At 45.6% G+C, this 288358-nt stretch overlaps 3 protein-coding genes across 3 annotated transcripts; all 3 read left to right on the top strand.

Moving 5' to 3' along the window:
• The first annotated feature begins 4518 nt into the window (after positions 1 to 4518).
• LOC143768241 (uncharacterized) lies at positions 4519 to 192072 on the top strand. Its single transcript, XM_077256934.1, has 8 exons — positions 4519 to 4642; positions 8724 to 8793; positions 12474 to 12561; positions 15287 to 15466; positions 15549 to 15672; positions 158282 to 158379; positions 166395 to 166482; positions 180484 to 192072. Exons 1-8 carry the CDS (start codon positions 4519 to 4521, stop codon positions 182418 to 182420), a joined length of 2709 nt encoding a protein of 902 aa, XP_077113049.1. The 3' UTR covers positions 182421 to 192072.
• LOC143767083 (oocyte zinc finger protein XlCOF7.2-like) lies at positions 144162 to 158208 on the top strand. Its single transcript, XM_077255107.1, has 3 exons — positions 144162 to 144188; positions 157835 to 158014; positions 158098 to 158208. The coding sequence occupies exons 1-3, from the start codon at positions 144162 to 144164 to the stop codon at positions 158206 to 158208; spliced, it is 318 nt and encodes a 105-aa protein (XP_077111222.1).
• A 28755-nt stretch (positions 192073 to 220827) lies between the features above and the next one.
• On the top strand, positions 220828 to 241408 carry LOC143766629 (uncharacterized). The gene is made up of 7 exons (XM_077254434.1): positions 220828 to 221036; positions 221676 to 221824; positions 221954 to 222133; positions 222216 to 222339; positions 222419 to 222516; positions 230378 to 230468; positions 237393 to 241408. Exons 2-7 carry the CDS (start codon positions 221747 to 221749, stop codon positions 239078 to 239080), a joined length of 2259 nt encoding a protein of 752 aa, XP_077110549.1. The 5' UTR covers positions 220828 to 221036; positions 221676 to 221746; the 3' UTR covers positions 239081 to 241408.
• The last annotated feature ends 46950 nt before the right edge of the window (positions 241409 to 288358 follow it).

Here is a 288358-nt window from a genome sequence, read left to right on the forward strand (position 1 = left end):
GTCCGATCCAGGCGGAGGTCTGAGAAGTCAGTAAAGGTACGGAGGACCATCCATTGACAGTTGGATCAATCCACTAGAGGAAAAGACATTCCATAGGTAAGAAAATGGATTTTATTCATGATTATTCCAAGAAAAGTTATAGAGTTTAAGTTTGTTCATAGCCATACAGATTCACAATTATGGTCTAGTTTGTATAGCCAATGTGAAGCAGAGAATCTTAGGATTGATAAGAGGTTTTTCTCAGTAAAACAAGTTACAGAGAAGCTTCAAAATGTCATGTACATGGTCCGAGTGTACAATAATTTAGTCTTTGAGAAAACTGAAACACAAATACATAAAGCATGTACTATCACACAAGACATTGGTCATACTGACACCCAAGGTAACACACAAGAGTCTGACGGGGATTACTTTGATTGTCCAAATTGTTTGATATTGACAGAATATAATGAACAATTGGAAGATCAAATTGATGCTCGAACAGAATTATTGTCCAAATTGCACCAAGATATAAAAAAGCTTCTGTTCTTACACGATCAAACAAACAGGAAGACAATGCCGCCGCATCATTTGTACCAGACACACAAAATTCAGATGTTTCAGTAGAAGATTTATAAGCAGATGAACTACAACAGAAAAAATTCCATGACAGAGCAGCTCAAATTAATCTGAAAATACACGATCAGTTAATGAAAATAGTAAAAGACGTTCCAAACTTCAATGACAAGATGGATGCCTTTTATAGTGTGGACATTTTTGAATCAAACACAGATAAGTTCAATCTTAATGATGAACAAAAAAACAAGATATTCACAGTATGGTTACCCTCACATATGGGAAAAAGGTTACAGACCACACCCCGATTAAATGATAATGAATTGACACATAGCACAAAAGAAGACAGACTTAGACAATTAATACTGTTTACGACCGGTGAAGCCACTCTTACAATTTATGTTCTGGAAAATGTACGAACTAATATTAATGATGACCCATTTGCATTTTTGGTAAAATTTGAACAGGCCTTTAGGATGGTGATGGATCTTAGGCCTCATGCGGAGCCAACATCCATGATCAGATTTTTTGAAAAAAAAAGGTCAAATATTTAGATCCTGCCTCAGAGCAATTGGCTAGTGCTCAGCCATCATTGCAAGAAGCAACAGTTTTTATTTACTAAAATAGTTGTAGTTCAACATCTCCATGTTGTGACAATCACAGACTACTCCTACACCCCATCCATTGGAATTTGTGACTCGTTACATTGGATGACTGTGGAAGACCATTTATCAAATGAAATTTAGCAGGACAGAATGTTGTATTTCTTATTGATACAGGAGCTCAATTAAGTGTTACAAATCTTGATTTGAAGCTACAACCAGATTCAACAGTTTGTACTATTGTTGGTTTTAGTGGAAAGGTGGAACTAAAGCAACCTTGGTTATCAATGTGATGTTGGAAATACCTAGTTCTTTCAAAACAGGAATTGACATTTGGTATTGTCGTGATTCTGAAAATATACTTGGCACAGATTTTGTGCAGAAATTCGGATAGGTAGTCGATCTGGAAAGATTCTAATGGTTGTAAACCTGTAGTCATTGACCCTAGTGATTATAGCCATGTTGGAAGTATTTGCTTAAATGATGTTGTGTCAACAGATCATTTGTGGCCTGAAACTGGTGGTGATGAGGTACTGACAGAAATTGTACAGCTTTTTCCTTTTCTTTGGGCTCTGTTCAGGAATGAGGTTGGTACAATGAAGGATGTTGTTGTAAATGTGGAAGGGCGAGATCTTCCACCACAACGTCAGTATAAATTGCCTCCAGAATCAATTGATTCTATGTCAAAGATCATACAGGAATTGTTAGATCAAGGTGTAATCCGAAAGGCTAATTCTGTAAGTAACAATCCTTTGTGGTGTGTCTTAAAATCTGATGTTCTTATCGAATGATATTGGATTTGGGGATGTTTAACAAACATACTCCCAATGTAGCACCCATTGTTGCAGATACTCATGACATGATGGCAAGGTTCAATGCAGAGGCAAAATACTTCTCTGTACTGGACATCAGTAATGTTTTTTCAGTTTACCTCTTGAAAAGAGTTGTCAGTACAAGTTTGCATTTACTTTCTTGGATGAACAATAACTGTTTTGCCGGTTACTTCAAGGAGCACATTTGTCACCTAGTGTTTTCCATCAGGCGTTGGCAAAGATATTATCTAGATTTTCTAGGCCAGATTGTATTTTGTAATATGTTGATGATATTCTGTTGTCCACTGAGGATAAAGAGTCACATGTTTCTCTTCTGACAGAATTGTTTGAGCTGCTGCGTGATGCAGTGTTGAAATTGAACATCAAAATGGTCAAATTAATGCAAACTGAGGTCAGGTTTTTAGGACTGTTGTTGAGTCCAGGAAAAAGTCAGCTACTGCAGGAAACAATAGAGGCAATTGCTTCTCTACCAATTCCGACATCACACAAGGCATTGTGGCATTTCGTGGGTCTTATGAACTTTTCAAGGGACTTCATTGACAATTTTGCAGACAAGGCAGGCCTTTGTATGATATTTTAAAAGGTGAAAATAGTGATTACTTTGGTCCTTGGGGTGATGAACAACAAACAATTGAAAATGAATTTACAAAATGCACCTGCTTTGTCCACAGTAGATCCTTCGGCTCCATTTGCTTTGCAAGTACACACATCAGAGACATCTGTGTCTGCTGTGCTGCTACAGTTGTAGGGAGAAGAGTGGAGAATTTTGGGCTATTTTTCTAAGCTTCTCTCACCTGTTGAAAGAGGATTTGAGACCTGTGCAAGACACTTGGTAGGTGAATACTTTGCAGTTAAAGTAACTGAACACATTGTTGGGTTCAACAAAATCACTTTGCAAACTCCTCATTCTACACTAAAACTTCTCTTTGAGAATAATATCCCAGGTGTGTCACAGAGATTTGCTCATTGGTTAGTGTCATTGTCTCCCAAACAAATTGAGGTAGATTATAAGACCAAATACTGTATGTTCTTCCTCAGTTGATGCAATACGAAGGGCAAACTCATGATTGTTTACAGTCTTTTCAGGATCCTAGTCCATCGCTTTTCAGACAGAAGGCAGAGGCAACAGATGAACCAATTTTTGTAGATGGTTCCAGATTTTATTCAGATGGGCACTACTATTCAGGATATGCCATTATTTATCCCAAAAGAGGGCAGGTTGTAAAACACAAATTACTGTGTTATTTTTCAGCTCAAAGGGCAGAGCTAGAAGTGATAAAAATGGTACTACAGCTGAACGAAGCTGATGATCAGTGTCCCATTGTAATCTACAGTGAGAGCTCCTATGTTGTTAGATCACTGACAGATTATTTGCCGGTTTGGGGAAAAGAGGTTATGTAGATTCTTCTAATAAGACTCTTGTACATAGTGATACACTGAAAACAATTTTTGAAATAGCATCAAAAAACCCTAATGGTTTTGCTATTGTCAAAGTCCCTGCCCATAAAAAATCTGATGAATTATCTGTTGGAAATGCAACCACAGATATTTTAGCCAAAGAGGCAGCCCTGACAGGAGAAGAAGTGTTTCACCCTGAAACTTCTGAGATTTTAGCAGTTCAAAGAGCAACAAGAAAAAGACACCTCTTGTTGCTTCCCGGGTTGATCCAAAACCTCCCTTTGTTTGTGAAAACGGGTTTTGTGCCATGACTTAAATGGGGAGTTGCGTCCTGTTGTACCAAAACGTCTATAGGTTGAGTTCAAAAAATATAATCATGGGTCAACAGAATTTGTTAGGCATTCTCAGAGAGATATTTTACTGGGAAAAGATGGAAGAGACTGTATAAAGTATTGTTCAATTATGTCTCATTTGTGCCCAAATTTATCCAAGACCAAAAGGACAGAAACCGCCCGCCACTACTCCAAACCGTACCGGCAGATGGTCCATGGTCTACGTTACAAATCGACTACATTGGACCGTTACCATCAGGTAAAAATGGTCTCAGGTATGCATTGGTTGTAGTAAATGTTTTTTCTAAATGGGTTGAAATATTACCTGTCAGGAAAGATGATGCTTTGTCTACAGCTAGAGCATTAGTTAATCATGTCTTTTGTACTTGGGGATCCCAAGAATGATCTCATCTGATCGAGGAAGTCATTTTACAGGAAAAGTCATGCAAGCAGTTTGTACTATTCTAGGGGAACAACAACAATTCCATGTACCTTACCTTCCACAGTCTGCTGGTATTGTGGAAAGGATGAATAGAACAATAAAATCCAGAATTGCCAAAATGTTATTGGACAAAGGCAATACTTGGGTTGATGCCGTACCTTTGGTACTGTTGAGTGTGAGAGGAACAACTTCTTCCACAACTCAATTTACTCTTTTTGAACTAATGACGGGAAGAAAAATGCCATTGATTTTTCCAATTGAACCATTTTTGTTCACACCTCAAAAAGATGCTGCTGCAAGGTCCAAATGGTTACAATTGTTGCCGGAAAACTATTCTTCCACATGTTGCATCAAGAATGCAGAGAATGGAGACACCATATGAATCCAAATTCAAGATGATGATTAAAACTTTCAGGGAGAGTGGACCATGGGAAAGTAACTGGGAAGGTCCCTTTGAGATAATCGAAACCATTGGACAAGGTATGATTCTTGCACAACAAGCATCTAATGTGGTTAAAAATACCTGCAGAAACAAAGAGTCATGCAGACACAACAGACACAGCTGCCTCCAGTGCAGGCTTCAGCCTACACTCTGCTCCTCCTTGATTCACTGGGCTCTAACAACGCCAGTTGGTGCTCCAGAAGTGCTGGCTGCACAGAGAAAAACACTCGCCACTGTGACAGTGGGGTTCAGTAACGCCAGCTGTTCTCCTGCTGTGTAGCCGGCAACGTGTCCTGCAAACGCCACGCAGACACTACAACAAAAATTAAAGGGAACCTGCACTAATGCTGCATTTGGACAAGGTGGCTCTTTTTGTTATACTCATTGCACACGCAGAACTAAACACTTATAAAATGTGTCCCCTGATACCGATTAACCGTCCCGGAGGTGTGACTTTCCTTTGTAATGACACGCAGCAACCCCCTTGGTGCCGTGTGCCGCCTCCTCAGCATTGTTTGAATCTGTCCCGGAGCCTGCGCTGTTATGTTATCTCTTGGCCATGCGCAGTTAGCGATGCCCGTCTTCTGACATAATTTGTTGTCAGGCTGGCTGCGCCTGTGTGACCGCCCTGCCCGAGATCACGCCCCACAGTGTCTTATTTATTCTCACTGCGGGGCTGGTATTCATGGGCATGCGCAGTGCATATCTTTGCCTTTCACTCATCTCCTTCCGCCTTCTTCAGACTTGGCGGTTTCACGACCAAGGCATGCAATAAGGGATCAGCTGACGCCGCACAGTCTGAAGCAGGCGTAAGGACATGAGTGAGAGGCAAAGATATTTACTGCGCAAGGCCATGAATCCCAGCCCCGCAGTGTAAATAAATCAGAAGACACTGCGGGGCTGGGATTCATGGGCATGCGCAGTAACAGCGCATGGCCAAGGGATAACACAACAGCGCAGACTCCGGAACACAAAAAAGCAACGTTCAGGAGCCTGCGCCCAGCACCAAGGGGGAATTTTTGACAGCTGTCCTTCGTCTCATTAAGAAGGAAAGTCCCGCCTCCGAGACGGTTTCACGGTATGAGGAGCAAAATTTTAGAAGTGTTTCATTCAGCGTGTGCAAGGAACTTAATTAAAAGAGCCACCTTTTCCTTGTGCAGCATTACTGCTGCACAAGGTGGCTCTTCTAGTTACTAACGCCTGGGGGGGTTTAAAAGGTTCCCTTTCAATTTGCTCCAATTAGGCTTCAGCCTACACTCTGCTCCTCCTGCTGTCCCTGGGCTCTAACACCGCCAGTTGGTGCTCGGAAGTGCTGGCTGCACCAAGAAAAACACTCGCCACTGTGTCAGTGGGGTTCAGTAACGTCAGCTGTTCCCCTGCTGTGTAGCCGGCAACGTGTCCTGCAAACACCAACCAGACACAGCAGACACTTAGCTGCATCCAGTGCAGGCTTCGGCCTACACTCTGCTCCCCCTGCTGACCTTTGTCTCCAACACTGCTAGTTGGGGCTCTAGGAAGACAATCTTGAATAGGTCCCCCAGGTTCCAGTACCATCAGCTGGTTTCCGGCAGAGCCTTTGGCTTAGGTGCCTCCTTCTGGGTATCCGAGTTCCACCAACGTCAGGTGGTCCTTGGTAGTGCTTTCTGGCACGGGTACCTCCTGTTTAGTAACCGGGTTCCAGTAACGTCAGCTGGTCCTCGGTAGTTCCATTGGCTGTTGGACCTTCGGCTACCCATCCGGGTTCCATTACCGTCAGCTGGTTCTCGGCAGTGTCTTTTGCTCTTGTACCTTCTGCTCCCCATCCTGGTTCCAGTACCGTCAGCTGGTTCCGGGCAGAGCCTTTGGCTTAGGTGCCTCCTTCTGGGTATCCGAGTTCCACCAACGTCAGGTGGTCCTTGGTAGTGCTTTCTGGCACGGGTACCTCCTGCTTAGTAACCAGGTTCCAGTAACGTCAGCTGGTCCTCGGTAGTTCCATTGGCTCTTGGACCTTCGGATACCCATCCGGGTTCCATTACCGTCAGCTGGTTCTTGGCAGTGTCTTTTGCTCTTGTACCTTCTGCTCCCCATCTTGGTTCCAGTACCATCAGCTGGTTCCGGGCAGAGCCTTTGGCTTAGGTGCCTCCATCTGGGTAGCCGAGTTCCACCAACGTCAGGTGGTCCTTGGTAGTGCTTTCTGGCACGGGTACCTCCTACTTAGTAACCGGGTTCCAGTAACGTCAGCTGGTCCTCGGTAGTTCCATTGGCTCCTGGACCTTCGGGTAGCCATCCGAGTTCCAGTTCCATCAGCTGGTTCTCTGCATTTTCTCAGCCTTCTTGTACCTTCTGCTTCATTTCCAAGTTCAAGACCCTAAAGACGACGACCCGGAAGACCGAGAAGCAGAAGAACAAGAGGCTGCAGAAAAAAGAGCAGAAGAACATTAAGCATAAGACTAAACATCAGAGCAAAAGATATTATCTAAATTATAAGCAGAAGAAGACTAAGCAGTGTATGGCGGTGAGTCCGTTCCTCCTCGTGGTGCCCCTGGAAAAAGCCTGCTGCTGCAGGCCCAACTGAACGCGGACAAATCGTTTTGTAACTCTTTTGTGACAGGCAGAACGGAAGGTGTAATCTTCAAACTTTTATAGATAACAACTACAGGAATGCCTGTCACAAATAAGAATATGATGAAGTAGAATATGAAGAAGAATAATAGTTTAATAAAAAGAATATGAAGAATGTAACAAAAAAATAATAGGTAGAAGATGAAGAAGAAGATGAATAAGGTGAAGAAGAAGTTGATGTCAAAGATGCTGCTGCTGAGGATGATGAAGAAGAAAGTGTGGGAGAAGTAAAAAAGAAGGTGAAGGGCATGGAAGTAGTGAAACATCAATATCTGACAAAATAAAATAAATCTTAACATAGTCAATATCTTTGTAACTCCAAACGTCTTAAAAAAAATAAATAAAATTCCTGCTATTCTATTTGATTGGGCTAAACCTCTGTGCCTTTAATGTCTCCACCACCTCCCCCAATACATCCTACATTATTCTTAGTTGTTTTCCTTCATGTAGAATGAACCTACAAGGAAATAAAGGGTTTATTTTAATTCCGATATTTTTTAGTCCAATTGACTTGCATTGGTATCGGTATCGGCGATATCCGATATTTTTTGAATATCGTCCGATCCAATCTCATACCGATACTTTCCGATATCTGAAGGTATCGCTCAGCACTATTAATAATGTATTATCATTTATATTTATTTTATTTTTCCAAATATAAATTCCATATTAACATTCTGATAACAATTATATGGATATTATTGATTGCTATGGTACGCTGTGAATATTATAAGTTAGGTAAATTACCAGATTTGGTATAGAATAGGGAATGAATAATAATAATAATAATTTTATTTATATAGCGCCAACATATTCCGCAGCACTTTTCAAATTATAGAGGGGACTTGTACAGACAATAGACATTACAGCATAACAGAAATCACAGTTCAAAATACATACCAAGAGGAATGAGGGCCCTGCTCGCAAGCTTACAAACTAGGAGGAAAAGGGGAGACACGAGAGGTGGATGGTAACAATAGCTTTAGTTATTCGAGCCAGCCATAGTGTAAGGCTCGGGTGTTCATGTAAAGCTGCATGAACCAGTTCACTGCCTAATGAAGACTTCAATCAAGATACAGAAGTTACGCTAATAAAGACTTTTCATATTTCCAAATTCAATTGATTCTTAATGGTTGCAAGAAGAAAAAGCCCCTATCCAGAAATTCCACAAGGTAACAATGCTAAGAATTCTGAATAATAATAGACTGTCAATTGCATTTCATGTCACCACTGACAATCACAACTGCAGTATCCATCACCAACAACTATGAGTACAGTATCTAAACTGACGCTCACAATTGGAGAGGACGATGATCCTATGATGCTAAGATGAACTGTGTTATTACGTTTTATCATGTTCCAGTGGTTTCCTATCACCTATAAGACTTCCATGAAAGCTGGTAAACAATAAGGTAATTGTCACTACAATGTTGACATGTGTTTTGTGCACTAAGGATTGGTTATGGTGCTATGTTTAGCAAGGAAGAGTCAATTTAACTCTTGCTGTGCTGTCCAAAGATGTCACACCTGTTCCAAGACCAGTGCTGATGATGTGGAAGATTCCAGATGCCATCCAAGGCGAGCCAATGTAAGTCCAGGTCTCTAAAGGTGACACTGCACAGATATTAAAGCCACATTTCATTTATGAACATTGTTTTCTTATCAACATTTGAATTTATGGACTTTGATTGACACATGATACACGGTTTCTACAATATCTACATGCTATCATCTTTTTCAAAAGAATTATAATAAAGATTGTTTTAAAAGAACCAAGAAGAAGACATCAAAATCAAGAGCAGATGACATCAGATGATGATTGAACCTGAGATGCTTCAATTATGTATAGGGAAGTATAATTATAGATTTTATATGAATATTGGTCACAGTTTACCATAACATGAATTTACATATGTTTTGTTAAGGTTCAAAGAATTGTGATGAATAAATAAATGCTCACATGACAATTGAATAAACTAAAATGAATTTACTTAATAAAAGATAATAAATATAAACAGTCACTCAAAATAACACATAATCAATAAAGTCATAAGTGATACATTAGCATGGTAGGAGTTCATCACTGATCGTCCAGGAAGCAAGAGACCGGGCCCAAGCACATGTCCTCTGTTATATCTCTCCAGCTACCCGAGGTGTGTCCAGCCCCCACGTGTGGGGAATTATGTCACCAGTCTATTGTCCACTGGCAAACTTACCTCCCCTCAATCCCCAATGAAGCCTGACCCTGAACCTTTGCAACTGGACGAGGGGGCTTCATGTAGGACACACGGCAGAAATTCAGCAACTGGGGGATGGGCCACTGAACACATGTGGGGGAATTATATACACTCACCGGCCACTTTATTAGGTACACCTGTCCAACTTCTTGTTAACACTTAATTTCTAATCAGCCAATCACATGGCGGCAACTCAGTGCATTTAGGCATGTAGACATGGTCAAGACAATCTCCTGCAGTTCAAACTGAGCATCAGTATGGGGAAGAAAGGTGATTTGAGTGCCTTTGAACGTGGCATGGTTGTTGGTGCCAGAAGGGCTGGTCTGAGTATTTCAGAAACTGCTGATCTACTGGGATTTTCACGCACAACCATCTCTAGGGTTTACAGAGAATGGTCCGAAAAAGAAAAAAAATCCAGTGAGCGGCAGTTCTGTGGGCGGAAATGCCTTGTTGATGCCAGAGGTCAGAGAATGGGCAGACTGGTTCGAGCTGATAGAAAGGCAACAGTGACTCAAATCGCCACCCGTTACAACCAAGGTAGGCCTAAGAGCATCTCTGAACGCACAGTGCGTCGAACTTTGAGGCAGATGGGCTACAGCAGCAGAAGACCACACCGGGTACCACTCCTTTCAGCTAAGAACAGGAAACTGAGGCTACAATTTGTACAAGCTCATCGAAATTGGACAGTAGAAGATTGGAAAAACGTTGCTTGGTCTGATGAGTCTCGATTTCTGCTGCGACATTCGGATGGTAGGGTCAGAATTTGGCGTAAACAACATGAAAGCATGGATCCATCCTGCCTTGTATGGAGCATCTTTGGGATGTGCAGCCGACAAATCTGTGGCAACTGTGTGATGCCATCATGTCAATATGGACCAAAATCTCTGAGGAATGCTTCCAGCACCTTGTTGAATCTATGCCACGAAGAATTGAGGCAGTTCTGAAGGCAAAAGGGGGTCCAACCCGTTACTAGCATGGTGTACCTAATAAAGTGGCCGGTGAGTGTATATATCTGATTGAGACCATATCAATAGCTCTATAATTCCTATTAATTAATTGGAGTGTTGAAATCATTTAAAATATATAACATACTAAACAACATATTATGTTATTGAGTATGTACAACAATATTATTATTATATTATTATGAACATTAAATTATTTTGCCAAAGAAGAAAGAAGATCTTATTAATATGTTTACTTTGAGGGTTCCAATCAATGTCTGTCACCATCAAAAGGGGGAATTGTTAAATATTAATTATTCTCAATTCTGTACTGAACACATTGTCGTTCGCTGACATTACAAAAGCTATTTATGTACTGTATATATACTGTAGCTCAGAGTATAAGTTAACACCATATAGAGAGAACACGTGGTTTTGTGGGACATATATAATTACGTCTCTTAGGAGGGAAGGGGCTGTCACGTGGGGGCTGTCACCTCCTGCCTTCACCATCATTCTCCATGGAGGTCAGACAAGTCACAGAAGGAAGGAACAGCTGGAAGCCATGATGACTTCAGACTTCACACAGACGGCTTTTACCATTCAGAACTTTGGGAAAGATGTGGAACAAACGCTGATAGGAAAAAATGGACAATCTGTTCGTAACTATTTCATCTATTTTATGTTTTGCTGCAATCTGGTTTTTCTGTGGACAATTCAATAAACCACTACATTTTTTATGAAAATATCATGACATTTTTCTTTAAGAGTAACGCGCCTGGTAAATAGTCCTGGTTAAATAAATGTGCAAAATAAACATATTTAACACTATTCACCTACCCATATAACCTGTTACTATTCCACTCCACCACTCTTACTTGCTTCAGTATTTTCCTCTTGTTCATCTCCTCCTACATGTTTCATGCTACTTTTTGATTCATGATTTTTTACTATGTGTATTAAACCCTTGAATAAAATTATATATTTTTTAATATTCCTCCTTTCAGTGGTGTGCTTGGATAATTGGAATCCATTTTCTAGGCTATACAAAGGGAAAGAAGTAGCAAATGGCTTGAGAAAGTCCGGATGAATGGTCCAAACACGGGTTATGTTTACAAAAACAAGCATACGATATCTGTTCACTTAATCCTTTTAGGGTAAGTTAATCCATTCTGAAAATACACTCACTTTCTCTTCTCAGCATATTCCTATATGATCTCCCACCCGGGACTAGGTTTGACCACTTCTATCACAGAGAAGCAGATTGTATTCATCTCCTCATAGTGTGTCCCTCTCAATAGTCTCACTAGTGGGGTATCACGATAATTTATGTCTCCCAAAGGTTCACTCTCCCTCCTTCTAAACTCTCTCCATTTTCCCCAGATAATCCAAGGGACAGAGATATGTGGCTACGTAGACTACACCAGCAGTCTTACAATTTGACAAGTCCCTCTGTTCTCCCAGTGGATGACCTTGTGAAAGATTTGTTGGATCTCATCCATTTACAGAAATGAGTCTCCACACTTATAGAATACACACGTCTTTCTATCCAGCCATGTACCCCCATATGTAGGTTTTTTGTGGAGACTGTACAAAATGATCTCTCATAGATTGTCCTCTCCTATAGGTGATCATGCGGGTAGTCCCCACCATCTCTCTAGGGTCCAGATCCATTCTTAGGATGTCCTAACATCTCCTAAGTACATTTCTGATGTGGTCATGTTTTCTATCAAGCCTTGTAACGTCATTTTGGGAACTGCCTTCTTTTTCCTTTTGTTTATTCAGTAAAAGGGACGGTCTATTCTTATTTTCTCCAAAAGTGCGGACTGAATCTAGAATATATTGGGGATAACCTTTATCCCTTATCCGGCCATACATCTCACCTGCTTGGCTATGAAATTCCCAGATACTAGAGCAGCTCCTCCTGAATCCGAGGAATTGCCCTTTGGGTATACAGTACCTTTGTGAGGGGGCTGGGTGGTGGCTGTCCCACTTTAGGAAGCTGTTGGTACTATATGGCCCCACAGACTCTCCCATATATCTATTGTCAGTTCCTTTTGATTTGACATTGGCATTGATCACTACAGGTATATGCTGGGCATGCGTTCCAGCTTGGGACACATCAATCCAGTATGGGAGCAAGTGATCTTCTGGTCCATGCGTTCCAGCGCTGGAGTATGACACGAAACGGAGGATGTGCGTCACTTATGGCCCGGGCGCTCCAGCACTTTGCGTTATTTCCGGGCATGTTCTCTGGAACTTGGCGCGCCCTCCAGTATGCTTCTATCTATGAGTCCCAGTGTGGAACACATGTTGTGGTGCGGAGCATGTGCAGGACGATTGAATCTTTGTGTTCATTCAACAGATAATGAGGGACTGTTTGAGGAGTGGTCTGGCCAAGTGGGCTATTGAAAAGGACCCTCCAATAGAGGACACATGTACATAATATATCATGAGCTGACATCATTATATTGGGTCTCCTGATGATGCGGCAGGGCGAAACACGTTGAGGCACACTTTGATGGATGAGTGCTAATCTTGTTGTTACCCTGCTCAGATTGCTCCATATTTAATACGTTACCGGTGTTTCATAATTGGGTGGTGCTAGTTGTAGATACAAAGGATCCATTTAATAACTGAGCCTCCAAACAAATGGGGTTTATGATATTTTTAAACCTTTTGAGCCGGCAAAGTGTTGGGTTTTATTATGTTTATAGGATATTAGAGGGACAGCGGCCGAGCAGTGGGGGCGCCAATGTCGAATTAATAGGGTGTCGAGCTCCGCTGATGGGCATAATTCAGTGAGTAGGGCTGGATTCTGTTAATCTTATGTTATCAGTAGATGTGCGAGAGAGGAGAGGCCGACGGCCGCAGTGTTACCGTGTGTGTCCAGGGTCAGTTCTACAGGGGGATAGAGAGCTGGGGGGTCTGAGAGCTAAGCTGGGGGTATACGGGTGTATACAGCCTAAACGGGGGGGTCTGTAACCGAAGCAGGGAGTATATGGGTGTATACAGCTTACACAGAGGGGTCTGTGACCGAAGCTGGGGGTATACGGGTGTATACAGTGTACACAGGGGGGGTCTATGACCGAAGCTGGGGGTATACGGGTGTATACACCGTACACAGAGGGGTCTGCGACCGAAGCTGGGGGTATACGGGTGTATACAGTGTACACAGAGGGGTCTGTGACTGAAGCTGGGGGTATACGGGTGTATACAGTGTACACAGGGGGTCCATAAACTTTGTACACACACGGCTCCACTCCATACACCTCGTACACACACGGCTCCACTCCATACACCTCGTACACACACGGCTCCGCTCCGTACACCTCGTACACACACGGCTCCGCTCTGTACACCTCGTATACACACGGCTCCGCTCTGTACACCTCGTACACACGGCTCCGCTCCGTACACCTCGTACACACACAGCTCCGCTCCGTACACCTCGTACACACACGGCTCCGCTCCGTACACCTCGTACACACACGGGTCTGCTCCGTACACCTCGTACACACACGGCTCCGCTCCGTACACCCCGTACACACACGGCTCCGCTCCGTACACCCCGTACACACACGGCTCCGCTCCGTACACCTCGTACACACACGGCTCTGCTACATCCACACTGTAAACCCCTCCTGACCCCACACATAAACTTCCCCTCATCCAGCACCATGACACCCAGCACAGCAGAGTCCTGCATACACTGAGGCCCCTGATCATGTGACCCCTGACTCCTCCCCTCCTGTGACCTCATCACAGGTCCTGTGTGCACAGAGCAGCCGTAGAAATCTCAGGCCACGGTGGTCTCCCCCAACTTCTGCTCTTCCTCCTTCTTTTCTTGCAGGGGCCGCAGTGGATTTCATCCTGGATCCATAGAGCCGAGTAGAGGAGCGATGTTCCTTCAGTCTGAGGGGAATTGATGGTGATATTTGTCCAACGGCCACTGGACCGAGTAAATCCCACCCGGACTGTAGCAGGTAAAGACCCCAATATCCACCGGTGTCCCTTCTAATGGGGGAAAGTACCAAAGAAAACCATCATATCCGGAGAAATAAACCCCGTACATGGAGACATCGGCCTCAGATATCTCCTGTCTTGTTCTTACCGACAATCTCCTATAAAAGCCTCAAACTTCTGTGTGTGACTCAGAGCTGAGATCTAACGTGATAGAAGATTCCAGTGCGGGGAAGACGGGAAACCTCCATATAGAGGCCAGTGGGGATGGAGTCAGTGACCGACTCTGGACAGATCTGTTCCTAGAGCCGCAGTAGGAGATGGAGATGTCGTCCTCATCATGGAGTCGTTATTTCTCCTGTCACGTGTAATGAATATCTCCTGCAGTATTACTAATGCCGATTCCAGGGTCGGGAAATGAGACGAGAATTAGCGTTATGGAAGATGAGTCTATGAGGAACGTATTCAGCTGCCGACTCCGAGGGAGAAACTGCTTGTTGTCTGTGGCCGAAATATATAGGTTTTATTAGTAGATGGAAAGAAGGAAACTAAATACTGTAAAATAATAAATCTCCTCATATGTTTCCCTTATTATCTCCAGTAATTGTATTATTACACAGGATTTTTATGATGTTACATCGGCTCATCTTCTCATTCAGGTCTCTACAATATCGGATCCTCTCAGTGAAGATCTTCTATATAAGAGAATTTCCTGATTTACCCATAAAGGATGGATATGGACAGAGACAAGATGGCGGAGAGGATATTACACCTCACCCTAGAGCTCCTCTTCCGGCTTACTGGAGAGGTGAGAGATTCTGATGACGTCACATTACATCATTCTTATCTATGGGAATAACAGATGGACAGAACTGGGGAGGTGAGGACTCTGGAAATGTCTGTAGTGAGATTTATTAATGTGTCTCTCCATAACCAGGATTACACAGTAGTGAAGAAGACCTCTAGTGAGCGCTGTCAGGACCCTGTGTCTGAGGGATGGGGAAGACCCCTGAGCCCAATCACGGGGCCTCCACCTCACCCCCTGATACATGAGGACACCAATGACCAGAAGATCCTAGAACTCATCTACAAGATGATTGAGCTGCTGACTGGAGAGGTGACACTGCTGGGAATGCTGGGACATTATACAGTAACACTATGGAGGGATCGGGGGATGACGGTATCATTGTATGTGTCAGGTTCCTATAAGGTGTCAGGATGTCGCCGTCTATTTCTCCATGGAGGAGTGGGAGTATTTAGAAGGACACAGAGATCTGTACAAGGACGTCATGATGGAGGTTCCCCAGCCCCTCACATCACCAGGTAATGGACAGGACTAAATACACACGGCCTATAATTATCTGTAGGTAAAGAATGAATTCAGTCCCTGTATGTGTTTCCTCCAGTTCTATCCAGTAAGAGTACAACACCAGAGAGATGTCCCCGTCCTCTTCTTCCACAGGACTGTAAACAAGAAGATCCCATTGTTCCTCAGGATCATCAGGTAGATGGAGAGAAGGTGTCATGAGATCTCCCTTAGGCGACTTTCACACTTCCGTTTATTTCCGGTCCCGGAAAAAACAATACTGGAGATATCAGTGTCCGTGTGTGTAATACTTGCGGCACACATGTGGCAACCATGTACCGCCTCAGTACCACACAGACGGCCATAGGGGAAGAAGCGCTACTGTAAGCGCTGTTTCCTCGGTGGCGGGTGCTGAAGACGGCTCTCATCGTTCTCCCCCGCTCTGCCGGCGATCGTCAGGAGCAGAAGAGAATGATGAGTTATATTAAAGTCTGAACGATGACAGCAGGTGGGGGCTTTTGGGACTCTTACTCCCGTCATCCGACACTTTCTGCAGCTAATAACAGTGACAGCAGGAGCGGATGATCGGGGTATTCCTCAGCCGCCACTTGCGATATAATGAAATAAATTAATGAAAAACCCGGTGTGGGTTCTCCCCTATTTTCTTGAACCAACCAGGCAAATATCACAGCTGGGCGCTGCAACCCTCAGCTGTCAGCTTCAGCAAGGCTGGTTATCAAGAATAGAGGGTGTGAAGAGCTGAGGTTGTGGGTTATAAAAATCACCTAGGCAGGTTAACGATGCAACTAATTTTTTTATTCCATACATCCATGGTTGTACAACAAATCCAGGTGGATGGCCAACATACAATGTCCTCAGTCCACAAGTTCCCAATCTGAGATCAGTAGTTCCACTGGCTCCATACCAGGCGATGCCCACTGTCTCCCAACTTTTGGTTGGCCCACAGATTTTGTATCTCCAGCTGCTATAGTGTGCAGTCACAGCCTATGTTCCTCCAGACGATGGATATCCCGACCGTAGCTCATGGATACCCCTCCAGCCAACAATCTCCAAAGCTCCATAGATCATCCATCCATTCCAGCTTGGATCATCTTCCATCGAAATCCCTCCAACAACTGCCTGATTCAACCCTATGTCTTTTTCTCCCGCCCCCTTAAACATTTTTTTTAGCTCACAGAACAAGGCATATTCCATCAGCTGGGACTGTATATGAGACCTCCCGTGGTGATGGCTCCCCTGAGTCTACTATCCCCACCCACACAATGGGCCTAGGTTTGGGAGTACAATGGGAGTGAGACCTTGGTACAAATGAGATTGATAGAGTCTGGCCTTAAGGTACCGTTACACTAAGAGACGCTCCAGCGATATAGACAGCGATCCGACCTAAACTAGATCGCTGGAGCGTCGCTGTTGGGTCGCTGTAGAGACGTCAAACACAGCAGCTCCAGAACGATGCAGGAGCGATCCAGTGGTGTAACGGCGACTCACTTATCATTCACGCTCCATGTAAATAGATTGCTGGCATCGTTGCTTTTGCTGTCAAACACGACGATACACGCTGATCTGACGACCAAATAAAGTTCTGGACTTCTAGCTCCGACCAGCGGTATCACAGTGGGATCCAGATCGCTGCTGCGTGTCAAACACAACGAGATCGCTATCCAGGACGCTGCAACGTCATGGATCGTTGTCGTTCTCATTGTAAAGTTGCTGAGTGTGACGGTACCTTTAGGTTCACAGAAACTCTAGCCTGCTCGTCTTCCTCTGCTGACTGCCACTGAATAGAAACATTGATTCCTGAGCATGAACTGATGTGCAAGAAAATCAATAATAAAATAAAGCAAGAAAATCACTAAGAAAACACATCAAGCAAATTAACTTAATGTACAATGATATTGATGTAACCGGTGCTCTGTGCTGGAAAAAGTCTTTGTCTTAGTCTGCCGTCACACTATCAGTATTTGGTCAGTATTTTACATCAGTATTTAGAATTGAGAGTCCTCAGTGGTTGATAACTTTCAGTTAGCCATTAAAAGGTATCAGCCACTGAGGACTCTCAATTCTAAATATTTTTCTATCTACTGGCTAACACGGTACCAAGATATATTTCTTTCCTGTATCACATCAGTATTTGTAAGCCAAAACCAGGAGTGGAACAATTAGAGGAAAAGTAGAATAGAAACATATGCACCACTTCTGTATTTATCACCCACTCCTCATTTTGGCTACAAATACTGATGTAAAATACTGACCAAATACTGCTAGTGTGACGGCGGCCTTAGGCTACGTTCACATTTGCGTTGTGCGGCGCAGCGTCGTTGACGCAACGCACAACGCATGCAAAACGCTGCTTTTTGTGACGCATGTGTCCAATTTTGGCATGATTTTTGGCGCAAAAAAAATGCATCATGCAGCGTCCTGTGCGCCCTGACGCTTGCGCCAAAAATGACGCATGCGTCACAAAACGCAAGACAACGCATGTTCATGCGCCCCCATGTTAAATATAGGGGCGCATAACGCATGCGCCGCTATGCGTCGCCGAACCTGCGCCCGACGCAACGCAAATGTGAACGTAGCCTTAGAGCGGTGGACTCTGCTCTACTTTAATTTGTCCGATAGTCTTCAGTAAGCGGCCATATACTCACACTGGGGTCCCCATGCTATGTTTGTTTTTAAATATTTTAATAAGTAATTTAACAAAAACGGCATGGGGTCCCCTGCATTTTTGGCAACCTACCTCGCTAAAGCTCACAGCTGGGGGCTGGTATTTTCATGCTGGTAAGGGGCCATTGCTTTAGGCCCCCTCCAGCCTAAAAACAGCAGCCCACAGCTGCCCAGAAAAGGCGCATCTATTAGATGCGCCAATTATGGTGCTTTGCGTGGGTCTTCCCACTTGCCCTGTAGCGGTGGCAATTGGGGTTAATATTAGTGGGGTTAATGTCACCTTTGTATTGTCAGGTGACATGAAGCCCATGGCTTAGTAATGGAGAAGTGTCTATAAGACACCCAGGGCCGCTATCAGGGCATTACTGCCCTGACTGGCGTATGGGGCCCAGTGGGCAGAGAGGGCCCCGTCTCATCTGCCCATCGGGCCCGGGCCCCGAGACGCAGGTTCTATTGCTTTGTGGGCCGGTCTGGGCCCGCAAGGCAATAGTTAAAGCCGCCAGCCAATCGAAGGTTGGCAGCTGACGTCAGCGCGCACGTCGCCTGCGTATGACGTCATTGTCATTTGCCGGTGAGTCCGCGCTGAAATGTCTAGGATGGACGTCGGTGCTGGAGCCCGGCCAGGTAAGAAGAAAGCTGTTCTGTTTTTGTTTTTTTTTACTGAATGCGGCAAGCCCGGGGCAGATTGGAGACACAGGGGGCAGGAATAAAGAAAACACAGGGGGCAGAATGAAAACAACACAGGGGGCAGAATGAAGAAAACACGGGGCAGAATGTAGACAACACAGAGGGCAGAATGAAAACAACACAGGGCAGAATGAAAACACAGGGCAGAATGAAAACAACACGGGGCAGAATGAAAACACGGGGCAGGAATGGAAGCAACATGGGGCAGGAATGGAAACAACACGGGGCAGAATGAAAACACGGGGCAGGAATGGAAGCAACATGGGGCAGGAATGGAAACAACACGGGGCAGGAATGGAAGCAACATGGGGCAGGAATGGAAACAACACGGATGGGGCAGAATCATGGGGACAGATGGGGCAGGATCATGGGGACAGATGGGGCAGGATCATGGGGACAGATGGGGCAGGATCATGGGGACAGATGGAGCAGGATCATGGGGACAGATGGAGCAGGATCATGGGGACAGTTGGGGCAGGATCATGGGGACAGATGGGGCAGGATCATGGCGACAGATGGGGCAGGATCATGGGGACAGTTGGGTTAGAATCATGGGGACAGATGAAGCAGGATCATGGGGACAGATGGTGCAGGATCATGGGAACAGATGGGGCAGGATGGATACTCATGAGGGCAGAATGGGAAAACATATGGCTGGAGCCAGGAATGAGATACATGGGGCCAGGCTGGGGGATATTATTACCATAGGGGCTAATTAAGGGATATTATTACTGCAGTGATGTGTTTATTTTATTTTTTGAGTATACTGTTTTAAATGGGGGGGCGGTCCTGTTACTGTGCAGAGCGACACTATGATAAGTTAGATTAAGTAATGTGTTCTGCAAGCGGAGCTCTAGATAACTGTTATTTCCTGTAGAGATGACTCCTGGCTGGAAGAAGTGATGGTGGTCTGTGCTGGATTAAGAAGAAAAGGGAAGTTGAAGAAATACACCTAGAGACGTCACTGGTGAGTCAGTGTGTTACCTGTACACTGAGACTATACACTGTATACTATATACAGTGGTCCTGTGTACAATGTCACCAGTGCTCACTGTATTACTTTTACACTGACACTATATACAGAGCTCCTGTGTACAATGTCACCGGTGATCACTGTATTACCTGTACACAGACACTGCATACTTAGTACAGATCTCCTGTGTATAATGGCCCTTTTGGTGATAGTATTGCGTTTTTTTATTAATGATCAGTATTTTAATATTCAGTCACTATGTGGTGGTAATATGTTCTCCGGCCATGTTGTAACGATATTTGTTCCCTGTATGTAGTATTATTCATCACCATGTGGTGGTAATATGTGGTCTGGTCATGGTGTGGCAGTATATGTTCCTTGTATGTGGTATAGGTCACTGTGGTGGTAATATGTGGTCTGGTCATGGTGTGGTGGTATTAGTTCCTTGTATGTGGTATTATTCGGTCACTGTGGTGGTAATATGTGATCTGGACATGGTGCAGTGGTATTTGTCCCTTGTATCTGGTATTATTCGGTCACTGTGGTGGGAATATGTGATCTGGTCATGGTGCAGTGGTATTTGTCCCTTGTATATGATATTATTGGTCATATTAAAAATTGAAAAATAAATAAAAATATACCTAAATTGTATTGCATACTTTAACAAATTTTTTATAGATTAGCGTAGAGTAGAGCTCGGCCAAAAGAGTCTGCCTTGTTGTGGTGGCAGATTAGAAAAATATTTTGGCTAAAACAAAAGCTGCTGGCTATATGTGTGATCTGGTGATGGGAACTGTTAATGTGTGATTGGAGAGAAGTGGAGTTTTTTCAAGAGAGAGCGGTGGGACTTTGGACAGTTTGAAGGGTGGAGGCGGGGCTGGGGTGGAGCTTGGGCGGAGTCTCAAAGGGGCCCCGAAAATTTTGCCAGTATGGGGCCCCGAAATTCCTAGTGGCAGCCCTGAAGACACTTATCCATTACTAATTCTATAGCTATACAGTATGTAAATAAAGACACAGCCAGAATAAAATCCTTTAATTGAAAAAATAACAGACTCCTTTATTAATCTCAATTAAAGCATAGTTACTGCATCGTCTAATTCCACCGAAGTCCTCGATCTATAATAAAAGTAAAATAAAAAAACAATATACCATACCTGTCCGTTGTTCTGTCCCATGCTGTAATCCATGTCTGGGGGCTAAATAGTTTTCAAGCTGGACAGTGCCAAGATGCGACCGTCCAGGCTGAAAACCACTGGTGAATGAGCTGCTGCGAGCGCAGCCTCAGTGACAAGCGGTGACATCATCACTAGCATTTTCCCACGTCCTTAGGTCACCGCAGTTCAGCCCGGCCTCGATGATGTCACCGCTGGTAAATGATGCTGCGCTCTCCTCAGCTCATTCACCAGTGGTTCTCAGCCTGGACGGTCGCATCTTGGCACCATCCAGGTTGAAAACTAATTATCCCCCAGACATGGATTATGGCATGAGACAGAATGACAGACAGGTATGGTATATTATTGTTTTGTTATTTTATTTTTATTACAGGAGATCGAGGGCTTTGGTGGAATTAGTCAAGGTCATAAGTATGGTTTAATTGAGAATATTAAAGTAGTCATTTTTTCAATTAAAGGACTTTATTGTGGCTGTGTCTTTATTTACCATATAACTATAGAATTAGTAATGGAGAGATGTCTTAGACACTTCTCCATTACTAAACTGTGGGCTTGATGTCACCTGACAATGCAAAGATGAAATCAACCCCACAAATATTAACCCCTCTTGCCACCGCTACAGGGCAAGTGGGAAGAGTCGGACAAAGTGCCAAAATTGGCGCATCTAATAGATGCACCTTTTCTAGGCAGCTGCAGGCTGCTGTTTTTAGGCTGGGGGTCAATATCCATGACCCCATACCAGCCTGAGAATACTAGTCCCCAGCTGTGAGCTTTAGCAAAGCTGGTTGTCAAAAATGGGGGAGACCCCACGCCATTTTTTAAAATGATTTGTTTAAATAAATATAAAAATATCGTGGGTCCCCCTCTATTCTTGATAACCAACCTTGCTGAAGCTGACAGCTGAGGGTTGCAGCCCCCAGCTGTGAGTTTTGCGTGGTTGGGTCAAGAAAATAGGGGGAACCCACACCGGGTTTTTCATTCATTTATTTCGATATATTGCAGGTGGCGGGTGAGGAATACCCCTATCATCTGCTCCTGCTGACACTGATATTAGCGGCAGCAGGTGTCAGATGATGGGAGTAATAGTCCCCAAAGCCCCCACCTGCTGTCATCGTTCGGACTTAAATATAACTCTCATCATTCTCCTCTGCTCATGCCGACCTCCGGCAGAGCAGGGGAGAATGATGAGAGCCGTCTTCAGCACCTGCCGAGGGGAAACAGCGCTTACTGTAGCGCTTATTCCCCGGTGCTGATGCGTGTCACATGGAGGACATCAATGTGTGTTCTCCATTTGCACGTGTGCAGTACGTTTTGCCCTCCATGCTGACAGTGAAATAACGGACATGTCTACGTGTGGGTCACACAGACACACGGTCCATGGAAACACGGTGACGTGCGCACAGACCCATTCATTCCGGTATGTGTGAAAACTGTCACCTCACGTTCTGGAGACGTGTGAAAGAGGCTTTATGATGTTGTGGCAGTTCACTCACATGGCGGCACACAGAGGTAGGAAAAATGGGAACACCGTCTCTTTAATGTAAGGCAGCATAAACCAACTTGTGGGGAAAACAAACTCAGCCTTTTTGGCTAAAACAGGAACAAAACAACAAAAGAGAACAAAATGCTGCAGCACAGTCTGTATGTTGTGGGTGCCCCCCCGCTCTGGAGCAGCAACAAAACAATTGGAGTCCTCTCTCCAGGCTAGCTGAACCCAGACTGCCTGTAGAGCTCGGTTATTTCACCCCAAGCCTGTAACTTCCCCATCATGTGATTGGTCACATGATCATGACCTCATGCAGGTCCTGGCAGGTCTGCCAGGGGAGATAAAGTGGACCTTCTCCCACCCGCTCTGTGAAGGTCCACATAAAACCAGCCCTATTTATGCAACTTAACCCTCACAACACGTAGTGTGCTGGAGAACAATGCTCTGGTTTCACACCACTGACGCCGTTAAGCGCAGTGACACATATCTCCCCTCTATCACCTTACCAGTGACTGTCACAATGTGTAGACGGCTGTGAAGGTCTTGTGTTCAGTGTTGTTTTATCCACCAGTATTATATGTTTTATGCTTGTGTAATGAGAACGGTGGAGATGGCAGGATTAGAGCTGATCATAGATGTGACTTCTCCATCTGTCTGTGACTTTTACAATATTTGTTTCAGGGTGAAGATCTGACCCATAGTAATATTACAGAGACATATGTGAGGGGTGATGAGCGGTGTAAGGAGATTCCTACATATGACTACCCAGGTGAGTAGTGACCAATAAATGCAGAGAAGTCACAGATTCTTCTCAGTCACCAGCTGTGGCTGCTTTATCGGTGGTGTAGTCCGGCCGTATCATAATCATGTGATCACCATTTTGCCTCTAGACCACAACATTCTCCTCCACCCAAAACTGTCCAAGTGACTTTGGGCATTGAAATCCCTTTTCTATAGAACGTATAGCCTGGAGGATCCAACTACCCGCTGAGATTAGAAGACTCTGACCGTTACCTGCCCAGATCTGTAAACTACAAAGCCAAAGGTCAGCGTACGTAAATGTGCTGACAAGTTAGAAAAATATTATGATGAGCCTTTTAGAGGAAACGGAGGGTAATGATTAGAGATGAGCGGTGTTCGAGTCGTTCGACGAACCCGAACAATTTGCTTAAAATTCAGCTGTTCGAGTTTCTGTTCAATAACTGTTCACCAAAAGCCTAGCTTGATTTGCACATTAAAACTGTTTATCATTGTTAATGGTGTATAGTGGGCGGGGGGGTTAGATAGATCTGTGCTGGAATAACGCCGATCTCCTTTTTTTTTTTTTTCTTTCCCGCATTTACAGAGGGGCGGTGCAGTCTCTCAGTCTATCAGCAGTGCACACACACACAGCAATGTGCATGTGATGCACACAAGCAAGGGCATGTGTCATTGGCTGTGTATGTCACATGTCCTTGCCCTATAAGAACCAGCCATTTGCCCCGTCGCCACCATTTCCTCCTTGCTGCAGCTTAGTGTTAGACGGTACTGCTGCTGCTGTGGGCGCTATACAGACTAAGAGTGTTTTTTTGGAGCGAATTGTCAGAGAGATAGGTTTAGGGAGTTGGGAGGAATTGGGACTAGTTGTAATATCAGCCCTTTTCAGGGTAGGTTACAGCAGTTCATAGCACTGTTTACCAGGCAGGTCTGAGCCAGTGCTGCGCAAGTGTTTTTCACAGCATTTGGTGTAATCTAGCTCAGCCAATCCTTTTGGGCCAGTAGCATTGTCTGATAGTCATCTGAGTAGCCTGTGAAGCTAGCTATACCGCCTGTGTATCTCTATTTTCACTGCATCTAATCCAGTTAATAGTTTAGGGCCTAGGAGCAGTGTCTGCACGTCAGCAGAGTAGCCCGCCTGTGCAACTAACTATACTGCCTGTGTATCTATTTTTACTGCATCTAATCCAGTTAATAGTTTTGGGCCTAGGAGCAGTGTCTGCACTGTCCGACGAGCCCTGGTGCAATACGTTATGACTAGTGTTGAGCATTCCGATACCGCAAGTATCGGGTATCGGCCGATACTTGCGGTATCGGAATTCCGATACCGGGATTCCGATACTTGCCGCGTATCGGATACCGGAATCGGAAGTTCCAAGATTCAAAATGCAGAAATTCAGCCAATGAGAATGATTCCAAGTGTGGGCACATCCTGTTTAGCATGGAGGGCATGAAACTACTGGCATAGCTGTGATTGGCTGCTGAAATGATGTCATGATGCAGTTTAAAAGTCGCTGGCGCCATTTTGCGATCACTCTGCTGTGAATTCAGTTAGTGACAGGACGCTGTTTGCTGACTGAGGGACAGTTTAGAGATAGCGATTTGCTTCTTTGTGCTTTCCAAAGGCTAATTTAGCAACCGCTGTGTTCACCTACTATTCACCTTGCTTTTGCCTTGTAGCGCTGTTTTCACAGCGATCTGCAAGGTCTGTGTGTGTGTGTGTGTGAGTGCAGCCCACTCTCTAGTCTGAGTGCAGCCACATAGGCCATCCATAGCTGGTTGTATTCAGTTCAGGGAGGGTGGTTCATTGCCTCATACTGTTCTTTTTTTTTTTTTTTTTTCAAGTAGTGTAGTCTGCTGCTAATTTATTCAAAAAAATCCTATTAGTGTCTTTCCACCCGTCTCCAGCTAATTTGTGGAAAAACACTACATAGGATAACGTAGAGGAGGGTTTTTGGGCCTTGCAGCGCCGTTTACGTCTGTCTGCACGGTCTCCGTGTGACTGCAGCTCTATCCGTTGTCAGTTCAGCCCCCCAAAAATAAATAAATAATAAAGTTCACCAAACACACCAGTTACACCACTTTACATTTGTGTAGGCCACATTAGCTCATATTAAAGTCTAGTCCACACTTTAGAAAATTAGTGTTTCTTATACCTGTTAGGAGGAGTTGCTCAGGAATAAGCACACAAAGCCGTTAGTACTTTTCTGCTTATCTTTATCAGTCAACCAAGATGAAGAAGGCAGTGAGTAAGGCACGTGGGCGTGGGCGCGGAGCAGGGAGGGGACGTGGGGATTCTGTGCCTGCTGCGGGCACCGGTGACTCATCAGCACCCACATTCACCAGGCAACAGTCGTTCATGCGCAGCTTTGTGTCAGAGCGCCGTACACCGCTGCTGCGTGAAGAACAAATTGAAGCCGTTGTCGGATGGATGGCAGCTAATGCATCAACTTCAATTAGTGCCACATCCTCTCAGACACAGAGCACTGGAGAGCAGCCATCTGTCTCTTCACCACCTGCCAAATTGCCCAGGCAGACAGAGAGCCCAGGACAGGAGCCGTCTCTACTTCTGTTCTCTGAATCTCTTGGCTTGGAAACAGGGGGCCAGCCAAGCAGCATTGGAGAAATGGAAGAAGAGGCAGGGTGCAGTGATGCCCAACAGCTTTTTCTCTCTTCCTCTGAAGAGGCGGGTGGGCCAGTGGCTCCGGTCACCACATCGCAGGCCGCATCAGCTGATGATGACACTCAGGTGCCACTTACTGGTGCGTGCTCTGCTGCTGAGACTACCCAGGAGGAGCAGTTGGGGGCAGAGGGTAGTGTAGATGATGAGGTCCTTGACCCATCTTGGCGTGAGGGACAGGAAGGTGGTGGGAGCAGCTCTGAGGAAGAGATTCCCCGTACGGCCCAAAGAGAGAGAGGGAGGGGGAAGACTGCGGATCCTGCAGCCTCCGCTTTGGCACCCGTTAGGAGCACGTCTCTTCCAAAAGCCAAAAAGGGCGCTCCCAAGACTTGCAGTGCCTGGTCCTTTTTTGACACAGTTGCAGATGACATTTGCTATGTCAGATGCAAGGTGTGTCATCAAAAAGTCAAAAGAGGTCGAAATGTCAGCAACCTCAATACCTCCAACATGTGGAAACATGTGCGCAACAGGCACCCGGCGGAGTTAGAAAAACACACTGAAGAGCTAGGCCAACCAACAGCGGCAGCTACCACCTCTTCAGCTCGTGTTGCCTCTTCCTCTAGCTCACACGCAGCTGGTTCGGCTTCCTCCCAGGATCGCCGTGGAAGAACCTCTGGCCCTGTTGTCCAGAGACCCGCTGTAATTCCACCCGCAGCACCACTTTCCCAGTCATCCACACACTCCCAGCCCAGTCTACAGCCATCGGTAGTACAGGCATGGGAGAAAAGGCGGCCTTTCTCGTCAAACCACCCACGAGCACAGGCTCTGACTGCAGGCATTGCCAAACTTCTTTCACTGGAAATGCTGTCATTCAGGCTGGTGGAGACTGACAGCTTCCGTGACTTGATGTCATTGGCAGTCCCACAGTACAATGTGCCCAGCCGCTTTTACTTCAGCAGGCAAGCCGTCCCTGCCCTGCACAAGCATGTGGAGGGACACATAAAACACGCGCTACTGAACGCCGTCAGTAGCAAGGTCCACCTCACCACCGATGCGTGCACCAGTCAACATGGACAGGGGCGATACCTTTCCCTCACTGCCCATTGGGTTAATGTCGTTGAGCCGGGTACAGACCGTGCGAGTGGCGCAGGACGTGTCCTGCCCACTCCAAGGATTGCAGGAATCCATTCTGTACGCATTGACTCCTCCTCTTACACCAGTTCCTCAGAATCATCGCTGCAGGAGCCGTCACAGTCCACCTCCACATGGACCCGTGATGAACGTGTACCTGTTACGACCGACATGAGCACAGCCGTGGCCAAACGTCAACAGGCCGTCTTGAAATTAATTTTTTTGGGGAATCGTAGCCACACAGCGCAGGAGCTCTGGAATGCCATCAAGCAGGAGAGCGATGTGTGGTTTGTGCCAGCGAATCTCCAGCCAGGCATGGTAGTGTGTGATAATGGCCGAAATCTGGTGGCAGCTCTGGGCCTCGGCAACCTCACTCACATCCCATGCCTGGCACATGTGCTCAATTTGGTCGTGCAGAGCTTTTTGAGGGACTATCCGGATCTTGATGCACTGCTGCACAAGGTCCGCCTAGAGTGTGCTCACTTGCGGCGTTCCAGCACGGCAAAAGCGCGCATTGCGGCTCTGCAGCGCCGACACCGCCTGCCGGAACATCGCATCATATGTGACCTACCTACCAGGTGGAATTCCACGTTACATATGTTGGAGCGGTTGTGTGAGCAGCAGCAAGCTGTAATGGAGTACCAGCTGCTTCAGGCGCAAAGAAGTCGCAGTGAGCGCCGTACAGACTTCACAACCACAGAGTGGGCCACTATGAATGACGTCTGCCAGGTTTTGCGTCCCTTTGATTATTCCACGCGGATGGCGAGTGCAGATGATGCACTAGTCAGCATGACTGTCCCCCTTATCTGCCTGCTTGAAAAATCACTGCAAGCGCTAAGGGATGATGTTGTGGAAGAGGTGGAGGATGAGGATTCACCATTTCCATCATCTTCTGGACAGTCAGCGCCACGTGGTTCCTCACAAACGCGTAGGCAGGGGACAGTTTGTGAGGAGGATGAGGAGGAGTCAATGGAGGAGGAAGACATCCGTCCAGAGGAGGGAGTTACCGAATTGTCCAGTACTCAGTGTGTACAGCGAGGGTGGGGTGATGACGAGCGGGCAGAGACCACGCCTCCAGCAGGGGACAGCGTTTCTTGGGCAGTTGGCAGTCTGCAGCACATGGTGGATTACATGCTGCAGTGCCTGAGAAACGACCGCCGCATCGCCCACATTCTCAACATGTCTGATTATTGGGTGTTCACCCTCCTCGATCCTCGCTACCGGGACAACGTAGAAAGCCTCATCACACCGTTGAACCGGGAGCGAAAAATGCGGGAGTACCAAGACACACTGGTCAATTCCATCATCTTCTCCATTCCAACTGAGAGAAGTGCTGCTAGTGCATTCCAAAGCAGCTCAGTGCGTCCAGGCAGTGGTGGAGGCTCTGCACAAAGAGGGAGCAGAAGCAGTGCCTCTGCCCAAGGCAAGACCAGTATGGCCCAACTGTGGCACAGTTTTCTGTGCCCCCCACAAAAGTCTACACCATCACAGACGGCTCCAGTCAGCAGGAGGCAACGGTTCCGTCAGATGGTGACAGACTACATGTCTTGCCCTCTTGCTGTACTCCCAGACGGCTCTTCCCCTTTCAAGTTTTGGGTCTCAAAGCTGGATACATGGCCAGAGCTAAGCCAGTATGCATTGGAGGTGCTGTCTTGCCCTGCGGCCAGTGTATTATCGGAACGTGTCTTTAGTGCTGCAGGTGGTGTACTAACTGACCGTCGCATGCGACTATCCTCCGATAACGTTGACCGGCTTACTTTCCTGAAAATGAACAAGGCCTGGATCTCGCAGGAATTTGCCACTCCTCCTCCTGATTAAATAATTAGGTCACTGTATACGTTATCCAGGTCTCCTGTTGTGTTCATCTTTCTACCACCTGAACTTAAATTCCTGGGCTCCAACACCGCCAGTTGAGGCTCAGAAGTGCCGTCTGCACAGTCAAAACATACGACCCAGTGTTATTGGGTTTCAGTAACGTCAGCTGATCCCCAGCTGTGTAGCCCGCAATGTGTCATGCGACCGCCACGCTGACACAACAACTGAAATGTAAGGGAATCTGTCCCCCCCCCAAGGCGTTTGTTACTGAAAGAGCCACCTTGTGCAGCAGTAATGCTGCACAAGGAAAAGGTAGCTATTTTGGTTTAGCTCCTTGCACACGCAGAACTTAACACTTATAAAATGTGTCCACTGATACCGTAAAACCGTCCCGGAGGTGGGACTTTCCTTCGTAATATGACGCAGCACAGCCGTCATCCCTACCCCCCCGGCGCTGCGCCCCGGCTCCTCAGCGTTGTTTGATTCCGTCCCGGAGCCTGCACTGTTATGTTATCCCGTGGCCAGGCACACTTAGCGCTGCCCGTCTTCTGGCATCATATGGTGTCAGGATGGCTGCGCCTGTGCGGCCGCGCTGGCCGAGAGCCCGCCTCGCAGTGTCTTCTGATTTAATCCCACTGGGGGCCTGGGATCCATGGACATGCGCATTGCATATCTGAACCTCCACCTCTCACTCATCTCCCTATGGCTTCTTCAGACTGTGCGGTGTCAGCTGGTCCCTAATAGCATGCCACGGCCGTGACACTGCACAGTCTTAAGAAGCCGTAGGGAGGGGAGTGAGAGGCGAGGATATGCACTGCGCATGGCCATGGATCCCAGGCCCCCAGTGGGATAAAATCAGAAGACACTGCGAGTCGGGCTCTCGGCCAGCGCGGCCGCACAGGCGCAGCCAGCCTGACAGATGGGCAGCGCTAAGTGTGCCTGGCCAAGGGATAACATAACAGCGCAGGCTCCGGGACGGAATCAAACAACGCTGAGGAGCCGGGGCGCGGCGCCGGGGGGGTAGGAATGACGGCTGTGCTGCGTCATATTACGAAGGAAAGTCCCACCTCTGGGACGGTTTCACGGTTTCAGGGGACACATTTTATAAGTGTTTAGTTCTGTGTTTGCAAGGAGCGTGATGAAAAGAGCCACCTTTTCCTTTTGCATCTTTTGTGCTGCACAAGCTGGCTCTTTCAGCTACAAACGCCTTGGGGGGGGTTAAAGGTTCCCTTTCGACTTTCTCAGGCTTCGGCCTACATTGTGTTCCTCTGCTTTTCCACCTGTCCCTGGGCTCCAACACCGCCAGTTGCCGTCCAGAAGTGCTGTCCGCACAGTCAACAGTCCCTCCTCTGTTATTGGGGTTCAGTAACGTCAGCTGTTCCCCTGCTGTGTGTGTGGCAATCCCTCCTACCTCCTCCTCCTCCACCTGTCCCTGGGCTCCAACACCGCCAGTTGCCGTCCAGAAGTGCTGTACGCACAGTCAACAGTCCCTCCTCTGTTATTGGGGTTCAGTAACGTCAGCTGTTCCCCTGCTGTGTGTGTGGCAATCCCTCCTACCTCCTCCTCCTCCACCTGTCCCTGGGCTCCAACACCGCCAGTTGCCGTCCATAAGTGCTGTACGCACAGTCAACAGTCCCTCCTCTGTTATTGGGGTTCAGTAACGTCAGCTGTTCCCCTGCTGTGTGTGTGGCAATCCCTCCTACCTCCTCCTACCTCCTCCTCCTCCACCTGTCCCTGGGCTCCAACACCGCCAGTTGCCGTCCAGAAGTGCTGTACGCACAGTCAACAGTCGCTCCTCTGTTATTGGGGTTCAGTAACGTCAGCTGTTCCCCTGCTGTGTGTGTGGCAATCCCTCCTACCTCCTCCTACCTCCTCCTCCTCCACCTGTCCCTGGGCTCCAACACCGCCAGTTGCCGTCCAGAAGTGCTGTACGCACAGTCAACAGTCCCTCCTCTGTTATTGGGGTTCAGTAACGTCAGCTGTTCCCCTGCTGTGTGTGTGGCAATCCCTCCTATCTCCTCCACCTCCTCCTCCTCCACCTGTCCCTGGGCTCCAACACCGCCAGTTGCCGTCCAGAAGTGCTGTACGCACAGTCAACAGTCGCTCCTCTGTTATTGGGGTTCAGTAACGTCAGCTGTTCCCCTGCTGTGTGTGTGGCAATCCCTCCTACCTCCTCCTACCTCCTCCTCCTCCACCTGTCCCTGGGCTCCAACACCGCCAGTTGCCGTCCAGAAGTGCTGTACGCACAGTCAACAGTCCCTCCTCTGTTATTGGGGTTCAGTAACGTCAGCTGTTCCCCTGCTGTGTGTGTGGCAATCCCTCCTACCTCCTCCTACCTCCACCTCCTCCACCTGTCCCTGGGCTCCAACACCGCCAGTTGCCGTCCAGAAGTGCTGTACGCACAGTCAACAGTCCCTCCTCTGTTATTGGGGTTCAGTAACGTCAGCTGTTCCCCTGCTGTGTGTGTGGCAATCCCTCCTACCTCCTCCTACCTCCACCTCCTCCACCTGTCCCTGGGCTCCAACACCGCCAGTTGCCGTCCAGAAGAGCTGTACGCACAGTCAACAGTCCCTCCTCTGTTATTGGGGTTCAGTAACGTCAGCTGTTCCCCTGCTGTGTGTGTGGCAATCCCTCCTACCTCCTCCTACCTCCTCCTCCTCCACCTGTCCCTGGGCTCCAACACCGCCAGTTGCCGTCCAGAAGTGCTGTACGCACAGTCAACAGTCCCTCCTCTGTTATTGGGGTTCAGTAACGTCAGCTGTTCCCCTGCTGTGTGTGTGGCAATCCCTCCTACCTCCTCCTCCTCCTCCACCTGTCCCTGGGCTCCAACACCGCCAGTTGCCGTCCAGAAGTGCTGTCCGCACAGAGCAAAACACCTCGCCAATGTGTTAGTGGGGTTCAGCACCGCCAGCTGTTCCCCTGCTGTGCAGCCGGCAACGTGTACTGCGACCGCCACGCAGGCACAACAAGTTAAATTTAAGGGAACCTGTCCCCCCCCCCCCAGGCGTTTGTTACTGAAGGAGCCACCTTGTGCAGCAGTAATGATGCCAAGGGAAAAAGTGCCTCTTTTCGTGGTGCTCCTTGCACATGCTGATCCTAACACTTATGAAAAGTGTCCCCTCCTACCGTGATACCGTCCGGTTGGTGGAACTTTCCTTTGTGATGTGACGCAGCACAGCCGTCATTCTTACCCCCTTGGCGCCGTGCGCCGCCTCCTCAGCGTTGTTTGAATCAGTCCCGGAGCCTGCGCTGTTAGGTTAGCCCTTGGCCATGCACACATTTTGCGCTGCCCGTGTTCTGACATCATTTGGTGTCAGGCTGGCTGCGCCTGTGCGGCCGCGCTGGCAGAGAGCCCGCCTCGTACTGTCTTCTGATTTAATCCCACTGGGGGCCTGAGATCCATGGACATGCGCAGTGCATATCTGAACCTCCACCTCTCACTCATCTCCCTACGGCTTATTCAAACTGTGTGGTGTCAGCTGGTCCCTAATAGCATGCCACGGCCGTGACACCACACAGTCAGAAGAAGCCGTAGGGAGATGAGTGAGAGGTGGAGGTTCAGATATGCACTGCGCATGTCCATGGATCTCAGGCCCCCAGTGGGATTAAATCAGAAGACAGTACGAGGCGGGCTCTCTGCCAGCGCGGCCGCACAGGCGCAGCCAGCCTGACACCAAATGATGTCAGAAGACGGGCAGCGCAAAATGTGTGCATGGCCAAGGGCTAACCTAACAGCGCAGGCTCCGGGACTGATTCAAACAACGCTGAGGAGGCAGCGCACGGCGCCAAGGGGGTAAGAATGACGGCTGTGCTGCGTCACATCACAAAGGAAAGTTCCACCTACCGGACGGTATCACGGTAGGAGGGGACACTTTTTATAAGTGTTAGGTTCAGCATGTGCAAGGACCATAATTAAAAGAGCTAAGTTTACCTTATCCAGCATTAGTGCTGTACACGATGGCTCTTTCAGCTACAAACGCCTGGGGGGGGGGTTAAAGTTTCCCTTTCAACTTGCTCCAGTGCAGGCTTCGGCCTACACTCTGCTCCCTCTCCTCCTCCTGCTGACCCTGGGCTCTAACACCGCCAGTTGGGGCCCAGATGTGCTAGCTGCACAGAGCCAAACACCAGCCAATGTGTCAGTGGGGTTCAGCACCGCCAGCTGTTCCCCTGCTGTGCAGCCGGCAACGTGTCCTGCAACAGCCACGCAGGCACAACAGACCCAAAGCTGCCGCCAGTGCAGGCTTCGGCCTACACTCTGCTCCATCTCCTCCTCCTGCTGACCCCGGGCTCTAACACCGCCAGTTGGGGCCCGGTACTGCTAGCTGCACAGAGAAAAACACCAGCCAATGTGTCAGTGGGGTTCAGCACCGCCAGCTGTTCCCCTGCTGTGCAGCCGGCATCGTGTCCTGCAAAAGCCACGCAGACACAAGAACTGAAATTGAAGGGAACCTGTCCCCCCTCCCCCAGGCGTTTGTACGTTTTTAAGGCCACCTTGTACAGCGGTAATGCTGCATGTGTGCAAGGTGGCTCATAAACGTATTCTCCTCGCACATGTGGAACTGAAAACACGTCTGAAATGTGTCCTCTGTGTGACCATTTAACCGTCCCGGGGGTGTGACTTTCCTTTGTAATGACACGCTGCAACCCCCTTGGTAGCGCTGCCCGTCTTCTGGCATCATTGTTTGGCTGCCTGCGCCTCTGCGGCCGCCCTGACCCACACAACGCCCCTCGGTGTCTTATTTCTTGGGACTGCGAGGGTGTGATTGATGGGCATGAGCAGTGCATCAGTTCGCCTGTCCCTCATCTCCTTCCGCCTTCTTCAGACTGTGCGGCTTCATGGCCGTGGCATGCGATAAGGGATCAGCTGACGCCGCACAGTCTGCAGCGGGTGTAAGGACCCGAGTGCGAGAGGCGAACATATGTGCTGCGCCAGGCCATGAATCACAGCCCCGCAGTGTTTTAACAATGTTAAGACACCGCGGGGCTGGGATTCATGGTCATCGCGAACCGCAGCGGCCGACATTAAATGAGGTCAGAAGATGGGCAGCGCTAACAGCGCTAGGCCAGGGGATAACACGACAGCGCAGACTCCTGTACAGCAAATAACAACGCTCAGGAGGCTGCACCCAGCACCAAGGTGGGATTCTTGACATCTGTGCTGCGTCTCATTGCAAAGGGAACTCGCGCCTCCAACACAGTTTGACTGTATAAAGGGCTAAATGTTATACGTGTTTCATTCAGCGTGTGCAAGGAGCAAAATTAAAAGAGCAACCTTTGACTTGTGCAGCACTACTGCTGCATAAGCTGTGGCTCTTCTACTTTGTAACCCCTGAGGGGGGGTTAAAGGTTACCTTTGAAATTGGTTCAAGTAGGCTTCGGCCTACACTCTGCTCCCCCTGCAGAGCCCGGGCTCCAACACCGCCAGTTGGGGCCCGGTACTGCTAGCTGCACAGAGCCAAACACCAGCCAATGTGTCAGTGGGGTTCAGCACCGCCAGCTGTTCCCCTGCTGTGCAGCCGGCAACGTGTCCTGCAACAGCCACGCAGGCACAACAGACCCAAAGCTGCCGCCAGTGCAGGCTTCGGCCTACACTCTGCTCCATCTCCTCCTCCTGCTGACCCCGGGCTCTAACACCGCCAGTTGGGGCCCGGTACTGCTAGCTGCACAGAGAAAAACACCAGCCAATGTGTCAGTGGGGTTCAGCACCGCCAGCTGTTCCCCTGCTGTGCAGCCGGCATCGTGTCCTGCAAAAGCCACGCAGACACTTGCTCTTGTACCTTCTGCTCCCCATCCTGGTTCCAGTACCGTCAGCTGGTTCCGGGCAGAGCCTTTGGCTTAGGTGCCTCCCTCTGGGTATCCGAGTTCCACCAACGTCAGGTGGTCCTTGGTAGTGCTTTCAGGCACGGGTACCTCCTGCTTAGTAACCGGGTTCCAGTAACGTCAGCTGGTCCTCGGTAGTTCCATTGGCTCTTGGACCTTCGGGTAGCCATCCGAGTTCCAGTTCCATCAGCTGGTTCTCGGCATTTTCTCAGCCTTCTTGTACCTTCTGCTACATTTCCAAGTTCAAGAGACTAAACACGATGACCCGGAAGACCACCCCTAAGATGACGACGACACCAGAGACGACAACCACCGTGATGACGACGACCCTGGAGACGATGACCCCGAAGACCACCCCAATGACGACGACCCCGGAGACGACGACCCTGAAGACCACCCCGATGACGACGACCCCGGAGACGACGACCCTGGAGACGACGACGACCTGGAAGACCGAGAAGCAGAAGAACAAGAGGCTGCAGAACAAAGAGCAGAAGAACATTAAGCATAACACTAAATATCAGAGCAAAAGATATTATCTAAATTATAAGCAGAAGAAGACTAAGCAGTGTATGGGGGTGAGTCCGTTCCTCCTCGTGGTGCCCCTGGATAAAGCCTGATGCTGCAGGCCAAACTGAACGCGGACAAATGTAACTCTTTTGTGACAGGCAGAACGGAAGGTGTAATCTTCAAACTTTTATAGATAACAACTACGGGAATGCCTGTCACAAATAAGAATATGATGAAGAAGTAGAATATGATGAAGATAATAGTAAAATAAAAAGAATATGAACAATGTAAGAAAAAAAATAATAGGTAGAAGATGAAGAAGAAGATGAATAAGGTGAAGAAGTTGATGTCAAAGAAGCTGATGATTAGGATAATGAAGAAGAAAGTGTGGGAGAAGTAAAAAAGAAGGTGAAGGGCGTGGAAGTAGTGAAACATCAATATCTGACAAAATAAAAAAAAATTAACATAGTCAAAATCTTTCTACCGCCGAACGTCATAAAAAAAAACAAAAACCTGCTATTCTATTACATTGGGCTAAACCTCTGTGCCTTTAATGTCTCCGCCACGTCCCCCAATACATCCTACATTATTCTTAGTTGTTTTCCTTCATGTAGAATGAACCTACAAGTTTATAAAGGGTTTATTTTAATTCCGATATTTTCGTCCCATTGACTTGCATTGGGATCGGGTATCGGATTAGATCCGATATTTTGACGGTATCGGCCGATACTTTCCGATACTTTCCGATATCGGAAAGTATCGCTCAACACTAGTTATGACATATAGCCTGGGCCAATGCGCTCAAGAGGTGGGGCAAATCACGCTGCAGGAGTGGTCTCATATCAGGGACCTATGCACCCTTCTGCACAGTTTTGAAATAGCAACAAAGATGTTTAGTGCTGACGATGCCATTATCAGCATGACCATTCCGGTGATTTACATGCTGGAGCACACCTTACACAGTGTTCGGAGTCAGGTGGTGGAACAAGAGGAGGAGGAGCAACAGGAGGAGTCGTATGCGGAAGGGATAATATCTCCAAGGTCAAGAAGGTTGGCAGCACCAAGGCGGCTGGCATTGGAGGCTGGTGGAGAGGGATTACCGAGAGCGCATGGTAGCAGCCAAACTGTTGAGGAAGCTGCAGGAGGCGAGGAAGAAGTGGAGGACGAACTGGCGCTGGGCATGGAAGACTCATCAGATGAGGGAGACCTTGATCAAATTTCTGTTGTGCGTGGTTGGAAGCATGATTCTCACCTCGCCACCACCAAGACAACAAGGACTTTGTCCTCCTGGATGCACAAGACACATGAGTGCCTTCTTGCTGCACTACCTGCAACATGACCCTTGGATTGTCAGAATCCGAAGTAATGCCGACTACTGGGTTGCCAAACTCTTAGATCCCCGGTACAAAAGCTAATTTGGCAAAATAATTCCTGCCATAGAAAGGGATTCACGCATGCAGGAGTATCAGCAGAGACTGTTATAGAATCTAACATCTGCTTTTCCACAAAACACCAGTGGTGCACGTAGTCAATCTCTGAGTTCTAACTTGCCAACCGTGGGACTATCGAGTCATCACTCTAACCGTAACAGTAACATCGTATCTGGTGGTAACAGCAACTTTTTCCAATCGTTTCAAGATTTTTTTAGACCATCCTTTGCAAGGCCACAGGAGACAAGAAGTCTGACGCACAGCCAACACCTAGAGAGGATGGTACAAGAGTATCTCCAAGTTAACATCGATGCCATGACTGTGGAACTGGACCCTTGCTCATTTTGGGCTTCCAATCTTGAAAAATGGCCTGAGCTCGCCACTCACGCCTTGGAGATCTGTTGTGGATTCTGTTTGTGGGCTCCCTCTGGTGGTTACTGCTGGTACTGGGTGACTTTGGTGGGTTGCGGCCTTTGGTTTCCACCTGTCCATCAGAGGCTGGGTGTTTCCTATTTTACCTGGCCTTTCTGTCATTCCCTTGCCGGCTATCAATGTATTCAGATGTGCTCTGTTTGGTTCCTGCCTACCTGCTCCCAGATCTTTCAGGATAAGCTAAGTGCTGATTTTCAGTTGTTTGGTTTTTTGTCCAGCTTGCTTATTATGTCTCTATTCTAGCTGGTAGCTCTAGTGGACTGAGGTTCTCCCCATGTGCCATGAGTTGGCACATGGGTTCTTGTAATCTCAGGATGGTTTTTTGATTAGGGTTTTTTGCTGACCGCTCAGTCCCCTTTTGTATCGTTCTGCTTTCTAGTTTACAGCGGGCCTCAATTTGCTAAAGCTATATATATCATCTCTATGTGTGTGCCTTCCTCTCATTTCACCGTCAATACATGTGGGGGGCAACTATATCTTTTGGGGTTCGTTCCTCTGGAGGCAAGTGAGGTCTTATTTTCTCTGCAGTACTAGTTAGCTCTTAGGTTGGTGCGTGGCGTCTAGAACCAACGTAGGCACGCTCCCTGGCTATCTCTAGTTGCGTTTGTCAGGCGTAGGGCAGCGGTCAGCCCAGGTTCCATCACCCTAGAGCTCGTCCGTTATTTATTTGTACTTTGCTTGTCCTGTGCTATCCCTAGCCATTGGGGATTCATGACAGAGATCTTGTCGTGCCCCGCAGCCAGCGTTCTCTCTGAACGTGTGTTCAGCGCTGCTGGTGGTGTGCTGAGAGATAAGCGCACGCGGCTGTCCAGTGACAATGTAGACAGACTAACGTTCATAAAGATGAACAAATCCTGGATCCGCAAGGACTTTTCTACCCCTGTGTCATCTTGGGGAGACTAAAAAGCTTGATGATTTTTGAAAATCACATCACCAACCGTTTTAAAAAAAACTCTGGCGAAATTGATGCCACTTAAGTGGTGTCTGTGACCGAATTTTTTGAAAAAATGGAGGCTCTTTTATTTAGTCCCCTTCAGTGTCTGCTAGTCAGCAGAGTAACCCAGCCACCCACCGCCTGTTTACCTAAGTACTATTTTTTATCGGAATCTGGCCCAGGAATTCCTTTTGGGCCGAGTAGAATTTGGTGCTACTCAGCAGCGTACCCCACCCATGAAGCAAGCTACACCGCCTGTTTACCTAACTACTATTTTGTAACGGCATCTAGCCCGGGAAATCCTTTTGGGCCTAGTAGAATTTAGTGCTACTCAGCAGCGTACCCCACCCATGAAGCAAGCTACACCGCCTGTTTACCTAAGTACTATTTTGTAACGGCATCTAGCCCGGGAAATCCTTTTGGGCCTAGTAGAATTTAGTGCTACTCAGCAGCGTACCCCACCCATGAAGCAAGCTACACCGCCTTCTTTCTTTCTCAATCTAACCCCTCGGCTCTGGGGTGTCCACTCTCCCTCCAGCTCTCTCCTCCTCACAGGTGGACTACCGCGTGTTTTCACACTGTGGCGAATCTTTTGGGCCCAGGCATAAGAAGTCTGAGGTAATGGATAATATGTGCCGCCTTACAAACGTCCATGACGACACATTCGAGGAAGCAACTAAACGCCTCAAATAGTGAGCAGGATATGGAGCACCCCATGGGCAAACAGCGATCTATTTAGTATGCTCCTTCACAGAAGCAGCCCAATGGGAGGACACTATTTGGAGGCACAGGTAGTAACCGGAACGCCCCCTGAATGTCTGTTTTGGCCATTAGGGTGCCCATTACCAACTTCTAGACCCGCCTGATTGCCTCGTCAAAGGAGGTGCAGTACATAGTACTGTACTTGGTTGTGCGTCGATGTTGTCGTTTACTGACCTGCCCCTTGGATATGACAAAAGGTGGATTAAGTCTGAATGTATTGGGTTCATTTTTTGGCACAACTCCCAACGGGGGTACCACTACGTCTACTAAGGAAAGTGTCCTGAATGGACCCGCCGCCATTCTACCTAAAGATATTTATTTTTTTATTTTTTTTGTCAGGACGTCTGGGTGTTGGTAGAGTGAGTTTAAATTTTTACTCCAGCCTTTCTTGATTTTAGAAGGGTATGACATGCCTATATCTGTGTCTCCTCCTCCTTTTACTCCTCCACCTCTTTTCTTTTCGCATGACTATATATAGTTGTGACTTTTCCATGTGTTTGTTGTCTTCTGAGCAGTTTGTCAGCTTTTGGACACATTTTAAGGTGTTTTCTATGTGTTTTCCATGTGTTTGTATGTGTTTGTATTTGCCTGCCATTGGTTTCAATGGGGGTCGACGGTGTTTGTTGAACACGTCCCTGTTCGACAAACCGAACCGAACACTAGGGAGGTGGCTCATCTCTAGTAATGATGCTGTTGGCTTCCAAAATCCGTGATATGGGAGGAAGGAAAAAAATCAGGGCTTTGAAAAGCTTTGCCAAGTGCTGAGCCATAAAGTTGGGTATCAAAACAAATAAACGTTAAAAAAAAAGCAACAGACTTTTCATTTTAATATTCTACCCATTTCTGATGTGAACCAGCTCCTTCCTCAGGCATATACAAATAATACATTGTGGATGTTTTATATCCTCCAGAACGGCGTCACTGATCCAATTGCTTAATTTGTTAATTAAACCGCGCCTATGGTGCAGTTTTTTGTGTTAAAACCTTTCTTTGTATACAAAACAATACAAATAGATGTAAAATGCATATTGGATGCACAATAAAATCCATATAAAGAAAAATATATTTACATGGAAAATCCTCCGGTTTAAGTGTGGATAGTTTAAAAATCCAATAGGATTCCCTATTCACAAGTCTTTGGGACCTATTAGACACACGTTCTGATATTTGTTCTAATATAATGAGTCTTAATCTGGTGGGATCTCGTTCATATTCTAAAATGAAATGTCTAAACAGACTGTGACAGATTTCACCTTTCCTAATATTATGTCTATGGCTGGTCATCCTATTATGGATCACTTGGGTCATTTTTAGATCCCTGATATTGGATGAATCTACCTTCTCCCCTTCTGTGCTGCTGAATGTGCTCATATGGTCCCTACAAGACCAGGTCCAGTCTTTCTGAGCAAACTTCGCTTTTATGATTGACAACATTAAATGTGCAGTGAGGCCAAGTGTGAATTTCTGTACAATAACAGCCATTTGGTAAATTCAAAAAAGTTCATTTTTTTTTCTCATTAATGTACACTCTGCACCCCATATTGACTGAAAAAAACAGGAATGTAGTAATTTTTGCAAATCTGTTAAAAAAGAAAAACTGAAATATCACATGGTCATAAGTATTCAGACCCTTTGTTCAGTATTGAGTAGAAGCACCTTTAGAGCTACTACAGCCATGAGTCTTCTTGGGAATGATGCAACAAGTTATTCACACCTGGATTTGGGGATCCTCTGCCATTTTTCTTTGCAGATCCTCTCCAGTTCCGTCAGGTTGGATGGTTAATGTTGGTGGACAACCATTTTCAGGTCTCTCCAGAGATGCTCAATTGGGTTTAGGTCAGGGCTCTGGCTGGGCCAGTCAAGAATGGTCACAGAGTTGTTGTGAAGCCACTCCTTTGTGTGATTAGTGTCATTGTCTCGTTGGAAGGTGAACCTTCGGCCATGTCTGAGGTCCAGAGCACTCTGAAAGTGGTTTTCATCCAGGATATCTCTGTACTTGGCCGCATTCATGTTTCCTTCAATCACAACCAGTCATCCTGTCCATACAGCTGAAAAACACCCCCATAACATGATGCAGCCACCATCATGTTTCACTGTTGGGATTGTATTGGGCAGGTGATGAGCAGTGCCTGGTTTTCTCCACACATACCGCTTAGAATTTTCACTAAAAATGTCCATCTTTGTCTCATCAGACCAGAGAATCTTATTTCTCATAGTCTGAGAGTCCTTCATGTGTTTATTTTTTAGCAAACTCTATGCGGGCTTTCATATGTCTTGCACTGAAGAGAGGCTTCCGGGCCACTGTGCCATAAAGGCCCGACTGGTGGAGGTTGACTTTCTCCCATCCGCCTACTGCATCTGTGGAGCTCAGCCACACTGATCTTGGGGTTCTTCTTTACCTCTCTTACCAAGGCTCTTCTCCCACGATTGCACAATTTGGCAGACGGCCAGGTCTAGGAAGACTTGTGATGGTCCCAAACTTCTTCCATTTAAAGATTATGGAGGCCACTGTGCTCTTAGGAACCTTGAGTACTGCAGAGACGAGCTGGATTTCTTCCATAAATTATGGCAGCCGTGGTTGGATAGGATTAATTTATGGTATACTAGTATATAGTATTATAGAGTGCAACTTATGGTAAACTGGAACTCTGTTTGATATTGTCAACTATGGACGAATTATTGTTTGCTCCTGATATGGTCTCCATCGGGGGGTTAATTTACTGTAAGACATAAAATGAGTATGAACATGTGATCTTTTGTAAATCTTGTTATGGTTAATACAAATTTATCTGATTAAAAAGGTGTGGTGCTTTCCAATTGGCTAAAACAGGGAGCAGATTACTGCAGCTGACAGCCCACACACCCATACTGCCAGACTGGATGGTACTACATATGCCAGGCACCCTAATCTTAGTGGCTGGGAAGAGCCTGCACCGCCAAGAGCTTCTGGTTCCAACCCCACCTCTGTTACCAGCATCACCTGCAGAATTAGTAAGCCGCGTCTGGTGTCCGAAGCAGACATTGCAGGAGCAGATACCAGAGGAGATGGGATGCACTATTTGCAGAATCCCTAATATGACAAAATTGCAGAAAACCAGATCAGATGAAATCCCTATAAAGTGACTCCATTTTGTAAATTATAACCCTCAATAAATTAATCTATAGGAATAGTGACTATTTTGACTGCACTGCAGTTTCCAGATATTAGTACGCGCAGTGGATGTTGGAGAGTGAAAATTGCAAATATCCCAAGTTATTACCCAACACATAGTGCCCAGATTGTGCTCCAGGAGATACACATGCCGTAAAATAAGTGGTTTCTTCTCACTATAGTAATGCCAAAAGCATGGATGCTTAATGTGGTTTTGAGCACAGTCTAGTAAACTGTAAACTGTCATTGTCTTGGTGAATAATGTAATCATTTTGCATAACTTGCCATTTTTATAGACCGTTTAAGTAGAAATGTTAAAAAATATAGAATTCAAGGATATTTTATTCTAAAATAATTGGTTTTATTCTTGGCAGATGACCGTACCAGGAGATCAGCAGGACAGCTGACATCTTCAATGTTTAAATCAGATAATCTTGAGATCCCACAGGATACAACTGAAGGGAATGCCATTACTCCAAATATACCATCATCCCTTCACAGCAAAGATCTGTCATCTGATCATTTGGAACAGGTCCTGTCTTCTGATTCATTGCCTAGTACTAATGAAAATCAAAGTCACAAAAAAAGCATTAAAACTCGAACTGCTCCTAAAGCAATGAAGACATTTTCATTTTCAGAATATGGAAATAGTTTTCCCCTAGAAAAGTCATTTCTCAAACAACAAAAACTTCACAAAGCAGACAATAGATTTTCTTGTTCCAAGTGTGGGAGATGTTTTAACCAGAAATCAGATTTTGTCAGTCACCAGAGCATTCACACAGGGAAGAAGCCATTTTCATGTTCAGAATGTGGGAAATGTTTTAACCACAAAGCGAATCTTGTTAGGCACCAGAAAACCCACACAGGGGAGAAGCCTTTTTCCTGTTCAGAATGTGGGAAATGTTTTACCAGGAAAGCGAATCTTGATGGCCACCATAAAACCCACACAGGGGAGAAGCCTTTTTCCTGCTCAGAATGTGGGAAATGTTTTAACCACATAGCGAATCTTGTTAGCCACCAGAAAACCCACACAGGGGAGAAGCCTTTTTCATGTTCAGAATGTGGGAAATATTTTAACCAGAAATCGAATCTTGTTAGCCACCAGAAAACCCACACAGGGGAGAAGCCTTTTTCCTGTTCAGAATGTGGGAAATGTTTTACCAGGAAAGCGAATCTTGATAGCCACCAGAAAACCCACACAGGGGAGAAGCCTTTTTCCTGTTCAGAATGTGGGAAATGTTTTAACCACAAATTGAATCTTGTTAGCCACCAGAAAACCCACACAGGGGAGAAGCCTTTTTCCTGTTCAGAATGTGGGAAATATTTTAACCAGAAATCGAATCTTGTTAGCCACCAGAAAACCCACACAGGGGAGAAGCCTTTTTCCTGTTCAGAATGTGGGAAATGTTTTCTAGCTAAATCATTTCTTGTCAGACATCATAGATCTCACACAGGAGAGAAGCCTTTTTCCTGTTCAGAATGTGGGAAATGTTTTAACCACAAAGCGAATCTTGTTAGCCACCAGAAAACCCACACAGGGGAGAAGCCTTTTTCCTGTTCAGAATGTGGGAAATGTTTTAACCACAAAGCGAATCTTGTTAGCCACCAGAAAACCCACACAGGGGAGAAGCCTTTTTCCTGTTCAGAATGTGGGAAATATTTTAACCAGAAATCGAATCTTGTTAGCCACCAGAAAACCCACACAGGGGAGAAGCCTTTTTCCTGTTCAGAATGTGGGAAATGTTTTAACCAGAAATCGAGTCTTGTTAGCCACCAGAAAACCCACACAGGGGAGAAGCCTTTTTCCTGTTCAGAATGTGGGAAATGTTTTAACCAGAAATCGAGTCTTGTTAGACACCAGAAAACCCACAGAGGGGAGAAGCCTTTTTCATTTTCATAATGTGGGAAATGTTTTGTGAAGAAACCATCTCTTTCTAGCCACCAAAGAATTCACACAGGGGAGAAGCATTTTTTAAGTTCGTAACTGTTTTTACATAGTCACATACAAGTGCTTCTAACTAAATTAGAATATTATCAAAAAGTTATTTTATTTCAGTTCTTCAATGCAAAAAATGAAACTCTTTTATTAGTCATTACAGAATGATCTATGAAAAACGCAAGAAAGAGGCCACTATAGCATTTGCACACCACCAACAATAAAGTGTTATTGGTAACATGAATAAAAACAATTAAAAACATCCAAAAATGACTCCCTCCGTGTCCATACTCCTGAAACTACCACATGTAACAGCAGACTTATGTAATGGTGGAGTATACATCAAACGCAAGACAAAATAGCATTATAATATGTATACAATATTGGTAGTTGTAAGCAAATAAGCCACCTGGTGCTCAGAGAAGTGCCCACAAGTAGTAAGGCTATACCTGCATTGTATCAGCTGCCTCACTCAATAAACAACCTAATAAGGGCTCAGTAATACTGCGATCCTCACATGTTGTATGGCCCCCCAAAAACAATGTATGAAGGTGCCACAAGTGGGGCCAGACAATTGCCCCAGGAAAGGTACAAGAAAATGTAATCTCCAGATCACACACGGACATCACCTGGAATGCGGTGATGAGGACCATGCTGAGACAACCAGATGATGTTCAGGGCATAAGTGACTCAAATAATCCAGAAGGATGGAATAAAGCTGAGCGCCCAAGGAGTAGGCTGTAACGGAGGGAGGGCCCAACGCGTGTCGCTGTTCCTAAGACAGCTTCGTCAGGGGAAGTGGCTATAGACTGACCAATAAAGCTTATAAATACCTGGTGTGACGAGAATCAATCTGAACCGGTGTGTGGCTGATCAAGTTCAGGAATGGAAGCGCAGGAAGTGACGCATGAGAGAGGACAAGGAGGCGTGCCTGTAGTAATGAACTGCGCAGGCGCCGGTCAAAAGGCCGGCGGACTGCGAGAGAACCGAGGATCGAGGACCAAGAGAGGAAAGGCTGCTAGGGCGCATGCGCGGCTCCCAGGAGCAGGTGATATGGCAGCCTGTTGTGAATTAGACTTCTTGGCTCCCTCTGGTGGTTATTAGTGATATGACTCTGGGATTTTCTTTCCTCAGTTTGCACCCACCTGGGTCGTTAGTCCAGGGGTGTTGCTATATAAACCTCCTGGATCCTTAGTCCAGTGCCTGGCATCGTTGTAATCAGATCCTTTTTGTTTGCTCCTATCTGCTGGTCCTGGTTCGTGCAAAATTAAGCTAAGTCCTGCTTCTTTGTTTTTTGGGTTATTTGCTTGCTCTCATTTTTGTCCAGCTTGTACTAAATTTGATTCCTGACCTTGCTGGAAGCTCTAGGGGGCTGGTGTTCTCCCCCCGGGCCGTTAGACGGTTCGGGGGTTCTTGAATATCCAGCATGGATATTTTTGATAGGGTTTTTGCTGACCATATAAGTTATCTTACTATATTCTGCTATTAGCTAGTGGGCCTCTCTTTGCTAAATACCTAGCTCATCCTTACGTTTGTCTTTTCCTCTTAGCCCACCGTTATTATTTGTTGGGGGCTTGTATCCAACTTTTGGGGTCTTTTCTCTGGAGGCAAGAAAGGTCTTTCTTTTCCCTTCTAGGGTTAGTTAGTTCTCCGGCTGGCGCGAGACGTCTAGAATCAACGTAGGCACGTTCCCCGGCTACTGTTATTTGTGGTGCTAGGATTAGATATATGGTCAGATCAGTTACCACTGCCCTATGAGCTGGTTTTTGTGTTTGCAGACTTAGAAACTATTTCTGAGACCCTCTGCCATTGGGGTCATAACAGTATGCCAGGCCAACATTGAATGTTTATTGCATTGCAGAAGTGGGATAATAAGAAAGGAAATTCTGAGTTTTTGTTTTTTTTTCCTCTCTTCCTCCCTTTTACCTTTGAGTGGCTTGTGCTTGCTACAGACATGAATGTCCAGACCTTGATTACAAGTGTAGACCAGCTTGCTGCTCGTGTGCAGGGCATACAAGATTTTGTTACCAGTAGTCCAATGTCTGAACCTAAAATACCTATTCCTGAACTGTTTTCTGGAGACCGATTTAGGTTTAGGAATTTCAGGAACAATTGTAAATTGTTTCTTTCTCTGAGACCCCGTTCATCTGGAGATCCAGCTCAGCAAGTGAAAATTGTTATCTCTTTTTTACGGGGCGACCCTCAGGATTGGGCTTTTTCGCTAGCGCCAGGAGATCCGACATTGGCAAATATTGATGCGTTTTTTCTGGCGCTCGGATTGCTTTACGAGGAACCCAATCTTGAAGTTCAGGCAGAAAAAGCCTTGCTGGCTATTTCTCAGGGCCAGGATGAAGCTGAAGTGTATTGCCAAAAATTTCGGAAATGGTCCGTGCTTACTCAGTGGAATGAGTGTGCTCTGGCCGCAAATTTCAGAAATGGCCTTTCTGAAGCCATTAAGAATGTGATGGTGGGTTTCCCCATTCCTACAAGTCTGAATGATTCTATGGCGCTGGCTATTCAAATTGACCGGCGTTTGCGGGAGCGCAAAACCGCTAATCCTCTGGTGGTGTTGTCTGAACAAACATCTGATTTAATGCAATGTGATAGAATTCAGACTAGAAATGAGCGGAAAAATCATAGACGTCAGAATGGGTTATGTTTTTACTGTGGTGATTCTACACATGTTATATCAGCATGCTTTAAACGCCTAACAAGGGTTGTCAGTCCTGTCGCCATTGGTAATTTGCAACCTAAATTTATTTTGTCTGTGACTTTAATTTGCTCATTGTCTTCTTACCCTGTTATGGTGTTTGTGGATTCAGGTGCTACCCTGAGTCTTATGGATCTGTTATTTGCCAAGCGCTGTGGTTTTGTTCTTGAACCGTTGGTAAATCCTATTCCTCTTAGAGGTATTGATGCTACGCCATTGGCGGAAAATAAACCGCAGTTTTGGACGCAGGTAACCATGTGCATGACTCCTGAACATCGGGAGGTGATTCGTTTTCTTGTTCTGCATAAAATGCATGATTTGGTCGTTTTGGGTCTTCCATGGTTACAGACCCACAATCCAGTCTTGGATTGGAAGGCAATGTCTGTGTCAAGTTGGGGCTGTCAGGGAATTCATGCTGATTCCCCGCCGGTGTCTATTGCTTCCTCTACTCCTTCGGAAGTTCCTGAGTATTTGTCTGATTATCAGGATGTATTCAGCGAGTCCAGATCCAGTGCTCTGCCTCCTCATAGGGACTGTGACTGTGCCATAGATTTGATTCCAGGTAGTAAATTTCCTAAGGGAAGATTATTTAATCTGTCTGTACCTGAGCATGCCGCAATGCGTTCGTATATCAAGGAGTCTCTGGAGAAGGGGCATATCCGTCCATCCTCTTCCCCTCTTGGTGCGGGATTCTTTTTTGTGGCCAAGAAGGACGGATCTTTGAGACCTTATATTGACTATCGGCTTCTGAATAAAATCACTGTTAAATTTCAGTATCCTTTGCCTCTGTTGTCGGACTTGTTTGCCCGGATTAAAGGTGCCAAGTGGTTCACCAAGATAGATCTTCGTGGTGCGTACAACCTTGTGCGCATTAAGCAAGGAGATAAATGGAAGACTGCATTTAATACGCCCGAAGGTCATTTTGAGTACTTGGTGATGCCTTTTGGGCTCTCTAATGCGCCCTCAGTGTTTCAGTCCTTTATGCATGATATTTTCCGGAAGTATCTGGATAAATTTATGATTGTTTATCTGGATGATATTCTGGTTTTCTCTGAAGATTGGGACTCACATGTGGAGCAGGTCAGGATGGTGTTTCAGGTTTTGCGTGAGAATGCTTTGTTTGTTAAGGGCTCAAAGTGTCTCTTTGGAGTACAGAAGGTTCCCTTTTTGGGGTTTATTTTTTCCCCTTCTGCTGTGGAGATGGACCCAGTCAAGGTCCGAGCTATTCATGATTGGACTCAACCCACGTCAGTTAAGAGTCTTCAGAAGTTCTTGGGTTTTGCGAACTTCTACCGTCGTTTTATCGCTAATTTTTCTAGCGTTGTTAAACCTTTGACGGATATGACCAAGAAAGGTTCTGATGTTGCTAACTGGGCTCCTGCAGCCGTGGAGGCGTTCGAAGAGTTGAAGCGCCGGTTTACTTCGGCGCCTGTTTTGTGCCAGCCTGATGTCTCACTTCCCTTTCAGGTCGAAGTGGATGCTTCTGAGATTGGGGCAGGGGCCGTTTTGTCACAGAGAGGCCCTGGTTGCTCGGTAATGAGACCATGTGCTTTCTTCTCCAGGAAGTTTTTGCCTGCTGAGCGGAATTATGATGTCGGCAATCGGGAGTTGCTGGCCATGAAGTGGGCATTTGAGGAGTGGCGTCATTGGCTCGAGGGTGCTAAGCATCGTGTGGTGGTCTTGACTGATCACAAAAATCTGATGTATCTCGAGTTTGCTAAACGCCTGAATCCTAGACAGGCCTGCTGGTCATTGTTTTTCTCCCGTTTTGACTTTGTGGTCTCGTATTTACCAGGTTCAAAGAATGTGAAGGCTGATGCTCTTTCAAGGAGCTTTGTGCCTGACTCTCCTGGAGTCGCAGAACCAGTTGGTATTCTTAAAGAGGGAGTTATCTTGTCAGCCATTTCTCCTGATTTGAGACGCGTGTTGCAGAGATTTCAGGCTGGTAGACCTGACTCTTGTCCACCTGACAGACTGTTTGTTCCTGATAGGTGGACCAGCAGAGTCATTTCCGAGGTTCATTCCTCGGTGTTGGCAGGTCATCCGGGAATTTTTGGCACCAGAGATCTGGTGGCTAGGTCCTTTAGTTGGCCTTCCTTGTCACGGGATGTGCGGTCATTTGTGCAGTCCTGTGGGACTTGTGCTCGAGCTAAGCCTTGCTGTTCTCGTGCCAGCGGGTTGCTCTTGCCCTTGCCTGTCCCGAAGAGGCCTTGGACACACATTTCCATGGATTTCATTTCTGATCTCCCGGTGTCTCAGGGCATGTCTGTCATCTGGGTGGTATGTGATCGCTTTTCCAAAATGGTCCATTTGGTGCCTTTGCCTAAACTGCCCTCCTCTTCCGATCTGGTTCCTATGTTCTTTCAGAATGTGGTTCGTTTACACGGCATTCCTGAGAATATTGTGTCTGACAGAGGATCCCAGTTTGTTTCCAGGTTCTGGCGATCCTTTTGTGCTAGGATGGGCATTGAGTTGTCGTTTTCGTCTGCCTTTCATCCTCAGACTAATGGACAAACGGAGCGAACTAATCAGACTCTGGAGGCTTATTTGAGGTGTTTTGTTTCGGCAGATCAGGATGATTGGGTGACCTTCTTGCCGTTGGCTGAGTTTGCCCTTAATAACCGGGCTAGTTCTGCTACTTTGGTTTCGCCATTTTTCTGCAACTCTGGTTTCCATCCTCGTTTTTCCTCGGGACATGTGGAGCCTTCTGACTGTCCTGGGGTAGATTCTGTGGTGGATAGGTTGCAGCAGATCTGGAATCATGTGGTGGACAACTTAAAGTTGTCACAGGAGAAGGCTCAGCGTTTTGCCAACCGCCGCCGCGGTGTGGGTCCCCGACTTCGTGTTGGGGATTTGGTATGGCTGTCTTCTCGATTTGTTCCTATGAAGGTCTCCTCTCCTAAATTTAAGCCTCGCTTCATCGGTCCTTACAAGATATTGGAAATCCTTAATCCTGTGTCCTTTCGCTTGGATCTTCCGGTGTCGTTTGCCATTCACAACGTGTTCCATAGGTCCTTGTTGCGGCGGTACGTTGTACCTGTGGTTCCTTCTGTTGAGCCTCCTGCTCCGGTGTTGGTTGGGGGCGAGTTGGAGTACGTGGTGGAGAAGATCTTGGATTCTCGTCTCTCCAGACGGAGGCTTCAGTATCTGGTCAAGTGGAAGGGCTATGGTCAGGAGGATAATTCCTGGGTGGTTGCCTTTGATGTGCATGCGGCCGATTTAGTTCGTGCCTTTCACGCTGCTCATCCTGATCGCCCTGGTGGTCTTGGTGAGGGTTCGGTGACCCCTCCTTAAGGGGGGGGTACTGTTGTGAATTAGACTTCTTGGCTCCCTCTGGTGGTTATTAGTGATATGACTCTGAGATTTTCTTTCCTCAGTTTGCACCCACCTGGGTCGTTAGTCCAGGGGTGTTGCTATATAAACCTCCTGGATCCTTAGTCCAGTGCCTGGCATCGTTGTAATCAGATCCTTTTTGTTTGCTCCTATCTGCTGGTCCTGGTTCGTGCAAAATTAAGCTAAGTCCTGCTTCTTTGTTTTTTGGGTTATTTGCTTGCTCTCATTTTTGTCCAGCTTGTACTAAATTTGATTCCTGACCTTGCTGGAAGCTCTAGGGGGCTGGTGTTCTGCCCCCCGGGCCGTTAGACGGTTCGGGGGTTCTTGAATATCCAGCATGGATATTTTTGATAGGGTTTTTGCTGACCATATAAGTCATCTTACTATATTCTGCTATTAGCTAGTGGGCCTCTCTTTGCTAAATACCTAGCTCATCCTTACGTTTGTCTTTTCCTCTTACCTCACCGTTATTATTTGTTGGGGGCTTGTATCCAACTTTTGGGGTCTTTTCTCTGGAGGCAAGAAAGGTCTTTCTTTTCCCTTCTAGGGTTAGTTAGTTCTCCGGCTGGCGCGAGACGTCTAGAATCAACGTAGGCACGTTCCCCGGCTGCTGTTATTTGTGGTGCTAGGATTAGATATATGGTCAGATCAGTTACCACTGCCCTATGAGCTGGTTTTTGTGTTTGCAGACTTAGAAACTATTTCTGAGACCCTCTGCCATTGGGGTCATAACAGCAGCCATAAATGCATAACTGTCAAAACACCAGGAGAAAAAAGGCTATTGGGATAAGAGTGCCTATATCTAGATGGACCAGAGAAGGACATAGGAGAAATAACATGCGCTGAAACCGGGTTGTTAAGAAAAAAATGCCTAGATTGTGTAAAAAGCAGTCGGCTGGCTGTCTAGGATCTGAAAGGAAACTTGATAATTAATCACAATGTTCAATATACATAGATATAAGATAATTAATGTCAATATACAATCTGAAACCCACATCATATAGACATAAGATTTCGCACATACCCCAATTTGCACCCAGTCCCATACATAAAGTCCTCCAATATTAAAAGTAGTCCTTATCCAAGTTAGGTTGATGAGCCATGCGCATCCAGGTGAAACAGAAATAATCATATTTCTTCCACTGTTCATATCCAGGGCACTCATCATCACGAAGGCCGAAAGGGAGATAGGAAGATACATTTTCATACGCCAATATAAATGGACATAGAAGGATGTGGTCCTGCAAGTTGTAATCCAGCGAGGTATATGCACAATTATCACTAGACAAGGTCCGGCTGTCTGTCCGCAAAAAGGAAGTCTTCCCAAGAATCCTGTAAAGAGGAGATCCTCGTTAATTCCATGAGGTGCCATAGAGTGGAGCAGGTAAATCCAGTGGGATTCTACCTGTAACGGTTTCTTGTGCAATGATCCACCCCTACCAGAAGCCCTTAAATGTTCCAATCCAACCACCCTTGTATTAATGTAGCTCCCAAAATGATGAGTCAAATAATGGGATGCCACCGTGGTGAGAGTCTTACCTTTCTGCCTGTCAATTTCCGCAGTATTGATCGTGGAGAAATGCTTTTGGATCCTCCGGCGTAGCTCTTGTGAGGTCTGGCCTACATAAATACGGGGGCAAGGACAGATGATGGCGTATATAACATTAGAGGTTTTGCAATTAATATAAGATTTTAATCTGTGCGGCACCTGATCAGTAGGATTAATAAAGGAATCACGAGTGAGATGCATGTATTGACATACAGTGCAATTACCACATGGGAATGAACCTCTGGGGACAATTCCACGATTGACTCTACATATGGGTCTGGTGTAGTGGCTCCTCGTAAGTATGTCCCTAAAGTTGGGAGCCCTTCTGGCGGTCACCAAGGGTTGTGGGCTAACTACTTGTGCTGTTTGCAAGTCCGTAGTCAAAATTCTCCAATGGTTATTCAGGATATTCCTTACCTGAGTCCACTGAGTATGATATCCTGTAATAAAGCGCGCAAAGTTGTCCGCTTTTTTCTGTGTGGAGACCAATAAGGCATCTTGTGACTGTGACCTTGCTTTCTGGTATACCCGAGAAATGCATTTCTTGGGATAATTCCTCTTTCTGAGTCTTTCTGTGAGGTCGTGGGCTTCTCTCCGAAAGTCTTCATCATTAGTACAGTTCCGTCTCACCCTAAGGAATTGGCCCTTGGGAATTCCATCTTTTGTATGTCTAGGGTAAAAACTGCGATATTCCAACAAACAATTCACCGCTGTGGATTTACGATAAAGGGAAGCAGACAGTATGCCGTCCTGACATTTGACCTGTAGATCTAGAAAACAAACTGCAACAGAGGAAAATTGGTGAGTCAAAAAAATATTGAAAGGATTCTGGTAAGAAAGTCCAGCAATTCCAGACATTCCTCTGGGGAATCTGACCAAATAAAGAAAATATCGTCTATGAACCGCAAACAATATCGTACCTTGTTGGTGAACAGGCTGGAAACATAGACGACTGTGGACTCCCACCACCCTAAAAAAGGATTTGCAAAAGCTGGGGCGCAGCGCGCCCCCATGGCCTCGCCTGATGTCTGTAGAAAAAAGGACCTATCAAATATGAAGAAATTGTGTCTCAAAACAAAATTAAGTAAGTCAATAATGAAAGAGTCATGCACTCTGTCAGAATTTGACTGTTGGTCAAGAAAGAATGTGACCGCCCACAAACCGTCATCATGGTTAATGTTTGAATAAAGAGTTTCTACATCACAAGTGACCATTAGTTCACCTGGGGATAAGGCGATACCTTTGTATATGCTGATAAAGTGTGAAGAGTCCCTGATCTAAGAGGGCAGTTTGTGAACGAATGGCTGTAGAAAAAAGTCAATGTATATACACGCCTTTTCGCACAAACTCCCGATACTTGACACAATTGGTCAACCCGGAGGTTTATTCAGGTCCTTGTGGTCTTTGGGTAGCATATAGAACGTTGATACAATTGGTTCCTCTACCCAAATGAAATCTCGTTCACTGGCACTAATGACTCCCAATTCAAAGGCCCTATCCAAGAGGGCTCTCATTTTAGTGGAAAAAACACCCATGGAGTTAGAAGGGAGTCTCCGATAGAAACGATGGTTGTCAAGTTGTCTAAGGGCTTCTTCGAGGTACAAATCATGAGGCCACAAGACAACATTACCCCCTTTGTCTGCCTCCCTAATTGCAAATTTATTGTTGGAACGTAAACCAGAAAGGGCCTGTTGCTCCTGAACTGTTAAATTAGGCATAGAACCCATACTTGAGGGTAATGCTTCAATATCCTGTTTTACCATCTCAAAGAAAATCTTAACAGCTGGTATGATAGAGAAGGATGGACAGACAGTAGATTTATTCTCATGGGGAAATTTAGGCCTGTAATTTGATTACGGAGTGATCTATCTCAAGCATTTATTTCTGTTGATGACTATATCCTATAGCCAATGAAAACCCAAAAGTCATTATGTCAGTAAATTAGAATAAAAACACCTGCAGTGGCTTCCTAAACATTTAACCCCTTCCCGACCTGTGACACAGCGTATGCGTCATGAAAGTCAGTGCCAATCCGACCTGTGACGCATATGCTGTGTCACAGAATGATCGCGTCCCTGCAGGCCGGGTGAAAGGGTTAACTCCAATTTCACCCAACATGCAGGGACAGGGGGAGTGGTACTTCAGCCCAGGGGGGTGGCTTCGCCCCCCCCGTGGCTACGATCGCTCTGATTGGCTGTTGAAAGTGAAACAGCCAATCGGAGCAATCTGTAATATTTCACCTATGAAAATTGGTGAAATATTACAATCCAGCCATGGCCGATGCTGCAATAGCATCTGCCATGGCTGGAGACCCCGATCTGGCCCCCCCACCGACTGACGGCGGCGATCTGCAGCCGCCGTCAGTGTTCCCTACCCCTCCGTCCTGTCCTAAGCGCCTTCCTCTCCCATCCGACCCTCCCCCGTCCTCCCCTCTGCCCCCCCGTTGTCCGATCGCACCCCCCCCATACTTACCTAGTCCCGGTGTCCCTCCCGGTTGTCCTCGGTCTTCTCGCATGGGCGCCGCCATCTTGGAAAATGGCGGGTGCATGCGCAGTGCGCCGGCCGAATCTGCCGGCCGGCAGATTTGTTCCTTGCACATTTTGATCACTGCGATAGGTTCTATCACAGCGATCAAAATAAAAAAAATAGTAAATAACCCCCCCCCTTTATCACCCCCACAGGTAGAAACAATAATAAAATACTGAAAATATATTTATTTTTGTTTTTCTGTTAGGATTAGGGGTAGGGGTAGGGTTGCACTTACGGTTGCACTTAGGGATAGGGTTGCACTTAGGGATAGGGTTGCACTTACGGTTGCACTTAGGGATAGGGTTGCACTTAGGGTTGCACTTAGGGATAGGGTTGCACTTAGAGTTGCACTTAGGGATAGGGTTGCACTTAGGGATAGGGTTGCACTTAGGGTTGCACTTAGGCATAGGGCTGCACTTAGGGATAGGGCTGCACTTAGGGTTTCACTTAGGGATAGGGTTGCACTTAGAGTTGCACTTAGGGATAGGGTTGCACTTAGAGTTGCACTTAGGGATAGGGTTGCACTTACGGTTGCACTTAGGGATAGGGTTGCACTTAGGGATAGGGTTGCACTTAGGGATAGGGTTGCACTTACGGTTGCACTTAGGGATAGGGTTGCACTTAGGGTTGCACTTAGGGATAGGGTTGCACTTAGAGTTGCACTTAGGGATAGGGTTGCACTTAGGGATTAGGGTTGCACTTAGGCATAGGGCTGCACTTAGGGATAGGGCTGCACTTAGGGTTGCACTTAGGGATAGGGTTGCACTTAGAGTTGCACTTAGGGATAGGGTTGCACTTAGGGATAGGGTTGCACTTAGGGTTGCACTTAGGGTTGCACTTAGGCAAAGGGCTGCACTTAGGGTTGCACTTAGGGCTGCACTTAGGGTTAGGGTTGCACTTAGGGATAGGGTTTCACTTAGGGATAGGGTTAGAATTAGGGTTAGAATTAGGGTTAGGGTTACAATTAGGGTTAGAGTTAGGGTTAGAATAAGGGCTAGGGTTGGAATTAGGATTAGAATTAAGCTATGTGCACATGGTGCAGATTTGGCTGCGGATCCGCAGCGGATTGGTCGCTGCAGATTCGTAGCAGTTTTCCATCACGTTTACAGTACCACGTAAACCTATGGAAAACCAAATCCGCTGTGCCCATGGTGCGGAAAATACAGCGCGGAAACGCTGCGTTGTATTTTCCGCAGCATGTCAATTCTTTGTGTGGATTCTGCAGCGTTTTACACCTGCTCCATAATAGGAATCCGCAGGTGAAATCCACACAAAAAAGACTGGAAATCCGCGGTAAATCCGCAGGTAAAGCGCAGTGCGTTTTACCTGCAGATTTTTCAAAAACAGTGCGGAAAAATCCGCAAACAAATCCGCAACGTGGGCACATAGCCTTAGGGTTAGATTTGGAATTAGAGTTAGGGTGGGAATTAGGGTTAAGGCTAGGGTTAGGGGTGTGTTGGGGTTAGGGTTGGGATTAGGGTTAGGGGTATATTGGGGTTAGTGTTGGATTTAGAATTGAGGGGTTTCCACTGTTTAGGCACATCAGGGGGTCTCCAAACGCGACATGGCGCCACCATTGATTCCAGCCAATCTTGAAAAAGTCAAATGGTGCTCTCTCCCTTCCGAGCCCCGACGTGTGCCCAAACAGTGGTTTACCCCAACATATGGGGTACCAGCGTACTCAGGAGAAACTGGACAACACCTTTGGGGTCCAATTTCTCCTGTAAACCTTGGGAAAATAAATTGCAGGCTAAAAAATTATTTTTGAGGAAAGAAAAATGATTTTTTATTTTCATGGCTCTGCATTATAAACTTCTATGAAGCACTTGGGGGTTCAAAGTGCTCACCACACATCTAGATTAGTTCCTTTGGGGGTCTAGTTTCCAAAATGGGGTCATTTGTTGGGAGTTTCTACTGTTTAGGCACATCAGGGGCTCTGCAAACGCAACGTGACGCCCGCAGAGCATTCCATCAAAGTCTGCATTTCAAAATGTCACTACTTCCCTTCCGAACCCCGACGTGTGCCCGAACAGTGGTTTACCCCCCACATATGGGGTATCAGCGTACTCAGTAGAAACTGAACAACAACTTTTGGGGTCAAATTTCTCCTTTTACCCTTGGGAATATAAAAAATTGCGGGCTAAAAATCATTTTTTGAGAAAAGAAAAATTATTTTTTATTTTCATGGCTCTGTGTTATAAACTTCTATGAAGCACTTGGGGGTTCAAAGTGATCACCACACATCTAGATTAGTTCCTTGGGAGGTCTAGTTTCCAAAATGGGGTCACTTGTAGGCGAGCTCCAATGTTTAGGCACACAGGTGCTCTCCAAACGCGACATGGTGTCCGCTAATGATTGGAGCTAATTTTCCATTCAAAAAGCCAAATGGCGTGCCTTCCCTTCTGAGCCCTGCCGTGCGCCCAAACAGTGGTTTACCCCCACATATGGGGTATCAGCATACTCAGGAGAAACTGGACAATAACATTTGGGTTCCAATTTCTCCTGTTACCCTTGGGAAAATAAAAAATTCCGGGCTAAAAAAATAATTTTTGAGGAAAGAAAAATTATTTTTTATTTTTACGGCTCTGCGTTATAAACTTCTGTGAAGCAGCTGGGGGTTTAAAGTGCTCACTATGCATCTAGATAAGTTCCTTGGGGGGTCTAGTTTCCAAAATGGGGTCACTTGTGGGGGAGCTCCAATGTTTAGGCACACAGGGGCTCTCCAAACGCGACATGGTGTCCGCTAACGATGGAGATAATTTTTCATTCAAAAAGTCAAATGGCGCTCCTTCCCTTCCGAGCCTTGCCGTGCACCCAAACAGTGGTTTACCCCCACATATGAGGTATCGTTGTACTCAGGAGAAATTGCCCAACCAATTTTAGTATCCATTTTATCATGTTGCCCATGTGAAAATGAAAAAATTGAGGCTAAAAGAAATTTTTTGTGAAAAAAAAGTACTTTTTCCTTTTTTCGGATCAATTTGTGAAACACCTGGGGGTTTAAAGTGCTCACTATGCATCTAGATAAGTTCCTTGGGGCGTCTAGTTTCCAAAATGGGTTCACCTGTGGGGGAGCTCCAATGTTTAGGCACACAGGAGCTCTCCAAACGCGACATGGTGTCCGCTAAAGATTGGAGCCAATTTTTCATTCAAAAAGTCAAATGGCGCTCCTTCGCTTCCGAGCCCTGCCGGTCCCCCAAACAGTGGTTTACTCCCACATATGAGGTATCAGCGTACTCAGGACAAATTGGACAACAACTTTTGTGGTCCAGTTTCTCCTTTTACCCTTGGGAAAATAAAAAAATTGTTGCTAAAAGATCATTTTTGTGACTAAAAAGTTAAAAGTTCACTTTTTCCTTCCATGTTGCTTCTGCTGCTGTGAAACACCACCTGAAGGGTTAATAAACTTCTTGAATGTGGTTTTGAGCACCTTGCATAAACGCAGAAATTATCGACCTAAATTTACCACTAACATGTAGCCCAATATGTCACGAAAAAACAATCTCAGAACCGCTAGGATCCGTTGAAGCGTTCCGGAGTTATTACCTCATAAAGGGACACTGGTCAGAATTGCAAAAAACGGCCAGGTCATTAAGGTCAAAATAGGCTGGGTCATGAAGGGGTTAAAAAAGGTCCCTTAGTCTGTTTCAGTAGGCTCCACAATCATGAGGAAGACTGCTCACTGGACAGATGTCTAGAAGGCAGTCATTGACACACTCCAGAAGGCGGGTAAGCCACTGTAAAATATTAGTATTTCAATAATAAAAAAGTATAGATTACTTAATATGCAGGTTCTAACTAGCAAATAGATACTCTATATATTGAGAGAATGAGTTATTCTGAGGATTTTGGCCGATACATCTGTTCTCTGTTTGTCAGAACTATAGGGCTTTTGTCAGAACTGTCAATATGTGGCTATTTGGAATTAGTAAATGGTTCTTAAAGGTCACAAGCTATATGCTTAAGCATTTCAAAATGAGGTAATGTACAAAAAACTAATATTCATATTCCGCAAGTTACTAGTGTTCTAATATGGTAGAGGCTATGAACATAGCGGCAGAACATCTTATGTTGTTATGAGACAGGAAAAATAGAAACCAATGTAAGTCTATGGGTCAAAATAGTATATAAGCCGACCTAACTCTTGTTCAGGAGATCTCTCATATTAAGAATCTCCAACCCGGACCACATCAACTTCAAAACCATATGTAAGAACCACTGAATGCTTGTTTTCTCTTTTATAATCTAATACTTATTTTTGGGTGCTATGAACTTACTTTTCTTCATTTTTGTAATCACTTTTTGAATAAACATTAAACAAGATTTGTTTTATCCACATAATTCAATATTGCGTTCCTTTCTATCCTCACCGTGCTCTTACTTTAAAAAAAAAAAAAAAGTAAGAAAGTGTTATTTTTTTTCTAACAATTTGGGGAGCCCAGCCAAATCTGATTTTTGTGCTATTTTGGGTGGATTCCTTTTCCTTGCACACAGGGGGAGGAGAGCTCTGCTAAACACCTGTTGTTCAAGGTGCAGGATTTCCACTATTTCACGTCACAAGGATCAGACAGAGCCTACAGAGGAGTGAAGATTTGTGTCTCCAACCATAAAGAGCTGCATGTGTCCCATACAGGCGGAGGTCTGAGGAGTCAGTAAAGATACGGAGGACCATCCATTGACGGTTGGATCAATCCACTAGAGGAAAAGACATTCCATAGGTGAGAAAATGGATTTTATTCATAATTATTCTAAGAAAAGTAATATAGAGTTTAAGTTTGTTCATAGTGTAGCGCCCCCACCGCCGCAGGGCCGAGGGGTACCCGGTACCGGGCCTGCGAGTCTCTGCTCTGAGGTTGTCACGGTGGCTAGGCCCCGGTCCGTGGCCCTGCCGAGGGGCGCGCGGTGAATGGTATGATGTGGATGATGGTGGTGCTGCGGTGCAGTGTAGGTTGTAGTAAATAATGAGGACACCAGGTTGCAGTCTCTTTACCTCTTTACTGAAGATCTCTGGGTCCTCAGTCCGGAATCCAGATAACCAGGCTGCGCAAGTCCGGCCGGTTCAATGGCACCTCCAGAGTTCTCTTAACAGGTGGAAATCTGCGCCTTCCCCCTAGCGCTATGTGTTGTGGTCCTCCCCTGCTGTGCTTACGGAAAGTCCCCACAACTGTTGTGTCCGTTTCTTAAGTTCCCTCACAACTCGATTAGATGATGTTCTGCTAATCCTCCGTCCCTCCCTGATGTTACGGTTGGAACGGCACCAGTATGACGGGTAGGCTCGGAGCTCTTCCGGGACCCTAGAGTCGCCCCTCTCCACAAGTTGCCCCCCAAGACTGCATAGGTGATTTAGATGAGACAGCCCGCCTTTGACTGACTGTTCTGCCGTTGGTTTAGAGAATTGCTTGAAGCTGAATATTGTAATACTCCCTCGGCGTTCCGGCCGCCGGTTGTGCGCCTCAGTAGGATGTTGCCTCGGTCTTACAGCATGACCCCTACTGGTATTCTCCTTGTCGCCTTGATCTCGTTTCTCACTCAGCACAATCTATCTCGCTTCCAATCCCTCCTTGGGTACCGCCGCTATACTGAGCAGGCACGGTCCCGTTACGTTCGCTCAAGTTGCCAAGCCTCTGTCAGGATCCCACCCCTGACAGGGACCCTACCGAGTCTTCTCCTGCAACACCCTCTGCCACAAGGTGTTGCCTGGCTCCGACCCAGTCAGCTTTCTGTTCTAACTTCCTGCCTGACCCCCAGTTTACCCACAATGGTGGGGAGTGGCCTAGTGAATAGAACCCTTAGCTCCCCCCGGTGGCCCGGCTGTGAAATGTATTGGTGTCTGTGATACCTGGTCAGATGAACTCCTTCAGTGCCATCAGACGTACCATAGCTCCCCTTAGTGGCGGAGCCACAGTACTGCAACGACCAGGACTCTGGGGCGCTGCAATAGCCATACAGATTCACAATTATGGTCTAGTTTGTATAGCCAATGTGAAGCAGAGAATCTTAAAATTGATAAGAGGTTTTTCTCAGTAAAACAAGTTACAGAGAAAGCTTCAAAATGTCACATACATGGTCCGAGAGTACAATAATTTAGTCTTTGAGAAAACTGAAACACACATACATAAAGCATGTACTATCACACAAAACATTGGTCATACTGACACACAAGGTGACACACAAGAGTCTGACGGGGATTACTTCGATTGTCCAAATTGTTTGATATTGTCAGAACATAATGAACAATTGGAAGATCAAATTTATACTTGAACAGAATTATTGTCCAAATTGCACCAAGATATAAAAAAGGCTTCTGTTGTTATACGATCAAACAAATATGAAGACAATGCCGCCACATCGGTTTTACCAGACACACAAAATCCAGATGTTTCAGTAGAAGATTTACAGGCAGATGAACTACAACGGAAAAAATTCCATGACAGAGCAGCACAAATTAATCTGAAAATACACGTTAAAGAAAATTGTAAAAGACATTCCAAACTTCAATGACAAGTTGGATGCCTTATATAATGTGGACATTTTTGAATCAAACACAGATAAATTCAATCTTAATGATGAACAAAAATACTAGATATTGAAGATATTCAAAGTATGGTTACCCTCACATATGGGAAAAAGGTTACAGACCACACCCCAATTAAATGATAATGAATTGACACATAGCACAAAAGAAGACAAACTTAGACAATTAATATTGTTTACGACCAGTGAAGCCACTCTTACATTTGATGTTCTGGAAAATATACGAACTAATATTAATGATGACCCATTTGCATTTTTAGTAAAATTTGAACAGGCCTTTAGGATGGTGATGGATCTTAGGCCTCATCCAGAGCCAACATCCATGATCAGATTTTTTTGAAAAAAAAGTTCAAATATTTAGATCCTGCCTCAGAGCAATTGGCTAGTGCTCAGCCATCATTGCAAGAAGCAACAGTTTTTATTGACTGAAATAGCTGTAGTTCATGAGAAAGAAGTCAGCTGAAACCTAGACCCACAGGAACATCCAAGAACAGAGATTACATTGATCATAGAGGTAAAAATACTACACAAAGGAACAATATACATTGTTATTTTTGTGGTATACCTGGACACTTAAAATGGCAGTGCAGAAAATTCTTGAGAGCAGAATCAGACAGGTACACAAGGAACAGGAAAGCTTGGAAGGGAAAATGGACTCATGCCAAAATCATCCACTAAACCTTCTGCACCTCCATTACATTCTTCTGCACTCACTCAGACTGACATCAGACAAACGCTGTCACCGTTTGCACCATTAATCAGACAGATCAGAGAGATGACCGTGAAGGAGACTGAGTCCAGGGACAGAATTCCAAGTGCTTTTAAAAAGGACATTGGTCTTCTCCCATCTCCTCCATCTTCTGACAATCACAGACTACTCCTACACCCCATCCATTGGAATTTGTGACGTTACATTGGATGACTGTGGAAGACCATTTATCAAAGGAAATTTAGCAGGACAGAATGTTGTATTCCTTATTGATACAGGAGCTCAATTAAGTGTTACAAATCTTGATTTGAAGCTACAACCAGATTCACCAGTTTGTACAATTGTTGGTTTTAGTGGAAAGGTGGAACTACAGCAACCTTGGTTACCAATGTGACGTTGGAAATACCTAGTTCTTTCAAAACAGGAATTTGGTATTGTCGTGATACTGAAAATATACTTGGCACAGATTTTGTGCAGAAATTCGGATGGGTAGTCGATCTAAGAAATCAAGTGATCTGGAAAGATTCTAATGGTTGTAAGCCTGAAGTCATTGACCCTAGTGATTATAGCCATGTTGGAAGTATTTGCTTAAATGATGTTGTGTCACCAGATCATGTGTGGCCTGAAACTGGTGGTGATAAGGTATTGACAGAAATTGTACAGCTTTTTCCTTCTCTTTGGGCTCTGTTCAGGAATGAGGTTGGTACAATGAAGGACGTTTTGTAAATGTGGAAGGGCGAGATCCTCCGCCACAGCGTCAGAATAAATTGCCTCCAGAATCAATTGATTCTAGGTCAAAGATCATACAGGAATTGTTAGATCAAGGTGTCATCCGAAAGGCTAATTCTGTAAGTAACAATCCTTTGTGGTGTGTCTTAAAATCTGATGGTTCTTATCAAATGATATTGGATTTGCGGATGTTTAACAAACATACTCCCAATGTAGCACCCATTGTTGCAGATACTCATGGCATGATAGCAAGGTTCAATGCAGCGGCAAAATACTTCTCTGTACTGGACATCAGTAATGTTTTTTCAGTATACCTCTTGAAAAGAGTTGTCAGTACAAGTTTGCATTTACTTTCTTGGATGAGCAATATCTGTTTTGCAGACTACCTCAAGGAGCACATTTGTCACCTAATGATTTCCATCAGGCGTTGGAAAAGGTATTATCTAGATTTTCTAGGCCTGATTGTATTTTGCAATATGTTGATGATATTCTGTTGTCTACTGAGGATAAAGAATCACATGTTTCTCTTCTGACAGAATTGTTTGAGCTGCTGCATGATACAGGGTTGAAATTGAACACCAAAAAGGTCAAATTGATGCAATCCGAGGTCAGGTTTTTAGGAGTGTTGTTGAGTCCAGGAAAAAGAGAGCCACTACAGGAAAGAATAGAGGCAATTGCTTCTCTACCAATTCCAACATCACACAAGGCATTGTGACATTACGTGGGTCTTATGAACTTTTCAAGGGACTTCATTGAATATTTTGCAGACAAGGCCAGACCTTTGTATGATCTTTTAAAAGGTGAAAATAGTGATTACTTTGGTCCTTGGGGTGATGAACAACAAACTTCATTTGAACAATTGAAAATGAATTTACAAAATGCACTTGCTTTGTCCAAAGTAGATCCTTTGGCTCCATTTGCTTTGCAAATACACACATCAGAGACATCTGTGTCTGCTGTGCTGCTACAGTTGTACGGAGAAGAGTGGATAATTTTGGGCTATTTTTCTAAGCTTCTTTCACCTGTTTAAAGAGGATTTGAGACATGTGCAAGACACTTGGTAGGTGTATACTTTGCAGTTAAAGTAACTGAACACATTGTTGGGTTCAACAAAATCACTTTGCAAACTCCTCATTCTACACTAAAACTTCTCTTTGAGAACAATATCCCATGTGTGTCACAGAGATTTGCTCATTGGTTAGTGTCATTGTCTCCAGGGCAGAGCTAGAAGTGATAAAAATGGTACTACAGCTGAACGAAGCTGATGATCAGTGTCCCATTGTAATCTACAGTGATAGCTTCTATGTTGTTAGATTACTGACAGATTATTTGCCAGTTTGGGGAAAAGAGGTTATGTAGATTCTTCTAATAAGACTCTTGTACATAGTCACACACTGAAAACAATTTTTGAAATAGCATCAAAAAACCCTAATGGTTTTGCTATTGTCAAAGTCCCTGCCCATAAAAAATCTGATGAAATATCTGTTGGAAATGCAACCACAGATATTTTAGCCAAAGAGGCAGCCCTGACAGGAGAAGAAGTGTTTCATCCTGAAACTTCTGAGATTTTAGCAGTTCAAAGAACAGACATGCATATCCCTTCTTTTGTGGAAGAACAAGAAAAACCTTGTTGCTTCCCGGGTTGATCCAAAACCTCCCTTTGTTTATGAAAACGGGGCTTTGCGCCATGACTTAAACAGGGAGTTGCATCCTGTTGTACCAAAACATCTACAGGTTGAGTTCACAAAATATAATCATGGGTCAACAGAAATTGTTAGGCATTCTCAGAGAGATATTTTACTGGGAAAAGATGGAAGAGACTGTATAAATTATTGTTCAATTTTGTCTCATTTGTGCCCAAATTTATCCAAGACTAAAAGGACAGAAACCGCCACTACTCCGATCCGCACCTGCAGATGGTCCATGGTCTACTGTTATGATCCTAGTGGCAAGGATCGCAGGTCGGACTAGCTAAGTAACTGAACAGACTACTAGCTCTGGGGAAGTGGTAACTAGATTGACCGCAACCTGATCCTATCCGCAAACAACTATAGGCAGCCGTGGAACGTTCCCTAAAAATCCTAGACGTCTCGTCACGGCCTGAGAAACTGACTATTCCTGGAGGGAAAGTAAGTCCTCACTTGCCTCAGTGGAATGACCCCAAAGATATAGAATAGCCCCCCACAAATATTAACGGTGAGTTAAGGGGAAAGCACAAACGCAGAGATGAAATCAGATTTAGCAAATGAGGCCCGCTAATACTAGATAGCAGAAAATAGGAAGGAAACTGTGCGGCCAATAAAAAACCCTATTCAAAATATCCACGCAGAGATTGCTCGAGCCCCCGCGCCAACTAACGGTGCGGGGGAAGCAACTCCGTACCCCAGAGCTTACCAGCAAAAAGAAATCACATGTTAGCAAGCTGGACTAGACTCATCATACACAGAAATCATATTGCAGGCAGATGAGCAAAAAATATTCAAACAGAACTTAGCTTATCCTGAAGAGGCAGAAAACGAGATAATCAGGAGTAATCAGAATAGCACTGAATACATTGACAGCTGGCAACAAGTGGAAGTGAAGCAGAGCTAAATAGGAGCCTCCCTGGTGAATAACGAGGCAGCTGATCCAGCAGACCCGCAGGATAATAAACCAAACCACCAGGGGGAGCCAAAAAACCAAAGTCACACAATACCATCTGTGACCACAAGAGGGAGCCTGAAAACGGAGTTCACAACAGTACCCCCCCCCTTGAGGAGGGGTCACCGAACCCTCATCAAAACCCCCAGGGCGATCAGGGTGAGCCACATGGAAGGCACGAACCAAATCGGCCGCATGAACATCAGAGGCGACAACCCAGGAATTATCCTCCTGACCATAGCCTTTCCACTTAACCAAATACTGAAGCCTCTGTCTAGAAATACGAGAATCCAAGATCTTCTCCACCACGTATTCCAATTCTCCCTCAACCAGCACAGGGGCAGGAGGCTCAACCGAAGGAACCACAGGCACCACATACCTCCGCAACAATGACCGATGGAACACATTATCAATAGCAAACGATGCCGGGAGGTCCAAACGAAATGACACAGGGTTAAGGACTTCCAAAATCTTATAAGGACCGATAAACCGAGGCTTAAACTTAGGAGAGGAGACCTTCATAGGAACAAAGCGAGAAGACAACCACACCAAATCCCCAACGCAAAGTCGGGGACCCACACAGCGACGGCGGTTGGCAAAGCGCTGAGCCTTCTCTTGTGACAGCTTCAAATTGTCCACCACATGATTCCAAATCTGATGCAACCTATCCGCCACAACATCCACTCCAGGACAGTCAGAAGACTCCACCTGACCCGAGAAAAAATGAGGATGAAACCCTGAATTACAAAAAAAAGGCGAAACCAAAGTAGCAGAACTAGCCCGATTATTAAGGGCAAACTCGGCCAATAGCAAAAAAGTCACCCAGTCGTCCTGATCAGCAGAAACAAAACATCTTAAATAGGTTTCCAAAGTCTGATTAGTGCGCTCGGTTTGGCCATTCGTCTGAGGATGGAAGGCCGACGAAAAAGACAAATTAATGCCCATCTTAGCACAAAAGGTCCGCCAAAATCTAGACACAAACTGGGATCCTCTGTCGGAAACAATATTTTCAGGGATCCCGTGCAAACGAACCACATTTTGAAAAAACAGAGGAACCAACTCGGATGAGGAAGGCAACTTAGGCAAGGGCACCAAATGGACCATTTTAGAAAAACGATCACACACCACCCAAATGACCGACATTCTCTGAGAGACAGGGAGATCTGAAATAAAATCCATGGAAATGTGCGTCCAAGGCCTCTTCGGGACAGGCAAAGGCAACAACAAGCCACTGGCACGAGAACAGCAAGGCTTAGCCCGAGCACAAATTCCACAAGACTGCACAAAGGAACGCACATCCCGCGACAAGGAAGGCCACCAGAAGGACCTAGCCACCAAATCTCTGGTACCAAAAATCCCAGGATGGCCTGCCAACACCGAAGAATGAACCTCGGAAATAACTCTGCTGGTCCATCTATCCGGGACAAACAGTCTCTCTGGTGGACAACGGTCAGGTCTATCCGCCTGAAACTCCTGCAGCACTCGTCGCAAATCTGGGGAGATGGCAGACAAAATCACCCCTTCTCTGAGGATACCAGCTGGCTCTGAATCACCAGGAGAGTCAGGCACAAAACTCCTAGAAAGAGCATCAGCCTTCACATTCTTCGAACCAGGCAGGTATGAGACCACGAAATCAAAACGAGAGAAAAACAATGACCAACGAGCCTGTCTAGGATTCAGCCGCTTGGCCGACTCGAGATAAATCAAATTCTTGTGATCAGTCAAGACCACCACACGATGCTTAGCTCCCTCGAGCCAATGTCGCCACTCCTCAAATGCCAACTTCATAGCCAACAACTCCCGATTACCAACATCATAATTCAGCTCGGCAGGCGAAAACTTTCTTGAAAAGAAAGCACATGGCTTCATCACAGAGCCATCAGAGCTTCTCTGCGACAAAACAGCCCCCGCTCTAATCTCAGAAGCATCAACCTCGACCTGGAAAGGAAGGGAGACGTCTGGCTGGCATAAGACCGGAGCCGAAGAAAACCGGCGCTTCAGCTCCCGAAAGGCCTCCACAGCCGCAGGAGACCAATTAGTAACATCAGAACCCTTCTTGGTCAAATCCGTCAATGGCTTAACAACACCAGAAAAATTAGCGATGAAGCGACGGTAAAAATTAGCAAAACCCAAGAACTTCTGAAGACTCTTAACATATGTAGGCTGAGTCCAGTCATGAATAGCCTGAACCTTGACTGGGTCCATCTCAATAGCAGAAGGAGAAAAAATGAAACCCAAAAAAGAGACCTTCTGGACTCCAAAAAGACATTTTGAGCCCTTCACAAATAAAGCATTGGCACGCAGGACCTGAAACACCATCCTGACCTGCTTAACATGGGACTCCCAATCATCCGAAAAAAACAGAATATCATCCAGATACACAATCATAAATTTATCCAGATATTCGCGGAAGATGTCGTACATAAAGGACTGAAAGACAGAAGGAGCGTTAGAAAGTCCAAAAGGCATCACCAAGTACTCAAAATGGCCTTCGGGCGTATTAAATGCAGTTTTCCATTCATCACCCTGCTTAATACGCACAAGGTTATACGCACCACAAAGATCTATCTTGGTGAACCAACTAGACCCCCTAATGCGAGCAAACAGATCAGATAACAATGGCAAAGGATACTGAAATTTGACCGTGATTTTGTTTAGAAGGCGATAATCAATACAAGGTCTCAAGGAACCATCCTTCTTAGCCACAAAAAAGAACCCCGTACCAAGAGGGGAGGAGGAGGGGCGAATAAGTCCTTTCTCCAAAGACTCCTTTATATAACTCCGCATAGCAGCATGCTCCGACACTGACAAATTGAAAAGTCGTCCCTTTGGAAACTTACTACCAGGAATCAAATTTATAGTACAATCACAATCCCTATGAGGAGGTAGAGAACTGAGTTTGGGCTCATCAAATACATCCTGGTAATCTGACAAAAACGCAGGGACCTCAGAAGGAGTGGATGAAGCAATTGACACCACAGGAGCGTCGCCATGAATTCTCTGACAACCCCAACTTGACACAGACATTGCTTTCCAATCCAGGACTGGATTATGAGTCTGCAACCATTGCAGGCCCAACACGACAACATCATGCAAATTATGCAATACAAGAAAGCGAATCACCTCCTGATGAACAGGAGTCATGCACATGGTCACTTGTGTCCAGTACTGAGGTTTATTCGTAGCCAATGGTGTAGCATCAATTCCCCTTAGTGGAATAGGGAATTTTAAAGGCTCCAAAACAAAACCACAGCACCTGGCAAATGACAAATCCATCAGACTCAGGGCAGCACCTGAATCCACAAAAGCCATAACCGGGTAAGATGACAGGGAACAAATCAGGGCAACAGACAAAATAAACTTAGGCTGTAAAGTACCGATGGTGACAGATTTATCAATCTTTTTTGTGTGCTTAGAGCATGCTGAGATAACATGAGCTGAGTCACCACAGTAAAAGCACAACCCATTTTGCCGTCTATAGTTTTGCCGTTCACTTCTGGTCAGAATTCTATCACATTGCTGTTGTGATCCGCTTTTTGGGCTCCCCTAGTGGTGGCTGGTGGTACTGGAGACTTGTGTGTTCTTTTCTGCCTCAGCTCACCTGCTTCCATCAGTTTTGGGAGTTCCCTATTTAGCCTTGCTCTCCAGTCACTTCCTTGCCGGTCATCATTGTAACCTGAGTCTTTCAGTTGCATGTTCCTGCTACCAGTCTGCTGATCAGCTAAGTGGACTCTTGTCTTTTTTGTTTTGTATTTTTTGTCCAGTTTACAGTTTGTCATTTCCTGTTACTGGAAGCTCTTGTGGACTGAAATTGCCACTCCTGTGTCATGAGTTGACACAGGAGTCTTAAAGTAATTTCAGGATGGGTTTTTGAAAGGGTTTTTCAGCTGACCGTGAAGTCCTCTTTTGTATCCTTCCTCTATCTAGTAAGTGGACCTCGCTTTGCTAAATCTACCTTCATACTGTGTATGTCTTTTCCTCTGAACTCACCGTTAATATATGTGGGGGCTACTATCATCTTTGGGGAATTTCACTAGAGGTAAGCCAGGTCTGTTCCTTCCTCTTCCAGGCGTAGTTAGTTCTCCGGCTGGCGCATGGCATCTAGGCAGCCGTAGGAATGCTTCCTGGCTACTGTTAGTTGTGTGGTAGATTTAGGTCACGGTCAGCTTGAGTTTCCATCACCCGAGGGCTAGTCTGTTATTTTGTGTTTCTGATGTTCCCATGCCATTGGGGAATCATGACAGTATGACCGGCCACTGTTAAAGTAATTGGCAGAAGAAAGGAGAGTAAAAGAAGTCTGTAGATTTTTTTTTTTTTTCCTCACATGTTTGCTACTTAGTTGGCTCAGTTGTATTTCTGCTCTATTTACAGCCTTGCCTTTCTCTCCTTCTAATCCTTGAATGGCTCTGATCTCTCCAGTTTAAGGATGGACTCTCAGAGTTTGGCTGCAGGTTTAAATAATCTTGCTACGAAGGTTCAGAATTTACAAGATTATGTTATACGTACTCCTATTTCTGAACCTAAGATTCCTACACCAGAGGTATTTTCCGGAGATAGATCTCGGTTTTTGAATTTCAAATGTAATTGTAAATTATTCCTTTCTCTCAGACCTCACTCCTCTGGAGATCCTGTTCAGCAGGTTAAGATTGTGATTTCTTTGCTGCGAGGTGACCCTCAGAATTGGGCATTTTCATTGACACCAGGGGATCCTGCGTTGCTCAATGTGGATGCGTTTTTTCTGGCTTTAGGGTTGCTGTATGAGGAACCTAATTTGGAGATTCAAGCTGAAAAAGCTTTAATAGCCCTGTCTCAAGGGCAAGATGAAGCTGAGATATACTGCCAAAAATTTCGTAAATGGTCTGTGCTTACTCAGTGGAATGAGTGTGCCCTAGCGGCAATTTTCAGAGAAGGCCTTTCTGATGCCGTTAAGGATGTCATGGTGGGGTTTCCTACGCCCACAGGTCTGAATGAGTCCATCACAATGGCGATTCAGATTGATCGGCGTTTGCGGGAGCGCAAACCCGTGCACCATTTGGCGGTATCTTCTGAAGGGACGCCAGAGAAAATGCAATGTGACAGGATTCTGTCAAGAAGCGAGCGGCAGAATTATAGGCGCAAAAATGGCTTGTGCTTCTACTGTGGTGATTCCGCGCATGTTATATCAGCATGCTCTAAACGTACTAGGAAGGTTGACAAGTCTGTTTTTATTGGCACTTTACAGTCTAAATTTCTTCTGTCTGTGACTCTGATTTGTTCATTATCAGTTATTACCGTGGATGCCTATGTGGACTCTGGCGCCGCTCTGAGTCTCATGGATTGGTCCTTCGCCAGGCGCTGTGGGTTTGATTTGGAGCCTCTGGAAGTTCCTATACCTCTGAAGGGTATTGATTCTACACCTCTGGCTTGTAATAGACCACAGTTCTGGACGCAAGTGACTATGCGTATGACTCCAGACCATCAGGAGATGATTCGCTTCCTCGTGTTGCATAATTTACATGATGTGTTAGTGCTTGGATTACCATGGTTGCAATCTCATAACCCAGTACTGGACTGGAAAACTATGTCTGTGTTAAGCTGGGGATGTCGGGGGGCTCATGGGGACATACCTTTGGTTTCTATCTCGTCATCTATTCCCTCTGAGGTTCCGGCATTTTTGTCGGATTTTGGGGATATTTTTGAAGAGCCTAAAATTGGTTCTCTCCCTCCCCACAGAGAGTGTGATTGCGCCATAGATCTGATTCCAGGCAGTAAATTTCCAAAGGGTCGTTTGTTTAACCTATCTGTACCTGAGCATGCTGCCATGCGAGAGTATGTTAAGGAGTCCCTGGAAAAGGGACATATTCGTCCTTCTTCATCACCTTTAGGAGCTGGGTTTTTCTTTGTCTTTAAAAAGGATGGCTCGCTGAGGCCTTGTATTGATTATCGACTCCTGAATAAAATTACTGTCAAATATCAGTATCCGTTGCCGCTGCTTACTGATTTGTTTGCTCGCATAAGGGGGGCTAAGTGGTTCTCCAAGATTGATCTCCGTGGGGCGTATAATTTGGTGCGAATTAAGCAAGGGGATGAGTGGAAAACCGCATTTAATACGCCTGAGGGCCACTTTGAGTATTTAGTAATGCCTTTCGGCCTTTCTAATGCACCTTCAGTTTTTCAGTCCTTTATGCATGATATTTTCCGTGAATATCTGGATAAATTTATGATTGTGTATTTGGACGATATTTTGATTTTTTCTGAGGACTGGGAGTCTCATGTTCAGCAGGTCAGGAGGGTTTTTCAGGTCTTGCGGGAGAATTCTCTGTGTGTAAAGGGTTCTAAGTGTGTTTTTGGGGTTCAAAAGATTTCCTTTTTGGGGTACATTTTTTCCCCTTCTTCTGTTGAGATGGACCCTGTCAAGGTTCGGGCTATTTGTGACTGGACGCAGCCTACTTCTCTAAAGGGTCTTCAGAAGTTCTTGGGCTTTGCTAATTTTTATCGTCGATTTATAACTGTTTTTTTCTGGTGTTGCTAAGCCTCTTACGGATTTGACTAAGAAGGGTGCTGATGTTGCCAATTGGTCCTCTGCCGCTGTGGAGGCCTTTCGGGAACTTAAGCGCCGCTTTTCGTCTGCCCCTGTGTTGCGCCAGCCTGATGTCTCTCTCCCCTTTCAGGTTGAGGTCGATGCTTCCGAGATCGGAGCGGGGGCGGTTTTGTCGCAGAAAAGTTCCGATTGCTCAGTGATGAGACCTTGTGCGTTCTTTTCTCGAAAATTTTCTGCCGCCGAAAGAAATTATGATGTTGGTAATCGGGAGCTTTTGGCCATGAAGTGGGCATTTGAGGAGTGGCGTCATTGGCTTGAGGGTGCTAGACATCAGGTGGTGGTTTTGACTGATCACAAGAATCTGATTTATCTTGAGTCTGCCAGGCGCCTGAATCCTAGACAGGCGCGCTGGTCGTTGTTTTTCTCTCGGTTTAATTTTGTGGTCTCATATCTACCAGGTTCTAAGAATGTGAAGGCAGATGCCCTTTCTAGGAGTTTTGAGCCTGATTCCCCTGGTGATTCGGAACCTACAGGTATCCTTAAGGATGGGGTGATATTATCCGCTATTTCCCCAGATCTGCGACGTGCTTTGCAAGAGTTTCAGGCGGATAGACCTGATCGCTGTCCACCTGGTAGACTGTTTGTTCCTGATGATTGGACCAGTAGAGTCATCTCGGAGGTTCATTCTTCTACGCTGGCGGGTCATCCTGGAATTTTTGGTACCAGGGATTTGGTGGCTAGATCCTTCTGGTGGCCATCTCTGTCTCGAGATGTGCGTGTTTTTGTGCAGTCTTGTGATGTGTGTGCTCGGGCCAAGCCTTGTTGTTCTAGGGCTAGCGGGTTGTTGTTGCCCTTGCCTATTCCGAAGAGGCCTTGGACGCACATCTCGATGGACTTTATTTCTGATCTTCCTGTCTCTCAGAGGATGTCTGTTATCTGGGTGGTGTGTGACCGTTTTTCTAAGATGGTTCATTTGGTGCCACTGCCGAAGTTGCCTTCCTCGTCTGAGTTGGTTCCTTTGTTTTTTCAAAATGTGGTTCGCTTGCATGGTATTCCTGAAAATATCGTTTCTGATAGGGGTACCCAGTTCGTTTCTAGATTTTGGCGGGCATTCTGTGCCAGGTTGGGCATTGATTTGTCTTTTTCGTCTGCCTTCCATCCTCAGACTAATGGCCAGACGGAGCGAACTAATCAGACTTTGGAGACGTATTTGAGGTGTTTTGTGTCTGCGGATCAGGATGATTGGGTTGCCTTTTTGCCGTTGGCGGAGTTTGCTCTTAATAATCGGGCTAGTTCGGCCACTTTGGTTTCCCCTTTCTTTTGCAATTCGGGGTTTCATCCCCGTTTTTCTTCTGGTCAGGCGGAGTCTTCGGATTGTCCTGGAGTAGATGCTGTGGTGGATCGGTTGTATCGGATTTGGGAACAAGTGGTGGACAATTTGAATTTGTCCCAGGAGAGGACTCAGCGGTTTGCTAACCGCCAGCGTCGGGTTGGTCCTCGCCTTCGTGTTGGGGACTTGGTGTGGTTGTCTTCCCGTTTTGTCCCAATGAGGGTTTCTTCTCCTAAATTTAAGCCTCGGTTCATCGGTCCCTATAGGATTTTGGAGATTATTAACCCTGTTTCCTTTCGTTTGGACCTCCCGGCATCTTTCGCTATCCATAATGTGTTCCATCGGTCGTTGTTGCGGAGATACGAGGTGCCGGTGGTTCCTTCTGCTGAGCCTCCTGCTCCTGTGCTGGTTGAGGGTGAATTGGAGTACGTTATAGAGAAGATCTTGGACTCCCGTATTTCCAGGCGGAGACTCCAGTATCTGGTTAAATGGAAGGGCTATGGTCAGGAAGATAATTCTTGGGTAACTGCCTCTGATGTTCATGCCTTGGATTTGGTTCGTGCCTTTCATAGGGCTCATCCAGGTCGCCCTGGCGGTTCTTGTGAGGGTTCGGTGCCCCCTCCTTAAGCGGGGGGTACTGTTGTGATCCGCTTTTTGGGCTCCCCTAGTGGTGGCTGGTGGTACTGGAGACTTGTGTGTTCTTTTCTGCCTCAGCTCACCTGCTTCCATCAGTTTTGGGAGTTCCCTATTTAGCCTTGCTCTCCAGTCACTTCCTTGCCGGTCATCATTGTAACCTGAGTCTTTCAGTTGCATGTTCCTGCTACCAGTCTGCTGATCAGCTAAGTGGACTCTTGTCTTTTTTGTTTTGTATTTTTTGTCCAGTTTACAGTTTGTCATTTCCTGTTACTGGAAGCTCTTGTGGACTGAAATTGCCACTCCTGTGTCATGAGTTGACACAGGAGTCTTAAAGTAATTTCAGGATGGGTTTTTGAAAGGGTTTTTCAGCTGACCGTGAAGTCCTCTTTTGTATCCTTCCTCTATCTAGTAAGTGGACCTCGCTTTGCTAAATCTACCTTCATACTGTGTATGTCTTTTCCTCTGAACTCACCGTTAATATATGTGGGGGCTACTATCATCTTTGGGGAATTTCACTAGAGGTAAGCCAGGTCTGTTCCTTCCTCTTCCAGGCGTAGTTAGTTCTCCGGCTGGCGCATGGCATCTAGGCAGCCGTAGGAATGCTTCCTGGCTACTGTTAGTTGTGTGGTAGATTTAGGTCACGGTCAGCTTGAGTTTCCATCACCCGAGGGCTAGTCTGTTATTTTGTGTTTCTGATGTTCCCATGCCATTGGGGAATCATGACACATTGCATAGACTCAGGTGTCTGTTCAGAAGACACCGCCAAATGGTGCGCAGGTTTGCGCTCCCGCAAACGCCGATCAATCTGAATGGCCAGAGTCATTGACTCATTCAGACCTGCAGGCATAGGGAACCCCACCATGACATTCTTAATGGCTTCAGAAAGACCTTTTCTGAAATTTGCAGCCAGGGCACACTCATTCCATTGAGTAAGCACCGACCATTTCCGAAATTTCTGGCAGTACACCTCTGCATCAACTTGCCCCTGAGAGAGGGCCAACAACGCTTTTTCAGCCTGGTTCTCAAGATTAGGTTCCTCATAGAGCAATCCAAGGGCCAGAAAAAACGCATCCACACTGAGCAATGCAGGATCCCCTGGAGCCAATGCAAAAGCCCAATCTTGAGGATCGCCACGCAAGAAAGAAATAATAATCTTAACTTGCTGAACAGAATCCCCAGAGGAATGAGGTTTCAAAGAAAGAAACAACTTGCAATTGTTCTTAAAATTCAGGAACCTAGATCTATCTCCAGAAAACAACTCCGGAATAGGTATTCTAGGCTCTGACATAGGACTGTGCACAACAAAATCCTGAATACTTTGTACCCTTGCAGCAAGATGATCTACACTGGAGGCTAAACTCTGGATATCCATATCAGCAGCTGAACTCAGAGCCACACCAAGATTAAGAGGAGGAGAGAAGCCAGACACACAGCAGCTAGACACACGGCAGCAAAAAAAAAAATATATATCTCCAAGCTTCTTTTCTCCTGCTTCTGCCATGCAATTAACACTTTATAGGCTGGCTGTACTGTTATGATCCTTGTCATGTTCTCAATGGCAAGAGAACATAGCATCAGCATATATAGGAACTAGCTCTTGGAAGATGGGAACTGAGCTGACCATGAACTAAACCTAACACACAACTAGCAGTGGCCGGGTAGCATGCCTACGTTGATTCTAGATGCCCAGCACCAGCCGGAGGACTAAATAATGCTAGCAGAGGAAAATATTAGTCCTAGCTCACCTCTAGAGAAATACCCCGAAAGGAGACAGAGGCCCCCCACATGTATTGGCGGTGAATTAAGATGAAATAACAAAACGTAGTATGAAAATAGGTTTAGCAAATTTGAGGTCCACTTACTACATAGCAGAAGACAGAAAGAACACTTTCATGGTCAGCTGAAAACCCTATCAAAACACCATCCAGAAATTACTTTAAAACTCTGGCATTAACTCATAACACCAGAGTGGCAATTCCTGTTCACAAGAGCTTTCCAGACACAGTAACGAAACTACAGCTGTGAACTGGAACAAAAATGCAAAAACAAACATGGACAAGAGTCCAACTTATCTAGTAGTTGTCTAGGAGCAGGAACAAGCACAGAGAGGCTTCTGATAACATTGTTGACCGGCAAGCAACTAACAGAGCAGCAAGGTTATATAGCGACTCCCACATCTTGATGGGAACAGGTGAACAGAGAAGATGAAGACACCAGTTCAATTCCACCAGTAGCCACCGGGGGAGCCCAGAATCCAAATTCACAACAGTACCCCCCCCTCAAGGAGGGGGCACCGAACCCTCACCAGAACCACCAGGGCGATCAGGATGGGCCCTATGAAAGGCACGAACCAGATCAGAGGCATGAACATCAGATGCATTCACCCAAGAATTATCCTCCTGGCCGTATCCCTTCCACTTGACCAGATACTGGAGTCTCCGTCTGGAAACACGAGAGTCTAAGATTTTCTCCACAACGTACTCCAACTCACCCTCAACCAACACCGGAGCAGGAGGCTCAACGGAAGGCACAACCGGTACCTCATACCTGCGCAATAATGACCGATGAAAAACGTTATGAATAGAAAAGGATGCAGGGAGGTCCAAACGGAAGGAAACAGGGTTAAGAATCTCCAATATCTTATACGGGCCGATGAACCGAGGCTTAAACTTAGGAGAAGAGACCCTCATAGGGACAAAACGAGAAGACAACCACACCAAATCCCCAACACAAAGCCGAGGACCAACACGACGGTGGCGGTTGGCAAAAAGCTGAGTCTTCTCCTGGGACAACCTCAAATTGTCCACCACCTGCCCCCAGATCAGATGCAATCTCTCCACCACAGCATCCACTCCAGGACAATCCGAAGATTCCACCTGACCAGAGGAAAATCGAGGATGAAACCCCGAATTACAGAAAAACGGGGACACCAAAGTGGCAGAGCTGGCCCGATTATTGAGAGCGAACTCCGCCAATGGCAAAAAAGCAACCCAATCATCCTGGTCAGCAGACACAAAACACCTCAGATATGTCTCCAGGGTCTGATTAATCCGCTCGGTCTGGCCATTCGTCTGAGGATGGAAAGCGGACGAAAAAGATAAATCTATGCCCATCCTAGCACAGAATGCCCGCCAAAATCTAGACACGAATTGAGTCCCTCTGTCAGAAACGATATTCTCAGGAATACCATGCAAACGAACAACATTTTGAAAAAACAGAGGAACCAAATCGGAAGAAGAAGGCAACTTGGGCAGAGGAACCAAATGGACCATCTTAGAGAAACGGTCACACACCACCCAGATGACAGACATCTTCTGAGAAACAGGCAGATCTGAAATAAAATCCATCGAGATGTGCGTCCAAGGCCTCTTAGGAATAGGCAAGGGCAACAATAATCCACTAGCCCGAGAACAACAAGGCTTGGCCCGAGCACAAACGTCACAAGACTGCACAAAGCCTCGCACATCTCGTGACAGGGAAGGCCACCAGAAGGACCTTGCCACCAAATCCCTGGTACCAAAAATGCCAGGATGACCTGCCAACGCAGAAGAATGAACCTCAGAGATTACTCTACTGGTCCAATCATCAGGAACAAACAGTTTATCAGGTGGGCAACGATCAGGTCTATCCGCCTGAAACTCCTGCAAGGCCCGCCGCAGGTCTGGAGAAACGGCTGACAATACCACTCCATCCTTAAGGATACCTGTGGGCTCAGAGTTACCAGGCGAGTCAGGCTCAAAACTCCTAGAAAGGGCATCCGCCTTAACATTCTTAGAACCCGGTAGGTATGACACCACAAAATTAAACCGAGAGAAAAATAATGACCAGCACGCCTGTCTAGGATTCAGGCGCCTGGCGGTCTCAAGATAAATCAAATTTTTGTGGTCAGTCAATACCACCACCTGATGTCTGGCCCCCTCAAGCCAATGGCGCCACTCCTCAAAAGCCCACTTCATGGCCAAAAGCTCCCGATTCCCAACATCATAATTCCGCTCAGCGGGCGAAAATTTACGGGAAAAGAAGGCACAAGGCCTCATCACGGAGCAGTCAGAACTTTTCTGCGACAACACTGCCCCAGCTCCGATCTCAGAAGCGTCGACCTCAACCTGAAAAGGTAGAGCAACATCAGGCTGACGCAACACAGGGGCAGAGGAAAAACGGCGCTTAAGCTCCTGAAAGGCCTCCACAGCATCAGGGGACCAATCAGCAACATCAGCACCCTTCTTAGTCAAATCGGTCAATGGCTTAGCAATATCCGAAAAACCAGCAATAAATCGACGATAAAAGTTAGCAAAGCCCAAAAATTTCTGAAGACTCTTAAGAGAAGAGGGCTGCGTCCAATCACAAATAGCTTGAACCTTGACAGGATCCATTTCAATGGAAGAGGGGGAAAAAATATATCCCAAAAAGGAAATCCTCTGTACCCCAAAAACACACTTAGAACCCTTCACACACAAAGAATTAGACCGCAAAACCTGAAAAACCCTCCTGACTTGCTGGACATGAGAGTCCCAGTCATCCGAAAAAATCAGAATATCATCCAGATACACAATCATAAATTTATCCAAATAATCGCGAAAAATATCATGCATAAAGGACTGGAAAACTGACGGAGCATTTGAAAGACCAAAAGGCATCACTAAATACTCAAAGTGGCCCTCGGGCGTATTAAATGCGGTTTTCCACTCATCCCCCTGCCTGATTCGCACCAAATTATACGCCCCACGAAGGTCAATCTTAGAGAACCACTTGGCCCCCTTTATGCGAGCAAACAAATCAGTCAGCAACGGCAATGGGTATTGATATTTAACAGTGATTTTATTCAAAAGCCGATAATCAATACATGGTCTCAAAGAGCCGTCTTTTTTTGACACAAAGAAAAAACCGGCTCCTAAGGGAGATGACGATGGACGAATATGTCCCTTTTCCAAGGACTCCTTTATATATTCTCGCATAGCAGCATGTTCAGGCACAGACAGATTAAATAAACGACCCTTTGGGTATTTACTACCCGGGATTAAATCTATGGCACAATCGCACTCTCGGTGCGGAGGTAACGAACCAAGCTTGGATTCTTCAAAGACGTCACGATAGTCAGACAGGAACTCAGGAATTTCAGAGGGAATAGATGATGAAATGGAAACCACAGGTACATCCCCATGAGCCCCCTTACATCCCCAGCTCAACACAGACATAGCTCTCCAGTCGAGGACTGGGTTGTGAGATTGCAGCCAAGGCAATCCTAGCACCAAATCATCATGTAGATTATACAGCACCAGAAAGCGAATAATCTCCTGGTGATCCGGATTAATACGCATAGTTACTTGTGTCCAGTATTGTGGTTTATTATTAGCCAATGGGGTGGAGTCAATCCCCTTCAGAGGAATAGGAGTCTCCAAAGGCTCTAAATCATACCCACAGCGTTTGGCAAAGGACCAATCCATAAGACTCAAAGCGGCGCCAGAGTCGACATAGGCGTCCGTGGTAATAGATGACAAAGAGCAAATCAGGGTCACAGATAGAATAAACTTAGACGGTGAGGTGCAAATGGAAACAGATTTACCAAGCTTTTTAGTGCGTTTAGAGCATGCTGATATAACATGAGTAGAATCACCACAATAGAAACACAACCCATTTTTCCGTCTAAAATTCTGCCGCTCGCTTCGGGACAGAATTCTATCACACTGCATACTCTCTGGCGACTTCTCAGTGGACACCGCCAGATGGTGCACTGGTTTGCGCTCCCGCAAACGCCTATCGATCTGAATAGCCATTGTCATGGACTCATTCAGACCCGCAGGCACAGGGAACCCCACCATAACATCCTTAATGGCATCAGAGAGACCCTCTCTGAAAGTCGCCGCCAGGGCGCACTCATTCCACTGAGTAAGCACAGACCATTTACGGAATCTTTGGCAGTAAATTTCCGCTTCATCTTGCCCCTGAGATAGGGACATCAAAGTTTTTTCTGCCTGAAGCTCCAAATGAGGTTCGTCATAAAGCAACCCCAAGGCCAGAAAAAACGCATCCACATTGAGCAACGCAGGATCCCCTGGTGTCAATGAAAAAGCCCAGTCTTGAGGGTCGCCCCGGAGCAAGGAAATCACAATCCTGACCTGCTGTGCAGGGTCTCCGGCAGAGCGAGATTTCAGGGACAAAAATAATTTGCAATTATTTCGAAAATTCTGAAACCCAGATCTATTCCCCGAGAAAAATTCCGGCAAAGGAATTCTCGGCTCAGATACAGGTGCATGACAAACAAAATCTTGCAAATTTTGTACCTTCGTGGCGAGATTATTCAAACCTGCAGTTACACTCTGAAGATCCATTACAAACAGGTGGACACAGAGCCATTCAAAGAGAGAAAAAAAAAAAAAAAAATTTCAGCAGACTACTTATTTCTCTCCTTTCTCAGCCAAGGATTTTAACCCTTTAGTGGGCCGGTCAAACTGTCATGTTCTCAATGGCAAGAGAACATAGCATCAGCATATATAGGAACTAGCTCTTGGAAGATGGGAACTGAGCTGACCATGAACTAAACCTAACACACAACTAGCAGTGGCCGGGTAGCATGCCTACGTTGATTCTAGATGCCCAGCACCAGCCGGAGGACTAAATAATGCTAGCAGAGGAAAATATTAGTCCTAGCTCACCTCTAGAGAAATACCCCGAAAGGAGACAGAGGCCCCCCACATGTATTGGCGGTGAATTAAGATGAAATAACAAAACGTAGTATGAAAATAGGTTTAGCAAATTTGAGGTCCACTTACTACATAGCAGAAGACAGAAAGAACACTTTCATGGTCAGCTGAAAACCCTATCAAAACACCATCCAGAAATTACTTTAAAACTCTGGCATTAACTCATAACACCAGAGTGGCAATTCCTGTTCACAAGAGCTTTCCAGACACAGTAACGAAACTACAGCTGTGAACTGGAACAAAAATGCAAAAACAAACATGGACAAGAGTCCAACTTATCTAGTAGTTGTCTAGGAGCAGGAACAAGCACAGAGAGGCTTCTGATAACATTGTTGACCGGCAAGCAACTAACAGAGCAGCAAGGTTATATAGCGACTCCCACATCTTGATGGGAACAGGTGAACAGAGAAGATGAAGACACCAGTTCAATTCCACCAGTAGCCACCGGGGGAGCCCAGAATCCAAATTCACAACAGATCCTAGTGGCAAGGATCGCAGGTCGGACTAGCTAAGTAACTGAACAGACTACTAGCTCTGGGGAAGTGGTAACTAGATTGACCGCAACCTGATCCTATCCGCAAACAACTATAGGCAGCCGTGGAACGTTCCCTAAAAATCCTAGACGTCTCGTCACGGCCTGAGAAACTGACTATTCCTGGAGGGAAAGTAAGTCCTCACTTGCCTCAGTGGAATGACCCCAAAGATATACAATAGCCCCCCACAAATATTTACGGTGAGTTAAGGGGAAAGCACAAACGCAGAGATGAAATCAGATTTAGCAAATGAGGCCCGCTAATACTAGATAGCAGAAAATAGGAAGGAAACTGTGCGGTCAATAAAAAACCCTATTCAAAATATCCATGCAGAGATTGCTCGAGCCCCCGCACCAACTAACGGTGCGGGGGAAGCAACTCCGTACCCCAGAGCTTACCAGCAAAAAGAAATCACATGTTAGCAAGCTGGACTAGACTCATCATACACAGAAATCATATTGCAGGCAGATGAGCAAAAAATATTCAAACAGAACTTAGCTTATCCTGAAGAGGCAGAAAACGAGATAATCAGGAGTAATCAGAATAGCACTGAATACATTGACAGCCGGCAACAAGTGGAAGTGAAGCAGAGCTAAATAGGAGCCTCCCTGGTGAATAACAAGGCAGCTGATCCAGCAGACCCGCAGGATAATAAACCAAACCACCAGGGGGAGCCAAAAAACCAAAGTCACACAATACCATCTGTGACCACAAGAGGGAGCCTGAAAACGGAGTTCACAACAGTCTACATTACAAATCGACTACATTGGACCGTTACATCAGGTAAAAATGGTCTCAGGTATGCATTGGTTGTAGTATATGTTTTTTCTAAATGGGTTGAAATATTACCTGTCAGGAATGATGATGCTTTGTCTACAATTAGAGCATTATTTTATCATGTCTTTTGTACTTGGGGATCCCAAGAATGATCTCTGATCGAGGAAGAGGGATTTTTGGTTCTTACCATAAAATCTCTTTCTTGGAGCCTTCATTGGGGGACACAGGTAACCATGGGTGTATGCTGCTGTCACTAGGAGGCTGGACACTATGCAAATAAAGAAGAAGTAACTCCTCCCCGGCAGTATACACCCTCCGACAGGCACCAGGCAACTCAGTTGGTGCAAAAAGCAGTAGTAGGAACAGGTAATAGGTTGAGTTTTATATGTACCAACCCACAACAACGGCACGTTAGCCAACACGGTACAACTTCAAGGGAGGATGCTGTGTCCCCCAATGAAGGCTCCAAGAAAGAGATTTTACGGTGAGAACCAAAAATCCCTCTTTCTTTCTCGCTTCATTGGGGGACACAGGTAACCATGGGACGTCCAAAAGCAGTCCCTAGGGCGGGTATTCTGCAGAAAAAGAGGAGCTAGGTCGGCCGGTGAGAAACCGCCGCCTGCAGTTTCCTCCTACCCAGGCTCGGGTCCGCGGAAGCCTTAGTATGCACCCTGTAAAATTTGACAAAGGTGTGCATGGATGACCACGTAGCGGCCTTGCAAACCTGTGAGGCCGAAGCTTGGTGACGAACTGCCCAGGAAGCTCCCACTATCCGGGTAGAGTGAGCCTTCACCCCCGAAGGAGGCTGTTTGTCTTGGGCACGGTATGCCTCCTGACCCGCCGAACGGATCCAGTGAGCAATCGTGGACTTGGAGGCGGGGAGTCCCTTTCGACGCCCATCCGAGACAACGAACAGAGGATCGGCCTGACGAAAAGAGGCAGTTCTGGCGATGTAAATCCGGATAGCCCTGACCACATCCAGCTTGTGAAGGGATTTCTCCAATGGATGAACCGGGGAAGGGCAAAAGGACGGGAGGACAATGTCCTCGTTGATATGAAAAGATGAGACAACCTTCGGTAAGAAGGAAGGAACGGGACAAAGAACCACCTTGTCCTGATGCAGGACTAGAAAGGGAGAACGACAGGATAATGCCGCCAGTTCTGAAACCCTTCTAATGAAGGTGATGGCGACCAAAAAGGCTACCTTCCAGGATAGAAGTGAGAATGAAACGTTCTGAAGCGGTTCAAAGGGCGCACGCTTGAGGGCGTCTAAGACGAGGTTGAGATCCCAAGGCTCAACAGGAGAACTATAAGGGGGAGCTATATGAGCGACCCCCTGGATGAAGGTCCTCACCTGAGGCAGGGAAGCCAGGTCTCTTTGAAAAAGAATTGATAGAGTGGAGATCTGACCCTTCAAGGTGCTAAGTGAAAGACCCGAATCTAGGCCCATTTGAAGAAAGCTGAGAAAGGAAGGAAGGGAAAAGGTCATAGGAAACAGATTGATATCCCGACACCATCGGAAAAAGGCCTTCCAACATCTGTGGTAGACACGCGAGGAGGCCGGTTTTCTCGCTCTTATCATCGTCTGGATGACGCTATGAGAAAAACCCGCATTCTTCAGGACCACGGCCTCAACGGCCATACTGTTAAATTCAGCGACCGAGAATTTGGGTGGGAGAGGGGCCCCTGTGAAAGAAGGTCCAGAAGATCCGGAAGTCTCCACGGAACGTCCGATAACATGTTCATCAGCTCCGCGTCCCGGGAGGCCATCAAGTCGACGTCTGGAACGCCCCACCGCTGGCAAATCTGGCTGAAGATTGCGGGAAGAAGAGACCACTCGCCCGCCACGATGCCCTGGCGACTTAGAAAGTCAGCCTCCAAATTGTCCACCCCTGGGATGTGGACGGCTGACAGAGAGGGAATGTGACCCTCCGCCCAGAGGAGAATTTTTGCCACTTCCGCCATGACTTGACTGCTGCGAGTCCCCCCTTGGTGGTTTATGTATGCCACGGCCGTGGCATTGTCCGACTGAATACGGACTGGTTTTCCCGAGAGGAGGGACTCCCAGCGGATGAGGGCTAGGAAGATGGCTCTGATTTCCAAGAGGTTTATTGAGAGGCACGCCTCTTGAGCAGTCCAGCGGCCCTGGGCTGTGAGGTGGAGAAAGACCGCTCCCCAACCCTGGAGACTGGCGTCGGTGGTAATCACCTGCCAGTGGGGAGGGAGAAATGACCTCTCGCGCAGAATGGAGGTGGACAGCGTCCACCAAGTGAGAGACTGCCTCACCTTGTGAGAGACGCGAAACGGACAGTCCAGGGAAAGCGGATTCCTGTCCCAGGCAGACAGAAGAGCCAACTGGAGGGGACGAGAGTGGAACTGAGCATAGGGGACTGCTTCCATAGAAGCGACCATTCTCCCCAGAACCCTCATGGCTAGTCGAAGGGACAGAGGGCTCTGACACCCCGACGAAGAGAAAGAAACTTCTCCTTGGGAAGGAAGACCTGAGCCCGAAAGGTATCGAATTCCATGTAGTCCATGAGCCGGGCCAGATATCGGTACCACCCGGAGTGACTAATTTTCTTTGGTATTTTTAGGTAGATGCATGTCTGTAGTTTATTTTTTGATATGATAGCCCTTACATATACGTAGCTTATTAACCCCTTCAGCCCTAGGCCTATTTGTACCCAAGTGCCTAAGCCAATCTGACCTGTGCCACTTCATGGGCTAATAACTTTGGAACGCTTTCACCTATCCAAGCCATTCTGAGATTGTTTTCTCGTGACATATTGTACTTCACGTCAGTGCTAAATGGGAGTCAATATATTTTACCTTTCTATATAAAAAAATGCTAAATATTCGGAAATTTTGGAAAAATCGGCAATTTTTTAACTTTGAAATTCTCTGCTTTTTACAAAAATACTGATACCCCCCATAATAGTTATTAATTTACACTCCCCACATGTTTACTTCATATTGGCATCATTTTGAAAATGAAACCTTATTGTTTTACGACGTAATAGGGCTTATAGTTTTATGCGCAATTTTTCACATTTACAGCAAAACCCACTTTTCAAAGGACCAAGTCACTTCTGAAGTCACTTTAAGGGGCTTACATAACAGAAACCACCCATAAATTACCCCATTTTGCAAACTACACCCCTCAAGCTGTTCAAAACTCATTTTTAAAAACTGTTAACCCTTTAGGTGTTCCACAGGAATTTTAGCAGAATGAAGGCGAAATTTCAAAATTTCATTTTTTTTCCAGATATTACATTGTAATCCAATTTTACCTGCAACCTAGCAAGGGTTAACGGCAAACCCAAACTTGGTTACCCTAATTCTGCAGTTTATAGAAACACCCCACATGTACTCGTAAACTAAAGTATGGGCACACAGCACAGCTCAACACGGAAGGAGCGCTATGTGGTTTTTGGGTGGCGGATTCACTGGAAGAAATCTAGGGGGCCATGTCACATTTGAAGGCTGCCTGAGGTACCCCCACAGTGGAAACCCCAAAAAGTGACCCTATTTTGGAAACTACACCCCCAAGGAATCTTTTAGGGGGTATAGTGACCACTTTGACCCAACCAGTGTTTCACAGTAGTTGGAAACACTTGGTTGAGAAAATGGAAAAAGTGCATTTTTTACATGAAGGTGTCATTTTAGGCTTCCACACAATCTGTAATCTCCTCTCTATCATAGGGAACAGATTTCAGGATGCAGGCCTTAGAGATCTGTGTGTTGAATCCGGTGTAATCGCTGAAGGATCAGTGTCTGGAGTGATGGACGGCCGGAGGTACAACAGAGCAGTGAGACTACACAAGCTGGTCTATGAAGCACTTATGAGGCTTGCATGGAAAAACTTCCTTCCATGGCTAGAAGAAAACCATGCAAGGGACCTTCACCATCTGGATGAAACACTGAAGAACATCACAAACTTTCGCATCAGTGTGTCGCAGGGATCCTTCGAAAAGCTCTTGGATAATGAATCTTGCACACTTACCCTGAAGCTCTTTCAAGTTTATCTTGAGACCCTCAGAAATGAACAACTCTCAGCATTCTGGATGTCATACTTGGACATGGTCGAGACCATGCTGGCCCTGGTTCGAGCTTCAAGAGAAGGCAACTGGATGCTTCACCTAGGAGCAATCCGACAGATGATACCATGGTGTTTTGCCTATGACAAGGTCAACTATGCCCGATACCTAACCTATTACTATGCCACAATGTCTCGGCTGCCCATAGAACACCCAGAGGTCCATGAATACTTCATGCAAGGTGGCTTTTCGGTCCAGATCGGTAGCAAGAATCCTTTTGGACGAATTCCTGTGGACCAGACCATTGAAGAGACAATCAACAAAGACACCCAGACACCAGGGGGCACAAAAGGCTTCAGCCTCAAAGTTGGAGCTGTTTCCAGGTTCTACCTGACATCAGAGTACCGCAGTATGTACTTGAGGCAGCTGAGGGCCCTGGTAGGCCAACAATATACTGACTTCAGCCATTCAGACCTACAGGTGTCTAGGATTAGAAGAGATGAAGCCGATGTCCAATCTTTCGTTCAACTGCTGGAGACAGGTTGGGTGAACCCCTTCAACAAAGAGCATAATGGTGAACTTATCAGTTTGTCAACAGCGACTGTAGCACCACCAGATGTAGCCAAAGACCTTCAAGGGGCATACAGTATAGGAGAGGATGCATATCAAACATTCAAGGATGAGCGTTTGGGTACCGATAAGCCAACTACATTGTTTCATGACAAGATGACGAAGAACAAACTTAAAACGTTCTCTAACATCCAAATGAAGACACGCAGACAAGGTCTTGGCAAGGAGGTAATTTTGAAGGCTGACAGAAACCTATTTGGCCAGATGATACTTGTAGCTGAGAACAGAAAGCTACAAATGAGTGATGTCTTGACTCATCCCCTGGGTCCATTGCCATGGGCACTTGCCAATGGTGATGGGTCTATCCGCAAGACCAACAAGGCTGCCCTCGCAAGGGAGTTGGAGAGGAATGCTCGTCCTGCAGAAGTGATCCCCGAGCCCTCTGCAACCATCATTGATGGGATGAGCCTGGTTCAGAAACTGAAGGGAAACAATGCAACATTTGGCCAGCTAGCAGGCACAGCAATGAGTCGCGCTATCCATGAGGGTGCTAAGAGCAAGCGCATTGATATTGTCTTTGACGTCTACAAGGAGACATCCATCAAAGATACAGAAAGAGTCAACAGATATGAAGGCACAGGGATCCATTTCAAGAACATTCAACATGGGCACAACATCCAGCAGTGGAAAAAGCTTCTAAGTAGTTCCTCCAACAAGGCAAGTCTCATAAAGTTTCTGGTAGAAGAATGGAAGGCGAAACACCACAGGGAGAAGCTTGAGGAGAAGGAGCTGTATGTCACATGTGAGCAGCTCTGCTTTAAGATCACCAAAGAACAGTGGGAAGAGGCTGCTGACCTTAAGTCAAATCAAGAAGAAGCAGACACACGCCTCCTTCTCCATGCTCTTCATGCAGCAGAATCTGGTTACAAGTCGGTCATCATCACTTCGGAGGATACTGATGTCATGGTCCTGTGTCTGGGCATGTGCCACAAAATCCCATCCCACCTGTTCCAGAAATGCGGTACACAGAACCGGACAAGATTCCTGGATATCACCACTCTGAGCCGAACATTGGGAGGCAGCGTATGTGATTCATTGATTGGTATGCATGCATTTACAGGCTGTGACACCGTCAGTGCATTCGCTGGCCGTGGGAAGATGACGACACTCAAGCAGTTGAAGATGAACAAGACATACCAGGATGCCTTTCAGGAAGTTGGTCGTTCATGGGAAGTGTCTACCGAACTTTTTGAGAAGTTACAGGAAATCACCTGCCACATGTACCTGCCAACTACCCAAACAACTGAGGTAAACAGGCTCCGTTATCAGCTGTTCTGTGCCAGACGTGGAGTGGTAGAGTCAAGTCAACTCCCTCCTTGCCAGGACTGCCTTTTCATGCATGCACTGCGTGCAAACTACCAGGCTGCGATCTGGAGGAGAAGTCTGCAGAGCCAGCCATGGGTTGCAAACCCAACAGACTGCGGTTGGATGATAGATAACGACGGAAAGCTTGTTGTCAAGTGGATGCAAGGGGCACCAGCACCAGAAGCTATTATACAGCTACTGTCCTGCAAGTGTGTGCGGTCATGTGAACTTCCTCAGTGTACTTGCCTCAGCAATGGCCTGAAGTGCACAGACATGTGCAGATTACAGACATGCCAGAACAAGGGTACTGAAGACGAGCCAGTAGAACAACAGTCAGATTCAGAGTCCGATGTTGAAGATATTATGGAGTAACATATATATATATATATATATATATATATATATATATATATATATATATATATATATATATATATATATATATATATATATATATATGCACATGACATGTTCAGTGTGTATTTACATAACTTGGATTAAATTTTGTTACAAATACTACATCTAGTCACTCCGGGTGGTACCGATATCGTCATATTTGGTTCTTGGCTCATGCTAAAATTCCTGTGGAACACCTAAAGGGTTAACAGTTTTTAAAAATGAGTTTTGAACAGCTTGAGGGGTGTAGTTTGCAAAATGGGGTAATTTATGGGTGGTTTCTGTTATGTAAGCCCCTTAAAGTGACTTCAGAAGTGACTTGGTCCTTTGAAAAGTGGGTTTTGCTGTAAATGTGAAAAATTGCGCATAAAACTATAAGCCCTATTACGTCGTAAAACAATAAGGTTTCATTTTCAAAATGATGCCAATATGAAGTAAACATGTGGGGAGTGTAAATTAATAACTATTATGGGGGGTATCAGTATTTTTGTAAAAAGCAGAGAATTTCAAAGTTAAAAAATTGCCGATTTTTCCAAAATTTCCGAATATTTAGCATTTTTTTATATAGAAAGGTAAAATATATTGACTCCCATTTAGCACTGACGTGAAGTACAATATGTCACGAGAAAACAATCTCAGAATGGCTTGGATAGGTGAAAGCGTTCCAAAGTTATTAGCCCATGAAGTGGCACAGGTCAGATTGGCTTAGGCACTTGGGTACAAATAGGCCTAGGGCTGAAGGGGTTAATAAGCTACGTATATGTAAGGGCTATCATATCAAAAAATAAACTACAGACATGCATCTACCTAAAAATACCAAAGAGAATTAGTCACTCCGCTTGGTACCGATATCGTCAAATTTGGTTCTTGGCTCATGGACTAATGCCTAGGAACTCCAGCCGCTGGGTTGGAATCAAGGAAGACTTCTGGTAGTTGATCAACCAGCCTAGGCGAACTAGGGTGTCCAGAGTAAGCTGGAGGCTCTGGCTGCAATCCCACTGGGATGAGCCCTTGATCAAGAGGTCGTCGAGGTATGGGATTACCATAATCCCTTTTGAATGCAGAATGGCCATGACAGCTGCCATGACCTTCGTAAAGACCCTGGGAGCAGATGCCAGCCCGAAGGGGAGGGCAGTGAACTGGTAATGATGGTCCCTGATCGCGAACCGGAGGAACCTCTGATGCTGTACGCAAATCGGAATGTGAAGGTACGCATCCTGAATGTCCACTGAGCACAGGAACTCTCCCTGCTCCATGGACGTGATCACTGAGCGCAGAGATTCCATTTTGAAGTGTCGAATACGAAGGTGGCGGTTCAATCGCTTGAGATCCAGGATCGGACGGAGAGAGCCGTCCTTTTTTGGAACCACGAACAGGTTTGAATAAAACCCGGAAAACGGCTGGCGAAAAGGCACCGGCACTACGACTCCTGAGGTGAGGAGCGAACCGACGGCCTGGAGAAGCCCTGGGAGATGAGAGGGCTGTTTGGGAGGACGAGAGAGCATGAAACGTCTTCCTGGGGGTGAAGAAAATTCTATTTTGTAGCCTGACGTGATGATTTCCCTGACCCAGGCGTCGTCGACTACTGAAAGCCAAACCTCTGAGAATAGAAGAAGGCAGCCTCCCACCCTGGAAGGAGTTCCAGGTGGGGGCGACCCGTCATTTATTAGAAAACCTGTGGCCCCGAGATCCCGATGGTTTTGTGGAGTGGCTCTTGGCTCTCCAGCGTGGCGGAGGCCTGAAAGAAGGTTTTCTTCGGTCCCCTTGTGAGGAGGAACGGTCCTGGACGGGGTCTCCCGAAGAGGCAAAAGACCGAAAGGGACGAAAGGACTGGGGGCCCCTCCTGTTGAAGGGACATTTCGGCTTGGACTGGGGTAAGGAGGTACTCTTACCGCCAGTAGCGTCTGAGATCATTTGATCTAGCTGGGAGCCGAAGAGTCTGGAGCCCTGGAAGGGCAGACTAGTGAGCGATTTCTTAGATGCGGGGTCAGCGTTCCACGCCTTTAGCCAAAGAATCCGGCGAATGGCGACAATGTTGCCGTTAGCCCTGGTAGAGCAGGCCGCTGCATCAAGGGATGCATTCATGAGGTATTTTCCTGCCAGCGAAATCTGATCTGCTAATTCAGACAGTTCTTCAGCAGGAGCAGAGGCCAAAATGCCCCTGCGCAGAGTCTTGATACAGCCTTCGCTACCCATGACGAGGCGAAACTAGGGCAAAGGGAGGCTCCGGAGGCCTCAAATGCCGATTTTGCTAGCGTCTCGATTTGTCTGTCCGTGGGGTCCTTAAGGGAAGCCCTGTCCGGAATAGACAGAACTGTCTGTGAGGATAGCTTGGACACGGGCGGGTCAACCTTAGGAGACTCGGACCATTTGGAGACAAGGTCGGAGTGAAAAGGGTATAACACGTCAAGCCGTTTCCTGCCGGGGAAACGCTTACCAGGGTTTTCCCAGTGAGTGGAGGTAGTGCTGTCAAACTCCTTGTGAATTAGGAAAAACCCTAGAGGGACGTTTAATCCGTTTAAAAGCAATGGAGACGTCCTGAAAGCTTGCCTCATCTTCCTTAAGATCAAGCGTCTGAACGATAGCTGAAATAAGGCTATCGACCATCTCCTGTGCTCTGGAAGTCTGATCTGCATCCGAGTCAGATTCCGACTGAGACGTTACATCCAGACCCGAGGTCCGCCTGGGAGGAAAGGGGAACGGGCAGATAGGGGAATCCTGATGTGGTCCGGGGAACAGGAGGGAGATCTAGATAAGGTCCTCTTTCTGTCTCTTTTGTCCGGTCTGCCTCTGTGAGGGTCTAGGACAGGTGCCAGCGAATCGCCGTGTGAGGCGTTCGTGGCACTGGTGGCATTAGATAGAAGCGGGATACGTTCAAGTGCCTGGACCAGGGACTGAGATACCTTAGTCAGGTCGGACACTGATTGAGACATAACAACAGCCCACTCCGGGGGAGGGGGTGTGCACTCATTACGGGACCCAGAAGCTTCCTGGGGTGCTGACATGGTAAGAGGAATGCAGGACGGGTAGAAAGGAGATGGCTGACCTGAGACCCACTTTTTCTTACAGTGAGCGCAGGCGTAATGGATGGCCGTAGGGGCAAAGGCCGGGGTGGGGTCGGACATAGGTGTATATTACTTTGTACCCGGAGAATACTGCCAGGTGGAGTAGGTAGTAGCGCTGAGCCTGCTGAAGGACAGCAATAGCCGCAGGTGCCTGTGTTCCCCCGAGAAATCCTGTGTCCCACGTGGAGAGCAGACGCTGACAGGGAGCAGGAAGCAGGAGAAAGAGTGCAGAGACAGTGCGACTCTGTGGGCGTGCACAGGACCGAAGGGGGGAAAGAAAGGAACACCCCCTGTAAAACTGAAAGCATCCCGGCCGCCATACCGCCAGCCGCCACAAGAGGGCGCTCAAGAGCCAAGAAAGTGAAAAAGCAGGGAGACGCTGAACTTCCCGGCCGCCACCAGAGGGCGCTCAAGTGCCAAGAAAGTGAAAAAGCCGGGAGAGCAGAGAGAAATGGCGGGAATGCAAGTTTGAATAAGGAGGGGGGGAAAGTGCCAACGTTCCTGCTCCCATCCCTACGTGGTAGCACATCCCGACACCCGAATATGTGGCCCACTCCCCTGTCAGATGCTCCCCTCTGGTAAGAGGAGATCACCGCCGGGCAGGGTCATTGGTGGGGGGAAGGAGGGGAGAAGGAAGGGGAAGGAAGGGGGAGGGGGGTCGTTTGTTGATTGAAGATCCCCTACCTGCAGATGAGGAACCATCAGGATCCCTGGTAGAGAGAGAGGGTCCTGGAAGTAGTCCTCCTTCCCGCGCCACGACTCTCCGGCGCAGAAGACGGCGCCTAACCAGGGGGAGAGGGTCACTGGATGTGACCGCCGTCTTCCTCTCAGCCCTCTCCGAGGAGAGGGATGAGGAGGGGAAACGGGCAGGACTGGCCACCGAAGAAATGGTCACCCTGAACACCCGAAAGGGTGACAGGGGACAAAGTCCTGCCCAGCGGGTCCGAGAGGGTGCGATGTGGGTGATACCACACTGCTCTCTCGGTCGCTCAAAGTGGGGAAAACAGGGTGAGAAAACTGCACCCTGTTACCCTGAAGAAAGAGTTTGAAAAAGAAAGGGGAAATGATTAATAACAAACAACAAATCCCTGTAAAAGAAATGCGGATCTGGGGTTAGATCCAGGTCCGCCTCCTACAGACACTAAGCAAAAACTGAGTTGCCTGGTGCCTGTCGGAGGGTGTATACTGCCGGGGAGGAGTTACTTCTTATTTATTTGCATAGTGTCCAGCCTCCTATTGACAGCAGCATACACCCATGGTTACCTGTGTCCCCCAATGAAGCGAGAAAGAAAGTCACTTTACAGGAAAAGTCATGCAAGCAGTTTGTACTATTCTAGGGAAACAACAACAATTCCATGTACCTTACCATCCACAGTCCGCTGGAAAGGATGAATAGAACAATAAAATCCAGAATTGCCAAAATGTTATTGAACAAAGGCAATACTTGGGTCGATGCCGTACCTTTGGTACTGTTAAGTGTGAGAGGAACAACTTCTTCCACAACTCGATATACTCCTTTTGAACTAATGACAGGAAGAAAAATGCCATTAACTTTTCCATATGAACCATTTTTGTTCACACCTCAAAAAGATGCTATTGCAAGGTCCAAATGGTTGCAATTGTTGCCGGAAAACAATTCTTTCACATGTTGCATCAAGAATGCAGAGAATGGAGCCACCATATGAATCCAAATTCAAGAAGATGATTAAAACTTTCAGGGAGAGTGGACCATGGGAAAGTAACTGGGAAGGTCCCTTTCAGATAATCGAAACCATGGGACAAGGTATGATTCTTGTGCAACAAGCATCTAATGTGGTTAAAAATACCCGCAGACAACAAAGAGTGTGGGTACATGTCGATCCATTCAAATTGTATGTTGCAAAATAATGATACTGCTTTTCTTTTAGGAAGAAATGGATTCCAATAAGAGCTGGAATATGAAACACCATGTCCTTGATGGAAGGGATTCAACATCAATCATTCAGGAGAAGAAGACATTTCCCAGGAAAAGCTACTATCTGATGGGAATCACATTTCTGCTACTTTGTAATATTTCAACTGTTATCTATGCAGAAGATATTTTACATCATGGAACGAATACTAGTGAAATTAATGAACCTTTCAAAAGAACTCTACATTCACAGAAACCAAGAGTATCTAGTCTACAAAACCTAATAGATAGAGAAATACTGGATGATTCAGTAGATATTACCGGAAACATTTTCATGGGTTATGGTGTAAAATGCTGTATTGAGCTACACTTTATACATGACACTGACATAATATTACATGCTACCACAGGACCTAAGACTGGGTTTACACAGTTACAAGGAGATTATGTGCACAATAATAAAATAGGTGTTACAACCGCAGATACTCACCTGTCTTCACCTATCCCTCGGCGTGCTCACAACTCTGTCCCATGCCGCTCTGCTTCTCTCTTCGCTGGGTCGCGGCATCTGGGTCCATCGCGCATGCGCAGTCGCGTCTCCTGTGCCGCAGAGCCTCCTGGGAGGTCACGACCCGATGGCTCCGCCCCAACATGGCGGCGCCCATCGGGTATTTCTTCCCGGCGTCTTCCCAGGTAAGACGCCTTTGCTTTGTAGATTTCTCTGAACTTTGTTCAGCGTTTCTATGCCCTAGGCTCCCCGGTCTCTGTTCCATTCTCTACGCCTGTTGCCCTTTGTCTGCTGTGTTTGCCCTTGGTTCCAGCTTTGCCCGCTCTGTGTCTCCGCCGTGTCAGTCCAGTGTTCCAGTCCACTGTATGTCTCTGCTTTATCTGCCCTTTCTCAGTTCCGCACCACTTTTCCCTTTCCTATCCCTTCCTGTTGGTATCCCAGTTCTTTAGTTCTTTCTCTTTTTTTTGTCTTTTGCAGCCTCGTGGTTTCCGTGTCCCTCTCCTGTGTCTCCAAATATATTTACCTTCCCGAGTCTGTTACAGTTCCCTTTAGCCAGTCCTCTGTCTCCCTCTTTTGTTTTGGTCGCCTCTTTGGCTCTAGCTGTTGTGTCTCCATTCCCCCTTGGACCTGCTGCTAACGCTCCCTGTATAGGGGGTGGTTCCATCTGGTCCACTCGTCCTCGGGGGCTCTAGAGTCACGACCCAGAGGGTCCACTCTCGGGTTCTTCTCTGAATCCTTACAATAGGCACATGAAAATGTAATCCTACAGATCTGTTATACTGGAATATAGAGGTAAGAGGTGAAGAAAAAGCTGTGTGGTCAGGTGATATTACAAATGATGTGATCACAAAACGGAAAGATGGAAGATCCAAAACAGATATTTGGTTAACGACACAACTTTTTGGGAAAATTTTGGATCCTTCATTACTTTCTGTTACTGAAGGAGATGAAGATTGGGTAAAATCATGGAACTTACCAAGAACCAGTACAAGTAGAGGTATCTGTAGTTTTTACAGTAACAAATACTCTAGCTCCAGAAGTAAGGGTTACCCCAAAAGCAGTACATAGTCAAGAAAATATGTCTCCTTTATTATTAAAATGCAACACAAGGTTAGAATTACCTTCAGAATCTCTGTTGACATGGACCAAAGATAGATTATTTTGGGGAAGTTTTTCAAATGGTCCATTAAATGTTATACACAGAGGTGAATCCGGTAATGTGAGTTGGTTGAATAAGAATTTTATTTTCTCTGTAGATAATCCATCTCCTTAGGATTCTGGACTTTACCAGTGTTGCGTTTTAAGTAAAAATAACTACAAATAATGTAAAGATGTGAATGTGAAATGGATGGTCAGCAGTAGACAAGGTTTCAACCATCTACTCCTTTCCAAATCAATCAATTCCAATCTAAACCTTTTTTACGAGATGGAGTGTTTATGACTATGATATGGACTTTTATCATGTCTAACTGGAAAATATCTTCTACATATCCCCAGTGTCAATCACATCTCATTAACATGGAAATGGGAATAGAACAATGGTTGTCGGGAAGAGAAGAAACCCTGGTTCCTATAACTGTTCTGGGAATTCCTGTTAGTCAAACACAATTGCTATTTTATCAATTACAGTACATAGATTTTGCATTTGATGGCACAAACACTGAACAATTAGATATTTAGTCATGCTTAAATGTTGTATCTAAGGTAATGTGTCTACCTGGACAGGATAAAGTAATTAATTATTCATGTTTCCATAATCATACCTCATCACATGCCAGAGTGGAGAGTGTACACACGATCCATGACTTGGTGACACCAGTAAGTGCTAACAAGATTTGTTTCCAAGTTATGTCAGAAAAAGAAGTTGTTTCTGCATTATTTTCATCTTGTGTACATTCTGAAAATCGGTTTATATTGTATTGAGGAAAATGTGAAAACTCTCAAAAAAGGAAGGAAGTATAAATATTACAGTTATATGAAAAAGTTTGGGCACCACGATTAATCTTAAGCTTATGTTTTATAAAAATTGTTTTTTTGCAACAGCTATTTCAGTTTCATATATCTAATAACTGTTGGACACAGTAATGTTTCTGCCTTGAAATGAGGTTTATTGTACTAACAGAAAATGTGCAATCTGCATTCAAACAAAATTTGACAGGTGCATAAGTATGGGCACCCTTATCATTTTCTTGTTTTAAATACTCCTACCTACTTTTTACTGACTTACTGAAGCTCTTTTTTTGGTTTTGTAACCTCATTGAGCTTTGAACTTCATAGCTAGGTGTATGCAATCATGAGAAAAGCTACTTAAAGTGGCCACATGCAAGTTGTTCTCCTGTTTGAATCTCCTCTGAAGAGTGGCATCATGGGCTCCTCAAAACAACTGTCAAATTATCTGAAAACAAACATTATTCAACATAGTTGTTTAGGGGAAGGATACAAAAAGCTGTCAATTTCCACTGTGAGGAACATAGTAAGGAAATGGAAGAACACAAGTACAGTTCTTGTTAAGGCCAGAAGTGGCAGGCCAAGAAAAACATCAGAAAGGCAGAGAAGAAGAATGGTGAGATCAGTCAAGGACAATCCTCAGACCACCTCCAGAGAGCTGCAGCATCATCTTGCTGCAGATGGTGTCACTGTGCATCGGTCAACTATACAACGCACTTTGCACAAGCTGTATGGGAGAGTGATGCAAAAGAAGCTGTTTCTGCAAGCACGCCACAAACAGAGTCGACTGAGCTATGCAAAAGCACATTTGGAGAAGCCAATTTCTTTTTGGAAGAAGGTCCTGTGGACTGATGAAACCAAGATTGAGTTGTTTGGTCATACAAAAAGGTGTTATGCATGGTGACAAAAAAACACAGCATTCCAAGAAAAACACTTGCTACCCACAGTAAAATTTGGTGGAGGTTCCATCATGCTTCGGGGCTGTGTTGCCAATGCCGACATCGGGAATCTTGTTAAAGTTGAGGGACGCATGGATTCCTCTCAGTATCAGCAGATTCTTGACAATAATGTTCATGAATCGGTGACAAAGTTGAAGTTACGCAGGGGATGGATCTTTCAGCAAGACAATGATCCAAAACACCGCTCCAAATCTACTCAGGCATTCATGCAGAGGAACAATTACACTCTTCTGGAATGGCCATCCCAGTCCCCAGACCTGAATATCACTGAACATCTGTGGGATCATTTGAAGAGGGCTGTCCATGCTCGGCGACCATCAAACTTAACTGAACTGGAATTGTTTTGCAAAGAGAAATGGTCAAAAATACCTTCATCCAGGATCCAGGAACTCATTAAAAGCTACAGGAAGCAACTAGAGGCTGTTCTTTTTGCAAAAGGAGATTCTACTAAATATTAATGTCGCTTTTCTGGTGAGGTGCCCATACTTATGCACCTGTCAAATTTTGTTTGAATGCAGACTGCACATATTCTGTTAGTACAATAAACCTCATTTCAAGGCAGAAACATTACTGTGTCCAACAGCTATTAGATATATGAAACAAATAGCTGTTGCAAAAAAACAATTTTTATAAAACATTAAGCTTAAGATTAATAGGGGTGCCCAAACTTTTTCATATAACTGTACATCAACAGGCACAAGAAATCTGAAAATCCTCCCGATACAGTTCAGTTTGTCACAAATAATTTTCCTTGGGATATGTGGACAAATGAGATAAAGAAAGACAAGGGTTTGTTAAAGGGAACCTGTCCCCCCAAAAATCGAAGGTGAGCTAAGGCCACCGGCATCAGGGGCTTATCTACAGCATTCTGTAATGCTGTAGATAAGCCCCTGATTTAACCTGAAATATAAAAAAAGAGGTTATATTATACTCCCTCAGGGGCAGTCCCACTGTGGTCCGGTCCGATGGGTGCCGTGGTGCGGTCCGGGGCCTCCCATCTTCTTACGATGATGTCCTCTTCTTGTCTTCACGCTGCAGCTCCGGCACAGGCGTACTTTGTCTTCCCTGTTGAGGGCAGAGCAAAGTACTGCAGTGCGCAGGCGCCGGGAAAGGTCAGAGAGGCACAGCGCCTGCGCACTGCAGTACTTTGCTCTGCCCTCAACAGGGAAGACAAAGTACGCCTGCGCCGGAGCTGCAGCGTGAAGACAAGAAGAGGACATCATCGTAAGAAGATGGGAGGCCCCGGACCGCGACGCCCATCAGATCGCACCGCCCGCCCAGGTGAGTATAATCTAACCTCTTTTTCTCATCTTTCTGGATACAAAGAAGGCTTATCTACAGCATTACAGAATGCTGTAGATAAGCCCCTGATGCTGGTGGGCTTAGCTCACCTTCGATTTTGGGGGTGACAGGTTCCCTTTAAATGTGTTAACAAAACAATTAAAAGAAGCTGAAATTGTATTCAGACATGAGCAAGGGAATTTACATGATATTGAACATGAGTGGATGAGTATGTCAGGCTCATCTTGGTGGAGAAATTTAGGAAAATCACTAACTAGTTGGTCACAGTCTTCAGCGAAAATGGCAGCAGGAAATGTATTATCTAATTGATTGTTATTATATTTATTATAGTTTTGCTGTGTATAATATATCAAATAGTTATGTGTAAAATTGAGAGAATTTATAAAAAGATAAAGACAGAAATGAAAAGAGATGATATTTTAAGAGAGATGATAAAATGGAAAAATGTAACTGATTTAATTTTTATATAATTTTCAAAGCTCAGATGTCATTCAACACAGGTGTTGATACAACGATTTCAGAATAAAGAATGAATGTGATACAAATGGTGAAAGAATGAGTTTAGGATTGATTATAATATTTCTCAAATCATAATCAGGGGGACTGCAAAATATCTATTTCAATAATGAAAAATATAGATTAACATATGCAGTTAAGTCTAACTCTGGTTAGTGGGTGACTGAGTTATTCTGAGGAGTTTGGTAGATACAGCTGTTCTCTGTTTGTCAGGACTATAGGGCTTTTGTCAGAACTGTCAATATGTGGCTATTTGGAGATAGTAAATGGTTCCCAAAGGTCATAGGCTATAGGCTTAAGTATTTCAAAATGAGGTAACATAGTTAGTAAGGCCGAAAAAAGACATTTGTCCATCCAGTTCAGCCTATATTCCTATATTCCATCATAATAAATCCCCAGATCTACATCCTTCTACAGAACCTAATAATTGTATGATACAATATTGTTCTGCTCCAGGAAGACATCCAGGCCTCTCTTGAACCCCTCGACTGAGTTCGCCATCACCACCTCCTCAGGCAAGCAATTCCAGATTCTCACTGCCCTAATAGTAAAGAATCCTCTTCTATGTTGGTGGAAAAACCTTCTCTCCTCCAGACGCAAAGAATGCCCCCTTGTGCCCGTCACCTTCCTTGGTATAAACAGATCCTCAGCGAGATATTTGTATTGTCCCCTTATATACTTATACATGGTTATTAGATCGCCCCTCAGTCGTCTTTTTTCTAGACTAAATAATCCTAATTTCGCTAATCTATCTGGGTATTATAGTTCTCCCATCCCCTTTATTAACTTTGTTGCCCTCCTTTGTACTCTCTCTAGTTCCATTATATCCTTCCTGAGCACCGGTGCCCAAAACTGGACACAGTACTCCATGTGCGGTCTAACTAGGGATTTGTACAGAGGCAGTATAATGCTCTCATCATGTGTATACAGACCTCTTTTAATGCACCCCATGATCCTGTTTGCCTTGGCAGCTGCTGCCTGGCACTGGCTGCTCCAGGTAAGTTTATCATTAACTAGGATCCCCAAGTCCTTCTCCCTGTCAGATTTACCCAGTGGTTTCCCGTTCAGTGTGTAATGGTGATATTGATTCCTTCTTCCCATGTGTATAACCTTACATTTATCATTGTTAAACCTCATCTGCCACCTTTCAGCCCAAGTTTCCAACTTATCCAGATCCATCTGTAGCAGAATACTATCTTCTCTTGTATTAACTGCTTTACATAGTTTTGTATCATCTGCAAATATCAATATTTTACTGTGTAAACCTTCTACCAGATCATTAATGAATATGTTGAAGAGAACAGGTCCCAATACCGACCCCTGCGGTACCCCACTGGTCACAGTGACCCAGTTAGAGACTATACCATTTATAACCACCCTCTGCTTTCTATCACTAAGCCAGTTACTAACCCATTTACACACATTTTCCCCCAGACCAAGCATTCTCATTTTGTGTACCAACCTCTTGTGCGGCACGGTATCAAACGCTTTGGAAAAATCGAGATATACCAGGTCCAATGAATCACCGTGGTCTAGCCTATAGCTTACCTCTTCATAAAAACTGATTAGATTGGTTTGACATGAGCGATTTCTCATAAACCCATGCTGATATGGAGTTAAACAGTTATTCTCATTGAGATAATCCAGAATAACATCCTTCAGAAACCCTTCAAATATTTTACCAACAGTAGAGGTTAGACTTACTGGCCTATAATTTCCAGGTTCACTTTTAGAGCCCTTTTTGAATATTGGCACCACATTTGCTATGCGCCAGTCCTGCGGAACAGACCCCGTCGCTATAGAGTCCCTAAAAATAAGAAATAATGGTTTATCTATTACATTACTTAGTTCTCTTAGTACTCGTGGGTGTATGCCATCCGGACCCGGAGATTTATCTATTTTAATCTTATTTAGCCGGTTTCGCACCTCCTCTTGGGTTAGATTGGTGACCCTTAATATAGGGTTTTCATTGTTTCTTGGGATTTCACCTAGCATTTCATTTTCCACCGTGAATACCATGGAGAAGAAGGTGTTTAATATGTTAGCCTTTACCTCATGGTAATGTGGTGGGGGAGCGGGATTATGTGTGGTGATGTGATGGGGGGGCGAGATTGTGTGTGGGGATGTGGTGGGGGGCGGGATTATGTGTGGTGATGTGGTGGGCGGGCGGGATTATGTGTGGTGATGTGGTGGGGGGATTATGTGTGGTGATGTGGTGGGGGGCGGGATTGTGTTTGGTAATGTGATAATGTGGTGGGGGGGCGGTATTGTGTGTGGTAATGTGGTGGGGGGACGGGATTATGTGGTAATGTGGTGGGTGGGCGGGATTATGTGTGGTAATGTGGTGGGGGGCGGGATTATGTGTGGTGATGTGGTGGGAGGATGGGATTGTGTGTGGTAATGTGGTGGGGGGGTGGAATTATGTGTGGTGATGTGGTGGGGGCGGATTATGTGTGGTAATGTGGGGGTGGGATTGTGTGGTAATGTGGTGGGGGGGCGGGATTATGTGTGGTGATGTGGTGGGGGGCGGAGCTACTGTGCAGGGGCAGGATTAGCGAGTAATCATGATGCCTCTTATATAGATAACCGCACATGATGCTCCATACTGTATAATGACCCCACATGATGCTCAATACTGTATAATGACCGCACATGATGCTCCATACTGTATAATGGCCCCACATGATTCTCCATACTGTATAATGATCACACATGATGCTCCATACTGTATTCTGGCTGCACATGATGCTCCGTACTGTATACTGGCTGCACATGATGCTCCATACAGTACAATGACTGCACATGATGCTCCATACTGTATACTGGCTGCACATGATGCTCCATACTGTATAATGACCGCACATGATGCTCCATACTGTATAATGACTGCACATGATGCTCCATACTGTATACTGGCTGCACATGATGCTCCATACTGTATAATGACTGCACATGATGCTCCATACTGTATAATGACTGCACATGATGCTCCATACTGTATAATGACTGCACATGATGCTCCATACTGTATATTGGCTGCACATGATGTTCCATACTGTATAATGGCCCCACATGATGCTCCATACTGTATAATGACCCCACATGATGCTCCATACTGTATAATGACCCCACATGATGCTCCATACTGTATAATGACCCCACATGATGCTCCATACTGTATAATGACCCCACATTATGCTCCATACTGTATAATGACGGCACATGATGCTCCATATTGTATAATGGCCCCACATGATGCTCCATTCTGTATAATGGCCCCACATGATGCTCCATACTGTATAATGATCACACATGATGCTCCATACTGTATACTGGCTGCACATGATGCTCCATAGTGTATACTGGCTGCACATGATGCTCCATACTGTATAACGACCGCACATGATGCTGTGAATGGACAAATTAAGAAAGATTCTCCATTTTGTGCTTTTTGACTCCATTTTGTTGTTTTGATATACATTTTGTTAGTAGGCTAAAGTTTACAGCTGTTATGAGACCTTGATGAGACCTTGATTGTTGCAACCTGGGCAGAACATGAGACTGAGGGTGCATTGTTCTACGAAACTTTGACGCACAGACTGTTCCTGCATTCTTATAGGTTAAGAACTGTGAGCGTGTTCTTATGCTGATTGGTTGAAGTATAATTTCTATGACTATGAAAAGTCATACACAATAAATGGGGGCCAGAGAGATCTGCTTGATCCCCCCAAACAGAGGCACACGTCTCCGTCTGGTCATTTTCATTTGCCGGCAATGCCCTGTAGATTAATTTGGAAATCACTGAGTTAACCGTGAAGGGTCACTTTAGATCCTCCCTCAACAGTCGGTGCCTAACGTGGGGCCCCAAATAGGAACGCCTCTGCCCCCCGGAGGACAACAAGACAAAGGACCCTCGGACTGGACGCAGGCACTGGAAAATTGGGACTGATCATCCCCCACAACAACCACGGTAAGTTGGCAGTTATACTGTCCAGACTGACTGTTTGGTGTGGTTTTCCTGTGTTTGTGCTGCAAAGAGGATTTGAGGTTTGTCCCCGATGGTGGGGTGATTCTTGGGTGGAATCATATAGAGGTGTAGTTCCGTTGGTAGCCCAGTGCTCGAACCGTACCTCATAAGGGACGGACACCCTGGATTGACCAGTGATGTAATTCTCTTTATAGTCAAAATATCCTGAATTCTTGATCACTGTTAGAATCAGGCGCGGTGAGGTGATCGAAGATGGGTAGGATGCGTAACTCAGGAATATATAGATATATATGTATACTTCCAGAGGTGTCCAGAGGGAAAGTCTGAGACGCCCTCCTCCTTTCGCTGAGTACCGCGATTTTGGGTTGTCCCAGCGGGGGACAGGTAAACCTAGTGGAATAGACTATACGGCCGCTCTAGTACTATGCACGACTAAGTAAGGATATTTAGCTCTAAAGGAGAATCAGTTTCCGTGGAAGAAGAAGAAGACTTTGAATTTGTGTGATGAATCTGATATTGTTAGCCCAAAGATGAGGAAAATATTCTCAATCATTGGTTTTTCTAAGGTGTTCTGGCATATGAATTGTGTGATGTAGTTTTTGTAGAAATGAATTAAGTCTGAGAACTGCTGTATTCTGTTTCTGTGTGAAATTTCTAAGATACCAGATGGGAGGGGTCAAACAGCTGCGCTATTGCTTTCATCTTTCTGTGCTGAGGAATGCTGCGATTTTCTTATCTCTGTGTCTCTGTTATGGAGGGGGCACGTAGCTGCGTTCTAAGTTTCTCTGTATTATCTTGGTGTAGTATGTGCTGGAAGATCTGTGTTTTGTTTAAAGCACCTGCTTCAAGTTGAGTGGTTGATATATAGCAAATTGAGGATCAACAGAGGATGTGAATTCTGATTGTTTTTGCTACGTTGAAAAAGGAAAGTTGTCTATTACTATGAAAAAAAACCCAATAAACTGGATGTTTTGTGGTACTAGAAGGAACTGAGAAAGTGACTGAGATTAATGTGTCTGGAAAGCAAATAATTAAAAATTTGGGACAGGGGGTCTCCCTGCTAGATAATATGGTCCCTCCCCAGGAAATTAAGCCTCTACTCCCGACTGTAAGCCCTATGCCCCTTAACCCCAAAGCACCAATATATCCTGGACTGCCGAGAAGTTCTATGGGCGTCTTATGGTAGTATTTAAAGATCTGGGATTCTCATTGTAACAAAAAGCCCATTCACACCTTCTTGTAGTAGCTTTAATGTCCGGCCTTAAATCTGAATTGAAAGAGGCAATAATGTCAGTTAGACCCGATATTGAGACTTCCACTCCGGATGATGCATTAAAAGTAGTAAGAAAAAAAAAAAAAAAAGGTTTTCAGAACATAGCCCATTCTGCATCAGCAGGGAAATCAAAAGGTTAAACCAGTAGCCGCAGCGATTACTGCTCCAATCTCAGCCCCCCCTCACAGCTGCAAGGACGCAGCTCCGTTCCTTATCAGTGGCCCATGTAACAGACTTCAGCTCCTGCCCTCCCCACCTTACACAAATACAATATCCTTTTTAACCCTATGTCTGGGAATCTCCCTCCCAAGCCCCCCAATGTCAATTCTCAGACCAAGAGCTTGTTTTAATTAGAGTAGATGACAAACCCAATAAATATACTCTTACAAAACCCTGTGGGACCTTTCCCTGAAGTTACTGTTCAGTTCCTAATCTCTCCCTCATATCCGGTAAATTTTCTGGGGGCAGATTATCACAGTTCCGCTCCAGAATACAATTCCAAGATGATGGTCAGATGGTCCTTACGTTATATGACCCCTATTGTGTGCACGAACAGAGCAGGAAGCCATTGCTGCCACTGTTAGTCTCCTCAAGTATCTGGCAGATCTGAACTGTCGGGTTTCGGCCTTGAAACTTCCGTTCTGCCTTGGTCATGTGATATTTTTGGGTCACTGTCTCCTTCACGGTGTCAGACACCTCACAAAAGAAAGAAAAATAGCCGTCAGCTCCCTTCCTTTTCCGAAAGATGAGACTGAACTGCAGCGTTTTCTTGGACTATGTACTTATTGTCGTCAGTGGATACCGGACGCATCCCACATAATGCAATCTCTCTACAATGCCCTGAAAGACGGTTCAAGATATGCTGATGATTTGGCAGATTCCACACCGGATACGCTGTTACTACGGAAGACACTGTAGTGCACGGAGCTGCACTCCCTCCTTCACTGTCAGCACAAGAAGTAGAACTTCAGGCTCTGTTTACTGCATGTATTTTGGCCAAAGACAGGCGGGCTAATATATACACAGACTTACAGTATGCATTTGGTATTGCTCATGATTTCGGAGCCCTATGGGCCAATCGAGGGTTTATTACCACCGCCGGGACTCCAGTGAAGAATGCTGAAGCTGTTAAAATCCTCATGGACTCCATCAAATTACCTACCCAGGTGGCCATTATCAAAGTTAAGGAGCACAGTCCTAGGGACAGTCCACAGACTGTTGGTAACGCCTTAGCAGATATGCAAGCAAAAGCTGCTGCTCTCCTACCCGTTGACCTGACCATACCAGCTATGGTGACCACACGCTCTCAGCATAAACAGTTACAAGAAACACTGACTCTACAGGAACCTGATGATCCACGACAGACTGAGGTTTTCTCTGTCGGACCCCGCGAGACCGCTTAATGACGATGCTGAGAATGTCCCCAAAGGAAGAAGTGAAGCAGTGGAAGGCTGATGGAGCACGTATGGACAATGGTCTCTGGAAAAAGGACCAATTTGTGTGTCTCCCTAAGCGGATTTACCCTGCTATTGCCATGTGGGCACATGGGCCCACACATCGGGGAAAAGAAACAAAAAAAAAAATGTACAAAAATTCTACTGGGATCCAGGTATTTCTACAGTCCTGACAGCACTCAACCGTGCATGTAATATGTGTTAGACCTGCAATCCCGGTCAACTTCAACGTGTACCCCCGAAGCACCTTGCTAAGCCCGACTATCTGTTCCAAAGGCTCCAGGTGGACCATATCATGTTGCCTAAGTCTGGAAGGTATGAATATTGTCTGGTGGTTGTCGACATGTTCTCCAGTTGGCCAGAGGCATTAACCGTTACCAACATGACTGCAAAGACTACAGCGAAGAAACTCGTGATGGAAGTCATATGCAGATATGGTGTTCCAGAAGTCGTTGAAAGTGACCAAGGCCCGGCCTTTTCTTTTTATGTGTATCAGGAGGTTTTGACAAGGTTTGGATCCACTGTAGCCCTCCATACTCTGTACTATCCACAATCTAGTGGGAAAGTTGAGAGGCTGAACGGCACACTAAAGGGACAATTGACCAAAATGATGCAGGAGACTACGGCTCCATGGCCAGAGCTCCTACCCATTGTACTGTACCACATTCGTACAACCCCTAAGGCAAAACATGGCCTGTCCCCATATGAGATATTGTTTGGTGCTAGGCCCCCAGTTGCAAATTTCCAGCCTCAGTAGTTGTCAGAAGAAACTGACCGTGCTGTTCAATATGTTATTCAGCTTAGTAAAAATCTTGCTAACAACCATGTTTTAGTTTCTTCTTCCCCTCCAGATTCAGCAGAAACCGACACTTGTTCCAACTTAACGTCTGGTGGTTTTGTGGTCGTGAAAAGCCATGTCAGAAAACACGGACTAGAATCCTTGTATGACGGTCCCTACCAAGTCCTCATTACTCCTATGTCAGTAAAGCTGGAAGGAAGGCCGACGTGGATCCACGTATCAAGATGCATGCTGGTCAAACAGACTAGTAGCAAATAAGGGGACATAATGTTTTGGTTTTTCGTATTTCCATATAATAATATTGGTAACTGCATGGGACAGCCTAAATTCCCCAACTTTCTTGAATAATAAGTTTGTACAATATCATGAAAGATTAGTAGTACAGATGGGTATAGCCAATAAAATTGTCAGTTCTATTTTCATTTACCCTATGATTACACAAATGTGGGATAAATTGCTTAGGGCTATAGATTTTATAGATGATCAAATTTGGGATATATTGGATATACTTAATACTACTGTTGTTGTCCAAAGCCAACTTATCATAGTCACTAATTAATACACTGTAGTACTGGATTACTTAACAGCAGCACAGGGTGGTATGTGTCAGGTTATTGGACCCGCATGCTGTCATTATATACAGGTCCTTCTCAAAAAATTAGCATATAGTGTTAAATTTCATTATTTACCATAATGTAATGATTACAATTAAACTTTCATATACTATAGATTCATTATCCACCAACTGAAATTTGTCAGGTCTTTTATTGTTTTAATACTGATGATTTTGGCATACAACTCCTGATAACCCAAAAAACCTGTCTCAATAAATTAGCATATTTCACCCGACCAATCAAATAAAAGTGTTTTTTAATACCAAACAAAAAAAACATCAAATAATAATGTTCAGTTATGCACTCAATACTTGGTCGGGAATCCTTTGGCAGAAATGACTGCTTCAATGCGGCGTGGCATGGAGGCAATCAGCCTGTGACACTGCTGAGATGTTATGGAGGCCCAGGATGCTTCAATAGCGGCCTTAAGCTCATCCAGAGTGTTGGGTCTTGCGTCTCTCAACTTTCTCTTCACAATATCCCACAGATTCTCTATGGGGTTCAGGTCAGGAGAGTTGGCAGGCCAATTGAACACAGTAATACCATGGTCAGTAAACCATTTACCAGTGGTTTTGGCACTGTGAGCAGGTGCCAGGTTGTGCTGAAAAATGAAATCTTCATCTCCATAAAGCATTTCAGCCGATGGAAGCATGAAGTGCTCCAAAATCTCCTGATAGCTAGCTGCATTGACCCTGCCCTTGATGAAACACAGTGGACCAACACCAGCAGCTGACATGGCACCCCACACCATCACTGACTGTGGGTACTTGACACTGGACTTCAGGCATTTTGGCATTTCCTTCTCCCCAGTCTTCCTCCAGACTCTGGCACCTTGATTTCCGAATGACATGCAAAATTTGCTTTCATCAGAAAAAAGTACTTGGGACCACTTAGCAACAGTCCAGTGCTGCTTCTCTGTAGCCCAGGTCAGGCGCTTCTGCCGCTGTTTATGGTTCAAAAGTGGCTTTACCTGGGGAATGCGGCACCTGTAGCCCATTTCCTGCACACGCCTGTGCACGGTGGCTCTGGATGTTTCCACACCAGACTCAGTCCACTGCTTCCTCAGGTTCCGGTCACCTCTTCTCGTTGTACAGCGTTTTCTGCCACATTGTTTCCTTCCAACAGACTTACCATTGAGGTGCCTTGATACAGCACTCTGGGAACAGCCTATTTGTTGAGAAATTTCTTTCTGGGTCTTACCCTCTTGCTTGAGGGTGTCAATGATGGCCTTCTTGACATCTGTAAGGTCGCTAGTCTTACCCATGATGGGGGTTTTGAGTAATGAACCAGGCAGGGAGTTTTTAAAAGCCTCAGGTATCTTTTGCATGTGTTTAGAGTTAATTAGTTGATTCAGAAGATTAGGGTAATAGGTCATTTAGAGAACCTTTTCTTGATATGCTAATTTTTATTGAGACAGGTTTTTTGGGTTATCAGGAGTTGTATGCCAAAATCATCAGTATTAAAACAATAAAAGACCTGACAAATTTCAGTTGGTGGATAATGAATCTATAGTATATGAAAGTTTAATTGTAATCATTACATTATGGTAAATAATGAAATTTAACACTATATGCTAATTTTTTGAGAAGGACCTGTAGATCCCAATAGCACTATAAAGTTAAAGTTAGAGGACATTCAAAGAGATTAATATAATAAAGACAATGACTGTAATAAGGACAGTTGGTGGGCAGACACTTTCTCCTTTCTTAATACAGCAAATTGGTTTAAGGGATTTGGGGGCTGGATAGCTGGAATCTTGCAAAGTTTGTTACATATCGCTGCCTTTATCCTTGTCATGTATGTAATACTAAAACTTGTTCTTTGGTGTATTTCTGTGCGTATTAGGAAATTCTGCACTAAGAAAACTAATGATGAAACCAAAAGCGTTGCCACCCCTGCTCTTCTCTACACCGATATCACAAAGTTACCTGATGAAGATGTTGAAGCCAAGCGCATGGCTATCTTCAAAAGATCCCCACCACTGTTATCAATAATTGTTATTCATACATTCTAGTATACAGGGGGGACGGGTACGCCGCAACAGCCATGGCTGGTAACATGGCACCAGCCATGTGAAGACCAGTACCCCTCGAGCTTATAGCTTGGGATAGTACCTCTGATGCTGGACATTAATTAACAAAATTTATCTAGGGGGGAATGTGAAGGGACAAATTAAGAAAGATTCTCCATTTTGTGCTTTTCGACTCCATTTTGTTGTTTTGATATAAATTTTGTTAGTAGGCTAAAGTTTACAGCTGTTATGAGACCTTGATGAGACCTTGATTGTTGCAACTTGGGCAGAACATGAGACTGAGGGTGCATTGTTCTACGAAACTTTGACGCACAGACTGTTCCTGGATTCTTATAGGTTAAGAACTGTGAGTGTGTTCTTATGCTGATTGGTTGAAGTATAATTTCTATGACTATGAAAAGTCATACACAATAAACGGGGGCCAGAGAGATCTGCTTGATCCCCCCAAACAGAGGCACACGTCTCCGTCTGGTCATTTTCAGTTGCCGGCAATGCCCTGTAGATTAATTTAGAAATCACTGAGTTAACCGTGAAGGATCACTTTAGATCCTCCCTCAACAATGCTCCATACTGTATAATGACCGCACATGATGCTCCATACTGTATAATGACCGCACATGATGCTCCATACTGTATAATGACTGCACATGATGCTCCATACTGTATACTGGCTGCACATGATGCTCCATACTGTATATTGGCTCCACATGATGTTCCATACTGTATAATGGCCCCACATGATGCTCCATACTGTATAATGACCCCACATGATGCTCCATACTGTATAATGACCCCACATGATGCTCAATACTGTATAATGACCGCACATGAGGCTACATACTGTATAATGGCCCCACATGATGCTCCATTCTGTATAAATGGCCACACATGATGCTCCATTCTGTATAATGGCCACACATGATGCTCCATACTGTATAATGACCGCACATGATGCTCCATACTGTATACTGGCTGCACATGATGCTCCATACTGTATAATGACCACACATGATGCTCTATACTGTATAATGACCGCACATGATGCTCCATACTGTATATTGGCTGCACGTGATTTAGATTTCTAAATCCTGTATCTCGTGTTATTGCGTCACAAAAAGATTCTTTAGTTGAATGTGCACAATCCCTTGATTTTTCTAGAAAACATGAGAATCTTGAAAGAAAAACAAATCATACTAAGTTTTTTAAACCAGGCAGAATTATATCTTATCAGAAGCCAAAATCAAAATCTCCAAAACTGACCCAAAATCAAATCTATGAAGAACGAAGAAAATTACATATTTGCTACAAACCCTATGAGTCCATTAACCCCTTCCCGACCCATGACGCCACGTAGGCGTCATGAAAACCCGTGCCAATCCGACCCATGACGCCTATGTGGCGTCATGGAATGATCGCGTCGCTGCAGATCGGGTGAAAGGGTTAACTCCTATTTTACCCGATCTGCAGAGACAGGGGGAGTGGTACTTCAGCCCAGGGGGGGTGGCTTCACCCCCCCCGTGGCTACGATCGCTCTGATTGGCTGTTGAAAGTGAAACTGCCAATCAGAGCGATTTGTAATATTTCACCTAAAAAACTGGTGAAATATTACAATCCAGCCATGGCCGATGCTGCAATATCATCGGCCATGGCTGGAAAACCTGAAGTGACCCCCCCACCCCACCGATCGCCCCCCCAGTCCTCCGTTATGGGGTCCGGTCCCCTCCGTCCTGTGCTCCGCTCCCCCGTCCTCCTGCCCGCTCCCCCCTGCTCCTATGTCACCCCCCGGAGCTCCGACGCCCCCCCGTGCCCCGATCTCCCCCCCTTATACTTACCGAGGCTCCCGGTGTCGGTCCGTCTCCTTGCTGGGCGCCGCCATCTTCCAAAATGGCGGGCGCATGCTCAGTGCGCCCGCCGAATCTGCCGGCCGGCAGATTCATTACAAGTGCATTTTGATCGCTGTGGTAGGTTCTATCACAGCGATCAAAATAAAAAAATTAATAAATAAACCCCCCACTTTATCACCCCCATAGGTAGGGACAATAATAAAATAAAGAAAATATTTTTTTTTTTCTTTTTCCACTAGGGTTAGAATTAGGGTTAGGGTTAGAACTAGGGTTAGGGTTAGAACTAGGGGTAGGGTTAGGGTTACGGGTAGGGTTAGGGTTAGGGGTAGGGTTAGGGTTACAGGTAGGGTTAGGGTTATGGCATGTGCGGATTTGGCTGCGGATCCGCAGCGGATTGGCCGCGGATCCGCAGCGGATCCGCAGCGGATTGGCCGCGGATCCGCAGCGGATTGGCCACGGATCCGCAGCGGATTGGCCGCTGCGAATTTGTAGCAGTTTTTCATCAGGTTTACAGTACCGTGTACACCTATGGAAAACCAAATCCGCTGTGCCCATGGTGTGGAAAATTCCGTGCAGAAACGCTGCGTTGTATTTTCCGCAGCATGTCAATTCTTTGTGCGGATTCCGCAGCGTTTTACACCTGTTCCTCAATAGGAATCCGCAGGTGAAATCTGCACAAAAAAACACTGGAAATCTGCTGTAAATCCGCAGGTAAAACGCAGTGCCTTTTACCTGCAGATTTTTCAAAAAGGGTGCGGAAAAATCTCACACGAATCCGCAACGTGGGCACATACCCTTAGGGTTAGAGTTGGAATTAGAGTTAGGGTTGGAAATAGGGTTAAGATTAGGCTTGTGGTTAGGGTTACGGATAGGGTTAGGGGTGTGTTGGGGTTACAGTTGTGGTTAGGGTTGGGATTAGGGTTAGGGTTGGGATTAGGGTTACGGGTGTGTTGGGGTTAGGGTTGTGGTTAGGGGTGTGTTGGGGTTAGGGTTGGGATTAGGGTTATGGCTACAGTTGAGATTAGGATTAGGGGTGTGTTGGGGTTAGTGTTGAAGTTAGAATTGAGGGGTTTCCACAGTTTAGGCACATCAGGGGTCTCCAAACGCAACATGGCGCCACCATTGATTTCAGCCAATTTTGCATTCAAAAAGTCAAATGGTGCTCCCTCCCTTCCAAGCCCCGACGTGCGCCCAAACAGTGGTTTACCCCCACATTTGGGGTACCAGCGTACTCAGGACAAACTGGGCAACAACTGTTGGGGTCCAATTTCTCCTGTTACCCTTGCAAAAATAAAAAATTACTTGCTAAGACATAATTTTTGAGGAAAGAACAATTATTTTTTATTTTCACGGCTCTGCGTTATAAACTTCTGTGAAGCACTTGGGGGTTGAAAGTGCTCACCACACATCTAGATAAGTTCCTTCGGGGGTCTAGTTTCCAAAATGGGGTCACTTGTGGGGTGTTTCTACTGTTTAGGCACATCAGGGGCTCTGCAAATGCAACGTGACGCCCGCAGACCATTCCATCAAAGTCTGCATTTCAAATGTCACTACTTCCCTTCCGAGCCCTGACGTGCGCCCAAACAGTGGTTTACCCCCACATATGGGGTATCACTGTACTCACAACAAACTGGGCAACAAACATTGGGGCCCAATTTCTCCTGTTACCCTTGTGAAAATAAAAAATTCTGGGCTAAAAAAATATTTTTGAGGGAAGGAAACACATTTATTATTTTCACGGCTCTGCGTTATAAACTTCTGTGAAGCACTTGGGGGTTGAACGTGCTCATCACACATCTAGATAAGTTCCTTGGGGGGTCTAGTTTCCAAAATGGGGTCACTTGTGGGGTGTTTCTACTGTTTAGGCACATCAGGGGCTCTGCACATGCAACGTGATGCCCGCAGACCATTCCGTCAAAGTCTGCATTCCAAAACGTCACTACTTCCCTTCCGAGCCCCGGCATGTGCCCAAACAGTGGTTTACCCCCACATATGGGGTATCAGCGTACTCAGGAGAAACTGGACAACAACTTTTGTGGTCCAATTTCTCCTGTTACCCTTGCAAAAATAAAAAATTCTGGGCTAAAAAAATATTTTTGAGGAAAGGAAACACATTTATTATTTTCACGGCTCTGCGTTATAAACTTCTGTGAAGCACTTGGGGGTTGAATGTGCTCATCACACATCTAGATAAGTTCCTTGGGGGGTCTAGTTTCCAAAATGGGGTCACTTGTGGGGTGTTTCTACTGTTTAGGCACATCAGGGGCTCTGCAAATGCAACGTGATGCCCGCAGACCATTCCATCAAAGTCTGCATTCCAAAACGTCACTACTTCCCTTCCGAGCCCCGGCATGTGCCCAAACAGTGGTTTACCCCCACATATGGGGTATCAGCGTACTCAGGAGAAACTGGACAACAACTTTTGGGGTCCAATTTCTCCTGTTACCCTTGGGAAAATAAAAAATTGTGGGCTAAAAAATCATTTTTGAGAAAAGAAAAATTATTTTTTATTTTCACGGCTCTGCGTTATAAACTTCTGCGAAGCACTTGGGGGTTCAAAGTGCTCTCCACACATCTAGATTAGTTCCTGTTCCTTGGGAGGTCTAGTTTCCAAAATGGGGTCACTTGTGCGGGAGCTCCAATGTTTAGGCACACAGGGGCTCTCCAAACGTGACATGGTGTCCGCTAATGATTGGAGCTAATTTTCCATTCAAAAAGCCAAATGGCATGCCTTCCCTTCCGAGCCCTGCCGTGCGCCCAAACAGTGGTTTACCCCCACATATGGGGTATCATCGTACTCAGGACAAACTGGACAACAACATTTGGGGTCCAATTTCTCCTATTACCCTTGGGAAAATAAAAAATTCTGGGCTAAAAATCATTTTTGAGGAAAGAAAAATTATTTTTTATTTTCACGGCTCTGCGTTATAAACTTCTGTGAAGCACCTGGGGGTTATAAGTGCTCACTATGCATGTAGATAAGTTCCTTGGGGGGTCTAGTTTCCAAAATGGGGTCACTTGTAGGGGAGCTCCAATGTTTAGGCACACAGGGGCTCTCCAAACGCGACATGGTGTCCGCTAAAGATTGGAGCCAATTTTTCATTGAAAAAGTCAAATGGCGCTCCTTCCCTTCCGAGCCCTGCCGTGCGCCCAAACAGTGGTTGACCCCCACATATGAGGTATCAGCGTACTCAGGATAAATTGAACAACAAAGTTCGTGGTCCAGTTTCTCCTTTTACGCTTGGGAAAATAAAAAAAATGTCGCTAAAAGATCATTTTTGTGACTAAAAAGTTAAATGTTCATTTTTTACTTCCATGTTGCCTCTGCTGCTGTGAAACACCCGAAGGGTTAATAAACTTCTTGAATGTGGTTTTGAGCACCTTGAGGGGTGCAGTTTTTAGAATGGTGTCACTTTTGGGTATTTTCAGCCATATAGAACCCTCAAACTGACTTCAAATGTGAGGTGGTCCCTAAAAAAAATGGTTTTGTAAATTTTGTTGTAAAAATGAGAAATCACTGGTCAAATTTTAACCCTTATAACTTCCTAGCAAAAAAAAAAAATTTGTTTCCAAAATTGTGCTGATGTAAAGTAGACATGTGGGAAATGTTATTTATTAACTATTTTGTGTCACATAACTCTCTGGTTTAACAGAATAAAAATTCAAAATGTGAAAATTTCTGTTTTGTTCACAAATAAACTCAGAAATTATCGACCTAAATTTACCACTAACATGAAGCCCAATATGTCACGAAAAAACAATCTCAGAATCGCTAGGATCCGTTGAAGCGTTCCTGAGTTATTACCTCATAAAGGGACACTGGTCAGAATTGCAAAAAACGGCAAGGTCATTAAGGCCAAAATAGGCTGGGTCATGAAGGGGTTAAAGAAGTTCCTCTGAAAGGGTTAAAAGCTGAAGGGTCAGATCTGTCTGTAAAGATGGCGGAAATTGACAGATGGAAACAGGTGAGTATCCCAGGGGGTGCTCAACTGAGCACTCCAATATCACAGCTCATAAGTTTAAAGATGACCTTAATAAATAGCGCTTTCCAACAAATTATTGACAGAGAGGTAAATTTTGGTTTAGGAATTGGCTAAAAAAATGTAATTATATTATATGATGTAGAGATGAGTTATACAATGTATTATTTATTAATATGTAATTATTTTATACAATATAATTCTGCAGTTATAGTTATGTTTATATATATATTAAAATAGTATACAGTAAATACTGTAGCATATTTGTATAAGTAGAGATTATATTAACTGTATTTATATATATATATATATATATATATATATATATATATATATATATATATATATATATATATATATATAGTGAAATAATTAAAATTTACTCCAGTAATACTTAGAATTACATTAATTACATTTATTAAATATATACATATGTATAAGATATTTAAATTATTTTGTTTTTAAATAAATATGAGATTAAACTTATCTTTTATTTTTCCTTAGAGCTTTCGTTTCAAAGCAGGAATTGAAAAAAAACCTCTTAGATGAATTTATATTTTATTTACACAGGAAGTTATAATAGCTGCATGATTGTATATATAATTAACACTTTCCTTCACTGCATGGCATGACATGTCACACCCTTGTTTTAGTGTAAGAAGAATTTAGAAAGCTCCTCAGCCTTTACATTCAAATGGATGAGTCTTATCTATAGGTTAGAACATATCGTTACTGTAGGTAATATGTATTTGGGGAATATTCAAATAAATATTAGAATACTAAATTTAATAGTATACAATGCGCATTGATTGATAATTAGGATACAATATTTTGGGTTAATATACTTGTTTTCTTATTCTTTGTATGTGAAATATGTATTGTGAACTTCTATGTGTGTCACAGTCTGAGTGACAGATGACAGATGAGTGTATGAGCAGCTGCTAAGAGTGAAGCTAACGTAAGAATGGAGTGTGGTATGCACGGTATGAAACAAGCCTCTTTCAGTCTCATGATTTATGGTATGTGGAAAAAAAACAACAACTTTGTGTTTATAGAAAATAAGATTCAGTTAAATTATTAGAATATTAAGATATATTTAAATATTATGTACTCAACATATATTTATATATTTCTTTAGTAATTATTACTTGATTTAGTTAATAATGAATAAGTGCAATCACACATCATTATGGTTTAACCAAGAAAATCTACATTTAGAATAATTTTTCCAAATTATAATTTTTTCATATTCAGTGGTTTTTTTTAGTTACATAGATGGATACACATCTTCAAACAAATATATGGCACAAGCTGATATGACAATTATTATTAAATTAATTATTTTTTAATTTTGGTTTTTACAAATTAATTTTTTTCATAAAATAATATTTTTTTTTATATTAAGGGGGAAATGTGTTTTGGATCCAGATTACATAATCACATTTCATCAATACCTCTTTTTCACACATTTTAATAAATAAGAAATATTAATAAGGTATTATTGGGTATAATAACATTAAGTGTTATAAAAGTCATTTTTTTTCTCTAATGAAGGCTATTATATGCAAAGCTGCATAATTTTAATATTTTGGCAATCCAAGGTTATGACAACATCTAAATAAGGAAAATATTAAGGAATGTGTTATTGAGACATAACCTCAGCATTTATCATCAACATATAAAGGCCTTATTTTTATTTTTCATTTTTAATTTTCTCTTCAATTTTTATTCTTCATTTTTATTTTTTACTCCAAGAAAAATAAAAATCAATATTTAATAAAGTAATGTCTAATACAAGAATATTGTTTTATCAAATATGATGATCATATGGTTTCATTATATAAGAAATGTTTCAATTCTGAGTTAAATACAAGAATTCTTTCACTCTTTCATTTATTCATATATTTATACTAGCTATTGAACCCGTTCTATGCCCGGGTGGCGAGCATTTATATTGGTATATGGTCTCCATCCTGGTATGTGCTGCTCCCATCTTGCTCTCCCATCCTGTCATGTGCTGCTCCATCCTGCGCCCCCATCCTGTCATGTGCTGCTCCATCCTGCATCCCCATCCTGTCATGTGCTCCCATCCTGCGCCCTCATCCTGTCATGTGCTGCTCCATCCTGCATCCCCATCCTGTCATGTGCTGTTCCATCCTGCGCCCCCATCCTGTCATGTGCTGTTCCATCCTGCGCCCCCATCCTATCATGTGCTGCTCCATCCTGTGTCTCCATCCTTTCATATGCTCCCATCCTGCGCCCCCATCCTGTGATATGCTGCTCGATCCTACACCCCCATCCTGTCATGTGTGTGCGCCCCCATTCTGTAATGTGCTGCTCCCATCCTGTGCACCCATTCTGTCATGTGCTGCTCCCATCCTGTGCCCCCATTCTGTCATGTGCTCCCATCCTGCGCCCCATCCAGTCATGTGCTCCCATCCTGCACCCCATACTGTCATGTGTGCGCCCCCATTCTGTCATGTGCTGCTGCCATCGTGCGCAATCATTCTGTCATTTGCTGCTCCCATCCTGCGCCCCCATTCTGTCATGTGCTGCTCCCATCCTGTGCCCCCATTCTGTTGTAATGTGCTGCACCCATTCTGCCTGTTCCTGTTTCCATTCTGCCATATGTTGCTCTCATCTTTCTCTCTCCGGCTCTACTGCCCGAGTGCGGCTGTGCTGAGTGCGGGCGGCTGTGCTGAGAGCGGGCAGCTGTGCCGAGTGTGGGCGGCGGTGCCGAGTGCGGGCGGCTGTGTGTGGCAGTGCTGAGAGTGTGGGCGGCTCTGCATGGCGGTGCTGAGAGTGTGGGCGGCTGTGCGTGGTGGTGCTGAGAGTGCGGGCGGCTGTACGTGGCGGTGCTGAGAGTGCGGGCAGCTGTGCGTGGCGGTGCTGAGAGTGCGGGCGGCTGTGCATGGCTGTGGTGAGTGTGGGCGGCTGTGGTGAGTGCGGGCGGCTGTGCGTGGCTGTGGTGAGTGCGGGCGGCTGTGTGTGGCTGTGGTGAGTGCGGGCGACTGTGCGTGGCTGTGGTGAGTGCGGGCGGCTGTGCGTGGCTGTGATGAGTGCGGGCGGCTGTGCGTGGCTGTGGTGAGTGCGGGCGGCTGTGGTGAGTGCGGGCGGCTGTGCGTGGCTGTGGTGAGTGCGGGCGACTGTGGTGAGTGCGGGCGGCTGTGCGTGGCTGTCGTGAGTGCGGGTGGCTATTCGTGGCTGTGGTGAGTGCGGGCAGCTGTGCATGGCTGTGGTGAGTGCGGGCGGCTGTGCGTGGCTGTGGTGAGTGCGGGCGGCTGTGCGTGGCTGTGGTGAGTGCGGACGACTGTGCGTGGCTGTGGTGAGTGCGGGCGGCTGTGCGTGGCTGTGATGAGTGCGGGCGGCTGTGCGTGGCTGTGGTGAGTGCGGGCAGCTGTGCGTGGCTGTGGTGAGTGCGGGAGGCTGTGGTGAGTGCGGGCGGCTGTGCGTGGCTGTGGTGAGTGTGGGCGGCTATGCGTGGCTGTGGTGAGTGCGGGCGGCTGTGCGTGGCTATGGTGAGTGCGGGTGGCTGTGGTGAGTGCGGGCGGCTGTGCGTGGCTGTGGTGAGTGCGGGCGGCTGTACGTGGCTGTGGTGAGTGCGGGCGGCTGTGGTGAGTGCAGGCGGCTGTGCGTGGCTGTGGTGAGTGTGGGCGGCTGTGCGTGGCCGTGGTGAGTGCGGGCGGCTGTGCGTGGTGGTGCTGGGCGCCGAGTGCTGGGGGCCTGAGCAAGCGGGGACACCGTCGCGCTATGGGGGTCAGGTGCCGGAGTCGCCGCTAGCTCAGGCCCCCGGCACTTGCTATATTTACCTGTCCCCCATTCCATTGATGCGCGCCTCTCTGTCTTCCGGGGTCCTCTGCCTGTGACTGTTCAGTCAGAGGGTGGCGCACTTTAAGCGCGTCATCGCACCCTCTGAACTGAACGTCGCAGGCAGAGGAGGAGGAGGAGGACAGAGCAGCGCGCAGCAGTGGAACGGAGGACAGGTAAATATAACATACTCACCCTCGTCCCTGCTTCTCCGTTGGAGATCGCGGTGTGCGTTCAGTGCTTTACGCATACCGCGATCTCCTGGGAGCGTCACTCTGTGGGGTCCAGACTGCGCTGGCGCTTGCGCAGTCTATAAAGGCTTCGGACAGAGTGATGCTCCCAGCGTTATGTTATAGATATATTCTTATTTTGGTTCATGGCTACATATTCTTACATATAATTTATTAATAAAATTTTAATAATAAATATCAGCACTTGTTACACAAAAGACACACTGACATCTATGGGTTCAAAAAGAAATTACACCCATGACATAAAAATGTCCTATCACATGAAGAATATGGTTAATAATATATTATCATTATTATTATTTTATTTTTCCAAATATAAATTCCATATTAATATTCTGTTAATAATTATATGGATATTATTGAGTGCTATGGTAAGCTATGATATTATAAGTTAGGAAAATTACCATATTTGGTATAGAATAGGGAATGAAGACTTCAATCAAGATAACGAAAATTACGTTAATAAAGACTTTTTATATTTTTAAATTCAATTGATTCTTAAAAGTTGCAAGAAGAAAAAGCCGTTATCCAGAAGTTCCACAAGGTAACAATGCTATGATTTTTGAGTAATAATAGACTGTGTCAAATACAATTCATGTCATCACTCACAACTACAGCATCCATCACTGACAACTATGAGTACAGTATCTAAACTGACAATCACGAAGAGGACAATGATCCAATGTTGCTAAGATGAACTGTGTTATTACGTTTTTATCATGTTCCAGTGGTTTCCTATCACCTATAAGACTTCCATGAAAGCTGGTGAACAATCAGGTAATTGTCAGGACGCTACAACCCTGACATGTGTCCTGTGCACTAAAGACTGGTTATGGTGCTATGTTTAGCAAGGAAGAGTCAATGTAACCCTTGCTGTGCCGACTAAAAACATCACACCTGTTCCAAGACCACTGCGGATGATATGGAGATTCCAGATGATTTCCAAGGTGAGCCAATGTAAGTCCAGGTCTCTAAAGTTGACACTGCACAGATATTAAAGCTACATCTCATCTATGAACTTTGTTTTCTTATCAACATTTGAATTTATGGACTTTGATTGACACATGAAACACAGTCTCTACAATATCTACATGCTATCATCTATTTCAAAAGAATTATAATAAAGATTGTTTTAAAAGAACCAAGATGAAGACATCAAGATGAAGACCAGATGACATCAGATGATGATCAGATCTGAGATGCTTCAAGTAGATATAGGGAAGTATAATTATATATATTTTATATGAATATTGGTCACGGCTTACCATAACATGAATTTACATATCTGTCACGGGAGAGCTAGGTAGGATAGAGCTAATAACCCAGGCCCCTGCGATTTCCCTCAGACTAGGGAAACCCTGACTGACCCTCTACCCAGAGTTTACACTGATGGTGTGCATGTCTGAGCCTCCACCCTCGCCCTATCTCCTGTTTCAACCCTAGGCTGAAACCACAACACACCACCCAGTGAAGAGTCCACACTCCAATACCCACAGTAAGCACAGACAAGGATAACGGAAGAATAAGCACAACGCCGCAGTCACTCAGGAATACACTATAAATTCAAAGGGCAAAACAAATACAAATATAGGAAGAAGCAAATAAGACAAAGGGAAATACACCACCAGCAACGATACTCCAACTACTAGCTCACCACTCCAGACCGAGATAACATGCACAAGACAGAAGCTATAATCGGCGATGCCCAATGTTCAGGAGAACTATTTAAAGGCAGTGGGCATGGCCCAGCTTCCAATCCGAGCACCAGGTAATTTAACCCTGGACCAGCTAGATAAAATCTAGCCGACGCCAATGAGCACATAGTGGTCAAAAGCGGAATTACCGCTGTCTGTCGAACGACCTGGTCTGAACAGCGTCCGACATGACAGTACACCGCCTTCTACGAGGGACCCCAGGGCCCTTACGGCTTATAGGACCCGGCTTGTCTGGATGGTGGCGGTGAAAATACCTGACCAGCCAATCCGCATGAACGTCCGAGGCTGGTACCCAGGACCTCTCCTCAGGCCCATAACCACGCCAGTGTACCAAGTACTGTAAAGTGCGGCGCACTACACGAGAGTCAACCACCTTGGAGACCTCAAATTCCAAATTACCATCCACCAAGACTGGAGATGGCATGGGCGCCACGTCCACGGAACCCACCACCTTCTTTAATAACGATCTGTGGAACACGTTGTGTATTTTATACACAGTAGGAAGCTCCAACCGGTACGCTACTGGGTTAATGACAGCGGCGATTCTAAATGGACCAATAAACCGTGGACCCAATTTAAGGGATGGTATTTTGAGTCTTATGTTTTTTGTGGATAACCACACCCAGTCATCCACACTCAGGTCCGGACCTGGCACACGCCTACTGTCAGCCACACGTTTGTACCTAGCACCCACACTCAACAGGCGCTGTTTAACTCTCCTCCAGACTGATGATAATTGTGCTCCTAACTGGTCTTCCTCCGGGACACCGGAAGAGCCCCCCTGACTCAAAGTACAAAATTGAGGATGAAGCCCGTAAACACAAAAAAACGGAGACTCCCCAGATGACTCCTGGTGGTGATTATTGATGGCAAACTCAGCCAAAGGAAGAAACTTCGACCACTCCTCCTGGTTATCCGAAACAAAGCAGCGTAAGTACTGTTCCAAATTTTATTTCATACGCTCGGTCTGACCATTTGACTGAGGATGAAACGCCGAAGAATGAGAAAACTTGATCCCCAGCCGTGAACAAAATGCTTTCCAAAATTTTGCCACAAACTGAGACCCCCTATCAGAAACGATGTCAGACGGAACCCCATGAAGTCTGACCACCTGTCACGATTCACACCGTGACTGTCAAAATCCCTTAGCCGCTGCCCACAATATGTCATGGATCGGGGTGACTTTAGACCAGCAGACGGCTGTCACATGTGCAGGGGGCTTATCCTAGTTATCCCTCCACTGCCACAATGTGATGAAAAAACACACACGAGGCTATTGCCCTCTTGTTTACAGCAGGGGCTTATTTTAGGTATCCCACTGCTCTTCAGTATAGCAGGAACTGCAGGGATTTGTGTCTATCCCGCTTACAGTTCCACTTAACACTTGCAGCTCTCTGGCGCCCCCCTTACTCTCAGGTCAGATTAGGTACTGCACCTGGGGTAATTAGTCACCAGAAAGGCTGCCTGCTATGTACTGGCTATTGGGCGCGCTGCAGCGACGCGATAACTACTCCCACGCAGGCAGGAACAATAATTATCAAGCCGCAGTCGCTACAGTGACCCCCCAACAGCTGGCACACGGTAAGCTGCCACCAGCGCCGATTAAACGGGTCCGGCTGCTAACCCAAAACAGTAGCGTAAATTCCCTTCAAAGACAGGGTACGTTTTTAGAGCATGGAGAACGAACTAGTAATAAATATTATACCCCATAAATGATTTTTAGGCAGTGTTTATAAAATATTTTACAAAGATGTTACAAATGAGACAATTGCAAATATGTACAAGGTAATTATGAAAATAAAAGGATTAAAGGAAGAAAAGATAACACTCACATGTTCTTAGATCATTGCATTGCAGGCAACCACACGTCCCAGCTCATTGGGCGTGCTCAGGTCTGTCCAGGAAAAACTCCAAATCTGCCTCCTGAAAGTCTCCCAGCAACTTAAAACCTGCAGGCTGTGACCTCACAGAAAGGGCTGGCTTTTCCAACCCCTCCTACTTCTTCAGTATTACTCACTGGGCATTAAATATATCTGATGCCTGTAACTTCGCTACAGAACATAAAATAATCGCACCATACCCATCATTGATCTCGTAGTATCGTGGGCATTCCGATGAGATCAAATATGTCCTATTTGTCACGCACACTGACAGAGAAATCCCTACCTCTGTACCAGATGGAGCTAGAAACCTGTGTTTCGAGTGAGGGGTAGATCCATCGAGGAAAAATAAGAATATATATTTTCGTGTCCATAACTTAAACGGTTTGCATAATATCTTCCAAAAACAGAACAAAGAACTCCCATGCGTTCTAGAAGTTTCTCTACCAGTTCCTGCTAACACAAATTTCCCTTGCAGCTATACCAGTCGTAAATACCTTTCGTCAATAAAACTCCCCCACAAGGCAAGCTCTTCTACACAGTTAGAAACACAGGGAAGGAAAGAGAACCAGAGAGAGGGGGGGGTTTAGCCCCCGCATGCTAGCAAGAAAACTAACTTATGATATTTCATACCATATCGTGACACCACCTTCTGCACAAATACCTGAGCCAGAGTCTTAGCGTTAGGCAACGAAGGCAAAGACACAAAATGCGACATTTTTGAGAATCGATCAACAATCACCAAGATGACCGTGTTCCCAGCTGAGGGCAAGTCAGTGATAAAATCCATGGAGATTTCCGTCCATGGCTTACTAGGTACCTCAAGAGGAAGTAGTGTGCCAACAGGAAGGGAGCGGGGCGTCTTAGTCCTAGCGCACGTGGTGCAAGCCGACGCGTATGAGACCACGTCCTGTCGGATCTTGGGCCACCAAAACCGACGTGACACCAACTCCAAAGTACCCCTAACACCTGGATGGCCAGCCAGGACGGTATCATGATGCTCCGCCAAAACCTTTAAGCGGAGATGAAGCCGTACAAACGTTTTGTTGATGGGAAGCTCAGATGGTACCTCCTCCTGGGCCTCGGCAATCTCAGCCTCAACCTCGGTAGTGAGAGCCGAAACCACAACACCCTTTTGGAGGATGGGTACTGGATCTTCCCGAGGCTCTCCCCCCAGAAAACACCTGGACCGGGCATCCGCCTTAGTGTTTTTAGAACCAGGTCTGTAAGTGACAACAAAGTTGAACCGCGAGAAAAACAATGCCCAGCGAGCCTGCCTGGGAGACAGACGCTTGGCAGACTCCAAATAAAGCAAATTCTTATGGTCGGTAATAACAGTAACCTGATGAATCGACCCCTCCAAGAAGTGTCACCATTCCTCAAAGGCCAATTTGATTGCCAACAACTCTCTGTTGCCGATATCGTAGTTACTGTGGAGATCAGACTGAACCAAAAGAATCTATCGTGTCTTTCTCCTGTTAAATCTGGCTTACAACAGGAAACTTGAGCAAAGTTGACATTTCCTTTTATGGAAATAATTACGCACGCATTCCTTCTTGATATTGTAGCCTTTCACCTACATACCAGAGGTTGTAACTTATCTGCTTTGTAAAAGAATGTGAAATATGAGCGCTTGTGCGCATGTCTGTAAATGTATAACTCTTTACTATATAAAGGAGGGGGAGAGCCCAGTGAGACAGACGTGCTCCTGGGCTACCTCTGTATATGAACACACAACCTCTGTGCTGCGTGTCATTTACTTGGTTACCTACATTCAGGAAGCCAGGGACGGAAAAGGACTCAACATTTCTTTGGCGCACCGAACAGGGACCCGAGGCGAGAGTATTTGCTCGAGATTCACCTGCGGATACGGACAACGGAGATCTGGGATAATGGACGGCAAATGAACTGAAAAACCTGGCCAGGTAAGAGACATTATTAGTTCTCTTTTATCTGCCTTGTATTATCCGAAAGATCTCTATGAGCCGTGTCACGCTGGGTTAGTCTAGTAGTGAGTAGATACCTATAAAACTCGGGTTACCATATTGTATAGATTTATGAGTCCTGTCCCTGGCAGTGTGTGAGCAGTGTGGAGGTTGTGGCATGTTGTGAAAGAAGAGCAAAAGTGCGTAGAAAAATAAGCCGAAATAGTTGGGGTATAAGCCTTATACACGAAAGTCAGCCTAACTGGGTCATGTGGTTGCGTCCTTTCGGGGAGACCTCCGCCCATGCTTGACTCTCATTAAGTGCTTAACCTCCTTCATTTCTGGATAAGGTTTGATAGAATGAGCCCAGGACGCGGTTTCATGAGCCTGGGACAAGTATGCTAACTGAGACAGAAAGTTTTGTGATCTGTATGGTGTTGCTGGGTCTGTTTGCGTGCATAATAGCACTTAAGTACGTTCTGCACGTTAGGAAGAACGGAGCAGACAAGCCCTTCAATATTTTAGCTCCTTAGGAGAGAAGGCAACGAGACGCCACCAACAGAGGAAGTGGTTGTCCAAACGTCACCTAGGGTAGTCATAGCTAATATTGAAGAGAAAAATGGGAAATAAACAGACAAAAACCGTCTTAGGACAAGTGGAAGCAGCAGATATCATACAGGAAAGATGTGGAAAGACAGTCAGAAGGCAGATTAGGAGGGTGAGAGAAAAATTGGGAATTTCAGAAGCACTTATGTTCAGTACAGAATGGGAAAGAGTAAATAAAGAAAGAGGAGGAATAGTTAAAGATAATGGGTGGGAAGATATTGTGCACTGCATGATAAGAGTCTCAAAAACAGCAAAGGAAGAAAATTGGAAGTATGATCCAGACACTTCCAAATGGATCATGGGGAAGGGAAAATGTTGTGACATAATCCCGCCACCTTACCTAGATCCAAAAGCCCAATTATTTGTACCATCTGGAGGAGCAGAAGGAGGAAAACAATTTCCAGCTTTGTATCCCAATCTTGGTGGGGTAGGAGGATGGGAATGTTCACACTGTGGACAACAAAATCCAGATTGGAGGAATGATTGCCTAGCCTGTGGTGCGCCTAGACATGGCGCTGTACTTGCCCCTGTTAGGGTAGTACCAAGACCCTTTAGGGAACCTGGTGCTGACGGGGTAATGGGAACTAGGTATCATCAAACTCGGCAATATTTCCCTTGGTCCCCTGCTGAAGGTATGTCTCTCTTGCATAACGCGCCAGACCCCACCCAGTTTCCAGTCAGATTTGCACAATATATACAGCAAATTATGCAGACTCACGCAGGAGTCTGGGCGGATGGAGAGGAACTATGTAGAATGAAAATGACTCCTGGTCTCTTCCAGGAATTACTGGCATATCTACAGGGACATAAGCCACAGGTAGGACAAGTAGGACAAGCAGGAGAAGGTGCCCTACAAACGATAGAATCAGGCAATCAGTTCGTAGACCACTTAATAATTTTCATGAGGCAGAAACAGAGGCAGAGAGGAACAACGGGAGTGGTGGCTCAGAAACCTGGTCAATCAGTAGATGAGTATTATCTAGGGGTAGAAAATAGCTTTAGAGATGAAGGAATAGATCTGACCACTCCAGGAATGATGAGGTTAATTACAAAAACCTTCATAGATGGATTGACTCCAAAAGTGAAGGAGAAACTTAAGGCCGCAACTCCTGATTGGAGAACCTTGGAAGACCCACACTTGGCTAGGCAAAAAGCCGTAGGGATAGAGTTGGATTTAAGAGAAAATCATAAGCCTGTCAGAATAGCGCAAGCAAACACAACAGGAGGGAGAGCAAGACACAATTTTCCTTGCCATTACTGCAAGAAGCCAGGACATTTTCAGAGAGAATGCAGGAAAAAGTTGGCAGATATAAAGTCAGGCAAATTTGTTCCCAGAAATAACCCTCCCCAAATGGACAACCAGCAGAAATCTACCATCGTAGATGGTCCCATACCAGATTCAGATTGACTCGATGTGTTACAAACTTCCCTACCAGCTAGAAGACCTATGATACAGGTGAATGTGGGGGGGAGAGAGATTCCATTTTTGATAGATACAGGTGCAACTTCTTCAATTTTGAATCAAGATTTTCTTCCAAACCCGGAAGATATTTCACAACAAACAACTTTTTGCTGAGGGTTATGATGGGGTAATTCGAACACTGCCATATACTGTGCCCCTAGAGGTCTCATTAGGACCTAAATGTTTTGCATCCAGATTTTTGTATGCCAGAGGTGCCCCAACATGTTTGTTAGGAACTGATGTCCTAAAGAAATTAGAAGCTAACATCAATTTTAGGGAAGATGGCACAGTTATGCTGACTATCCCTGATGATGCAGAAACATTAGAACAATATGTTAGAATTCAGGCTTTTGAGGATTATACTGAAGAAAAAGAGTACACCACAGATCTAGACCTCTCAATGATCCCAGAAACACTGTGGGCACAGGGTGATACTGATGTGGGATTATTGCATATCTCTCCTGTAAAACTATCTGTGCAACCAGGAACTGTTCTCCCACAGCTCAGACAATACCCTGTGAGTGCCCAGCAGGAACTAGCGATTACAAAACAGATAGAGAAATATAGAGAGAAAGGAGTTTTGGTAGAGATACAATCACCTGCTAACACTCCTCTGTATCCAGTCAAAAAGAGAACTCTTGATAAGAGTTCTATGCCCAAATATCGTATGGTACATGATCTAAGAGAAATAAACAAAGTTCTAGATCCAATCACCCCAGTTGTACCCAATCCTCATACGTTACTATCACAAATACCAGCCAGTTCTCAAGTATTTACTGTAATAGATCTTTCAAATGCATTTTTCTCGGTTCCTTTACACCAAGATAGTTGGCATTTGTTTGCATTTACATTTAAGGGCAAACAGTTGGCGTGGACACGCCTTCCACAGGGAATGATACACTCCCCTACTCTTTATTCAAATGCCCTACAAACAGTCCTTCAGAGGTTTGAACCCGAACCACAGGTAGTAATTTTGCAGTATGTGGATGACATACTACTTTGCTGCCCAGATCTAGAAACCGCAGAAAGGTCCACTGTGAGTTTACTATGTTTTCTAGAAAAAGAAGGGTGTAAAGTGAATAGACAAAAGCTACAAACTTGTCAGACCAAAGTGGTCTTTCTAGGTCATTGCATTTCTCAAGGTAAAAAGCATCTTACACCTCAAAGAACTGAAGCAATAAGACAGATGAATGAGCCTAGAAATCATAAACAGCTACGAGCATTTTTAGGAATAGTGTCTCATTGTAGACAATGGATTATACATGCCAGTCAACTAATGCAACCACTGTATGACTGTGTAAAAAGTGAACCTTATTTGTTGACAAAAGAAGGTCAAATTTCGTTCCAACAATTAAAAGATGCCCTTGTTTCAGCTCCAGCGTTAGGGCTACCAGACTACACTAAACCATTTCAGCTTATGGCTGCAGAAGTTGATTCCCATGCTACAGGAGTTCTTACCCAGAAGCATGCAGGGAAACAAAGACCAATTGCATATCTTTCAGCCAGGTTAGATCCCGTAGCTAGAGCAGTGCCAACCTGTGTACGTGTAGTTGTTGCTGTCTCACTATTGTTGGACAAAGCATCAGAAATTGTCCTAGAGTATCCACTCACAGTTCAAACTACACATGATGTTTATGGGATATTAAACCAGGTCCAACCAAAACACATTTCCATGGCCAGACATTTGCGGCTGCAGTGTTCTTTGCTGCTCCCCTCTACTATCACATTTGCTAGGCTTCAGACTCTCAATATAGCTACACTGCTACCTCTCGAGTCTGAAGGGGGGAATAAGGACACTGATCCACACGCAAATTTTTTCCCTACAGACACACATGATTGTACAGAGCTCATTTTACAAGAAACGGTAGGCTTACCCAATGTATCCGAAACACCACTTCAAAATCCAGATTTAGAGCTGTTTATAGACGGTAGTAGGTTTGCAGATGACACAGGTAACTTCCATACAGGGTATGCAGTTGTGTCAGAATCTGAAACTCTCAAAGCAGAACCACTTCCACCGAAACAGTCTGCACAAGAAGCAGAACTAACAGCATTGATTGAAGCGCTAAAAATAGCTGAGAATCAGACAGCTAATATATACACTGATTCTAGGTGTGCACATGGTATTGTGTTTGATTTTGGAGTAATCTGGAGAGCTAGAGGTTACATGACAGCGTCAGGACAACCTGTAAAACATGCTTCTCTGATCAAACAGATCTTAGAGGCTGCACAAGAAACAAAAGAAGTAGCAGTAATTAAGGTAGCTGCACATGTGAGACTCGATACTAGGGAATCTAGGGGAAATGATAGGGCTGATAAAGCAGCCAAAGCAGCAGCAGTCAAACCCTTACAACAGGTTCATACTGTAAACCCCACAGAAAATACTGAAGATAGACTGAGACAAGCACAGGAAGATGCAGGAGAAGAGGAGAGGGACAGGTGGAAAAAGGAAGGGGCAGAAGAACAAGCAGGAATTTGGAAGAAAGATGGACTAATATGTCTACCTAGAGCCTGGTACCCAATTGTAGTTGGTGGACTGCACCACCCTACTCATGTGTCTGCAAATACAATGACACTACTGGCAAAGCAAGTCTGGTTGGCTCCAGGTTTTGGCAACTATGCAAGAGACTATTGTGCTGCATGCGTTATATGCCTGGCACATAATCCCGGACAGACAACAAAGACCCCTATGAAGCACCACGTCCGACCTCTCTACCCGTTTCAGCGATTACAAATAGACTTTATCCAGCTGCCAAAAAGTAATGGGTATGAGTATGTGTTGGTGTGTGTGGACATGTTCTCGGGGTGGCCAGAGGCCTATCCAGTTCGGAAGGCTTCAGCTAAAAACACTGCTGTAAAGCTAGTTGCCGAACTGATACCCCGTTACGGTCTCCCTGAAGTGATCGAGTCAGATAGGGGTACTCATTTCACTGGAGAAATATTTCAAAATGTACTGAAAATGTTAGGTGTTGAAAGTCAGTTACACACTCCGTACCATCCTCAAAGTTCTGGAAAGGTGGAACGCATGAATGGAACTTTAAAATTAAAAATACAGAAAGCCATGGCTGAAACAGGAAAGCCTTGGACAGAATGCCTTCCACTGGCCCTTTACTCAATACGCAATACCCCAAGGGGTAAGACTAAACTGTCTCCATATGAAATTTTGTTTGGCAGGACTGCCAATTTAGGATGCTATTTTCCACAGCAACTTGTATTAAATATTGAGTCATTGACTTCTTATGTGCAAAATCTTCAGAAACAATTAACTAAGGTGCATGCACAAGTTTTTGCTTCCCTTCCAGATCCTGACAACACTGAAGGGAGTCACAAGTTGGAACCAGGTGATCAAGTCTATGTAAAAAGACACACCAGAAAGGCTCTTGAACCAAGATTTGACGGACCCTTCCAAGTCCTGTTGACAACACCTACATCAGTCAAGCTTGAAGGAAAGGCATCATGGATACACGCAAGTCATTGCAAGAAGTCTCGACCATAATCTTCTTATGGACACTAACATTCAGATTATGTAACAGTTGGACTCCAGGTAAAGAGATGTTGCAGAATATCGAGCTACAAAACAATAAGTTCAATACATCATGGTCTTGGACCAATAGTACACAGAATCGAACACAAGGACATTTTACTTGTCAAGCAAATACTGGATGCCCAGTAATGAATGTGCAGATTGGCGGGACAGGCAGAATCTTTAGAAGTAGTGACTATCATACATTGTATATAATAGAAGCCTATACAAATGGAAGTATTACAGTGAATATTACTTCCCTTAATACTATAAATACATGTATAAGATACAACAACACGCCGTCAATTACACAAATATATCGAGGTAATCAAGAGATGGTGGATGACTTAAGACAGCAGACCATAAATTTTGAGAAGGGAAGGTTAAGTACAACTCTTAATTTTACACTGTTCTCCGATAATGGACTCTATATGTGTATGAATGCTACCCCTATAAACGGAAGAGACAGTTTTGGAGTAACATTCCTAATATATACCACTCCCGAAGTGCTGGTAACTGCTGATAATCTCGTTCCAATACATAAAACCTGTACAAATGTCTCAGTACAAATGCAGAAATTTAGAGTACATTTCAAATTATCCTTTCCGCCCCTACCAGAATGTAAGGTTAGACAAAAACGAGAATGGTATAATACTATCCTAGGAGTAACAAGTACTGGTATGGGAGTCATGAACTCAGTACAAATGGAGGTTTTAGCAAACAAATGGAGTATGGCAGAGAGGAAAATGTCACAAGCCACAACACTCACTGCTCAATGGTTGCCTACCACTTATAGGATAGCTTCACACCAGTTAACTATTTCACAGTTTCTAAATCAAATGTATAACCAATCTTTATGGGATAGTATAGATAGAGGTACCAATTTGAGCAGTTTGATAAATTTCACCAGATGCGGGTTTGAAATTATGGATTATCTACGGCAGAAAGATAAAGCACAGATCTCCCTAATGTCAGGGAATTTTAAGGTATGGGAGCGAATGTTCAACTTATCAGCACCAGATATATGGTTCGAAACGCAAGGCAAAAAGGCAGTATGTACAGATGAGTTTTGCAAGGTAAATTTCGACTATTATAAAGTAGTACAGAGTTCTACACAAACTATGTGTAAAATTGCGGTAATACCATTAATAGTAAAGAATGAATTCTGGTACCCTAAAATACAGGGTGAATATTTGGACCAGACAAACAAAACACATGATTTATCCCTATGTGAGCTTACAAACAAGGGATATGTGTGCGGAGCAGGAACTCCTGTGTATGAACCTTGTCTTTTACAACACAACACAAATATCTGCCCATTTCTTAGAGTCCCCGTCCAGTCTGTTAATACTTTTATGGAAATTGATGCACAACATATATGCATAGTTACTGGTAATCTGTCAGTAACAATGTATCTGAATATCTCTAATCCTTTCTCAGGATGTATTAATAATCTGACCTCTATTCGCTGGGAAGGTATAACTTATTTGTTTCTACCAAGTGTTGATGTAAACAGGGAAACCGAAATATATATATCAAAGTTAGACCTAGGAATACCCCCCAGCGTGCAATTAGATAAATTAAGGAGAATAATACAAGAATCAGAACAAACCCAGAAGTTTATAAATAACTTCGATCATACCCTCCAAAAGGTTCTCGTTAATGCTTACATAGATGCGGACAAGTTACTAACACTTTCCTCTTCTATCAAGGAGTTAACCGGACACCATTGGTATGATATTTTCTTAGGATGGTCTCCTACTGCACAACGCATTCTACAAGCATTATGTTATCCTTTGCTAATACTGATTATTGCACTTATTTTGCTATCTCTTTGTAACATCTGTACTTATTGCAAAACAAAGAAAAGGTTGCGAGAGTTAAACGGAAGAATTAATACTAGATTTGATTCTCTTATTGAATACAAGCGTGTACATGTGTAATACCAAAAAATAAAGGCTTTGTCTTTGGCCCTGTGGTAATAAAAATAAAAGAATATGTCAAAGGGGGGAATTGTGGAGATCAGACTGAACCAAAAGAATCTATCGTGTCTTTCTCCTGTTAAATCTGGCTTACAACAGGAAACTTGAGCAAAGTTGACATTTCCTTTTATGGAAATAATTACGCACGCATTCCTTCTTGATATTGTAGCCTTTCACCTACATACCAGAGGTTGTAACTTATCTGCTTTGTAAAAGAATGTGAAATATGAGCGCTTGTGCGCATGTCTGTAAATGTATAACTCTTTACTATATAAAGGAGGGGGAGAGCCCAGTGAGACAGACGTGCTCCTGGGCTACCTCTGTATATGAACACACAACCTCTGTGCTGCGTGTCATTTACTTGGTTACCTACATTCAGGAAGCCAGGGACGGAAAAGGACTCAACATTACGTTCGGCAGGCGACAGTTTCTTGGAAAAGTAGGCGCATGGACGCAAACCGCTCAAGGATGAGCCTTGTGACAGCACCGCCCCCGCACCAACCTCAGACGCATCGACTTTCACCACAAAAGGTTTCGATACATCTGGCTGCACAAGAATGGGGGCCGAAACAAACCTGTTCTTAAGAGATTCGAATGCGCACACAGCAGCCTCAGGCCAAACGGAGAAATTGGTACCCTTTTTAGTCATGTCAGTTAGCGGTTTAGCAATGATGGAAAAATGCTTGATAAATTTCCTATAGTAGTTAGAAAACCCAAGGAACCGCTGAAGTGCATTCAGGTTATCAGGCCGTTCCCAATGCAACACCGCTTGCACCTTAGCGGCGTCCATTTTAAAACCAGAAGCAGACACAATATAGCCCAAGAAAGGCAACTCCTGTACCGAAAACACACATTTCTCCAGTTTTGCATATAGCTTATTCTCTCTGAGAAGCTGTAACACCTGCCTGACATGATCCAAATGAGTATCACGATCGCAAGAATATATGAGGATGTCATCTAGGTACACAATAACGAATTTCCCCAACACATGCGAGAACACATCATTTATGAAATGCTGAAACACTGCAGGTGTGTTTGTCAACCCAAATGGCATCACCAAATTTTCAAAATGACCCTCAGGGGTATTAAAAGCCGTCTTCCACTCATCACCTTGACGGACTCTTATGAGGTTGTATGCCCCCCTGAGGTCAAGCTTGGTAAACCACTTAGCACCTGCCACCTGGTTGAACAAATCCGGTATCAAAGGCATAGGGTATGGATCACGAATCGTAATCTGGTTTAACTCCCTGAAATCCAGACACAGCCGTAGTCCACCATCTTTCTTCTTAACGAAGAAGAACCCTGCTGCCACAGGTGAGGATAAAGGCCTGATGTGCCCTTTGCTCAAAATTTCAGCAATGTAATCCTTTAGCGCTTGTCTCTCCGGACCGGAGATGTTAAACATCCTTGCTTTAGGCAATTTAGCCCCTGGTTTAAACCTGATAGTACAGTCATAGGAGCGATGTGGTGGCAACTCTGAACAACCCTTCTCAGAGAACACATCCACAAAATCCAGAAGTGACTCCGGAACGCTTGAAGTCACAGCAGCTACACATGTGGCCAAGCAATTCTCCTGACAGAAATCCCTCCACTGAATTATGTCCTGAGTTTTCCAGTCAATCACCGGGTTGTGTGTAGACAACCATGGAAAACCCAGAACCAATTGTGCCGGAAGACTCTTGAGCACCTTACATGTAACCTGCTCGAAATGAAGAACCCCAATGTGGAGTTTAACCTCAGCCACAAACTCAGTAATCTCCGCCTGTGGGAAAGGAGCAGAATTGATGGTGACCACGCGGATAGGATGAGGCAGTTGTAACAACTCTGCTGGTATCACGGTATGGCCTCTCATCTCTCACACTATCTTACCCACTGCTCCAGGTCATGTTGTGGTTTCAGTTTCTTGCCAGCACCATGTTCTATGTCTCTGCTCTCTGCATGCTTCATGGCTGTGTGTGTATAGTGGGCCGGCGCCTGACCTCTCTGGTTCTTATAGGAATCAGGTGCATCTGTCTAATCCATTCCTGACCAATTACCAAGAGGCCTCCAGTATATAGTTCAACTCCACCCAGTGTTCTGGGCCTGTGCAATGTGTTTGCTCAGGTAGTGTCTAGCTGCTGAGTTTGCCAGGCCTTGCTCTATGTTACTCCCTCGCTGGAGGCTCTACTCTGTATTCTTGCCTTGTTCTTGTTGTCTGCCCTCCAGGAGGCAGAATATCCTGGTCCCTGTGTCTTTGTCCTTGTGTCTTGTTCCATGGCCTTGTCTGTACTTAGTCTTATCTCCGTCTCCTTGTCTGTGGCTTCCTTCCCTGCTGTGTCTTTCCTTGTGTTCTCAGTCTGCTTATGCTCTGCACTCTTGCAGCTCTGCCTGCTCTGTACCTTTGTGGCTTTTACCTCTGATCTGCACTCCTGCGGTTCTGCTCCGTTCATCTCTGCTCCGCTCCCGTTGCTGTAAGAATCATTCTGCAGCTCCTCTCTGCATTCCTTGTGGTTCTGCTCCTTTCATCTCTGCTATGCTGCCGTTGCTGTAAGAATCTCTTTCTGCAGCTCCTCTCCGCATTCCTTGCGGTTCTGCTCTGTTTATCTCTGCTCCGCTCCCGTTACTGTAATAATCTCTTTCTGCAGCTCCTCTCCGCATTCCTTGCGGTTCTGCTCCGTTCATCTCTGCTCCGCTCCCGTTGCTGTAAGAATCTATTTCTGCAGCTCCTGTTGTGAACTCCGTTTTCAGGCTTCCTCTTGTGGTCACAGATGGTATTGTGTGACTTTGGTTTTTTGGCTCCCCCTAGTGGTTTGGTTTATTATCCTGCGGGTCTGCTGGATCAGCTGCCTCGTTATTCACCAGGGAGGCTCCTATTTAGCTCTGCTTCACTTCCACTTGTTGCCAGCTGTCAATGTATTCAGTGCTATTCTGATTACTCCTGATTATCTCGTTTTCTGCCTCTTCAGGATAAGCTAAGTTCTGTTTGAATATTTTTTGCTCATCTGCCTGCAATATGATTTCTGTGTATGATGAGTCTAGTCCAGCTTGCTAATATGTGATTTCTTTTTGCTGGTAAGCTCGGGGGTACGGAGTTGCTTCCCCCGCACCGTTAGTTGGTGCGGGGGCTCGAGCAATCTCTGCGTGGATATTTTGAATAGGGTTTTTTATTGACCGCACAGTTTCCTTCCTATTTTCTGCTATCTAGTATTAGCGGGCCTCATTTGCTAAATCTGATTTCATCTCTGCGTTTGTGCTTTCCCCTTAACTCACCGTTAATATTTGTGGGGGGCTATTCTATATCTTTGGGGTCTTCCACTGAGGCAAGTGAGGACTTACTTTCCCTCCAGGAATAGTCAGTTTCTCAGGCCGTGACGAGACGTCTAGGATTTTTTAGGTAACGTTCCACGGCTGCCTATAGTTGTTTGCGGATAGGATCAGGTTGCGGTCAATCTATTTACCACTTCCCCAGGGCTAGTAGTCTGTTCAGTTACTTAGCTAGTCCGACCTGCGATCCTTGCCACTAGGATCATAACAAGCTCCTCTCCGCATTCCTTGCGGTTCTGCTCCATTCATCTCTGCTCCGCTCCCATTGCTGTAAGAATCTCTTGCTGCAGCTCTTCTCCACATTCCTTGTGGTTCTGCTCTGCTTTGCATTTATTGCTGCACTATCTCTTGCTGCTCTACCGCTCCTATCCGCAGCCTTGCGGTTCTTTTCCAGTGTGAACAGGTCCCAACCTGTTTCTTCTTTCTCCTTTCCTTCTGGCTTGTTTCCATACCTACACCTCCTATGTGAACAGGTCCCAACCTGTTCCTTCATACCTCATTCCTTTCTGCTTGTTTCCTTTCCTGCACCTCCTGTGTGAACAGGTCCCTACCTGTTCCTCCATACTACATATCCATACCTGCACCTCTAGTTTGAACAGGTCCCTACCTGTTCCTTCATAAACCACATCAACCAGTCCTGTGTTCTCTGCCGTGCCTTCCTATCCAGTGTTCCTGCCAGTCCTGCCATCCCTGCCAGTCCTGTGTTTCCTGCCATCCCTGCCAGTCCTGTGTTCCTGCCAGCCCGGTGTTCTCTGCCGTGTCTCTGCCAGCCCTGTGTCTCAACCGTGCCAGCCTACTGTGTCTCAGCCGTGCTCTTCTGCTAGTCCTGCCTGATGCCCACACCAATCCTGGTGTCCCTGTCTCTCAAGTGGGATCAGCAGCCACAGCCAGACACCACCCTGGAGTAGCACCTGGCAGCTGCCTGCTGCACAAGCCTGACCTCACCATCAGAGGCTCCAGTGAAAACCCAGGCAGCTGTCATAGTCACGCCCCTTCCAGGGTAGTCTGGTTTGTGGCACAGTGGGGCCACAAACCCCCTGAGCTCACGCCTGCCAGTCAGTGCGTGAGCGTGACAGTTTGCACAGGCCATGGCGTCCGTTGAGTCCCATGTGCCTTCGCTCTTGGAGCAAGATGCTCTAATCATTGTATCTGATGCTGTCTTTAATAAACTTTTGGCCTATGAAAAGCAAGCTCCTGCGGATCCACCAAGGTACTATGGGGATCCGAAGCAGTGCCATGTGTTCCTGGAGCAGTGTATGCTGAACTTCGAATGGTATGCTTCTGCTTTCCCCTCTGATTTGTTCAAGGTTGGATACATAATGTCCTACCTAAGAGGAGATGCTTTGCTATGGATCAACCCCTTCTTTGAAGCAGGGGATCCCTGTTATGATCCTAGTGGTAGAGGATCGCAGAAGTTCCAGCTAAGTCCGCAAACACAAAAACCAGCTCATAGGGAGGTGGTAACTTGGCTGACCGTATACCTGATCCTAGCACAACAACTAGAAGTAGCCGGGGAACGTACCTACGTTGATTCTAGACGTCTCGCACCAGCCGGAGAACTAACTAACCCTTTCAGAGAAAATAAGACCTCACTTGCCTCAAGAGAAAGGACCCCAAAGTTATAATACAAGCCCCCAACAAATAATAACGGTGAGGTAAGAAGAAAAGACAAACGTAAGGATGAACTAGATTTAGCAAAGAGAGGCCCACTAATTAATAGCAGAAAATAGGAAGAGGACTTATACGGTCAGCAAAAACCCTACAAAAATATCCACGCTGAATATCCAAGAACCCCCGCACCGACTAACGGTGTGGGGGAAGAATATCAGCCCCCTAGAGCTTCCAGCAAAAATCAGGAATCACATTATGAACAAGCTGGAACAAAATAGAAGCAATGTGAAATAACAAAAATAAGAAAGCAGGACTTAGCTTATATTGCAAAGAACCGGAGACCAGGAGTCAGGAGCAAACAGACATAGACTGACTACATCGATTCCAGGCACTAGACTGAGTTTCCAAGAAGTCTAAATAGGAACACCCAAGGCCTAACGAACCAGGTGGGTACCAACCTGGAGAAAGATAATCCAAGTGTCATACCGCTAGTGACCACAAGAGGGAGCCAAGAAATATAGTTCACAACAGATCCCATCATCACGGACTTGGAGGCCTTCCTGGCGGCCTTCCATAAAGTCTTTGATGTGCCTACTTCTGCGTCTCCTGAAAAGTCTTCCCCTCCAAGCTCACAGAGACGGTCCAGATGAAAGAAACCTGTAGGTAAACCATTGCTTCCATCCATGACCATCCAAGACTCACCTGTTCCACAACCTGCCGAAGCAGCCACCCGAGCAAGATCCGAGAGGTCTAATGAAAGGGGGCTGGCAAATCTGCAGCCTGAATCTTGTGCTGAGATTGAAATACGGTATCCCTGTGGTTGTAAAGAACATTCAGATGGTCTTTGTCCTGTGAAGCCTGTACTCCAAAACCCTGGGCCAGTAGGAGAGGCTGCCCCTGGCGAGAGTATTCCCTCTCCATCTAAGTTAATGACTGTTTCTCTGCCTTCTGGGAGCTTTGGTGTGTTTAAGCCGCCTGTCATACGGAGTCGGTGTATGGTCTCCGTTCTACAGCTCTAGAACCCGGTGTGGGTGTTGCCTGGTAATGGCCGAGCCCTGCTAAAGAGCAGTCTAGTCCTGCAAGGACAACTACAGCTCCAAGTTGGAGCCTTATACACGAAGAAGTTTGTTTTCCGTATGCTGTCTGTTATGCCCATGGGTCATTCTGAGCCTAGGACTCTACCACCTGCTCTGGTCAAGAGTTCCAGTAAAGTGCTTCGTTTGAACTTACCCAGTCTTGAGAAATGTCTGGTTCCCATGCGTCAAAGACACTCAGCAGTGACATCTTCTTCAGCTGGTCTGCTAGTTGTCGAGTCAAGGTGTGCTGACATCACCGAAGATGGAGAAACGGTGACGATGTCTCCACACATCTCCAGCGACTATACCAGTAAACAGTCATCGAGTCAAGGTGTGCTAACGTCACCGAAGATGGGAGAGCGGTGACGATCTCTCCACACATCTCCTACGACTCTACCTGTAATCCGTTCCTAGGACCATCCCCGCCGTTTGGACGATTTCTTCTGGATCACGGGCAGAAGATGGTTCCTATGTTTATAACTTCAGCATCCTTGTGGCCAGCTGGTGAAGATTTCAAAACAGAAGTTTGTTCGCCGCAATTTTTCTCTGACCCGGTGGAGCTGAGGCTCTCCACACTCATCTCTAATGACTTTTCCTATGTTCAATATCCAGGAACTTCTCTGCTACCTGTTGGGCTAAAGTTGAACCCTGTGGGAGGGTTTCCAGTTTCCAAGTGTCTGGCTCGTGAAGATGTTAAGACAGCAGCATTCAAGTCCCTGTTACCTATGTGTTGTGAATTCTGCTCTTGGGTTCCCTCCGGTGGTTGTTGGTGGTAATGCAGTTGTCCCTGGGTTGCAATCCTGGTCAGGTGTCCCTGCTGATTGCAGTTCTGACTGGGGTATTTAGGTGTGCAGGATTCATTAGTCCTTGCCAGTTGTCCATTGTTCTTGGAGGTTTTGCATCTCTGTCTTATTCCTCCTGCCCTGCTGCCAAATCAGCAAAGATAAGTGTCTGGTTTTGTTTCTGCAGCACACATTCTGTGTGCTTTACAATTCAGTGCTATTCATTGTTTTTTCTTGTCCAGCTTAGACTGTGTTAGGATTTTTTCAGTCAAGTTGGATTCTTAGGAGATGCAGATATACATTCCATGTCTTTAGTTAGATGGTGGAATTTTTGTATTATCTGCTGTGGATATTTTTAGGGTTTTAATACTGACCGTTTAGTATTCTGTCCTATCCTTTCCTATTTAGCTAGAGTGGCCTCTTTTGCTAAATCCTGTTTCCTGCCTGCGTGTGTCTTTCCTCTAATACTCACAGTCAATATTTGTGGGGGGCTGCCTATCCTTTGGGGTTCTGCTCTGAGGCAAGATAGTATTCCCATTTCCATCTATAGGGGTATTTAGTCCTCCGGCTGTGTCGAGGTGTCTAGGATGTGTTAGGTACACCCCACAGCTACTTCTAGTTGCGGTGTCAGTTTAGGGTTTGCGGTCAGTACAGGTTCCACCTACTCCAGAGAAAGTCTCATGCTGCTCCAAGGTCACCGGATCATAACACCTATGTACCTGAAGGAGGTGGTCCTGCACATTGTGGAAGCTAACCCTGTTGAGCACCAAGAGACTTTGTTTTCTGAGATACCTGGTGACCCTCCTGCCGCCTTCTACCCTGAAGATGTCATGTTGGCCTGGACTGTGTGTGGTCCTATTCTTCTTCTGCAAATCATCCTGGCGAGCTTGAAGAAGAGGGGCCGTAAAGGTGGGGGTACTGTAACAACTCTGCTGGCATCACGGCATGGCCTCTCATCTCTCACACTATCTTACCCACTGCTCCAGGTCATGTTGTGCTTTCTGTTTCTTGCCAGCACCATGCTCTATGTCTCTGCTCTCTGCATGCTTCATGGCTGTGTGTGTATAGGGGGCCGGCGCCTGACCTCTCTGGTTCTTATAGGAATCAGGTGCATCTGTCTAATCCATTCCTTACCAATTACCAAGAGGCCTCCAGTATATAGTTCAGCTCCACCCAGTGTTCTGGGCCTGTGCAATGTGTTTGCTCAGTTAGTGTCTAACTGCTGAGTTTGCCAGGCCTTGCTCTATGTTACTCCCTCGCTGGAGGCTCTACTCTGTATTCTTGCCTTGTTCTTGTTTTCTGCCCTCCAGGAGGCAGAATATCCTGGTCCCTGTGTCTTTGTCCATGTGTCTTGTTCCATGGCCTTGTCTGTACTTAGTCTTATCTCCGTCTCCTTGTCTGTGTGTGGCGTTCAGACGCACGGAGAGAGAGAGTGGACCCTCAGGGTCACGGTGCGGACGGGACCAAGGACGAGCGACCCCGGGGAGGAGCTACCCCTATACAGGGATAGTGGGGAACAGGCCCAAGGGGGTCTACACCGCAACAGCTGGTACAAGAGGGACGGCTCAGAAAAAGACTGAGGAGAGGGTAATAAAACAAGGCTGAAAAGAAGGAGGTAGGGAGACTAGGAACGGAACAAAGGATACAGGACTGGGACAAGAAGGACACAGAGGAGCAAACAGGAAAATAGCCCAAAATGACTGAAGCTAGACGTGAGGAAGCAGGAAGGGAACAAGGCCTAACACTGAGCACAAAAGCACAACAATAATCAGGCGCCTCCATTATGGAGAGGACGCCTGATAAAGGCCAAGGAGTCACCTGATTGGTGGAGGTAGAACAGGCGAGGACGCGGAAGGGGTTAAGTAGGAGGAAGAGCGCGCTCCCGCGACCTAAGGCGCATGTGTGGAGCAGACGCCGGCCGGAGGAAGGAGGAAGCACGGGCGCCATGCTGAAGACCCCCAGCAGCAGCCAGAGAGACTGGGGTAGCGGCGCGATGCCCAGGGCGGTGAGCAGGACCGCAGCGGGAGGAGCCGATGGAGGAAGCGGCTGCAGCGTCAGGAGCGACAGGTATAACAGTACCCCCCTTCTAAGACCCCCTCTACCACGGCTAGTCAAGAACTTTTTCAGAATCTGTGGAGCATTAATGTTCTCTCTAGGTTCCCAAGATCTCTCCTCAGGACCAAATCCCTTCCAATCAATAAGATAGAAGACTCTTCCTCTAACCTTCTTCATAGCTAGAATATCTCTTACTTCAAAATCGTTATCGATGCCAAAAGGTTGAGGAGAGTCAAGTGGCGCTGGGCAAAATCGATTAAGGACGAGAGGTTTCAAAAGCGAGACATGGAAGATGTTAGGGACTCGGAGCGAAGCCGGCAACCTCAATTTATAGGCCACATTTTTAATTCGACCCAAGACCTCGAAGGGACCGATGTATTGAGGACCCAACTTGTAAGAGGGAATCTTCAAGCGGATATGCTTGGTCGATAGCCAAACCTTGTCACCAGGATGATATGGAGGAAGATCCTTCCTTCTCTTGTCAGCATGTCTCTTCATCAGAACTGCAGCTCGTACAAGGGACTCCTTGGTCTCCCTCCAAACTTGGGAAAATTCAGAAGAAAGGGCATCTGCAGCAGGGACACCAGAAGAAGAGGACATTGGAAGAGGTCCTCCCGGATTCAGACCAGAGACCACAAAGAACGGAGATTTGGAAGTGGCCTCACTGACATGATTGTTATGGGCAAACTCAGCCCAAGGAAGAAGGGTCACCCAATCATCGTGATGGGCGTTGGTAAAGTTACGAAGGTAGGAAGTCAAAACTTGATTTATCCGTTCTACTTGCCCATTGGTCTGAGGATGGTATGCGGAAGAAAAATCCAAAGAAATGCCCAAGAGCTTACAGAGAGCTCTCCAGAATCTGGAAGTAAACTGGACTCCTCGATCGGACACGATTCGTTGAGGAAGGCCATGTAATCTGAAGATCTGATGAATGAAGATTCTTGCCAATTCTGGAGCTGAGGGTAATCCGGGCAAGGGAACGAAATGGGCCATCTTGGAGAACCGGTCTACCACCACAAAGATGGTCGTGCACCCAGAGGAACGAGGCAGATCCATAATGAAATCCATGGCGATTTGCTGCCAAGGAGCTTCGGGTATGGGTAAAGGATGCAAGAGACCGGAAGTCAACTCTCTTGGTACTTTGTTCCTCGCACAAGTCATGCAAGAGGGTACAAAATCCGAAGCGTCTTGTCGAAGAGATGGCCACCAGTAATACCGGGAAAGAAGAGTAAGGGTCTTCTTGGTACCGACATGTCCGGCAATCTTGGAAGAGTGCCCCCAACGCAAAACCTCAGTTCTTTTGTCACACGGGACGAAGGTTTTGCCTGGTGGAACCGAGAGGAGATTCCAAGGGGCTACCATGAGTCTGGCGGGATCAATGATATGTGAAGGACCCTCTTCCATCTCAGGAGATTGCAAGGACCGGGAAAGAGCGTCTGCTTTAGTATTCTTAGCTCAGGGCTGAAAATGAAGTTTAAAATCAAAACGAGAAAAGAACAAAGACCATCTGGCTTGCCTGGAGTTGAGTCTCTGAGCGGACTGGATGTAGGCCAAGTTCTTGTGGTCAGTGAAAATCGTAAAGGAATGAATGGCCCCCTCCAAGAGATGAAGCCATTCCTGTAGAGTCATCTTAATAGCCAGCAACTCCCGGTCCCCAACTGAGTAATTGCATTCCGCAGGAGAAAATGACTTTGAAAAGAATCCACAAGGAACCAGACGTCCGGAAGGGGTTTTCTGGGAGAGTACCGCTCCAGCTCCTGTAGAGGAGGCATCCACCTCAAGGGAGAAGGATCTGCTGGCCACAGGTTGATGAAGAACTGGAGCAGAAGCAAAGGCCTGTTTCAAGGCAAGAAAGGCGTCCTCCGCCTCTGGAGGCCAAACATGAAGCTTCGCTCCTTTCCGGGTTAGGGCAACAAGAGGCTTGGTCACGGAGGAGAAATGCGGCACGAATTGTCTATAGTAGTTTGCAAAGCCCAAAAAACGTTGGATGGCCTTAACTCCAAAGGGATGGGGCCACTTGAGTACAGCAGACAACTTCTCAGGATCCATCTTCAACCCCACGTCAGAAATAATATATCCCAAGAAGGGCAAAGAAGTCTGTTCAAACAAACACTTCTCGATCTTGGCGTAAAGACGATTCTCCCGGAGTCGTTGCAAGACCAAACGGACACTTCTCCTGTGGGAGGACAGGTCGGGCGAAAAAATAAGAATGTCGTCAAGGTATACCACCACGCAGGAATACAATAGGTCACGGAAGATCTCGTTTACGAACTCCTGGAAGACTGCTCGAGCGTTACAGAGACCAAAGGGCATGACGAGGTATTCGTAATGACCATCGCAAGTGTTAAAGGCGGTCTTCCACTCGTCTCGCGCAGATACGAACCAAATTGTAGGCTCCTCTCAGATAAAGTTTGGAAAAGATTCGGGCTCCCCTCAGTCGGTCGAAGAGTTCAGGGATCAGCGGAAGAGGATATCGATTCTTGACCGTGATGGCATTCAGACCTCGGTAGTCAATACAAGGCCGAAGAGACCCATCCTTCTTCCGAACGAAGAAAAACCCAGCTCCAGCCGGTGATGAGGACTTCCGGATGAATCCCTTAGCCAAATTCTCTTTGATGTACTCAGACATAGCTAAAGTCTCCGCCGGAGACAAGGGATATGTTCTACCCTTGGGAAGGGTAACTCCGGGAATTAGCTCGATGGGACAGTCATAAATTCGATGCGGTGGAAGGGACTCAGCCTCCTTCTTATCAAAGACATCGGCAAACGAGTGATAGGCCGCAGGAAGGCTGGAAGGATTGGCGGCCGCTTGAGGAGAACCTGGAGGAGAGACGGACTGTAGACAATGTTCATGACAACCATGACCCCAGCGGAGTACTTCTCCAGAGCGCCAATCAAGAACTGGCTCATGCGATCTGAGCCAGGGCAGACCCAAAAGCAGAGCATGAGACAGATTGGGCAAAACATAGAAGGCAATCTTCTCCCGGTGTAGGGCTCCAATCTGCATTTCCAACTCGAGAGTAACCATGGTGATAGGATCCGGTAAGAGTTTGCCGTCTACTGCAGAAATAACACGCGGAGTCTCCAAGGTAACTACTGGTATCTGAAGCTTGTACACTTCCTCTTCACGAATGAAGTTACCAGCCGCATCCGAGTCCACATACGCCTCCACAGATCTACGCTCAAGACCTAAAGAAATCAAAGCTGAAATAGTTAAGGGTAGAGAGGAATTTGGGTCACCTAGGGAAGCCTCCCTTACCTGGCCTAGGTGGAGGAGTTTCCCGGCCTCTCTGGGCAGGAGCGCAAAAAATGATTTACCCCTCCGCAGTAGAGACACAAACCCTGTGCTAACCTCTCCTTACGTCGCTGCTCAGATAACTTAACTCGGTCGACCTGCATAGGTTCAGGTATGGAAGAAGTGGAAGACTTGCTTGGGGAAGGACCAGGTGCCCAGCTTGACCTGAAGGACCTCTTCTCCCTGACCAATTCCTGAGAACGCTCCTGGAAGCGTAAGTCTATACGCGTGGCCAGGGATATGAGATCCTCCAAGGTAGTAGGAGTATCGCGGCCAGCGAGCTCATCCTTAATCTTGGACGAAAGCCCTCTCCAAAAAGCCCCTACCAATGCCTCATTGTTCCACCCGAGCTCAGAGGATAGTGTCCGAAAACGGATGGCGTACTGTCCAACAGTAAGGTTTCCCTGTTGGAGGCTAAATAGGGACTCGGTAGTAGAAGCCAGCCGTCCGGGCTCATCAAAAACTCTACGGAATGTGTCCAAAAAAATCTGAATACTGGCAACTACCGGGTCGTCCTGCTCCCACAAAGGGTTTACCCAGGATAAGGCCTCTCCCTCAAGATGAGACACAATAAAGGCCACCTTAGCACGATTGGATGGGTACTGCTGAGGCAGAAGTTCGAAGTGAAGGCGACACTGGTTCAAAAAACCCCGACACAATTTGGGATCACCGCTATATCTAGGGGGCTTTCCCAAACGAGGAGGGGGAAGAGGTACCGGATCTCTATGAGAGACTGAAGCAGCGGCCGAAGACTGCAGGGAGTGTAAACGGTCGTCTACGGATGCCATATAGGTTAGAATATGGGACTGTGTATCACGCTGCTGTGCGAGCTCCTGCTGGAGTCCCGCCAGCAAAGGAGCATTACCAGGATCGGAAGTCTGAAGGGCAGTTAACCGGGAATCCATGGATTTCATGACAGACATGATCCGGGTCTGGTTCTCCCGTAAGAATAACAACTCCTTCTGCGTTGCTGCAGAAGTACCAGCGGGGTCCATGGCCTGATTATACTGTGGCGTTCAGACGCACGGAGAGAGAGTGGACCCTCAGGGTCACGGTGCGGACGGGACCAAGGATGAGCGACCCCGGGGAGGAGCTACCCCTATACAGGGATAGTGGGGAACAGGCCCAAGGGGGTCTACACTGCAACAGCTGGTACAAGAGGGATGGCTCAGAAAAAGACTGAGGAGAGGGTAATAAAACAAGGCTGAAAAGAAGGAGGTAGGGAGACTAGGAACGGAACAAAGGATACAGGACTGAGACAAGAAGGACACAGAGGAGCAAACAGGAAAATAGCCCAAAATGACTGAAGCTAGACGTGAGGAAGCAGGAAGGGAACAAGGCCTAACACTGAGCACAAAAGCACAACAATAATCAGGCGCCTCCATTATGGAGAGGACGCCTGATAAAGGCCAAGGAGTCACCTGATTGGTGGAGGTAGAACAGGCGAGGACGCGGAAGGGGTTAAGTAGGAGGAAGAGCGCGCGCCCGCGACCTAAGGCGCATGTGTGGAGCAGACGCCGGCCGGAGGAAGGAGGAAGCACGGGCGCCATGCTGAAGACCCCCAGCAGCAGCCAGAGAGACCGGGGTAGCGGCGCGATGCCCAGGGCGGTGAGCAGGACCGCAGCGGGAGGAGCCGATGGAGGAAGCGGCCGCAGCGTCAGGAGCGACAGGTATAACACTGTGGCTTCCTTTCCTGCTGTGTCTTTCCTTGTGTTCTCAGTCTGCTTATGCTCTGCACTCTTGCAGCTCTGCCTGCTCTGTACCTTTGTACCTTTTACCTCTGATCCGCACTCCTGCGGTTCTGCTCCGTTCATCTCTGCTCCACTCCCATTGCTGTAAGAATCTCTTTCTGCAGCTCCTCTCTGCATTCCTTGCGGTTCTGCTCCGTTCATCTCTGCTCTGCTCCCGTTGCTGTAAGAATCTCTTTCTGCAGCTCCTCTCTGCATTCCTTGCGGTTCTGCTCCGTTCATCTCTGCTCTGCTCCCGTTGCTGTAAGAATCTCTTTCTGCAGCTCCTCTCCGCATTCCTTGTGGTTCTGCTCCATTCATCTCTGCTCCGCTCCCGTTGCTGTAAGAATCTTTCTGAAGCTCCTCTCCGCATTCCTTGCGGTTCTGCTCCGTTCATCTCTGCTCCGCTCCCGTTGCTGTAAGAATCTCTTGCTGCAGCTCTTCTCCACATTCCTTGTGGTTCTGCTCTGCTTTGCTTTTATTACATAGTTATTAAGGTTGAAGGAAGACTTTAAGTCCATCTAGTTCAACCCATAGCCTAGCATGCCCTAACATGTTGATCCAGGGGAAGGAAAAAAAAACCCATGTGGTAAGAGTAAGCTCCATCATGGGGAAAAAAATTCCTTCCCGACCCCACATACGGCAATCAGACTAGTTCCCTGGATCAACGCCTTATCAAGGAATCTAATATATATACCCTGTAATATTATACTTTTCCAGAAAGGTATCCAGTCCCCTCTTAAATTGAAGCAATGAGTAACTCATTACAACATCATACGGCAGAGAGTTCCATAGTCTCACTGCTCTTACAGTAAAGAATCCACGTCTGTTATTATGCTTAAACCTTTTTTCCTCCAGACGTAGAGGATGCCCCCTTGTCCCTGTCACCGGTCTATGATTAAGCAGAAAGGTCTTTGTACTGTCCCCTCATATATTTATACATTAACATAAGATCACCCCTTAGTCTTCGTTTTTCCAAAACTAAATAGCCCCAAGTGTAATAACCTATCTTGGTATGGCAGACCCCCCAGTCCTCTAATAACCTTGGTTGCTCTTCTCTGCACCCGCTCCAGTTCAGCTATGTCTTTCTTATACACCGGAGACCAGAACTGTGCACAGTATTCTAAGTGTGGTCGCACTAGTGACTTGTATAGAGGTAAAATTATGTTCTCCTCATGAGCATCTAGGCCTCTTTTAATGCATCCCATTATTTTATTTGCCTTTGTAGCAGCTGCCTGACACTGGCCACTGAATATGAGTTTGTCATCCACCCATACACCCAGGTCTTTTTCATTGACGGTTTTGCCCAGAGTTTTAGAATTAAGCACATATTTATACATCTTATTACTTCTACCCAAGTGCATGACCTTACATTTATCCCCATTAAAGCTCATTTGCCATTTATCAGCCCAAGCTTCTAGTTTACATAAATCAGCCTGTAATATAAAATTGTCCTCCCCTGTATTGATTACCCTGCAGAGTTTAGTGTCATCTGCAAATATTGAAATTCTACTCTGAATGCCCCCTACAAGGTCATTAATAAATATGTTAAAAAGAAGAGGGCCCAATACTGACCCCTGTGGTACCCCACTACTAACCGTGACCCAGTCCGAGTGTGCTCCATTAATAACCACCCTTTGTTTCCTATCCCTGAGCCAACTCTCAACCCACTTGCACATATTTTCCCCTATCCCCATTATTCTCATTTTATGTATCAACCTTTTGTGTGGCACCGTATCAAAAGCTTTTGAAAAGTCCATATACACTACATCTACTGGGTTCCCTGGGTTCCCTTGGTCCAGACCGGAACTTACCTCTTCATAGAAGCTGATCAAATTAGTCTGACATGATCGGTCCCTAGTAAACCCGTGCTGATACTGGGTCATGAGGTTATTCCTCTTCAGATATTCCAGTATAGCATCCCTTAGAATGCCCTCCAGGATTTTACCCACAGTAGAGGTTAAACTTACTGGCCTATAATTTCCGAGTTCAGTTTTTGTCCCCTTTTTGAATATTGGCACCACATTTGCTATACGCCAGTCCTGTGGTACAGACCCTGTTATTATGGACTCTTTAAAGATTAAAAATAATGGTCTATCAATGACTGTACTTAATTCCTGCACTACTCGGGGGTGTATCCCATCCGGGCCCGGAGATTTGTCAATTTTTGTGATTTTTAGACGCCGCCGTACTTCCTGCTGGGTTAAGCAGGTAACATTAAATTGGGAATTATTATCACTAGTCATATTGGCTGCCATGGGATTTTCTTTTGTAAATACTGATGAAAAAAAGTCATTTAGCATATTGGCCTTTTCCTCATCCTCATCCACCATTTCACCCAGACTATTTTTAAGGGGGCCAACACTATCATTTTTTAGTTTCTTACTATTTATGTAGTTAAAGAATATTTTGGGGTTATTTTTGCTCTCTCTAGCAATGAGTCTCTCTGTCTCAATCTTTGCTGCCTTGATTTGCTTTTTACAGAATTTATTTAATTTTTTGTATTTATTTAATGCCTCCTCACTACCTACTTCCTTTAATTCTCTAAATGCTTTCCTTTTGTCACTTATTGCGCCCCTTACAGCTCTATTTAGCCATATTGGTTTCCTCCTATTTCTAGTATGTTTATTCCCATACGGTATATACTGTGCACAGGTCCTATCCAGGATGCTAATAAATGTCTCCCATTTTCTTTGTGTACTTTTCTGTCTCAGGATATCGTCCCAGTTAATTGCACCAAGATCCTCTCTCATCCGTTGGAAATTTGCCCTCCTGAAGTTTAGTGTCCTTGTCACCCCTCTACTACACATCTTATTAAAGGAGACATGAAAACTTATTATTTTGTGATCACTATTCCCCAAGTGACCCCCAACCCTTATATTTGATATGCGGTCTGGCCTGTTGGTTAATATTAGGTCTAGCAGTGCCCCCCTTCTTGTTGGGTCCTGAACCAGTTGTGAAAGGTAATTGTCTCTCATAGTTGTCAAAATCCGATTACCTTTACTGGAACTGCAGGTTTCTGTTCCCCAATCTATTTCAGGGTAGTTGAAGTCCCCCATAATAATGACTTCTCCTTGAGTCACAGCTTCATCTATTTGCTTTACAAGGATATTCTCCATTGCTTCCATTATTTTTGGAGATTTATAACAAACCCCTATCAGTAATTTATTATTTTTTCCCCCTCCCCTTATCTCCACCCACAGGGACTCATTTTCATTAGATTCACCTATATTATCACGCAGGATGGGTTTTAAGGTCGATTTTACAAACAGACACACTCCACCCCCTCGCTTATCTGTACGGTCATTTCTGAAAAGGCTATAGCCCTGCAAGTTAACAGCCCAGTCATGGCTCTCATCCAGCCATGTTTCAGATATCCCCACCATGTCATAATTATGTTCCAACAACATTAGTTCTAGTTCATCCATTTTGTTGGCGAGGCTTCTGGCATTAGTATACATGCACTTGATGTTCCTCTCTGTACCTCTATTCTTTCTTAAATTACTAACTGTTCTAACCCCACCCCCCATGCCTCCGCCACCCCCAACTTCCTTATTTGTGCCCAGGTCTCTATCTGCACTATCTTCCCCACCTATAAAATGAATTCCCTAGTTTAAACACTCCTCCAACCTTCTAACCATTTTCTCCCCCAGCACAGCTGCACCTTCCCCATTGAGGTGCAGCCCATCCCTAGCGTAGAGCCTGTAGCCAACTGAGAAGTCGGCCCAGTTCTGCAGGAACCCAAACCCCTCCTTCCTACACCAATTCTTGAGCCACTTATTAACCTCCCTAATCTCCCGTTGCCTCTCTGGCGTGGCACGTGGTACAGGCAGTATTTCAGAAAATACCATGTTGAGGTCCTTGCTTTCAGCTTGCAGCCTAATTCCCTGAAATCATCTTTAAGGACCTTCCACCTACCTCTAACTTTGTCATTTGTGCCAATGTGCACCATGACCGCTGGGTCCTCACCAGCCCCTCCCAGTAATCTGTCCACCCGATCAGCGATGTGTCGGACTTGAGCGCCAGGTAGGCAGCACACCGTTCGACGATCCCTGTCTTTGTGACAGATTGCCCTATCTGTTCCCCTAATAATTGAGTCCCCCACTACCAGCACCTGTCTGGCCTGCCCTGCTCTCCTATTTCCCTCCTTACTGGAGCAGTCACTCCTCCGGCTTTCAGAGGACATGCCTGGCTGCAGCAGTGCTACCCCTGTACTGGCACCCCCCTCATCTGCCAACTTAGCAAACTTATTGGGGTGTGAAAGATCAGGACTAGCCTCCCTAGCACTCTTCCCTCTACCCCGCTTCCTAACCGTCATCCAGCTAACTGCCTCACTGTCCTGCAGCTCCATCCTACCATCCCCCTCCTCATCTATCCCATTGAGCGTCTGCTCTGTGAGCAGAAGACTCCTCTCCATATTGTCTATGGATCTCAGTGTTGCCAGCTGCACATTTAGATCCAGTATCTGGGTTTCCAAATGCACAACGTGCTCACATCTCGCACAGCAGTATGCACCCTCGACCAGCTGATCAAGGACTGCATACATGTGGCAAGATGTGCACTGGATGGCATTAACAATTGTGGAGCACATTTCCTAATGGGGATTGCACCAGACAGAAACGTTAAATAAAAATAAATACAAAGTATTAATTAACACTTGGAACAGCAATTCCTCCCTTGGAAACTCCCTGATTCCAAAGTCACTGAGTCACAAGTCACACTTACCGCCGTCCACACTTACGCTCAGGTCACACTCAGCTCGCTCACACTCGCTATGCTGAAGATTTAAAGATTTTTATTTTTTTTTCCTCTATTTCCCTTCAACAACAAGCCACCTTGCTGTTCAAATGCACTTCCAAAAAATCGCTATCTCTTGCTGCTCTACCGCTCCTATCCGCAGCCATGCGGTTCTCTTCCAGTGTGAATAGGCAGCTGTCATAGTTACGCCCCTTCCAGGGTAGTCTGGTTTGTGGCACAGTGGGGCCACAAACCCTCAGAGCTCACACCTACCAGTCAGGGCGTGAGCGTGACAGCAGTTTTTCGATCCTAAAACCAGCAGTGCACGCAAACTCCTCATCAATGAGATTTGTGGCAGAACCACTATTCACAAAAGCAGTGATTGGCAGCTCTCTGCCAGTGACAACAACTTTGGCAGGGAGCATGCACTGAGAAATCATCATGGAGGATATACATAAGCTCAGATTGGACTCCTCCACACCCTCTGAGCTTAGAAGTTTTTCCGCCGTTGCGTTTTTCTTTGACAGCAGAGGACAGATATTAATAAAATAACCAGTTTTACTGCAGAAAAAACAGGCTCCCTGCTTCCTGAGTACAGGAGCACGATGCTTAACATGTGATACCCCTGCGATTTGCATAGGTTCCGTGGGCTCACCTGCAGCAACCTCACGTGAACCTAAACCTCCTCCCACAGGCAGCATCTCATGCTCCCCCAGACGAGAACGGCAATCAATGCGGACAACAAGACTCATAGCGGAATCTAGTGAAGTAGGAGTCTCGTACATCAGGAGGGCTTTTTTAACCCTATCAGAAACTCCATGAATAAAGTGACTCCGCAGCGGGGAATCATTCCACTGAGTGTCAACCGCCCAGCGGCGAAATTCAGAACAGTAATCCTCTGCAACTCGCTCCCCCTGGCGAATAGTGCGTGTCTTAGATTCTGCTAGAGCCATTCTGTCAGGCTCATCATAAATATTTCCAAGAAAGGAAAAAAAAACTCTCCACAGAGTCAAATGCAGTAGAATCAGATGGCAAAGAAAACGCCCATGCTTGGGGATCCCCGCTTAATAATGACAACACCAGGCCCACACGCTGAGCCTCATTACCGGAGGAGATCGGACACATCCGAAAATACAGTTTGCAAGCTTCACGAAAAGTAACAAATTTACTGCGTTCCCCAGCAAATTTTTCAGGCAAAGGAAACTTAGGCTCAGCGACTTTATCTGTAACGCCGGCTTGCACATTAGATACTGCTAGTCCCTGTTGCTGCACTGCCCCCCTCAACTCAGTGACCTGTAGGAACAGCGCCCTCAACTGGCGGTTTATGGAAATCATGGGATCCATGGAAATAATGTTGGCCGATTATAATGTCACGGGAGACCTAGGTAGGATAGAGCTAATAACCCGGGCCCCTGCGATTTCCCTCAGACTAGGGAAACCCTGACTGACCCTCTACCCAGAGTTTACACTGATGGTGTGCATGTCTGAGCCTCCACCCTCGCCCTATCTCCTGTTTCAACCCTAGGCTGAAACCACAACACACCACCCAGTGAAGAGCCCACACTCCAATACCCACAGTAAGCACAGACAAGGATAACGGAAGAATAAGCACAACGCCGCAGTCACTCAGGAATACACTATAAATGCAAAGGGCAAAACAAATACAAATATAGGAAGGAGCAAATAAGACAAAGGGAAATACACCACCAGCAACGATACTCCAACTACAAGCTCACCACTCCAGATCGAGATAACATGCACAAGACAGAAGCTATAATCGGCGATGCCCAATGTTCAGGAGAACAATTTAAAGCCAGTGGGCATGGCCCAGCTTCCAATCCGAGCACCAGGTAATTTAACCCTCGACCAGCTAGATAAAATCTAGCTGACGCCAATGAGCGCATAGTGGTCAAAAGTGGAATTACCGCTGTCTGTCGAACGACCTGGTCTGAACAGCGTCCGACATGACAATATCATTATATTATTGAGTACATATAACAATATTATTATTTATATTATTACGAACATTAAATTATTTTGCCAAAGAAAAAGGAAAGAAGAAACAAGATCTTATTAATATTTTAATTTGAGGGTTCCAATCAGTGCCTGTCACCCTCAAAAGGGGGAATTGTTAAATATTAATTAATTGAATCTCAATTCAGTATAGAGCACATTGCTTCTTGCTGACAGTACAAAGAGCTATTTCTGTGTATGTATAAGTCAATTCCATATACAGGGAACACGTGGTCTGTAGGAAAGATATATAAACGTCTCTTAGGAGGGTGTGGGGGCTTTTGTCACGTGGGACTGCCACCTCCTGCTTCACCATCATTCTCCATGGACATCTGACAAGTCACAAGGAAGGACAGCTGGCAGCGGTAGCCATCATGACCTTCAGACTTCACACAGACGGCTTTTACCATTCAAACTTTGGGAAAGATGAGTATCAATTGCTGATATCTACACATGGACAATCTGTTCGTAACTATTTCGTCTATTTTTATGTCTTACTGCAAACTGATTTTTCTGTGGACAATTCAATAAACCACTACCATTTTCATGAGAATATCATGACATTTTTCTTTAAGAGTAATGCACCTGGTGAATAGTCTTGATTAAATAAATGTGCAAAATAAGCATATTTAACAAATGGAGTAATCTACTACACTCCTCTCTACATGGGAGTTTAGTGTATACCTTCCTAAGGAGTCACCCTTGCTTGGTCCATTAAGGATATGAAGTCCTAAACTTCTACATACGTTCAGGTGCTTTCTGCCACTTTTGTTGACTGTACTGTCATAGCTGTTTCTCTCAGTGTGTACAGGGTCTTGGCCGTCATTCTCTGCTCCAAGTATGTAGATGTTTCCATCCGTGGTCAGGAAGTCTTTCTCTCTCCCTGTTCTTGCATTGATGACTCCAAAGATGAGAACTTTGCCCAGGGCCTGATAATGGGCGGCTTCTCTTTGTAAGATCTCGAAGCAGTCTGGATTGAAGTAGGGGGACTCTGGCGGTGGTATATAGGTGCACAGAGGTGGATGTCAGACTGGCAGGTGAGGATGGAGCTGCTGATTCTGATCCATATGTGGCTGCCTCCTTTCTTCACCGGTTTGATGTACTGGTGGAGCTCCTCTTTATACCAGATCAATACTCCTCCTGAGCCCCGGCCCTGCTTGATGTTTTTATTTTTCTGGGCATGGACCGAGAATTCCTTGTATCCAATAGGTACCAAGGATTCGTTTTCGGCTCTGGTCCATGTTTCCAGAAGGATCTGAATGTCTATTTTTCAGTCTTTGTATAAAATCAGGGTCCTTTGTTTTAGATCCAAAGGTTAAGGCGTTGAGAGCCTGAATATTCCAGCTGCTGATTGTAAGTGAAGACATTCTTCAGTGTATTTTGTGTGTATATACCTTGTAATGAGTATGGCTGTGTGGGACAAACTGGATTTCTGACTGTTTTATAGAAGTGCTTGGTTCCATCCAGACACATTAGTCTGCTGCACAGTGCATTGAGCAGGTTCTTTATCTCATCCCTATCTCTGCTCTGCATGTGTCTGTGCGGGCTCGGTGGTCTCCTCCGTGGAGGTCTCCTCCTCTGATGGTCTGACACTGGGTGAAGAGCTTTGTTTCCAGCTTCAGGAGGTAGCATTGGGGTTTTCTGCTCTTTCGTTCTCAGGGGTCTTTCAGCGTGATTATGGCCACTGTTGAATCCAGGCCTGGGGTCTCTGTTTAGCACGATGTCCTTCAGCTCTTTGGCCAGGAGGCTGACCCCTTGTTTGTTGAGATGTTTATTATCGTGCAGGTGACTGATGTTTATGGAGAGGTGTTGTGCCAGGGTCACGTTTGGCAGCACATTGTGGTGCTGCTGTGTTTGACGTCTCTACAGCGACCTAAACAGCGATGCTGCAGCGATCGGATCGTTGTCTATATCGCTGCAGCGTCGCTGAGTGTGACGGTACCTTTAGTCTCTTTCTAATTGAGATAAGAAGTCTCTGATGTTATCAGGTGAGAGGTGTGAAGTGTCGGGGGTTAGGCAGCTCTGTCTGGTGGGAATCGCTATGTGAGCATTAGAGGTAGCTGCTGGGGCTTGTAGTCCTTTATAGGTTTGTGCCTGCGCTTTGATATCAGAAAAACAATTTTCAAATTGCTGCAGAATCTCCTCAGTCCCCTGCACCATGACTGTGCCACTGTTGTATAGGCTTATGGTGAGCACATTGATGTCATCATGTGCTTGGCTGTTAATTTTAATCCGCTGGGCATTATTAGTGTTGCTTTTAGATACATGTTTATATTGATTGCACAGGGCAGTGTGCCAGGCTGAGAGTTGGTCTGTATAGAATAATAAATTGTTTTTTCTTTTTGGTTCTTCCTTTGTGAAATCTGCATAAAGAGTCTCTGGATTCTCTCTAATATAGTCCTTCTTGGGTTTATTGCTCCACTGCCCCTGTGTTATCTCCAGATCTAACCCCCAGCCTTCCTGTGTCTCTGGCTCTGGGCTTTGTTCATTTACTTGTTCCAAATTTGTGTTTTCCATTTTGTAGTTATATGTTAATTATAATCCTTATTTCTAAGAAGATTAATTTGTAACAAGTCTATAGGTTGTGTTGTAGTTAAAGAATTCTCCTACCTTTAATAGGTCCAGGTATCAGGATGTCAGTGTACACAGAGGGGTTTGTGACTGAAGCTGAGGGTATACGGGTGTATACAGTGTACACAGAGGGGTTTGTGACCGAAGCTGAGGGTATACGGGTGTATACAGTAAAAAAAAAAAAAAAAAATCAGATGAAAAGAATGTACACAAGAACCAAATATATAAAAAGATGTAAATATTAAAGAAAAAACACAAAAAAAAACACAAAAACAAAATAACACACATGATAAGCATTAAAAAGTGGGAAACCGAAATACGGCACAGGAACCCACCATGCTATAGAAGGAGGCATTAAAAAAAGCCTAAACAAACCAGTAAAGTGCACATAGTTGGTCTATAAGTATAGAGCAAAAAAAAATAAAAAAATCACTAAACATGAAAATACTCAAGAGCAAATTACCAATAGCAATGTGCAAATAGTTACCTCCGGTGGGTGCCAATGCCTGCCCCTACGCACGTTTCGGCAATCAGCCTTCTTCTGGGGGTGTATACAGTGTACACAGAGGGGTCTGTGACTGAAGCTGGGGTTATACGGGTGTATACAGCGTACGCAGAGGGGTGTGTGACTGAAGCTGGAGGTATACGGGTGTATACAGCATACACAGAGGGGTCTGTGACTGAAGCTGGGGGTATACGGGTGTATACAGTATACACAGGGGGGGTCTGTGACTGAAGCTGGGGGTATACGGGTGTATACAGTGTACACAAAGGGGTCTGCAACTGAAGCTGGGGTTATACGGGTGTATACAGCGTACGCAGAGGGGTGTGTGACTGAAGCTGGAGGTATACGGGTGTATACAGCATACACAGAGGGGTCTGTGACTGAAGCTGGGGGTATACGGGTGTATACAGTATACACAGGGGGGGTCTGTGACTGAAGCTGGGGGTATACGGGTGTATACAGTGTACACAGAGGGGTCTGTGACTGAAGCTGAGGGTATACGGGTGTATACAGTGTACACCAGGGGTGTCAAACTGCATTCCTCGAGGGCCTCAAACCATGCGTGTTTTCAAGATTTCCTTAGCATTGCACAAGGTGCTGGAATCATTATCTGTGCAGGTGGTTAAATTATCACCTGTGCAAGACAAGGAAATCCTGAAAACATGACCTGTTTGCGGCCCTCGAGGAATGCAGTTTGACACCCCTGGTGTACACAGAGGGGTCTGTGACCGAAGAAGGGGGTATATGGGTGTTTACAGCGTACGCAGAGGGGTGTGTGACCGAAGTTGGAGGTATATGGGTGTATACAGTGTACACAGGAGGGGGTCTCTGACCGAAGCTTGGGGTATACAGGTGTATACAGTGTACACAGGGGGGTCTGTGACCAAAGCTGGGGGTAAACGGTTAGTCAGTACACAGGACCCCATACACACACGGCTCCGCTCCGTACACCTCGTACACACACGGCTCCGCTCCGTACACCTTGTACACACACGGCTCCGCTCCGTACACCTCGTACTCACACGGCTCCGCTCCGTACACCTCGTACACACACGGCTCCGCTCCGTACACCTCGTACTCACACGGCTCCGCTCCGTACACCTCGTACACACACGGCTCCGCTCCGTACACCTCGTACACACACGGCTCCGCTCCGTACACCTCGTACACACACGGCTCCGCTCCGTACACCTCGTACACACACGGCTCCGCTCCGTACACCTCGTACACACACGGCTCCGCTCCGTACACCTCGTACACACACGGCTCCGCTCCGTACACCTCGTACACACACGGCTCCGCTCCGTACACCTCGTACACACACGGCTCCGCTCCGTACACCTCGTACACACACGGCTCCGCTCCGTACACCTCGTACACACACGGCTCCGCTCCGTACACCTCGTACACACGGCTCTGCTCCGTACACCTCGTACACACACGGCTCCGCTCCGTACACCTCGTACACACACGGCTCTGCTCCGTACACCTCGTACACACACGGCTCTGCTCCGTACACCTCGTACACACGGCTCCGCTCCGTACACCTCGTACACACACGGCTCCGCTCCGCACACCTCGTACACACACGGCTCCGCTCCGTACACACACGGCTCCGCTCCGTACACCTCGTACACACACGGCTCCGCTCCGCACACCTCGTACACACACGGCTCCGCTCCGTACACCTCGTACACACGGCTCCGCTCCGTACACCTCGTACACACACGGCTCCGCTCCGTACACCTCGTACACACACGGCTCCGCTCCGTACACCTCGTACACACACGGCTCCGCTCCGTACACCTCGTACACACACGGCTCCGCTCCGTACACCTCGTACACACACGGCTCCGCTCCGTACACCTCGTACACACACGGCTCCGCTCCGTACACCTCGTACACACACGGCCCCGCTCCGTACACCCCGTACACACACAGCTCCGCTCCGTACACCTCGTACACACACGGCTCCGCTCCGTACACCTCGTACACACACGGCTCTGCTACATCCACACTGTAAACCCCTCCTGACCCCACACAGAAACTTCCCCTCATCCAGCACCATGACAACCAGCACAGCAGAGTCCTGCATACACTGAGGCCCTGATCATGTGACCCCTGACTCCTCCCCTCCTGTGACCTCATCACAGGTCCTGTGCGCACAGAGCAGCCGTAGAAACCTCAGGCCACGGTGGTCTCCCCCAACTTCTGCTCTTTCTCCTTCTTTTCTTGCAGGGGCCGCAGTGGATTTCATCCTGGATCCATAGATCCGAGTAGAGGAGCGATGTTCCTTCAGTCTGAGGGTAATTGATGGTGAGATTTGTCCAGCGGCCACTGTACCGAGTAAATCCCCCCAGGACTGTAGCCGGTAAAGACCCCAATATCCACCGGTGTCCCTTCTAATGGGGGAAAGTACCAAAGAAAACCATCCTATCCGGAGAAATAAACCCCGTACATGGAGACATCGGCCTCAGATATCTCCGGTCTTGTTCTTACCGACAATCTCCTATAAAAGCCTCAAACTTCTGTGTGTGACTCAGAGCTGAGATCTAACGTGATAGAAGATTCCAGTGCGGGGAAGACGGGAAACCTCCATATAGAGGCCGGTGGGGATGGAGTCAGTGACCGACTCTGGACAGATCTGTTCCTAGAGCCGCAGTAGGAGATGGAGATGTCGTCCTCATCATGAAGTCGTTATTTCTCCTGTCCCGTGTAATGAATATCTCCTGCAGTATTACTAATGCCGATTCCAGGGTCGGGAAATGAGACGAGAATTAGCGTTATGGAAGATGAGTCTATGAGGAACGTATTCAGCTGCCGACTCCGAGGGAGAAACTGCTTGTTGTCTGTGGCCTAAATATATAGGATTTATTAGTAGATGGAAAGAAGGAAACAATACTGTAAAATAATAAATCTCCTCATATGTTTCCCTTATTATCTCCAGTAATTGTATTATTACACAGGATTCTTCTGATGTTACATCAGCTCATCTTCTCATTCAGGTCTCTACAATATCGGATCCTCTCAGCGAAGATCTTCTATATAAGAGAATTTCCTGATTTACCCATCAAGGATGGATATGGACAGAGACAAGATGGCGGAGAGGATATTACACCTCACCCTGGAGATCCTCTTCCGGCTTACTGGAGAGGTGAGAGATTCTGATGACGTCACATTACATCATTCTTATCTATGGGAATAACAGATGGACAGAACTGGAGAGGTGAGGACTCTGGAAATGTCTGTAGTGAGATTTATTAATGTGTCTCTCCATAACCAGGATTACACAGTGGTGAAGAAGACCTCTAGTGAGCGCTGTCAGGACCCTGTGTCTGAGGGATGGGGAAGACCCCTGAGCCCAATCACGGGGCCTCCACCTCACCCCCTGATACATGAGGACATCAATGACCAGAAGATCCTAGAACTCTTCTACAAGATGATTGAGCTGCTGACTGGAGAGGTGACACTGCTGGGAATGCTGGGACATTATACAGTAATGCTATGAAGGGTTCGGAGGGATGACGGTATCATTGTATGTGTCAGGTTCCTATAAGGTGTCAGGATATCGCCGTCTATTTCTCCATGGAGGAGTGGGAGTATCTAGAAGGACACACAGATCTGTACAAGGACGTCATGATGGAGGTTCCCCTATAGGACAGGACTAAATATGACCTATAATTATCTGTATGTAAGGAATGAATTCAGTCCCTGTATGTGTTTCCTCCAGATCTATCCAGTAAGAGGACAACACCAGAGAGATGTCCCCGTCCTCTTCTTCCACAGGACTGTAAACAAGAAGATCCCAATGTTCCTCAGGATCATCAGGTAGATGGAGAGAAGGTGTCATGAGATCTCCCTTAGGCCGATTTCACACTTCCGTTTATTTCCGGTCCCGGAAAAACCAATACCGGAGATATCAGTGTCCGTGTGTGTAATACTTGCAGCACACGTGTGGCAACCGTGTACCGCTTCAATATCACACAGACGGCCGCCGGGGAAGAAGCGCTACTGTAAGCGCTGTTTCCTCAGTGGCGGGTGCTGAAGACGGCTCTCATCGTTCTCCCCTGCTCTGCCGGCGATCGTCTGGAGCAGAAGAGAATGATGAGTTATATTAAAGTCTGAACGATGACAGCAGGTGGGGGCTTTTGGGACTCTTACTCCCATCATCCGACACTTGCTGCCGCTAATAACAGTGACAGCAGGAGCGGATGATCGGGGTATTCCTCAGCCGCCACTTGTGATGTAATGAAATAAATTAATGAAAAACCCGGTGTGGGTTCCCCCCTATTTTCTTGAACCAACCTGGCAAATATCACAGCTGGGGGCTGCAACCCTCAGCTGTCAGCTTCAGCAAGGCTGGTTATCAAGAATAGAGGGTGTGAAGATCTGAGGTTGTGGGTTATAAAAATCACCTAGGCAGGTTAACGATGCAACTAATTTTTTTTATTCCGTACATCCATGGTTGTACAACAAATCCAGGTGGATGGCCAACATACAATGTCCTCAGTCCACAAGTTCCCAATCTGAGATCGGTAGTTCCACTGGCTCCATACCAGGCGATGCCCACTGTCTCCCCACTTTTGGTTGGCCCACAGATTTTGTATCTCCAGCTGCTATAGTGTGCAGTCACAGCCTATGTTCCTCCAGACAATGGATATCCCGACCGTAGCTCATGGATACCCCTCCAGCCAACAATCTACAAAGCTCCATAGATCATCCATCCATTCCAGCTTGGATCCTCTTCCATCGAAATCCCTCCAACAACTGCCTGATTCAACCCTATGTCTTTTTCTCCCGCCCCCTTAAACATTTTCCTTTAGCTCACAGAACAAGGCATATTCCATCAGCTGGGACTGTATGTGAGACCTCCCGTGGTGATGGCTCCCTGAGTCTACTATCCCCACCCACACAATGGGCCTAGGTTTGGGAGTACAATGGGAGCGAGACCCTGATACAAATGAGATTGATAGTCTGGCCTTAAGGTACCGTTATACTAAGAGACGCTCCAGCGATATAGACAGCGATCCGACCTAAACTAGATCGCTGGAGCGTCGCTGTTTAGGTCGCTGTAGAGACGTCAAACACAGCAGCTCCAGAACGATGCAGGAGCGATCCAGTGGTGTAACGGCGACTCACTTTTCATTCACGCTCCATCTAAATACATTGCTGACATCATTGCTTTTGCTGTCAAACACAACGATACACGCTAATCTGACGACCAAATAAAGTTCTGGACTTCTAGCTCCGACCAGCGATGGCACAGCAGGATCCAGATCGCTGCTGCATGTCAAACACAACGATATCGCTATCCAGGACGCTGCAACGTCATGGATCGTTCTCGTTCTCGTTGTAAAGTTGCTGAGTGTGACGGTACCTTTAGGTTCACAGAAACTCTAGCCTGCTCGTCTTCCTCTGCTGACTGCCACTGAATAGAAAAATTGATTCCTGAGCATGAACTGATGTGCAAGAAAATCAATAATAAAATAAAGCAAGAAAATCACTAAGAAAACACATCAAGCAAATTAACTTAATGTACAATGATATTGATGTAACCGGTGCTCTGTGTTGGAAAAAGTCTTTATGTCTTAGGCTGCATCACACTAGCAGTATTTGGTCAGTATTTTACATCAGTATTTAGAATTGAGAGTCCTCAGTGGTTGATAACTTTCAGTTAGCCATTAAAAGGTATCAACCACTGAGGACTCTCAATTCTAAATATTTTTCTATCTACTGGCTAACACAGTACCAAGATATATTTCTTTCCTGTATCACATCAGTATTTGTAAGCCAAAACCAGGAGTGGAACAATTAGAGGAAAAGTAGAATAGAAACATATGCACCACTTCTGTATTTATCACCCACTCCTCATTTTGGCTACAAATACTGATGTAAAATACTGACCAAATACTGCTAGTGTGACGGCAGCCTTAGGCTACGTTCACATTTGCGTTGTGCGGCGCAGCGTCGTTGACGCAACGCACAACGCATGCAAAACGCTGCTTTTTGTGACGCATGTGTCCAATTTTGGCATGATTTTTTGCGCAAAAAAAAGCATCATGCAGCGTCCTGTGTGCCCTGACGCTTGCGCCAAAAATGACGCATGCGTCACAAAACGCAAGACAACGCATGTTCATGCGCCCCCATGTTAAATATAGGGGCGCATGACGCATGCGCCGCTATGCGTCGCCGAACCTGCGCCCGACGCAACGCAAATGTGAACGTAGCCTTAGAGTGGTGGACTCTGCTCTACTTTAATTTGTCCGATAGTCTTCAGTAAGCGGCCATATCCTCACACTGGGGTCCCCATGCTATGTTTGTTTTTTAAATATTTTAATAAGTAATTTAACAAAAACGGCATGGGGTCCCCTGCATTTTTGGCAACCTACCTCGCTAAAGCTCACAGCTGGGGGCTGGTATTTTCATGCTGGTAAGGGGCCATTGCTTTAGACCCCCCTCCAGCCTAAAAACAGCAGCCCACAGCTGCCCAGAAAAGGCGCATCTATTAGATGCGCCAATTATGGTGCTTTGCGTGGGTCTTCCCACTTGCCCTGTAGCGGTGGCAATTGGGGTTAATATTAGTGGGGTTAATGTCACCTTTGTATTGTCAGGTGACATGAAGCCCATGGCTTAGTAATGGAGAAGTGTCTATAAGACACCCAGGGCTGCTATCAGGGCATTACTGCCCTGACTGGCGTATGGGGCCCAGTGGGCAGAGAGAGCCCCGTCTCATCTGCCCATCGGGCCCGGGCCCCGAGACGCAGGTTCTATTGCTTTGTGGGCCTGTCAGGGCCCGCAAGGCAATAGTTAAAGCCGCCAGCCAATCGAAGGTTGGCAGCTGACGTCAGCACGCACGTCGCCTGCGTATGACGTCATTGTCATTTGCCGGTGAGTCCGCGCTGAAATGTCTGGGATGGACGTCGGTGCTGGAGCCCGGCCAGGTAAGAAGAAAGCTGTTCTGTTTTTGTTTTTTTTTACTGAATGCGGCAAGCCCGGGGCAGATTGGAGACACGGGGCAGGAATAAAGAAAACACGGGGGCAGAATGAAAACAACACAGGGGGCAGAATGAAGAAAACACGGGGCAGAATGTAGACAACACAGAGGGCAGAATGAAAACAACACGGGGCAGAATGAAAACAACACGGGGCAGAATGAAAACACGGGGCAGGAATGGAAGCAACATGGGGCAGGAATGGAAACAACACGGGGGCAGAATGAAAACACAGGGCAGGAATGGAAACAACACGGGGCAGAATGAAAACACGGGGCAGGAATGGAAGCAACATGGGGCAAGAATGGAAACAACACGTGGGCAGAATGTGGGACACGGGCAGAATGAGACATGGGCAGGATGTGAGACACGGGGGCAGGATGTGACATGGGGCAGAATGTGAGACATGGGGCAGAATGAGACACGGGGGCAGAATGTGAGATGGGGGCAGGATGTGAGACACGGGGGTAGGATGGAGACAGATGGGGCAGGATCATGGGGACAGATGGGGCAGGATCATGGGGACAAATGGAGCAGGATCATGGGGACAGATGGGGCAGAATCATGGGGACATGGGGCAAGATCATGGGGACAGATGGGGCAGGATCATGGGGACAGATGGGGCAGGATCATGGGGACAGATGGAGCAGGATCATGGGGACAGATGGAGCAGGATCATGGTGACAGATGGGGCAGGATCATGGGGACAGATGGGGCAGGATCATGGGGACAGATGGGGCAGGATCATGGGGACAGATGGGGCAGGATCATGGGGACAGATGGGGCAGGATCATGGGGACAGATGGGGCAGGATCATGGGGACAGATGGGGCAGGATCATGGGGACAGATGGGGCAGGATCATGGGGACAGATGGAGCAGGATCATGGGGACAGATGGGGCAGGATCATGGGGACAGATGGGGCAGGATCATGGGGACAGATGGGGCAGGATCATGGGGACAGATGGGGCAGGATCATGGGGACAGATGGGGCAGGATCATGGGGACAGATGGGGCAGGATCATGGGGACAGATGGGGCAGGATCATGGGGACAGTTGGGGCAGGATCATGGGGACAGTTGGGGCAGGATCATGGGGACAGATGGGGCAGGATCATGGGGACAGATGGGGCAGGATCATGGCGACAGATGGGGCAGGATCATGGGGACAGTTGGGTTAGAATCATGGGGACAGATGAAGCAGGATCATGGGGCAGATGGGGCAGGATCATGGGGACAGATGGTGCAGGATCATGGGAACAGATGGGGCAGGATGGATACTCATGAGGGCAGAATGGGAAAACATATGGCTGGAGCCAGGAATGAGATACATGGGGCCAGGCTGGGGGATATTATTACCATAGGGGCTAATTAAGGGATATTATTACTGCAGTGATGTGTTTATTTTATTTTTTGAGTATACTGTTTTAAATGGGGGGGGGGCGGTCCTGTAACTGTGCAGAGCGACACTATGATAAGTAAAATTAAGTAATGTGTTCTGCAAGCGGAGCTCTAGATAACTGTTATTTCCTGTAGAGATGACTCCTGGCTGGAAGAAGTGATGGTGGTCTGTGCTGGATTAAGGAGAAAAGGGAAGTTGAAGAAATACACCTAGAGACGTCACTGGTGAGTCAGTGTGTTACCTGTACACTGAGACTATACACTGTATACTATATACAGTGGTCCTGTGTACAATGTCACCAGTGCTCACTGTATTATTTTTACACTGACACTATATACAGAGCTCCTGTGTACAATGTCACCGGTGATCACTGTATTACCTGTACACAGACACTGCATACTTAGTACAGATCTCCTGTGTATAATGGCCCTTTTGGTGATAGTATTGCGTTTTTTTATTAATGATCAGTATTTTAATATTCAGTCACTATGTGGTGGTAATATGTTCTCCGGCCATGGTGTAATGATATTTGTTCCCTGTATGTAGTATTATTCGGCACCTTGTGGTGGTAATATGTGGTCTGGTCATGGTGTGGCAGTATTTGTTCCTTGTATGTGGTATAGGTCACTGTGGTGGTAATATGTGGTCTGGTCATTGTGTGGTGGTATTAGTTCCTTGTATGTGGTATTATTCGGTCACTGTGGTGGTAATATGTGATCTGGACATGGTGCAGTGGTATTTGTCCCTTGTATCTGGTATTATTCGGTCACTGTGGTGGTAATATGTGATCTGGACATGGTGCAGTGGTATTTGTCCCTTGTATATGGTATTATTCGGTCACTGTGGTGGTAATATGTGATCTGGACATGGTGTGACAGTATTAGTTCCTTGTATGTGGTATTACAGGCCACTGTGGTGGTAATATGTGATCTGGTCATGGTGCAGTGGTATTTGTCTCTTGTATCTGGTATTATTCGGTCACTGTGGTGGTAATATGTGATCTGGACATGGTGTGGCAGTATTAGTTCCTTGTATATGGTATTACAGGTCACTGTGGTGGTAATATGTGATCTGGTCATGTTGCAGTGGTATTTGTCCCTTGTATATGATATTATTGGTCATATTAAAAATTGAAAAATAAATAAAAATATACCTAAATTGTATTGCATATTTTAACAAATTTTTAATAGATTATTGGCAGCCCTGAAGACACTTATCCATTACTAATTCTATAGCTATACAGTATGTAAATAAAGACACAGCCAGAATAAAATCCTTTAATTGAAAAAATAACAGACTCCTTTATTAATCTCAATTAAAGCATAGTTACTGCATCGTCTAATTCCACCGAAGTCCTCGATCTATAATAAAAGTAAAATAAAAAAACAATCTACCATACCTGTCCTGTCTGTTGTTCTGTCCCATGCTGTAATCCATGTCTGGGGGCTAAATAGTTTTCAAGCTGGACAGTGCCAAGATGCGACCGTCCAGGCTGAAAACCACTGGTGAATGAGCTGCTGTGAGCGCAGCCTCAGTGACAAGCGGTGACATCATCACTGGCATTTTCCCACGTCCTTAGGTCACCGCAGTTCAGCCCGGCCTCGATGATGTCACCGCTGGTAAATGATGCTGCGCTCTCCTCAGCTCATTCACCAGTGGTTCTCAGCCTGGACGGTCGCATCTTGGCACCATCCAGGTTGAAAACTAATTATCCCCCAGACATGGATTATGGCATGAGACAGAATGACAGACAGGTATGGTATATTATTGTTTTGTTATTTTATTTTTATTACAGGAGATCGAGGGCTTTGGTGGAATTAGTCAAGGTCATAAGTATGGTTTAATTGAGAATATTAAAGGAGTAATTTTTTCAATGAAAGGACTTTATTCTGGCTCTGTCTTTATTTACCATATAACTATAGGATTAGTAATGGAGAGATGTCTTAGACACTTCTCCATTACTAAACTGTGGGCTTGTTGTCACCTAACAATGCAAAGATGAAATCAACCCCACAAATATTAACCCCTCTTGCCACCGCTACAGGGCAAGTGGGAAGAGTCGGACAAAGTGCCAAAATTGGCGCATCTAATAGATGCACCTTTTCTAGGCAGCTGCAGGCTGCTGTTTTTAGGCTGGGGGTCAATATCCATGACCCCATACCAGCCTGAGAATACTAGTCCCCAGCTGTGAGCTTTAGCAAAGCTGGTTGTCAAAAATGGGGGGGACCCCACGCCATTTTTTAAAATTATTTGTTTAAATAAATATAAAAATATCGTGGGTCCCCCTCTATTCTTGATAACCAACCTTGCTGAAGCTGACAGCTGAGGGTTGCAGCCCCCAGCTGTGAGTTTTGCGTGGTTGGGTCAAGAAAATAGGGGGAACCCACACCGGGTTTTTCATTCATTTATTTCGATATATTGCAGGTGGCGGGTGAGGAATACCCCTATCATCTGCTCCTACTGTCACTGATATTAGCGGCAGCAGGTGTCAGATGATGGGAGTAATAGTCCCCAAAGCCCCCACCTGCTGTCATCGTTCGGACTTAAATATAACTCTCATCATTCTCCTCTGCTCATGCCGACCTCCGGCAGAGCAGGGGAGAATGATGAGAGCCGTCTTCAGCACCTGCCGAGGGGAAACAGCGCTTACTGTAGCGCTTCTTCCCCGGTGCTGATGCGTGTCACATGGAGCACATCAATGTGTGTTCTCCATTTGCACGTGTGCAGTACGTTTTGCACTCCATGCTGACAGTGAAATAACGGACATATCTACGTGTGGGTCACACAGACACACGGTCCATGGAAACACGGTGACGTGCGCAGACCCATTCATTCCGGTACGTGTGAAAACTGTCACCTCACGTTCTGGAGACCTGTGAAAGAGGCTTTATTATGTTGTGGTAGTTCACTCACATGGCGGCACACAAAGGTAGGAAAAATGGGAACACCGTCTCTTTAATGTAAGGCACCATAAACCAACTTGTGGGGAAAACAAACAGCCTTTTTGGCTAAAACAGGAACGAAACAACAAAAGAAAACAAAATGCTGCAGCACAGTCTGTATGTTGTGGGTGCCCCCCCGCTCTGGAGCAGGACAGGTTCAGTCTGTACTCGACGAGCCACAAAGCCTCTGGAGTTCTCACTCCAGGCTAGCTGAGCCCAGACTGCCTGTAGAGCTCAGTTATTTCACACGTAGTGTGCTGGAGAACAATGCTCCGATTTCACATCACTGACGCCGTTAAGCGCAGTGACACATATCTCCCCTCTGTCACCTTACCAGTGACTGTCACAGTGTGTAGACGGCTGTGAAGGTCTTGTGCTCAGTGTTGTTTTATCCACCAGTATTATATGTTTTATACTTGAGTAATGAGAACGGTGGAGATGGCAGGATTAGAGCTGATCATAGATGTGACTTCTCCATCTGTCTGTGACTCTTACAATATTTGTTTTAGGGTGAAGATCTGACCCATATTAATACTACAGAGACATATGTGAGGGGTGATGAGCGGTGTAAGGAGATTCCTACATATGACTACCCAGGTGAGTAGTGACCACGAAATGCAGAGAAGTCACAGATTCTTCTCAGTCACCGGCTGTGGCTGCTTTATCGGTGGTGTAGTCCGGCCGTATCACAATCGTGATCACCATTTTGCCTCTAGACCACAACATTCTCCTCCACCCAAAACTGTCCAAGTGACTTTGGGCATTGAAAGCCCTTTTCTATAGAACGTACAACCTGGAGGATCCAACTACCCCCTGAGATTAGAAGACTCTGACCGTTACCTGCCCAGATCTGTAAACTACAAAGCCAAATGTCAGCGTACATAAATGTGCTGACAAGTTAGAAAAATATTATGATGAGCCTTTTAGAGGAAACGGAGGGTAATGATTAGAGATGAGCGGTGTTCGAGTCGTTCGACGAACCCGAACAATTTGCTTAAAATTCGGCTGTTCGAGTTTCTGTTCGATAACTGTTCACCAAAAGCCTAGCTTGATTTGCACATTAAAATTGTTTATCATTGTTAATGGTGTATAGTGGGCGGGGGGTTAGATAGATCTGTGCTGGAATAACGCCGATCTCCTTTTTTTTTTTTTCTTTCCCGCATTTACAGAGGGGCGGTGCAGTCTCTCAGCCTATCAGCAGTGCGCACACACACAGCAATGTGCATGTGATGCAGACAAGCAAGGGCATGTGTCATTGGCTGTGTATGTCACATGTCACTCCTTGCCCAATGAGAACCAGCCATTTGCCCCGTCGTCACCATTTCCTCACTGCTGCAGCTTAGTGTTAGACGGCACCGCTGCTGCTGTGGGCACTACAGAGTATAAGAGTGTTTTTTTGGAGCGAATTGTCACAGAGATAGGTTTAGGGAGTTGGGAGGAATTGGGACTAGTTGTAATATCAGCCCTTTTCAGGGTAGGTTACAGCAGTTCATAGCACTGTTTACCAGGCAGGTCTGAGCCAGTGCTGTGCAAGTGTTTTTCACAGCATTTGGTGTAATCTAGCTCAGCCAATCCTTTTGGGTTAGTAGCATTGTCTGATCTGAGTAGCCTGTGAAGCTAGCTACACCGCCTGTGTATCTCTATTTTCACTGCATCTAATCCAGTTAATAGTTTAGGGCCTAGGCGCAGTGTCTGCACGTCAGCAGAGTAGCCCGCCTGTGAAACAAACTATACCGCCTGTGTATCTCAATTTTTACTGCATCTAACCCAGTAAATCGTTTTGGGGTTTTGGGCTTAGTAGCAGTGTCTGCACATCAGCAGAGTAGCCCGCCTGTGAAACAAACTATATCGCCCGTGTATCTCAATTTTTACTGCATCTAATCCAGTTAATAGTTCTGGGCCTAGGAGCAGTGTCTGCACGTCAGCAGAGTAGCCCGCCTGTGAAACTAACTATACCGCCTGTTTATCTCTATTTTTACTGCATCAAATCCAGTTAATAGTTTTGGGCCTAGGAGCAGTGTCTGCACGTCAGCAGAGTAGCCAGCCTGTGAAACTAACTATACCGCCTGTGTATCTCTATTTTCACTGCATCTAATCTAGTTAATACTTTAGGGCCTAGGAGCAGTGTCTCCACGTCAGCAGAGTAGCCCGCCTGTGAAACTAACTATACCGCCTGTGTATCTATTTTTACTGCATCTAATCCAGTTAATAGTTTTGGGCCTAGGAGCAGTGTCTGCACTGTCCGATGAGCCCTGGTGCAATACGTTATGACGTATAGCCTGGGCCAATGCGCTCAAGAGGTGGGGCAAATCACGCTGCAGGAGTGGTCTCATATCAGGGACCTATGTACCCTTCTGCACAGTTTTGAAATAGCAACAAAGATGTTTAGTGCTGACGATGCCATTATCAGCATGACCATTCCGGTGATTTACATGCTGGAGCACACCTTACACAGTGTTCGGAGTCAGGTGGTGGAACAAGAGGAGGAGGAGGAACAGGAGGAGTCGTATGTGGAAGGGATAATATCTCCAAGGTCAAGAAGGTTGGCAGCACCAAGGCGGCTGGCATTGGAGGCTGGTGGAGAGGGATTACCGAGAGCGCATGGTAGCAGCCAAACTGTTGAGGAAGCTGCAGGAGGCGAGGAAGAAGTGGAGGACGAACTGGCGCTGGGCATGGAAGACTCATCAGATGAGGGAGACCTTGATCAAATTTCTGTTGTGCGTGGCTGGGGGGAGAGGGCAGACGAAGGAAGCATGATTCTCACCTCGCCACCACCAAGACAACAAGGACTTTGTCCTCCTGGATGCACAAGACACATGAGTGCCTTCTTGCTGCACTACCTGCAACATGTCCCTCGGATTGTCAGATTCCGAAGTAATGCCGACTACTGGGTTGCCAAACTCTTAGGTCCCCGGTACAAAAGCTAATTTGGCAAAATAATTCCTGCCATAGAAAGGGATTCACGCATGCAGGAGTATCAGCAGAGACTGTTATAGAATCTAACATCTGCTTTTCCACAAAACACCAGTGGTGCACGTAGTCAATCTCTGAGTTCTAACTTGCCAACCGTGGGACTATCGAGTCATCACTCTAACCGTAACAGTAACATCGTATCTGGTGGTAACAGCAACTTTTTCCAATCGTTTCAAGATTTTTTTAGACCATCCTTTGCAAGGCCACAGGAGACAAGAAGTCTGACGCACAGCCAACGCCTAGAGAGGATGGTACAAGAGTATCTCCAAGTTAACATCGATGCCATGACTGTGGAACTGGACCCTTGCTCATTTTGGGCTTCCAATCTTGAAAAATGGCCTGAGCTCACCACTCACGCCTTGGAGATCTTGTCATGCCCCGCAGCCAGCGTTCTCTCTGAACGTGTGTTCAGCGCTGCTGGTGGTGTGCTGAGAGATAAGCGCACGCGGCTGTCCAGTGACAATGTAGACAGACTAACGTTCATAAAGATGAACAAATCCTGGATCCGCAAGGCCTTTTCTACCCCTGTGTCATCTTGGGGAGACTAAAAGCTTGATGATTTTTGAAAATCACATCACCAACCGTTTTAAAAAAACTCTGGCGAAATTGATGCCACTTAAGTGGTGTCTGACCGAATTTTTTGAAAAAATGGAGGCTCTTTTATTTAGTCCCCTTGCTGAGTTTTACATGACTTTGCTATCGTCCATTCCAGGTGGGTGGGGTCGTCTGCAGAGTTGTTTACTCATACTATGGCCTGGGATTCAGAGGTCTGCTCCAAAGCTTCAGTGTCTGCTAGTCAGCAGAGTAACCCAGCCACCCACCGCCTGTTTACCCAAGTACTATTTTTAACGGCATCTGGCCCAGGAAATCCTTTTGGGCTGAGTAGAATTTGGTGCTACTCAGCAGCGTACCCCACCCATGAAGCTAACTACACCGCCTGTTTACCTAACTACTATTTTGTAACGGCATCTAGCCCGGGAAATCCTTTTGGGCCTAGTAGAATTTAGTGCTACTCAGCAGAGTACCCCACCCATGAAGCAAGCTACACCGCCTTCTTTCTTTGTCAATCTAACCCCTCGGCTCTGGGGTGTCCACTCTCCCTCCAGCTCTCTCCTTCTCACAGGTGGACTACCGCGTGTTTTCACACTGTGGCGAATCTTTTGGGCCCAGGCATAAGAAGTTGTTGAGGTAATGGATAATATGTGCCGCCTTACAAACGTCCATGACGACACATTCGATGAAGCAACTAAACGCCTCAAATAGTGAGCAGGATATGGAGCACCCCATGGGCAAACAGCGATCTATTTAGTATGCTCCTTCACAGAAGCAGCCCAATGGGAGGACACTATTCGGAGGCACAGGTAGTAACCGGAACGCCCTGTAACGCCGCTGGGTTTATACCTTGTTTCTTCGGCGTTACTTTTGCATGTCTCTGCTTTAACCCTTGCTCCTCTCCCCCTAATGTGCAGGGATACTGTTGTCTGTTACCTGTATGGATTCTGCTCAGTTCCCTGCCACCGCTGCGTAGCTGTACATGTGCTGTGATGACTTTGCTCTGCTGCATGGTCACTCGCATGTGCGGTCCCTGGCTGCCGCTTGGAAGCTAGCCACGGCTTGCGAGGTCCTCTGCAGCTGTGCTTGGCTTTCCGCATGTGTGCAGGCTAGCAGCCGCTGCCAGGTGCCCTAAGCCACAGTTCCTGTGCTGTCAGTGCTATAATGGTTTCTGTTTGTGCTTAGGGTGCGCGCGGCCACACCTACCCTGCTTTTATCAGGGTGTGAGTGTGCACCTGTGTTGCTTCCTCAGCCTATTGCTGAGGAGCAGCTCCTATATAAACTTCCTCTTTGCTACTGGGCGTGGCCAGAGCATTGTATTGTGTTTCTGTGTCTTGCCTTGTGAGGTATCCAGCTCCTTTTCTGTCTGCAGTATGTTCTGGGAGATCTGATACCTGTCTCACGCCTGTTCTGGGGGCAGAGTACCCAGATCCGCCTATCCTGGAGGCTGTATATCCAGATCCGTTTGTGTCTTGTTTACCCGCCTGTTCTGGGGGCAGAGTACCCAGATCCGCCTATCCTGGAGGCTGCATATCCAGTACCTGATCCTGTCTGAACCTGTCTGTGTTATGTTTCTGAAGTCCTATTGTGTCTGACACCCCGCACCCAGTGACTGAACTTTCCGGGCTCATCTTTTAAAGATGGAGTTCGGTGTTTTTGCTGAGCGCTTACTATTCTGTGCTCAGCCTTCCATACGGTGCTAACCCTGTCTGGCCCAGGACCAGTCCAGCGGAGCTAGCACCATTACGCTTGAGTTCCTTCCTAGGTCTGATGTCCGGAGCCTGACGGCCGAAATTATGAACCTGATGACCTCCGCTACCTGGTCCTGTGCCCTCCGTGTCCCAGCCGATGACCTGGGCTGCCACGCCAGTATCCAGCCTGTGTCTGATGTCCTTCCAGTGTCCGATGTCCTGATTCCTGGGCTGCCACGCCAGTGTCCCAGCCGATGACCTGGGCTGCCACGCCAGTGTCCCAGATGTCTTTCCGGTATTCCCGATGTCCTTTCGGTGTCCGATGTCCTGATTCCTGGGCTGCCACGCCAGTGTCCCAGCCGATGACCTGGGCTGCCACGCCAGTATCCCAGATGTCCTGCCTGTGTCCAGATTTCCTGCCTGTGTCCTGAGGTCCACCCTGAGATGACGTCCTTCTGGGATCGGTGTCTGATGTTCTCCTGCTGAGCCTGTGCAACGCCTGAGGCCTGAGAGATTGGCTGTCCTAGTATGCCTGTGCCAGATGACCCTGGACTGCATCAACCCGTGATGACTCCTGCCGTCGTCAGACGTCTATCTAAACCTGTGGTCCTGATGTCCTGCCTGTGGTCCTGATGTCCTGCCTGTGTTCCTGATGTCCTGCCTGTGTTCCTGATGTCCTGCCTGTGTTCCTGATGTCCTGCCTGTGTTCCTGATGTCCTGCCTGTGATCCTGATGTCCCGCCTGTGATCCTGATGTCCTGAGGTTCACTGTCATGATTCCCCAATGGCATGGGAACATCAGAAACACCAAAATAACAGACTAGCCCTCGGGTGATGGAAACTCAAGCTGACCGTGACCTAAATCTACCACACAACTAACAGTAGCCAGGAAGCATTCCTACGGCTGCCTAGATGCCATGCGCCAGCCGGAGAACTAACTACGCCTGGAAGAGGAAGGAACAGACCTGGCTTACCTCTAGTGAAATTCCCCAAAGATGATAGTAGCCCCCACATATATTAACGGTGAGTTCAGAGGAAAAGACATACACAGTATGAAGGTAGATTTAGCAAAGCGAGGTCCACTTACTAGATAGAGGAAGGATACAAAAGAGGACTTCACGGTCAGCTGAAAAACCCTTTCAAAAACCCATCCTGAAATTACTTTAAGACTCCTGTGTAAACTCATGACACAGGAGTGGCAATTTCAGTCCACAAGAGCTTCCAGTAACAGGAAATGACAAACTGTAAACTGGACAAAAAATACAAAACAAAAAGGACAAGAGTCCACTTAGCTGATCAGCAGACTGGTAGCAGGAACATGCAACTGAAAGACTCAGGTTACAATGATGACCGGCAAGGAAGTGACTGGAGAGCAAGGCTAAATAGGGAACTCCCAAAACTGATGGAAGCAGGTGAGCTGAGGCAGAAAAGAACACACAAGTCTCCAGTACCACCAGCCACCACTAGGGGAGCCCAAAAAGCGGATCACAACAGTACCCCCCCCTTAAGGAGGGGGCACCGAACCCTCACAAGAACCGCCAGGGCGACCTGGATGAGCCCTATGAAAGGCATGAACCAAATCCGAGGCATGAACATCAGAGGCAGTTACCCAAGAATTATCTTCCTGACCATAGCCCTTCCATTTAACCAGATACTGGAGTCGCCGCCTGGAAATACGGGAGTCCAAGATCTTCTCTATAACGTACTCCAATTCACCCTCAACCAGCACAGGAGCAGGAGGTTCAGCAGAAGGAACCACCGGCACCTCGTATCTCCGCAACAACGACCGATGGAACACATTATGGATAGCGAAAGATGCCGGGAGGTCCAAACGAAAGGAAACAGGGTTAATAATCTCCAAAATCCTATAGGGACCGATGAACCGAGGCTTAAATTTAGGAGAAGAAACCCTCATTGGGACAAAACGGGAAGACAACCACACCAAGTCCCCAACACGAAGGCGAGGACCAACCCGACGCTGGCGGTTAGCAAACCGCTGAGTCCTCTCCTGGGACAAATTCAAATTGTCCACCACTTGTTCCCAAATCCGATACAACCGATCCACCACAGCATCTACTCCAGGACAATCCGAAGACTCCGCCTGACCAGAAGAAAAACGGGGATGAAACCCCGAATTGCAAAAGAAAGGGGAAACCAAAGTGGCCGAACTAGCCCGATTATTAAGAGCAAACTCCGCCAACGGCAAAAAGGCAACCCAATCATCCTGATCCGCAGACACAAAACACCTCAAATACGTCTCCAAAGTCTGATTAGTTCGCTCCGTCTGGCCATTAGTCTGAGGATGGAAGGCAGACGAAAAAGACAAATCAATGCCCAACCTAGCACAGAATGCCCGCCAAAATCTAGAAACGAACTGGGTACCCCTATCAGAAACGATATTTTCAGGAATACCATGCAAGCGAACCACATTTTGAAAAAACAAAGGAACCAACTCAGACGAGCAAGGCAACTTCGGCAATGGCACCAAATGAACCATCTTAGAAAAACGGTCACACACCACCCAGATAACAGACATCCTCTGAGAGACAGGAAGATCAGAAATAAAGTCCATCGAGATGTGCGTCCAAGGCCTCTTCGGAATAGGCAAGGGCAACAACAACCCGCTAGCCCTAGAACAACAACCTTGGCCCGAGCACACACATCACAAGACTGCACAAAAACACGCACATCTCGAGACAGAGATGGCCACCAAAAGGATCTAGCCACCAAATCCCTGGTACCAAAAATTCCAGGATGACCCGCCAGCGTAGAAGAATGAACCTCCGAGATGACTCTACTGGTCCAATCATCAGGAACAAACAGTCTACCAGGTGGACAGCGATCAGGTCTATCCGCCTGAAACTCTTGCAAAGCACGTCGCAGATCTGGGGAAATAGCGGATAATATCACCCCATCCTTAAGGATACCTGTAGGTTCAGAATCACCAGGGGAATCAGGCTCAAAACTCCTAGAAAGGGCATCTGCCTTCACATTCTTAGAACCTGGTAGATATGAGACCACAAAATTAAACCGAGAGAAAAACAACGACCAGCGCGCCTGTCTAGGATTCAGGCGCCTGGCAGACTCAAGATAAATCAGATTCTTGTGATCAGTCAAAACCACCACTTGATGTCTAGCACCCTCAAGCCAATGACGCCACTCCTCAAATGCCCACTTCATGGCCAAAAGCTCCCGATTACCGACATCATAATTTCTTTCGGCGGCAGAAAATTTTCGAGAAAAGAACGCACAAGGTCTCATCACTGAGCAATCGGAACTTTTCTGCGACAAAACCGCCCCCGCTCCGATCTCGGAAGCATCGACCTCAACCTGAAAGGGGAGAGAGACATCAGGCTGGCGCAACACAGGGGCAGACGAAAAGCGGCGCTTAAGTTCCCGAAAGGCCTCCACAGCGGCAGAGGACCAATTGGCAACATCGGCACCCTTCTTAGTCAAATCCATAAGAGGCTTAGCAACACCAGAAAAACCAGTTATAAATCGACAATAAAAATTAGCAAAGCCCAAGAACTTCTGAAGACCCTTTAGAGAAGTAGGCTGCGTCCAGTCACAAATAGCCCGAACCTTGACAGGGTCCATTTCAACAGAAGAAGGGGAAAAAATGTACCCCAAAAAGGAAATCTTTTGAACCCCAAAAACACACTTAGAACCCTTTACACACAGAGAATTCTCCCGCAAGACCTGAAAAACCCTCCTGACCTGCTGAACATGAGACTCCCAGTCCTCAGAAAAAATCAAAATATCGTCCAAATACACAATCATAAATTTATCCAGATATTCACGGAAAATATCATGCATAAAGGACTGAAAAACTGAAGGTGCATTAGAAAGGCCGAAAGGCATTACTAAATACTCAAAGTGGCCCTCAGGCGTATTAAATGCGGTTTTCCACTCATCCCCTTGCTTAATTCGCACCAAATTATACGCCCCACGGAGATCAATCTTGGAGAACCACTTAGCCCCCCTTATGCGAGCAAACAAATCAGTAAGCAGCGGCAACGGATACTGATATTTGACAGTAATTTTATTCAGGAGTCGATAATCAATACAAGGCCTCAGCGAGCCATCCTTTTTAGAGACAAAGAAAAACCCAGCTCCTAAAGGTGATGAAGAAGGACGAATATGTCCCTTTTCCAGGGACTCCTTAACATACTCTCGCATGGCAGCATGCTCAGGTACAGATAGGTTAAACAAACGACCCTTTGGAAATTTACTGCCTGGAATCAGATCTATGGCGCAATCACACTCTCTGTGGGGAGGGAGAGAACCAATTTTAGGCTCTTCAAAAATATCCCCAAAATCCGACAAAAATGCCGGAACCTCAGAGGGAATAGATGACGAGATAGAAACCAAAGGTATGTCCCCATGAGCCCCCCGACATCCCCAGCTTAACACAGACATAGTTTTCCAGTCCAGTACTGGGTTATGAGATTGCAACCATGGTAATCCAAGCACTAACACATCATGTAAATTATGCAACACGAGGAAGCGAATCATCTCCTGATGGTCTGGAGTCATACGCATAGTCACTTGCGTCCAGAACTGTGGTCTATTACAAGCCAGAGGTGTAGAATCAATACCCTTCAGAGGTATAGGAACTTCCAGAGGCTCCAAATCAAACCCACAGCGCCTGGCGAAGGACCAATCCATGAGACTCAGAGCGGCGCCAGAGTCCACATAGGCATCCACGGTAATAACTGATAATGAACAAATCAGAGTTACAGACAGAAGAAATTTAGACTGTAAAGTGCCAATAGAAACAGACTTGTCAACCTTCCTAGTACGTTTAGAGCATGCTGATATAACATGCGCGGAATCACCACAGTAGAAGCACAAGCCATTTTTGCGCCTATAATTCTGCCGCTCGCTTCTTGACAGAATTCTGTCACATTGCATTTTCTCTGGCGTCCCTTCAGAAGATACCGCCAAATGGTGCACGGGTTTGTGCTCCCGCAAACGCCGATCAATCTGAATCGCCATTGTGATGGACTCATTCAGACCTGTGGGCGTAGGAAACCCCACCATGACATCCTTAACGGCATCAGAAAGGCCTTCTCTGAAAATTGCCGCTAGGGCACACTCATTCCACTGAGTAAGCACAGACCATTTACGAAATTTTTGGCAGTATATCTCAGCTTCATCTTGCCCTTGAGACAGGGCTATTAAAGCTTTTTCAGCTTGAATCTCCAAATTAGGTTCCTTATACAGCAACCCTAAAGCCAGAAAAAACGCATCCACATTGAGCAATGCAGGATCCCCTGGTGTCAATGAAAATGCCCAATTTTGAGGGTCACCTCGCAGCAAAGAAATCACAATCTTAACCTGCTGAACAGGATCTCCAGAGGAGTAAGGTCTGAGAGAAAGGAATAATTTACAATTACATTTGAAATTCTGAAACCGAGATCTATCTCCGGAAAATATCTCTGGTGTAGGAATCTTAGGTTCAGAAATAGGAGTACGTGTAACATAATCTTGTAAATTCTGAACCTTCGTAGCAAGATTATTTAAACCTGCAGCCAAACTCTGAGAGTCCATCCTTACACCGGAGAGATCAGAGCCATTCAAGGATTAGAAGGAGAGAAAGGCAAGGCTGTAAATAGAGCAGAAATACAACTGAGCCAACTAAGTAGCAAACATGTGAGGAAAAAAAAATAAAAAATAAAAATCTACAGACTTCTTTTACTCTCCTTTCTTCTGCCAATTACTTTAACAGTGGCCGGTCATACTGTCATGATTCCCCAATGGCATGGGAACATCAGAAACACCAAAATAACAGACTAGCCCTCGGGTGATGGAAACTCAAGCTGACCGTGACCTAAATCTACCACACAACTAACAGTAGCCAGGAAGCATTCCTACGGCTGCCTAGATGCCATGCGCCAGCCGGAGAACTAACTACGCCTGGAAGAGGAAGGAACAGACCTGGCTTACCTCTAGTGAAATTCCCCAAAGATGATAGTAGCCCCCACATATATTAACGGTGAGTTCAGAGGAAAAGACATACACAGTATGAAGGTAGATTTAGCAAAGCGAGGTCCACTTACTAGATAGAGGAAGGATACAAAAGAGGACTTCACGGTCAGCTGAAAAACTCTTTCAAAAACCCATCCTGAAATTACTTTAAGACTCCTGTGTAAACTCATGACACAGGAGTGGCAATTTCAGTCCACAAGAGCTTCCAGTAACAGGAAATGACAAACTGTAAACTGGACAAAAAATACAAAACAAAAAGGACAAGAGTCCACTTAGCTGATCAGCAGACTGGTAGCAGGAACATGCAACTGAAAGACTCAGGTTACAATGATGACCGGCAAGGAAGTGACTGGAGAGCAAGGCTAAATAGGGAACTCCCAAAACTGATGGAAGCAGGTGAGCTGAGGCAGAAAAGAACACACAAGTCTCCAGTACCACCAGCCACCACTAGGGGAGCCCAAAAAGCGGATCACAACAGTTCACCCAGTGAGATGACGTCCTTCTGGGATCGGTGTCTGATGTTCTCCTGCTGAGCCTGTGCAACGCCTGAGGCCTGAGAGATTGGCTGTCCTAGTATGCCCGTGCCAGATGACCCTGGACTGCATCAACTTGTGATGACTCCTGCCATCGTCAGACGTCTATCTAAACCTGTGGTCCTGATGTCCTGCCTGTGTTCCTGATGTCCTGCCTGTGATCCTGATGTCCCGCCTGTGATCCTGATGTTCACCCAGTGAAGACGTCCTTCAGGGATCGGTGTCTGATGTTCTCCTGCTGAGCCTGCGCTACGCCTGAGGCCTGAGAGATTGGCTGTTCTAGTATGCCTGTGCCAGATGACCCTGGACTGCATCAACCCATGATCACTCCTGCCATCGTCTGACATCTGAGTTGTGTACCCTTCCTTGACATGTGGAATCGGGATCCTGACATCATTATGTTTTGTTATGTACTGTGCTATCATTTAAGTAAACTTTGTTTCTTCATACCTGAAGTTGTGCGGTGTAGTCTAGTTCTGCATATCTACATCTTGTTCACATGCTAAGCTGCCACAGACCCTGCTCGCTGCCGTTCCCTAGTCTGGGTAGGTCCAGGTTACTCTGTGGTCCAGTGGGTCCACATTGCGTTCCTTTTTGGGACGTTCGCCCACGTCGTCTTGGTCTGGCGACGTGGAAGTGTCGGCTCGGCCACGTTTGTGGTCGCAGCAGTAACACGCCCCCTGAATGTCTGTTTTGGCCATTAGGGTGCCCATTACCAACTTCTAGACCCGCCTGATTGCCTCGTCAAAGGAGGTGCAGTACATAGTACTGTACTTCGTTCTGCGTCGATGTTGTCGTTTACTGACCTGCTCCTTGGATATGACAAATGGTGGATTAAGTCTGAATGTATTGGGTTCATTTTTTGGCACAACTCCCAACGGGGGTACCACTACGTCTACTAAGGAAAGTGTTCTGAATGGACCCGCCGCCATTCTACCTAAAGATATTTATTTTTTTATTTTTTTTGTCAAGACGTCTGGGTGTTGGTAGAGTGAATTTAAATTTTTACTCCAGCCTTTCTTGATTTTAGAAGGGTATGACATGCCTATATCTGTGTCTCCTCCTCCTTTTACTCCTCCACCTCTTTTCTTTTCGCATGACTATATATAGTTGTGACTTTTCCATGTGTTTGTTGTGTCTTCTGAGCAGTTTGTCAGCTTTTGGACACCTTTTAAGGTGTTTTCTATGTGTTTTCCACGTGTTTGTATGTGTTTGTGTTTGCCTGCCATTGGTTTCAGTGGGGTTCGACGGTGTTTGTCGAACACGTCCCTGTCAAGGCCAAGTCTGAGGTCCAGAGCACTCTGAAAGTGGTTTTCATCCAGGATATCTCTGTACTTGGCCACATTCATGTTTCCTTCAATCACAACCAGTCATCCTGTCCATGCAGCTGAAAAACATCCCCATAACATGATGCGGCCACCATCATGTTTCACTGTTGGGATTGTATTGGGCAGGTGATGAGCAGTGCCTGGTTTTCTCCACACATACCGCTTAGAATTTTCACTAAAAAGGTCCATCTTTGTCTCATCAGACCAGAGAATCTTATTTCTCATAGTCTGAGAGTCCTTCATGTGTTTTTTTTAGCAAACTCTATGCGGGCTTTCATATGTCTTGCACTGAAGAGAGGCTTCCGGGCCACTGTGCCATAAAGGCCCGACTGGTGGAGGTTGACTTTCTCCCATCCGCCTACTGCATCTGTGGAGCTCAGCCACACTGATCTTGGGGTTCTTTATTACCTCTCTTACCAAGGCTCTTCTCCCACGATTGCACAATTTGGCGGACGGCCAGGTCTAGGAAGACTTGTGATGGTCCCAAGCTTCTTCCATTTAAAGATTATGGAGGCCACTGTGCTCTTAGGAACCTTGAGTACTGCAGAGACGAGCTGGATTTCTTCCATAAATTATGGCAGCCGTGGTTGGATAGGATTAATTTATGGTATACTAGTATATAGTATTATAGAGTACAACTTATGGTAAACTGGAACTCTGTTTGATATTGTCAACTATGGACGAATTATTGTTTGCTCGTGATATGGTCTCCATCGGGGGGTTAATTTACTGTAAAACATAAAATGAGTATGAACATGTGATCTGTTGTAAATCTTGTTATGGTTAATACAAATTTATCTGATTTAAAAAGGTGTGGTGCTTTCCAATTGGCTAAAACAGGGAGCAGATTACTGCAGCTGACAGCCCACACACCCATACTGCCAGACTGGATGGTACTACATATGCCAGGCACCCTAATCTTAGTGGCTGGGAAGAGCCTGCACCGCCAAGAGCTTCTGGTTCCAACCCCACCTCTGTTACTAGCATCGCCTGCAGAATTAGTAAGCCGCGTCTGGTGTCCAAAGCAGACATTGCAGGAGCAGATGCCAGAGGAGATGGGATGCACTATTTGCAGAATCGCTAATATGGCAAAATTGCAGAAAACCAGATCAGATGAAATCCCTATAAAGTGACTCCATTTTGTAAATTATAACCCTCAATAAATTAATCTATAGGAATAGTGACTATTTTGACTGCACTGCAGTTTCCAGATATTAGCACGCGCAGTGGATGTTGGAGAGTGAAAATTGCAAATATCCCAAGTTATTACCCAACACATAGTGCCCAGATTGTGCTCCAGGAGATACACATGCCGTAAAATAAGTGGTTTCTTCTCACTATAATAATGCCAAAAGCATGGATGCTTAATGTGGTTTTGAGCACAGTCTAGTAAACTGTCATTGTCTTGGTGAATAATTTAATAATTTTGCATAACTTACCATTTTTGCAGACCGTTTAAGTAGAAATGTTCAAAAATATAGAATTCAAGGGTATTTTATTCTAAAATAATAATTGGTTTTATTCTTGGCAGATGACCGTACCAGGAGATCAGCAGGACAGCTGACCTCTTCAATGTTTAAATCGGATAATCTTGAGATCCCACAGGATACAATTGAAGTGAATTCCATTACTCCAAATATACCATCATCTCTTCACAGCAAAGATCTGTCATCTGATCATTTGGAACAGGTCCTGTCTTCTGATTCATTGCCTAGTACTAATGAAAATCAAAGTCACAAAATAAGCATTAAAAATCAAACTGCTCCTAAAACAATGAAGACATTTTCATTTTCAGAATATGGAAATAGTTTTCCCCTAGAAAAGTCATTTCTCAAACAACAAAAACTTCACAAAGCAGACAATAGATTTTCTTGTTCCAAGTGTGGGAGATGTTTTAACCAGAAATCAGATTTTGTCAGTCACCAGAGCATTCACACAGGGAATAAGCCATTTTCATGTTCAGAATGTGGGAAATGTTTTATTCGGAAAGCGCAGGTTGTTACCCACCAAAGAACTCACACAGGAGAGAAGCCTTTTTCCTGTTCAGAATGTGGGAAATGTTTTAACCATAAAGCGAATCTTGTTAGCCACCAAAAAACCCACAGAGGGGAGAAGCCTTTTTCCTGTTCAGAATGTGGGAAATGTTTTCTAGCTAAATCATTTCTTGTCAGACATCATAGATCTCACACAGGGGAGAAGCCTTTTTCCTGTTCAGAATGTGGGAAATGTTTTAACCACAAAGCGAATCTTGTTAGCCACCAGAAAACCCACACAGGGGAGAAGCCTTTTTCCTGTTCAGAATGTGGGAAATGTTTTAACCACAAAGCGAATCTTGTTAGCCACCAGAAAACCCACACAGGGGAGAAGCCTTTTTCCTGTTCAGAATGTGGGAAATGTTTTCTAGCTAAATCATTTCTTGTCAGACATCATAGATCTCACACAGGGGAGAAGCCTTTTTCCTGTTCAGAATGTGGGAAATGTGTTAACCACAAAGCGAATCTTGTTAGCCACCAGAAAACCCACACAGGGGAGAAGCCTTTTTCCTGTTCAGAATGTGGGAAATGTTTTAACCACAAAGCGAATCTTGTTAGCCACCAGAAAACCCACACAGGGGAGAAGCCTTTTTCCTGTTCAGAATGTGGGAAATGTTTTACCAGGAAAGCAAATCTTGATAGCCACCAGAAAACCCACACAGGGGAGAAGCCTTTTTCCTGTTCAGAATGTGGGAAATGTTTTAACCACAAAGCGAATCTTGTTAGCCACCAGAAAACCCACACAGGGGAGAAGCCTTTTTCCTGTTCAGAATGTGGGAAATGTTTTACCAGGAAAGCGAATCTTGATAGCCACCAGAAAACCCACACAGGGGAGAAGCCTTTTTCCTGTTCAGAATGTGGGAAATGTTTTAACCAGAAATCGAGTCTTGTTAGCCACCAGAAAACCCACACAGGGGAGAAGCCTTTTTCCTGTTCAGAATGTGGGAAATGTTTTAACCACAAAGTGAATCTTGTTAGCCACCAGAAAACCCACACAGGGGAGAAGCCTTTTTCCTGTTCAGAATGTGGGAAATGTTTTAACCACAAAGCGAATCTTGTTAGCCACCAGAAAACCCACACAGGGGAGAAGCCTTTTTCCTGTTCAGAATGTGGGAAATGTTTTACCAGGAAAGCGAATCTTGATAGCCACCAGAAAACCCACACAGGGGAGAAGCCTTTTTCCTGTTCAGAATGTGGGAAATGTTTTAACCAGAAATCGAGTCTTGTTAGCCACCAGAAAACCCACACAGGGGAGAAGCCTTTTTCCTGTTCAGAATGTGGGAAATGTTTTAACCAGAAATCGAATCTTGTTAGCCACCAGAAAACCCACACAGGGGAGAAGCCTTTTTCATTTTCAGAATGTGGGAAATGTTTTGTGAAGAAACCATCTCTTTCTAGCCACCAAAGAATTCACACAGGGGAGAAGCTTTTTTGAAGTTCGTAATTGTTTTTACATAGTCACATACAAGTGCTTCTAACTAAATTAGAATATTATCAAAAAGTTAATTTCTCTGTCGCCCATGACGGCACCACGGAGAGAGGGGATCCGCCCACCAAGGACAGGAAACCTACAGATAAAAAGGGCGGTACCACTCTCCCGCATCAGTTGGTTTCCTGTCCTTGATGGGAGATCTACAGACTTACCAGAAGGAAGATCGTCGTGGGATTCCGGGGCCAATCAGTCCGACTCAGGCAGCTGGGGTCCCTCTGCCTCGGCTGGTGTGGTCACCCGAAGCGCCACCGCTGGGGCTAGTGGGCCTCTAGGGTGTGCGGGGGAGGTGACATGGAGTTCGCGGTCACCTCCCTAGGTAAGATGCAGCAGCGGCAACATCCAGGGGGGTCCCTCTGTGGTTGCGGTAGGAGCGGCGCGGCTCTCCCTTTGGAAGCGTCAGCCTGCACACTGCATAGCCGACCAGCGTGCAGGGACCGCGCGTTGGGGCAGGCTGCAGGCTGCAAAAAGACCGGGAGCTTCGGTGGGCAGCGGGTCATGTGCGGCACCATCTTGAAACTGCACGTTGGAAAGAGCGATAATGGCACACTCCGCAGGCGCCGGAAGAGGCGCTTCTGCGCAGGCGCATAATTGAATCAAGCGGTGGGAATCGCCGCTGCATAAAAAAAAAAAAAGGCTGCTTCAGTAATCCGTCGGTATAGGAACCGCAGCACGAGCCGCGGCACAGGCCGCAGCGCAAACCGCAGCACTAGCCACAAAAAAAAAAAAAATGCCACAGCAGCGATAAACATACAGGGGGGTCCCTCTGTGGTTACGGGGAGAGTGGCGCTCTCCCCCGTGAAGCATAAGCCTGCAATCTGCAAAAGCCGGTGCCCCCGGTGTGCAAGGAAACAAAAAAAAAAGCCGCATGCTGCCTCTCCCAGAATCTTCTCTAGGGAAACACCTGAGCTCAGCCTACTTCAGTTGCCAGGCCTGGACCTCATGGGGGAGAGAAAATCATTGACAGCAATGCAGCATTCCTGATGGGACGCCGCTTCCCCTTATGATGGGCTCTCGGCGTCACCAGCTCCCCCTGTTTTTTAGCAGGTATGGAGCCAGCACAGGTAAGTGCATGGTGGAATGTTCTGTTGATAGCTCATGCCTTTGTGCAAAGCTGTGCTAGAGCTTCATATGTGAGGTATGTTTTCACATATACACAGCCAGACCTTGGACCTCTAGGCTATAATAAGGCCATATGTCCAGGCTACATCTCATGATTTGCCTTAAGTTAGTTGCATGTCTTGTCTGCGCAGAGCCTTATGATTAGACTTCAAAAGTGACCTTTGGAAGCATGGTTTTCACTTTTTTTTTTGTGAGGGGGGTCTGATAAACAGGTGTCTCACTTTTCTTTGCAACTTAACTACTCTATGCCTTGGGAGGACATATAGTGTTAATGGAGCACTTTGCCTCCATGAAGACTGCCCTTCAGCTGCGACTCATTAGTTAGCTCCTTCGGGTGGGGTCAGTCTGACAAATGAGATGTACTATTCAGAGTGGAGGCTTATCCGTATCTCTGAGAGATTGCTCTTTTGCTTGTAACTATGTGCCAATTTTCAAGCATGACTGTAGCTCTATGCTTTATATTGTGTGTGTGGCTGAACATCATATAATAATAATAATAATAATAATAATAATAATAATGGTCTTTGTTTTTGTATAGCGCTAACATATTACGCAGCGCTTTGCGGACCTTGCCATCGCTGTCCCCGGTGGGGCTCCCAGTCTGAATTTCCTATCGGTGTGTCTTTGGGGTGTGGGAGGAGGCCGGAGTGCCCGGAGGAGACCCACGCAAACACGGAGAGAGCATGCCGGCTCTTTGCGGATGTTGTCCTGGGTGGGATTTGGGCCCGGGACTCCAGCGCTGCAGGGCTGGCCACTAAGCCACCGTGCTGCCCCATATCATACGGCATCATGATACTTTTATGCATTATATTGAGTGCAACACATTGCATCACGTTTCGTCTATGCATCGTATTGAGTGCCTCTGTGTGTCATATTGCATCTTAGAGCCTCTATGCATCTTACCGAGTGCCCCTGCATGTCATGGTGCCTCTTTGCATTATATTGCGTGTCTGTGTATCATATTGCTTCTATGCATTATGTCGTGTGTCCCTGTATCATGTCGCATCATAGTGCTTCTATGCATTATATTACATGCCTCTACGTATCATATTACATCATGGTGCCTCTATGCCTTATATTGCGTGCCTCTGTGCATCATATTGCGGCATGGTGCCTCTATGCATCTTACTGAGTGCCTCTGTGCGTCATATGGCATCATGGTGCCTCTATACATCATACTAAATGCCCCTGTGCATCATATTGCATCATGGTGCCTCTATGCATTATATGGCATGTCTCTGTGTCTCATATTGCATCATAGTGCTTTTATGCATTATATTGCATGCCTCTATGTATCATTTTGCATCATAGTACCTCTAGGCATCGTATTGAGTGCCTCTGCGTGTTGTATTGCATCATAGTGCCTCTATGCATCGTACTGAGTGCCTCTGGGTGTCATATTGTATCATAGTGCATCAATGCATCATACTGAGTGCCTCTGTGCTTCATATTGCATTATTGTGCCTCTACGTATCATATTGAGAGCCTCTGTGCATCATGTTGCATCATAGTGCCTTTATGCATCATATTGAGTGCATCTGTGCTTCATATTGCATCAGTGCCTCTATGCATCATATTGAGTGCCGCTGTGCAGCATGTTGCATTATAGTGCCTTTATGCATCATATTGAGTACCTCTGCTTCATATTGCATCATTGTGCTTTTATGCATCATATTGAGTGCCGCTGTGCAGCATGTTGCATTGTAGTGCCTTTATGCATCATATTGAGTACCTCTGCTTCATATTGCATCATTGTGCTTTTATGCATCATATTGAGTGCCTCTGCATCATGTTGCATCTTAGTGCCTCTATGCATCATATCGAGTGCCTCTGTGTATCATATTGCATCATAGTGCCTCTGTGCTTCATGTTGTATTATAGTGTTTCATATTGCCTTCATACATTGTATTGCATTATATTGCATCGTGGTGCTTCATTGTGCTTTTTTGCTTCACATTGCACATTGCACATTGATGCATAGCCCCTCCATGCATCAAGATGTGTGCTTACGGGCATCTTATTGCTTCAGTGCCCCTGTGCCTTAGGGGGTATCATTAGTATCATAGTACCTCTGTGCTTCCTAGTACTTCGGGCTTGGTATTTTCTTTTTTGGCTCTGGGTTAGACCTTCTGATTTAGGTTATGCAGCCACGCACAAGGTATATCGTGGATCTACCATTTCACATTTTTGTCTTGGGCCCCAACTTTGGCTTATAGAGTCCTAGTGGTTTTGTACCCAGTTCCAACTTCTGTTGATTCATTCTTTACAACAGGGCTTAGCTGAGCTTTGCTTGAATTGGCTGAGTAAATTAGCAGTTCTTCCGTATGGAACAGTTTTTCTCAACCTATAAGGGGACATACTACTGTCCTGGGAGCAGAGAATACCAAGAGGTGGAAGGAAAAAATCCTTAACAATTCCACATGTGACAATCAGGCTGGTTTCCTTGATTAACATCCAGTAGACAGATTCCCGTCCCATAAGTCTATTGTACTATGGTTACCAGGGATGGCATGTCTGCCTTTGGCACCTTGTGGCGAATCAGCACCTCTCTGGTGGGAAGAATCCTGTTTTTCTCTAGCCATGGAGTATGGTTACTCCCTCCATGGCTGATAACACTGACAAGCTTGCCTTTTAGGATATGTATATGTGTGTAATGTCAGTAAAATAGGAGCGATGATCCACGTTTCCCTTTCAGCGTTTCTAATGAGAGGCCAACTCTGGTAATGTTGGGAAATATTACCTGCCGGATTGTGTATTCCTTAGTTGCAATAATATCCAACCCTTGTTTGGGGTTTAGACACCTAAGGATTCGGAATAGACGTGATCTCCTGGATGAGTAATGTGTGTACATCCTAATGCTCTGCCATTATCCATGTACTAACTGTTATTGGTTTGATCTTCCCACAGTCCAGGACCGGAGGCTAGTGGCACGCGCGGGGTGAGAGCGCGCCCTTATGACGCAAGCAGACGCCGCGGTGCATGACTGGGTAATCCAGTCTGAACAGGCACATGTTGCTTCTCCAAGTCCCCTCCTCGTGGAAATATAGAGCAGGTGGTCGGGGGCCGGTACTCTGAGGCCTAATATGTGGAAATGGTCAAAAGGCTGGTCACCCAGACTTCTCTGGTGCATCTCCTCAGAATATTAGCCATAATATTGATTGTGAATGTTTCCAGGAGTGGAGTAGACCATATAGGAACCACCTTTCAGGTTCCAAGTTAGAAGAGGGAGTTTCCAATAACAGCTGTCTAAGAGTTTCTGCAAGGAATTGGAATAGGGGCTAGCCACAAATACTTTAAAAGTTCAAGTCTTGGCTTTAAGGGCCCTGTACAATTCCGACCCGGCTGGGTATCGGGGATATCCAGGTTCATCAAAGCGTTGGCCAGGTCTAGACCCATCCCCTCTCAGTTTACTCCTCCTTGGAATTTAAACTTGGATCTTATATCCCTATCCAAACCTCCTTTTGAACCCCGGTCAGAGGTTTCTCTGGGAATCTGTCCCTTAAAACATCACTTTATGAATCGGTGGGTTCCCAGGTTTATCAGGGCAGCAGGTAGTTCGAGGCCACTTCCAGTAAAAGTTCCCTTCAATGGGATTTATTTTTGGTCCTTAAAACCCTGTCTAAACCGCCCTTCAAACCCTTAGAGGATATCCCATTAAAACTCCTATCCCTCAAAACATCCCTGCTCGTCGCCCTTTCATCTTCTCGTAGAATAAGCGACATACAGGCACTACCTTCTAACCCTCCTCATACACTGTTTTTAGAGAATAGGGTTACTCTCAAAATAGATCCTGCATACCTCCCGAAGGTGGCATCCCGGTTCCACAGAACTCAAGAGATATCTCTTCCCTCCTTTTGTCTTAACCCTAAAAATAGGGAGGAGGAATCATTGCATACACTAGATGTCAGGAGATGCTTCACGTAGTACTTAGAAGCCACCAGAGAGAATAGGGAGAATGCCTCTCTTTTTGTGTGCTTTCAGGATCCCTGGAAGGGGAAAAAAGCCTCCAAAGCTACTCTGGCGAGATGGATCACAGATGCTATCAGCCTATCATACTCATCAAGTGGAATGTCTATTTCCGGGGAGGTCAAGGCTCACTCAACGAGAGCAGTGGCAGCTTCTTGGGCGAGAAGGCCGGAGCTTCGATTGACCAGATATGTAGAGCTGCTACTTGGTCATCACCTTCCACATTCTATAGGCACTATAGATTGGACCTTATCTCCTCTTCGGACCTTTCGGTAAAGGGTTCTGGAAGCGGTGGTCCCTCCCTGAATGTACAAATCTATGAAATCTCTCCGTGGTGCCGTCATGGGCGACAGAGAAAAATATAGTTCTTACCGATAACGGTATTTCTCTGAGCCCATGACGGCACCCGTACATTCCCTCCCTTCACTCATGGGTGTGCACATTAATATAGTGCCATAGTTTATTTTATGATAGGTCACGCGGTATCTCAATTAAGTTAAGTAATATTGAAACTAATAAGCTGTTCCATAGCCTCCCAATGTTCTCTAGTAAACAACTGATGCGGGAGAGTGGTACCGCCCTTTTTATCTGTAGGTTTCCTGTCCTTGGTGGGCGGATCCCCTCTCTCCGTGGTGCCGTCATGGGCTCAGAGAAATACCGTTATCGGTAAGAACTATATTTTTATTTCAGTTCTTCAATGCAAAAAATGAAACTCTTTAATTAGTCATTACAGAATGATCTATGAAAAACGCAAGAAAGAAGCCACTATAGCATTTGCACACCACCAACAATAAAGTGTTATTGGTAACATGAATAAAAACAATTAAAAACATCCAAAATGACTCCCTCCGTGTCCATACTCCTGAAACTACCACATGTAACAGCAGACTTATCATGTAATGATGGCGCATACATCAAACGCAAGACAAAATAGCATTATAATATGTATACAATATTGGTAGTTGTAAGCAAATAAGCCACCTGGTGCTCAGAGAAGTGCCCACAAGTAGTAAGGCTATACCTGCATTGTATCAGCTGCCTCACTCAATAAACAACCTAATAAGGGCTCACCAATACTGCGATCCTCACATGTCCTATGGCCCCCCAAAAACAATGTATGAAGGTGCCACAAGTGGGGCCAGACAATTGCCCCAGGAAAAGTACAAGAAAATGTAATCTCCAGATCACACACGGACAGCACCTGGAATGTGGTGATGAGGGACCATGCTGAGACAACCAGATGATGTTGAGGGCATAAGTGACTCAAATAATCCAGAAGGATGGAATAAAGCTGAGCGCCCAAGGAGTAGGCTGTAACGGAGGGAGGGCCCAACGCGTGTCGCTGTTCCTAAGACAGCTTCGTGAGGGGAAGTGGCCATAGACTGACCAATAAAGCTTATAAATACCTGGTGTGACGAGAATCAATCTGAACCGGTGTGTGGCTGATCAAGTTCGGGAGTGGAAGCACAGGAAGTGACGCATGAGAGAGGACAAGGAGGCGTGCCTGTAGTAATGAACTGCGCAGGCGCCGGTCAAAAGGCCGGCGGACTGCGAGAGAACCGAGGATCGAGGACCAAGAGAGGAAAGGCTGCTAGGGTGCATGCGCGGCTCCCGGGAGCAGGTGATATGGCAGCCATAAATGCATAACTGTCAAAACACCAGGAGAAAAAAGGCTATTGGGATAAGAGTGCCTATATCTAGATGGACCAGAGAAGGACATAGGAGAAATAACATGCGCTGAAACCGGGTTGTTAAGAAAAAACTGCCTAGATTGTGTAAAAAGCAGTCGGCTGGCTGTCTAGGATCTGAAAGGAAACTTGATAATTAATCAGAATGTTCAATATACATAGCTATAAGATAATTAATGTCAATATACAATCTGAAACCCACATAATATAGACATAAGATTTCGCACATACCCCAATTTGCACCCAGTCCCATACATAAAGTCCTCCAATATTAAAAGTAGTCCTTATCCAAGTTAGGTTGATGAGAGTCATGCGCATCCAGGTGAAACAGAAATAATCATATTTCTTCCACTGTTCATATCCAGGGCACTCATCATCACGAAGGCCAAAAGGGAGATAGGAAGATACATCTTCATACGCCAATATAAATGGACATAGAAGGATGTGGTCCTGCACGTTGTAATCCAGCGAGGTATGTGCACAATTATCACTAGACAAGGTCCGGCTGTCTGTCCGCAAAAAGGAAGTCATCCCAAGAAACCTGTAAAGAGGAGATCCTCGTTAATTCCATGAGGTGCCATAGAGTGGAGCAGGTAAATCCAGTGGGATTCTACCTGTAACAGTTTCTTCTGCAATGATCCACCCCTACCAGAAGCCCTTAAATGTTCCAATCCAACCACCCTTGTATTAATGTAGCTCCCAAAATGATGAGTCAAATAATGGGATGCCACCGTGGTGAGAGCCTTACCTTTCTGCCTGTCAATTTCCGCAGTATTGATCGTGGAGAAATGCTTTTGGATCCTCCGGCGTAGCTCTTGTGAGGTCTGGCCTACATAAATACGGGGGCAAGGACAGATGATGGCGTATATAACAGAGGTTTTGCAATTAATATAAGATTTTAATCTGTGCGGCACCTGATCAGTAGGATTAATAAAGGAATCACGAGTGAGATGCATGTATTGACATACAGTGCAATTACCACATGGGAATGAACCTCTGGGGACAATTCCACGATTGAGTCTACATATGGGTCTGGTGTAGTGGCTCCTCGTAAGTATGTCCCTAAAGTTGGGAGCCCTTCTGGCGGTCACCAAGGGTTGTGGGCTAACTACTTGTGCTGTTTGCAAGTCCGTAGTCAAAATTCTCCAATGGTTATTCAGGATATTCCTTACCTGAGTCCACTGAGTATGATATCCTGTAATAAAGCGCGCAAAGTTGTCCGCTTTTTTCCATGTGGAGACCAATAAGGCATCTTGTGACTGTGACCTTGCTTTCTGGTATACCCGAGAAATGCATTTCATGGGATAATTCCTCTTTCTGAGTCTTTCTGTGAGGTCGTGGGCTTCTCTCCGAAAGTCTTCATCATTAGTACAGTTCCGTCTCACCCTAAGGAATTGGCCCTTGGGAATTCCATCTTTTGTATGTCTAGGGTAAAAACTGTGATATTCCAACAAACAGTTCACCGCTGTGGATTTACGATAAAGGGAAGCAGACAGTATGCCGTCCTGACATTTGACCTGTAGATCTAGAAAACAAACTGCAACAGAGGAAAATTGGTGAGTCAAAAAAATATTGAAAGGATTCTGGTTGAGAAAGTCCAGAAATTCCAGACATTCCTCTGGGGAACCTGACCAAATAAAGAAAATATCGTCCATGAACCGCAAACAATGTCGTACCTTGTTGGTGAACAGGCTGGAAACATAGACGACCGTGGACTCCCACCACCCTAAAAAAGGATTTGCAAAAGCTGGGGCGCAGCGCGCCCCCATGGCCTCGCCTGATGTCTGTAGAAAAAAGGACCTATCAAATATGAAGAAATTGTGTCTCAAAACAAAATTAAGTAAGTCAATAATGAAAGAGTCATGCACTGTTGGTCAAGAAAGAATGTGACCGCCCGCAAACCGTCATCATGGTTAATGTTTGAATAAAGAGTTTCTACATCACAAGTGACCATTAGTTCACCTGGGGATAAGGCGATACCTTTGTATATGCTGATAAAGTGAGAAGAGTCCCTGATATAAGAGTGCAGTTTGAGAACGAATGGCTGTAGAAAAAAATCAATGTATATACACGCCTTTTCGCACAAACTCCCGATACTTGACACAATTGGTCGACCCGGAGGTTTATTCAGGTCCTTGTGGTCTTTGGGTAGCATAAAGAACGTTGATACAATTGGTTCCTCTACCCAAATGAAATCTCGTTCACTGGCACTAATGACTCCCAATTCAAAGGCCCTATCCAAGAGGGCTCTCATTTTAGTGGAAAAAACACCCATGGGGTTAGAAGGGAGTCTCCGATAGAAACGTTGGTTGTCAAGTTGTCTAAGGGCTTCTTCGAGGTACAAATCATGAGGCCACAAGACAACATTACCCCCTTTGTCTGCCTCCCTAATTACAAATTTATTGTTGGAACGTAAACCAGAAAGGGCCCGTTGCTCCTGAACTGTTAAATTAGGCATAGAACCCATACTTGAGGGTAATGCTTCAATATCCTGTTTTACCATCTCAAAGAAAATCTTAACAGCTGGTATGATAGAGAAGGATGGACAGACAGTAGATTTATTCTTATGGGGAAATTTAGGCCTGTAATTTGATTACAGAGTGATCTATCTCAAGCATTTATTTCTGTTGATGACTATATCCTATAGCCAATGAAAACCCAAAAGTCATTATGTCAGTAAATTAGAATAAAAACACCTGCAGTGGCTTCCTAAACATTTAAAAAAGGTCCCTTAGTCTGTTTCAGTAGGCTCCACAATCATGAGGAAGACTGCTGACTGGACAGATGTCTAGAAGCCAGTCATTAACACACTCCAGAAGGAGGGTAAGCCACTGTAAAATATTAGTATTTCAATAATAAAAAAGTATAGATTACTTAATATGCAGGTTCTAACTAGCAAATAGATACTCTGTATATTGAGAGAATGAGTTATTCTGAGGATTTTGGCCGATACATCTGTTCTCTGTTTGTCACAACTGTAGGGCTTTTGTCAGAACTGTCAATATGTGGCTATTTGGAGATAGTAAATGGTTCTTAAAGGTCACAGGCTATATGCTTAAGCATTTCAAAATGAGGTAAGGTACAAAAAACTAATATTCATATTCCGCAAGTTACTAGTGTTCTAATGTGGTAGAGGCTATGAACATAGCGGCAGATCATCTTATGTTGTTATGAGACAGGAAAAATAGAAACCAATGTAAGTCTATGGGTCAAAATAGTATATAAGCCGACCTAACTCTTGTTCAGGAGATCTCTCATACTTTAAAGGGGTTGTCCACTACTTTAAATTAACCCCCCTATGTATCCCCCCGGGGCCCCTGATGATTTGTGTAAATACCTTCGTTAGCCGTTTTCGCCTGTGAGCGGCGCTATGCTGGTGCCTGAGTCCGGGTCACGTGACCCCCAGGCTTCAGCCGCCGCTCATTTCCGCCGACGTCACGTCAATTTCCAGACTCTGGAAATTGACGTGACGTCAGTAGCAGGCGTGTCCCCAGGCTCCACAGAGAGCAGTCACTCATAAAGAGTGACGGGGCTGAGGCTGCCTGCGGGGCTGTGCTGGGGGCGGGCGGGGCTAGGCAGGGATGTGCGGGCGGGCGCCGGTGCTGTGCGGTCCCCGGCGCCTGTGCTGTGCGGACCCCGGCATCGGTGCTGTGCGGTCCCCGGCGCCTGTGCTGTGCGGACCCCGGCATCGGTGCTGTGCGGTCCCCGGCGCCGGTGCTGTGCGGTCCCCGGTGCCTGCGCTGTGCAGTCCCCTGCGCTGTGCGGTCCCCGGCGCTGTGCGGTCGCCGGCGCTGTGCGGACCGGTATGTGCTGGGGGGTGGTGTGTCTGTGTGTGTCTGTCTCTGTGTGCAGGCATCGTCCGATGGGACAAAAAGTCCCATCGGGCTCTGCCTGCTACAGTGGCAGTGAGTGACACATTAGCCAATGATGGGACAGTAGTAGTCCCATCATCCGGCTAATGTGTTGAATGTAATAAAAAAAAAAAATACACATATACATATACAGAACATACATACATACATACATACATACAACACACACCATGCGATGACATGCGGCATGCGACGACACTCACCATGCGGCGACATGCACCATGCAACGACACTCACCATGCAATGACATGCGACATGCGCCATGCGATGACATGCGCCATGCGACAACATGCGACATGCAACATGCGATGACATGCGCCATGCAACAACATGCTACATGCAGCATGCGACGACATGCACCATGCGACGACATGCGCCATGCAACTACATGCACCATGCGACGACATGCAACAACATGCACCATGCGACAACATGCGAGACATGCAGCATGCGACGACATGCACCATGTGGCGACATGCACCATGCAACGGCACTCACCATGCGGCGGCATGCGCCATGCGATGGCATGCGACATGTACCATGCAATTACATGCGGTGACATGCGCCATGCAAAGACATGCGCCATGCGACGACATGTGCCATGCGAAATGCACCATGCAACGACATGCGCCATGCGACGACATGCGAAATGCCGCATGCGACGACATGCAACAACATGCGCCATGCGACAACATGCGACATGCAGCATGCGACGACATGCACCATGCAACGGCACTCACCATGTGGCGGCATGCGACATGTACCATGCAATGACATGCGGCGACATGCGCCATGCGAAGACATGCGCCATGCGATGACATGTGCCATGCGACATGCACCATGCAACGACATGCGCCATGCGACGACATGCAGCATGCGACATGCCGCATACAGTACATACATACAGTACATACATATGCAGCGCCCCAGAGTCCTGGTCGTTGCAGTACTGTGGCTCCGCCACTAAGGGGAGCCATGGTGCGTCTGATGGCACTGAAGGAGTTCATCGGATCAGGTATCACAGACACCAATACATTTCACAGTCGGGCCTCCGGGGGGAGCTAAGGGTTCTATTCACTAGGCCACTCCCCACCATAGTGGGTAAACTGGGGGTCAGGCAGGAAGTTAGATGAGAAAGCTGACTGGGTTGGAACCAGGCAACACCTTGTGGCAGAGGGTGTTGTGGGGGAAGATACAGTAGGGTCTCTGTCAGGGGTGGGATCCTGGCAGAGGCTCGGCAACTTGAACGAACGTAACGGGACCGTGCCTGCTCCGGGTAGTGGCGGTACCCAAGGAAGGATTAGAAGAGAGATAGATTGTGCTGAGTGAGAAACGAGATCACGCAAAGGAGAAATACCAGTAGGAGTCGTGCTGTAAGACCGAAGCAACATCCTACTGAGGCGCACTACCGGTGGCCGGAACGCCGAGGGAGTATCATAACATTCAGCTTCAAGCAATACTCCAAACAGCGGCAGGACAGTCAGTCTAAGGCGGGCTGTCTCACCTTAAATCACCTATGCAGTCTTGGGGGGCAACTTGTGGAGAGGGGCGACTCTAGGGTCCCGGAAGAGCTCCGAGCCTACCCGTCAAACGGGTGCCGTCCCAACCAGAACATCAGGGAGGGACGGAGGATTAGCAGAACATCATCTAATCGAGTTGTGAGGGAACTTAAGAAACAGACACAACAGTTGTGGGGGACTTTCCGTAAGCACAGCAGGGAAGGACCACAACACATAGCGCTAGAAGGAAGGCACCAATTTCCACCTGTGAAGAGAACTCTGGAGGTGCCATTGGACCGGCCGGACTTGCGCAGCCTGGTGAACCGTATTCCGGACTGAGGACCCAGAGATCTTCAGTAAAGAGGTAAAGAGACTGCAACCTGGTGTCCTCATTATTTACTGCACTGCACCACCGCACCACCCCCATCACTACGGCCTCACCATCTACATCCGTCACATCATCACCATCTGTGGTACCTATTTCACTGTGCGCCCCACGGCAGGGTCACGGACCGGGGCCTAGCCGCCGTGACAACCCCAGAGCAGAGACTCGGAGGCCCGGTACCGGGTACCCCTCAGCCCTGCGGCAGTGGGGGGCGCTCCAATTTGGCGTCACGAACAGGATCTACTTAAGCCTGAAGAATCAGGTCATGTGTGCCTAGGAACTGTGATTTACTGTACTTTATTGAGAGACTGTGTGCTGCGCCATTTACCGCCAAAAATCCGCCGCCATTGCAGCGCTGAGGAGAGCGCAGGAGAAGAGGAGGGGCGTGAAGTGGGCGTAGGCAAGCTGGAGAGCGCGAACAGCAATGGCCGCCCAGTCTAAATATTTCTGTGTCCTGAGGACGTGTCCGTCAACAGCTGAGGTCCGCCTCCTGATCCTGTTTGGAGGGTGGAGACCATGGAGATGGGGCCGCCCACGAAAGAGACCGCGGGAAGAAGACATTGGAGAGGAGATAAAGATGGCGACGCCGGAAGCACCGCACGGGAATGTTCGAACTCGGAGAGAGGCTGGACAGCCCGAGGTGGCCCAGGGTACGCCGTCACTGCGAGAGCTGACCCTTACAGAGCCAACGATGGGCCGACCTCCCCGGCCGCCGTCGGAAGAGTGTATGGCCGCGGCCGAAGCCTGGCGGATCGCTGCCCGCCTGGAGGCCGATGCCCGCATGATCGCTCGGCTGGGCCAGCCCACGGAGGTCTGCTTGTCTCCAGTGTCCCCTGCTCCTCCCAACCCGGTCGCGGCTGAAAGTGCGCTGCAGATACAGGGCCTGAAGCTCATGCCTGAGGCCGAACACCTGCGGCGCTTGATGGCTGCATGGCGAGCCCGACCACAACCGGCAACCCAGGTTGATCTAACCACCGTTGCGGAGCCCCCCTTGTCCCACTGGGGTGTAGTGGTCTCCTTCAACCCTCAATATGGACGCGGGGTTATACAAGAGATTGGAGAGCCGCTACAAGTCCATGTGGACCGGGAGGAGGTGGAGCCCTGCGAAGGAAGATTCCCTCGCGACCTGGAGCCAGGTGACGCGGTAACTTATACCAGGTGGAGGAGAGCCACGGGAGAGGCTGGCTGGATGGCGCGGGGCGTCCAGCGGTGCGTCGCACTACAAGCCACTGCCGGAGCACCGGAGGATAAATCTCCTACCGAAAAAGCCGCTGAACCTGGCCCGGAAGAACAGCGGAGCACCCGGACTCACCATGTACCTTGGGGGCGTGCCGGAGCTTCGGTGAAAAGAACATCCCGGCGAGGGATCCTGTCGCTGTTGGGGCGGGACCCGATCCTTGAACCAGCCGGACGACCCGTTGGTCTGGTGAGGCCCGGGAGGAAACCACCTTCTTCCCCGAAGAACGAGTAAGCATAATGCTTTAAAGATGTACATAGTTCTTAACTGTTTGTTTCCTGATTTTTGCTGCTGAACCCGTCCAGGGTTAACTATTAAGGGGATCCTTCTGTGGACCTGGGATCCCTATTGTTTTGCTTCTGTTGATTTTTCCAAGTTTTGGTACAAGTTTATAGTTGAAAAGAACTGCTGAAATCATGAACAGTGCATGATCCGAACTTTTTGTACATAGTTTGCACCTTATTAAAGGCGCTCCCTAATGGTTTTACTTAAAGAAGGACTCTTTGTGAAGATACCACACTGGAACCTTTGCTGAGTATGGACTGGTAGCTTGAGAAGGCGTGCTACCTCATAGAGACTTGGTCCCTCTTAAAAGGGATGTTCATATGTTATGCTTAGACCGTGATATTGCTTTAAGACTGGAAGCAATAATGACTTGACCAAAGAAAGTGATGATAATGTTTACATGAGTAAGTTATATGTATTTGACTAGTTAAAATTGTGAAGAAATACTGATGATGTTCTTTGAGAAGAAAAAGTGAAAGATAGAAGAAGGATGTAGTGGGCCCGTAGGGATAGACGTGGTGTCCAGCATGCATGATAGAAAGAAAGATAATGAGAAGGCTTAATGTTCAATAGAAAATGTTTTTGATAATGCTGATAGATAGTTAGGATAGAAGGTAAACCCTGAGTCCTCATAGGAGTCATGTAGAGATGGCTCGGTGCTCTTAAACTGAAAGTAATGTTATGTTCTATACTGTGTATAGTAGTTGAAAAGGCAGTAGGCCCTGGCTGAACGGGGCGGTCCTGTAACCGAAAGGAGAGGCAGAAGGTCTGGTGCCGATAGGACAGGCGGTCCTGCAGATCTAAAGAAGGAGAATGAAAAAGTTAAATTACCTTATAATGTGATTATAGGAAGGTCTTTAGTGGATTCGGAGTGTATGTCCTTAAAGGCAATGTTAAATTATTGTTCAACAATTTTGCACTTAGTAGAATACCCGGTTGGGTAAGAAAAGTTATTTATAGCATGTTGCTATGATATTTAACCATGTTTGTAACGTTCAAGTGTCCTTACCTCCCATAAAGGGAAGCTCTGTTCAAGTATACTTATTGTTATTACACTCAACAAAACTGTATGTCTTTTTGCTAACTTGTATTGTTGTTTTCTTCCCAGTCCCGGAGTACTGTGTTTAACCAGGGGGGAGTGCAGCGCCCCAGAGTCCTGGTCGTTGCAGTACTGTGGCTCCGCCACTAAGGGGAGCCATGGTGCGTCTGATGGCACTGAAGGAGTTCATCGGATCAGGTATCACAGACACCAATACATTTCACAGTCGGGCCTCCGGGGAGAGCTAAGGGTTCTATTCACTAGGCCACTCCCCACCATAGTGGGTAAACTGGGGGTCAGGCAGGAAGTTAGATGAGAAAGCTGACTGGGTTGGAACCAGGCAACACCTTGTGGCAGAGGGTGTTGTGGGGGAAGATACAGTAGGGTCTCTGTCAGGGGTGGGATCCTGGCAGAGGCTCGGCAACTTGAACGAATGTAACGGGACCGTGCCTGCTCCGGGTAGCGGCGGTACCCAAGGAAGGATTAGAAGAGAGATAGATTGTGCTGAGTGAGAAACGAGATCACGCAAAGGAGAAATACCAGTAGGAGTCGTGCTGTAAGACCGAAGCAACATCCTACTGAGGCGCACTACCGGTGGCCGGAACGCCGAGGGAGTATCATAACATTCAGCTTCAAGCAATACTCCAAACATCGGCAGGACAGTCAGTCTAAGGCGGGCTGTCTCACCTTAAATCACCTATGCAGTCTTGGGGGGCAACTTGTGGAGAGGGGCGACTCTAGGGTCCCGGAAGAGCTCCGAGCCTACCCGTCAAACGGGTGCCATCCCAACCAGAACATCAGGGAGGGACGGAGGATTAGCAGAACATCATCTAATCGAGTTGTGAGGGAACTTAAGAAACAGACACAACAGTTGTGGGGGACTTTCCGTAAGCACAGCAGGGAAGGACCACAACACATAGCGCTAGAAGGAAGGCACCGATTTCCACCTGTGAAGAGAACTCTGGAGGTGCCATTGGACCGGCCGGACTTGCGCAGCCTGGTGAACCGTATTCCGGACTGAGGACCCAGAGATCTTCAGTAAAGAGGTAAAGAGACTGCAACCTGGTGTCCTCATTATTTACTGCACTGCACCACCGCACCACCCCCATCACTACGGCCTCACCATCTACATCCGTCACATCATCACCATCTGTGGTACCTATTTCACTGTGCGCCCCACGGCAGGGTCACGGACCGGGGCCTAGCCGCCGTGACAACCCCAGAGCAGAGACTCGGAGGCCCGGTACCGGGTACCCCTCGGCCCTGCGGCAGTGGGGGCGCTCCACATACAGTACAGACATACAACATACATATAGACATACAGTACATGTAACAGATTACATACTCACCAGCACTTGTCACTTTGATCCCCGAAGCCAGTGTCATCTGTAAAAAATATTAAAATAATAAACAAACACTATACTCCCTGATCCGCAGAAATCCAATTAAAACGAGTGTCCCTCGACGATCTCCCGTGGAGAGCAGGAGCATCAGGTAATGCCACTGCTCTCCAGAGGCACCAGGAACACAATGAGGGGAGGAAGGTATCCTTCCACAATGTATTCCCCACAATGTGTTCCTACGCCCCTGTGAGAAAATAGTCCCTAGTCTCACTTTATGCCATTGCTGTGCCATAAAGTGAGATTTGTCCTAAGGTAATCTCTCAGTGATGCACTGCAGGAGCCATTGTCTCCTGTCAGTGTGTCACTGAGGGTCCTATAGAGCAGTGACATCACCCGATGTCACTGTTCTATAGGGGAGATCATCGTGGGACACTCGTTATTAATTGGACTATGGCGGACAGGTAGTATACGGTTTATTATTTTACGTTTTTTGCAGGCGCTGAAGTATGGTAAGTATGGTTAAATGAAGAATATTAAAATACTTTTTCCTAATGTGTGCGTGTTTTATTAACCCTTTATTAGTATTGGATTAATAACGGATAGGCGTCTTATTGACGCCTCTCCGTTATTAACCCGGCTTAATGTCACCTTACAATAGCAAGGTGACATTAACCCCTTATTACCCCATATCCCACCGCTACACGGGAGTGGGAAGAGAGGGGCTAAGGCTGGTTTCACACTTGCGTTTTTATCTGCATGCGTTTTTAAAAAAAACACATGTGTGAAAAAACGCATGTAAACGCGGGAAAACGCTGCGTTTTTTAGACGCATGCGTTTTTGCATGTAGAAAAAAAACGCGGTGTTTTGCCGCATTTACATGCGTTTTTTTCATGCGTTTGCGTTTTTAAAACGCATGCTGAGAAGTGTGTGACAGCTGCCAATCATCAAAATCCACAAGAAAACCCACTATAAATAGAAATAGCTAGGGGTAGGGTTAGGGCCTAACCCTAACCCTAAACGTGACAGAAATATGTGGCACTTTAATACGTGACACTGAAATACGTGGCACGTGGCACTTACATACGTGGCACTTAAATCCGTGGCACTGAAATACGCGGCACGTGGCACTTAAATACGTGGCACTGAAATATGTGGCACTTACATAGGTGGCACTGAAATCCGTGGCACTGAAATCCGTGGCACTGAAATACGTGTCACGTGGCACTTACATACGTGGCACTTACATACGTGGCACGTGGCACTTACATACGTGGCACTGAAATACGTGGCACTGAAATATCGTGGCACTATGACTGTCAGAAAATGTTCATTAAACGGTTAGGGGTGAGGTTAGGGGTAGGGTTAGGGTTTGGATCCCTTTATCACCCTGATGGTGGTGGGTGGTTTTTCAGTGTTTTTCTGTTTTTTTCTATAAAAACGCATGCGTTTTTAACGCAAACAAACGCATGTGCTTAAAAACGCATGCGTTTACATAGACAGCAATGCATTTTTTGCCGCAAATAAACGCATGCTTTTTTTGCGGCAAAAAAAAACGCTGCTAAAAATTACTACAGGTTGCATTTCTGCAAATGAACGCGCGCGTTCAAAAACGCATGCGTTGCCGAAAACGCGTCAAAACGCATGCGAAAAAACGCATGCGTTTTTAATGTTAAGTATAGGGAAAAAAACGCATGCGTTTTTTAGCGCTAAAACGCAGCGTCCAAAAACGCAAGTGTGAAATCAGCCTCAGTGCCGGAATTGGCGCATCTTACAGATGCGCCATTTCTGGGGTGGCTGCAGACTGGTATTTGTAGCCGGGGGGGGGGCAATATCCATGGCCCCTCTCTAGGCTATGAATATCAGCCCGCAGCTGTCTGCGTAGCCTTTCTGGCTATAAAATATAGGGGGACCCCACGTCATTTTTTTTGGGGGGGTCCCCCTATTTTAATAGCCAGTAAAGGCTACGCAGACAGCTGCGGGCTGATATTCATAGCAGGCTACAAATATTGGCCCCCGGCCGTCGGCTTTCCCCCTCTTGTGCAGAAAATTGCGTGGGAGCCCACGCCGTTTTTTTTCAGTTTTTTATTAAATTAAACGCTCATTAAGGCCTGTTTCACACTTGCGTCGGCACGGGTCCATCGCTATGCGTTGGGCCGACGTACCGACGCACGTTGTGAAATTTGTGCACGTCGTGGGCAGCGGATGCAGTTTTTCAACGCATCCGCTGCCCATTCTGAAGTCCGGAGAGGAGGGTGCGGAGTTTTGGCCGCACATGTGCGGTAGAAAATGGCAGACGCGACGGACGTGCCAACGGTCCGCCAAAACACGACGCATCCGTTGCACGATGGACGCGACGTGTGGCCATCCGTCGCGATCCTTCACTAATACACGTCTATGGGTAAAAAACGCATCCTGCGAGCACATTTGCAGGATCCGTTTTTTTCCCAAAAAGACGGATTGCGAAAAACGCAAGTGTGAAAGTAGCCTTATAGAAACATCGGCCTTTCTATTATATATCTATGGATATATCTATAGATATATTTATAGATAGATATATCTATAGATACATAGATGTGTCTATCCATATATTTGGGTGCTTTCACACATCAGGTTTTTGCCGTGAGGCACAATCCGGCGAGTTTTGAAAAAAACGGATCCATTTTTTTCCGTCGGATCCGTTTTTTTCTCATAGAGTTTCATCCGTTTTTTGCCGGATCCGTCAAAAAAGCTGTTTCCGCCGGATGGAAAACACATACAGAGGAACGTTTTTTCTGTCCGGCGAAAAAACGCACAGCGACGGATCTGGCAAAAAAACGTATGAAACTGAGCTGTGAAATGATGAATCCAGCCTTGGAATCCGTTTTTTCATGCATGTTTCCATTCAAATCATGCACATTTTCCGTTTATTTACTTATTTCCAAAAACGGCATTAAAACCGCGCATAAACCGCACCAAAAAAAGCATCAAAACTGCACCAAAAACTGCATCAAAACTGCACCAAAAACTGCATCAAAACCTGGTGCAGTTTTGTTGCGGTTTTGATACAGTTTTTGGTGCAGTTTTGATGCAGTTCTTGGTGTGGTTTTGGTGCGGCTTTTTCCGCAGCATGTGCGCAACAAGTCTGCGGCTCCCATAGACTTACATTGGTTGTACACTACACTGCGGATTTGATGCAATTCAGTGCAGCAAAAAACCCTGCGGGTCTGCAATCAGATCCGCAACGGGTGCACACAGCCTTAGCATTTAGGCTGCGTGTCCACGATCAGGATGGCCGGCGGTATCGCCGCAGCGGCGAAGCCGCTCGGCGCTAAGCCCCGCCCCCTTCGGGGATGCGATGATGCCGGATGTGTTAACTGTACACATCTGGGATCATCGCCCCCCCTCCCATAGGGCCCTGTGTTATGCCTTGCGGGGACGCTGCGTCCCCGCAAGGTGTACGGACATGCTGCGATCTGAAAAGACGCGCAGCAGGTCCGGAGTCGCAGGCCCGCCGCGTGCGGGTTTCCACGCATAGTGGACACGGGATTTCAAAAAATCCCCTCCACTATGCTGGAACATCTGGATGCTGCGTGTTTGACGCTGCAGCGTCAAACACGCAGCGTTTACCGACCGTGGACACATACCCTTAGTGAACCTAGCCAAAAAGCGAAGCAAAAAACAAATGTGGGATTGCACTTTTTTGCCATTTCATTGCACTTTGAATTTTTTTCACATTTTCTGCTACACGACATGGTAAAACCAATGGTGTCGTTCAAAAGTAGAACTTGTCCCGCAAAAGACAAGCCCCCACATGGCCATATTGATGGGAAAATTATAGCTCTGGAAAGAAGGGGAGCGCTAAACGAAAAAAGCTCCAGGGGTGAAGGGATTTAGAAACATGGATATGGACATATATATGGAAATAGACATAGATATATCTGTATCTATCTATCTATCTATCTATCTGTCCCATATCTATCTATCTATCTATCTATCTATCTATCTATCTATCTATCCCTCTATCTGTGTGTAATGGAGTGTGGGTTGGACAAATGTAAAAGAGGAGGTCGGACAGAAATGACATCACAAATCTTTTTGAAGCTAGAGGAGGGAGAGGAGGGAGGGGTTGGGTGTGTTTTGGAGGGTGTGTGCTAGGTTCAGGCTTAGTAGCAGTGCAATGCATCATGGAACTTGTAGTATTAGAGCACAGTAACTCAGGAGAAAGGAAGTTGTCGATTAACCCCATGAGAGCTGAATCCAGCACTAAAGATGTGCTGCTACAGCATGATAAAAGGTAATATTGCTAAAATAAACACAGTAGATGTTTTCAGTGGCCTATAATAGCAAGATTTATGAAAAAAAAAAAAAAAAGGTTATAGTAGTGGACAACTTCTTTAAGAATCTCCAACCCGGACCACATCAACTTCAAGACCATATGTAAGAACCACTGAATGCTTGTTTTCTCTTTTATAATCTAATACTTATTTTTGGGTGCTATGAACTTTTCTTCATTTTTGTAATCACTTTTTGAATAAACATTAAACAAAATTTGTTTTATCCACATAATTCAATATTGCGTTCCTTTCTATCCTCAGTGTGCTCTTACTTAAAAAAAAAAAAAAAGTAAGAAAGTGTTATTTTTTTCTAACATTTTGGGGAGTTCAGCCAAATCTGATTTTTGTGCTATTTTGGGTGGATTCCTTTTGATTGCACACAGGGGGAGGAGAGCTCTGCTAAACACCTGTTGTTCAAGGTGCAGGAATTCCACTATTTCACGTCACAAGGATCAGACAGAGCCTACAGAGGATTGAAGATTTGTGTCTCCAACCATAAAGAGCTGCATGTGTCCCATACAGGCAGAGGTCTGAGGAGTCAGTAAAGGTATGGAGGACCATCCATTGATGGTTGGATCAATCCACTGGAGGAAAAGACATTCCATAGGTGAGAAAATGGATTTTATTCATGATTATTCTAAGAAAAGTAATATAGAGTTTAAGTTTGTTCATAGCCATACAGATTCACAATTATGGTCTAGTTTGTATAGCCAATGTGAAGCTGAGAATCTTAAAATTGATAAGAGGTTTTTCTCAGTAAAACAAGTTACAGAGAAGCTTCAAAATGTCATGTACATGGTCCGAGTGTACAATAATTTAGTCTTTGAGAAAACTGAAACACAAAAACAAAGCATGTACTATCACACAGGACATTGGTCATACTGACACACAAGGTAACACAAGAGTCTGACGGGGATTACTTCGATTGTCCAAATTGTTTGATATTGTCAGAACATAATGAACAATTGGAAGATCAAATTGATGCTCGAACAGATTTATTGTCCAAATTGCACCAAGATATAAAATAGGCTTCTGTTGTTACACAATCAAACAGGAAGACAATGCCGCCACATCATTGGTACCAGACACACAAAATCCAGATGTTTCAGTAGAAGATTTATAAGCAGATGAACTACAACAGAAAAAAATTCCATGACAGAGCAGCACAAATTAATCTGAAAATACACGATCAGTTAATGAAAATTGTAAAAGACATTCCAAACTTCAATGACAAGATGGATGCCTTATATAATGTGGACATTTTTTAATCAAACACAAATTCAATCTTAATGATGAACAAAAAAGCAAGATATTCAAAGTATGGTTACCCTCACATATGGGAAAAAGGTTACAGACCACACCCCGATTAAATGATAATGAATTGACACATAGCACAAAAGAAGACAAACTAAGACAATTAATACTGTTTACGACGGTGAAGCCACTCTTACAATTGATGTTCTGGAAAATGTACGAACTAATATTAATGATGACCTATTTGCATTTTGGGTAAAATTTGAACAGGCCTTTAGGATGGTGATGGATCTTAGGTCTCATCCGGAGCCAACATCCATGATCAGATTTTTTGTAAAAAAAGTTCAAATATTTAGATCCTGCCTCAGAGCAATTGGCTAGTGCTCAGCCATCATTGCAAGAAGCAAAAGTTTTTATTGACTAAAATAGCTGTAGTTCATGAGAAAGAAGTCAGCTGAAACCTAGACCCACAGTAACATCCAAGAACAGAGATTACATTGATCATAGAGATAAAAATACTACACAAAGGAACAATACCCATTGTTATTTCTATGGTATACCTGGACACTTAAAATGGCAGTGCAGAAAATTCTTGAGAGCAGAATCAGACAGGTACACAAGGAACAGGTAAGCTTGGAAGGGAAAATGGACTCATGCCAAAATCATCCACTAAACCTTCTGCACCTCCATTACATTCTTCTGCACTCATTCAGACTGACAACAGACAAACGCAGTCACCGTATGCACCATTAATCAGACAGATCAGAGAGATGACTGTGAAGGAGACTGAGTCCAGGGACAGAATTCCAAGTGCTTTTAATGAGGACATTGGTCTTCTCCCATCTCCTCCATCTTCTGACAATCACAGACTACTCCTACACCCCATCCATTGGAATTTGTGACTCGTTACATTGGATGACTGTGGAAGACCATTTATCAATGGAAATTTAGCAGGACAGAATGTTGTATTTCTTATTGATACAGGAGCTCAATTAAGTGTTACAAATCTTGATTTGAAGCTACAACCAGATTCACCGGTTTGTACAGTTGTTGGTTTTAGTGGAAAGGTGGAACTAAAGCAACCTTGGTTATCAATGTGACGTTGGAAATACCTATGAAAACAGGAATTGACATTTGGTATTGTCGTGATTCTGAAAATATACTTGGCACAGATTTTATGCAGAAATTCGGATGGGTAGTCGATCTAGGAAATCAAGTGATCTGGAAAGATTCTAATGGTTGTAAACCTGTAGTCATTGACCCTAGTGATTATAGCCATGTTGGAAGTATTTGCTTAAATTATGTTGTGTCAACAGATCATTTGTGGCCTGAAACTGGTGGTAATGAGGTATTGACAGAAATTGTACAGCTTTTTCCTTTTCTTTGGGCTCAGTTCAGGAATGAGGTTGGTACAATGAAGGATGTTGTTGTAAATGTGGAAGGGCGAGATCTTCCACCACAACGTCAGTATAAATTGCCTCCAGAATCAATTGATTCTATGTCAAAGATCATACAGGAGTTGTTAGATCAAGGTGTAATCCGAAAGGCTAATTCTGTCAGTAACCATCCTTTGTGGTGTGTCTTAAAATCTGATGTTCTTATCGAATGATATTGGATTTGGGGATGTTTAACAAACATACTCCCAATGTAGCACCCATTGTTGCAGATACTCATGACATGATGGCAAGGTTCAATGCAGAGGCAAAATACTTCTCTGTACTGGACATCAGTAATGTTTTTTCAGTATACCTCTGAAAAGAGTTGTCAGTACAAGTTTGCATTTACTTTCTTGGATGAGCAATATCTGTTTTGCCGGTTACTTCAAGGAGCACATTTGTCACCTAGTGTTTTCCATCAGGCGTTGGCAAAGATATTATCTAGATTTTCTAGGCCTGATTGTATTTTGCAATATGTTGATGATATTCTGTTGTCTACTGAGGATAAAGAATCACATGTTTCTCTTCTGACAGAATTGTTTGAGCTGCTGCGTGATGCAGGGTTGAAATTGAACACCAAAATGGTCAAATTAATGCAAACCGAGGTCAGGTTTTTAGGAGTGTTGTTGAGTCCAGGAAAAAGACAGCAACTACAGGAAAGAATAGAGGCAATTGCTTCTCTACCAATTCCAACATCACACAAGGCATTGTGGCATTTCGTGGGTCTTATGAACTTTTCAAGGGACTTAATTGAATATTTTGCAGACAAGGCCAGGCCTTTGTATTATATTTTAAAAGGTGGAAATCGTGATTACTTTGGTCCTTGGGGTGATGAACAACAAACTTCATTTGAACAATTGAAAATGAATTTACAAAAGTCACATGCTTTGTCCACAGTAGATCCTTCGGCTCCATTTGCTTTGCAAGTACACACATCAGAGACATCTGTGTCTGCTGTGCTGCTACAGTTGTAAGGAGAAGAGTGGAGAATTTTGGGCTATTTTTCTAAGCTTCTCTCACCTGTTGAAAGAGGTTTTGAGACCTGTGCAAGACACTTGGTAGGTGAATACTTTGCAGTTAAAGTAACTGAACTCATTGTTGGGTTCAACAAAATCACTTTGCAAACTCCTCATTCTACACTATAACTTCTCTTTGAGAACAATATCCCAGGTGTGTCACATCAGAGATTTGCTCATTGGTTACTGTCATTGTCTCCCAAACAAATTGAGGTAGATTATAAAGCCAAATATTTTCTTCCTTAGTTGATGCAATATGAAGGGCAAACTCATGATTGTTTACAGTCTTTTCAGGATCCTATTCCATCGCTTTTCAGACAGAAGGCAGAGGCAACAGATGAACCAATTTTTGTAGATGGTTCCAGATTTTATTCAGAAGGGCACTACTATTCAGGGTATGACATTTTTTATCTCAAAAGAGGACAGGTTGTAAAACACAAAATACTGTATCATTTTTTAGCTCAAAGGGAAGAGCTAGAAGTGATAAAAATGGTACTACAGCTGAACGAAGCTGATGATCAGTGTCCCATTGTAATCTACAGTGATAGCTCCTATGTTGTTAGATTACTGACAGATTATTTGCCAGTTTGGGAAAGAGGTTATGTAGATTCTTCTAATGAGACTCTTGTACATAGTGACACACTGAAAACAATTTTGAAATAGCATCAAAAACCCCTAATGGTTTTGCTATTGTCAAAGTCCCTGCCCATAAAAAATCTGATGAATTATCTGTTGGAAATGCAACCACAGATGTGTTAGCCAAAGAGGCAGCCCTGGCAGGAGAAGTGTTTTGCCCTGAAACTTTTGAGATTTTAGCAGTTCAAAGAACAGACACGCATATCCCTTCTTTTGTGGAAGAACAAGAAAAAGACACATCTCTTGTTGCTTCCCGGGTTGATCCAAAACCTCCCTTTGTTTGTGAAAACGGGGTTTTGTGCCATGACTTAAATGGGGAGTTGCGTCCTGTTGTACCAAAACATCTATAGGTTGAGTTAACAAAATATAATCATGGGTCAACAGAATTTGTTAGGCATTCTCAGAGAGATATTTTACTGGAAAAAGATGGAAGAGACTGTATAAAGTATTGTTCAATTATGTCTCATTTGTGCCCAAATTTATCCAAGACCAAAAGGACAGAAACCGCCACTACTCCGAACCACACCTGCCGATGGTCCATGGTCTACATTACAAATCGACTACATTGGACCGTTACCATCAGGTAAAAATGGTCTCAGGTATGCATTGGTTGTAGTAAATGTTTTTTCTAAATGGGTTGAAAATATTACCTGTCAGGAAAGATTATGCTTTGTCTACAGCTAGAGCATTAGTTAATCATGTCTTTTGTACTTGGGGATCCCAAGAATGATCTCCTCTGATCAAGGAAGTCATTTTACAGGAAAAGTCATGCAAGCAGTTTGTGCTATTCTAGGGGAACAACAACAATTCCATGAACCTTACCTTCCACAGTCTGCTGGTATTGTGGAAAGGATGAATAGAACAATAAAATCCAGAATTGCCAAAATGTTATTGGACAAAGGCAATACTTGGGTCGATGCCGTACCTTTGGTACTGTTGAGTGTGAGAGGAACAACTTCTTCCACAACTCAATTTACTCCTTTTGAACTAATGACAGGGAGAAAAATGCCATTGATTTTTCCAATTGAACCATTTTTGTTCACACCTCAAAAAGATGCTGTTGCAAGGTCCAAATGGTTGCAATTGTTGCCGGAAAACTATTCTTCCACATGTTGCATCAAGAATGCAGAGAATGGAGACACCATATGAATCCAAATTCAAGATGATGATTAAAACTTTCAGGGAGAGTGGACCATGGGAAAGTAACTGGGAAGGTCCCTTTGAGATAATCGAAACCATTGGACAAGGTATGATTCTTGTACAACAAGCATCTAATGTGGTTAAAAATACCTGCAGAAACAAAGTCATGCAGACACAACAGACACAGCTGCCTCCAGTGCAGGCTTCGGCCTACACTCTGCTCCTCTGCTCCTCCTTGATTCCCTGGGCTCTAACACCGCCAGTTGGTGCTCCAGAAGTGCTGGCTGCACAGAGAAAAACACTCGCCACTGTGTCAGTGGGGTTCAGTAACGCCAGCTGTTCCCCTACAGTGTAGCCGGCAACGTGTCCTGCAAACGCCACGCAGACACTACAACAAAAATTAAAGGGATCCTGCACTAATGCTGCATTTGGACAAGGTGGCTCTTTTTGTTATACTCATTGCACACGCAGAACTAAACACTTATAAAATGTGTCCCCTGATACCGATTAACCGTCCCGGAGGTGTGACTTTCCTTTGTAATGACACGCAGCAACCCCCTTGGCGCCGTGTGCCGCCTCCTCAGCATTGTTTGAATCTGTCCCGGAGCCTGCGCTGTTATGTTATCCCTTGGCCATGCGCAGTTAGCGCTGCTCGTCTTCTGACATCATTTGTTGTCAGGCTGGCTGCGCCTGTGTGACCGCCCTGCCCGAGATCACGCCCCGCAGTGTCTTATTTATTCTCACTGTGGGGCTGGGATTCATGAGCATGCGCAGTGCATATCTTCGCTTCCTCACTCATCTCCTTCCGCCTTCTTCAGACTGTGCGGCTTCACGGCCGTGGCATGCGATAAGGGATCAGCTGACGCCGCACAGTCTGAAGCAGGCGTAAGGACATGAGTGAGAGGGGAAGATGTTTACTGCGCAAGGCCATGAATCCCAGCCCCGCAGTGTCAATAAATCAGAAGACACTGCAGGTCTGGGATTCATGGGCATGCGCAGTGCATATCTTTGCCTCTCACTCATCTCCTTCCGCCTTCTTCAGACTGTGAGGCTTCACGGCCATGGCATGCGATAAGGGATCAGCTGACACCGCACAGTCTGAAGCAGGCGTAAGGACATGAGTGAGAGGCGAAGATATTTACTGCGCAAGGCCATGAATCCCAGCCCCGCAGTGTGAATAAATCAGAAGACACTGCGGGGCTGGGATTCATGGGCATGTGCAGTAACAGCGCATGGCCAAGGGATAACACAACAGCGCAGACTCCGGAACACAAAAAAGCAACGCTCAGGAGCCTGCGCCCAGCACTAAGGGGGGATTTTTGACAGCTGTGCTTTGTCTCATTAAGAAGGAAAGTCCTGCCTCCGAGACTGTTTCACTGTATGAGGGGCTAAATTTTAGAAGTGTTTCATTCAGCGTGTGCAAGGAACATAATTAAAAGAGCCACCTTTTCCTTGTGCAGCATTACTGCTGCACAAGGTGGCTCTTCTAGTTACTAATGCCTGGGGCGGTTTAAAAGGTTCCCTTTCAATTTGCTCCAATTAGGCTTCGGCCTACACTCTGCTCCTCCTGCTGTCCCTGGGCTCTAACACCGCCATTTGGTGCTCGGAAGTGCTGGCTGCACCAAGAAAAACACTCGCCACTGTGTCAGTGGGGTTGAGTAACGTCAGCTGTTCCCTTGCTGTGTAGCCGGCAACGTGTCCTGCAAACACCACGCAGACACAACAGACACTTAGCTGCATCCAGTGCAGGCTTCGGCCTACACTCTGCTCCCCCTGCTGACCCTGGTCTCCAACACCGCTAGTTGGGGCTCTAGGAAGACAATCTTGAATAGGTCCCCCACGTTCCAGTACCGTCAGCTGGTTCCGGGCAGAGCCTTTGGCTTAGGTGCCTCCTTCTGGGTAGCCGAGTTCCACCAACGTCAGGTGATCCTTGGTAGTGCTTTCTGGCACGGGTACCTCCTGCTTAGTAACCGGGTTCCAGTAACGTCAGCTGGTCCTCGGTAGTTCCATTGGCTCCTGGACCTTCGGGTAGCCATCCGAGTTCCAGTTCCATCAGCTGGTTCTCTGCATTTTCTCAGCCTTCTTGTACCTTCTGCTTCATTTCCAAGTTCAAGACCCTAAAGACGACGACCCGGAAGACCGAGACGCAGAAGAACAAGAGGCTGCAGAACAAAGAGCAGAAGAACATTAAGCATAAGACTAAACATCAGAGCAAAAGATATTATCTAAATTATAAGCAGAAGAAGACTAAGCAGTGTATGGGGGTGAGTCCGTTCCTCCTCGTGGTGCCCCTGGAAAAAGCCTGCTGCTGCAGGCCTAACTAAACGCGGACAAATCGTTTTGTAACTCTTTTGTGACAGGCAGAACAGAAGGTGTAATCTTCAAACTTTTATAGATAACAACTACAGGAATGCCTGTCACAAATAAGAATATGATGAAGTAGACTATGAAGAAGAAGAATAATTTAATAAAAAGAATATGAAGAATGTAACAAAAAAAATAATAGGTAGAAGATGAAGAAGAAGATGAAAAAGGTGAAGAAGAAGTTGATGTCAAAGATGCTGCTGCTGAGGATGATGAAGAAGAAAGTGTGGGAGAAGTAAAAAAGAAGGTGAAGGGCATGGAAGTAGTGAAACATCAATATCTGACAAAATAAAAAAAATCTTAACATAGTCAATATCTTTGTAACTCCAAACGTCTTAAAAAAAAATAAATACAATTCCTGCTATTCTATTTGATTGGGCTAAACCTATATGCCTTTAATGTCTCCACCACCTCCCCCAATACATCCTACATTATTCTTAGTTGTTTTCCTTCATGTAGAATTAACCTACAAGGAAATAAAGGGTTTATTTTAATTCTGATATTTTTTAGTCCGATTGACTTGCATTGGAATCGGGTATCGGTATCGGCGATATCCGATATTTTTTGAATATCGTCCGATCCAATCTCATACCGATACTTTCCGATATTGGAAGGTATCGCTCAGCACTATTAATAATGTATTATCATTTATATTTATTTTATTTTTCCAAATATAAATTCCATATTAACATTCTGATAACAATTATATGGATATTATTGATTGCTATGGTGATATTATAAGTTAGGTAAATTACCAGATTTGGTATAGAATAGGGAATGAATAATAATAATAATAATTTTATTTATATAGCGCCAACATATTCCGCAGCACTTTTCAAATTATAGAGGGGACTTGTACAGACAATAGACATTACAGCATTACAGAAATCACAGTTCAAAATAGATACCAAGAGGAATGAGGGCCCTGCTCGCAAGCTTACAAACTAGGAGGAAAAGGGGAGACACGAGAGGTGGATGGTAACAATTGCTTTAGTTATTCGAGCCAGCCATAGTGTAAGGCTCGGGTGTTCATGTAAAGCTGCATGAACCAGTTCACTGCCTAATGAAGACTTCAATCAAGATACAGAAGTTACGCTAATAAAGACTTTTCATATTTCCAAATTCAATTGATTCTTAATGGTTGCAAGAAGAAAAAGCCGCTATCCAGAAGTTCCACAAGGTAACAATGCTAAGATTTCTGAATAATAATAGACTGTCAATTGCAATTCATGTCACCACTGACAAACACAACTGCAGTATCCATCACTGACAACTATGAGTACAGTATCTAAACTGACGCCCACAATTGGAGAGGACGATGATCCTATGATGCTAAGATGAACTGTGTTATTACATTTTATCATGTTCCAGTGGTTTCCTATCAGCTATAAGACTTCCATGAAAGCTGGTGAACAATAAGGTAATTGTCACTACAATGTTGACATGTGTTTTGTGCACTAAGGATTGGTTATGGTGCTATGTTTAGCAAGGAAGAGTCAATTTAACTCTTGCTGTGCTGACCAAAGACGTCACACCTGTTCCAAGACCAGTGCTGATGATGTGGAAGATTCCAGATGACATCCAAGGCGAGCCAATGTAAGTCCAGGTCTCTAAAGGTGACACTGCACAGATATTTAAGCTACATTTCATTTATGAACTTTGTTTTCTTATCAACATTTGAATTTATGGACTTTGATTGACACATGATGCACGGTTTCTACAATATCTACATGCTATCATCTATTTCAAAAGAATTATAATAAAGATTGTTTTAAAAGAACCAAGAAGAAGACATCAAGATGAAGAGCAGATGACATCAGATGATGATTGAACCTGAGATGCTTCAATTACCGTATTTCGCGGACTATAAGACGCACCGGACCATAAGGCGCACCCCAAATTTGGGGTGAAAATTGCAGAAAAAAAGATTTTTTATAAGATGGGGGTCCGTCTTATTGTCCGAATTTACAGTATCTTACCTGAAGGCTGGCGGTGGCAGAGCAGGGTCACAGGAGGCATGGTATCGGCAGAGGTGGGGTGATGCGGTACGGCGTGCACCTGAGCAGGGTCCCTTCCTGCTTAGGTGGGCGACGCCACGGCCTGGTGTCCATGGGAGGGTTGCAGCACTGGTTAACGGCAGAGGTGCTGGAATGAGGAGGTGCTGGGATGAGGAGGTGCTGGGATGAGGAGGTGCTGGGATGAGGAGGTGCAGGGATCAGGAGGTGCTGCGATCAGGAGGTGCTGCGATCAGGAGGTGCTGGGATCAGGAGGCGCAGTGACAGGTATGGTGTGAGAGGGTCCCTTTCTCCGGTGAGGTGATGCAGCAGCCCGGTAAGCAGCAGAGCCGGGTGAATGCTGTTGTTATCGGTGGTGGCGGCCATCTTCCGGGGGCCGCGCGTGCGCAGATGAAGCGCTCTGCTTCCCGGGGCTTCAGGAAAATGGCCGCGGGAGGCCACGCGTGCGCAGATGGAGATCGCGCGGCCATTTTCCTGAAGCTAAGAACTTCAGAAAAATGGCCGCCGCGATCCCCATCTGCGCACGCGCGGCATCCCGTGGCCATTTTCCTGAAGCCCCGGGAAGCAGAGCGCTTCATCTGCGCACGCGCTGCCCCCGGAAGATGGCCGCCACCACCGATGACAACAGGATTCACCCGGCTCTGCAGCTTACCGGGCTGCTGCATCACCTCACCGGGGAAAGGGACCCCGCTCACTGCGCCTCCTCATCTCCGCACGTCTGCCGCCGCACCTCTGCCACCGCACCTTTGCCACCGCACCTCTGCCGCCACGGGTAAGCCTGCATTTCGACTATTAGACGCACCCCCCATTTTCCCCCCTTTTTTGGGGGGGGAAAAGTGCGTCTTGTAGTCCGAAAAATACGGTATGTATAGGGAAGTATAATTATATATTTTATGTGAATATTGGTCACATTTTATCATAACATGAATTTACATATGTTTTGTTAAGGTTCAAAGAATTGTGATGAGTAAATAAATGCTCACACGACAATTGAATAAACTAAAATGAATTTACTTAATAAAAGATAATAAATATAAAGTCACTCAAAATAACACATAATCAATAAAGTCATAAGTGATACATTACATTAGCATGGTAGGAGCATGCACATGTCTTCTGTTATATCTCTCCAGCTACCCGAGGTGTGTCCAGTAGTGTTGAGCATTCCGATACCGCAAGTATCGGGTATCGGCCGATACTTGCGGGTATCGGAATTCCGATACCGAGATCCGATACTTTTGTGGTATCGGGTATCAGTATCGAAACAACATTAATGTAAAAATGTGTAAAAGAGAGAATTAAAATAAAAAATATTGCTATACTCACCTCTCCGACGCAGCCTGCACCTTACCGAGGGAAGCGGCAGCGTTCTTTGTTTAAAATTCGCGCTTTTCTTTCCTTTACGTGAAGTCCCGGCTTGTGATTGGTTGCGTCGCAGTCACATGGGCGACGCAACCAATCACAGCAAGCCGTGACGTAATTTCAGGTCCTTAAGGATTTTAAAATTACGTCCCGGCTTTGTGATTGGTTGAGTCGCAGTCACATGGGCGACGCAACCAATCACAGCAAGCCGTGACGTAATTTCAGGCCCTTAAGGATTTTAAAATTACGTCCCGGCTTTGTGATTGGTTGCGTCGCAGTCACATGGGCGACGCAACCAATCACAAGCCGTGACGTCACGGGAGGCTGGACATGCGCGCATTTTAAAATGCGCGCTTGTCCAGCCTCCCGTGACGTCCCGGCTTGTGATTGGTTGCGTCGCGGTCAACCAATCACAAGCCGGGAGGCTGGACACGCGCGCATTTTAAAATGCGCGCTTGTCCAGCCTCCCGTGACGTCCCGGCTTGTGATTGGTTGCGTCGCGGTCAACCAATCACAAGCCGGGAGGCTGGACACGCGCGCATTTTAAAATGTGCGCTTGTCCAGCCTCCCGTGACGTCCCGGCTTGTGATTGGTTGCGTCGCGGTCAACCAATCACAAGCCGGGAGGCTGGACACGCGCGCATTTTAAAATGCGCGCGTGTCCAGCCTCCCGTGACGTCACGGCTTGTGATTGGTTGCGTCGCCCATGTGACTGCGACGCAACCAATCACAAAGCCGGGACGTAATTTTAAAATCCTTAAGGGCCTGAAATTACGTCACGGCTTGCTGTGATTGGTTGCATCGCCCATGTGACTGCGACGCAACCAATCACAAAGCCGGGACGTAATTTTAAAATCCTTAAGGACCTGAAATTACGTCACGGCTTGCTGTGATTGGTTGCGTCGCCCATGTGACTGCGACGCAACCAATCACAAAGCCGGGACTTCACGTAAGGAAAGAAAAGCGCGAATTTTAAGCAAACAACGCTGCCGGTTCCCTCGGAGAGGTGAGTATAGCAATATTTTTTATTTTAATTCTTTCTTTTACACATTAATATGGTTCCCAGGGCCTGAAGGAGAGTTTCCTCTCCTTCAGACCCTGGGAACCATCAGGATACCGTCCGATACATGAGTCCCATTGACTTGTATTGGTATCGGGTATCGGTATCGGATTGGATCCGATACTTTGCCGGTATCGGCCGATACTTTCCGATACCGATACTTTCAAGTATCGGACGGTATCACTCAACACTAGTGTCCAGTCCCCACGTGTGGGGAATGATGTCACCTGTCTATTGTCCACTGGCAAACTTACATCCCCTCAATCCCCAATGAAGCCTGACCCTGAACCTTTGCAACTGGAGGAGGGGGCTTCATGTAGGACACACGGCAGAAATTCAGCAACTGGGCGATGGGCCTCTGAACACGTGGGGGAATTATATATATATCTGATTGAAACCATATCAATAGCTCTATAATTCCTATTAATTAATTGGAGTGTTGAAATCATGTAAAATATATAACATACTAAACAACATATTATGTTATTGAGTATGTACAACAATATTATTATTATATTATTATGAACATTAAATTATTTTGCCAAAGAAGATCTTATTAATATGTTTACTTTGAGGGTTCCAATCAATGTCTGTCCCCATCAAAAGGGGGAATTGTTAAAATATTAATTATTCTTATTCTCAATTCTGTACTGAACACATTGTCATTCGCTGACATTACAAAAGCTATTTATGTACTGTATATATACTGTAGCTCAGAGTATAATGTAACACCATATAGAGAGAACACGTGGTTTTGTGGGACATATATAATTACGTCTCTTAGGAGGGAAGGGGCTGTCATGTGGGGGGGCTGTCACCTCCTGCCTTCACCATCATTCTCCATGGAGGTCAGACAAGTGTGGCTTTTACCATTCAGAACTTTGGGAAAGATGTGGAACAAATGCTGATAGGAACAAATGGGCAATCTATTCGTAACTATTTCATCTATTTTATGTTTTGCTGCAATTTGGTTTTTCTGTGGACAATTCAATAAACCACTAAATTTTTTATGAAAATATCATGACATTTTTCTTTAAGAGTAACGCACCTGGTAAATAGTCCTGATTAAATAAATGTGCAAAATAAACATATTTAACACTATTCACCTACCCATAACCTGTTACTATTCCACTCCAACACTCTTACTTGCTTCAGTATTTTCCTCTTATTCATCTCCTCCTACATGTTTCATGCTACTTTTTGATTCATGATGTTTTACTATGTGTATTAAACCCTTGAATAAAATTATATATTTTTTAATATTCCTCCTTTCAGTGGTGTGCTTGGATACTTGGAATCCATTTTCTAGGCTCTACAAAGGGAAAGAAGTAGCAAGTGGTTTGAGAAAGTCCGGATGAACGGTCCAAACACGGGTTATGTTTACAAAAACAAGCATACGATATCTGTTCACTTAATCCTTTTAGGGTAAGTGAATCCATTCTGAAAATCCACTCACTTTCTCTTCTCAGCATATTCCTATATGATCTCCCACCCGGGACTAGGTTTGACCACTTCTATCACAGAGAAGCAGATTGTATTCATCTCCCCATAGTGTGTCCCTCTCAATAGTCTCACTAGTGGGGCATCACGATAATTTATGTCTCCCAAAGGTTCACTCTCCCTCCTTCTAAACTCTCTCCATTTTCCCCAGATAATCCAAGGGACAGAGATATGTGGCTACGTAGACTACGCCCGCAGTCTTACAATCTGAGAAGTTCCTCTGTTCTCCCAGTGGATGACCTTGTGAAAGATTTGTTGGATCTCATTCATTTACAGAAATGAGTCTCCACACTTATAGAATCCACACGTCTTCCTATCCAGCCATGTACCCCCATATGTAGGTTTTTTGTGGAGACTGTGTACAAAATGATCTCTCATAGATTGTCCTCTCCTATAGGTGATCGTGCGGGTAGTCCCCACCATCTCCCTAGGGTCCGCATCCATTCTTAGGATGTCCTAATGTGTCCTAAGTACATTCCGGACGTGGTCCTGTTTTCTATCAAACGTGCCAATAAGCCTTGTAATGTCATTTTGGGAACTGCCTTCTTTTTCCTTTTGTTTATTCAGTAAAAGGGACTGTCTATTCTTATTTTCTGCAGAAGTGCGGGCTGAATCTAGAATATATTGGGGATAACCTTTATCCCTTATCCGGCCATACATCTCACCTGCTTGTCTATGAACTTCCCGGATACTAGAGCAGCTCCTCCTGAATCCGAGGAATTGCCCTTTGGGTATACCTTTGTGAGGGGGCTGGGTGGTGGCTGTCCCACTTTAGGAAGCTGTTGATACTATATGGCCCCACAGACTCTCCCATATATCTATTGCCAGTTCCTTTTGATTTGACATTGGCATTGATCACTACAGGTATATGCTGGGCATGCGTTCCAGCTTGGGACACAACAATCCAGTATGGGAGCAAGTGATCTTCTGGTCCATGCGTTCCAGCGCTGGAGTATGACACGAAACGGAGGATGTGCGTCACTTCTGGCCCAGGCCCTCCAGCACTTCGCCTCATTTCCGGGCATGTTCTCTGGAACTTGGCGCGCCCTCCAGTATGCTTCTATCTATGAGTCCCAGTGTGGAACACATTGTGGTGCGGAGCATGTGCAGGACGATTGAATCTTTGTGTTCATTCAACAGATAATGAGGGACTGTTTGAGGAGTGGTCTGGCCAAGTGGGCTACTGAAATGGACCCTCCGATAGAGGACACATGTGCATCATATATCATGAGCTGACATCATTATATTGGGTCTCCTGATGAGGCGGCAGGGCGAAACACGTTGAGGCACACTTTGATGGATGAGTGCTAATCTTCTTGTTACCCTACTCAGATTGCTCCATATTTAATACGTTATCTGTGTGTTATAATTGGGTGGTGCTAGTTGTAGATACAAAGGATCCATTTAATAACTGAGCCTCCAAACAAATGGGGTTTATTATATTTTTAAACCTTTTGAGCTGGCAAAGTGTTGGGCTTTATTATATTTATAGGATATTAGAGGTACAGCGGCCGAGCAGTGGGGGCGCCAATGTCGAATTAATAGGGTGTCGAGCTCCGCTGACGGGCAGAATTCAGTGAGTAGGGCTGGATTCTGTTCATCTTATGTTATCAGTAGATGTGCGAGAGACGAGAGGCCGACGACCGCAGTGTTACCGTGTGTGTCCAGGTCTCCGACCGAAGCTGGGGGTATACGGGTGTATACAGCGTGCACAGAGGGGTCTGCAACTGAAGCTGGGGGTATAAGGGTGTATACAGTGTACACAGAGGGGTCTATGACTGAAGCTGGGGGTATACGGGTGTACACAGCGTACAAAAGGGGGTCTGTGACCGAAACTAGGGGTATACGAGTGCATATAGAGTACACAGAGGGGTCTGCGACCGAAGTGAGGATATACAGGTGTATACAGTGTACACAGAGGGGTCTGTGACCGAAGCTGGGGGTATACGGGTGTATACAGTGTACACAGAGGGGTCTTCAACCAAAACTGGGGTTATACGGGTGTATACAGCGTACGCAGAGGGGTGTGTGACTGAAGCTGGAAGTATATGGGTGTATACAGCGTACACAGAGGGGTCTGTGACTGAAGATGGGGGTATACGGGTGTATACAGTATACACAGGGGGGGTCTGCGACCGAAGCTGGGCGTATACGGGTGTATACAGTGTACACAGGGGGGGTCTATGACCGAAGCTGGGGGTATACGGGTGTATACAGTGTACACAGGGGGTCTGCGACCGAAGCTTGGGGTATATAGTGTACACAGAGGGATGTGGCAGCCGAAGCAAGGGGTATGCGGGTGTATACAGTGTACACAGGGAGGTCCATAAACCTCGCACACACACGACTCTGCTCCCTCCACCTCCTACTCACACTACTCTTCTCCGCACACCTCGTACACACACCGCTTCGCTCCAGACACCTCGCACACACACGGCTCCGCTCCGTACACCCCGTACACACACGGCTCCGCTCCGTACACCTCGTACACACACGGCTCTGCTTTGTACACCTCGTACACACACGGCTCTGCTCCGTACACCTCGTACACACACGGCTCCGCTCCGTACACCTCGTACACACACGGCTCCGCTCCGTACACCTCGTACACACACGGCTCCGCTCCGTACACCTCGTACACACACGGCTCCGCTCCGTACACCTCGTACACACACGGCTCCGCTCCATACACCTCGTACACACGGCTCCGCTCCGTACACCTCGTACACACACGGCTCCGCTCCGTACACCTCGTACACACACGGCTCCGCTCCGTACACCCCGTACACACACGGCTCCGCTCCGTACACCTCGTACACACACGGCTCTGCTTTGTACACCTCGTACACACACGGCTCTGCTCCGTACACCTCGTACACACACGGCTCCGCTCCGTACACCTCGTACACACACGGCTCCGCTCCGTACACCTCGTACACACACGGCTCCGCTCCGTACACCTCGTACACACACGGCTCCGCTCCGTACACCTCGTACACACACGGCTCCGCTCCATACACCTCGTACACACGGCTCCGCTCCGTACACCTCGTACACACACGGCTCCGCTCCGTACACCTCGTACACACACGGCTCCGCTCCGTACACCCCGTACACACACGGCTCCGCTCCGTACACCTCGTACACACACGGCTCTGCTTTGTACACCTCGTACACACACGGCTCTGCTCCGTACACCTCGTACACACACGGCTCCGCTCCGTACACCTCGTACACACACGGCTCCGCTCCGTACACCTCGTACACACACGGCTCCGCTCCGTACACCTCGTACACACACGGCTCCGCTCCGTACACCTCGTACACACACGGCTCCGCTCCATACACCTCGTACACACGGCTCCGCTCCGTACACCTCGTACACACACGGCTCCGCTCCGTACACCTCGTACACACACGGCTCTGCTCCGTACACCTCGTACACACACGGCTCCGCTCCGTACACCTCGTACACACACGGCTCCGCTCCGTACACCTCGTACACACACGGCTCCGCTCCCTACACCTCGTACACACACGGGTCTGCTCCGTACACCTCGTACACACACGGCTCCGCTCCGTACACCTCGTACACACGTGGCTCCGCTCCGTACACCTCGTACACACACGGCTCCGCTCCGTACACCTCGTACACACACGGCTCTGCTACATCCACACTGTAAACCCCTCCTGACCCCACACATAAACTTCCCCTCATCCAGCACCATGACAACCAGCACAGCAGAGTCCTGCATACACTGAGGCCCTGATCATGTGACCCCTGACTCCTCCCCTCCTGTGACCTCATCACAGGTCCTGTGCGCACAGAGCAGCCGTAGAAATCTCAGGCCACGGTGGTCTCCCCCAACTTCTGCTCTTTCTCCTTCTTTTCTTGCAGGGGCCGCAGTGGATTTCATCCTGGATCCATAGATCCGAGTAGAGGAGCGATGTTCCTTCAGTCTGAGGGGAATTGATGGTGAGATTTGTCCAGCGGCCACTGTACCGAGTAAATCCCACCAGGACTGTAGCAGGTAAAGACCCCAATATCCACCGGTGTCCCTTCTAATGGGGGAAAGTACCAAAGAAAACCATCCTATCCGGAGAAATAAACCCCGTACATGGAGACATCGGCCTCAGATATCTCCTGTCTTGTTCTTACCGACAATCTCCTATAAAAGCCTCAAACTTCTGTGTGTGACTCAGAGCTGAGATCTAACGTGATAGAAGATTCCAGTGCGGGGAAGACGGGAAACCTCCATATAGAGGCCGGTGGGGATGGAGTCAGTGACCGACTCTGGACAGATCTGTTCCTAGAGCCGCAGTAGGAGATGGAGATGTCGTCCTCATCATGAAGTCGTTATTTCTCCTGTCACGTGTAATGAATATCTCCTGCAGTATTACTAATGCCGATTCCAGGGTCGGGAAATGAGGCGAGAATTAGCGTTATGGAAGATGAGTCTATGAGGAACGTATTCAGCTGCCGACTCCGAGGGGGAAACTGCTTGTTGTCTGTGGCCGAAATATATAGGTTTTATTAGTAGATGGAAAGAAGGAAACTAAATACTGTAAAATAATAAATCTCCTCATATGTTTCCCTTATTATCCCCAGTAATTGTATTATTACACAGGATTCTTATGATGTTACATCGGCTCATCTTCTTCTCATTCAGGTCTCTACAATATCGGATCCTCTCAGTGAAGATCTTCTATATAAGAGAATTTCCTGATTTACCCATCAAGGATGGATATGGACAGAGACAAGATGGCGGAGAGGATATTACACCTCACCCTAGAGATCCTCTTCCGGCTTACTGGAGAGGTGAGAGATTCTGATGACGTCACATTACATCATTCTTATCTATGGGAATAACAGATGGACAGAACTGGAGAGGTGAGGACTCTGGAAATGTCTGTAGTGAGATTTATTAATGTGTCTCTCCATAACCAGGATTACACAGTGGTGAAGAAGACCTCTAGTGAGCGCTGTCAGGACCCTGTGTCTGAGGGATGGGGAAGACCCCTGAGCCCAATCACGGGGCCTCCACCTCGCCCCCTGATCCATGAGGACATCAATGACCAGAAGATCCTAGAACTCACCTACAAGATGATTGAGCTTCTGACTGGAGAGGTGATACCGCTGGGAATGCTGGGACATTATACAGTAACGCTATGAAGGGATCGGGGGATGACGGTATCATTGTATGTGTCAGGTTCCTATAAGGTGTCAGGATGTCGCCGTCTATTTCTCCATGGAGGAGTGGGAGTATTTAGAAGGACACAGAGATCTGTACAAGGACGTCAAGATGGAGTCTCCTCAGCCCCTCACATCACCAGGTAATAGACAGGACTAAATACGACCTATAATTATCTGTATGTAAGGAATGAATTCAGTCCCTGTATGTGTTTCCTCCAGATCTATCCAGTAAGAGGACAACACCAGAGAGATGTCCCCGTCCTCTTCTTCCACAGGACTGTAAACAAGAAGATCCCAATGTTCCTCAGGATCATCAGGTAGATGGAGAGAAGGTGTCATGAGATCTCCCTTAGGCCGATTTCACACTTCCGTTTATTTCTGGTCCTGGAAAAAACAATACCGGGGATATCAGTGTCTGTGTGTGTAATACTTGTGGCACACGTGTGGCAACCGTGTACCGCCTCAGTACCACACAGACGGCCGTCAGGGAAGAAGCACTACTGTAAGCACTGTTCCCCGGTGTCGGGTGCTGAAGACGGCTCTCATCGTTCTCCCCTGCTCTGCCGGCGATCGTCAGGAGCAGAAGAGAATGATGAGTTATATTAAAGTCTGAACGATGACAGCAGGTGGGGGCTTTTGGGACTCTTACTCCCATCATCCGTCACTTGCTGCCTCTAATAACAGTGACAGCAGGAGCGGATGATCGGGGTATTCCTCAGCCGCCACTTGCGATATAATGAAATAAATGAATGAAAAACCCGGTGTGGGTTCCCCCCTATTTTCTTGAACCAACCAGGCAAAACTCACAGCTGGGGGCTGCAACCCTCAGCTGTCAGCTTCAGCAAGGCTGGTTATCAAGAATAGAGGGTGTGGAGATCTGAGGTTGTGGGTTATAAAATTCACCTAGGCAGGTTAACGATGCGACCCATTTTTTCATTCCATACATCCATGGTTGTGCAGCAAATCCAGGTGGATGGCCAACATACAATGTCCTCAGTCCACAAGTTCCCAATCTGAGATCGGTAGTTCCACTGGCTCCATACCAGGCGATGCCCACTGTCTGCCAACTTTTGGTTGGCCCACAGATGTTGCATCTCCAGCTGCTATAGTATGCAGTCACAGCCTATGTTCCTCCAGACGATGGATATCCAGACCGTAGCTCATGGATACCCCTCCAGCCAACAATCTACAAAGCTCCATAGATCATCCATCCATTCCAGCTTGGATCCTCTTCCATCGAAATCCCTCCAACAACTGCCTGATTCAACACGATGTCTTTTTCTCCCGCCCCTTAAACATTTTCCTTTAGCTCACAGAACAAGGCATATTCCATCAGCTGGGACTGTGTGAGACCTCCCATGGTGATGGCTCCCCTGAGTACTATCCCCAACCACACAATGGGCCTAGGTTTGGGAGTACAATGGGAGCGAGACCTTCATACAAATGAGATTGATAGTCTGTCCTTAGGTTTACATAAACTCTAGCCTGCTCATCTTCCTCTGCTGACTGCCACTGAATAGACACATTGATTCCTGAGCATGAACTGCTGAGCAAGAAAATCACTAATAAAACAGCAAGAAAATCACTAATAAAACAGAGCAAGAAAATCACTAATAAAACACATCAAGCAAATTAACTATTAAAGTACAATAATATTGATGTAACCGGTGCTCTGTGCTGGAAATAGTCTTTAAGCCAAAACCAGGAGTGGAACAATTAGAGGAAAAGTATAATAGAAACATATGCACCACTTCTGCATTTATCACCCACTCCTGGTTTTGGCTTACAAATACTGATGTAAAATACTGACCAAATACTGCTAGTGTGACTGCAGCCTTAAGGTACCTTCATACATAACGATATCGTTGCAACGTCACGCTTTTTGTGACGTAGCAATGATCCAGCTAACGATCTCCTTATAGTGTGACAGCGACCAACGATCAGGCCCCTGCTGGGAGATCGTTGGTCGTAGGTAATGATCAGGACCTTTATTTGGTCGCTGATCACCCGCTGTCATCGATGGATCGGCGTGTGTGACGCCGATCCAGCGATGTGTTCACTTGTAACCAGGGTAAATATCAGGTTACTAAGCGCAGGGCCGCGCTTAGTAACCCGACATTTACCCTGGTTACCATTGTAAAAGTAAAAAAAAACCCAAACACTACATGCTCACCTTCTGATGTCTGTCACGTCCCCCGCCAGCGGCTTCCTTGCACTGAATGTGTCAGCGCCGGCCGGCTGTAAAGCAGAGCACAGCGGGGATGTGACAGACATCAGAAGGTGAGTATGTAGTGTTTTTTTTTTTTACTTTAACAATGGTAACCAGGGTAAATATCGGGTTACTAAGCGCGGCCCTGCACTTAGTAACCCGATGTTTACCCTGGTTACCCGGGTGCTGCAGGGGGACTTCGGCATCGTTGAAGACAGTTTCAACGATGCCGAAGTCGTTCCCCTGATCGTTGGTCGCTGGAGAGCTGTCTGTGTGACAGCTCCCCAGCGACCAGACAACGACTTACCAATGATCACGGCCAGGTCATATCGCTGGTCGTGATCGTTGGTAAGTCGTTTAGTGTAACGGTACCCTTAGAGCGGTGGACTCTGCTCTACTTTAATTTGTCCGATAGTCTTCAGTAAGCGGCCATATCCTCACACTGCGGTCCCCATGCTATGTTTGTTTTTTAATATTTTAATAAGTAATTTAACAAAAACGGCATGGGGTCCCCCGCATTTTTGGCAACCTACCTCGCTAAAGCTCACAGCTGGGGGCTGGTATTTTCATGCTGGTAAGGGGCCATTGATTTAGGCCCCCTCCAGCCTAAAAAACAGCAGCCCACAGCTGCCCAGAAAAGGCGCATCTATTAGATGCGCCAATTATGGTGCTTTGCCTGGGTCTTCCCACTTGCCCTGTAGCAGTGGCAATTGGGGTTAATATTTGTGGGGTTAATGTCACCTTTATATTGTCAGGTGACATGAAGCCCATGGCTTAGTAATGGAGAAGTGTCTATAAGACACCCAGGGCCGCCATCAGGGCACTACTGCCCTGACTGGCGTATGGAGCCCAGTGGGCAGAGGGGGCCCCGTCTCATCTGCCCATCGGGCCCGGCCCCGGGCCCCGAGACGCAGGTTCTATTACTTTGTGGGCCTGTCTGGGCCCGCAAGGCAATAGTTAAAGCCGCCAGCCAATGGAGGCTGGCAGCTGACGTCAGCGTGCACATCGCCTGCGTATGACGTCATTGTCATTCGCCGGTGAGTCCGCGCTGAAATGTCTGGGATGGACGTCGGTGCTGGAGCCTGGCCAGGTAAGAAGAAAGGTGTTTTTTTTTTTTTCTGAATGCGGCAGATTGGAGACACGGGGCAGGATGAAGACAACACAGGGGGCAGAAAGAAAACACGGGGCAGAAAGAGAACACAGGGGGCAGTATGAAAACAACACGGGGCAGAATGAAAACAACAGGGGGCAGAATGAAAACACGGGGCAGAATGAAAACACGGGGCAGAATGAAGACAACACGGGGCAGAATGAAAACAACGGGGCAGAATGAAAACAACTGGGCCGAATGAAAACACGGGGTAGAATGAAAACGGGGCAGGAATGGAAGCAACATGGGGCAGGAATGGAAATAACACAGGGGGGCAGAATGAAAACACAGGGAGAAGGAATGGAAATCTCACAGGGGAAGAATGTGGGACACGGGGCAGGATGTGAGACGGGGGCAGGATGTGAGGCACAGGGGGGCAGGATGTGAGACATGGGGGCAGAATGTGAGAGACGGGGGCAGGATGTAGACAGATGGGGCAGGATCATGGTGCAGGATGGATACGATGGAGACAGATGGGGCAGGATCATGGTGACAGATGGGGCAGGATCATGGGGACAGATGGAGCAGGATCATGGGGACAGATGGAGCAGGATCATGGGGACAGATGGGGCAGAATCATGGGGACAGATGGAGCAGGATCATGGGGACAGATGGGGCAGGATCATGGCGACAGATGGGGCAGGATCATGGCGACAGATGGGGCAGGATCATGGCGACAGATGGGGCAGGATCATGGCGACAGATGGGGCAGGATCATGGCGACAGATGGGGCAGGATCATGGCGACAGATGGGGCAGGATCATGGCGACAGATGGGGCAGGATCATGGCGACAGATGGGGCAGGATCATGGCGACAGATGGGGCAGGATCATGGCGACAGATGGGGCAGGATCATGGCGACAGATGGGGCAGGATCATGGCGACAGATGGGGCAGGATCATGGCGACAGATGGGGCAGGATCATGGCGACAGATGGGGCAGGATCATGGCGACAGATGGGGCAGGATCATGGCGACAGATGGGGCAGGATCATGGCGACAGATGGGGCAGGATCATGGCGACAGATGGGGCAGGATCATGGGGACAGTTGGGGCAGAATCATGGGGACAGATGGGGCAGGATCATGGGAACAGATGGTGCAGGATCATGGGAACAGATGGTGCAGGATCATGGGACAGATGGGGCAGGATGGGTACTCATGAGGGCAGAATGGGAAAACATATGGCTGGAGCCAGGAATGAGATACATGGGGCCAGGCTGAGGGATATTATTACCTTAGGGGCTAATTAAGGGATATTATTACTGCAGTGATGTATTTATTTTATTTTTTGAGTATACTGTTTTAAATGGGGGGGGGCGGGGGCCGTCCTGTTACTGTGCAGAGCGACACTATGATAAGTAAAATTAAGTAGTGTGTTCTGCAAGCAGAGCTCTAGATAACTGTTATTTCCTGCAGAGACGACTCCTGGCTGGAAGTAGTGATGGTGGTCTTTGCTGGATTAAGATGAAAAGGGAAGCTGAAGAAATACACCTAGAGACGTCACTGGTGAGTCAGTGTGTTACCTGTACACTGAGACTATACACTGTATACTATATACAGTGGTCCTGTGTACAATGTCACCAGTGATCACTGTATTACTTTTACACTGACACTATATACAGAGCTCCTGTGTATAATGTCACCGGTGATCACTGTATTACCTGTACACAGACACTGCATACATAGTACAGATCTCCTGTGTATGAAGGCCCTTTTGGTGATAGTATTGCGTTTTTTTTTCTTAATGATCAGTATTTTAATATTCAGTCACCATGTAGTGGTAATATGTTGTCCGGTCATGGTGTAGCGGTATTTGTTCCCTGTATGTGATATTATTCGTCACCATGTGGTGGTAATATGTGGTCTGGTCATGGTGTGGCGGTATTTGTTCCTTGTATGTGGTATAGGTCTCTGTGGTGCTAATATGTGGTCTGGTCATGGTGTGGCAGTATTAGTTCCTTGTATCTGGTATTATTCGGTCACTGTGGTGGTAATATGTGATCTGGACATGGTGTGGCAGTATTAGTTCCTTGTATGTGGTATTACAGGTCACTGGTGGTAATATGTGATCTGGTCATGGTGCAGTGTATTTGTCCCTTGTATATGATATTATTGGTCATATTAAAAATTGAAAAATAAATATAATATACCTAAATTGTATTGAATATTTTAACAAATTTTTAATAGGTTAGCGTAGAGTAGAGCTCGGCCAAAAGAGTCTGCCTTGTTGTGGTGGCAGATTAGAAAAATATTTTGGCTAAAACAAAAGCTGCTGGCTATGTATGTGATCTGGTGATGGGAACTGTTAATGTGTGATTGGTGAGAAGTGGAGTTTTTTCAAGAGAGAGCGGTGGGACTTTGGACAGTTTGAGGGGTGGAAGCGGGGCTGGGGTGGAGTCTGGGCGGAGTCTCAAAGGGGCCCCGAAAATTTTGCCAGTATGGGGCCCCGAAGTATGTAAATAAAGATACAGCCAGAATAAAATCCATTAATTGAAAAAATGACAGAGTCCTTTATTAATCTCAATTAAACCATAGTTACTGCATCATCTAATTCCACCGAAGCCCTCGATCTATAATAAAAGTGAAATAAAAAAACAACAATATACCATACCTGCCCCTCGTTCTGTGCCACGCTGTAATCCATGTCTGGGGGATAAATAGTTTTCAAGCTGGACGTTGCCAAGATGCGATCGTCCAGGCTGAAAACCACTGGTGAATGAGCTGCTGCGAGCGCAGCCTCAGTGACAAGCGGTGACATCATCACTGGCATTTTCCCACGTCCTGAGGTCACCGCAGTTCAGCCCGGCCTCGATTATGTCACCGATGGTAAATGATGCTGCGCTCTCATCAGCTCATTCACCAGTGGTTCTCAGCCTGGACGGTCGCATCTTGGCACCATCCAGGTTGAAAACTAATTATCCCCCAGACATGGATTACGGCATGAGACAGAATGACAGCCAGGTATGGTATATTATTGTTTTGTTATTTTATTTTTATTACAGGAGATCGAGGGCTTTGGTGGAATTAGTCGAGGTCATAAGTATGGTTTAATTGAGAATATTAAAGTAGTCATTTTTTCAATTAAAGGACTTTATTGTGGCTGTGTCTTTATTTACCATATAACTATAGAATTAGTAATGGAGAGATGTCTTAGACACTTCTCCATTACTAAACTGTGGGCTTGATGTCACCTGACAATACAAAGATGAAATCAACCCCACAAATATTAACCCCTCTTGCCACCGCTACAGGGCAAGTGGGAAGAGTCGGACAAAGCGCCAAAATTGGCGCATCTAATAGATGCACCTTTTCTAGGCAGCTGCAGGCTGCTGTTTTTAGGCTGGGGGTCAATATCCATGACCCCATACCAGCCTGAGAATACTAGTCCCCAGCTGTGAGCTTTAGCAAAGCTGGTTGTCAAAAATGGGGGGGACCCCACGCCATTTTTTAAAATGATTTGTTTAAATAAATATAAAAATATCGTGGGTACCCCTCTATTCTTGATAACCAACCTTGCTGAATCTGACAGCTGGAGGTTGCAGCCCCCAGCTGTGAGTTTTGCGTGGTTGGGTCAAGAAAATAGGGGGAACCCACACCGGGTTTTTCATTCATTTATTTCGATATATTGCAGGTGGCGGGTGAGGAATACCCCTATCATCTGCTCCTGCTTTCACTGATATTAGCGGCAGCAGGTGTCAGATGATGGGAGTAATAGTCCCCAAAGCCACCACCTGCTGTCATCTTTCGGACTTAAATATAACTCTCATCATTCTCCTCTGCTCACGCCGACCTCCGGCAGAGCAGGGGAGAATGATGAGAGCCGTCTTCAGCACCTGCCGAGGGGAAACAGCGCTTACTGTAGCGCTTCTTCCCCGGTGCTGATGCGTGTCACATGGAGGACATCAATGTGTGTTCTCCATTTGCACATGTGCAGTACGTTTTGCCCTCCATGCTGACAGTGAAATAACGGACATGTCTACGTGTGGGTCACACAGACACATGGTCCATGGAAACACGGTGACGTGCACAGACCCATTCATTCCGGTACGTGTGAAAACTGTCACCTCACGTTCTGGAGACGTGTGAAAGAGGCTTTATGATGTGGTAGTTCACTCACATGGCGGCACACAAAGGTAGGAAAAATGGGAACACCGTCTCTTTAATGTAAGGCAGCATAAACCAACTTGTGGGGAAAACAAACAGCCTTTTTGGCTAAAACAGGAATGAAACAACAAAAGAAAACAAAATGCTGCAGCACAGTCCATATGTTGCCGGTGGCCCCCCGCTCTGGAGCAGGACAGGTTCAGTCTGTACTCGATGAGCCACAAAGCCTCTGGAGTCCTCTCTCCAGGCTAGCTGAGCCCAGACTGCCTGTAGAGTTTGGTTATTTCACCCCAAGCCTGTAACTTCCCCATCATGTGATTGATCACATGATCATGACCTCATGCAGGTCCTGGCAGGTCTGCCAGGGGAGATAAAGTGGACCTTCTCCCACCCGCTCTGTGAAGGTCCACATAAAACCAGCCCTGTTTATGCAACTTAACCCTCACAACACGTAGTGTGCTGGAGAAAAAATGCTCTGGTTTCACATCACTGACGCAGTTAAGCGCAGTGACACATATCTCCCTTCTGTCACCTTACCAGTGACTCTGTCACAATGTGTAGATGGCTGTGAACTTCATGTGTTCAGTGTTACTTTCTCCACCAGTATTATATGTTTTATGCTTGTGTAATGAGAACGGTGGAGATGGCAGGATTAGAGCTGATCATAGATGGGACTTCTCCATCTGTCTGTGACTTTTACAATATTTGTTTCAGGGTGAAGATCTGACCCATAGTAATATTACAGAGACATATGTGAGGGGTGATGAGCGGTGTAAAGAGGAGATTCCTACATATGACTACCCAGGTGAGTAGTGACCACTAAATGCAGAGAAGTCACAGATTCTTCTCAGTCACCGGCTGTGGCTGCTTTATCGGTGGTGTAGTCCGGCCGTATCACAATCGTGTGATCACCATTTTGCCTCTAGACCACAACATTCTCCTCCACCCAAAACTGTCCAAGTGGCTTTGGGCATTGAAAGCCCTTTTCTATAGAACGTATAGCCTGGAGGATCCAACTACCCCCTGAGATTAGAAGACTCTGACCGTTACCTGCACAGATCTGTAAACTACAAAGCCAAATGTCAGCGTACGTAAATGTGCTGACAAGTTAGAAAAATATTATGATGAGCCTTTTAGAGAAAACGGAGGGTAATGATTAGAGATGAGCGGTGTTCGAGTCGTTCGACGAACCCGAACAATTTGCTTAAAATTCGGCTGTTCGAGTTTCTGTTCGATAACTGTTCGTTCACCAAAAGCCTAGCTTGATTTGCACATTAAAACTGTTTATCATTGTTAATGGTGTATAGTGGGCGGGGGGGTTAGATAGATCTGTGCTGAAATAACGCCGATCTCCTTTTTTTTTTATCTTTCCCGCATTTACAGAGGGGCGGTGCAGTCTCTCAGCCTATCAGCAGTGCACACACACACAGCAATGTGCATGTGATGCACACAAGCAAGGGCATGTGTCATTGGCTGTGTATGTCACATGTCCTTGCCCTATAAGGACCAGCCATTTGCCCCGTCGCCACCATTTCCTCCTTGCTGCAGCTTAGTGTTAGACGGCACCGCTGCTGCTGTGGGCACTACAGAGTATAAGAGTGTTTTTTTGGAGCGAATTGTCAGAGAGATAGGTTTAGGGAGTTGGGAGGAATTGGGACTAGTTGTAATATCAGCCCTTTTCAGGGTAGGCTACAGCAGTTCATAGCACTGTTTACCAGGCAGGTCTGAGCCAGTGCTGTGCAAGTGTTTTTCACAGCATTTGGTGTAATCTAGCTCAGCCAATCCTTTTGGGCTAGTAGCATTGTCTGATAGTCATCTGAGTAGCCTGCCTGTGAAGCTAGCTACACCGCCTGTGTATCTCAATTTTTACTGCATCTAACCCAGTAAATCGTTTTGGGGTTTTGGGCTTAGTAGCAGAGTCTGCACGTCAGCAGAGTAGCCCGCCTGTGAAGCTAACTACACCGCCTGTGTATCTCTATTTTCACTGCATCTAATCCAGTTAATAGTTCTGGGCCTAGGAGCAGTGTCTGCACTGTCCGACGGGCCCTGGTGCAATACGTTATGACGTATAGCCTGGGCCAATGAGCTCAAGAGGTGGGTCAAATCACGCTGCAGGAGTGGTCTCATATCAGGGACCTATGCACCCTACTGCACAGTTTTGAAATAGCAACAAAGATGTTTAGTGCTGACGATGCCATTATCAGCATGACCATTCCGGTGATTTACATGCTGGAGCACACCTTACACAGTGTTCGGAGTCAGGTGGTGGAACAAGAGGAGGAGGAGGAACAGGAGGAGTCGTATGCGGAAGGGATAATACCTCCAAGGTCAAGAAGGTTGGCAGCACCAAGGCGGCTGGCATTGGAGGCTGGGGGAGAGGGATTACCGAGGGCGTATGGTAGCAGCCAAACTGTTGAGGAAGGTTCAGGAGGCGAGGAAGAAGTGGAGGACGAACTGGCGCTGGGCATGGAAGACTCATCAGATGAGGGAGACCTTGATCAAATTTCTGTTGTGCGTGGTTGGGGGGAGAGGGCAGACGAAGGAAGCATGATTCTCACCTCGCCACCACCAAGACAACAAGGACTTGGTCCTCCTGGATGCGCAAGACACATGAGTGCCTTCTTGCTGCACTACCTGCAACATGACCCTCGGATTGTCAGAATCCGAAGTAATGCCGACTACTGGGTTGCCAAACTCTTAGATCCCCGGTACAAAAGCTAATTTGGCAAAATAATTCCTGCCATAGAAAGGGATTCACGCATGCAGGAGTATCAGCAGAGACTGTTACAGAATCTAACATCTGCTTTTCCACAAAACACCAGTGGTGCACGTAGTCAATCTCTGAGTTCTAACTTGCCAACCGTGGGACTATCGAGTCATCACTCTAACCGTAACAGTAACATCGTATCTGGTGGTAACAGCAACTTTTTCCAATCGTTTCAAGATTTTTTTAGACCATCCTTTGCAAGGCCACAGGAGACAAGAAGTCTGACGCACAGCCAACGCCTAGAGAGGATGGTACAAGAGTATCTCCAAGTTAACATCGATGCCATGACTGTGGAACTGGACCCTTGCTCATTTTGGGCTTCCAATCTTGAAAAATGCCTGAGCTCGCCACTCACGCCTTGGAGATCTTGTCGTGCCCCGCAGCCAGCGTTCTCTCTGAACGTGTGTTCAGCGCTGCTGGTGGTGTGCTGAGAGATAAGCGCACGCGGCTGTCCAGTGACAATGTAGACAGACTAACATTCATCAAGATGAACAAATCCTGGATCCGCAAGGACTTTTCTACCCCTGTGTCATCTTGGGGAGACTAAAAGCTTGATGATTTTTGAAAAGCACATCACCAACCGTTTTAAAAAACTCTGGCGAAATTGATGCCACTTAAGTGGTGTCTGTGACCGAATTTTTTGAAACAATGGAGGCTCTTTTATTTAGTCCCCTTGCTGAGTTTTACATGACTTTGCTATCGTCCATTCCAGGTGGGTGGGGTCGTCTGCAGAGTTGTTTACTCATACTATGGCCTGGGATTCAGAGGTCTGCTCCAAAGCTTCAGTGTCTGCTAGTCAGCAGAGTAACCCAGCCACCCACCGCCTGTTTACCTAAGTACTATTTTTAACAGCATCTGGCCCAGGAAATCCTTTTGGGCCAAGTAGAATTTGGTGCTACTCAGCAGCGTACCCCACCCATGAAGCAAGCTACACCGCCTGTTTACCTAACTACTATTTTGTAACGGCATCTAGCCCGGGAAATCCTTTTGGGCCTAGTAGAATTTAGTGCTACTCAGTAGCGTACCCCACCCATGAAGCAAGCTACACCGCCTGTTTACCTAACTACTATTTTGTAACCGCATCTAGCCCAGGAAATCCTTTTGGGCCTAGTAGAATTTAGTGCTACTCAGCAGCGTACCCCACCCATGAAGCAAGCTACACCGCCTTCTTTCTTTCTCAATCTAACCCCTCGGCTCTGGGGTGTCCACTCTCCCTCCAGCTCTCTCCTTCTCACAGGTGGACTACCGCGTGTTTTCACACTGTGGCGAATCTTTTGGGCCCAGGCAAAAGAAGTCGTTGAGGTAATGGATAATATGTGCCGACTTACAAACGTCCATGACGACACATTCGAGGAAGCAACTAAACGCCTCAAATAGTGAGCAGGATATGGAGCACCCCATGGGCAAACAGCGATCTATTTAGTATGCTCCTTCACAGAAGCAGCCCAATGGGAGGACACCATTCGGAGGCACAGGTAGTAACCGGAACGCCCCCTGAATGTCTGTTTTGGGCATTAGGGTGCCCATTACCAACTTCTAGACCCGCCTGATTGCCTCGTCAAAGGAGATGCAGTACATAGTACTGTACTTGGTTCTGCGTCGATGTTGTCGTTTACTGACCTGCCCCTTGGATATGACAAATGGTGGATTAAGTCTGAATGTATTGGGTTCATTTTTTGGCACAACTCCCAACGGGGGTACCACTACGTCTACTAAGGAAAGTGTTCTGAATGGACCCGCCGCCATTCTACCTAAAGATATTTATTTTTTTATTTTTTTTGTCAAGACGTCTGGGTGTTGGTAGAGTGAGTTTAAATTTTTACTCCAGCCTTTCTTGATTTTAGAAGGGTATGACATGGCTATATCTGTGTCTCCTCCTCCTTTTACTCCTCCGCCTCTTTTCTTTTCGCATGACTATATATAGTTGTGACTTTTCCATGTGTTTGTTGTGTCTTCTGAGCAGTTTGTCAGCTTTTGGACAACTTTAAGGTGTTTTCCATGTGTTTGTATGTGTTTGTGTTTGCCTGCCATTGGTTTTAATGGGGTTCGACGAACAGTTCGTCGAACACGTCCCTGTTCGACGAACCGAACCGAACACTAGGGAGGTGGCTCATCTCTAGTAATGATGCTGTTGGCTTCCAAAATCCGTGATATGGGAGGAAGGAAAAAATCAGGGCTTTGAAAAGCTCTGCCAAGTGCTGAGCCATAAAGTTGGGTATCAAAACAAATAAACGTTAAAAAAAAGCAACAGACTTTTCATTTTAATATTCTACCCATTTCCGATGTGAACCAGCTCCTTCCTCAGGCATATACAAATGATACATTGTGGATGTTTTATATCCTCCAGAACGGCGTCACTGATCCAATTGCTTAATTCGTTAATTAAACCGCGCCTATGGTGCAGTTTTTTGTGTTAAAACCTTTCTTTGTATACAAAACAATACAAATAGATGTAAAATGCATATTGGATGCACAATAAAATCCATATAAAGAAAAATATATGTACATGGAAAATCCTCCTTTTTAAGTGTGGATAGTTTAAAAATCCAATAGGATTCCCTATTCACAAGTCTTTGGGACCTATTAGACACACGTTCTGATATTTGTTCTAATATATTGAGTCTTAATCTGGTGGGATCTCGTTCATATTCTAAAATGAAATGTCTAAACAGACTGTGACAGATTACACCTTTCCTAATATTATGTCTATGGCTGGTCATCCTATTATGGATCACTTGGGTCATTTTTAGATCCCTGATATTGGATGAATCCACCTTCTTCCCTTCTGTGCTGCTGAATGTGCTCATATGGTCCCTACAAGACGAGGTCCAGTCTTTCTGAGCAAACTTCGCTTTTATGATTGACAACATTAAATGTGCAGTGAGGCCAAGTGTGAATTTCTGTACAATAACAGCCATTTGGTAAATTCAAAAAAGTTCATTTTTTTTCTCATTAATGTACACTCTGCACCCCATATTGACTGAAAAAAACAGGAATGTAGTAATTTTTGCAAATCTATTAAAAAAGAAAAACTGAAATATCACATGGTCATAAGTATTCAGACCCTTTGCTCAGTATTGAGTAGAAGCACCTTTAGAGCTAGTACAGCCATGAGTCTTCTTGGGAATGATGCAACAAGTTTTTCACATCTGGATTTGGGGGATCCTCTGCCATTTTTCATTTGCAGATCCTCTCCAGTTCCGTCAGGTTGGATGGTTAATGTTGGTGGACAGCCATTTTCAGGTCTCTCCAGAGATGCTCAATTTGGTTTAGGTCAGGGCTCTGGCTGGGCCAGTCAAGAATGGTCACAGAGTTGTTGTGATACCACTCCTTTGTGTGCTTAGTGTCATTGTCTTGTTGGAAGGTGAACCTTCGGCCAAGTCTGAGGTCCAGAGCACTCTGAAAGTGGTTTTCATCCAGGATATCTCTGTACTTGGCCGCATTCATGTTTCCTTCAATCACAACCAGTCATCCTGTCCATGCAGCTGAAAAACACCCCTATAACATGATGCGGCCACCATCATGTTTCACTGTTGGGATTGTATTGGGCAGGTGATGAGCAGTGCCTGGTTTTCTCCACACATACCGCTTAGAATTTTCACTAAAAAGGTCCATCTTTGTCTCATCAGACCAGAGAATCTTATTTCTCATAGTCTGAGAGTCCTTCATGTGTTTATTTTTTAGCAAACTCTATGCGGGCTTTCATATGTCTTGCACTGAAGAGAGGCTTCCGGGCCACTGTGCCATAAAGGCCCGACTGGTGGAGGTTGACTTTCTCCCATCTGCCTACTGCATCTGTGGAGCTCAGCCACACTGATCTTGGGGTTCTTCTTTACCTCTCTTACCAAGGCTCTTCTCCCACGATTGCACAATTTGGCGGACAGCCAGGTCTAGGAAGACTTGTGATGGTCCCAAACTTCTTCCATTTAAAGATTATGGAGGCCACTGTGCTCTTAGGAACCTTGAGTACTGCAGAGACGAGCTGGATTTCTTCCATAAATTATGGCAGCCGTGGTTGGATAGGATTAATTTATGGTATACTAGTATATAGTATTATAGAGTGCAACTTATGGTAAACTGGAACTCTGTTTGATATTGTCAACTATGGACGAATTATTGTTTGCTCCTGATATGGTCTCCATCGGGGGGTTAATTTACTGTAAAACATAAAATGAGTATGAACATGTGATCTTTTGTAAATCTTGTTATGGTTAATACAAATTTATCTGATTAAAAAGGTGTGGTGCTTTCCAATTGGCTAAAACAGGGAGCAGATTACTGCAGCTGACAGCCCACACACCCATACTGCCAGACTGGATGGTACTACATATGCCAGGCACCCTAATCTTAGTGGCTGGGAAGAGCCTGCACCGCCAAGAGCTTCTTGTTCCAACCCCACCTCTGATACCAGCGTCACCTGCAGAATTAGTAAGCCACGTCTGGTGTCCGAAGCAGACATTGCAGGAGCAGATACCAGAGGAGATGGGATGCACTATTTGCAGAATCCCTAATATGACAAAATTGCAGAAAACCAGATCAGATGAAATCCCTATAAAGTGACTCCATTTTGTAAATTATAACCCTCAATAAATTAATCTATAGGAATAGTGACTATTTTGACTGCACTGCAGTTTCCAGATATTCGCACGCGCAGTGGATGTTGGAGAGTGAAAATTGCAAATATCCCAAGTTATTACCCAACACATAGTGCCCAGATTGTGCTCCAGGAGATACACATGCCGTAAAATAAGTGGTTTCTTCTCACTATAGTAATGCCAAAAGCATGGATGCTTAATGTGGTTTTGAGCACAGTCTAGTAAACTGTAAACTGTCATTGTCTTGGTGAAAAATGTAATCATTTTGCATAACTTGCCATTTTTGCAGACCGTTTAAGTAGAAATGTTCAAAAATATAGAATTCAAGGATATTTTATTCTAAAATAATTGGTTTTATTCTTGGCAGATGACCGTACCAGGAGATCAGCAGGACAGCTGACATCTTCAATGTTTAAATCAGATAATCTTGAGATCCCACAGGATACAATTGAAGGGAATGCTATTACTCCAAATATACCATCATCCCTTCACAGCAAAGATCTGTCATCTGATCATTTGGAACAGGTCCTGTCTTCTGATTCATTGCCTAGTACTAATGAAAATCAAAGTCACAAAAAAAGCATTAAAACTCGAACTGCTCCTAAAGCAATGAAGACATTTTCATTTTCAGAATATGGAAATAGTTTTCCCCTAGAAAAGTCATTTCTCAAACAACAAAAACTTCACAAAGCAGACAATAGATTTTCTTGTTCCAAGTGTGGGAGATGTTTTAACCAGAAATCAGATTTTGTCAGTCACCAGAGCATTCACACAGGGAAGAAGCCATTTTCATGTTCAGAATGTGGGAAATATTTTAACTACAAAGCGAATCTTGTTAGGCACCAGAAAACCCACACAGGGGAGAAGCCTTTTTCCTGTTCAGAATGTGGGAAATGTTTTAACTACAAAGCGAATCTTGTTAGGCACCAGAAAACCCACACAGGGGAGAAGCCTTTTTCCTGTTCAGAATGTGGGAAATGTTTTAACAGGAAAGCGAATCTTGATAGCCACCAGAAAACCCACACAGGGGAGAAGCCTTTTTCCTGCTCAGAATGTGGGAAATGTTTTAACCACATAGCGAATCTTGTTAGCCACCAGAAAACCCACACAGGGGAGAAGCCTTTTTCATGTTCAGAATGTGGGAAATATTTTACCCAGAAATCGAATCTTGTTAGCCACCAGAAAACCCACACAGGGGAGAAGCCTTTTTCCTGTTCAGAATGTGGGAAATGTTTTAACCAGAAATCGAGTCTTGTTAGCCACCAGAAAACCCACACAGGGGAGAAGCCTTTTTCCTGTTCAGAATGTGGGAAATGTTTTAACCACAAATTGAATCTTGTTAGCCACCAGAAAACCCACACAGGGGAGAAGCCTTTTTCCTGTTCAGAATGTGGGAAATATTTTAACCAGAAATCGAATCTTGTTAGCCACCAGAAAACCCACACAGGGGAGAAGCCTTTTTCCTGTTCAGAATGTGGGAAATGTTTTCTAGCTAAATCATTTCTTGTCAGACATCATAGATCTCACACAGGTGAGAAGCCTTTTTCCTGTTCAGAATGTGGGAAATGTTTTAACCACAAAGCGAATCTTGTTAGCCACCAGAAAACCCACACAGGGGAGAAGCCTTTTTCCTGTTCAGAATGTGGGAAATGTTTTAACTACAAAGCGAATCTTGTTAGCCACCAGAAAACCCACACAGGGGAGAAGCCTTTTTCCTGTTCAGAATGTGGGAAATATTTTAACCAGAAATCGAGTCTTGTTAGCCACCAGAAAACCCACACAGGGGAGAAGCCTTTTTCCTGTTCAGAATGTGGGAAATGTTTTAACCAGAAATCGAGTCTTGTTAGCCACCAGAAAACCCACACAGGGGAGAAGCCTTTTTCCTGTTCAGAATGTGGGAAATGTTTTAACCAGAAATCGAGTCTTGTTAGACACCAGAAAACCCACACAGGGGAGAAGCCTTTTTCCTGTTCAGAATGTGGGAAATGTTTTAACCAGAAATCGAATCTTGTTAGCCACCAGAAAACCCACACAGGGGAGAAGCCTTTTTCATAATGTGGGAAATGTTTTGTGAAGAAACCATCTCTTTCTAGCCACCAAAGAATTCACACAGGGGAGAAGCATTTTTTAAGTTCGTAATTGTTTTTACATAGTCACATACAAGTGCTTCTAACTAAATTAGAATATTATCAAAAAGTTATTTTATTTCAGTTCTTCAATGCAAAAAATTAAACTCTTTTATTAGTCATTACAGAATGATCTATGAAAAACGCAAGAAAGAGGCCAATATAGCATTTGCACACCACCAACAATAAAGTGTTATTGGTAACATGAATAAAAACAATTAAAAACATCCAAAAATGACTCCCTCCGTGTCCATACTCCTGAAACTACCACATGTAACAGCAGACTTATCATGTAATGGTGGAGTATACATCAAACGCAAGACAAAATAGCATTATAATATGTATACAATATTGGTAGTTGTAAGCAAATAAGCCACCTGGTGCTCAGAGAAGTGCCCACAAGTAGTAAAGCTATACCTGCATTGTATCAGCTGCCTCACTCAATAAACAACCTAATAAGGGCTCAGCAATACTGCGATCCTCACATGTCATATGGCCCCCCAAAAACAATGTATGAAGGTGCCACAAGTGGGGCCAGACAATTGCCCCAGGAAAGGTACAAGAAAATGTAATCTCCAGATCACACACGGACATCACCTGGAATGCGGTGATGAGGACCATGCTGAGACAACCAGATGATGTTCAGGGCATAAGTGACTCAAATAATCCAGAAGGATGGAATAAAGCTGAGCGCCCAAGGAGTAGGCTGTAACGGAGGGAGGGCCCAACGCGTGTCGCTGTTCCTAAGACAGCTTCGTCAGGGGAAGTGGCCATAGACTGACCAATAAAGCTTATAAATACCTGGTGTGATGAGAATCAATCTGAACCGGTGTGTGGCTGATCAAGTTCGGGAATGGAAGCGCAGGAAGTGACGCATGAGAGAGGACAAGGAGGCGTGCCTGTAGTAATGAACTGCGCAGGCGCCGGTCAAAAGGCCGGCGGACTGCGAGAGAACCGAGGATCGAGGACCAAGAGAGGAAAGGCTGCTAGGGCGCATGCGCGGCTCCCGGGAGCAGGTGATATGGCAGCCATAAATGCATAACTGTCAAAACACCAGGAGAAAAAAGGCTATTGGGATAAGAGTGCCTATATCTAGATGGACCACAGAAGGACATAGGAGAAATAACATGCGCTGAAACCGGGTTGTTAAGAAAAAAATGCCTAGATTGTGTAAAAAGCAGTCGGCTGGCTGTCTAGGATCTGAAAGGAAACTTGATAATTAATCACAATGTTCAATATACATAGATATAAGATAATTAATGTCAATATACAATCTGAAACCCACATCATATAGACATAAGATTTCGCACATACCCCAATTTGCACCCAGTCCCATACATAAAGTCCTCCAATATTAAAAGTGGTCCTTATCCAAGTTAGGTTGATTAGTCATGCGCATCCAGGTGAAACAGAAATAATCATATTTCTTCCACTGTTCATATCCAGGGCACTCATCATCACGAAGGCCGAAAGGGAGATAGGAAGATACATTTTCATACGCCAATATAAATGGACATAGAAGGATGTGGTCCTGCACGTTGTAATCCAGCGAGGTATATGCACAATTCTCACTAGACAAGGTCCGGCTGTCTGTCCGCAAAAAGGAAGTCATCCCAAGAATCCTGTAAAGAGGAGATCCTCGTTAATTCCATGAGGTGCCATAGAGTGGAGCAGGTAAATCCAGTGGGATTCTACCTGTAACAGTTTCTTGTGCAATGATCCACCCCTACCAGAAGCCCTTAAATGTTCCAATCCAACCACCCTTGTATTAATGTAGCTCCCAAAATGATGAGTCAAATAATGGGATGCCACCGTGGTGAGAGTCTTACCTTTCTGCCTGTCAATTTCCGCAGTATTGATCGTGGAGAAATGCTTTTGGATCCTCCGGCGTAGCTCTTGTGAGGTCTGGCCTACATAAATACGGGGGCAAGGACAGATGATGGCGTATATAACAGAGGTTTTGCAATTAATATAAAATTTTAATCTGTGCGGCACCTGATCAGTAGGATTAATAAAGGAATCACGAGTGAGATGCATGTATTGACATACAGTGCAATTACCACATGGGAATGAACCTCTGGGGACAATTCCACGATTGAGTCTACATATGGGTCTGGTGTAGTGGCTCCTCGTAAGTATGTCCCTAAAGTTGGGAGCCCTTCTGGCGGTCACCAAGGGTTGTGGGCTAACTACTTGTGCTGTTTGCAAGTCCGTAGTCAAAATTCTCCAATGGTTATTCAGGATATTCCTTACCTGAGTCCACTGAGTATGATATCCTGTAATAAAGCGCGCAAAGTTGTCCGCTTTTTTCTTTGTGGAGACCAATAAGGCATCTTGTGACTGTGACCTTGCTTTCTGGTATACCCGAGAAATGCATTTCTTGGGATAATTCCTCTTTCTGAGTCTTTCTGTGAGGTCGTGGGCTTCTCTCCGAAAGTCTTCATCATTAGTACAGTTCCGTCTCACCCTAAGGAATTGGCCCTTGGGAATTCCATCTTTTGTATGTCTAGGGTAAAAACTGCGATATTCCAACAAACAATTCACCGCTGTAGATTTACGATAAAGGGAAGCAGACAGTATGCCGTCCTGACATTTGACCTGTAGATCTAGAAAACAAACTGCAACAGAGGAAAATTGGTGAGTCAAAAAAATATTGAAAGGATTCTGGTTAAGAAAGTCCAGCAATTCCAGACATTCCTCTGGGGAATCTGACCAAATAAAGAAAATATCGTCTATGAACCGCAAACAATATCGTACCTTGTTGGTGAACAGGCTGGAAACATAGACGACCGTGGACTCCCACCACCCTAAAAAAGGATTTGCAAAAGCTGGGGCGCAGCGCGCCCCCATGGCCTCGCCTGATGTCTGTAGAAAAAAGGACCTATCAAATATGAAGAAATTGTGTCTCAAAACAAAATTAAGTAAGTCAATAATGAAAGAGTCATGCACTCTGTCAGAATTTGACTGTTGGTCAAGAAAGAATGTGACCGCCCACAAACCGTCATCATGGTTAATGTTTGAATAAAGAGTTTCTACATCACAAGTGACCATTAGGGTACCGTCACACATTGAAATTTCCATCGCTACGACGTTACGATTCGTGACGTTCTAACGATATCGTTACGATATCGCAGTGTCTGACACGCAGCAGCGATCAGGGATCCTGCTGAGAATCGTACGTCGTAGCAGATCGTATGGAACTTTCTTTCGTCGCTTGATCACCCGCTGACATCGCTGGATCGTTGTGTGTGACAGCGATCCAGCGATGTCTTCGCTTGTAACCAGGGTAAACATCGGGTAACTAAGCGCAGGGCCGCGCTTAGTAACCCGATGTTTACCCTGGTTACAAGCGTAAACGTAAAAAAACAAACCGTACATACTCACCCGTCGGTGTCCTTCAGGTCCCTTGCCGTCTGCTTCCTGCTCTGAGTGCCGGCCGGAAAGTGAGAGCAGATCACAGCGGTGCTGCGATCTGCTCTCACTGTACGGCTGCACTCAGAGCAGGAAGCAGACGGCAAGGGACCTGAAGGACACCGACGGGTGAGTATGTACGGTTTGTTTTTTTACGTTTACGCTTGTAACCAGGGTAAACATCGGGTTACTAAGCGCGGCCCTGCGCTTAGTTACCCGATGTTTACCCTGGTTACCCGGGGACTTCGGCATCGCTCCAGCGCCGTGATTGCAACGTGTGACCGCAGTCTACGACGCTGGAGCGATATTCATACGATCGCTCCGACGTCACGGATCGTGCCGTCGCAGCGATGAAAATTTCAATGTGTGACGGTACCCTTAGTTCACCTGGGGATAAGGCGATACCTTTGTATATGCTGATAAAGTGAGAAGAGTCCCTGATATAAGAGGGCAGTTTGTGAACGAATGGCTGTAGAAAAAAGTCAATGTATATACACTCCTTTTCGCACAAACTCCCGATACTTGACACAATTGGTCGACCCGGAGGTTTATTCAGGTCCTTGTGGTCTTTGGGTAGCATATAGAACGTTGATACAATTTGTTCCTCTACCCAAATGAAATCTCGTTCACTGGCACTAATGACTCCCAATTCAAAGGCCCTATCCAAGAGGGCTCTCATTTTAGTGGAAAAAACACCCATGGAGTTAGAAGGGAGTCTCCGATAGAAACGATGGTTGTCAAGTTGTCTAAGGGCTTCTTCGAGGTACAAATCATGAGGCCACAAGACAACATTACCCCCTTTGTCTGCCTCCCTAATTGCAAATTTATTGTTGGAACGTAAACCAGAAAGGGCCTGTTGCTCCTGAACTGTTAAATTAGGCATAGAACCCATACTTGAGGGTAATGCTTCAATATCCTGTTTTACCATCTCAAAGAAAATCTTAACAGCTGGTATGATAGAGAAGGATGGACAGACAGTAGATTTATTCTTATGGGGAAATTTAGGCCTGTAGTTTGATTACAGAGTGATCGATCTCAAGCATTTATTTCTGTTGATGACTATATCCTATAGCCAATGAAAACCCAAAAGTCATTATGTCAGTAAATTAGAATAAAAACACCTGCAGTGGCTTCCTAAACATTTAACCCCTTCCCGACCTGTGACACAGCGTATGCGTCATGAAAGTCGGTGCCAATCCGACCTGTGACGCATATGCTGTGTCACAGAATGATTGCGTCCCTGCAGGCCGGGTGAAAGGGTTAACTCCAATTTCACCCGACATGCAGGGACAGGGGGAGTGGTACTTCAGCCCAGGGGGGTGGCTTTGCCCCCCCCCCGTGGCTACGATCGCTCTGATTGGCTGTTGAAAGTGAAACAGCCAATCGGAGCAATCTGTAATATTTCACCTATGAAAATTGGTGAAATATTACAATACAGCCATGGCCGATGCTGCAATAGCATCTGCCATGGCTGGAGACCCCGATCTGGCCCCCCCACCGACTGACGGCGGCGATCTGCAGCCGCCGTCAGTGTTCCCTACCCCTCCGTCCTGTCCTAAGCGCCTTCCTCTCCCATCCGACCCTCCCCTCTGCTCCCCCGCTGTCCGATCGCACCCCCCCCCCATACTTACCTAGTCCCGGTGTCCCTCCCGGTTGTCCCCGGTCTTCTCGCATGGGCGCCGCCATCTTGGAAAATGGCGGGCGCATGCGCAGTGCGCCGGCCAAATCTGCCGGCCGGCAGATTTGTTCCTTGCACATTTTGATCACTGCGATAGGTTCTATCACAGCGATCAAAATAAAAAAAATAGTAAATAACCCCCCCCTTTATCACCCCCATAGGTAGAAACAATAATAAAATACTGAAAATATATTTATTTTTGTTTTTCTGTTAGGATTAGGGGTAAGGTTAGGGGTAGGGTTGCACTTAGGGTTGCACTTAGGGATAGGGTTGCACTTAGGGTTGCACTTGGGGATAGGGTTGCACTTAGGGATAGGGTTGCACTTACGGTTGCACTTAGGGATAGGGTTGCACTTAGGGTTGCACTTAGGGATAGGGTTGCACTTAGGGTTGCACTTAGGCATAGGGCTGCACTTAGGGATAGGGCTGCACTTAGGGTTGCACTTAGGGATAGGGTTGCACTAAGAGTTGCACTTAGGGATAGGGTTGCACTTAGGGAGAGGGTTGCACTTAGGGTTGCACTTAGGCATAGGGCTGCACTTAGGGATAGGGCTGCACTTAGGGTTGCACTTAGGGCTGCACTTAGGGTTAGGGTTGCACTTAGGGTTGTGTTGTGAACTCTGTTTTCAGGCTCCCTCTTGTGGTCACTGGTGGTATGGTGTGACTTTTGCTTTGGGCTCCCCCTGGTGGCTTTGTTTGTTATCCTGCTGGTCTCTGGCTATCAGCTGGTTCGTTATCCTCTGGGAGGTTCCTATATAGCTCTGTTTTACTTCCACTTGTTGCCGGCTGTCGATGTAATCAGTGCTACTCAGATTCCTTCTGACTACCTCGCTCCCAGTCCATCCAGGACAAGCTAAGTTTTGCTTGCTCATTTTTTGATCAGCAGTGTTTATCATGTTTTCTTGTCCAGCTTGCTAAAATGTGATTCCCTCGCTTGCTGGATGCTCTAGTGGACTGAGTTTCTCCCCACACACCATTAGTTGGTGCGTGGGTTCTTGAAATCTCAGGATGGATATTTTGTAAGGGTTTTTTATTGATCGCATAGACCCCTGCTCTATTTTCTGCTTTCTAGTACTAGTGGGCCTCTTTTGCTGAATCTGATTTCATCCCTACGTATGTGCCTTCCTCTTACTTCACCGTTAATATTTGTTGGGGGCTTCTATATCTTTGGGGATTATTTCTCTGGAGGCAAGCGAGGTCTTTCGTTCTCTTTAGGGGTAGCTAGTTCCTCAGGCTGGCTCGAGACGTCTAGGAATTTTTTAGGCACGTTCGCTGGCTACCTCTAGTTGTGTTGGATAGGTTCAGATTTGCGATCAGTCCAGTTACCATCTCCCTAGAGCTTGTCCTTAGTTTATTCACTTGCTGGTCTATTCGTGATCCTCAGCCACTAAGGATCATAACAGGGTTGCACTTAGGGATAGGGTTTCACTTCGGGATAGGGTTAGAATTAGGGTTAGAATTAGGGTTAGGGTTACAGTTAGGGTTAGAATAAGGGCTAGAGTTGGAATTAGGATTAGAATTAGGCTATGTGCACATGGTGCAGATTTGGCTGCGGATCCGCAGCGGATTGGTCGCTGCGGATTCGTAGCAGTTTTCCATCACGTTTACAGTACCACGTAAACCTATGGAAAACCAAATCCGCTGTGCCCATGGTGCGGAAAATACAGCGCGGAAACGCTGCGTTGTATTTTCCGCAGCATGTCAATTCTTTGTGTGGATTCCGCAGCGTTTTACACCTGCTCCATAATAGGAATCCGCAGGTGAAATCCACACAAAAAACACTGGAAATCCGCGGTAAATCCGCAGGTAGAGCACAGTGCGTTTTACCTGCAGATTTTTCAAAAACAGTGCGGAAAAATCCGCACACAAATCCGCAACGTGGGCACATAGCCTTAGGGTTAGATTTGGAATTAGAGTTAGGGTTGGAATTAGGGTTAAGACTAGGGTTAGGGGTGTGTTGGGGTTAGGGTTGGGATTAGGGTTAGGGGTGTGTTGGGGTTAGTGTTGGATTTAGAATTGAGGGGTTTCCACTGTTTAGGCACATCAGGGGGTCTCCAAACGCGACATGGCGCCACCATTGATTCCAGCCAATCTTGCGTTGAAAAAGTCAAATGGTGCTCTCTCCCTTCCGAGCCCCGACGTGTGCCCAAACAGTGGTTTACCCCCACATATGGGGTACCAGCGCACTCAGGAGAAACTGGACAACAACTTTTGGGGTCCAATTTCTCCTGTAACCCTTGGGAAAATAAATTGCAGGCTAAAAAATTATTTTTGAGGAAAGAAAAATGATTTTTAATTTTCATGGCTCTGCGTTATAAACTTCTATGAAGCACTTGGGGGTTCAAAGTGCTCACCACACATCTAGATTAGTTCCTTTGGGGGTCTAGTTTCCAAAATGGGGTCACTTGTTGGGAGTTTCTACTGTTTAGGCACATCAGGGGCTCTGCAAACGCAACGTGACGCCCGCGGAGCATTCCATCAAAGTCTGCATTTCAAAATGTCACTACTTCCCTTCCGAACCCCGACGTGTGCCCGAACAGTGGTTTACCCCCACATATGGGGTATCAGCGTACTCAGTAGAAACTGAACAACAACTTTTGGGGTCAAATTTCTCCTGTTACCCTTGGGAATATAAAAAATTGCGGGCTAAAAATCATTTTTTGAAAAAAGAAAAATTCTTTTTTATTTTCATGGCTCTGCGTTATAAACTTCTATGAAGCACTTGGGGGTTCAAAGTGATCACCACACATCTAGATTAATTCCTTGGGAGGTCTAGTTTCCAAAATGGGGTCACTTGTAGGGGAGCTCCAATGTTTAGGCACACAGGTGCTCTCCAAATGCGACATGGTGTCCGCTAATGATTGGAGCTAATTTTCCATTCAAAAAGCCAAATGGCGTGCCTTCCCTTCTGAGCCCTGCCGTGCGCCCAAACAGTGGTTTACCCCCACATATGGGGTATCAGCGTACTCAGGAGAAACTGGACAATAACATTTGGGTTCCAATTTCTCCTGTTACCCTTGGGAAAATAAAAAATTCCGGGCTAAAAAAATAATTTTTGAGGAAAGAAAAATTATTTTTTATTTTTACGGCTCTGCGTTATAAACTTCTGTGAAGCAGCTGGGGGTTTAAAGTGCTCACTATGCATCTAGATAAGTTCCTTGGGGGGTCTAGTTTCCAAAATGGGGTCACTTGTGGGGGAGCTCCAATGTTTAGGCACACAGGGGCTCTCCAAACGCGACATGGTGTCTGCTAACGATGGAGATAATTTTTCATTCAAATGGCGCTCCTTCCCTTCCGAGTTTTGCCATGCACCCAAACAGTGGTTTACCCCCACATATGAGGTATCGTTGTACTCAGGCGAAATTGGCCAACAAATTTTAGGATCCATTTTATCATGTTGCCCATGTGAAAATGAAAAAATTGAGGCTAAAAGAAATTTTTTGTGAAAAAAAAGTACTTTTTCATTTTTACGGATCAATTTGTGAAACACCTGGGGGTTTAAAGTGCTCACTATGCATCTAGATAAGTTCCTTGGGGCGTCTAGTTTCCAAAATGGGGTCACCTGTGGGGGAGCTCCAATGTTTAGGCACACAGGGGCTCTCCAAACGTGACATGGTGTCCTCTAAAGATAGGAGCCAATTTTTCATTCAAAAAGTCAAATGGCGCTCCTTCGCTTCCGAGCCCTGCCGTTCCCCCAAACAGTGGTTTACCCCCACATATGAGGTATCAGCGTACTCAGGACAAATTGGACAACAACTTTTGTGGTCCAGTTTCTCCTTTTACCCTTGGGAAAATAAAAAAATTGTTGCTAAAAGATCATTTTTGTGACTAAAAAGTTAAAAGTTCACTTTTTCCTTCCATGTTGCTTCTGCTGCTGTGAAACACCACCTGAAGGGTTAATAAACTTCTTGAATGTGGTTTTGAGCACCTTGCATAAACGCAGAAATTATCGACCTAAATTTACCACTAACATGAAGCCCAATATGTCACAAAAAAACAATCTCACAACCGCTAGGATCCGTTGAAGCGTTCCGGAGTTATTACCTCATAAAGGGACACTGGTCAGAATTGCAAAAAACGGCCAGGTCATTAAGGTCAAAATAGGCTTGGTCATGAAGGGGTTAAAAAAGGTCCCTTAGTCTGTTTCAGTAGGCTCCACAATCATGAGGAAGACTGCTCACTGGACAGATGTCTAGAAGGCAGTCATTGACACACTCCAGAAGGAGGGTAAGCCACTGTAAAATATTAGTATTTCAATAATAAAAAAGTAGATTACTTAATATGCAGGTTCTAACTAGCAAATAGATACTCTATATATTGAGAGAATGAGTTATTCTGAGGATTTTGGCCGATACATCTGTTCTCTGTCAGAACTATAGGGCTTTTGTCAGAACTGTCAATATGTGGCTATTTGGAGTTAGTAAATGGTTCTTAAAGGTCACAGGCTATATGCTTAAGCATTTCAAAATGAGGTAATGTACAAAAAACTAATATTCATATTCCGCAAGTTACTAGTGTTCTAATATGGTAGAGGCTATGAACATAGCGGCAGAACATCTTATGTTGTTATGAGACAGGAAAAATAGAAACCAATGTAAGTCTATGGGTCAAAATAGTATATAAGCCGACCTAACTCTTGTTCAGGAGATCTCTCATATTAAGAATCTCCAACCCGGACCACATCAACTTCAAGACCATATGTAAGAACCACTGAATGCTTGTTTTCTCTTTTATAATCTAATACTTAATTTTGGGTGCTATGAACTTACTTTTCATTTTTGTAATCACTTTTTGAATAAACATTAAACAAGATTTGTTTTATCCACATAATTCAATATTGCGTTCCTTTCTATCCTCACCGTGCTCTTACTTAAAAAAAAAAAAAAGTAAGAAAGTGTTATTTTTTTCTAACATTTTGGGGAGTTCAGCCAAATCTGATTTTTGTGCTATTTTGGGTGGATTCCTTTTCCTTGCACACAGGGAGAGGAGAGCTCTGCTAAACACCTGTTGTTCAAGGTGCAGGATTTCCACTATTTCACATCACAAGGATCAGACAGCGCCTACAGAGGAGTGAAGATTTGTGTCTCCAACCATAAAGAGCTGCGTGTGTCCCATACAGGCGGAGGTCTGAGGAGTCAGTAAAGATACGGAGGACCATCCATTGACGGTTGGATCAATCCACTAGAGGAAAAGACATTCCATAGGTGAGAAAATGGATTTTATTCATGATTATTCTAAGAAAAGTAATATAGAGTTTAAGTTTGTTCATAGCCATACAGATTCACAATTATGATCTAGTTTGTATAGCCAATGTGAAGCTGAGAATCTTAAAACTGATAAGAGGTTTTTCTCAGTAAAACAAGTTACAGAGAAAGCTGCAAAATGTCACACACATGGTCCGAGAGTACAATAATTTAGTCTTTGAGAAAACTGAAACACAAAAACAAAGCATGTACTATCACACAAGACATTGGTCATACTGACACACAAGGTGACACACAAGAGTCTGACGGGGATTACTTCGATTGTCCAAATTGTTTGATATTGTCAGAACATAATGAACAATTGGAAGATCAAATTGATACTTGAACAGAATTATTGTCCAAATTGCACCAAGATATAAAAAAAGCTTCTGTTGTTACACGATCAAACAAATATGAAGACAATGCCGCCACATCAGTTTTACCAGACACACAAAATCCAGATGTTTCAGTAGAAGATTTACAGGCAGATGAACTACAACGGAAAAAATTCCATGACAGAGCAGCACAAATTAATTTGAAAATACACGATCAGTTAAAGAAAGAAGACATTCCAAACTTCAATGACAAGATGGATGCCTTATATAATGTGGAAATTTTTGAATCAAACACAGATAAATTCAATCTTAATGATGAACAAAAAAACAAGATATTCAAAGTATGGTTACCCTCACATATGGGAAAAAGGTTACAGACCACACCCCGATTAAATGATAATGAATTGACACATAGCACAAAAGAAGACAGACTTAGACAATTAATATTGTTTACGACCAGTGAAGCCACTCTTACATTTGATGTTCTGGAAAATATACGAACTAATATTAATGATGACCCATTTGCATTTTTAGTAAAATTTGAACAGGCCTTTAGGATGGTGATGGATCTTAGGCCTCATCCGGAGCCAACATCCATGATCAGATTTTTTGAAAAAAAAGTTCAAATATTTAGATCCTGCCTCAGAGCAATTGGCTAGTGCTCAGCCATCATTGCAAGAAGCAACAGTTTTTAGTGATTGAAATAGCTGTAGTTCATGAGAAAGAAGTCAGCTGAAACCTAGACCCACAGGAACATCCAAGAACAGAGATTACATTGATCATAGAGGTAAAAATACTACACAAAGGAACAATACCATTGTTATTTTTGTGGTATACCTGGACACTTAAAATGGCAGTGCAGAAAATTCTTGAGAGCAGAATCAGACAGGTACACAAGGAACAGGAAAGCTTGGAAGGGAAAATTGACTCATGCCAAAATCATCCACTAAACCTTCTGCACCTCCATTACATTCTTCTGCACTCAGACTGACATCAGACAAACGCTGTCACCTTTTGCACCATTAATCAGACAGATCAGAGAGATAACCGTGAAGGAGACTGAGTCCAGGGACAGAATTCCAAGTGCTTTTAAAAAGGACATTGGTCTTCTCCCATCTCCTCCATCTTCTGACAATCACAGACTACTCCTACACCCCATCCCTTGGAATTTGTGACGTTACATTGGATGACTGTGGAAGACCATTTATCAAAGGAAATTTAGCAGGACAGAATGTTGTATTCCTTATTAACCCCTTCCCGACATTTGACGTACTATCCCATCGAGGTGGGGTGGGCCCCCATGACCGCCGACGGGATAGTACGTCATACGCGATCGGCCGCGCTCACGGGGGGAGCGCGGCCGATCGCGGCCGAGTGTCGGCTGCATATCGCAGCTGACATCCGGCACTATGTGCCAGGAGCGGTCACGGACCGCCCCCGGCACATTAACCCCCGGCACACCGCGATCAAACATGATCGCGGTGTACCGGCGGTACAGGGAAGCATCGCGCAGGGAGGGGGCTCCCTGCGGGCTTCCCTGAGACGATCGGTACAAGATGATGTACTCACCTCGTACCGAACGTCTTCTCCCTGCAGGCCCCGGATCCAAAATGGCCGAGGGGCTGTATCCGGGTCCTGCAGGGAGCACTTCCGGGTCGGAGCAGGCTGCAGATGAAAGCTGCAGCCTGCTCCGATGAAAGTATGATCGCGGATCTGATAGAGTGCTGTGCACACTATCAGATCTGCGATCTGTGATGTCCCCCCCTGGGACAAAGTAAAAAAGTAAAAAAAAAAATTTCCACATGTGTAAAAAAAAAATAAAAAAAATTCCTAAATAAATAATAATAAAAAAAAAAATATTATTCCCATAAATACATTTCTTTATCTAAAAAAAACAAACAAAAGCAATAAAAGTACACATATTTAGTATCGCCGCGTCCGTAACGACCCAACCTATAAAACTGGCCCACTAGTTAACCCCTTCAGTAAACACCGTAAGAAAAAAAAAAAAAAAACGAGGCAAAAAACAACGCTTTATTACCATACCGCCGAACAAAAAGTGGAATAACACGCGATCAAAAAGACGGATATAAATAACCATGTTACCGCTGAAAGCGTCATCTTGTCCCGCAAAAAATGAGCCGCCATGCAGCATCATCAGCAAAAAAATAAAAAAGTTATAGTCCTCAGAATAAAGCGATGCCAAAATAATTATTTTTTCTATAAAATAGTTTTTATCGTATAAAAGCGTCAAAACATTAAAAAATGATATAAATGAGGTATCGCTGTAATCGTACTGACCCGACGAATAAAACTGCTTTATCAATTTTACCAAGCGCAGAATGGTATAAACGCCTCACCCAAAAGAAATTCATGAATAGCTGGTTTTTGGTTATTCTGCCTCACAAAAATCGGAATAAAAAGTGATAAAAAATGGTCACGTGTCCGAAAATGTTACCAATAAAAACGTCAACTCGTCCCGCAAAAAACAAGACCTCACATGACTCTGTGGACCAAAATGTGGAAAAATTATAGGTCTCAAAATGTGGAGACGCAAAAACTTTTTTGCTATAAAAAGCGTCTTTTAGTCTGGTTTCACACTTGCGTTTTTATCTGCATGCGTTTTTTAAAAAAAACCACATGTGTGAAAAAATGCATGTAAACGCGGTAAAACGCATGCGTTTTTATAGAAAAACACAAGAAAACAAGAAAAAAACAAAAAACCCTAACCCTACCCCTAACCTGAAATACGTGGCACTGAAATACGTGGCACTGAAATATACGTTTATATACGTATATACGTATATAAGTGCCACGATATTTCAGTGGCCACGTATATAAGTGCCACGTATTTAAGTGCCACGTATTTAAGTGCCACGTATTTAAGTGCCACGTATTTAAGTGCCACGTATTTAAGTGCCACGTATTTCAGTGCCACGTATTTCAGTGCCACGTATTTCAGTGCCACGTATTTCAGTGCCACGTATTTTTCAGTGCCTGAAATACGTGGCACTGAAATACGTGGCACTGAAATATCGTGGCACTGAAATATCGTGGCACTGAAATATCGTGGCACTGAAGTATTTACGTGCCACGTATTTTTCAGTGCCTGAAATACGTGGCACTGAAATACGTGGCACTAAAATACGTGGCACTAAAATACGTGGCACTGAAATATCGTGGCACTGAAATACGTGGCACTGAAATACGTGGCACTTAAATACGTGGCACTTAAATACGTGGCACTTAAATACGTGGCACTTAAATACGTGGCACTTAAATACGTGGCACTTAAATACGTGGCACTTATATACGTGGCACTTATATACGTGGCACTTATGACTGTCAGAAAATGTTCAGTAAACAGTTAGGGGTGAGGTTAGGGGTAGGGTTTCAGGTAGAATTGGGGAGTTTCCACTGTTCAGGCACATCAGGGGCTCTCCAAACGCGACATGGCGTCCAATCTCAATTCCAGCCAATTCTGCGTTGAAAAAGTAAAACAGTGCTCCTTCCCTTCCGAGCTCTCCCGTGCGTCCAAAAAGGGGTTTACCCCAACATATGGGGTATCAGCGTACTAGGGACAAATTGAACAACAACTTCTGGGGTCCAAGTTCTCTTGTTATCCTTGGGAAAATAAAAATTTGGGGGGCTAAAAATCATTTTTGTGGGAAAAAAATATGTTTTATTTTCACGGCTCTGCGTTGTAAACTGTAGTGAAACACTTGGGGGTTCAAAGTTCTCACAACACATCTAGATAAGTTCCTTGGGAGGTCTAGTTTCCAATATGGGGTCACATGTGGGGGGTTTGTACTATTTGGGTACATCAGGGGCTCTGCAAATGCAACGTGACGCCTGCAGACCAATCCATTTAAGTCTGCATTCCAAATGGCGCTCCTTCCCTTCCGAGCTCTGTCATGCGCCCAAACAGTGGTTCCCCCCCACATAGGGGGTATCAGCGTACTCAGGACAAATTGGACAACAACTTTTAGGGTCCAATTTATCCTGATACCCTTGTGAAAATACAAAACTGGGGGCTAAAAAATCATTTTTGTGAAAAAAAAAAAATAATTTTTATTTTCACGGCTCTGCGTTATAAACTGTAGTGAAACACTTGGGGGTTCAAAGTTCTCACAACACATCTAGATAAGTTCCTTGGGGGGTCTAGTTTCCAATATGGGGTCACTTGTGGGGGGTTTGTACTGTTTGGGTACATCAGGGGCTCTGCAAATGCAACGTGACGCCTGCAGACCAATCCATTTAAGTCTGCATTCCAAATGGCGCTCCTTCCCTTCCGAGCTCTGTCATGCGCCCAAACAGTGGTTCCCCCCCACATAGGGGGTATCAGCATACTCAGGACAAATTGGACAACAACTTTTAGGGTCCAATTTATCCTGATACCCTTGTGAAAATACAAAACTGGGGGCTAAAAAATCATTTTTGTGAAAAAAAAAAATAATTTTTATTTTCACGGCTCTGCGTTATAAACTGTAGTGAAACACTTGGGGGTTCAAAGTTCTCACAACACATCTAGATAAGTTCCTTGGGGGGTCTAGTTTCCAATATGGGGTCACTTGTGGGGGGTTTGTACTGTTTGGGTACATCAGGGGCTCTGCAAATGCAACGTGACGCCTGCAGACCAATCCATTTAAGTCTGCATTCCAAATGGCGCTCCTTCCCTTCCGAGCTCTGTCATGCGCCCAAACAGTGGTTCCCCCCCACATAGGGGGTATCAGCGTACTCAGGACAAATTGGACAACAACTTTTAGGGTCCAATTTATCCTGATACCCTTGTGAAAATACAAAACTGGGGGCTAAATTTCATTTTTGTGAAAAAAAAAAAAAAATTATTTTCACGGCTCTGCGTTATAAACTGTAGTGAAACACTTGGGGGTTCAAAGTTCTCACAACACATCTAGATAAGTTCCTTAGGGGGTCTACTTTCCAAAATGGTGTCACTTGTGGGGGGGGGTTTAATGTTTAGGCACATCAGGGGCTCTCCAAATGCAACATGGCATCCCATCTTAATTCCAGTCAATTTTGCATTGAAAAGTAAAATAGCGCTTCTTCCCTTCTGAGCTCTGCTATGCGCCCAAACAATGGTTTACACCCACATATGGGGTATCGTCGTACTCAGGACAAATTGCACAACAACCTTTGTGGTCTAATTTCTTCTCTTACCCTTGGGGAAATAAAAAAATGGGGGTGAAAAGATCATTTTTGTGAAAAAATATGATTTTTTATTTTTACGGCTCTGCATTATAAACTTCTGTGAAGCACTTGTTGGGTCAAAGTGCTCAACACACATCTAGATAAGTTCCTTAAGGGGTCTACTTTCCAAAATGGTGTCACTCGTGGGGGGTTTCAATGTTTAGGCACATTAGGGGCTCTCCAAACGCAACATGGCATCCCATCTCAATTCCAGTCAATTTTGCATTGAAAAGTCAAATGGCGCTTCTTCCCTTCTGAGCTCTGCCCTGCGCCCAAACAATGGTTTACACCCACATATGGGGTATCAGCGTACTCAGGACAAATTGCACAACAATTTTTGGGGTCCAATTTCTTCTCTCACCCTTGGGAAAATAAAAAATTGGGGGTGAAAAGATCATTTTTGTGAAAAAATATGATTTTTTATTTTTACGGCTCTGCATTATAAACTTCTGTAAAGCACTTGTTGGGTCAAAGTGCTCACCACACATCTATATAAGTTCCTTAGGGGGTCTACTTTCCAAAATGGTGTCACTTGTTAGGGGTTTCAATGTTTAGGCACATCAGGGGCTCTCCAAATGCAACATGGCGTCCCATCTCAATTCCAGTCAATTTTGCATTGAAAAGTCAAATGGCGCTCCTTTGCTTCCAAGCTCTGCCATGCGCCCAAACTGTGGTTTACCCCCACATATGGGGTATCAGCGTACTCAGGACAAATTGCACAACAACTTTTGGGGTCTATTTTCTCCTGTTACCCTTGGTAAAATAAAACAAATTGGAGCTGAAATAAATTTTGTGTGAAAAAAAGTTAAATGTTCATTTTTATTTAAACATTCCAAAAATTCCTGTGAAACACCTGAAGGGTTAATAAACTTCTTGAAAGTGGTTTTGAGTACCTTGAGGGGTGCAGTTTTTAGAATGGTGTCACACTTGGGTATTTTCTATCATATAGACCCGTCAAAATGACTTCAAATGAGATGTGGTCCCTAAAAAAAAATGGTGTTGTAAAAATGAGAAATTGCTGGTCAACTTTTAACCCTTATAACTCCGTCACAAAAAAAAATTTTGGTTCCAAAATTGTGCTGATGTAAAGTAGACATGTGGGAAATGTTATTTATTAAGTATTTTGTGTGACATATGTCTGTGATTTAAGGGCATAAAAATTAAAAGTTGGAAAATTGCGAAATTTTCAAAATTTTCGCCAAATATTTGTTTTTTTCACAAATAAACGCAAGTTATATCGAAGAAATTTTACCACTAACATGAAGTACAATATGTCACGAGAAAACAATGTCAGAATCGCCAAGATCCGTTGAAGCGTTCCAGAGTTATAACCTCATAAAGGGACAGTGGTCAGAATTGTAAAAATTGGCCCGGTCATTAACGTGCAAACCACCCTTGGTGGTGAAGGGGTTAATACAGGAGCTCAATTAAGTGTTACAAATCTTGATTTGAAGCTACAACCAGATTCACCAGTTTATATAATTGTTGGTTTTAGTGGAAAGGTGGAACTAAAGCAACCTTGGTTACCAATGTGACGTTGGAAATACCTAGTTCTTTCAAAACAGGAATTGACATTTGGTATTGTCGTGATTCTGAAAATATACTTGGCACAGATTTTGTGCAGAAATTCGGATGGGTAATCGATCTAAGAAATCAAGTGATCTGGAAAGATTCTAATGGTTGTAAACCTGAAGTCATTGACCCTAGTGATTATAGCCATGTTGGAAGTATTTGCTTAAATGATGTTGTGTCACCAGATCATGTGTGGCCTGAAACTGGTGGTGATGAGGTATTGACAGAAATTGTACAGCTTTTTCCTTCTCTTTGGGCTCTGTTCAGGAATGAGGTTGGTACAATGAAGGACGTTTTGTAAATGTGGAAGGGCAAGATCCTCCACCACAGCGTCAGAATAAATTGCCTCCAGAATCAATTGATTCTATGTCAAAGATCATACAGGAATTGTTAGATCAAGGTGTCATCCGAAAGGCTAATTCTGTAAGTAACAATCCTTTGTGGTGTGTCTTAAAATCTGATGGTTCTTATCAAATGATATTGGATTTGCGGATGTTTAACAAACATACTCCCAATGTAGCACCCATTGTTGCAGATACTCATGGCATGATAGCAAGGTTCAATGCAGAGGCAAAATACTTCTCTGTACTGGACATCAGTAATGTTTTTTCAGTATACCTCTTGAAAAGAGTTGTCAGTACAAGTTTGCATTTACTTTCTTGGATGAGCAATATCTTTTGCAGACTACCTCAAGGAGCACATTTGTCACCTAATGATTTCCATCAGGCGTTGGAAAAGGTATTATCTAGATTTTCTAGGCCTGATTGTATTTTGCAATATGTTGATGATATTCTGTTGTCTACTGAGGATAAAGAATCACATGTTTCTCTTCTGACAGAATTGTTTGAGCTGCTGCATGATACAGGGTTGAAATTGAACACCAAAAAGGTCAAATTGATGCAATCCGAGGTCAGGTTTTTAGGAGTGTTGTTGAGTCCAGGAAAAAGACAGCCACTACAGGAAAGAACATAGGCAATTGCTTCTCTACCAATTCCAACATCACACAAGGCATTGTGACATTTCGTGGGTCTTATGAACTTTTCAAGGGACTTCATTGCATATTTTGCAGACAATGCCAGGCCTTTGTATGATCTTTTAAAAGGTGAAAATAGTGATTACTTTGGTCCTTGGGGTGATGAACAACAAACTTCATTTGAACAATTGAAAATGAATTTACAAAATGCACTTGCTTTGTCCACAGTAGATCCTTTGGCTCCATTTGCTTTGCAAGTACACACATCAGAGACATCTGTGTCTGCTGTGCTGCTACAGTTGTACGGAGAAGAGTGGAGAATTTTGGGCTATTTTTCTAAGCTTCTTTCACCTGTTGAAAGAGGATTTGAGACATGTGCAAGACACTTGGTAGGTGTATACTTTGCAGTTACAGTAACTGAACACATTGTTGGGTTCAACAAAATCACTTTGCAAACTCCTCATTCTACACTAAAACTTCTCTTTGAGAACAATATCCCGTGTGTGTCACAGAGATTTGCGCATTGGTTAGTGTCATTGTCTCCAGGGCAGAGCTAGAAGTGATAAAAATGGTACTACAGCTGAACGAAGCTGATGATCAGTGTCCCATTGTAATCTACAGTGATAGCTTCTATGTTGTTAGATTACTGACAGATTATTTGCCAGTTTGGGGAAAAGAGGTTATGCAGATTCTTCTAATAAGACTCTTGTACATAGTCACACACTGAAAACAATTTTTGAAATAGCATTAAAAAAACCCTAATGGTTTTGCTATTGTCAAAGTCCCTGCCCATAAAAAATCTGATGAAATATCTGTTGGAAATGCAACCACAGATATTTTAGCCAAAGAGGCAGCCCTGACAAGAGAAGAAGTGTTTCATCCTGAAACTTCTGAGATTTTAGCAGTTCAAAGAACAGACATGCATATCCCTTTTGTGGAAGAACAAGAAAAAGACCTTGTTGCTTCCCGGGTTGATCCAAAACTTCCCTTTGTTTAAGTCATGGCGCAAAGCCCCGTTTTCATAAACAGGGAGTTGCATCCTGTTGTACCAAAACATCTACAGGTTGAGTTCACAAAATATAATCATGGGTCAACAGAAATTGTTAGGCATTCTCAGAGAGATATTTTACTGGGAAAAGATGGAAGAGACTGTATAAATTATTGTTCAATTTTGTCTCATTTGTGCCCAAATTTATCCAAGACCAAAAGGACAGAAACCGCCACTACTCCGAACCGCACCTGCAGATGGTCCATGGTCTACATTACAAATCGACTACATTGGAACGTTACATCAGGTAAAAATGGTCTCAGGTATGCATTGGTTGTAGTATATGTTTTTTCTAAATGGGTTGAAATATTACCTGTCAGGAAAGATGATGCTTTGTCTACAATTAGAGCATTAGTTTATCATGTCTTTTGTACTTGGGGATCCCAAGAATGATCTCTGATCGAGGAAGAGGGATTTTTGGTTCTTACCGTAAAATCTCTTTCTTGGAGCATTCATTGGGGGACACAGGTAACCATGGGTGTATGCTGCTGTCACTAGGAGGCTGGACACTATGCAAATAAAGAAGAAGTAACTCCTCCCCGGCAGTATACACCCTCCGACAGGCACCAGGCAACTCAGTTGGTGCAAAAAGCAGTAGTAGGAACAGGTAATATAAAACTCAACCTATGTACCAACCCACAACAACGGCACGTTAGCCAACATGGTACAACTTCAAGGGAGGATGCTGTGTCCCCCAATGAATGCTCCAAGAAAGATTTTACGGTGAGAACCAAAAATCCCTCTTTCTTTCTCGCTTCATTGGGGGACACAGGTAACCATGTGACGTCCAAAAGCAGTCCCTAGGGCGGGTATTCTGCAGAAAAAGAGGAGCTAGGTCGGCCGGTGAGAAACCGCCGCCTGCAGTATCCTCCTACCCAGGCTCGTGTCCGCGGAAGCCTGAGTATGCACCCCGTAAAATTTGACAAAGGTGTGCATGGATGACCACGTAGCGGCCTTGCAAACCTGTGAGGCCGAAGCTTGGTGACGAACTGCCCAGGAAGCTCCCACTGCCCGGGTAGAGTGAGCCTTCACCCCCGAAGGAGGCTGTTTGTCTTGGGCACAGTATGCCTCCTGACCCGCCGAACGGATCCAGTGAGCAATCGTGGACTTGGAGGCGGGGAGTCCCTTTCGACGCCCATCCGAGACGACGAACAGAGGATCGGCCTGACGAAAAGAGGCAGTTCTGGCGATGTAAATCTGGATAGCCCTGACCACATCCAGCTTGTGAAGGGATTTCTCCAATGGATGAACCGGGGAAGGGCAAAAGGACGGGAGGACAATGTCCTCGTTGATATGAAAAGATGAGACAACCTTCGGTAAGAAGGAAGGAACGGGACAAAGAACCACCTTGTCCTGATGCAGGACTAGAAAGGGAGAACGACAGGATAATGCCGCCAGTTCTGAAACCCTTCTAATGGAGGTGATGGTGACCAAAAAGGCTACCTTCCAGGATAGAAGTGAGAATGAAACGTCCTGAAGCGGTTCAAAGGGCGCACGCTTGAGGGCGTCTAAGACGAGGTTGAGATCCCAAGGCTCAACAGGAGAACGGTAAGGGGGAGCTATATGAGCGACCCCCTGGATGAAGGTCCTCACCTGAGGCAGGGAAGCCAGGTCTCTTTGAAAAAGAATTGATAGAGTGGAGATCTGACCCTTCAAGGTGCTAAGTGAAAGACCCGAATCTAGGCCCGTTTGAAGAAAGCTGAGAAAGGAAGGAAGGGAAAAGGTCATAGGAAACAGATTGATATCCCGACACCATCGGAAAAAGGCCTTCCAACATCTGTGGTAGACACGCGAGGAGGCCGGTTTTCTCGCTCTTATCATCGTCTGGATGACGCTATGAGAAAAACCCGCATTCTTCAGGACCGCGGCCTCAACGGCCATACTGTTAAATTCAGCGACCGAGAATTCGGGTGGGAGAGGGGCCCCTGTGAAAGAAGGTCCAGAAGATCCGGAAGTCTCCACGGAACGTCCGATAACTTGTTCATCAGCTCCGCATCCCGGGAGGCCATCAAGTCGACGTCTGGAACGCCCCACCGCTGGCAAATCTGGCTGAAGATTGCGGGAAGAAGAGACCACTCGCCCGCCACGATGCCCTGGCGACTTAGAAAGTCAGCCTCCCAATTGTCCGATGTGGACGGCTGACAGAGAGGGAATGTGACCCTCCGCCCAGAGGAGAATTTTTGCCACTTCCGCCATGACTTGACTGCTGCGAGTCCCCCCTTGGTGGTTTATGTATGCCACGGCGGTGGCATTGTCCGACTGAATACGGACTGGTTTTCCCGAGAGGAGGGACTCCCAGCGGATGAGGGCTAGGAAGATGGCTCTGATTTCCAAGAGGTTTATTGAGAGGCACACCTCTTGAGCAGTCCAGCGGCTGTGGGCTGTGAGGTGGAGAAAGACCGCTCCCCATCCCTGGAGACTGGCGTCGGTGGTAATCACCTGCCAGTGGGGAGGGAGAAATGACCTCTCGCGCAGAATGGAGGTGGACAGCGTCCACCAAGTGAGAGACTGCCTCACCTTGTGAGAGACGCGAAACGGACAGTCCAGGGAAAGCGGATTCCTGTCCCAGGCAGACAGAAGAGCCAACTGGAGGGGACGAGAGTGGAACTGAGCATAGGGGACTGCTTCCATAGAAGCGACCATTCTCCCCAGAACCCTCATGGCTAGACGAAGGGACAGAGGGCTCTGACACCCCGACGAAGAGAAAGAAACTTCTCCTTGGGAAGGAAGACCTGAGCCCGAAAGGTATCGAATTCCATGCCTAGGAACTCCAGCCGCTGGGTTGGAATCAAGGAAGACTTCTGGTAGTTGATCAAGCAGCCTAGGCGAACTAGGGTGTCCAGAGTAAGCTGGAGGCTCTGGCTGCAATCCCGCTGGGATGAGCCCTTGATCGAGAGGTTGTCGAGGTATGGGATTACCAGAATCCCTTTTGAACGCAGAATGGCCATGACAGCTGCCATGACCTTCGTAAAGACCCTGGGAGCAGATGCCAGCCCGAAAGGGGAGGGCAGTGAACTGGTAATGGTGGTCCCTGATCGCGAACCGGAGGAACCTCTGATGCTGTACGCAAATCGGAATGTGAAGGTACGCATCCTGAATGTCCACTGAGCACAGCAACTCTCCCTGCTCCATGGACGTGATCACTGAGCGCAGAGATTCCATTTTGAAGTGTCGAATACGAAGGTGGCGGTTCAATCGCTTGAGATCCAGAATCGGACGGAGAGAGCCGTCCTTTTTTGGAACCACGAACAGGTTTGAATAAAACCCGGAAAACCGCTGGCGAAAAGGCACCGGCACTACGACTCCTGAGGTGAGGAGCGAACCGACAGCCTGGAGAAGCCCTGGGAGATGAGAGGGCTGTTTGGGAGGACGAGAGAGCATGAAACGTCTTCCTGGGGGTGAAGAAAATTCTATTTTGTAGCCTGACGTGATGATTTCCCTGACCCAGGCGTCGTCGACTACTGAAAGCCAAACCTCTGAGAATAGAAGAAGGCAGCCTCCCACCCTGGAAGGAGTTCCAGGTGGGGGCGACCCGTCATTTATTAGAAAACCTGTGGCCCCGAGATCCCGATGGTTTTGTGGAGTGGCTCTTGGCTCTCCAGCGTGGTGGAGGCCTGAAAGAAGGTTTTTTTCGGTCCCCTTGTGAGGAGGAACGGTCCTGGACGGGGTCTCCCGAAGAGGCAAAAGACCGAAAGGGACGAAAGGACTGGGGGCCCCTCCTGTTGAAGGGACGTTTCGGCTTGGACTGGGGTAAGGAGGTACTCTTACTGCCAGTAGCGTCCGAGATCATTTGATCTAGCTGGGAGCCGAAGAGTCTGGAGCCCTGGAAGGGCAGACTAGTGAGCGATTTCTTAGATGCGGGGTCAGCGTTCCACGCCTTTAGCCAAAGAATCCGGCGAATGGCGACAATGTTGCCGTTAGCCTTGGTAGAGCAGGCCGCTGCATCAAGGGATGCATTCATGAGGTATTTTCCTGCCAGCGAAATCTGATCTGCTAATTCAGACAGTTCTTCAGCAGGAGCAGAGGCCAAAATGCCCCTGCGCAGAGTCTTGGCCCAGGCAGATACAGCCTTCGCTACCCATGACGAGGCGAAACTAGGGCAAAGGGAGGCTCCGGAGGCCTCAAATGCCGATTTTGCTAGCGTCTCGATTTGTCTGTCCGTGGGGTCCTTAAGGGAAGCCCCGTCCGGAATAGACAGAACTGTCTGTGAGGGTAGCTTGGACACGGGCGGGTCAACCTTAGGAGACTCGGACCATTTGGAGACAAGGTCGGAGTGAAAAGGGTATAACACGTCAAGCCGTTTCCTGCCGGGGAAACGCTTACCAGGGTTTTCCCAGTGAGTGGAGGTAGTGCTGTCAAACTCCTTGTGAATTAGAAAAAACCCTAGAGGGACGTTTAATCCGTTTAAAAGCAACGGAGACGTCCTGAAAGCTTGCCTCATCTTCCTTAAGATCAAGCGTCTGAACAATAGCTGAAATAAGGCTATCGACCATCTCCTGTGCTCCGGAAGTCTGATCTGCATCCGAGTCAGATTCCGACTGAGACGTTACATCCAGACCTGAGGTCCGCCTGTGAGGAAAGGGGAACGGGCAGATAGGGGAATCCTGATGTGGTCCGGGGAACAGGAGGGAGATCTAGATAAGGTCCTCTTTCTGTCTCTTTTGTCCGGTCTGCCTCTGTGAGGGTCTAGGACAGGTGCCAGCGAATCGCCGTGTGAGGCGTTCGTGGCACTGGTGGCATTAGATAGAAGCGGGATACGTTCAAGTGCCTGGACCAGGGACTGAGATACCTTAGTCAGGTCGGACACTGATTGAGACATAGCAACAGCCCACTCCGGGGGAGGGGGTGTGCACTCATTACAGGACCCAGAAGCTTCCTGGGGTGCTGACATGGTAAGAGGAATGCAGGACGGGTAGAAAGGAGATGGCTGACCTGAGACCCACTTTTTCTTACAGTGAGCGCAGGCGTAATGGATGGCCGTAGGGGCAAAGGCCGGGGTGGGGTCGGACATAGGTGGATATTACCTTGTACCCGGAGAATACTGCCAGGTGGAGTAGGTAGTAGCGCTGAGCCTGCTGAAGGACAGCCTGTGTTCCCCCGAGAAATCCTGTGTCCCACGTGGAGAGCAGACGCTGACAGGAAGCAGGAGAAAGAGTGCAGAGACAGTGCGACTCTGTGGGCGTGCACAGGACCGAAGGGGGGAAAGAAAGGAACACCCCCTGTAAAACTGAAAGCATCCCGGCCGCCATACCGCCAGCCGCCACAAGAGGGCGCTCAAGAGCCAAGAAAGTGAAAAAGCAGGGAGACGCTGAACTTCCCGGCCGCCACCAGAGGGCGCTCAAGCGCCAAGAAAGTGAAAAAGCCGGGAGAGCAGAGAGAAATGGCGGGAATGCAAGTTTGAATAAGGAGGGGGGGGAAAGTGCCAACATTCCTGCTCCCATCCCTACGTGGTAGCACATCCCGACGCCCGAATATGTGGCCCACTCCCCTGTCAGATGCTCCCCTCTGGTAAGAGGAGATCACCGCCGGGCAGGGTCATTGGTGGGGGGAAGGAGGGGAGAAGGAAGGGGGAGGGGGGTCGTTTGTTGATTGAAGATCCCCTACCTGCAGATGAGGAACCATCAGGATCCCTGGTAGAGAGAGAGGGTCCTGGAAGTAGTCCTCCTTCCCGCGCCACGACTCTCCGGCGCAGAAGACGGCGTCGACCCCTAACCAGGGGGAGAGGGTCACTGGATGTGACCGCCGTCTTCCTCTCAGCCCTCTCCGGGGGAAACGGGCAGGACTGGCCACCGAAGAAAGGGTCACCCTGAACACCCGAAAGGGTGACAGGGGACAAAGTCCTGCCCAGCGGGTCCGAGAGGGTGCGATGTGGGTGATACCACACTGCTCTCTCAGTCGCTCAAAGTGGGGAAAACAGGGTGAGAAAACTGCACCCTGTTACCCTGAAGAAAGAGTTTGAAAAAGAAAGGGGAAATGATTAATAACAAACAACAAATCCCTGTAAAAGAAATGCGCATCTGGGGTTAGATCCAGGTCCGCCTCCTACAGACACTAAGCAAAAACTGAGTTGCCTGGTGCCTGTCGGAGGGTGTATACTGCCGGGGAGGAGTTACTTCTTCTTTATTTGCATAGTGTCCAGCCTCCTATTGACAGCAGCATACACCCATGGTTACCTGTGTCCCCCAATGAAGCGAGAAAGAAAGTCACTTTACAGGAAAAGTCATGCAAGCAGTTTGTACTATTCTAGGGAAACAACAACAATTCCATGTACCTTACCATCCACAGTCCGCTGGAAAGGATGAATAGAACAATAAAATCCAGAATTGCCAAAATGTTATTGAACAAAGGCAATACTTGGGTCGATGCCGTACCTTTGGTACTGTTAAGTGTGAGAGGAACAACTTCTTCCACAACTCGATATACTCCTTTTGAACTAATGACAGGAAGAAAAATGCCATTAACTTTTCCATATGAACCATTTTTGTTCACACCTCAAAAAGATGCTATTGCAAGGTCCAAATGGTTGCAATTGTTGCCGGAAAACAATTCTTTCACATGTTGCATCAAGAATGCAGAGAATGGAGCCACCATATGAATCCAAATTCAAGAAGATGATTAAAACTTTCAGGGAGAGTGGACCATGGGAAAGTAACTGGGAAGGTCCCTTTCAGATAATCGAAACCATGGGACAAGGTATGATTCTTGTGCAACAAGCATCTAATGTGGTTAAAAATACCCGCAGACAACAAAGAGTGTGGGTACATGTCGATCAATTCAAATTGTATGTTGCAAAATAATGATACTGCTTTTCTTTTAGGAAGAAATGGATTCCAATAAGAGCTGGAATATGAAACACCATGTCCTTGATGGAAGGGATTCAACATCAATCATTCAGGAGAAGAAGACATTTCCCAGGAAAAGCTACTATCTGATGGGAATCACATTTCTGCTACTTTGTAATATTTCAACTGTTATCTATGCAGAAGATATTTTACATCATGGAACGAATACTAGTGAAATGAATGAACCTTTCAAAAGAACTCTACATTCACAGAAACCAAGAGGATCTAGTCTACAAAACCTAATAGATAGAGAAATACTGGACGATTCAGTAGATATTACCGGAAACATTTGCATGGGTTATGGTGTAAAATCCTGTATTGAGCTACACTTTATACATGACACTGACATAATATTACATGGTACCACAGGACCTAAGACTGGGTTTACACAGTTACAAGGAGATTATGTGCACAATAATAAAATAGGTGTTACAACCGCAGATACTCACCTGTCTTCACCTATCCCTCGGCGTGCTCACAACTCTGTCCCATGCCGCTCTGCTTCTCTCTTCGCTGGGTCGCGGCATCTGGGTCCATCGCGCATGCGCAGTCGCGTCTCCTGTGCCGCAGAGCCTCCTGGGAGGTCGCGACCCGATGGCTCCGCCCCAACATGGCGGCGCCCATCGGGTATTTCTTCCCGGCATCTTCCCAGGTAAGACGCCTTTGCTTTGTAGGTTTCTCTGAACTTTGTTCAGCGTTTCTATGCCCTAGGCTCCCCGGTCTCTGTTCCATTCTCTACGCCTGTTGCCCTTTGTCTGCTGTGTTTTCCCTTGGTTCCAGCTTTGCCCGCTCTGTGTCTCCGCCGTGTCAGTCCAGTGTTCCAGTCCACTGTATGTCTCTGCTTTATCTGCCCTTTCTCAGTTCCGCACCACTTTTCCCTTTCCTATCCCTTCCTGTTGGTATCCCAGTTCTTTAGTTCTTTCTCTTTTTTTTGTCTTTTGCAGCCTCGTGGTTTCCGTGTCCCTCTCCTGTGTCTCCAAATATATTTACCTTCCCGAGTCTGTTACAGTTCCCTTTAGCCAGTCCTCTGTCTCCCTCTTTTGTTTTGGTCGCCCCTTTGGCTCTAGCTGTTGTGTCTCCATTCCCCCTTGGACCTGCTGCTAAAGCTCCATGTATAGGGGGTGGTTCCATCTGGTCCACTCGTCCTCGGGGGCTCTAGAGTCACGACCCAGAGGGTCCACTCTCGGGTTCTTCTCTGAATCCTTACAATAGGCACATGAAAATGTAATCCTACAGATCTGTTATACTGGAATATAGAGGTAAGAGGTGAAGAAAAAGCTGTGTGGTCAGGTGATATTACAAATGATGTGATCACAAAACGGAAAGATGGAAGATCCAAAACAGATATTTGGTTAACGACACAACTTTTTGGGAAAATTTTGGATCCTTCATTACTTTCTGTTACAGAAGGAGATGAAGATTGGGTAAAATCATGGAACTTACCAAGAACCAGTACAAGTAGAGGTATCTGTAGTTTTTACAGTAACAAATATTCTAGCTCCAGAAGTAAGGGTTACCCCAAAAGCAGTACATAGTCAAGAAAATATGTCTCCTTTATTATTAAAATGCAACACAAGGTTAGAATTACCTTCAGAATCTCTGTTGACATGGACCAAAGATAGATTATTTTGGGGAAGTTTTTCAAATGGTCCATTAAATGTTATACACAGAGGTGAATCCGGTAATGTGAGTTGGTTGAATAAGAATTTTATTTTCTCTGTAGATAATTCATCTCCTTAGGATTCTGTACTTTACAGTGTTGCGTTTTAAGTAAAAATAACTACAAACAATGTAAAGATGTGAATGTGAAATGGATGGTCAGCAGTAGACAAGGTTTCAACCATCTACTCCTTTCCAAATCAATCAATTCCAATCTAAACCTTTATTACGAGATGGAGTGTTTATGACTATGATATGGACTTTTATCATGTCTAACTGGAAAATATCTTCTACATATCCCCAGTGTCAATCACATCTCATTAACATGGAAATGGGAATAGAACAATGGTTGTCGGGAAGAGAAGAAACCCTGGTTCCTATAACTGTTCTGGGAATTCCTGTTAGTCAAACACAATTGCTATTTTATCAATTACAGAACATAGATTTTGCATTTGATGGCACAAACGCTGAACAATTAGACATTTCCTGATGCTTAAATGTTGTTTCTAAGGTAATGTGTCTACCTGGACAGGATAAAGTAATTAATTATTCATGTTTCCATAATCATACCGCATCACATGCCAGAATGGAGAATGTACACACGATCCATGACTTGGTGACACCAGTAAGCGCTGACAAGATTTGTTTCCAAGTTATGTCAGAAAAAGAAGTTGTTTCTGCATTATTTTCATCCTGTGTATATTCTGAAAATCGGTTTATATTGTATTGAGGAAAATGTGAAAACTCTCAAAAAAGGAAGGAAGTATAAATATTACAGTTATATGAAAAAGTTTGGGCACCCCTATTAATCTTAAGCTTAATGTTTTATAAAAATTGTTTTTTTGCAACAGCTATTTGTTTCATATATCTAATAACTGTTGGACACAGTAATGTTTCTGCCTTGAAATGAGGTTTATTGTACTAACAGAAAATGTGCAATCTGCATTCAAACAAAATTTGACAGGTGCATAAGTATGGGCACCCTTATCATTTTCTTGTTTTAAATACTCCTACCTACGTTTTACTGACTTACTGAAGCTCTTTTTTTGGTTTTGTAACCTCATTGAGCTTTGAACTTCATAGCTAGGTGTATGCAATCATGAGAAAAGCTACTTAAAGTGGCCACTTGCAAGTTGTTCTCCTGTTTGAATCTCCTCTGAAGAGTGGCATCATGGGCTCCTCAAAACAACTGTCAAATGATCTGAAAACAAAGATTATTCAACATAGTTGTTCAGGGGAAGGATACAAAAAGCTGTCAATTTCCACTGTGAGGAACATAGTAAGGAAATGGAAGAACACAAGTACAGTTCTTGTTAAGGCCAGAAGTGGCAGGCCAAGAAAAATATCAGAAAGGCAGAGAAAAAGAATGGTGAGATCAGTCAAGGACAATCCTCAGACCACCTCCAGAGAGCTGCAGCATCATCTTGCTGCAGATGGTGTCACTGTGCATCGGTCTATTATACAACGCACTTTGCACAAGCAGAAGCTGTATGGGAGAGTGATGCGAAAGAAGCTGTTTCTGCAAGCACGCCACAAACAGAGTCGACTGAGCTATGCAAAAGCACATTTGGAGAAGCCAATTTCTTTTTGGAAGAAGGTCCTGTGGACTGATGAAACCAAGATTGAGTTGTTTGGTCATACAAAAAGGTGTTATGCATGGTGACAAAAAAACACAGCATTCCAAGAAAAACACTTGCTACCCACAGTAAAATTTGGTGGAGGTTCCATCATGCTTCGGGGCTGTGTTGCCAATGCCGACATCGGGAATCTTGTTAAAGTTGAGGGACGCATGGATTCCTCTCAGTATCAGCAGATTCTTGACAATAATGTTCATGAATCGGTGACAAAGTTGAAGTTACGCAGGGGATGGATCTTTCAGCAAGACAATGATCCAAAACACCGCTCCAAATCTACTCAGGCATTCATGCAGAGGAACAATTACACTCTTCTGGAATGGCCATCCCAGTCCCCAGACCTGAATATCACTGAACATCTGTGGGATCATTTGAAGAGGGCTGTCCATGCTCGGCGACCATCAAACTTAACTGAACTGGAATTGTTTTGCAAAGAGAAATGGTCAAAAATACCTTCATCCAGGATCCAGGAACTCATTAAAAGCTACAGGAAGCAACTAGAGGCTGTTCTTTTTGCAAAAGGAGATTCTACTAAATATTAATGTCGCTTTTCTGGTGAGGTGCCCATACTTATGCACCTGTCAAATTTTGTTTGAATGCAGACTGCACATATTCTGTTAGTACAATAAACCTCATTTCAAGGCAGAAACATTACTGTGTCCAACAGCTATTAGATATATGAAACAAATAGCTGTTGCAAAAAAACAATTTTTATAAAACATTAAGCTTAAGATTAATAGGGGTGCCCAAACTTTTTCATATAACTGTACATCAACAGGCACAAGAAATCTGAAAATCCTCCCGATACAGTTCAGTTTGTCACAAATAATTTTCCTTGGGATATGTGGACAAATGAGATAAAGAAAGACAAGGGTTTGTTAAAGGGAACCTGTCCCCCAAAAAATCGAAGGTGAGCTAAGGCCACCGGCATCAGGGGCTTATCTACAGCATTCTGTAATGCTGTAGATAAGCCCCTGATTTAACCTGAAATATAAAAAAAGAGGTTATATATTATACTCCCTCAGGGGCAGTCCCACTGTGGTCCGGTCCGATGGGTGCCGTGGTGCGGTCCGGGGCCTCCCATCTTCTTACGATGATGTCCTCTTCTTGTCTTCACGCTGCAGCTCCGGCACAGGCGTACTTTGTCTTCCCTGTTGAGGGCAGAGCAAAGTACTGCAGTGCGCAGGCGCCGGGAAAGGTCAGAGAGGCACAGCGCCTGCGCACTGCAGTACTTTGCTCTGCCCTCAACAGGGAAGACAAAGTACGCCTGCGCCGGAGCTGCAGCGTGAAGACAAGAAGAGGACATCATCGTAAGAAGATGGGAGGCCCCGGACCGCGACGCCCATCAGATCGCACCGCCCGCCCAGGTGAGTATAATCTAACCTCTTTTTCTCATCTTTCTGGATACAAAGAAGGCTTATCTACAGCATTACAGAATGCTGTAGATAAGCCCCTGATGCTGGTGGGCTTAGCTCACCTTCGATTTTGGGGGTGACAGGTTCCCTTTAAATGTGTTAACAAAACAATTAAAAGAAGCTGAAATTGTATTCAGACATGAGCAAGGGAATTTACATGATATTGAACATGAGTGGATGAGTATGTCAGGCTCATCTTGGTGGAGAAATTTAGGAAAATCACTAACTAGTTGGTCACAGTCTTCAGCGAAAATGGCAGCAGGAAATGTATTATCTAATTGATTGTTATTATATTTATTATAGTTTTGCTGTGTATAATATATCAAATAGTTATGTGTAAAATTGAGAGAATTTATAAAAAGATAAAGACAGAAATGAAAAGAGATGATATTTTAAGAGAGATGATAAAATGGAAAAATGTAACTGATTTAATTTTTATATAATTTTCAAAGCTCAGATGTCATTCAACACAGGTGTTGATACAACGATTTCAGAATAAAGAATGAATGTGATATGAATGGTGAGAGAATGAGTTTAGGATTGATTATAATATTTCTCAAATCATAATCAGGGGGACTGCAAAATATCTATTTCAATAATGAAAAATATAGATTAACATATGCAGTTAAGTCTAACTCTGGTTAGTGGGTGACTGAGTTATTCTGAGGAGTTTGGTAGATACAGCTGTTCTCTGTTTGTCAGGACTATAGGGCTTTTGTCAGAACTGTCAATTTGTGGCTATTTGGAGATAGTAAATGGTTCCCAAAGGTCATAGGCTATAGGCTTAAGTATTTCAAAATGAGGTAACATAGTTAGTAAGGCCGAAAAAAGACATTTGTCCATCCAGTTCAGCCTATATTCCTATATTCCATCATAATAAATCCCCAGATCTACATCCTTCTACAGAACCTAATAATTGTATGATACAATATTGTTCTGCTCCAGGAAGACATCCAGGCCTCTCTTGAACCCCTCGACTGAGTTCGCCATCACCACCTCCTCAGGCAAGCAATTCCAGATTCTCACTGCCCTAATAGTAAAGAATCCTCTTCTATGTTGGTGGAAAAACCTTCTCTCCTCCAGACGCAAAGAATGCCCCCTTGTGCCCGTCACCTTCCTTGGTATAAACAGATCCTCAGCGAGATATTTGTACTGTCCCCTTATATACTTATACATGGTTATTAGATCGCCCCTCAGTCGTCTTTTTTCTAGACTAAATAATCCTAATTTCGCTAATCTATCTGGGTATTATAGTTCTCCCATCCCCTTTATTAACTTTGTTGCCCTCCTTTGTACTCTCTCTAGTTCCATTATATCCTTCCTGAGCACCGGTGCCCAAAACTGGACACAGTACTCCATGTGCGGTCTAACTAGGGATTTGTACAGAGGCAGTATAATGCTCTCATCATGTGTATACAGACCTCTTTTAATGCACCCCATGATCCTGTTTGCCTTGGCAGCTGCTGCCTGGCACTGGCTGCTCCAGGTAAGTTTATCATTAACTAGGATCCCCAAGTCCTTCTCCCTGTCAGATTTACCCAGTGGTTTCCCGTTCAGTGTGTAATGGTGATATTGATTCCTTCTTCCCATGTGTATAACCTTACATTTATCATTGTTAAACCTCATCTGCCACCTTTCAGCCCAAGTTTCCAACTTATCCAGATCCATCTGTAGCAGAATACTATCTTCTCTTGTATTAACTGCTTTACATAGTTTTGTATCATCTGCAAATATCAATATTTTACTGTGTAAACCTTCTACCAGATCATTAATGAATATGTTGAAGAGAACAGGTCCCAATACCGACCCCTGCGGTACCCCACTGGTCACAGCGACCCAGTTAGAGACTATACCATTTATAACCACCCTCTGCTTTCTATCACTAAGCCAGTTACTAACCCATTTACACACATTTTCCCCCAGACCAAGCATTCTCATTTTGTGTACCAACCTCTTGTGCGGCACGGTATCAAACGCTTTGGAAAAATCGAGATATACCAGGTCCAATGAATCACCGTGGTCTAGCCTATAGCTTACCTCTTCATAAAAACTGATTAGATTGGTTTGACATGAGCGATTTCTCATAAACCCATGCTGATATGGAGTTAAACAGTTATTCTCATTGAGATAATCCAGAATAACATCCTTCAGAAACCCTTCAAATATTTTACCAACAGTAGAGGTTAGACTTACTGGCCTATAATTTCCAGGTTCACTTTTAGAGCCCTTTTTGAATATTGGCACCACATTTGCTATGCGCCAGTCCTGCGGAACAGACCCCGTCGCTATAGAGTCCCTAAAAATAAGAAATAATGGTTTATCTATTACATTACTTAGTTCTCTTAGTACTCGTGGGTGTATGCCATCCGGACCCGGAGATTTATCTATTTTAATCTTATTTAGCCGGTTTCGCACCTCCTCTTGGGTTAGATTGGTGACCCTTAATATAGGGTTTTCATTGTTTCTTGGGATTTCACCTAGCATTTCATTTTCCACCGTGAATACCATGGAGAAGAAGGTGTTTAATATGTTAGCCTTTACCTCATGGTAATGTGGTGGGGGAGCGGGATTATGTGTGGTGATGTGGTGGGGGGGCGAGATTGTGTGTGGGGATGTGGTGGGCGGGCGGGATTATGTGTGGTGATGTGGTGGGCGGGCGGGATTATGTGTGGTGATGTGGTGGGGGGCGGGATTGTGTTTGGTAATGTGATAATGTGGTGGGGGGGCGGTATTGTGTGTGGTAATGTGGTGGGGGGACGGGATTATGTGGTAATGTGGTGGGTGGGCGGGATTATGTGTGGTAATGTGGTGGGGGGCGGGATTATGTGTGGTGATGTGGTGGGAGGATGGGATTGTGTGTGGTAATGTGGTGGGGGGGTGGAATTATGTGTGGTGATGTGGTGGGGGCGGATTATGTGTGGTAATGTGGGGGTGGGATTGTGTGGTAATGTGGTGGGGGGGCGGGATTATGTGTGGTGATGTGGTGGGGGGCGGAGCTACTGTGCAGGGGCAGGATTAGCGAGTAATCATGATGCCTCTTATATAGATAACCGCACATGATGCTCCATACTGTATAATGACCCCACATGATGCTCAATACTGTATAATGACCGCACATGATGCTCCATACTGTATAATGGCCCCACATGATTCTCCATACTGTATAATGATCACACATGATGCTCCATACTGTATTCTGGCTGCACATGATGCTCCGTACTGTATACTGGCTGCACATGATGCTCCATACAGTACAATGACTGCACATGATGCTCCATACTGTATACTGGCTGCACATGATGCTCCATACTGTATAATGACCGCACATGATGCTCCATACTGTATAATGACTGCACATGATGCTCCATACTGTATACTGGCTGCACATGATGCTACATACTGTATAATGACTGCACATGATGCTCCATACTGTATAATGACTGCACATGATGCTCCATACTGTATAATGACTGCACATGATGCTCCATACTGTATATTGGCTGCACATGATGTTCCATACTGTATAATGGCCCCACATGATGCTCCATACTGTATAATGACCCCACATGATGCTCCATACTGTATAATGACCCCACATGATGCTCCATACTGTATAATGACCCCACATGATGCTCCATACTGTATAATGACCCCACATGATGCTCCATACTGTATAATGACGGCACATGATGCTCCATATTGTATAATGGCCCCACATGATGCTCCATTCTGTATAATGGCCCCACATGATGCTCCATACTGTATAATGATCACACATGATGCTCCATACTGTATACTGGCTGCACATGATGCTCCATAGTGTATACTGGCTGCACATGATGCTCCATACTGTATAACGACCGCACATGATGCTGTGAATGGACAAATTAAGAAAGATTCTCCATTTTGTGCTTTTTGACTCCATTTTGTTGTTTTGATATACATTTTGTTAGTAGGCTAAAGTTTACAGCTGTTATGAGACCTTGATGAGACCTTGATTGTTGCAACCTGGGCAGAACATGAGACTGAGGGTGCATTGTTCTACGAAACTTTGACGCACAGACTGTTCCTGCATTCTTATAGGTTAAGAACTGTGAGCGTGTTCTTATGCTGATTGGTTGAAGTATAATTTCTATGACTATGAAAAGTCATACACAATAAATGGGGGCCAGAGAGATCTGCTTGATCCCCCCAAACAGAGGCACACGTCTCCGTCTGGTCATTTTCATTTGCCGGCAATGCCCTGTAGATTAATTTGGAAATCACTGAGTTAACCGTGAAGGGTCACTTTAGATCCTCCCTCAACAGTCGGTGCCTAACGTGGGGCCCCAAATAGGAACGCCTCTGCCCCCCGGAGGACAACAAGACAAAGGACCCTCGGACCGGACGCAGGCACTGGAAAATTGGGACTGATCATCCCCCACAACAACCACGGTAAGTTGGCAGTTATACTGTCCAGACTGACTGTTTGGTGTGGTTTTCCTGTGTTTGTGCTGCAAAGAGGATTTGAGGTTTGTCCCCGATGGTGGGGTGATTCTTGGGTGGAATCATATAGAGGTGTAGTTCCGTTGGTAGCCCAGTGCTCGAACCGTACCTCATAAGGGACGGACACCCTGGATTGACCAGTGATGTAATTCTCTTTATAGTCAAAATATCCTGAATTCTTGATCACTGTTAGAATCAGGCACGGTGAGGTGATCGAAGATGGGTAGGATGCGTAACTCAGGAATATATAGATATATATGTATACTTCCAGAGGTGTCCAGAGGGAAAGTCTGAGACGCCCTCCTCCTTTCGCTGAGTACCGCGATTTTGGGTTGTCCCAGCGGGGGACAGGTAAACCTAGTGGAATAGACTATACGGCCGCTCTAGTACTATGCACGACTAAGTAAGGATATTTAGCTCTAAAGGAGAATCAGTTTCCGTGGAAGAAGAAGAAGACTTTGAATTTGTGTGATGAATCTGATATTGTTAGCCCAAAGATGAGGAAAATATTCTCAATCATTGGTTTTTCTAAGGTGTTCTGGCATATGAATTGTGTGATGTAGTTTTTGTAGAAATGAATTAAGTCTGAGAACTGCTGTATTCCGTTTCTGTGTGAAATTTCTAAGATACCAGATGGGAGGGGTCAAACAGCTGCGCTATTGCTTTCATCTTTCTGTGCTGAGGAATGCTGCGATTTTCTTATCTCTGTGTCTCTGTTATGGAGGGGGCACGTAGCTGCGTTCTAAGTTTCTCTGTATTATCTTGGTGTAGTATGTGCTGGAAGATCTGTGTTTTGTTTAAAGCACCTGCTTCAAGTTGAGTGGTTGATATATAGCAAATTGAGGATCAACAGAGGATGTGAATTCTGATTGTTTTTGCTACGTTGAAAAAGGAAAGTTGTCTATTACTATGAAAAAAAACCCAATAAACTGGATGTTTTGTGGTACTAGAAGGAACTGAGAAAGTGACTGAGATTAATGTGTCTGGAAAGCAAATAATTAAAAATTTGGGACAGGGGGTCTCCCTGCTAGATAATATGGTCCCTCCCCAGGAAATTAAGCCTCTACTCCCGACTGTAAGCCCTATGCCCCTTAACCCCAAAGCACCAATATTTCCTGGACTGCCGAGAAGTTCTATGGGCGTCTTATGGTAGTATTTAAAGATCTGGGATTCTCATTGTAACAAAAAGCCCATTCACACCTTCTTGTAGTAGCTTTAATGTCCGGCCTTAAATCTGAATTGAAAGAGGCAATAATGTCAGTTAGACCCGATATTGAGACTTCCACTCCGGATGATGCATTAAAAGTAGTAAGAAAAAAAAAAGGTTTTCAGAACATAGCCCATTCTGCATCAGCAGGGAAATCAAAAGGTTAAACCAGTAGCCGCAGCGATTACTGCTCCAATCCCAGCCCCCCCTCACAGCTGCAAGGACGCAGCTCCGTTCCTTATCAGTGGCCCATGTAACAGACTTCAGCTCCTGCCCTCCCCACCTTACACAAATACAATATCCTTTTTAACCCTATGTCTGGGAATCTCCCTCCCAAGCCCCCCAATGTCAATTCTCAGACCAAGAGCTTGTTTTAATTAGAGTAGATGACAAACCCAATAAATATACTCTTACAAAACCCTGTGGGACCTTTCCCTGAAGTTACTGTTCAGTTCCTAATCTCTCCCTCATATCCGGTAAATTTTCTGGGGGCAGATTATCACAGTTCCGCTCCAGAATACAATTCCAAGATGATGGTCAGATGGTCCTTACGTTATATGACCCCTATTGTGTGCACGAACAGAGCAGGAAGCCATTGCTGCCACTGTTAGTCTCCTCAAGTATCTGGCAGATCTGAACTGTCGGGTTTCGGCCTTGAAACTTCCGTTCTGCCTTGGTCATGTGATATTTTTGGGTCACTGTCTCCTTCACGGTGTCAGACACCTCACAAAAGAAAGAAAAATAGCCGTCAGCTCCCTTCCTTTTCCGAAAGATGAGACTGAACTGCAGCGTTTTCTTGGACTATGTACTTATTGTCGTCAGTGGATACCGGACGCATCCCACATAATGCAATCTCTCTACAATGCCCTGAAAGACGGTTCAAGATATGCTGATGATTTGGTAGATTCCACACCGGATACGCTGTTACTACGGAAGACACTGTAGTGCACGGAGCTGCACTCCCTCCTTCACTGTCAGCACAAGAAGTAGAACTTCAGGCTCTGTTTACTGCATGTATTTTGGCCAAAGACAGGCGGGCTAATATATACACAGACTTACAGTATGCATTTGGTATTGCTCATGATTTCGGAGCCCTATGGGCCAATCGAGGGTTTATTACCACCGCCGGGACTCCAGTGAAGAATGCTGAAGCTGTTAAAATCCTCATGGACTCCATCAAATTACCTACCCAGGTGGCCATTATCAAAGTTAAGGAGCACAGTCCTAGGGACAGTCCACAGACTGTTGGTAACGCCTTAGCAGATATGCAAGCAAAAGCTGCTGCTCTCCTACCCGTTGACCTGACCATACCAGCTATGGTGACCACACGCTCTCAGCATAAACAGTTACAAGAAACACTGACTCTACAGGAACCTGATGATCCACGACAGACTGAGGTTTTCTCTGTCGGACCCCGCGAGACCGCTTAATGACGATGCTGAGAATGTCCCCAAAGGAAGAAGTGAAGCAGTGGAAGGCTGATGGAGCACGTATGGACAATGGTCTCTGGAAAAAGGACCAATTTGTGTGTCTCCCTAAGCGGATGTACCCTGCTATTGCCATGTGGGCACATGGGCCCACACATCGGGGAAAAGAAACAAAAAAAAAAAATGTACAAAAATTCTACTGGGATCCAGGTATTTCTACAGTCCTGACAGCACTCAACCGTGCATGTAATATGTGTTAGACCTGCAATCCCGGTCAACTTCAACGTGTACCCCCGAAGCACCTTGCTAAGCCCGACTATCTGTTCCAAAGGCTCCAGGTGGACCATATCATGTTGCCTAAGTCTGGAAGGTATGAATATTGTCTGGTGGTTGTCGACATGTTCTCCAGTTGGCCAGAGGCATTAACCGTTACCAACATGACTGCAAAGACTACAGCGAAGAAACTCGTGATGGAAGTCATATGCAGATATGGTGTTCCAGAAGTCGTTGAAAGTGACCAAGGCCCGGCCTTTTCTTTTTATGTGTATCAGGAGGTTTTGACAAGGTTTGGATCCACTGTAGCCCTCCATACTCTGTACTATCCACAATCTAGTGGGAAAGTTGAGAGGCTGAACGGCACACTAAAGGGACAATTGACCAAAATGATGCAGGAGACTACGGCTCCATGGCCAGAGCTCCTACCCATTGTACTGTACCACATTCGTACAACCCCTAAGGCAAAACATGGCCTGTCCCCATATGAGATATTGTTTGGTGCTAGGCCCCCAGTTGCAAATTTCCAGCCTCAGTAGTTGTCAGAAGAAACTGACCGTGCTGTTCAATATGTTATTCAGCTTAGTAAAAATCTTGCTAACAACCATGTTTTAGTTTCTTCTTCCCCTCCAGATTCAGCAGAAACCGACACTTGTTCCAACTTAACGTCTGGTGGTTTTGTGGTCGTGAAAAGCCATGTCAGAAAACACGGACTAGAATCCTTGTATGACGGTCCCTACCAAGTCCTCATTACTCCTATGTCAGTAAAGCTGGAAGGAAGGCCGACGTGGATCCACGTATCGTGATGCATGCTGGTCAAACAGACTAGTAGCAAATAAGGGGACATAATGTTTTGGTTTTTCGTATTTCCATATAATAATATTGGTAACTGCATGGGACAGCCTAAATTCCCCAACTTTCTTGAATAATAAGTTTGTACAATATCATGAAAGATTAGTAGTATAGATGGGTATAGCCAATAAAATTGTCAGTTCTATTTTCATTTACCCTATGATTACACAAATGTGGGATAAATTGCTTAGGGCTATAGATTTTATAGATGATCAAATTTGGGATATATTGGATATACTTAATACTACTGTTGTTGTCCAAAGCCAACTTATCATAGTCACTAATTAATACACTGTAGTACTGGATTACTTAACAGCAGCACAGGGTGGTATGTGTCAGGTTATTGGACCCGCATGCTGTCATTATATAGATCCCAATAGCACTATAAAGTTAAAGTTAGAGGACATTCAAAGACTCAGAGATTAATATAATAAAGACAATGACCGTAATAAGGACAGTTGGTGGGCAGACACTTTCTCCTTTCTTAATACAGCAAATTGGTTTAAGGGATTTGGGGGCTGGATAGCTGGAATCTTGCAAAGTTTGTTACATATCGCTGCCTTTATCCTTGTCATGTATGTAATACTAAAACTTGTTCTTTGGTGTATTTCTGTGCGTATTAGGAAATTCTGCACTAAGACAACTAATGATGAAACCAAAAGCGTTGCCACCCCTGCTCTTCTCTACACCGATATCACAAAGTTACCTGATGAAGATGTTGAAGCCAAGCGCATGGCTATCTTCAAAAGATCCCCACCACTGTTATCAATAATTGTTATTCGTACATTCTAGTATACAGGGGGGACGGGTACGCCGCAACAGCCATAGCTGGTAACATGGCACCAGCCATGTGAAGACCAGTACCCCTCGAGCTTATAGCTTGGGATAGTACCTCTGATGCTGGACATTAATTAACAAAATTTATCTAGGGGGGAATGTGAAGGGACAAATTAAGAAAGATTCTCCATTTTGTGCTTTTCGACTCCATTTTGTTGTTTTGATATAAATTTTGTTAGTAGGCTAAAGTTTACAGCTGTTATGAGACCTTGATGAGACCTTGATTGTTGCAACTTGGGCAGAACATGAGACTGAGGGTGCATTGTTCTACGAAACTTTGACGCACAGACTGTTCCTGGATTCTTATAGGTTAAGAACTGTGAGTGTGTTCTTATGCTGATTGGTTGAAGTATAATTTCTATGACTATGAAAAGTCATACACAATAAACGGGGGCCAGAGAGATCTGCTTGATCCCCCCAAACAGAGGCACACGTCTCCGTCTGGTCATTTTCAGTTGCCGGCAATGCCCTGTAGATTAATTTAGAAATCACTGAGTTAACCGTGAAGGATCACTTTAGATCCTCCCTCAACAATGCTCCATACTGTATAATGACCGCACATGATGCTCCATACTGTATAATGACCGCACATGATGCTCCATACTGTATAATGACTGCACATGATGCTCCATACTGTATACTGGCTGCACATGATGCTCCATACTGTATATTGGCTCCACATGATGTTCCATACTGTATAATGGCCCCACATGATGCTCCATACTGTATAATGACCCCACATGATGCTCCATACTGTATAATGACCCCACATGATGCTCAATACTGTATAATGACCGCACATGAGGCTACATACTGTATAATGGCCCCACATGATGCTCCATTCTGTATAAATGGCCACACATGATGCTCCATTCTGTATAATGGCCACACATGATGCTCCATACTGTATAATGACCGCACATGATGCTCCATACTGTATACTGGCTGCACATGATGCTCCATACTGTATAATGACCACACATGATGCTCTATACTGTATAATGACCGCACATGATGCTCCATACTGTATATTGGCTGCACGTGATTTAGATTTCTAAATCCTGTATCTCGTGTTATTGCGTCACAAAAAGATTCTTTAGTTGAATGTGCACAATCCCTTGATTTTTCTAGAAAACATGAGAATCTTGAAAGAAAAACAAATCATACTAAGTTTTTTAAACCAGGCAGAATTATATCTTATCAGAAGCCAAAATCAAAATCTCCAAAACTGACCCAAAATCAAATCTATGAAGAACGAAGAAAATTACATATTTGCTACAAACCCTATGAGTCCATTAACCCCTTCCCGACCCATGACGCCACGTAGGCGTCATGAAAACCCGTGCCAATCCGACCCATGACGCCTATGTGGCGTCATGGAATGATCGCGTCGCTGCAGATCGGGTGAAAGGGTTAACTCCTATTTTACCCGATCTGCAGAGACAGGGGGAGTGGTACTTCAGCCCAGGGGGGGTGGCTTCACCCCCCCCATGGCTACGATCGCTCTGATTGGCTGTTGAAAGTGAAACTGCCAATCAGAGCGATTTGTAATATTTCACCTAAAAAACTGGTGAAATATTACAATCCAGCCATGGCCGATGCTGCAATATCATCGGCCATGGCTGGAAAACCTGAAGTGACCCCCCCACCCCACCGATCGCCCCCCCAGTCCTCCGTTATGGGGTCCGGTCCCCTCCATCCTGTGCTCCGCTCCCCCGTCCTCCTGCCCGCTCCCCCCTGCTCCTATGTCACCCCCCGGAGCTCCGACGCCCCCCCGTGCCCCGATCTCCCCCCCTTATACTTACCGAGGCTCCCGGTGTCGGTCCGTCTCCTTGCTGGGCGCCGCCATCTTCCAAAATGGCGGGCGCATGCTCAGTGCGCCCGCCGAATCTGCCGGCCGGCAGATTCATTACAAGTGCATTTTGATCGCTGTGGTAGGTTCTATCACAGCGATCAAAATAAAAAAATTAATAAATAAACCCCCCACTTTATCACCCCCATAGGTAGGGACAATAATAAAATAAAGAAAATATTTTTTTTTTCTTTTTCCACTAGGGTTAGAATTAGGGTTAGGGTTAGAACTAGGGTTAGGGTTAGAACTAGGGGTAGGGTTAGGGTTACGGGTAGGGTTAGGGTTAGGGGTAGGGTTAGGGTTACAGGTAGGGTTAGGGTTATGGCATGTGCGGATTTGGCTGCGGATCCGCAGCGGATTGGCCGCGGATCCGCAGCGTATCCGCAGCGGATTGGCCGCGGATCCGCAGCGGATTGGCCACGGATCCGCAGCGGATTGGCCGCTGCGAATTTGTAGCAGTTTTCCATCAGGTTTACAGTACCGTGTACACCTATGGAAAACCAAATCCGCTGTGCCCATGGTGTGGAAAATTCCGTGCAGAAACGCTGCGTTGTATTTTCCGCAGCATGTCAATTCTTTGTGCGGATTCCGCAGCGTTTTACACCTGTTCCTCAATAGGAATCCGCAGGTGAAATCTGCACAAAAAAACACTGGAAATCTGCTGTAAATCCGCAGGTAAAACGCAGTGCCTTTTACCTGCAGATTTTTCAAAAAGGGTGCGGAAAAATCTCACACGAATCCGCAACGTGGGCACATACCCTTAGGGTTAGAGTTGGAATTAGAGTTAGGGTTGGAAATAGGGTTAAGATTAGGCTTGTGGTTAGGGTTACGGATAGGGTTAGGGGTGTGTTGGGGTTACAGTTGTGGTTAGGGTTGGGATTAGGGTTAGGGTTGGGATTAGGGTTACGGGTGTGTTGGGGTTAGGGTTGTGGTTAGGGGTGTGTTGGGGTTAGGGTTGGGATTAGGGTTATGGCTACAGTTGGGATTAGGATTAGGGGTGTGTTGGGGTTAGTGTTGAAGTTAGAATTGAGGGGTTTCCACAGTTTAGGCACATCAGGGGTCTCCAAACGCAACATGGCGCCACCATTGATTTCAGCCAATTTTGCATTCAAAAAGTCAAATGGTGCTCCCTCCCTTCCAAGCCCCGACGTGCGCCCAAACAGTGGTTTACCCCCACATTTGGGGTACCAGCGTACTCAGGACAAACTGGGCAACAACTGTTGGGGTCCAATTTCTCCTGTTACCCTTGCAAAAATAAAAAATTACTTGCTAAGACATAATTTTTGAGGAAAGAACAATTATTTTTTATTTTCACGGCTCTGCGTTATAAACTTCTGTGAAGCACTTGGGGGTTGAAAGTGCTCACCACACATCTAGATAAGTTCCTTCGGGGGTCTAGTTTCCAAAATGGGGTCACTTGTGGGGTGTTTCTACTGTTTAGGCACATCAGGGGCTCTGCAAATGCAACGTGACGCCCGCAGACCATTCCATCAAAGTCTGCATTTCAAATGTCACTACTTCCCTTCCGAGCCCTGACGTGCGCCCAAACAGTGGTTTACCCCCACATATGGGGTATCACTGTACTCACAACAAACTGGGCAACAAACATTGGGGCCCAATTTCTCCTGTTACCCTTGTGAAAATAAAAAATTCTGGGCTAAAAAAATATTTTTGAGGAAAGGAAACATTTATTATTTTCACGGCTCTGCGTTATAAACTTCTGTGAAGCACTTGGGGGTTGAACGTGCTCATCACACATCTAGATAAGTTCCTTGGGGGGTCTAGTTTCCAAAATGGGGTCACTTGTGGGGTGTTTCTACTGTTTAGGCACATCAGGGGCTCTGCACATGCAACGTGATGCCCGCAGACCATTCCGTCAAAGTCTGCATTCCAAAACGTCACTACTTCCCTTCCGAGCCCCGGCATGTGCCCAAACAGTGGTTTACCCCCACATATGGGGTATCAGCGTACTCAGGAGAAACTGGACAACAACTTTTGGGGTCCAATTTCTCCTGTTACCCTTGCAAAAATAAAAAATTCTGGGCTAAAAAAATATTTTTGAGGAAAGGAAACACATTTATTATTTTCACGGCTCTGCGTTATAAACTTCTGTGAAGCACTTGGGGGTTGAATGTGCTCATCACACATCTAGATAAGTTCCTTGGGGGGTCTAGTTTCCAAAATGGGGTCACTTGTGGGGTGTTTCTACTGTTTAGGCACATCAGGGGCTCTGCAAATGCAACGTGATGCCCGCAGACCATTCCATCAAAGTCTGCATTCCAAAACGTCACTACTTCCCTTCCGAGCCCCGGCATGTGCCCAAACAGTGGTTTACCCCCACATATGGGGTATCAGCGTACTCAGGAGAAACTGGACAACAACTTTTGGGGTCCAATTTCTCCTGTTACCCTTGGGAAAATAAAAAATTGTGGGCTAAAAAATCATTTTTGAGAAAAGAAAAATTATTTTTTATTTTCACGGCTCTGCGTTATAAACTTCTGCGAAGCACTTGGGGGTTCAAAGTGCTCACCACACATCTAGATTAGTTCCTGTTCCTTGGGAGGTCTAGTTTCCAAAATGGGGTCACTTGTGCGGGAGCTCCAATGTTTAGGCACACAGGGGCTCTCCAAACGTGACATGGTGTCCGCTAATGATTGGAGCTAATTTTCCATTCAAAAAGCCAAATGGCATGCCTTCCCTTCCGAGCCCTGCCGTGCGCCCAAACAGTAGTTTACCCCCACATATGGGGTATCAGCGTACTCAGGACAAACTGGACAACAACATTTGGGGTCCAATTTCTCCTATTACCCTTGGGAAAATAAAAAATTCTGGGCTAAAAATCATTTTTGAGGAAAGAAAAATTATTTTTTATTTTCACGGCTCTGCGTTATAAACTTCTGTGAAGCACCTGGGGGTTATAAGTGCTCACTATGCATCTAGATAAGTTCCTTGGGGGGTCTAGTTTCCAAAATGGGGTCACTTGTAGGGGAGCTCCAATGTTTAGGCACACAGGGGCTCTCCAAACGCGACATGGTGTCCGCTAACGATTGGAGCTAATTTTCCATTCAAAAAGTCAAATGGCACGCCTCCCCTTCCGAGCCTTGCCGTGCACCCAAACATTGGTTTACCCCCACATATGAGGTATCAACGTACTCAGCAGAAATTGCCCAACAAAGTTTAGGATCCATTTTATCCTGTTGCCCATGTGAAAATGAAAAAATTGAGGCTAAAAGAAATTTTGTGTGAAAAAAAAGTACTTTTTCATTTTTACGGATCAATTTGTGAAGCACCTGAGAGTTTAAAGTGCTCACTATGCTTCTAGATAAGTTCCTTGGGGGGTCTAGTTTCCAAAATGGGGTCACTTGTGGGAGCGCTCCAATGTTTAGGCACACAGGGGCTCTCCAAATGTGACATGGTGTCTGCTAGCGATGGAGATAATTTTTCATTCAAAAAGTCAAATGGCGCTCCTTCCCTTCCGAGCCTTACCATGTGCCCAAACAGTGGTTTACCCCCACATGTGAGGTATCGGTGTACTCAGGAGAAATTGTCCAACAAATTTTAGGATCCATTTTATCCTGTTGCCCATGTGAAAATGAAAAAATTGAGGCTAAAACAATTTTTTTGTGAAAAAAAAGTACTGTTTCATTTTTACGGATCAATTTGTGAAGCACCTGGGGGTTTAAAGTGCTCACTATGCTTCTAGATAAGTTCCTTGGGGGGTCTAGTTTCCAAAATGGGGTCACTTGTGGGGGAGCTCCAATGTTTAGGCACACGGGGGCTCTCCAAACGCGACATGGTGTCCGCTAAAGATTGGAGCCAATTTTTCATTGAAAAAGTCAAATGGCGCTCCTTCCCTTCCGAGCCCTGCCGTGCGCCCAAACAGTGGTTGACCCCCACATATGAGGTATCAGCGTACTCAGGATAAATTGGACAACAAAGTTCGTGGTCCAGTTTCTCCTTTTACCCTTGGGAAAATAAAAAAAATGTCGCTAAAAGATCATTTTTGTGACTAAAAAGTTAAATGTTCATTTTTTACTTCGATGTTGCCTCTGCTGCTGTGAAACACCCGAAGGGTTAATAAACTTCTTGAATGTGGTTTTGAGCACCTTGAGGGGTGCAGTTTTTAGAATGGTGTCACTTTTGGGTATTTTCAGCCATATAGAACCCTCAAACTGACTTCAAATGTGAGGTGGTCCCTAAAAATGGTTTTGTAAATTTTGTTGTAAAAATGAGAAATCACTGGTCAAATTTTAACCCTTATAACTTCCTAGCAAAAAAAAAAAATTTGTTTCCAAAATTGTGCTGATGTAAAGTAGACATGTGGGAAATGTTATTTATTAACTATTTTGTGTCACATAACTCTCTGGTTTAACAGAATAAAAATTCAAAATGTGAAAATTGCAAAATTTTCAACATTTTTGCCAAATTTCTGTTTTTTTCACAAATAAACTCAGAAATTATCGACCTAAATTTACCACTAACATGAAGCCCAATATGTCACGAAAAAACAATCTCAGAATCGCTAGGATCCGTTGAAGCGTTCCTGAGTTATTACCTCATAAAGGGACACTGGTCAGAATTGCAAAAAACGGCAAGGTTATTAAGGCCAAAATAGGCTGGGTCATGAAGGGGTTAAAGAAGTTCCTCTGAAAGGGTTAAAAGCTGAAGGGTCAGATCTGTCTGTAAAGATGGCGGAAATTGACAGATGGAAACAGGTGAGTATCCCAGGGGGTGCTCAACTGAGCACTCCAATATCACAGCTCATAAGTTTAAAGATGACCTTAATAAATAGCGCTTTCCAACAAATTATTGACAGAGAGGTAAATTTTGGTTTAGGAATTGGCTAAAAAAATGTAATTATATTATATGATGTAGAGATGAGTTATACAATGTATTATTTATTAATATGTAATTATTTTATACAATATAATTCTGCAGTTATAGTTATGTTTATATATATATTAAAATAGTATACAGTAAATACTGTAGCATATTTGTATAAGTAGAGATTATATTAACTGTATTTATATATATATATATATATATATATATATATATATATATATATATATATATATATAGTGAAATAATTAAAATTTACTCCAGTAATACTTAGAATTACATTAATTACATTTATTAAATATATACATATGTATAAGATATTTAAATTATTTTGTTTTTAAATAAATATGAGATTAAACTTATCTTTTATTTTTCCTTAGAGCTTTCGTTTCAAAGCAGGAATTGAAAAAAAACCTCTTAGATGAATTTATATTTTATTTACACAGGAAGTTATAATAGCTGCATGATTGTATATATAATTAACACTTTCCTTCACTGCATGGCATGACATGTCACACCCTTGTTTTAGTGTAAGAAGAATTTAGAAAGCTCCTCAGCCTTTACATTCAAATGGATGAGTCTTATCTATAGGTTAGAACATATCGTTACTGTAGGTAATATGTATTTGGGGAATATTCAAATAAATATTAGAATACTAAATTTAATAGTATACAATGCGCATTGATTGATAATTAGGATACAATATTTTGGGTTAATATACTTGTTTTCTTATTCTTTGTATGTGAAATATGTATTGTGAACTTCTATGTGTGTCACAGTCTGAGTGACAGATGACAGATGAGTGTATGAGCAGCTGCTAAGAGTGAAGCTAACGTAAGAATGGAGTGTGGTATGCACGGTATGAAACAAGCCTCTTTCAGTCTCATGATTTATGGTATGTGGAAAAAAAACAACAACTTTGTGTTTATAGAAAATAAGATTCAGTTAAATTATTAGAATATTAAGATATATTTAAATATTATGTACTCAACATATATTTATATATTTATTTAGTAATTATTACTTGATTTAGTTAATAATGAATAAGTGCAATCACACATCATTATGGTTTAACCAAGAAAATCTACATTTAGAATAATTTTTCCAAATTATAATTTTTTCATATTCAGTGTTTTTTTTTAGTTACATAGATGGATACACATCTTCAAACAAATATATGGCACAAGCTGATATGACAATTATTATTAAATTAATTATTTTTTAATTTTGGTTTTTACAAATTAATTTTTTTCATAAAATAATATTTTTTTTTATATTAAGGGGGAAATGTGTTTTGGATCCAGATTACATAATCACATTTCATCAATACCTCTTTTTCACACATTTTAATAAATAAGAAATATTAATAAGGTATTATTGGGTATAATAACATTGTGTTATAAAAGTCATTTTTTTTCTCTAATGAAGGCTATTATATGCAAAGCTGCATAATTTTAATATTTTGGTAATCCAAGGTTATGACAATATCTAAATAAGGAAAATATTAAGGAATGTGTTATTGAGACATAACCTCAGCATTTATCATCAACATATAAAGGCCTTATTTTTATTTTTCATTTTTAATTTTCTCTTCAATTTTTATTCTTCATTTTTATTTTTTACTCCAAGAAAAATAAAAATCAATATTTAATAAAGTAATGTCTAATACAAGAATATTGTTTTATCAAATATGATGATCATATGGTTTCATTATATAAGAAATGTTTCAATTCTGAGTTAAATACAAGAATTCTTTCACTCTTTCATTTATTCATATATTTATACTAGCTATTGAACCCGTTCTACGCCCGGGTGGCGAGCATTTATATTGGTATATGGTCTCCATCCTGGTATGTGCTGCTCCCATCTTGCTCTCCCATCCTGTCATGTGCTGCTCCATCCTGCGCCCCCATCCTGTCATGTGCTGCTCCATCCTGCATCCCCATCCTGTCATGTGCTCCCATCCTGCGCCCTCATCCTGTCATGTGCTGCTCCATCCTGCATCCCCATCCTGTCATGTGCTGTTCCATCCTGCGCCCCCATCCTGTCATGTGCTGTTCCATCCTGCGCCCCCATCCTATCATGTGCTGCTCCATCCTGTGTCTCCATCCTGTCATATGCTCCCATCCTGCGCCCCCATCCTGTGATATGCTGCTCGATCCTACACCCCCATCCTGTCATGTGTGTGCGCCCCCATTCTGTAATGTGCTGCTCCCATCCTGTGCACCCATTCTGTCATGTGCTGCTCCCATCCTGTGCCCCCATTCTGTCATGTGCTCCCATCCTGCGCCCCATCCAGTCATGTGCTCCCATCCTGCACCCCATACTGTCATGTGTGCGCCCCCATTCTGTCATGTGCTGCTGCCATCGTGCGCAATCATTCTGTCATTTGCTGCTCCCATCCTGCGCCCCCA

Source organism: Ranitomeya variabilis, chromosome 4, assembly GCF_051348905.1.
Source record: "Ranitomeya variabilis isolate aRanVar5 chromosome 4, aRanVar5.hap1, whole genome shotgun sequence".
NCBI classification, from domain to species: domain Eukaryota; kingdom Metazoa; phylum Chordata; class Amphibia; order Anura; family Dendrobatidae; genus Ranitomeya; species Ranitomeya variabilis.

What these genes read in the sequence shown, in the direction of transcription:
- LOC143768241 (XM_077256934.1), top strand. Translation starts at nt 4,519, where the DNA reads ATGCAGAGAATGGAGACACCATATGAATCCAAATTCAAGATGATGATT. An exon ending in ATGTTCCTCAGGATCATCAG is followed by an intron (nt 158,380 to 166,394) that starts GTAGATGGAGAG and finishes TATTTGTTTTAG; the next exon opens with GGTGAAGATCTGACCCATAT. An exon ending in TCCTACATATGACTACCCAG is followed by an intron (nt 166,483 to 180,483) that starts GTGAGTAGTGAC and finishes TATTCTTGGCAG; the next exon opens with ATGACCGTACCAGGAGATCA.
- LOC143766629 (XM_077254434.1), top strand. Translation starts at nt 221,747, where the DNA reads ATGGATATGGACAGAGACAAGATGGCGGAGAGGATATTACACCTCACC. An exon ending in TCAGCCCCTCACATCACCAG is followed by an intron (nt 222,340 to 222,418) that starts GTAATAGACAGG and finishes TGTTTCCTCCAG; the next exon opens with ATCTATCCAGTAAGAGGACA. An exon ending in ATGTTCCTCAGGATCATCAG is followed by an intron (nt 222,517 to 230,377) that starts GTAGATGGAGAG and finishes TATTTGTTTCAG; the next exon opens with GGTGAAGATCTGACCCATAG.
- LOC143767083 (XM_077255107.1), top strand. Translation starts at nt 144,162, where the DNA reads ATGGCTCAGAAAAAGACTGAGGAGAGG. An exon ending in AGAAAAAGACTGAGGAGAGG is followed by an intron (nt 144,189 to 157,834) that starts GTAATAAAACAA and finishes CTCCATAACCAG; the next exon opens with GATTACACAGTGGTGAAGAA. An exon ending in TTGAGCTGCTGACTGGAGAG is followed by an intron (nt 158,015 to 158,097) that starts GTGACACTGCTG and finishes TGTATGTGTCAG; the next exon opens with GTTCCTATAAGGTGTCAGGA.